Source organism: Miniopterus natalensis, chromosome 12 (assembly GCF_054644295.1).
Source record: "Miniopterus natalensis isolate mMinNat1 chromosome 12, mMinNat1.hap1, whole genome shotgun sequence".
Taxonomy (NCBI): Eukaryota; Metazoa; Chordata; class Mammalia; order Chiroptera; family Miniopteridae; genus Miniopterus; species Miniopterus natalensis.
The window spans coordinates 22,345,220-22,606,267 of record NC_142092.1 but is presented as its reverse complement, the minus strand read 5'-3'; the positions used below and the strand labels follow the sequence as shown (position 1 = coordinate 22,606,267).

Genomic DNA, 261,048 nt, shown 5'->3' with positions numbered 1-261,048 from the left:
TGATTTTGATATAATGTATACTAGCTACTATACATTGCTGAGCAAGAAAGGGTAAAGATGATTCTTTAAAAAGTGACTCTTGCTTGCTACAAAGTACATGACAGTAGAAAAAACCTGGAGGTTACTGTTGTGCACCCTAAGTGACCCATTTCTGGGTGAGACTGGTAACTATGAAAAAGGCAAGAAAGAGCACAGCTAAGTACACAAAGGAATAATTGTCAGGTGTTAGTCATAAGTCGTGCATGGGGAAAAAGTGAAGAAAGATGTATTGAAGAAAACTCTAAGACTGTGTAGGAGAGACGAAGGCATCATCCAGCAACCATTTCTTGTGCACCTCCTTTGTTCTAACCCCTATAAGGCTTAACTCCAAGCATGGTCTAGGGCCCAGCAGCATTGCTTCACCAGGGAGCTTGTTAGAAGAAACTCAGCCCCTCCCCAGACCTGCTCAATCAGAATCTGCATTTTAACAAGATCCCCAGGTGATTCCTACGCATATTCAATTTTGAGAAACAACCTACAGATATTGAGGATACTACAAAGTTGGGAAGACAGACATATTATATATAAATTATATTAAAAGATAACTGTTTATTACTGTTAAATGATAGTACAACAAGTAAAGAAAGAATGGTTACTGCAATGGGAGGTCCTCAGAAGAGAAATGAAAGGTAGAGGGAAAATGGAAAAGCATTGATGTTTTAGTGTTTGTGTTTAAAAAAAAGAAAAAGAAACTTAGCTCTTGCTTTCTTTAAGTTTTGGCAATTTCAATTTGATTGTCTGTACACTATGGTTGATACCCTTTAAACAATAAGTCAGGGAAAAACAGGTGGTGTTTTAAGCCTCCAGAGAACAAAAGCCCAGGATCCCCTCGAGCAGCAATTCCGAATGGAAGAAGGAGGGGGAGGAAAAGAGGAGGGAGGATTGGGCTCATCAGGGTCACTAGGAGAGCTTTTCTGAACTGAGAGCCAGTGCTCCACCCCTCTAGCTCTGTTTGATGCACCCCTCCCCCCATAGCAAGCCTTTTTAGGGGGGATCCCAGCAAAAGTATAGCAAGATAGAGATTAAAGGAGCAATGGATAAATTGTAAGGAGAAAGAATACAATTTCCAAAACTGAAACAAGAGGGAGGGAGAAAGGAGATCTAAATGAATTGAGGCAGGAGCTTGACTTACATTTTTTCACTTAATCCAGGTGCTACTATCCCCATTTTAAAGATGAGAAAACAGGCTTAAAGAAGTTTAGCAGCTTGCCCAGAATCACAGATCTAGTCAAGCGGCCAAGGCAACTTTCCAGCCTGTCTGCTCTCAGCCCCCGCCTTTGTGTGATCCCACACTACCTCTAGGTGGAGCAGGGAGCCAGCAGCTCTGCAAGCAGAAGAGCTTATAATGAGAAAAAGATGCTGGAAGTAAAAACAACCCAGCACTCTTCCACCTTCAGTCTTCGGACTTGAAAGTATTCCCAGCTTCAAATTTCTTAACAACCCCCCTCTACCGCACCCCATTCCCCAGCTTGTCCCCACCACCAACCCATTCTATTTAACTCCTTCTAGCCTTAAAGGACTCAACCCAAAAATTACCTCTGGAAAAATTTCTGTTCTCCTGTTACTGTAGCATAATTATTTACAATCTTTCCAACCAGTCTTTTAAACTACTTAGAAGTAGACTCTATTTTGTTTGTTTGTTTGGTTTGTGTGTGTTTTTTTAAACATATCTTTATTGATTTCAGAGAGAGGAAAGGAGGGGGGGGAGAGAGAGAGAGAGAGAGGGAGATAGAAACATCAATGATGAAAGAGTCATTGATCGGCTGCCTCACCCGCAACCCGGGCATGTGCCCTGACCTGAAATCGAACCCAGATCTCCTGGATCCTAGGTCGATGCTCAACCACTGAGCCACACCTGGCCAGGCGAGACTCTATTTTTGTGATCAGTGCCTGGCATTTAGCAGACACTTAATGAAATTTTTCTCGATAAATATTTGTTGAATGAATGAGAGGAAGGGGCAGATGAGAAACCCTGATAGGGACTAGATTTGAAGACACTTTGTTTTTGTTTTATTTTGTTTTATTTTTATTGATTTCAGAGAGAGGAAGAGAGAGGGTGAGAGAGAAACATCGATGAGAGAGTCATTGATCAGCTGCCTCCTGCACAGACCCCTACTAGGGTTTGAGCCCGAAACCCAGGCATGTGTCCTAAACCGAAATTGAACCGTGACCTCCTGGTTCATAGGTCAATGCTCAACCAGAGCTACTCCAGCCGGTTATATTTGTTTTGACTTCATGAATTGTTCATGTATTTACCCTTTAAAATCACTGACATTTTTCATTGACTACAAATACATTCATTGTAACCATTTAAATGGGAATCATTTTAAATGAAATTTAACATACCCCCAAACTTTAAGTGATAATCCCTTCCTCCACATCTTTTGCATATATGTCATTCCCCACCCTAATACACAGCATTAATAATACACCTTCAACTTATTGGTATGATCAGCAATTATTGAACTGTCATCTCATGTGTGATATTTTAAGCCTTGTGTGATGGGGAAGTTAGCAAAAATACAGGGAAGACAAAATGCATTAATCAAAGAGCTAGTTCAGTGAGAAACATTATAAATCTGGTCTAAGCCCAGCTTCTCCTGGAAACCAATAAGCATTTGGAACTTTGCCCCTTAGGAGGGAAAAAAATCAAGATGTACTAGTTTGTGAGGCAGTGATTAGATAGGCTGCTGAGATGATTTACCAATGAGGAGAGAAGCATTAATGAGGCTGGGTGGTCATCAGAACAGCTGGAAAGAAGTTAGGCCAGGTAGGGATTGCTACTGACTTGGGTGTGCCGTTGGTGCCTATTCTGAAGACTGCCTTGACTGTCTTGAGTGGAATTTGTTTACATCACTGCACAACCTCGCTGTAATGACTTCTCATCTCAGACACTTGCTCTGCTTCTTTCATATATCTCCATATCCAGTCTCAGTTAAAGCTTCTCTTATCCCACATGGTTGTGAACCACACTCCTCTTAATTCTTTTTATTTATTTATATATATATTTATTTATTTAAATTTATCTTTATTGTTGAAAGTATTACAGATACCCCTCCTTTATCCCCCCATTGATCCTCTCCACCCCCTATCCATGTCCCCCCCACACAGGCCTTCACCCCACTATTGTCTGTGTCCATGGGTTATGCATATAAGCATGTAAGTTCTTTGATTAGTCTCTCCCCACCCACTCCCCACCCCCACCTTCCCACTGAGATCCCTCAGTCTGTTCCATGCTTCTGTGTCTCTGTATCTATTTTGTTCATCAGCCTATTCTGTTTATTAGATTCCACATATGAGTAATATCATGGAAAACTGAATCAGGAGGAATCAGAAAACCTGAATAGGCCAATAACAGCTGATAAAATCGAAGTAGCAATAAAAAAAACTCCAAGCAAACAAGAGCCCTGGTCCAGACGGCTTCATAGGGGAGCTTTCTAATTCTTTAAGTTGTAGGGTTAGATAGTTTACTAAAAATGTGTCTTGCTTTTTGAGGTAGGTCTGTAGTGCTATGAACTTCCCTCTCAGGACTGCTTTTACTGTGTCTCATAGATTTTGGGTTGCTGTGTGTTCATTTTCATTTGTTTCCAGGAAGTTTTTGACTTCTTTCTTGATCTTATTGGTAACCCATTTATTGTTTAATAACATGCTATTTAGCCTCCATGTGTTTGAATGTTTTTGAGTGTTTTTACTGTAGGTGATTTCTAATTTCATGCCATTGTGATCTGAGATGCTTGATATGGTTTCAATCTTGAACTTGGAGAGAATGGTTTTGTGTCCTAATATGTAATATATCTTTGAGAATGACCCATGTGCTCTTGAGAGGAATGTATATTCTGCAGCTTTGGGGTGAAATACTTTGTAAACATGAATTAAATCCATCTGATCTAATGTGTCATTTAGGGTCACTGTTTCTGTGTTGACTTTTTGTCTGGAAGATCTGTCCAGTGAAGTCAGTGGGGTGTTAAAGTCCACAACTAAGACTGTATTGCTGTTGATATCTCACTTAAAGTCCTTAAGGTTATTATTGATAGGTGCTTATTTATTGCCATTTTAATTCTTTATGCTTATGTTCCTCTCTCTGTTTCTTCTTATTATTACAGCAGCCCCTTTAACACTTACTGCAATGCTGGTTTGGTGGTGATAAATTCCTCTAGCCTTTTTTTGTTGGGGAAGCTCTTTATTTCACCATCTATTTTTTAAAAATATATCTTTATTGATTTCAGAGAGAGGAAAGGAGAGGGAGAGGGAGAGATAGAAACATCAATGATGAGAGAGTCGTTGACCTGCTGCCTCCTGCACACCCGACTGGGGATCGAGCCCACAACACAGGCACATGCCCTGATTGGGAATCAAACCCTGGTCGCCTGAATCCTAGGACAACCGCTGACCCATGCCTGGTCAGACTCACCCATCTATTTTGAATGATAGCTTTGCTGGATAGAGTAGTCTTGGTTTCAGATCCTTGTTTTGCATAACATTGAATACTTCATGCCATTCCCCTCTGGCCTGTAGAGTTTCTGATGAGAAGTCAGCTGACAACCTTAGGGAAGCTCCTTTGTAGGTAACAGATTGCTTTTCTCTTGTTGCCTTTAAGATTCTTTCTTTGTCTTGAATTCTTGGCATTTTAATTATGATGTGTCCGGGTGTGGGCCTCTTTGGATTCTTTTTGCTTGGGACTCTTTGTGCCTCCTTGTTCTTTCATTTGGGGCTTGTTTTTTTGTCTCCCCATTTTGGCTGGCTATTTGAGTTTGTTTCTGTGTATTAGGTAGGCCTGCTAGGACTTTCAGTCTTTTTGGATGGTCTCTGGTGCAGACCAATGTCAGACACTGTTTGTGACTTGCCTAGAGTATCCTGTTTGGAGCTATCAACAATCCACAGCTTGAGGTCCCCTCTGTTGGGGTTGGGTGCATTTGGACAGGACCAAGATGCACACCAGAGTCTGCTTTTTCAAGGCCCGGGTCCAGAAACAGATCAGGCAAAGTCTCAAAGCACTCTGAAGTCTGCCTCTGCCTGCAGGCTGATTAATCTGATTCTCTTAATGAGCCTCAGGCTGTAGAAACTCCAATGGGGGAGGGGGGGTGGCTGATTGTTATCAGTCTTTTAGTGAGACTCAGGCTGTTGAAACTCCACAGGGTAGAGTGAGAGGTTTCCAGCAGGGTGGAGCAATTGCTTCTCCCTCAGGCAAAAGCTGATTGGAAGGTAAATGTCTGCCTCTGCAGTATGGGGAATGACTCGGCACCAGAATTCAGAGGGGTGCACTCTGAGTCCTATCTCCAGAGCCCACAACCCTAGATTCTCCTCACACTGCTCCAGTCCACTCTGCCCTCCCTCTGCTGGAGCCCAAGGTGAGTGGCTGCACAGGAAACTTTGTGTGTTGGCTCTTTAAGAGGGGCAGAAGCAGCCAGGAGTCATTTGGGGCCAGTTTCCCTGCCTGCACAGGTTTCTTCTCCCCACAGCTTGGTCCAAAGCCTGCTGGAAAGTTGCTACATGGATGTGCCCTGGCAGGGCCCCCCACCCTACATGCATCTGGATCTGGCCTTCACAGACTCTGTCTTTAATCTTTTGCATTTAAATTATGATGTGTCTTGGTGTGGGCCTCTTTGGGTTCATCTTGTTTGGGACTTTTTGTATTTCCTAGACCTGTATGTCTCTATCCTTCATCAGGTTAGGGAAATTTTCTGTCATTATTTTTACAACAAAGTTTTCAATTTCTTGCTCTCTCTTTTCTCCTGGAATCTACATGATGCGAATGTTGGTATGTTTGAAGTTGTCCCACAGGTTCCTTACACTATATATTTTTTTGTTATTCTAATTTCTTTTTATTGTTATGATTAGGTGTTTTTTGCCTCCTTATATCCAAATCACTGATTTGATTCTCAGCTTCATCTACTGTACTATTGATTCCCTGTAAATTATTCTTCATTTCAGTTAGTGTGTCCTTCATTACTGACAGGATCTTTATTATGGTTTCCATGTCCTTTTTTATGGTGGTGTTGAAGTTTTCTCTAAGTTCATATACTCTTCGCCTATTTTCATTGATCATCCTTATAATCAGTGTTTTGAACTCTGCATCTAGTAGATTGCTTGTGTTCATTTTGTTTAGTTGTCTTGTTCTGGTCTTTCATTTGGGACATGTTTCTTTATCTCCTCATTCTGGTAGCTTCCCTGTGTTTGTTTCTATGTGTTAGGTAGAGCTGCTATATCTCCCGGGCTTGGTAAAGTGGCCTAATGTAGTAGATGCCCTGTAGGGTCCAGTGGCACAGCCTTCCTGATCACCCAAGCTGGGCACTCCAGTTGTGCCCCCCCCCATGTAAGCTGTGTACACCCTCCTATTGTAGTTGAGCCTTGACTGCTGTTGACACGTCCATAGGAAGGATTTACCCCCAGGCTGATCCACTGCAAAGACTGGCTGTGACCACAAACAACTATGGAGCTCAGCTGTGCAGGAGCCCACCCCACAGAGCAGGATATACTTCAGTGGGTCTCTCATGCATGCTGAGTCGGCCCTCCGACTGGGTGGTGTTTTGATGTGGTCTGAAGCTGTCCACCAGGCATACTGGCTCTGGGGCCTCCCAGAAGGTGCAAGCCAAGGTCAGCTATGGCCTGTGTTCTGCTCAGGGCCACCTGGCTTGAGCTACAAAGTGATCTGCAGCTGCCTGCTACTTGTACTGGGCTTGGAGGTGCTCAGAAGAAACTAATCTGCAAAACACAGCTGGCTACTACTAGTGCTGGGCCTGGGGCTACTTAGTGAGAGTACTGAGCAGATGCTGCTTGTTTGAGAGGTTTTAGGAAAATCTGAAGTGTGAGTCAATACAGGCCATTCATATGGAAAAGTCACTGTAAACAGCTTGGGTAGGCCTGCAAGTTTAGTGGGGTGGGGTCTCAGGGAATCACCAGGGTGGGCAAACAGTGATAGCCACGTGGATGGAGACTCAGATATGGTGCCTGCTTGCTGTCTCTGTGGGTGAGGGCTCATCAAAGGACCAGTGGCCTCGCCCTGGCTAGTGTGGCTCAGTTGAGCATCTTTCTGTGTACTGAAAGGTCGCTGGTTTGAATCCTGGTCATGCCTAAGATGCAGGTTTGGTCCTCATTCAGGGTGTGTACCAGAGGCAGGCGATTGATGTTTCTCTCTCTCTCTCCCTCCCTCTTTCTCTCTCTCTAAAATCAATAAAATCATCTTAAAAATCAACAAAAATAATAACGTTTCCAGTCAGGGATGCAGAAACATGCAAGTTATGAGAGAAAAACTTTTTTTCCTCCTTTCTATTTCTCTTTTATAGGAAGCAGAACTTACACAATTGTAGTAGGAACTGTAGAATTAAGAGGTATATTGGAAACTTAGAGAGATAGTAACTAATGAGTTAATCTGAGAAACCAAGCATGTCCAGCTGCCGAAATAGGTCTGTATGGAGAAGGCTTATGGGAAGGTCTAGGGGAAATTGTGCTGGATCTGCTACCACCTCTGTGAGTCATCTGCCAAGCATCTGGTGTGGGGCCTGGGGCCACTGTTGGTCAACAGGGTTGGGAGGTGGGAAGATAAGACAGATGTTTATTGGAGGAAAATGAAGAAAAGTTGGACCCTTCTGATCCTCTACCTTTGACTCTTCCTGCGTCTAACCACAGTAATCTCCAGAGTAATGGCTGCTGCTTTTTTCCACCTTCCAAATCTGTCTCAAATTCTCTTTTGCCAACTCTAATTTGGAACCCTCTAGGGAATGGGATTTGGGGAAATATAATCCAGTTTAATAAAACTGACACAGAATAAACCACCACACTAAGTAAACAATACAAATAAAAGTTGAATCTCTAATTACTAGAGTATTAAAATGATTGTACTGCCTGGAGGGACTTTGCTTTATTCCAATTCTTCTGTCCCTTTTGTCCTAGCCAATAATTTGATTCTTAAGTCACAATGTCCTCATTGATCTCCCTGTGTAAACTAGTTTTCATCTGCCCTGATACCTATCTTCTAGAGGGAAAAAGGAATCCCTTCTTTGGATTTAGGCTATAACTCCCTGCCCAGGCAGTCTTGTCTTTTAACTTTTAATGGTTTGGGTTTTTTCCCCCTCTCTTGAGTCTTGTATTTCTGTTGGAATTCTTCTCCAGTTTCTCTATTCTGGGTATAGTTCTTGTACATTCTCTATATATCCAGCTTTTCTCTTGCCTAAGCATGTTTATGAACCATTACTTCTAGCTACTAATTTATCTTTGGGTGATGTAGTTCTCCCATTTTTGTTTTAAATAATCAATATATATTTAACTGCTGATATTTATCAAACATCCAAGATATCATCCTACCCTCCATAGGAGCTCAAGGTACAAAAACATTTATAAAACAAGAGAAGAAGTAGGCTCTGGCTGGGTAGCTCAGCTTGTTAGAGCATCATCCACATATGCCAATGTTGCTGGTTCAACCCCTGGACACATAACCAATGAATGCATAAATAAGTGGAAAAACAAATCAATGTCTCTTTGTCTCTGTCTCTCTCCCCCGCCCCTCTCTCTGCAAAATCAATTTAAAATTTTTTTTTAAAAAGAGAAGAAGTAAAAAACACACCAATATGGAGCAACAAATAAACAGCTCTCAAAAGTCAGAGAAGGGAATTGAATTCTGCCTCTTTATGGGAGCTTTATTTACCTTTTTAAGTCAAGGAACTTTCCAATCAAGATTTCCAATTACACATAATATTGCCCTAGTGTTTATGATAGAAGTTAGCTATGAAAAGTAAAATTAGTTGTTTTAGTACATAAGATTTAAGCAATATTAAATAAGCAGTATTGGAAAAAGCTATATGAATATATTTGTAAAGGACGATGTAATTAATAATTTTAAACAATTTAAAAATAGAAGAAACTCTTATTGTGAAAATGTAAATATGGAACTAAGAAAACCAGGCTATAATTTTATTTCCACTGATTATTCAGAATGTTCCTGAAACTGAAATAAAACCTTTTGGGCTAGAATGTGGACAGGGGTATGGGATGATGTTAGATGATGTTGAAAGACTCTAGATCATACAGTGTCTGTAGACCACAATAAAAGGTTTACACTTTACACTCTCTTTTTTATGTAGACCAATATATTAACTGTCTTTAGCTCTTGGTAGTGGTGTTACAATTGGTTTTTATCTTTTTCTTTTTTAACCTGTATTTCTAAAATTTCTAGAACAAACATATATCACTTATAAATAAAAACAAATATAAATATTTTTCTTCTAAAAATGAATGTGATATTATTATATGATCCCATTTATATAAAATGTCAATAAACGGCAAATCTACAGAAGATTATCAGGAGACAGAGTGACTACTCAGAAGCATTTAAGGTTCTGGAGTTTTACATTGAGCACTGCAACAAACAAATGCTAATCTAATTTGGGTAAAAGTGTCTAAATTAAACTAAGAGAATAGATTCCATTTCAATTGTGAAGATCCCACAGAACCAGGTATTTGGGTATTAGCCAAATTATTTAGTTTCATGATATCTTCATTTGTTGTCAAGCTCTTTTTAGCAATATGAAAGATCCCAGAGAAATCTGTGGAGATGTAAGTACAACATTATTTCCCGTAGACAGTACCTGGTCCCCTTCAGAAGCTAGTATTACATCTAATGACAATATTCTGAACCATCGTCTGTGCAATATCATGACATTCTTTGGTGAAGAATTCCATGGCCTTACACACAGTATCTAGTTTACTATTTTCTGAATCATAGCGTGCTCCTGGGAAACATAAAATGTAGTCTTGGGTACACAGGAAGGCAGTGCAAAAACTCCCATTCCATTTTTAAAGGTTTGAACTCAAATAAGAGCCCAATTTTCCTCCTTGTTGAATTAAATTATTTAAAAACTTTCTTTCTGGAAAGGGAAATTTGTGGGCTGCTATGAACCCTAGGTAATATCAGGGCCTATCTTGAAAGCAGACGTCAATGAAAGGATTACAGATCTCTGTCCAGTCTTTCCAATAGCAGTCAGTTTTTGTGCTACAGATTTAATACCAGTTGCAATGGCCGGCCAATGATATTTTTTTTGGTGATAATATCCCTATGGAGCTGTCAAATGGTATGGTGGCAATATTTTCCAACATTATATAAGTGTCATTGGTATCAAGCAATGATGTAATATTTGTAGTAAAGAAATTACTAAGTGGCTTTAAAGCAAAAGAGCTTGAGGTTAAGTCCACTAGTGTAGCTTTCTTGTACGACCTATAAAAGTGAAATATTCTGAATATAATCCATCTGTTTTAAAATATTTTCCAAGGTCTATTTCCATTGGTTGTGAAGGCTGGCTTCTACAAATTTCTTATAATGAGTTTGTCAAACTGAATTATTCTTAGAGCACAGTCCCCATAAGACTGCCCTCACTTCAGATACCATCACAAGTTTGGGGGGCTTTGAGGGTGACACTCATTTCTAATCAGTTGGCAACAAATTCAGGGGTTCCCATGATTACCCTCAGGTTTGATAATTTACTGAGTTCTGTAAGTCTTTTTAGAAAAAGTGCTATATGTATGATTATAATTTTATTATACTAAAAGGCTACAAATTTGAGCCAGCCAAAAGAAGAGATGCATGGGGTGAAGGCTGGTAGAGTTTTAAATGCAATGCTCCCATAATCCTCAGGGATGTGTTACCCTCCAAGTATAAAGATGTGAAAATACTCAGAGTACTACCAACCAGGGAAGCTCATCTGAGATTCAGTGTCTAGAGTTTTTATTGAAGTTTTATTACATGGACGTGATTGATTGAATTATTGCCCATGTGGTTGAACTCAATCTGAAGGCTCTTTTTCTTCCCTAGGGGTCAAGCTGATACCACATGGCTCAAAGCCCCAATCCTCTAATCACATGGTTGGTCTTTCTGGCAAGGCCAGCCCCCATCTGAGTCACTTCATTGGCATAAACTATCAGGTGTAGTCTGAGGGGTCCATCATGAATAACTAAGATGCTCTTATCACTCAGAAAATTATAAAGGTTTAGAGATTATCTCCTAGGAATTGGGAACAAAGGACAGCCAAATTATTGATTATACAGTCCCCAAATATTGTTTCTTTGGAAGGAAACATGTTAGGAGATTTCTGACTGTTGTTACTCTCAGAAAAGTCACTTAGTGGTTGAATCCAATTACCCAGGAAATCAAATGATTTCTTACAAGGAACTAATAGAAAAGGAAAATGAATGACACCCAAAGGAAATATAAACCCTAGGGCTGGTAACCAAGCACTGGACTTTTCAAGGAGTGACTAGGGATGCAAAAGCATTATTAAGAATAGGGACCTTATAGTATCATAGTAAGCAATCTAAAACCTTAAAGCAAAGAAGAAGAAAGAAAATAGCTTGAAAAAAAAGAACAAAAGCATGCTGATTAAAGCATGGCAGTCTGACCCAGCCATTTAGATCTTGTTTCATGAGCTTTGGATATAAGCTATCTACTTCCTGCAGTCACCTCCTTGATCTGAAAGTCTTAGGTGGATGCTACCTCCCCCTGATCTTGTAGTTCCTGGTCATTACAGTACAGTTTTCCAGTAATTTAAGGATGACATAAATCTTTTTCCTTGAGAGAAGTGGTTCTAAGGATAAACATAGTGTTTACTGTTTACAGTAACTGGTAAGGTCCTTTTCATCAAGATGCAAGGGCTATTTTTCACTGAGGTCCCTTTTTCAAAATAAAATCTCTTAGAACATTGTCAGAATAAAAGAGAGTAGAATGCTTTCTCGAGGAGTAACATAAAATTAATATATAAGGATGTAGTCAATGATCATCCTAGGAATAGAAACATATTATGAACAGGAAGGAGACTGCAAGTATTTTTTATTTGTACCACAAATTGTGTTATTATGGTCCCTGATTGACAAAGGTATTGGAACTTAATAGCCTGGAAATAAGATCTTTTTGGAGATAGTTATTGTCCCAGCCTTTGGACATGAACAAAAGTATATTTCTAAGATATGTCTGTCAGGAACAGAAACCACATCAGTTTTTTGCAAAGGGAAAATTTAATATAAAGAATGATTAACTAATAGGAAGTAAAGATAAAGAGAACTCTAAAGGATCCAGAACAGCAGGTGCAGAAAAGCAACTACTACCTCAAGGCCAAGGAGGAACAAGCAATAAAGCAACTAAGGACTAGGAGAGGAGACTTCTCTCACCTACCACTTCTCCAAGGCTGAGACTCAGATCTCTTCACAGTGGGCATGCCTACCACATACATAGGCACACTGGCTACCAGGGGTGACGAAACTTGCTAGAGGGGTCTTTGGAAGTGATCCTCTATTGCTGAAGGTTATGGGCAGGCTGGTAAAAGTGGCCAGCTATTGCCAGAGGATGTAGGTAAGCTGGTCTAAAGTAGCCTCAAGAAAGAGCATAGCCTAAGAGTACAGCTGGAGCCCTTCTGTTGGGTTCCTTGTTGAACAGTGAATAATAAAAGGCTAGGATCCAAAAGAAAAGTGTCTTCCTGTAGCTGTGGCTGTGCAGTGTCACTTCATTGCTTTCTGCCAAGCAACCATAATTTCTCATCTGCTGGCAAAGGAGAAATGATTATGGGGTCCAGCATTAGTATCGTGAATCATGGCAAAAACATGTAGGTTTGGAGTGGAGTGATAATATTAAATTGATAACCGGTACACAAGAAGTTCAGTCATTAAAAAATGTTGATAATTTTATTTTTATTCTAAAGCTCATAAAGAGTTCTCACAATAGTTTTAAGTAAAATTCGAAGAATGTCAAATAAGCCTGATAATTTCTATTATCTTTCTTTTATGAGTTGAGGTACCAAGTCTACGGCTGAACTGGTGGTTAGTCTAGTAAACTTGAAGAAAGTTTTGATTTATAAGAAGTCTGCCCTGGCTGGGTAGCTCAGTTGGTTAGAGCGTCGTTCCCATACACCAAGGTTTCTGGTTTGATTTCTGGTTGGGGCACATACAAGAGGCAACCAATGAATGCATAAATAAGTTGAACAACAAATAGATGTTTCTCTCTCTCTCTCTCCCCCCCCCCCTCCTCTATCTCTCTAAGAATCAATAAATAGCCTTGGCCTCAGTTGGTTGGGCATCATCCTGTGCACTGAAAGGCTGCCCGTTGGATTCCCAGTCAGGGCACATGCCTGGGTTGTGGGTCGGTCCCTCAGCTGGGGTGCGTGCAAGAGGCAGCCGATTGTCGTTTCTCCCTCACATCGATGTTTCTTTCTCTCCCTTCCTCTTTAAAAGCAATAAACATATCCTCAGGTGAAGATTAAAAAAATTACAAAATAAGAGACAAATTTGAGCGCTTATGTATTCTTTATTGTAAATTATAATATGGATGGAAAAACAAAAGGTAAAATAGGATCTGCATTTTCTTTCTGTAAAACAACCTTGTTATTTTAGGTTCCCCAAATATTCTGTTTACTCTCTAGACTTTTGGCATTCTTCTGAATCATTTTGACAAGAAGTTAAAAAAAACTTGTTTCTAATAAACATTATTACTTATTGGTGTGTGTTTTCTAGTTATTACTTTAGTTACTCCTTGCCTTTGAATAAAATCACGTGCGTGTCCCATCTATCAGCTCTTGATTTTATCTGTCTCACATTCTGGCCCCAAATTCAGAATAACTAGGTTGTTAAGCTTTCTTTCTTTTTTTAAATTTAATTTTGTTATTGATTTTTAAAAAAGATTTTAAAATTAATTTTTAGAGAGCAGAGTATTATAAGAATCCATGAGATTAAATCCTTTAAAAATATCCTTTAATGTAATTTCATTTAGATAAACACAATTTTATGCTTGTAATCTTAAACCACCTATGGAAATAATAACTTACAGTTGACATACAATATTACATTAGTTTCAGGTGTAAACTCCAGTGATTAGACATTATATAACTTACTAAGTGATCATCCCAGTAAATCTCCTATCCGACTCCATATATTGACTATATTCCCTATGCAGTACTTTATACCCCCGTGATTATTCTGTAATACCAATTTGTACTGCTTAATCTCTTCACCTTTTTCACCCATCCCCCCCAACTCTCCGCCCATCTGGCCACCGTCAAAATGTCCTCTGTATCTATGAGTCTGTTTTTATATCTAGGATGGGAAGGTAGGATTTGGGGGAGACTTTTGCTTTTCTACAGTTGCCCAATTTCTTAAGTGACCATATATTATTGGAGTAAATAATAAAGATATTTGCATTTTTGGAAAAAAAGAGAATGTGAAACTACTTATCATAGTGCTTGGCACATATATATTCAATAAATAATGTTATCTGGATTTAAATCTTTTATATGAACTTAGATACCTTAAAACTTTTAATATAAACCCATGCCTACCTCTTACTCCATTTAGTCCCATATGTTTTATGTTTTTCGTTCTAATGTGAATGAGAGGGGAGATTCATTATGAGAGTGAAGGAAAGGCTGGAAAGACAAGTAGGGACAAGACTAGGGGCCTTTAATTGATGAGGGAAAAGTTTGGGTTTTATCCAGTAAGGACTGAGGAGTCATTAAAAGAACTGATCAAGAGGGTAATATAAGTATACAGAACGGGGATTGAAGGAACAAAGGACCAGGGCTGCTGAGAGCAACAATTATAGTAAGGCCTTGCTGTTCTAAGAATTGATACCAAAACAGCTTAATTAGCAAGCACCTGGTGTTTGAACCTTCTGGGGGAGGTTACTGAAGGGTCAAAAGGACGAGGATCATCTGGTGCTTAAAACACCATAAGGTTCACATGCATACAATGAACAGAACACTCCCCTAGTGTCAGAAAGGTACACATATGCCCTTAGGCCTGCTTTTGATTTTTTTCTACTTTTTTTGTAGTCCCATTTGTTTGTATGTTTGTCTGTTTATTTGTTTGTTTCCCCTGCCCGAGGAGATATATCAGAAAAAACATTGTTATTAGAATTTCTACTTTTTGATCTTCTCCTCTCATATATGCTGGTTTAAAAATGCCATAGATTTTCGTTGTCAATTTGTAAAAATGTTGAGAATTTGCACAGAAGGGGCAGGTTGAGTGACCTGCATTAGACCACAGTGAAGGTCCTGATCACAAGTGTCTAGATCTAAAGTGATAAGGAAACAAATGAAGATGTTTAGGAGTAGGCACAGAAAGAAGGCAGGAGACTTAGAGAAAAAGTAGCGAGGACTTAATTGATTCTTAGATTTAGAAATTGAGGGCTTGAGAGAAGGTTTCTCTGAGTTGTTTTCTTTCAATTTGGATGTCTAACAGATTAGAAGTTTTATAAATAGGTAGAGGAGTAGTTTGGAGGGCTCCAGTGAGAAGTTGGAAAAGATAATTTTTAGATGTACCGAATTCAATATCGCCAGACATTAAAATGGCACTGTTCCAACTGGAGTTAAAAATTCAATACCGGAGCTCAGTTTATGATATTAGGATGTCAGGTAGACAAAAAGAATTGAAAATCGAAGACCTAGGGAATGGGTGACATCACTGAGGAGGAGGCTTGTATGAGAAAATTCGAAGGTTGAGGGCAGAAAGTCAGAAAATATCACTTTGAGGGGCAAGAAAGGGATAAAGGTTCCCTGAGCAGCAGCAAAAAGGTCAGAGTTGGAGAAACCAAGAGTCTCACCTATGCTGGAGAGAAATCCAAGGAGGATCGCTGTCAGTGATTTCAAGAGGCCTGGGATGGCAATGAGGTCACTATTGGCTTGGGAAGCTGTTTGGTGGAGTGCTAGTAAAGACAGATTAAATAATCTCTCAGAAGGATTGGCAGGAAAAGGAAGAATGAGGCCAGTATTGTAACTCTTGAGGCTAAGAAGGACATGGGTTAGAGAGCATCTTAACATGCAATGTTTCATTAGTAGCAGCATGTTAGGCAAATAAGAGATAACACAGAATTGACCTTGTAACTACTGAAAAACATGGGAAAGCTCCAAGTATTTTATTTTTTAATTGATTTATTTTTTTTGGGGGGGGGAGAGAGAAAGTGAGAGGGAGGGGGGAGGGGAAGAGAGAGAGAAACATCCATGCGAGAACTATCCATTGGCTGCCTCCTGCATGCCCCCTACTGGCGATCAAGCCTGAAATCACCGGCATGTGCCCTGATCTGGAATCAAATCAGCCACCTTTTGGTGCACCAGACCGCCCTCAACCAACTGAGCCATGCCGCAGGTCAGGGCACTCAGGTTTATCATGTAATGATTATAACTTTTCAGCTTAGTACCCTTCATTACCTTTGCTGTTGGATAAACTAAGCACGAAGTAGAAGGTCCTCTGTGATCTGGTTCTGCTTATTTCTCCAGCCTCATATCTTATTACCCACTCCACTCTACCGTTAAGACTGCAGGCAGAGCTTCTTCCAGTTTTCCAAATGCCTGATGCAATTTTCTGTGCTGGTGTTTGTAGCTTACACATCTTCCAATCTCTTCTCAGCTTGGTGAAGCTACTTTCCCAGACTAGGCTCAAAGTTCTGTATGTATATTATATATCCTGTATTCCTATTACCTAGCACCAGGCTGGGTAAATAGTTTGTATTCCATAAATGTTAAGTGAACAAGTAAGTGATGATCGCAAGTGTTCATGTTGCACCTATTTATTACTAAAAAAGTGTGCAGTATAGTATATTTGGCATTTATTCTTGCCACAAAATATTCAATTTTGTGATTTTTGTTTAAACATAAATAAGTCATGCCCCGGTGGCCCAGCTGGTTAGAGCGTCATCCCGATATGCCAAGGTCGTGGGGCACATACAAGAATCAACCAATGAATACATAAATAAGTGGAACAAGTCGATTTTTCTATCTCCCTTCCCCTCTCTCAAATCAATAAATCAATAAAAAACATAAACAAGAAATTTTATAAATATTATTTAAAACTTGTCAAGTAAAAAAAGTCTTAATCTCTAGTCTGTTGTAATCTTCCATTTCATTTCTGAATCTCAGAGTGGGCCATCTGGTCCTTTCCAGAAGCTCTTTCCTTTGAAGCAATTATCCTCTTTCTGGTAAAAATTATGAGGAAGTGGGATGGGTCTCCTTTTTAAATCTAAATGACTAAACTCAGACAAATTAAAGTTTCAGTAGGTCTACAGGAATCAGAGGTTTCTAATCCCAATTTATATTCTCACTGATGGCCGTTGGTTCTCCCCAGGGAGACGGGAAAGACGGTCCCCTACCTGGTTTCGGGCTGATCACAATCCACGGGGAAGGATTTTGGCATCAAGGGCTCATTTTGCATCGGACACCTGCCTGCGCAGAGGAGGCGACGGCGGCGAAGATGAAACGCTTCATCAAAATCCCGCCAGTTTGCAATGTTCTTTGGGGAATAGGGTTTCAAAAGCCAAGGAACAAAAGAGGATTCGGTTTTCCAGTCTCCCGGAGGCGGCAGCAGATTGTGAAACCGCTACCGGGAGCGACCGAAGTGTGAATGGTCAACAAGAGGCAGGCGTGCGCGGGGTGCGGGGGTGTGTGCGGGGGGTGTGCTTGGGGCTGGGGAGGAGGAAGGGGGTTAGGAGACTCGGAGCACACGCTAAGGCTCCAAGGACGTTTCTGCGAGGCACCTCGTTATGCAATATTTATAAGGAAAGGCGCTGCAACAGCATCAGCGCACCGACCCGCCTTTTTCTGGCTCAATTTATAACCACAATGGGGGTGGGAGGAAGGGGCAAGAAGCGCGGTGGCGGCAGAGAGCAGAATAAACTGCGGGAAACAAGCCGCTCGTGCAGAAGCCGAGCGGACCGCTCCCTGGCTCGGGAACCAGATCGCGGACCCCGCGGGGCTGCTTGGGCTCTAAGAATCTGCTTAGCAGGGACGCTCGTTTTAAAAGGCAGGGGCCGGACCCGATCTTCGAGGTGTACCAGGGGGCGGGGTACAGGGGCTCAGAAACCCGCATTTTTCAGTCGGCTCCCCGGGGGTTCAGGCCTGGGCTCCCCACGCCGGGAACCGCACCGCGGAGAGGGAACAGCAGCCCTCGCCCGCGGGGAGGAGGCGCGCCCGGCGCGAGGCGGCGCGCGGCCGCGAGCGCACCGTTCCCCGGCAACGGCGCATGCGCGGGCTCGCCGCCCAGCCTCGCGGGCCCGGCGCTTCCAATCGGAGCGCGGCGTTCTCCGAGCGCGTATCCGGCAGCTGGAGCGGCGGGAGGCGGGAGGCGGGAGGCGGCCGGGCGGGGCGGGGCCGGAGGCGGGCGAAAGTGTGCGGAGGTCTGCGAGGGAAGCCGAGGCTCCGGAAGTGGCCGTTGTAAACACTAGTCTCCTTGGGGTTTGTCCCGCGCCAGTCCCCTTTTGCTGTTTGCGCACCAGCCCCGGGTCCTAGAGTCCGTCCAGTTCAGTGTTTTGCTCCGACCCCCGCGATCAGCCTGGGCCTCTTTCTACCTTTCAGATTTGAAGCTGCCCCAGGGGTCTTGGGTGTGCGGTCTGGACCACCGGAGCCCCCAGAGGTAACCACGGGGCGGGGGTCTCCGAGGTGAACGACTTGGGCGGGGAGGTGTAGCGAGGAACAGGGGTGGGGGAGGCTTCAGTGAGTGTTACGGGCGACCCGAGTTAGTTTGGGACTGTTTTGGGGGTGTTCGTGTCGTCCGTGGGGGACACGCCCTCAGCTTCCTGGGCTGGGCTTCTCCGCCCTCCTGGAGGAAGTTCTCTCTGGAGCATCCTAACCCCGCGCCGGCCGCGCTGTACCCCGAAGACCCGGCAGGACCAGAGGGCAGGACCCGGGGGGCTGAACTTGGAGCTGCGGAGCCTGTAACCTCCTGAGAGTCAATAAAAGCCCTTCGAGGACAGGGACCACGTCTTATTCATTCTTTTAAAAAAATGCCAGCCACACACTAGACTCTATAAATGTTTGATAACTGAAAGAACGAGTTGTGCCAGGCTGCCTTCTGTAGCGTCTGCTGCTTACCCTCAAGGATTCTAAGAGACTTAGAAAAGTCCGCTGTGAATTTTAACGAGGTTGTAAATATTCTGCAGGAATCGAGACTCCTTTTTAATGTTCTTTATTCCATGATGAAAAGTTCCCTAGGAATTCATACTTATTCATTTTAAACGGATCTCAAACGATACTGCATAAGTTTACATGAGAAGCGATTTCAGTTGGTTTCCAATTCTTCTGAATACATTATATATCGATATTTTATAGTTTCATAATCTTGGATGAAAGAACCCACCATGAACTTACAAGAGTCCATTCCTTGTAAGTTCTAACCCTTTTACTTCTATTCTGAAGACAGTTTCTCTGGAGTGTGACCACTGGAGGCATGTGGTAAGCTAAAAAGATTTTGGGCCCTGCCAGTGTGGCTCAGTGGTTTGAGTGTCCACCCATGAGCCAGGAGGTCACTGTTGGATTTCCAGTCAGGGCACATGCTGGGGTTGTGGCTCCATCCCCAGTAGGGGGCGTGCAGGAGGCAGCCGATTAATGATGCTCTCTCATCACTGAAGTTTCTATCTCTCCCTTTCCTTTCCTCTCTCTGAAATCAATAAAAAAAAACACAACACATAGTAAAAAAAAAGATTTTGGGGCTCAGTATCAGAAGAGCTTGATTAAGACCTTAGTGTCCCCCACTTAGTAACTGACTGCCCTTAGGCAAGTCATTTGGTCTCTCTGGATTAAAAGAGTTTCCTTAGCTGAAGTAAGGATAATAAACCTTAGGTAAAATAACTTATGACTCAATTGTATATATCAACTGTGGCCCTGTACAGAAAGCTTGGGCTTTTGAGTTAGATAGTTATGAGTTGGAATCTTGGTCCTATAACTGTGTGACTTTTGGCAAGTTACTTCTAATCTCTGAGTCTTAGTTTTCTCTGTTGAAAAATGGGATAATCTTTACATTGCAATGTTGTAAGATCAGAATTCTGTATAAAAGTACCAAGTACAGCGCTCGGCACTGTTGTAGGTGCTCAGTAAATGAATGATGGGTATTTGCTTATCTGCCACTATTCCCCAACTTAGTCTTTTAGGGGCCCGGAGAAATGTGATCCCTCCCCATCCCCCCATCCCTGTCCCCCATCTTGGTAAAAATTATGTCCTCTTTGTCCTAGGTCAAACTAGTCTACTGTTAGTGACATGAACCACTTACTGTCTTAAAGATCCCTTGGTCCCTGTCTATAGGAGCCATTAGTCAGTTTTCAGGACCATGGTTGAATTTACATCCCAGTTGGCTTATGTGAGTTTCTCTTCCAGTGATATCTGAGGGTTGTGAGAGCAGGGACAGAACAATTTAGTCTTCTTTTTTTTTTTGGTCTAGATATCCCTATACACCCACAGTTTCACTAAACAATTCTTTATTTACATCTTTCAGCAGACTAACTCACTTCCTGTATCGCCTATACCCTTTCTTTGTCAGGGATCATTATATTTTCTTAGAGGGTTCTGTGTTCAGTAATAGACATTGATAGAGACTGAGTACTATATATGTGCTATATGTATTATTTAAATTTCAAATTTATGAGCGAGGTTGATATAGTTATCCGCTGCTTATGGTTGAGGAAACAGGCTCAGGGAGCTTAAGTGACTCGCCCACTGCCACATACTTGTAAGATACTTACTTCTGAGTCCGAAGTTCATTTCTATCTTAAGATATTGGACTTCTGCTGGGGAGACACTTGTGGGATCTTGATATTTGTGTCTATGTGGACTTAATTAATTATGGTTATCTCTCTGTTTAAAATGTTTACCCAGAGACTCCTTCATTTAAAGTAACTTACTTTAAATGGTTGACTCTGTGCAATTTGGAGTATATCCCATAGAAGAGGGTCCCAGTGAGAAAGCCAGTGTAAGTGACCGATGCTCTCCTCTCTTTCTTCCTCTTTGACTCTTAACAGAAGGCCTTTGAGAATTACCGTGAGATCTTTTATTTGGGAGTACTTCGGCCTTTGATTGTAACATTGCATTAAAAATATTTATTCAAAAGTCTTTAGGAACCCCAAAATGACCCTGGACTTCATTTTCTTTCAAACTGAGTTCTATGCCTTACAGATAAGCACTGCCTATTCCTTTTCCAGTTCAAGAAGATTCGTCACTATCTTTTTACAATAATTTTTTCTTTGTATTTGAAGATGAAAATAATCTAATAGCATTACCGTGCTCTTACAAGAAGAAACATCTTTCTAACATTTTGTCATTTTTGCTTCTAATCTTTTAAAAAGAAATAAAATACTATGGCTTCTAAAAATATAAGGATATGTTCACTAGACAATAATTTAAAAATATAAATAAGTCAAAGAACAAAAGAAAAACCTCCCATGGTCTCAGATTCACATATATAACCACTGTTGTATTGTTTACTATTTTAACAGACTTCAGTCCATCTAACCTGTAAATCACAGACACCTTGGATAATTTTAATCATCGATAACGAAGTATATGTTAAGAAACAGTGGGGTATTTGGCAAGAGTTGGAAGACTTATCATGAATTTAAACACTTCAAGTAATGTCACCAGTGATCCCCAAAGGTAAGCCTCTAGTCTTTTCCTTTAGTTGAGGATTGCTTTTGGTTGCAAGGAGCAGGGAGAAGTCAGTGGTTGGAGGGGCTGGCTGTAAGAATTCTCAGTCTGGTAAGGGAGGTGGGGATTTCATGGGACTGGGGGAGCAGGAATGATGCCTCTGGAGACTTTGTTTGCTCTTTGCACTTCTTTATTAATCGGCCCATGAAAGTCAAAGTGTCTGTACTTTCTTTTGTCCCTTATTCTTTTCTACTTTTCTAAATCGTTTCTTCTTATATTTCTGCTTCTTCACATTTCTGTGTGGTGATGCCTTTGGCCAGCTGTAATATCTGTGTCTCTAATTCTTTCTTCCTCATTGCTGCAACCCTAGTGCACGACTCTGTAACACCCTTTTAGTTTTAGCTCCAGCTGCTAACTGCTTCTTTACTTGGAGTTTACATTGCAAGAATTGCTACTGCTCATCTGTTTCGTGCCATTGATACCCGCTTTTGGGTGAGGCGCCTACCTTTGGTTTATTCTCCTCTGATATGAGTAGTGTAAAGACCCGAGTCTATAATATGACTGAGCCATCTCGCAGAGTGCAACCCAAAGCGTGGTTACAAAGAGCTAAGTGCAGAAATTGAAAGTAAGTGTTTAGAAACTTTTATAATCGTGTAACAGAGTCATTTTCTGTTTGTTGAATCTAATAAGACACTTGGGGTTATATTTTATGGTTTTAAAATTTCTTTTTTCGTTATCCATTTAAAATATATTTTACAAACTCATCATGGGATGGATGGTGGGAATAGTCCGAACAGTCGTTGCTCTTATTAGTTTGAGAAGAACTGATCTAGACCACTTTTCAGCAAGGATGTGTGGGTGGGGCAAGAACCATGACTAATATGTACTTCACCTATAAATAGGGTTTGCTACATAAACATTTTCTACCTATCTTTAGAAGATACCTTAAGTCCTTTCTGGAGCAGGGTGGGGAATAAATGAATAATATAAACTTTTTACTTTGGTAAAATTTCATCTCAAAGAGGACTTTTTCTTTTATCAAATGTGGCAAGGGTCAAGAGTGAGGTCTCAGCTTGTTCACCACCACGGGTGATAAATACTGTTCAAAAACTACTGAATAGAGGATCTTCAAGGTTCCTTCCTGCTCTGATATTTTATTTTATATATGTACATACATATATGTATATTTAAATGCAAGTAATACATGTATTTTTAGAAAAATTAAAAAATACAAATAAAACAGCAACAAAACTACTTATAATCCTATTACTTAGAGTTAACTACTACTATTTTTATATATACTTGTCCATACCTTTTTTTATGAACATATATATATATCTGTAAATATATGTCTTAAAAATTAGAGTAATGTTTCACATTATTTTAGTATTCTGCCTTTCAGTTTTGGGGGGAACATCTTACTATATCAATATATACATCTGCCACAATTTTTAAAACTATATCTGTTGATTTCAGAGAGAGGAAGGGGGAGAGAGAGAGATAGAAACATCAATGATGAAAGAGTCTTCATTGATCGGCTGCCTCCTGCATGCCCCTGACTGGGGATCAAGCCCACAATCTGGGCATGTGCCCTGATGGGGAATCGAACCAGTGACCTCTTGGTTTATGGGTTGACCCTCAACCACTGAGCCATACTGACTGGGCTGCCATAATTTTTTAATGGCTAAATTACTCTTCAGAATTCTAGAATAGAATAAATGTATTTAAACTCAGCTATTTACTACTGATCTACTTTCTATTTCTATAGATTTGCCTTTTATGAACAATTCACATAAATGGAATCATACAATATGAGGCCTTTTGTATCTATCTTCTTTTGCTAGGCATGTTTTTCAGGTTTATCATGTTGTAATAGTTATCAGTACATTTAATGCTGTTTCTGTTCAATGCTGAATAGCATTCCATTGAATGGATTAAGGATATACAGCGTTTTGGCTACCCATTTGCCAGTTGATAGACATTTGGGTTGTTTCCACTTTTTGGCTATTATGAATAATGCTGTTATGAACATTTGTGTCCAAGTCTTTGGGTGGATATTATGATTTCATTTCTCTTGAGTAAATTCTTAGGAATAGCATTACTTCATTGTATAATAAATTTATGTTAATTTTTTAAAGAAACTGCCAAATTATATTCTAAAGTGGCTGAGCCATTTTACATTTCCACCAGCAGTGTATGAAGGTTTTAGTTTATTCACATCCTTGCCAACACTTAAATTTTCTGAGTTTTTAATTCTATCCATTCTAGTGAGTGTGAAGTGATGTGTCATCATGATTTTAATTTGTATTTTCCTAATGAGTGATGTTGTTGACTATCTTTGCATGTGCTTTTATGGCCATTTGTATATCTTTATTGGTGAAAAGCCTGTTCAGGTCTTTTGCCCATTTTAAAATTGTTTTTTTTTTTTGTTACTGAGCTTTAAGAGTTCTTTATATATTCTGGATACAAGTCTTTTATTAGATATATAATTTACAAGTATTTTCTCCTATTCGCTTTTCTCCTTTTCTCCTTGGCTTTTCATTTTCTTAATATCTTTTGCAGTGCAAAAGTTTTTACTTTTTATGAAGTCCAAATGTTTTCCTTTATGGATTGTGCTTTTGGTTTCATATCTAAGAAATCTTTGCCTAATTTAAGGCCATGAAGATTTTTCTCCTGTTTGCTACTAGAGGTTTTACAATTTTATTTCTTACATTTAGATCCGTGCTTCATTGTAAGTTACTTTTAATGTATATTGTAAGGTAAGGGTTCATCTTTTTTTTATGTGATATCCAGTTGTTTCAGCATCATTTGTTGATAAGACTATCCTTTCTCCATCGAATTGCCTTGACACCTTTATATCGTGTGTCTGAGTTTATTTCTAGAGTCTTAATTCTGGTATGTGGTTCTGTCTGTCTATTTTTTTTTTTTAAATGTCTTTATTGATTTCAGAGAGAGGAAGGGAGAGGAAGAGAGAGAGAGAGAAACATCAATGATGAGAATCATTGGTTGGCTGCCTCCTGCACACCCCCTCTGGGGATAGAGCCTGCAACCGAGGCATGTGCGCTGACCAGGAGTCGAACTGATGAACCGAGATCTCCTGGATCATAGGTCGATGCTCAACCTCCGAGGCATACTAGCTGGGCTGTATATCTATTCTTAATTCAGTTTCACACAGTTTTGATTATTGTAGCTTTATAGTAAGTTTTGATAAAAATTAGAATACCAATTTCATTGAGACAAATCACTTTTTTGGTATCTAAGATAGTCATTTTCAGCTTCCTGAGATGATTTTTTAAAATGTTTTTACTGATTTCAGAGAGATGAAGGGAGAGGGAGAGAGAGAGAGAAACATCGGTGATGAGCGAGATTCATTGATTGGCTGCTTCCTGCACGCCCCCTACTGGGAATCAAGCCTGAAACCTGGCCATGTGCCCTGACGGGGAAGCAAACCATGACCTCCAGGCTCATGGGTTGATTCTCAACCACTGAGCCTCACTGGTTGGGTCCTGAGATGATTTTTTTAAGTCTATATGTCTTAAAATATTTTTATAATGCTATTTGAGTTTTCAGTTTTGCCCAATCTCTTCCCCACTTGCAGAATACTACAGATGATCATAATTTTTCTTTTTCATTTATGCTTGCCTCCCTTTTGTACCCTCTCTGTATATAGTGATATTATAATCTTGGTTAGATTAGTTATTCAGTGTATCTTCCCAGGAGAACCATGTAGTATTATTTAGTAGTATTTTTTCTGTTTTGTACACTTTGTTTTTCTTGGATTTAATAATTGTCTCATTTATTATTTAGTTTGCTTAATTTCTATAAATTTATCATAAATTGAACTTCATGCTCCAACCAAGGTGCATAAATCTCTCAATATGTTCAGATGGTTGAAGTATTCTGTTGTTTTCTGTTAAAGAAATCACTCCTGGAGGCTTTGGCCAGTACAGTTGGGACAGATTGCTCTTTAAGTGCTTTCTTCATTGCACAATTGTCATTTGGTGTTTCTTTTCCTGATTGTCCTGGAAATCCCTTTGCTGTTTTCTTGTTGTGAATACTCTACTTTTGGGTTTCCATGTCTTTCTCTTTCTAAGTTTAGGTCCTTATTTGGTGAATCAGATCTTCCATTAGCCTCTTGAAAAAGTTCACAAGACATAAATTTTTTAATACCTTGCATATCTGAAATAGTTGTTTTCTTTTTCTTTTTTTAAATATATCTTTATTGATTTCAGAGAGAGGAAGGGAGAGGGAGAGACAGAGATAGAAACATCAATGATGAGAGCGTCATTGATCGAGCCCACAACCCGGGCGTGTGCCCTGATCGGGAATCGAACCCCGATCGCCTGGATCCCAGGTCGATGCTCAACCACTGAGCTATGCCTGGCTGGGCTGAAATAGTTTTTTTTCATACCCTCGCCTTGAATTGTGTCTTTTTGGGCATAAAATTCTAAGTTGGAAATTATCTTCCCTTGGAATTGTTTCAGGCATCTGGGAGATTTTTTTACATTTATATATTTAGGGTTTTTTTTTTTTTTTTTTGTCTTAGTTTGTGCTTTTGATTTCCAAGAGCTCTTTTTTTAAATTCTCCAAATATTTATTTTTTAAAATCACATTCAGTTCTTATTTTATTGATGTTATTTTCTCTTCTATTTTTCTGAGGATATTAATGTTAGGTCTTCCTCATTCTCTCTCTTTTGTTTTTTAAAAATTATCTTTTCCCTGCATAATCTTTGAGGGCTTCCTCACGTCCTCCCCCACCTCCCATTGGTCTCTATCTTTCATATTAGGTGCTTCCTAACTTTTGGTGATCCTTGGCTGTCCATATTTAAAAGTAGCGCCTAAAAAGGTGATTGGAAGCTCACTGTGTGAGGCTTTGTGTTCTGGCATTCTATTTTGCTGGAAAACTACTAGCATCAGCATCTTTAAGTCTTTTTCACCATGCTGGTTAGATTCTCCAGAGAAGACCCCTCCAATTTCCTCTTGGCTGCCATTGTTCTGGCAGACAAGAAGTATTAGAAGACCAGGGCTCTCATTTATTAAATAAATTTTTACTTGAGTCTCTTGTTTTCAGTATGGATCCCTTACCCCATTTGTATCTGATGTCTTCAATCCAGAGACCTTCTGTTTTATCCTGTCCAGGGAGTAAACCCCTAGTATTCTGCTCGAGTGGGGAAGAGAGGTAGGCTTTCAACCAATTTTCCTGTTTTCTGCTCTACTTTTACCTCCATTTTCAAAGGTGTTGCCAATGAACTGACGTTGTTGGGACTCTGGTGTAAATCAGGTTGCTTTCCCCACTGTTGACTTTTAATTGAACATTCTGACATGAGTTGGTTACCACTTGTCTACCTGCTTTCCAGCTTCCAATATTTTGGCTCATCTTCTGTGCTCTTTTTTCTTATTTTAATTAAAATTTTAATTTTAATTTTGGGGAGAGAGTGCTTTACCATGCTGTTTTAAAGCAGGAATTTGTATTCTCCTGTTTATACTTTTCCTTTGTGTAATAATATATTACATTTGCAATAAGTAAAGTATTTTAAAAAGGTAAAAAGGAAAGAACTTAGTCCCTTGCAAAACTGCCCAGCTGTGATAGGATCAGATAACCTTTAAGTACCAATCTTGAACAATGTGGTGATTTCCCAAAGGACAGTAGTTTGTTTCTAGTCATATACTGTTTTGCATTTCTACCTAGCTTTTGTAATCAACATATTTTACTAGATTGTAAGTTTTTTGAAGGGCAAATACTATAACATGTTCTCTGTATTTTTTGAAAAATAAGTCATCAAAAATACCAGAAGTGCTGGAAATATACTTATGGAGAATTATATTTTATTATGATCTGATTTTATAGGTTGAAGAATGCCTCATCTGATGTAAAACAAATGCTTAAAAATGAAGCAGAATTGGATATTACTGCCGATCTCAGAAAGAAACTCCATCGGGCTAAGAAAGAAAATTTAGAAATAACAACTAAGCACAATGAAGAGGTAGAATTTATTTTCTTCTCCAAAAATATTAAAAGTAGAGTTTGATTAATTTAGATTCATTTTGGCCTGGCCCGGTGGCTCAGTTGGTTGGTGTGTCATCCGTTACACCAAAAAGGTTGCCGGTTTGATTGTCAGTCAGGGCACACATCTAGGTTGTGGGTTCCATCTTCCATTGGGATGTATATGGAAAGCAACTGATTGATGTTTCTCTCACATTGATGTTTCTCTCTCTTTCTCCCTTCCTCTCTCTAAAATCAGTCAATAAAAAAAATCCTCGAGTGAGGATTAAAAAAAATTATATTCATTTCGTATTACAAACTCCATGTTTGTTTTTCTTCCTCTTTTTTTTTTTTTTTAAATTTATCTTTATTGTTGAAAGTATTACAGGTGTCCCATTTCCCCCCCCATTGATCCCCTCTACCTTGCTCCCATGCACTCCCCGAGCCTTCACCCCATTATTGTCTGTGTCCATGGGTTATGCATATATGCATATAACTTCTTTGGTTAATCTCTTCTCATCCCCCACCCCTCTTCCCTCTTCCCTCAGATACACAGTCTGTTGCATGCTTCAATGTCTCTGGGTCTATTTTGTTTGTCAGTTTCTTTTGTTCATTAGCTTCTTCTTAAAGAAGACCCTTCAACATTTCATGTAGTACTGGTTGGGTGGTGATGAACTCCTTTAGCTTTTTCTTATTTGTGAAGCTCTTTTTTTTTTTTTAATGTGTCTTTATTGATTTCAGAGAGAGGAAGAGAGAGGGAGAGAGATAGAAACATCAATGATGAGAGTCATTGATTGGCTGCCTCCTGCACATCCCCCACCGTGGGGTCCAGCACGCAACTCGGGCATGTGCCCTGACTGGGAATCAAACTGCAGTCTCCTGGATCATAGGTCAATGCTTAACCACCGAGCGATGCTCGCCAGGCTGTGAAGCTCTTTATCTGACCTTCAATTCGAAATAATAGCTTTGCTGGGTAGAGTAATCTTTGTTTTAAGTTCTTGCTTTTCATCACTTTGAATATTTCTTGCCAATCCCTTCTGGCCTGCAAAGTTTCTGTTGAGAAATCAGCTGGTAGTTGTATGGGTGCGCCATTGTAGGTAGCTAACTGCTTTTCTCTTGTTGCTTTTAAGATCCTCTCTTTGTCTTTAACCTTTGGCATTTTAATTATGATGTGTCTTGGTGTGGGCGTTTTTAAGTTCCTCTTGTTTGGGACTCTCTGTGCTTCCTGGACTTGTAAGTCTGTTTCTTTCACCAGGTAGGGGAAGTTTTCTGTCATTATTTTTCCAAACAGGTTTTCAATTTCTTGCTGTCTTTCATCTCCTTCTGGTACGCCCATAATGCAAATGTTGGGCTGCTTGAAGTTATCCCAGAGACTTCTTACACTATTTTCATATTTCTAGATTCTTTTTTCTTTTTGCTCTTTTGATTGGGTGTTTTTTGCTTCCTGATATTCCAAATTGCTGATTTGATTCTCGGTGTGCTCTACTCTACTGTTGGTTCCCTGTAAGTTATTCTGCCTTTCAGTTAGTGTAGCCTTCATTTCGGACTGGTTCTTTATTATGTCATGGATGATCTCAGTAGTTTCCTTAATAGTCTTACTAAAATCCTTGAGCATCCTTATAACCATTGTTTTGAACTCTATATCTAGTAACTTGCTTGGCTCCATTTCATTTAGTTCTTTTTCTGGAGATTTCTTCTGTTCTTTCCTTTGTAACATGTTTCTTTGCCTCCACATTTTGGCTGCTTCCTGGAGTTTGTTTCTATGTATTAGGTAGAGCTGCTTTGTCTCCTGGGATTGGTAGAGTGGCTTTGTGTAGTGGGTGTCCTGAAGGGCCCAGTGGCTTAGTCTCCCCAGTCACCTGAGCTGGGCCTTCTAGGTGCTCCTGGGTATGTGTGCTTTGTGCACTGTCCTGTTATAGTTGAGCCTTGATTGCTATTGGTGTCACTGGGAGGAATTGACCCCCCAGGCCAATTGGCTGTGAGGACCAGCTGCAACTACAGCCAAAGAGTTGTTGTGCTGGAGACACCTCTATGGGGCAGGATTTACTTAAGTGGAGCTTTGATGTTCACCGAGTCCTCCCCTTGAGTGTGTTACTTTTGGATATGGTAGGGTTGTAATCCAGTGTGGTTGAAGCTGACCACTGCGTGCACTTTCTCTGGGGTCTCCCAGGAGGTGCAAAGTCAGCCTCTGCCTGTGCCCTGCCCAGGGCCACCCAGCATGAGCTACACAGCAACCCATAGATGGCTGCTACTTGTGCTGGGTTTGGAGGTGTCCAGGAGAGGCCAAGATATGAACCAATGCAGGCTGCCACTAGTGCCAGGCCTGGGGCACTTATGGAGAGGTATGGGGCATGCTGAGGCCAGCTGCTGCTTGTTTGAGAGATTTTAGGAAAGTCCTAAGCATAGGGCTGGAGAGGCCACTTGAATAGAGAAGCCACTGGAAATGGCTTGGATAAGCTTGCAAGTAGGAAGGGGCAGGGTCTCTGGGAATCACCAGGGCGGGGCCAAAGGTGTGAGTCAGGTTGATGGTGATTCAGAGAAGGCGTTTGCCTGCCTGCTGGCTCTGAGGGGAGGGCTCGTAAAGAAGCAATGGCCGCTACCAGCTCCTCTCTCTGGGAGAAAGCTGCCCCTCCAGTTCTCCCTCTGATTCTGGGCAAGTTAATTCCTCCCCGAATGTCCTGGGGTCCTTTCAAGCTGCTGCCCAGTGCTGGAGCTCAGAGGGAGCACATCTGAGTGAGTCTGTGTGCTGGCCCTTTAAGGGGAAAGCCTGGGACTCCCGCAGCCTCAATCCCTGCTGGTTTTTACAGCCCAGAGTTGTGGGGACTTCTCTTCCCAGCACTGGAACCCTGGGCTGGGGCCTGATGTGGGCTGGGACCCCTCACTCCTCTGGGAAACCCCCACTGCCAAGATATCCCTCCTGGTTTTAAACCGTGGCACCGGGTGTGGGACTGTGGCGGAGTGTCTGTGATTCAGCCCAGATTCTACCCGCGTCTCCGCCCCTCCTACTGATCTCGATGCTTTTTCAGTTCCTTGGTTGTAGGACTTCTGTTCAGCCAGATTTCAGGAGGTTCTGAGTGATGTTTATTCTGTATTTGAGTTGTAATTTTGATGTGGTTGCGGGAGGCGGCAAGTACCGCGGTTACCTATGCCGCCATCTTGCTGTCTCTTCTCACAAACTCCATGTTTAACATTTAGCACCGTAACATTCTTGTGCTTAAAAAGGGAATTATAAAGAAGACGGATGTTTTTAATATGGTGAAATTGCATAGGAGTGTTAAAGTAGAAATTTAATGAGTTATGTTTATTTGTATGTTGACTTAAATTTATTTTAATTAATAGTATACTTGATAAAAATATTGATAATGCATTTGGTCACTAAAAGATTTGTAAATTTGACATTTTTGAAATCTTAATGTAGGTTCCTTTTGGTCTCTCTTAAACAGGGAGATTTGAATATGAAATTTTAATATCTGTAATTCACAAATTATTTACTTTTTTGTATTGCTACATCTTTTATTTTATTAGTATGTATGTATATATGTGTTTTATATGTATATATTTCAAGGACAGTAGTTATCTTTTCCTGTAAGTTAAGTCGTGAATTATATGTTTATGTCTCTTCTGTTGTGTTTCTTCTGTTGTGTTTTTTTCTGTTTTTACTTTTTCTCATTTTAAATCTTACTCATTCTAAAAGCTCAGCTTAGGCAGCCTGGTGTAATGGAAAGAAAATTATTGCATTTCACAGATTTGGACTCATTCTTGGCCCTTCCATTGATAAGCTATGTGACCTTGGGCGAGTTATTTATCCTGTACATCATTGGTTTCTTATTGTGAAATGCTGGTCCCAAAAGGTTGTTATAATAATTAAGTGAATTTTATAAAGTCCCTGTGCATTGTAATAGTAGCTATAATTTATTGACACTTAAGTATAAACAGTGTGTTTTTCTTCCCTTTTTACTAAATTCTGATGCTATCCTGTCAGGTAACCTTTTAAAGCCTCCCTAGGTGGCACTGCTTACTTCTTTCTTTGCTCTTCCAGTGTTGTTGTTACAGATATTTTAGCGTTAAAACATTTATCTCATGCTTACCTGCTCTTCCTTATTCTGTAAGCTTCCTGAGAGCTGAGAGCAATAACCACGCTTTGTTTTAAAAAATAACTTTTTTTGGCATGTAAGGAACAGTGAGTGGTTTCTGATTAAAATAACAAGCAATGAATAAATGACTATTTTATTTGTATTTTTAGTGGCAAATGAGGTAAATTTAAAATGAGGTAATTGAAGTAATTCCTTTTATTTACTTATAATATTACATAGTGAATATAAAGTGGCATTTGTTAAATTTATGCTAATTGTTCATAATCTCCAAAACTTATTTTTTAAAACCAAATGCACTTTAGCATCATAATAATATATTATTTACATTAAATACATTCTTTCATGTATATTTGTAGTTGTCATCAGATTTCTCTTGGCAGAACACATTATTTATTGTCTTTATTTAATCAAAATGTTTTGAAGTATGTATTCACATTAAAGAGATGGGAAATTATTTCAGGGAAGAAAGAATTTTCTCAACATAGGCAATTAGAATTGGTTCAACTCCAGTTTCATATTACTATTTATTCTTATTGTTTCAATTATTTGTTTAGATGATTTTACTCATATTATGTAGCAGTGTTTTTAGCTGTATAATCTCTGAGTATGCCCTTTATAAAGCAAGGCAGAGATGAATACAACTATCTCACTGCCCAAAGTAAGGCCATGTTTACCTTGTCAGAGACTGCTAGTGCTAACACACATCGTGCTAGGTGAATGGCACAAAATATCTTTATTTTAACTTTTATTGAATTTATTGGGGTGACATTGGTTAATCAAACCATACAGGTTTCAAGTGTACAACTCAATAGCACATCATCTGTATACTGCATTGTACGCTCACCACCCAAAGTAAAGTATCTTTCCGTCCCCATTTATCCTTGCTTTGCCCTCTTCTACCTCCCCTATCCCCTTTTCCTCTGGCAGTCACCACACTGTTGTCTGTGTCTATGTGTTATTTATTTATTTGCTTAATCCCTTTACCTATTTAACCCAGCCCCCCAATGCTCCTCTCCTCTGACAGCTGTCAGTCGGATCTATGTAACTATGCTTCTGTTTCTATTATTTTGTTAGCACAAAATATCTTTAAAATCTAATTGTTCATTGGTGGATGTATGGATAAAGAAAAATATGGTATATAAATACAATGGAATATTATTCAGCCATTAAAAAAAGAATGAAATTTTGCCATTGCAAGAACATGGATGGACCTTGAGGGCATTATGCTAAGTGAAATATGTCAGACAGTGCTAGACAAATATCCTGTGATCTCACTAATGTGTGGAATCTAAAAGCAAACAAACCAAACAATCCAAGGTCAGAAATATAGAGGCGGGTGTGGAGCTTGGGTGAAATGGGTGAAGGGCGTCAAAAGATACAAACTTCTAGATATAAAATAAATATATCTAGATGCAATGTGCAGCATGGCGACCATAGGTAATAATACTACATTGCGTATTTGGAAGTTGTTAAGGGAGTAGATCTTAAAGTTCTTAACACAAACAAAAGCACAAGAAAAGCAGAGTCAGAGCTTCGTATTGTGGCAGATGGGAGAGGGTAAAGACAAGCAGTGTAACTCCTTAGTTGAAAGGTACCGCAAGCCCAAGACTGAGCAGTGGGATTTTTACGGCTCCAAGACCTGATGATACTGTTTGACTGACTCAGCCAGTCTTAAGAGCTGAGGTTCTTAAGCTAAGGCCCGTGGAAACAGAGAAATCAAGGGATCCATGTACTTGAATGGGAAAAAATTGCATTTTAATTTTTACTAACCTCTAACTCATATTGAGCACTTCGTTCAGTTCTGAAGGGTTTCTTGCAGCCAGTCCTCCTTTTAACAACAAGCCATAGTAGTAGTTTTGAATTTATCATCATTACAAATTATAGATACTACAATTCAGTTATTGCAAGTATTTTGAAATATTGTTTATACTTGTCAGTGCTTTGAAATTACAGTGGTTATTAGACCTAAGAGTAGAGTTGTTATTGAATGTTATTAAAGAAATACATAGATTACAGTATCACAAATTTGTTTTTATATTATATATTTATTCTTATACTTTCTTTTTGTTGCTCTCACATATTTTTTTCTGCATTTATATACTTATTCTGAGAAGGCTTTGCTAGATTGCCAGAAATGGTCATGGGACAAAAATGGTGAAAATCTTTCTTTTAGAGTTTGAGGCATACTATAGAAGGTATGAGGGAAGAAATGGAGGGTGCCAGAGAGAAGGTTCTAAGATAGTGGTTGAACATAAAGACTTAAAGGGATGCAAGGATGTATCTGATAAGGGGCTAATTTCCAAAGTGTACAAAGAACTCATACTACTCAGCAAGAGGAAGACAAACAACACAATTAAGAAATGGGCAAAGGACCTGAATAGACACTTCTCCAAAGAGGACATACAGATGGCCAAGAGACACATGAGAAAATGCTCAACGTCTCTAACCATTAGAGAGATGCAAATTAAACCCACAGTGAGGTATCACTTCACACTTGTAAGAATGGCTGCCGTCAACAAATGACTCGTGCTGGCGAGGGTGTAGAGAAAGGGGACCCTAGTGCACTGCTGGTGGGAATGCAGACTGGTGCAGCCACTATGGAAAACAGTATGGAGGTTCCTCAAAAAGTTAATAATGGAGCTGCCTTTTGACCCAGTGATTCCACTCTTAGGAATGTATCCTAAGAATCCTGAAACATGCATCAGAAAGAATATATGCACCCTGATGTTCATAGCAGCAGTTTACAATAGCTGAGATCTGGAAACAGCCCAAGTGCCCATCAGTAGATGAGTGGATAAAAAAGCTGTGGGACATTCACACCATGGAATACTACGCAACTGTAAAGAAGAAGAATCTCCTACCCTTTGGGACAGTATGGATGGACCTGGAGAATATTATGCTAAGTGAAATAAGCCAGGCAGAGAAAGACAAACATCACATGATCTCGCTTATACGTGGAATCTAAAGAACTTAATAAACTGATGAACAGAATAGATTCAATGACATGGAAGCATAGATGAGACTGATGAATGTCAGAGGGATGGAGGAGGGCGGGTGGGTGGAGGGGGAGAGAGTAACCAAAGAATTTATATGCATATATGCACAACCCAAGGACATGGACAATGGTGGGGGGAGGGACTGGGGAGAGGGATGGGACGGGGTGGAATGCGTTATTGGGGAGAAAAAGGGACATCTGTAATATTTTCAACAAAAATAAAATTAAAAAATTAAAAAAAAAGGAATGCAGATATACTTTTAAAAAGGAGGGAGGTATTATTTTGCTGCTGTTGTATGTTTTAGTGCATGTGTTGAACCTTAAGTGAGAAAACAACCCTAAGGACAAAGGATATATTTATCAGCTATGTGGATAGTTCTGGAAATCAAACAAGATCCAATCAGGCAAAAGAAGAGCATTAATAGAGGGAATTGGTTGTACTGGTGTTGGAAGACCTAGGAATCCAAACAGGGAATGAGGAGGCCATCCAGAGATTACTAACAGCAGGGAAGCTGCCACCATCTCTAGGGCATAGGGCCAGTGGGAGGAGATGATGTACCCGAGTCCAGAAGTTGGGCTGCCTTGTGGGAGGTAGAGCCATAGTAGGGACTGTTCAGCCAGTGTTGGAATGTTGGAGGGAAGGGAGTGGGGAGCTGGAACCTCAAAAGAGTTGCAGCTACTGACTGAGGCACTGCCAGAAATAGAGCCATTTGGCACAGGAGCATGGGAATTACAGTTCCTATGATAAAACAGAGTAGAGCAAAAGAAGGGGTTAGGTAATGGATCTGAGATCAAATGGGCAAATGATTGGCAATCTATGCCTTATGCTCTTCGGCATTCATTATCTAGTGGTTAATTGCTACGACTTGGCCTTTGCCACTCTGGAAGTCCATCATTCCGATTGAAATTGGGGTGTTCATCTCAATGATGGCATATCCCACATTATCTCCACCATCCATTATTATCTTTGGCACATAAAGGTTAGCCACCAGAGCTTTCTAAGGATGCTGTGCTGCTCACTCCAGTGTAGTTTATAGCGTTTTAATTAGGAAAAAAATGTCTTTGGGTCCTTCAGGAGGATGTAGTAGAGGAAATTTTGGTTTGTTCATAAAACTACTCCCATTTCCTTAAGTCTCCTTCTTATGTCAGGAAGGTACTGGCATTTTGACCTTATTAAATGATTGTAGGCTGTTGTTAAAAGCAATTTACAGTCATCCATCCAAGCAAACTGTTAGAGCTAGCTAGTTAAATCCAAATCAATCTTATATATGTTCTGCAGGTTCGTGCTAATACAAGATTAGCAAGATCTTGCAATTCTTTTGCTATATAAGCTCTTTTCTTCTGGACCTGACTTTGCATTTCTCCTCCTGTGGCAAAGTGAGTTCTTAGTCTGTCTATGGTAACAAAAAGTGGTGGAGGTGGGTCTTGCAAATCCTCTTGCAAGAGAGCTGCTTCAGGTGTGGCCATTGCTAAACCTTTAAGCAAGGGAAGACTAGTTACCTCAGGGAGGAGAGGCTGCTTTTGTTGGCAAGGGATGTTCAGGGGGGCATTTGGGAGTTCACAGTTTTCAGGTGTATCTAATTCCAAAAGCCCTCACCCATCTCCTTCCTTCTTACCTAATGCCCAATTGATGCCTTACCATCTTAATATTAGAAACTTGGTATATTGTAATTTTGCATTCCCCATGATTAGATGTTCTATGTAGTCCTTAGCCTTGTCTGCCCTGGGGCTATGAGAAGTAAGAGATTCTCTTAACGCTGACATAGAAACTCTGGTTTTCTGACCATTTTGAGCTGAGATCCTAAAACCTGAGATTATCATTGTGTTTTTATAAGTCCTCTAATATAGCCTTTCCACCCCACAGGTATTGTAGTAAATGGTACTGCCATAGTGGTCAAATGCAGTTGCTACTTCACTTCCCACAGGCTTGTCTTCACCTTTATTCTAAACAACTGTACATGATAATTTAAAAAATTGTGATCCCACTATATGTCATGGATCCCTAGAATCCCATTTGTAGGTAGAGCTCTTCATTGTATTTAGGCTCATACAGGTTCACTACTCAATATCAGAAACCCATTTTGAGACCATTTCTGATACCAAGAACAATATTATTTGGTGTTCAGTCAAGAAAATAGACATTACTTTAGGTCTTTCAATAAAAGGACATTAGTAGAGCCAGTTGATTACGCAGGTACTAGAAGAGCAGAAAGACAAATAGGGATATTATCAACTCAGAGGGTAGCAACATTGGGAAGCTTCTTCCATTCCCAAGAGTAATCTTGAATTTGTAATTAAGGATGTCCTGTCATTTTTTTCTTTATTAAAATATATTTATAAATTCTCATTTTGTAAGTACAGTGTTTTGAAGGCATTTGCTTTTCTAAAATTTAAATTGGAAATTATTTTATTCTTTATATGTGGAAAAGAGTTAACTGTTGCTACACTCTACGTTTTAATAGCTGCTTAGGTAATTTCTGAGGTTGTCCTGCAGAGATTCTTGTGTCTCTTATTTGATAGTAACTCAGTGCTTTCCTAAATGATACTTTCCTAGCATTCTGTCATCCACCATTTTTTTCTTTCCCATCAGCAGTAAATCATTTTGCTTTTCTTTGAACTATCGTCACATTTTTACCTCTTTTATAAAACTTGTACAATGTGCCTTTCTATAGCATTGAATTCCTTGAAATTAGGGGCTCAATAATATATATTTTAAAATATGTCTTTATTGATTTCAGAGAGTGAAAGGGAGAGGGAGAGAGAGATAGAAACATCAATGATGAGAGAGTCATTGATCAGCTGCCTCCTGCACACCCCCTACTGGGGATCGAGTCCATAAGCCGGGCATGTGCCCTGACTGGGAATTGAACTGATCTCCTGGATCCTAGGTTGATGCTCAACTGCTGTGCCATGCTGGCTGGACTAATATTTGCTTTTTAATCTTTCACTGTACTTAGCACAAAGCAAGTGTTTAATATTATTTAATGAATCATTGATTCGATCATAGAATGTTAAGAGTGGCAAAGGACTTTATAAATCATCTAGTTTTAATTTTCAGACCTATGTTCTATCACATTATTTCATGGAAGGATATCATAGTCATTAGATATCTAGTTATCTAGATATTAAATTGGATATTAGTTCATTAAAACCCCTGCAAAGATAGCATTTTTATTTATGCTCTATCAGTAAAGGCATAATCAAGAGAAATAATATAGACAGTATTTACCAAACTATATTTTGATGCAGTTTGCTCCTTCATTTTATTTAGGGAATAGGAGGAGAGAATAAATTTTTAATTCCTTATTAAGTGTCATGCATTTTTTCCATTTCATAGGTATGACTATTTTCTGACAAAAACTTGTGATTTTCCTTTATTTTTATAAGAAGTTCACATAAGATTTAAAAACATTTTTTCTCTCTGGTGGATTCTCTAAAATAAGAAAATTACTAGTGTCATTTGTTGAGAAAGGCTAATGCTTCGTTTCCAGTCTTTTAGAAAGTATATCAATGTATACATTCTTGTATAAATATTATCAAAACAGGTTTTCCTAAGAAATGTAAATGTTTGGGTTAATTATCTCATAATCTTGGAGACATATTTTAATATTGGTTCATGATATCAGAAATCTGTTTTTAGCTGGCAAGCTATGAGAGCCAGATTGCCAAACTACGCTCTGAGGTTGAAAAAGGAGAAGCATTGCGACAAAGTTTGGAATACGACCTGGCTGTTGCTAGAAAGGAAGCTGGTGTTGGAAGACGCGCTGCTGAAGAAAGGTTAGCCGAGGCACATAGGGTCCAAGAAAAGCTCTGTGGTAAGGCAGTTTCCTTTTTTCCCATGTTAAGAATTGTGACCTCATTGTATATCATTGCTCAGTGTTGTGTGTGCATTCTACATAGGGTCAGAGGTTAGGTTTTGATTCATTGACTGGTCTTTTATGGACAGAATATGCTGGGTGTGTATAAAGTTCTCAGGCAATTATGTGAACATTCATCAACTTTATATTAATTTTTTTATGTTGTGTATGTGTGGAAAAAGGGGTTTAAAATTTTGTTAATCACTTTTTAGAGCGCCTTTTCCATGAATAATCAGCGGAATCACACAGAGATTTTTATTTTTTAATCCTCACCCAAGGATATGTCCATTGATTTTTAGAGAGAGGAAGGGAGAGAGAGAGAAAGACACTGATGTCAGAGAGAAACATTAATTGGTTGCCTCCCATACACGCCCCGACTGGGGATCGAACCCACAACCTTTTCAGTGTTTGGGACAATGCTCCAACCAACTGGCCAGGGCCACATAGACATTAAAAAAAATGTATTGTAGTCTTCTATTACATATAGCCTGGAATCAGGATCTCTAGTTTGAGAGAATCTGTTTATGCAAGAAGCACTACAGGTGATTTTGTTGATTATTGAGGGTTAGGAACAACTGGGTTAAAGTGTGGAGCCTAGAAAGGAGAAAGGCAGTTGATTTAACTCTCAAAAGTTATCTATTAATATAGCATATGACCATCTTTAAAAATCTTTTTACTTAAGTATATATTAAAGAAATGTGCCTAGATAAGTGTAAAGTGATCACAAGAACCCAGATCATGGAATATAAAATTACCAGAAGTCCTTCCACATGGATAACTACTATCCTGATTTTTAAATATGTTTTTATTGATTTCAGAGAGAGGAAGGGAGAGGAAGAAAGAATAATCAATGATGAGAGAGTCATTGATCGGCTGCCTCCTGCAGGCCCCCTACTGGGGATCAAGCCACAGCCAGGCATGTGCCCTGACTGGGAGTTGAACCCCGATCTCCTGGTTCATGGGTCGATGCTCAACCACTAAGCACACCAGCCAGGCAATATCCTGATTTTTAATAGCAAGGGTGAATTTTGCCCTTTTTTTACTTTAGTATGTACTGTTGTATCTGGCTTCTTTCCTTCAACATTGTCAAGTTTGTAAGTTCACCCATACGTTTTATGAACTTCATATTGATGGTTAGTATTATATTGTGTGCATATGCCACAGTTATTATGCATTCACTATTTGGGTTGTGTCTGGGTTTTGGTTATGAAGAATAATGTTGCTTCCCTGGCTGGTGTTGTTTAGTGGTTAGAACATTGGCCCACACACCAAATGGTTGCAGGCTCGATGCCTGGCCTGTTCAGGGTGTGTGTGGGAGGCAACCAATTGCTGTGTCTCTCTCACAGTGATGTTTCTCTCTCCCCCCTTCCTTCTTCTCTCTCTAAAAATCAATAAAAGTATTTAAAAACAGAATGTTGCTATGAATAGTTTTGTATACAGCAGGTTTTAATTAAGAGAACACTGAACATGAATTCAGAAGATTTAGGTTTGAATCTGGTTCTACAACTTATTTACTGATATTTGAACCTAGGTTTTTTTGTGTTTTTTTTAATATGTTTTTATTGATTTCAGAGAGAGAAGATGGGAGAAGGAGAGAGATGGAAACATTAATGAGACAGAAACATCCATTACTTGGCTGCCTCCTGCATGCCCCCTACTGGGGATGGAGCCTGCAACCCAGGCATGTGCCCTGACCGAGAATTGAACCGGTGACCTCTTGGTGCATGGGTTGGCACTCAACCACTGAGCTTTATGGGCCAGGCTGAACCTAGGTTGTTTTAAGGATGAAATTAGAAAATGAAAGTGCTTTGTTAATTGCATAGAACTAAACAAATGTTAAGTTATAAATATTGCAAAGTTATGTACCCTAGTCTTGGCCAGCTGTTTTGGGTTATTGCCATTGGTCAGAAGTGTTTTTGATCACTTCTGGCATTTAATAACTATACTACTTAGGAATAAAAGGATTGCAAGGCACTAGATATACAAGTTAATGGATTTAATTTAATTATGAGGATATGGAAGTCCAGGGAAGACGGGAAGTTACTTGCCCAAAGTCAAATAATTTCAACAGACATGTTACAGAGGAAATGGAGGAAAGGCCATTAATCACATGAAAAATGCTTAACCTTACTTGTCATTAGGGAAATGCAAATTAAAAACCGCTGTGACGGTAACTGCATGCCCATCAATACTGAATGCTAGTGAGGATGTAGAACAACTGGAACTTTTATAGTTCGCGGGAGAGTAAAGTGGTATGACTACTTTGGACAAAACCCGGCAGTTTCTTTTAATATAATCATATCTTTATCCTGTGACCCAGTAGTTACACTCTTTGGTATTTCTCCCTGGGAAACATTTGACTTGTACACCAATGTTTATAGCAGCTCCTTTATGACAGCCAAAAATTGGAAAAAACAAACAAATTCTAAATGTCCATTGATAAGAGAATGAAGAAATAATTTGTGTTATATTCATACAATGAAGTACTACTAAGCAATAAAAATGAACCAACTACTGATATATGCAAGAACATGAGTGAATTTCAAAACTGTTATGCTGAGTGAAGTTTATACACAAGAGAACGTCCTATATGACTCCGTTTATATGAAGTTTTGGGACAGAGATAACTAATGGTTGGTGAAAAAGAAATCAGAACAGTCTTTGCCTCTGGGGTGGTTTCACAGTAGGGATTGACTGGGAAAAGGTATGAGGAAACTTTTTGAGTTAAAGAAAATGTTCTATATTTTTCTATATTTTGGTAGGGGTCTAGGTTCTAGGAGTGTAGGCATTTATCAAATCTCTTTGAATGGTATACTTCAGCGTTGTGCATTTCACTATATGTAAATTTTACCTTCAAAAGAGTGAAACTATATTGAATTCTAGTTAATGATGTGAATGCTGAATTATTTAGGAGTTAAATATGCTTATATATGCGACTTGCTTTGCAATGCATAAAAAAGTATTGTGGTCTGATGGATGGATAAACAAATGGATGCATAGATGAATGTGTGATAAAACAAATATAGCAAAATGTTAACAATCATGGAGTCTAGGCAGTTTTATGGGTATTTACTGTACAAGGAATGAAAAGAAAAGGAAAGAAAAATTGGCCACATACAGAGGGACAGAAATCAAAATGACCTCAAACGTCTTACCTGCAATGCAGGCTGCTAGACCATGGGATAATGTCTTGTAGTGAGAGGAACTACAAGGGACGGAGACTTTTTGTACCACTTACACCTTTGAATTTTGAACCTTTGGAATATATGATCCATTCAAAATACAAATAGAATTTAAAAACAATACTACTAACTGTGGTGCTATTTTTTGTTTTACAAGTGTGTTTTACATATTTCCTCGTTTGATCGTCACAAAATTTTAACTAGGAGGTATTTAATTCCGAGAGTCAAAGAGGTTTAATCAGGTGATAGGTGATGGAGCCAGACCTGGAAGCCTTTCATTATTTCTTTTCTACATGCTGAAACATAGCAGCAACCCTAGTGGAGAGATGTTGGCTATTGTCAATGTAATATAGGATGAGAGGGGATTGAGCCTAATTTTGGGAGAGTACGTACCATAGTTCTAAGGGTTGTAACAGTGGTTTCCAACTTCAATTTTGTGTAAGATGTGTTACAACTAATTAGTTGCCAATAATCAAGTGTCACAATTTGTAACTATAAAGTCTTTTAAAAAGAGTGGCCCTGTATATCACAGTCTTTTTTAAAAAAACATTTATTTTCTTGAATAGGAGAAAGAGTGACATTTGGTGCTAGAGGTGCACCTAAACATGGGCATGTCTCTGGGAATATGTCATATCATTTCATGGCAAAACCACCTTTATCTGGAGGGGAAAAGAGATAAAAATATGGTAGAATCCTGGTTCTGGGACAGTGAGCTTTTCAAGAGTTTACCGGTGTGAAATGGTTAACAGGTTTTGTCCTAAGATCATGCTGCGAATGAAATCAGCTCCAAGACCTAGGTTTTTGAACTCTAGGGATTTAATTTATGGTTGTAAATATACCTGTTATTCTCTTATATTTTTAATAGCTCAGAATATAGAACTTCAAGGAAGGACAAATGAGATTGAGAAAGCATTTCAGATTTCCCAGCAGAAGTGGAAAGAAGAATGCAGAAGATTTGAGTGTGATCTGGAGGAAAGAGACAATATAATTCAAAATTGCAATCAAGAATATGATTTACTTATGAAAGAAAAAAGCAAACTAGAGAAAACTCTACAGGTAAAATATTTTTGCAAAGAAATTTTGCTATCTATAATATTCATTAAGATGTGTTATACATTATTTGAAGTTGTCCTTGGAAAGAAAAAAACTACCAGAAAGCAAAAAAATCTGATTTCCTTCTGCCCTCCCTCCCTCCCTCCTTTCGTTGTTAGAGTAATTTTTGCAGGTCTCTCTTGTAATATGCTTTAGAATACATGAATATGTATTCTACATACTGTTTCTTTTGTGAAAAACAGTTTGAAATCTCTGATCAAAATTAAAAAAATAAACACATGGACATTTTGTAAGAATATAAGAACCTATAGCCCTTTTGGTTCTATAGCATGAAAATTTTGAAATTTAGAAATGTAGGCCCTAGATTTGGTCTGAATATACAATAAATATAGAAAAACCATTTATGTATCTGATATATGCTTATTATCTATATAGAGCTCATGCTATATAGATATGCTATTTAAACAATTTGATGACCTTTTACTAAAATTATTGTGAGTTATTTATTCTCCCTCCCCCCCAACTTTTTTTTCCTTTTTACTCTCTGAAGTAAAATTATGGTTTAAGGTTGAGATTGCCAGCCTCTTAGAAGATAGATTTTGAATTGTCTATACTGTATTTGTCATATTTTTGAAGTAGCAGTTTAAGTTAAAAAAAACAAACATTATAAAAATGCTTTACATTTACCACTGGTGTAAATGGCTTTTCTGGAAATAAATCTTCACTAAAATAATTTTACAAAAGCATTTACTAAATATAAAAGTTTCAACTCAAACATTCCCAGACATTGTCAGCAGATCTATTTTTGTTTTCTTTTACAGCAGCACTCATAATTTGTTTCCTGTTTATTACTAGAATGGTGCCTGGCTTCTATAAGGGCTCCATTCATATTTGTATAGGGGAAGTTTAGGTGTCGGCTAGAACCACAAGTCCCTGGGTGGCCCTAAAAAACCTGCTCCATGTAAAATGTCTTGGAGCTATGGGGAAAGAAGGGTAACGGTGGCAGCATTCCTTACAATCAGCCTGCACCTCAGGTTGCAAGATCTTGATGTGATCTTGATCAGCTGCTTGATAGGAGAACTCTGGTTTGATTTTACCTCATTGGCTTTGAACTGATCTTCACAGAGACCCTTGGGGAATTTGGGATTGAGTAGGAGTCACTGTTTAGCCCTGAGGGAAGAGGCCTCCAGACTCCTTTGATGGCTTTCTATTCGGGAAAGTTATAAGGGCAGTCTTTATTGTGCAGCTCCATTCTATTGTTAGATGGACACAGGAGGCTCTCCTCCTGTCTCATAAACCACAGAATCTTTCTCCTTGTGTTGATGGGGACTGAATTTTGAACCCTATAGGTGAAAAAAGTTTGGCTTCTCTAGAAACCTGCATTTTATATTTTTAAGTTTTTTGAACCATCTTAGATGTAGCAAATGTAGTACAACTATAGGAAAACCCAAAAAGAAAAGCCTCTTGCCAACATTGTTTATCTGTAGAACTAGAAATTAGTGACAGTCCAGACTTAAAACACACACACACACACACACACACACACACACACACACACACATATTTAAATATGTTTTTATTGATTTTACAGAGGGGAAGAGAGAGGGAGGGAGAGAGAAACATCAATGACTGCCTCTTGCATGCCTCCTACTGGGGATCAAGCCCACAACCTGGGCATGTGTCCTCACTGGGAATTGAACCAGTGACCTCTTGGTTTTTGGGACACTCAACCAACTGAGCCACATGGGCCAGGGCTAAAAACATATTTTTTGATTTTTAAAATTCTTGGTACTCTAGAATTTCCTTATCCTGGTTTGTTGCACAAAACTCCTTCCTTCTCCCCTTTTGGAAATACGATGTTTTCTGTTAGGTTTATATATACATTATTAGGTAATCCAAATAGTTTGTTCATAGGTAATTAGAGATTTTCATATTATCTACTTTACACATAGATTTACATATAAATTACATAAAATCTATATATTTTCTTTTTGTCTCTTTATCATAATGCATTTTGTTAAAACCTCTGAAGTTAAAATTTTTAGAAAAATTGGTTTAAGTATATATATACATATAAAATGTTGCTTAAATTAAATAGGTAAGCATAGCTTCTTATTCAGATCTATATTCTGATCAAAATATAATAGTTCTAGTAATGATATTAGCATAAATTATAATGAGTTTTAACAAGATAGGTAAGGAGAGTCCTTTGTATATTTAAATTAGGGATGAAGGAAGAAAGCTAACTTTTATTGATCTAATAGTAAAGCAAGATTTTATTCGTATAAAGGAAGCATTGGAGAAACATCAGCAGGAGAAGAATGAAATGGATTCTCAGATCAGGGAGACAGCATTGGAGGAGTTTAGATTACAAGCAGAACAATGGGAAGCAGAAAGAAGAGAGTTACAATTTATAGTACAGGTATTTAAAAAATAATAATACAGTTCCTTAAATATGTCTTGTTAATGCTTATGATATTGAATTTACATTAGTGCATTAATTGGCTTGCTCAAAGGGAAAATAATTCCTAGTCTTTGACCTCTGAAAGGTCATCTTTCATTTGTAGTTACATGACAATATATGCAGCTGTTACCAACAGATATCATTAGAGTTGGATGACTTCCATTGCATTATGTGATTTTGAGAGGGACATCTATATACATTTGTTTTTGTTTTGTTAATCTTCACCCAAGGCTATTTTTTCCATTGATTTTTAGAGAGAATGGAAAGGAGGGAGGGAGGAAAAGAGGGAGAGAGAGAGAAAAAAAAACACTGATGCAAGAGAGACACATTGATTGGTTGCCTCCCACATGTGCCCCTACTGTGGCCGGGGGTCAAACCTGCAACCTAGGTATGTGCCCTGACCAGGGTTTGAACCTGCAATGGGTGGCTCCAATGACTGAGCCACCCATCCAGGGTTACATTTGGCATTTTATTTTTCCAATTTAACATGTGAGACTGTTAGGAGTCTTTAATAGCATAAAGAGATAGAATGGTATCTAACCACTATGCAGTATATCTGAGACTAATACAAAATAATATTGACTGTAAACTGTAACTGAAAAATAAAATTAAAATGTTGCAGTTTTGGGGTAAAAAGAAATAGAATGGATTTTGGATATTAATGGATGTGTACAAATATTATAGTATTGTGGTTTTTGAACTATTTTAAGTAATGTAGTGCAGATTCTTAATCATCTTCTATTAACCTCTCCCCCTGCAACACACAGAATCCCCAAGGCTTCTTGTTTGAAAATCACTGATTACATCTAACCCCCTTTATAGATGAGCAGAAGGAGATTTATGACCGAGTGATTAATGTGAGATCACAAACTGAATGATTAATGTGAGAAAAGACTACAAGTCTCCAGATTCTCACTCCAGTGTACTTTGCATTTTTTCTGGAGATTATATGTAAGTTATTTTGAAGGAGAGATAGGACAAATTCAAACTGTGAATTCAATAACCAACTAACTTAAAATTTCAAATAAATTTCCATCATTCCTCTATTACATATTTTGTGATGACAAACACTTTTTCTACACAAAATGGCAAATTGAGTTAGTCTTTATATAGATGTCAGAGATATACATTCTTAAATTTTGGAGTAACTTTGTGTTTGAAACAACTTTTCAAGACAAAGGCAGCCAGAGAATAGGAGGCACCTTATTTCTTTAAGAGTGAAAGCTGGAAGTAAACAGTAGAAATACTCAATTTGTTGTATATATAAGTATTCAAAATACTAACAAAACCACACTTTTTCCAACCCTTTGGTCATTGGGCAATGCTTTTCTTCCCAGTCACATCTTCTGTAGAATATGGAAAAACATTGCAATTACTCTTTAGACCTCTTGGTTTTCTTAGCGTCTGTGTGGGTACTGAGGATATCAATTTGTTTATGATATGATATGATTATGATGTGATTTTATTTTTCAACATGGAGAGACATGTAAAGAGAGAAAATATATTGTAATATCATAAAATTTTGAATAAAATATTATGGGACCATAAAAGAAGAATTGATTAACTGCCTGGGAGATAGGGGAACTCATCACAGAGCCGAAGGCATTTGAGCTGCTGTTGATAATTATATTAAAGGCTACCTGGAACAAACAAGCAAACATAAGTAAATGAAAATAACCTCTTCATTTCTAAACACTCAGAAATCTTCAGTGCCACCAATCAGAAGCCTGAAACTTGTAAAATATGATTCAGAGAATTGTATTTAATTGTGTGGATGACGTCTGAAGCATGATCCAAAAGAGGCCATTTGTATGGAAAAGCCACTGAAAATGGCTTGGGTAGGCCTGAAAGTTGGCTAGGGCAGGGTCTCAGGGAATCATCAGGGCTGGATAAACAGTGTTAGCCAGATTGGTGGAGACTCAGATATGGTACAGCCATTCTACCTCTGGGGGAAGGGCTCAGCAAAGGAACAATAGCCTCAGCCAGCACTTCTGTTCAGCTAGATTTCAGGCGGTTCTGAATGATGGTGGTTCTATAATTTAGTTGTAATTTTTATGTGGTTGTGGGAGGTCTCCATCTGGATCATACAAGGGAGCTCCCATAAAACTCAGTTGAGAGGAGATCCAAGATGGCAGTGGATTGAGTGGAAGCTACACTGACACTCTCCCAGGATGAAACTGGAAGTACAACTAAAATGCAGAAAAACCACCCTGAATAATCAACTGCAACTGAAGACTAGCTGGGGGGCACCCTCATAACCAAGGACAAAAGTGGAGATCCTCATAGAGACTGGTAGGAAGTGCAGAGGTGAGAGGGCTGGCTGGGCTCCCACAGGCAGCAGCTGAAGGTCTGGAGTATATCAGCTGTTGGAAGTTCCCACTGAGAATTCTGGGGTCTCAACCCCAAGCTGGGCTCCCCAGCTCAGAACACCAGAACTGAGGAAGGTACCCACATAACATCTGGCTGTGAAAAGCAGTGGGGTTTCTGTCTGCCAGAGAGAGAGGGCTGGCACTGCAGGCACCCTCTTAAAGGGCCAATGCACAAAGTTCTGTGTGCAGCCACTCACCTTGGGCTCTGGCAGAAGCAGAGTGGACTCGAGCACAGTGAGGAGAATCCAGGGGGGCTGGCTGGGGGGATAGATCTTAGAGGGCACCCATCTGTACTCCGGTGCTGAGTCATTCCCCCATACGGCAGAAGACATCTTTCTCAGGCAGACATTTACCTTCCAACCAGCTTTTGCCTTTGGGGGAAGCAATTGGCCCACCCTGCTGGAAAACCTCTGACCCCACCCTGTGGAGTTTCTACAGCCTGAGAGGCTCCTTAAGAGACTGATAACAATCAGCTGCCCCACCCTGTGGAGTTTCTACAGCCTGAGGCTCATTAAGAGACTGGAGTCTTTGCCTGATTTCCTTCTGGACCCAGGGCTTGGAAAATCAGACCTTGGTCCACATCTTGGTCCTGTCCAAACACACTCAGACCCAGCAGAGGAAAACAGAAGCTGTGGAAAACTTAAACAGAGTACTCAAGGCCGGTCACAAACAGTGTCTGACTTTGGCCTGCACCAGAGGCCATCCAAAAAACTGGGAGTCTTAGCAGATCTACATAATACATAGAAACAAATCCAAACAGGCAGCTAGAATGGGGAGACAAAAAAACAAGCCCCAAATGAATGAACAAAAGAATTCTCCAGAAGAAGAGATAAATGAAAGGGAGGTAAGCAATCTATCAGATATAGAGTTCAGAATACTGATCATAAGAATGCCTAACAGCATGAGAAAAGAAATGGAAACTATGAAGGAAATTAAGAATGATATAGTAAAAATTAAACATTGGAAGGAATAAACAGCAGATTCGGGAAAGCTGAGGATCAGATCAGTGAATTAGAAGACAGGGTAGAAAAAAATCAATCAGAGATCCAAAAAGAAAAAACAAAAAACGAGGACAGTTGAAGGGAGCTGTGGGACAACATGAAATGTAACAATATTTGTATCATAGGAGTGTCAGAGGAGGTCAAAAGCAAGCAAGGGTTAGAGAACCTGTTTGAAGAAATAATGGCAGAAAACTTCCCTAACCTGGTGAAGGAAAAAGTCACACAAGTTCAGGAGGCACAGAGTGTCCCAAGCAAGAAGAACCCAAAGAGGCCCATGCCCAGACACATCATAATTGAAATGCCAAAAATTCAAAACAGAGAATCTTTTTTTTTTTTTTTTAATATATCTTCATTGATTTTAGAGAGAGGAAGGGAGAGGGAGAGACAGAGATAGAAACATCAATGATGAGAGAGTCGTTGATCGAGCCCGCAACCTGGGCATGTGCCCCGACCAGGAATCAAACCCTGATCGCCTGGACCCCAGGTTGATGCTCAACCGCTGAGCCACACCCGGCTGGGCCAAAGAGAGAATCTTAAAGGCAGCAAGAGAAAAGCAAGCTGTTACCTACAAAGGAGCTCCCAGAAGACTGTCAGTTGATTTTTCATCAGAAACTCTACAGGCCAGACAGGAATGGCATGAAGTAGTCAAGGTTATGCAAAACAAGGATATGAAACCAAGAGTACTCTATCCAGCAAAGCTATCATTCAAAATAGATGGTGGAATAAAGAGCTTTCTAGACAAAAAAAAAAGGCTAAAGTAATTTATGTTAAAGGGACTGCTGTAGTAAGAAGTTGAAATAGAGAGAATGAGAAATGTAGGCATAAAGAAATAAAATGTCAATAGATAAGTACCTATCACTAATAACCTTAAACATAAATGGATTAAATGTCTCAATTAAAAGACATAGGGTAGCTGAATGGATAATAAAAAAAGACCTAAATACATGCTGTCTACAAGAGACCCACCTCAGAACAAAAGACTCACAGGCTGGGGGAAAACAACAACAAAACAAACTTCTGGAGGACTTTACAGGAGATCAACAGCAATACAGTCATAGTAGGGGACTTTAACACCCCACTGACTTTACTGGATAGATCTTCCAGATAAAAAATCAACAAGGAAACAGTGACTCTAATTGACACACTAGATCAGATGGATTTAATTGACATATACAGAACATTTCACTCCAAAACTGCAGAATAGGCATTCTCAAGTGCACATAGGACATTCTCAAAGATAGACCACATGTTAGGACACAAAACAAGTCTCTACAAGTTCAAGAAGATTGAAATCATATCAAGCATCTTCTCGGACATCTACACCATGGAATACTATGCAGCTATAAAAACAAAGGCTCCCTTACCCTTTGAGACAGCGTGGTGGGACCTGGAGAGTATTATGCTAAGCGAAATGAGCCAGTTAGGGAAAGACAAGTGTCACATGATCTTACTCATATGTGGAATCTAATGAACAAAATAAAACAATAAACAAAATAGATCCACAGACATAGAAGCATGGAACAGACTGACAAATCTCAGAGGGAAGGTGGGGGTAGGTGGGGAGAGATTAACATAAGAATTTACATGCATATATGCATAACCTATGGACACAGACAATAGTCAGGTGAAGGCCTGTGGGGAGGGAATCAATGGGGGGAAAAAGGAGGATATTTGTAATACTTTCAACAATAAAAGTAAATTTTAAAAAAGGAAAAAGACTGTCAGCTGATTTCTCAACAGAAATTTTGCAGGCCAGAAGGGATTAGCATGAAATAGTCAGAGTAATGAAAAGAAAGGATCTACAACCAAGATTGCTCTACCCAGCAAAGCTATCATTTAGAGCCGAAGCACAGATAAAGAGCTTCCTGGACAAGAAGAAGCTAAAGGGAGTCATCACCACCAAACTAGTATTCTATGGAATGTTAATGGGTTTTCTTTAAGAAGAAGAGGGCCAACGCTCTAGCCACGGAGCTGCACCAGCCAAGGCTATGTCTTATCCTTTCTATAGTAACAAGAAAACTGCTTTCCTTTTATATGGCAAGTGTAAGAAACTATATATAAAAGTTTTGTTTTAAAAAAGGAAAAGATTGCACCAGGCGGGGCGTGGCTCAGCGGTTGAGCGTTGACCTAGGATCCAGGTGATCTGGATTCGATTCCTGGTCAGGGCACATGCCCGGTTTCGGGCTTGATCAATGACTCTCCTCATTGATGTTTCTCTCTCTCTCTCCCGCTCCTTTCCTCTTTCTGAAATCAATAAAGATATATTTAAAAAAAAAAAAGGAAAAGATTGAAATTCTCTTCTCTCTTGGTTGCTGCTGGGTAGAGGTCTCCATCTGTTAATTAGGTGTTAGCATTATATAGTGTTCTCTTTATGTAGCTCTCTAAGGGAATTCAGTTTTTAAAATAAGTTTTAAACAACCTTCTAATTGAAATCCCATCTTTAACAGGAAACTGGTGTAATATTTCTCTCATTTGAGCTTTATTATTTAGACCCACAAAGGAAAATCTTCATTTTATGCCATGTTCCCTTCTTTTCCAATATTGAAGCACTCAGTAGAGATGTACATCTCTGGAATATTAATGGGAGTTCTTAGTGGAGTTACCTCAAAACTTACCCCATTTAAGATAGTATTTCTCATTTGTTTAAACATATTACCTTTTTTGATAAACAAAAATTCCCTGTCTTTCTTTAAGCATTTCAAAAAAAATCAAAGCCGTGGTAATTTTAGAACAAAGTATTTATGTTGATCTTGAAAAAATATGTGTATATATTGTTTTTATTTTTCTCTATTTACATTTTTATTGAAAATGAACATTTGTTTTTTTAAATTTATTTTTGTTTCTGCAATAGCAATAGCAATGTGAACTTAAAAAAATTTAAAAAAAAAATTTAGATATAGTCAACATTACGTCATATTCATTTCAGGTGTACAGCATAGTGATTCAATAGTTGTATATATTGTGAAATTGTTACCACAATAAGTCTAGTTAACGCCTGTCACCATACATAATTACAGAATTTTTTCTTGTGATGAGAACTTAGAGTCTATTCTCTTAGCATCTTTCAAACATGTAGCACATTATTTTCAACTATAGTCGCCATGCTGTACCTTACGCCCTCATGACTTATTAAAAATTTTTTTAAACTTATGTTTCAGTCACAGTTTGCATTCAACACTATTCTGTGTTAGTTTCAGATGTGCAGTATAGTGGCCAATCGCAATGTGAACTTTGAGGATGCCTATTTGCCATGAACTTTACTATTGTAGACAGTGTGGGACATGCAGTGGTAAAACTTTGTTTTTAAACTACCATGGTCCCTCCTTTATCATTTTTTCCAGCTTATTTCAATGTATAATTGATCAGCAGGATTGCAAACATTTACAAGATTAATGTATACTGTTTTTTGTTATTTATTTCATTTCCAGAATTCTATAACTCAACCAGGGAATAAAATGATCCTTTCCGCACTCATTTGTTTATGTATCCAGTGATTAAGGAGTGGGAGAGTTTGCGATGGCAAACAGTGTGGGAGATGTAGATTGAAAATCATACCATAAACTAATGAAAGAGGAGGAAGAGTGGGAAGGCATCCGATCAGGCTGAGGCATCAGTAGGCTGTATGATAAGACAGCTTATTGGGGTGCAACATGTCAAAGATTGACCCGGTAAGCACAGTTGTGACCTAGGGATAGCTTGGAGGAAGTTAGATGAAAAGGAAATGTTTAAGGAGTTTACCTTAAATGCTCTAGGGCAACAAGGAATATTTCTTTGCAGTTTCCTGAGAAACTGCCCACTGGTGCCCTGTATAAGCAAATGGCATAGAAAAATGGCACCGGTATTGCCTTTTTCCAGACAGGAAATAGCTTAATATTCAGTTTATAAAGTTACTATATATTGTGCTCATGGTAAAAAATGCCACTAGTTTAGGGAAATTTAAAAGTAGAAAGTGAAGGTCTTGCTCCCTCCCCCTTTAATCCCACTCCTCATCTAAGGATATATAAACATATATTATTGTATTTACATAAATGAAATTACATGTTTCAATAATACTTGGTGTCCGTCTTTTGATGTTCTTACATTATTCTTGTGTTTGCATGATATTCTGTCATGTGGAATTTCCTAATATATTTAAGGAATTTCTTATTGATGGAATTTTATTTTCTTTCAAATTTTTTGCTCTAATTACAAATGATTCACTAATGTTCTTGTTTATATCTTTGAGCTGTAGTAGAAGTGGTTCAGCTGTGTTCATGCCTAGAAGTACTGCTGGGTCCGCAAGCTTATGGATTAATGATAGTGACAGGTACACAAAGTTAGTTCCAGTTTCTACTTTACAGCAGCAGACACTTTTTGATTGTAGAACTGCGCTGGCTGTGGGGATTGAGAGCAGAAGCTTGTTCCGGCTCTTTCAGGGGATAACCATGTGCTGGGTTATAACTAGGTGTGTTGATACATTTCATAAGCTAGGAAGAAGTACTTTTGCTCTGATACGTTTCTAACCCTGCTTCTGTAATTCTTCAGAGCTGAAACCATATTTTGGAGTCTGAGAGATGTTTATATGAGTACATATGAAGAATCATACTTTGGGGCTATGTTTCTGGAGGATGTGGAAAGAAAAATTTATTTTCCAGCAGCACAATGTGGTTTCCTGTAATGTTAAATGTCCGTTCAAACTCAAGCTTCATTTTAAAATATTTTAAGTTCAACACTTCCCTCTAGTGGAAAAAAGAAAAACTCCCTCAATTTCCAATGTCCTTAATATGATTTTGTTACACACACACACACACGCACGCACGCACACACGCACGCACACAGTTTTTCACTGTAAGGATCCAGGTAGCTTTTGTTTGGGTTAGATGATAAATTCTTTGACAAAATTGGAAAAATTTTCTTGGAAGGAGGCAAATTAATTTTGTAAAACTGCATGAGGTATTTTATGGTTCTATGATTCTTTTTGAATTTTCTTGTATGTTATAATGCACCCATTGTACTGGATTGTACTGATGAAAGCAGACACTTAAATACTTGAACATATAAAAAATTACAGGGATTAACGTAACCAATATCCAGTATGTCCAACTAATTCCATTAATATAGCCAATATGTACCGTCTAGATAATGTATTTGCCATATTTGCTTCAGAAATAAAAACAAACAGTGAAGTGTTAGATCACTGAAGACTGACGATTCTGTCACTTCACCCTCTCACCACCACCTCACCCCTAAAAGATGAGCATCATTTCGAAATTGGTGTTCAATTTTCTGTCTTTGTATATTGATAGTATATCATATTATTTTATCATTTCGTTTGTTTAAAAAATATACATAGAATATCATACAATATGCATTTTTGTCCAACTTGTTTTTTTTACTTGTTTTGTTGAGATTCATCCAAGTTAACAAAGTATCTCTGGTTCATTCAATTTCTGTATAGTATTTTATCCTATGCTTATATCATAATTAATTTATCCATTACTTGATTGATTGAGATTTAAGTTCTTTCCAAGTTTTAATTGTTACAAAATGTGCTTCTGTGAGCATCATATACTTTTATTCATGTGGGTATGTATTTAGTACATATGCAATTATTAGAAGGTAAAATATATGCCAAATTGTTCCCCCAAATGGTTGTACCAACATGAGAGAAGAGTTTATTTTCTCTCACAGTCTCTTGAACACTTGGTATTTTTCAGATTTAATTTTTTTGCAGTAGGATGTGTATGAAATGATATCTCATTCTTGTTTAAATTTCTATTTCCCTGACATTGAGCATGTTATGTTTATTGGCCTTTATGTTTCTTCTTTTGTGAACTGCCAGTTTATGTTTTTTCTTTTTTTCATTAATATAATTTATATATATATTTAATAATTTATAGGAGCTTTGTATACATTTGGTTACTAATCCTTAGTTATTAATATCCCTATCGCAAACATCTTCTTTCTCTTTGTGGAGACAATTTACATTGTGTTTGATGTACAATTTGAAATTTTTAATGTAGTTGAACTTATCAGTCTTCATTGATAGTGTTTTTTATGGTTTATGTAACCTAAAGTCATAAAGACAATATGTATTTTTTCAATATGTAGTATGAATTTTTTTTCCAAATGGATACCAAATGTTTCTGTACCAATCATTCAATTGTCTATTCTGTTAGTACTTAATGATTGATAATGTTGTCTGTTTCACATACCAATTTCCTTTATATCTAAGCCTTGGTTCCTGGGAGCTCTGTTCTGTTCCACTTATATATCTATTTATGAATCAATAATACATTTATTTATCATGGATTTACAGTAAGTCTTGATCTCTAGTAGGTCAAGTTCCCCTCTCCTTACTCTTAATATTTTTTGGGAGAAGGAGAGCTATTCTGAGCCTTTTTCTGTTTATGTGAGTTTGAGGATTGGCATCTTGTGTTCCACCAAAAAACCTTGTTGTAACTTTGGTTGGAAGTGGATTAGATTGATAGATCTTTTTGGCAAGGAGTTGATATTCTTGTAGTGCTTATTCTATTATTCCATTCTTTTATATTTTTGCTCTTATTTTCTGGAGGTATTTCCTCAATTTTATATTGTAATGTTTGTATTGAATTTTCATTTCTGCTTTTGGGTTTTTAAATTCCTAGAGTTCATTGTTTTTTGACTACTTTTTTATAGTAAACTCTTCTTGTCTCATGTTTGTCATACCTTATTTTAATTTTCTGTGGATGTAAGTCATACTTGTATTGAGGGTGTTTTCTTTCTTCCTCCCTTGATTGTCTTTATTTATTTTGGATCATAATTTTTATTTTTGGTGTTAAGAAGTTCAGGCATATAGTGAAGATAATTAAAACAACAGAAGTCGAAATTTCCCTGATAATGTAAATTTTATCTTCAGATGTATGTTTTTTACATAAAAAAAACTTGACAGGCTTGAGATCTTTAAGTAAAATAGAAAAATAACATCAAGTCACTTTTTTTGAAATTGCTTTTAGAAAACATTGCTTTGTTTTATTAATTTTTAAAAAAATATATCTTTATTCATTTCAGAGAGAGGAAAGGAGAAGGAGAGAGAGAGATAGAAACATCAATGATGAGAGAGTCATTGATTGAGCCCACAACCTGGGCATGTGCCCTGACCTGGAATCGAACCCTGATGGACTGGATCCTAGGTCTACGCTCAACCGCTGAGCCACGCCTGGCCGGGCTGTTTTATTAATTTAATTAACACAACAAATTAATTTAATTACTCATTAAATACCAAAGTTTTAGAAATATTACATTATCTAACATTCCAAAAAAAATGGTTTTTCTAATTTCATCCTTGTAAATTATGAGAGGTATCAAAATGGTATAATAATACTGGGAAACAGAAGAGATTAATTTTCACTTTTTTAAGGTAATTGATTCTTTAGACTCTCCTTATTAATCCTTTGCGATGCAGTTTAAATAATTCTACACTCAGACAATTGTCTTTGAAATTCTGATAACTTGAAATAAGTCATATCTAGCAAACTTTGTTTGTATGGCTTTGAAAATATATTTGATGTTTGATTAGATGTTTGTAAAGAATCAGATGTTCGATTATCTTTATTTTCTCTCAGTGTTTGGTTCCAGTGTTTGTAGTAGTCTTAGAGTTTCATATGAGACTCTTTCCTCAAGTGTCTGATGATCCTTGGCTGTGTACTCATTTTTAAGAATGAGGCACTAGCCTGGCTGGGCGTGGCTCAGCGGTTGAGTGTCTACCTGGGATCCAGGTGATCGGGGTTTGATTCCCGGTCAAGGCACATGCCCGGGTTGTGGGCTCGATCAATGACTCTCTCATCATTGATGTTTCGGTCTCTCTCCCTCCCTCTCCTCTCCTCTCCTCTCTCTGAAATCAATAAAGATATATTAAAACAAAAGAAAAAAAAGAATGAGGCACTAAAAAGCTGAGAGGAAGCTCTCTATATATGGAACACTTCCATTTAATTGGGGCATTTTAGATGATGGGTCATAGAATTGTACACCTGAAACCTATATAATTTTATTAACCAATCTCACTGCAATACATTCAATAAAAAAATCAATAAAAATATAATTGGGGAATTTAAAAAAATGCTAGTATTTATACCTCTTTTCTCTTGGACTGGTAGCTTCTCCACAAAGGAATATTCTAGTCATCTCCTTATGGTGTCTTAACTGTAGGAATCAATATTCTGGGAGCTGAAGAGAGAAAGGGAGCTGTAAGGTTTCACCACCCACTATGCAGATTCCACCTAATGTCTTTAATTTTTAATAAGGTGTCTCACCCTGACCCCCAGCTGTGTCTTATTTTCATGACCTCAGAACCTTTTTGGATCAACCTTTCTAATTAGTAAACTCTTTGTCTTTTTCCAGGAGGGAGGGACATTTGTTAGGGAGGGAGCTGGCAGAGGTGATCTGAGGATATAACTAACTGCTGCTTTTTGAGGTTTCCAACAGTGTTCATGTTCATTTCTACCCCATGGCTTAAGAAGAGGTAGAAAGTAGAAAACTTGATTCACTTATTGTCAAAATTCCAAGCCTTTATATTGCTTTACCGGTGAATAAAAAGAAACATTAAGGAGCAAATAATTTTAGTCTTACATAAAACTGCCATCAGAGAATGGAAAAATGTTGATAACATACTAAACCTACAAGTCTTGGTACTAAACTGACAAGGATATGAGAAAAGATAGTTACAACCAGTCTCACTCATGAATTTTGTATGGATACAAAAATATTACACAAAATATTAGCCAACTGAATGCAGCCAAAATGTAAAAAGATAAAATAGAAAAAGACTTTATATAATAAATGTCAAGTGTGTTTAATATTGGGGAATCAGTGTAATTTGACTTAATGTAATTAGTTAGCTTGATTGCTTAATATGTTTCTTGTATATAGGAGTAGAATTCCTAAAATCTCCACTATCCGAGCAAAATAGTTTTCTATAAAAACTCTGTACATGTGTGTATGCATTTGTAGCCATGTTCAAGAATATATAGTAGTCGCATAGTATTAATGACTGCTTGACTTCTGCATTGAAACTCATCACGACCGGCTGGGCGTGGTTCAGCGGTTGAGCATCGACCTAGGATCCAGGAGATCACCATTCGATTCCCGGTCAGGGCACAGGCCCGGGTTGCGGGCTCGATCCCTGTGAGGGGAGTGCAGGAGGCAGCCAATCAATGACTCTCTCATCACTGATGTTTCTCTCTCTCTCTCCCTCTCCTTCCTCTCTCTGAAGTCAATAAAGATATATATTTAAAAAAAAAAAAAGAAACTGACCATTAGGTCAGAATTTCATCTACATCTTGAAAGACCTTTGTTTAAAAGCTGTTAGTAAGTAGTATTTAATATAGGTCTTAAAGTGAAAACCTCACCAAAATAAGCCTAGTAAGTCATAACTGATCACCATTGATTTTTCAGTTGTTCTTTTTTATAGGATTAAACTCAGACGTGCAGGGAATGATGGGCATGCTCTTCATCTGGAATGATTGTTTGTCGTCTTCCCATACAATCAATAGAGTAGGAGGGAGCAAAGGGGGGGAAATGAGGGACATCTGTAATACTGTCAGCAGTAAAAACGAATAGGAATCACTGGCACGTTTTCTAATAAGTAGATCTCATGGTACTCCCTGAATACTTTAATTTCTTTTGTGTTGTTTAATAAATATTGTTTGAAATAAGTGCCATCACCCAGGATATAAAAGCATCTTTTGGATATAGACTTTATTTTGTTTTTATTTCAAATTGTTGGGTTTCCTTTATGATTGTGTAAATTGCTGTTTATTCATTTATAGTATACATAGTACTCTAAGTAGGTGATTAAAAGTTGGAGATTATGGCCCTGGCCAGTTTGCTCAGTGGTTAGAGCATCGGCCCACATACTGAAGGGGGTCCCAGGTTCTATTCCTGCCAAAGGCACGTACCTTGGTTGCAGACTTGATCCCCTGCCCCCATTGTGGTGTGTGTGGGAGGCAACCAATCAGTGTGTCTCTCTCACATCAATGTTTTTTTTTTCTCTCTCTCTCTGAAAAGCAATGGGAAAAAAAAGTTGAAGATTATGTATTTGTAAATCAAGAAGACATATGTGACTTTGAATTAATGCTTGTACTATTTACTGCTTGAAGGAGGGGATCTATCCTGTAGAATCACAATAGTATCTTATATTTTTGGTCTTAAAAGTGCTTTCATATGTGAAGGCACTCTTACGATGAAATTAGATTACATAAGGCTGATTACATTATCATCTGTCACTAAATCCAGAATGTCATTATAAAAACCGAGAGTGCTGTCTGCTGGTTGTAGGCAGTGTTGGCATACTTTTGCTCTGGTACCCAGCTTTCTTTCTATCTATTGTTTACAGATAGGAAATGTGCAAGTAAGTGAGCTTCTGTATTTTAAGTATTTTCTCTTTTAAAGATTTTTAATTGATTTTTAGAGAGAGAGGAGGGAGTGGGAGAGAGAGAAAAAAAAAATCAATGTGAGAGCAAGACATAGATTGGCTGCCTCCTGCATGCCCCTTACCGGGGATTGAGCCTGAAACCTGTGCATGTGCCCTGACCAGAATCGAACCAAATAACCGTATGATCTCACTAATACGTGCAATCTGCTGAACAAAACAAACTGCTGAGCAAAATGGAGCCGGAAGCAGGGACACATGGAACAGACTGGCTGGTGCCCGAGGGGAGGGGCCGGTGGTGACTGGATGAAGGAGGCGAAGAGATTAGCTAAAGAACATATTTGCACACCTATGGACACCCACAGTAGCTTGGTGAAGGTCAAGGGGGGGGGAGAGGGCAAAGGGGGAGGAGAAGGGGGCACCTGCCATAATGTCAACATTAAAAATTTTTAAATAAAAAAAAGTTTTCTACCTGAAGAAAGTAATTCTTACAAGTTCATGTGCTGTTTGCTATAGAATAGTAATGCTTTAAGTGAGAGGTGCGGGGAGAGAAGTTAAACTGTGTCCTTCATCCATTGACTGGCTCTTCTGCCGGGGCTTCCTAGACAAGATCTTCCAGAGAACTACATTTGCTGTTTGCAGTGTTCTCACTCAGATTGCAGTGGTACCTTTTCAGTGGCTAGGGATACTTGAGAGCACGCATAAATAGACATGTTTAAAAAATGCTAATGTCCCAGGATAACGTTATGCTGGTGAGAATGAAGAATCTAGATTAGTTACTGTGGAAAAGACCTTTGATGTGTGTGTTAACTTTATGTTTGAATTTCCATAAAATTCAGCTCTGATTTCTGAGTGTAGTCGGGAATTAGAGATTGAGAGATTTATGTAGAAGAGTGCCTGTTACTATTTTTCTTTCAGTTTTACAACAAAGATTTGAAAAGTTAAAAAACTGGAGAGAAATGAAACACAGCCATCTAGTGGATGCAGCTTTAAGAGCTATAAGCATAAAGTTCATGAGCTCATGTAAAATTCTCTCATGGGTCATTGTTAGGTATTCAGGCCAGTCATTCCTTACCACCCAAAGGAGCAATATCCACTTGTATTACTAAATACTTTAAAATTTTAACGAGATGGGAAAACTATATATGGCAGCTGAACTACAGCATTATGTAAATACCCTCAGAGGTCATTTGAACTAGCATAACATTTCAGTAAGCTATACACATTTCAGTTTTAGTATGTATTAATCAGATTTTTAACAATTGTAAACCTCCAGTAGCGCTTTTATAGTACATGTACATTCTGAAACATTGCTGGAAAATATCTCCTATGTAGATTAACCTATTCTGGTTGAAGCACAGATTTAGTTGCTCATTGTTTATCATAGGATACATTTAAGTCATTGTTGGCTTATGAATTCTGTTGATGCAAAAATGAATTATTTTCCAGGAGCAAGATAATGCTGTACAAAGTATGCACAGGAAAGTGGAAAAATTAGAAGCTGAACACATGGACTGCTCTGACCTTTTGCGGCGACAAACAAGTGAACTTGAACTTAGCACTCAGCGAGAGGAACGTCTTCGAAAAGAATTTGAGGTATATTTTCTCATTCTTTTGTAATGTACATACGTTATCCAGGCAGTGTTTTCAGGTCAGAGGAAGATTTACTGTGCAATAAAATAGGAAACTACTTTTTTTTTTTTTTTTTTTTAGCATTTATTTATATTGAGTATTTGGCTCTTTTGAAGACTTTTGTATCTGGGTAAATATTATATTTTGTCCCTAATTTTAAAAACCTGTCCATTTTTAACATTAATTCTTATGAAATATTGGAAAGTTTTAGGGTAATTGTTTACATTATAAGGTTAAGGAAGTGATACAGGGAAAGTTTTGTATACTTAATATTAAATTATACTTTTGTAGTTTGAATCATGAATACTAGCCGCATGATATTTTGGAATAGTTCTCAGGCAAGTCTAGATGATAAAGGAACATCAGTTTACAAATGAAAAATAAAAATATTTTTATGAGTGATTAATACTGATAACCATTTTAATTTTGAGAGAAATAGAATTTATTGTTAATTCTACTTTTTAAAATTACCTTTTGCTTTGTGGGAAATTAAATATTTTACTAGATATAGACGTTTTTCCTAAACATAATTTATAATTGTTATTAGGTAAATAAACCTTTATAGAGAGTATTTACTGATAAAATGCTAAGGTACTCTCCTTAAACTCACTGCTGTCATTTAACATTGTTTTGGGAATTGTAGCCAAAGAAATATATAAAGGCAAGAAGAGCAATAAGAATTATAATATTTGAAAAGGAGGAGATGTGATTCTTATTATTATAGATATATTTATAGCCCTGAATAGACAAGAAAATAAACTTTAAAATTATTAACACTAGTAAGAACATTCAGCTAGGAGGCCAGAAAGAAAATAATATATAACAATTATGTTTACACTCTTACATACTAGCAATAATCAGAGAATAAAATACTAAAAACATGTTTGTTTGCTTTTTTACCACAGTGACAAAAATAGGAATATAGTTAACAACAAATACATTAAAAATTATAAAATTTAACTCAGTGTATTAAAAAAGAAAATGGCAAGACATTTGTGAACATTTAACATTGTAAAGACAAGAATCCTCCCTGGGCTATATTATGAATTGAAGAAGTTCTAATGAAAACTTCAGTGGAATTATTTGGGGAAGACAGATTCTAAAATTCATGTGGAAGGCTAAAGAGCCAGATGAGAATATTAAAACATTTTGATGAAAGTTATTAGTGGGGACTTATATTACCATAAGTGAATACAGACTGTAAAGCTTCAGTAATGTATCAGTTGTTGTTTTGGGTTGTATGCAACAGAAACCAGCTTTGGTTAATTTAAAAGGTAATTCAGTGGAAGAATGTGGGAATCTTATTCACAGAATCAGAAGGGACGCTGAGGAATCAGGCTAAGAAAGCATATGAATCCCAGACCTTCTCTAGAGGTCTCTGGAGCAGAAATGGTGGAAGAAGTTGGAGTGAACTGGTATCAATAATTTTCACTTTTTGTAACTTTATTCAGGATTTAAACCCCAGGAAGAGAACATTTGATCAAAAGAAGCCATTTTCCCCAAATTAATCCCTCTCAATTCTACTAAAATTAAAGCCCAAATAAATTCTTGCATAGAAAATCAGGGTGCTGGTACCATGAAAAGGGGAAAAGGTTGTTTAGTGGCTAAAAAGTATAACTCTAAGACCAGACTTTCTTTTTTTTTTCATTACTACTTTAAAAAATTTTATTTTTCAATTACAGTTTACATTCAGACTTATTTTATATGAGTTTCAGGTGTACAGCATAGTGGTTAGACAATCATATGCTTTACCAAGTGATGCTCCCAGTATTGCAAGTCCCCATGTGGCACCATACATAGTTATTACAATATTACTGACTATATTCCCTCTGTTGTACTTTATATCCCTGTGACTATTTTGTAACTACCAATTTGTACTTCTAAATTCCTTCACCTTTTTTATGCATGTCCAGCCCCCCTCCCCTCTGGCAATCGTCAGTCTGTACTCTGTATCTATGAGTCTGTTTCAATTTTGTTTGTTCCTTTCCTTTAATTTGTTTTTCAGATGTTGAGTAGGCAGTTGAATGTGTGAGTATTGGTCTTAGGAAGTATTACTGTGGGGATGATAAGGAGATGTTTGCCAAATATTTCATTGGGAAATTTTGAAATGTTATAACTTATATAGGTCTTTTCTTTGTGTTTCTTTAGTGTCTGCAAAGGGTGATCTGCTAACTTCCTTTTTGATGGTTATAAAATGGAAGAAGGAAATAGAGGAAGAATCTGGGTATCATACTATTCAGTATGCAGACTTTGCTCTGGTTTCAGTCTTGTGTACCCCCTCCCTACCCTTCCCTGTGTATCCCTATATCCGCAGAGCCTCTGGTTCAGATTCACATTCTCCAGATCATAAACCTCCAGTTTGTGTAGTGGTTAGGGAGAGGTATTTTTTTGGCTATTTGGGTGCAGGTGGATGCCTAGTGGTTAAACTTGTCATATTGGTAATATTAAAACACACACACCAACTTAGAGTTATAATTTACATGCTACAAATTTACTTACCCATAGTGTACAATTCAGTGGTTTTTAGTATATTCACTGAATTGTGCAACCATCACTACAGTCAGTTTTAGAATGTTTCCGTCACCTGATAAGAAACCCCATACCCATTAGCCTTGACTCTTCTATTTGCCCATCTCTCTCAGCCCTAATCAACCATTAATCTACTTTCTTCCCTTATAGATCATTAATCTACTTTCTGCTTTTATAGATTTACCTATTCTGGATATTTTGTATTAATGAAATCATGCAATATGTGGCCATTTGTGATGGACATTTTTCACTTAGCGTGATGTTTTTGGGATTCATCCATGTTGTATCGTGTATTAGTACTTCATACCTTTGTATTCCTGAATGATATTCCATTGTATTGTAAATCACATTTGTTTGCCCATTCATCAGTTAATGTACATTTGTGATGTTTCTACCTTTTGGCTATTATGAATAATACTTCTATGAACATTTGTGTACAAGTTTTTGTGTGGACATGTTTTCAGTTCTCATGGGTATATACCTAGGAGTGGAATTACAGGGTCACATGGCAACTCTATACTTAACTTTTTGAGGAGCTGTCAGACTATTTTACACAGTTGTGGCACCATTTTACACTTCTACCAGCAGTGTATGAAGGTTCCAATTTCTCCAGATCCTCACCAGTAATTGTTATTATCAGTTTTATTTTATTTTATTATGGGCACTCTAGTGGGTATATAATGACATCTCATTGTGGTTTTGATTTGTATCTCTAATGACTAATGATGTTGAATATCATTTCATGTGCTTATTGGTCATTTGTATATTGTTGAAGAAATATCTCTTTAGATCCACTGTCCATTTTTTTAAAAATTCTTACCAGAGGATATTTTTTCCATTGCTTTTTCAGAGAGAGAGAGAGAGAGAGAGAGAAATATTGATATGAGAGAAACACACCAATTGGTTGCCTTCTGCATGTGGCCAGGGCCGGGGACTGAGTCTCCAACCAAGGTATGTGCCCTTGGCCGGAATTGAACCTGGGACCCTTCAATTTGAGGGCTGATGCTCTAACCACTGAGCAAAACTGGCCAGGGCCACTGTCCATTTTTTAATGGCTTATTTGTATCATATGACTGTAGGATGTCAAAAATAGAGCAAAGTGGGTGTGGGGTATATAGGAACTTTCAATAATAAAGCCAATTATGAGCTTTGCAAAGATAAAATTATTCACACTCTTAACACACATGGTCTAATTTTATGTAAGGTTAGAGAACCAATAAAAATGAGATTGTATTTTAAATAATATTTTTAGCTTATTTGTCCCTTGTGCTGAACATTTTTCAGGCCAATAAATTCAGTAATATATTATCATTTTTTACGTCATCATTTTAAATACATAGTTTGTGGGTGGCCTATTAAAAAACAAGGAATAGAGGAAGTCTCTGGCCTCAGTCTGGCGGAGTTGGACTGCGGCTACTTTATAGCAGGTTGGGGGTGAGAGCTGGTCCCAAACTGACCTTGGGCCTGGAGAATTTGTCTTCAACACCAGCAGGAGTGCAGGGGCCTGAGTTTTAAGCTCAGGTTGAAAACTATAGGTACAAGCCATTGAAGCTGGAATGCTGTGTTGCTGGTATTTTAACTGACTTAGATCACTCTACTATTAATAATACACAAGTGCCTCTGGAGAAGTCAAATATTCTTCTATAACTTGTAGAAACCAAGTGTCCGTGCACCGTCACAGAACTTAGAGCAGTAGCACAGTGTTGGTGGGGAAGGGGCAGTGTAGCAGTTGCTTTATTTTTATCTTTTAATTCTCACAACTATATAAAGTTGATACTATTTTCTAATTTTATAGGTAAAGCAACAGGTTAGGTAGTTACTCAAGATCCCATCACATATGTGCAGCCCTGAACAAGAAGCCTCATATGTAACTTTTTGGCTGTGTGACGTCTGGAAAGTCACTTACCTTTCTTGAGATTTAGTGTCCTGGTGTAACAGTAGAAATATTTAAACAGATTAAATATTTTTTCCATTTTTTGGGGAAAACACCACAGTAGAGCTCTTGAGACATAAGCTCCTCACAATGTTTAATTACATAGAACCTACAGACATTCTCCAAAATTTGGTACAAAGGGAGCATATGTCAGCATATTGGGTATTTTTTATGAATGTGGCATAATGAGCTATAGGAAGGGATATAAAGGACACGGTGGTGCTAGGTTATTAGAATAGAAAACATTGGAGGTGATGGGGAAAGTTTTCACGGGGGAAGAGCGACTGCAGCACAATGAACAGAGCCCAGTATGTGCTGCTGTTGCCCAGCTCAGTGTCTACAAATACATCATTTTCCAGAAGTTTTAAGTAAAGGTATTAAATGTTTTTTTAAAAAAAGGAGCAGAGTTATGTTTCGAATATACTTACCATTTAAGAAAATCATTTAGAAGTCACATTAGGATGCTAGAAAACCCTACGATCATAACTAAACACATTTTAATTGTCTTACAGATGTGAAAAAATACTAGGTAACAGTGACTTCTTTTTGTTGATAAAGTTTTTGGTCAGCTACTTTTGACTCAGCTGAGGAAATGTGTAATGCCTAAACTTAGGATTTGCTTTGGGTAGCTCAGTACTGATTTTTTTCCTTATAAAATATTTACTTGCCCCAATTAACTTTTTTATTGATTGATGTTGCAAATATAAAATTGTTTTAGAGTAGTTTTATTTTGTGGTTTTTCTTAGCTACTTTGTAAATACTTTTGCTAATACCAGGTCTCTGCTTTGGGAGAATTTGAAGCTTTGAGAGTAGTCCAGATAGTCTCTTTTTATTCATTTTATAAGAATTTCATAAGTGGAGAAGTATAGTCCTTTGACTTATCTATGAGTTTTCATTTTTAGACACCTTTAAAAGTTTTGCTTTACATTTTAGTAAATGTATTTTGTATTGGCCATTTGCCCAGATGATGACATATAACAGAGAAGGTAAATTTCTACAGAGCATTTTATGCTAGTTTTTACATTCAAGTGTGGAGACATTAACTACCAGTAATTCTAGGTACTTAAGTAATTGTCAGTGGTATTTTTGAAAAAGAATTAATATAACATGGCATAATAATAAAGAGGAAAATTGTTAAAATTTTAAATTACTAGAATACATTATTTAATGTTGGTCATATCAGACTAAAGCAATGAATATAGTAGACAGCCTAATAAATGTTTTAAACTTCAGTGAAGCTTTTAAATCATTGTATTTCATGAAAAAGTGATTTCTTTATGTGCCTGGGCCAAAGAAGTTTATATATATATTTTAAATCTGATAAGGTATATACCATGGTGTGGCTTAATCATCCTAACATGGATCAATGGTTTCTTAGATTAAAAAAGCAAACAGACTCCCAATCCAATTTTATAAATGTGGTGCTGGGTACCCAGAACCAAGGGAAAAGAGAACTGGAAAAAGAAATATCTATGGCTTTTATAAGCCTCCTTACAACTAGGGGAGGTCCCCCCCCCACTTTTATCATGGGAAATAAGCTTAACTCAATAAGAAAAGAGAAAAGAGAAGATGCAAACCTAATTCTGAGAGAACTGAAGAATCTTGTGGAGATTACAGCAGAGCGAGCGGTGTTTGCAAATAAATGCTGAATTGCTTCTGTCAGTCATATTTATATTGTGGTAACAGGAAGGGTAGGATGTAGCTCTTTTCTCTACATGTATATGACACTCAAGTGAAGAAGGAAAAGGAAAGTGAATCTTACTTTCCATATTGTCCATGAAGACACGACCTGATTCATCTTTTTAAAGCCATTGTGTGTTTGTAGGAATTATTTTTAAACACCTATTTGTGTTGATTACTAGCAATAAAGTAGGTAAATGATGAAATCACCTGGGTTACATAATTGTGCTTATCAGTATTAAACATTTTGTGTATTAATGTTTATAATGGGTTATCAGATTGTAAGTTCATTAAAAAATTTGTTAAATGCTTAAGTTTTTGTTGCCAGGAAGGTAAAGGTGATTTTTAAAGATGCCCAATTAATTTATTACCATCTAATCAGAATTCTGTTCCTGAAATTTCCTATTTTCATGATCTGTTTTTAAAAATCATACCTGAAATGAATAGAAACTTTTCCCCCCATTTTTACAATTTGAGGGGTATACTTTATTACTCATTTCTTATGAATAAAAAAATTGCTGTGTTCTCCTATTTATTGCTGTAGCCATCCTGCTGCCTGCATATGTCCATTCTGAAACTCTTAAGGCTCTGATTGTTGCCATCCTCAGTGACCAGCTGAGGTCTCTCCTCAAACTGCACCGTGAACCATGGTTAAGATAATGGGCGCATAGAGCTCTCACTATTTGTGCATTCAGCTGTTTCTCGAAACTTGTGAATTTCAGAGTGAGGTCTGCTTTAAGTGCTCCTGTTTATGAAAAATAACCTACAGGATTCTGGAAAACAAGTATGATTTGGCCGTTAATAAAACAATTACAATTAATTACAATTCATAGCAGAGAAGTAAAAGGAGTGTCCCTTAGAGGCAAATCAGTTTTCATCGGTGATACAGGCCTTTTTTTCTTATTTGTAATGGAAATGCGTATAGGTGTGTCAGTAATCCCTTTGACCTTATAATAAGGGCTGCGGACCTAGCATGGTATCTGGCATATTGTAGGTACTATTTAAATGTTCCATTTTCCTCTTTTGGTTGACCTATAGAGAAAATATCAATGAGATGATCATGAAAAGTTGCAAACCTGTTCTTTTTTTAAAAAAAAAATAATCTTGTAAACACCTTTATAAAGTAGCATTTGCTTAATGGGATTGAAAATAAGTATAAAATGTTTGTATTTCCCTGAGGGTACAATTCTTTGGATTGGATTTCCCTGGCCTGGAGGTCAGCTGTTCACTTTTACACAGCGGTTCCAAGTCACAAAAGAAGCATTTAATTTTGCTTCTGCCTGGAATTGTCTTTCTCATATAGTGTGCTGGCTACATGCAAAGTAAGAGAGCTACTTAAAAACCTTCATTATCTTCAAATAAGAGTACCTTATAAAGATTTAAAATATTATGTGCTATATTTTATTGACCTGCTTTGTAAAACAGAGCATACTGTCATGTCAGATGACAAAATACATATGACACTTCTTTGAAAACTGTGGAATGTTAATATTCAATTGTAGGATTGATATCATCAGTGACATTAATGTAAGTACCTTCTCTTGTGTACATGTGACAATTAGCAATGTAGGTCCATAATAAAGGTCAGACTAATTGAATAATAATATTTCTTTTCAAGTGCTTTGATTAAAACAAGAATGATTAATAGTAAAGGACTTGTAGGTTGTTCTTACTACGACCCCTCCCCCCCCGCACATGACCCAGGTAAATGGTGTGGTATTGTGGTGCTTCTGTTTTTCTAATACCTGTCAAATACTTAGAGACTTAGACCCTTAACATGTCTTTTTTGGTAATAATAATGCTTTGAAATCTTCAGTTTAAGGGCTCAAAGTACAGTAACTACTCTTTTTCCCATACACAGGTAGAGAATAAGTACTATAATTAATTGTTAATGCACATAAAATAAATTAGTTATCGTCACTAAAATATAACAAAATATACTTACCACTAAAGTAACCATTTTAGACTTAGTCTGTGATGACTCAGTCTTTTATATTCATTTTTTTGAATATGGATTATTACTATATTGGTTATTTGTATCCACTAATGGAAACATCAGGTGATAAAATTGGAAAAATAGTTAAATAAACAGCCACTTCTATTTAAGAGAGCTGTGGATATTCTGGGGTAAGCTTTGTGCAACTGTTTGTACTTGTCTGATATTTCCTCCCCTATTTTTCTTAATTTTTAAATGCATTTTTAATTGATCTAAACTACTCAGCAAGGTCAGTGACCATTGCAGCCCCTAATCTGTTAGAGCTGAATCCTGGACAGTGTTGAGAAAGAGGGTTAATTTCATTATTATACTTCATCCACCGTGTTAGAAAAGCAAGGCCTCGTACCAGTTTAGTTGAACTGTGTGGCTGGCAGCCAAATCCAGTCCCTATATTCTGTATTTTTACTTTAGGCCTTCTAGTCTGTTGATGTAAGCTTTCATGGCATCTTCCTTGGAAGTCCCTTTTAGCTCATTTCAAGCATCCCACTTGGCCTTGCCTTTGAGGTCCAGCATCCCAGGCCGTTTTGTCTTTCTGTCACCCTCAGTTGCTTGTTTGTAGTGGCTGTAGATGAACAAGCATCTTATTGTCTGCTGGCTTGGTCTTGAGGTGCTTTAACATCCTCAGCAGCTTTGTCTAACTCAGCCTGAGACATGCCGGTGGGGTCGGTTGCAAGGATTCTAGGGAGCTCACGGAGCTGGCGATGAGCAGGAAGCAGTGTCCCGTTTTTCTTGATGTTATTTTAGTGGCTAAAGTGTATATTGTTTGTGTATCAAAGTTTTACTGCTTGACTAATTCCTTTCAGTTCAGATATATCTTCTGAGCTGGGTATATTCTATTTGAGGAGAAAATAGTGTAGTGGAGCTTTCTTGGGTAGCTTTCACAAATGTATTGTGCACGTTTTCATAACTTTTGGAAACTTTTGGAACAGGCCCACAGAAGACGTGGGAGCAAATGTGGTGTGGAGAACAAATGCCTCAATATGTTTGGTCAGTTCTGCTGCCTAATTGGAGCCTGCAGCTCGTGCCCTGTGTATGATAAAACATGTATGGAAAGGTTGGACAGGAGACACCAATCTCTGCATTTCCTTCCCCAGATAATGAATATTCACCTTTCTTAAGTGGAGTTGATTATCTAGTTGGGCTTTTTGTGATTTAATGAGACATGTTTTAAAATTTAAAAAAGTTAGATATGATGAGCACTTAGTATTTATTGAAATAAAAATCTCTTGGCAGTATATTGCAGTAGGAAAGAATATGAGAACCAGCAAATAAAGGGTAAAATACATGACAGTCTCGTGTTACATAAAGAACTCTGCTGTGCATGCTGTTGGGGAACAGACGTGTATAGTGTAATACTTGTATTACAGGCAAACCTGTGTATAGTTAAATTGACTTGTATATATGAGTTTGTGTTGGATTTTGTACTTACTTCTGCCCGTCCTTTGTCGATTACTTTAGGATTGGCTACTAATGAGACAGTCTGTGATTGTTGTGCTAGTTACCTTAGGCAGTATTACTGGAAAAAATTTGTAGCACATTGATGTTCCTCTAGCACCCTCTGCTGGATATAATAAATAATTCACCAGACTAGAAGATTAAAAAATATATTTAATTAGCAGGGCTGCTTTAATTTAATAATATCTATCAACAGATCCCATTCTTGGAGTGGCTTTGTTTAAAGATTTGAAGATTTTTTTGCTTTCCTTACTGATGAATTGATGGTTTTACTACTAATAAACAATTTTTAAACTTGTTTTCTTCTGGTTATTTCATTCAGAGTAGGAAAGTATGAAAATAAAGATGTGATCTTTGATTTATTATTTCAACCCGTTTCATTTTGGTGTAGACAGGAAAAACAGCCTCTTCTTGACTTGGAGTGAAAATAAGGTAACTACTTAATTAATATGACATAACATATACATAAAGAATGAACAGAAGACTAATTGTTGATTCTTTTATCGTGGAATCACTGAATATTCCATATTTTAATAAAAAATAAGACTACTATTTTGATAGAGAAACTTATGCATATGCTTTTTGAAATCTAAGAAGTATATATATGCATTGTTAGACTGGTTTTTTCCCTCTGCCTTCCCTTTAATTATTAGTCTTTTCTTGTTCTCTTCCTTTATTCTCAACATCTATGGGCTGTTTTCTTGTGACTGGTTAGACTTCTTCTAACTTACAGAACCTAAAACGAGCATACTGAATAGTGAGAAAGTCAACTGTAATTCTTTAAGGACAAGAACTTTGTCTTGTGGTGGTTATGTATCTCTGTATATACTGGTATAAACCAGTACTCATTTCTTACTTAGTCACTGACTGCTTGCTAAGTTTGTGGATTACCCCATTTTTATTTATGCCCTTTCTTGTAATCCATCACCATCTCTGTAAACAAAAATAAATGGTGGGAGAAAAGCAAAAAAATCAGATTAATCAGGTTGAGCATTTAAAAAGAACTTCAGCCTAGGCTAAATAATAGAGTGTTTATAATGAATAGAACATTATTTCTTGCCCAAATTTTTTCTAGGAAAGGCAATCACATTAGTAATGCCTTTTCCATCACTATTGAACTATCTGTATTTGACAGGAGGTAGGACTGGCTTTTCTTTGCTACTGTCATCCGGAGACAGGTGCAGCTGGGCATTCCCATAGGCTGGCCCCTTACAGGCTTTTGGTCATGACCAGTTCCGTTTTTGGGACTAGGAATCCAGAGCTTCCTTCCCAGGGTTACATTTTCTCAACAGAATGCCAATAAAAAATAAAGCTCTTCACTTCTGCTTCTGGCTAGATGCTTGCTCATGCCTGAAAAATTGATGAATTAGACTTCATCGTAATGAAAACTTTTGCTTTGTGAAAGACAATGTTAAGACAACGTAAAGACAAGCTATAGACTGGGAGTAAATGTTTACAAATCATACATCCAATGAATGACTTGTCTCCGGATTAGAAAATGAACTCTCAAAACTCAATAATAAGAAATCAGATTACCCAATTAAAAGATGGGGAAGAGAGTTGAGCAGAGACTTTACCAAAGAAGATATACAGGTGGCAGATTCACACATAACACGCTCAATGTCATTAATCATTGGGAAATGCAAATTAAAATGAGATACCATTACATGCCTATTTGAATGTCTAACCCTGCCCCCCCCCAAACACACACACACACACACCCAAAAGACACAAAAAATGACCATGTCAATATTGGTGAGGATGTTTAAAATTGGAAACAATTTGAAAAACAGTTTGGCCATTTCTATGCAACCACATGGATGAATCTCAAAATAATTATGCTGGGAGAAGGAAGTGTAATAAAAAGTACACACTGTATGATTCAATTAATGTAAAATTCCAGAAAGTATAAACTGACCTATAGTGACAGAAAGGCGGATCAGCAGTTACTTCAGGATAGGAATGGGATGGTGAGGGCTGGATGAAGGAATTACTGAGGAGCACAAGTAATCTTCAAGGGGTAATGGAAATATCTCCTGTCTTGATTATGGCAATGATTTATACACTTTTAATGTGTAGTTTATTATATGTAAATTATACCTTAATAAAAAGGAAAAAAAAACAAAGCTTTGGAGCATTCTTCCTGAGCATGATTTTTACATGATTTTTTAACACGACTTCCACTCTCCTGCCAAGTAAAGAAAAGAGGCCATGGTAATCTAAAGTGTTAATTACAGTCTAGACTGTACTCATCCATATCCACTTTAAATACCGATGTTTATTTAAAACAAACTTTTAATTTGTTTCCAGGCGACTACTCTAAGAGTGAGGAAATTAGAAGAAAATATTGAAGCAGAAAGAGCAGCACATTTGGAATCAAAATTTAATTCTGAAATTATTCAGGTAAAATGTAAACAAATTTTTTGTATGGATTTCACTAAGCCGGGAAAAACAACATTATGTTCAGAGAACCAAGCTGTGTATTCAGAATGGGTAGCATATTGTTAAGATACTCATTATAGTTACTGTAAGGATATAGTTGAGGATAGTCTTGACTGCATTAGAGAAGGAGTTTGCACAGTTCACCCCACAGGCCAGATTTCACTGCCTGTTCTTGTGAATTTTTATCTTGTCCACTTTTATGCTCCAGTGGCAAAGTGGAGTAGTTGCAACAGACATGGCCTGCAAAATCCAAAATATTTATTATCTGACCCAGAAAGATTTGGTGATCAGAGTGTTCTTTTTATCAACAGCCATGGGATGAATTTATTTTTGAAAACATTAAGAAAATATGCACCTTTATTTTTTGAATGTATATCTGTGGAAATAGCCTATCAGTGTATTAAAAACTGAAGGCATAAAAAAGCAAAGGAGCTTCTTTTGGGAATTACATTCCATCACCAGAAATACTATGTAGATATAGATATATAGGTAGGTGAATAGATGGAAATATGAAATACTAAAATACTATGGGAACATAATAAAGAGAAGGTTAAACCTGAGAGGGGAATTAAATGAAGGCGTCCTAAGAAAGGTGCCCTTTTCCCTTTCTCAGAGAATGAGAAGGAATTTCTAAGTGAAGCAATGCATTTTAACTGGGCATTAGCAAATTGCTGCCCATGGGCCAAGTCTGACCCACAAATGCAGCTATGCTGTAAAGTTTTATGTAAAGTTCCACGAGTCTAAAGTTTCTTAATTTAATTTGGATTTTTTAAAGACTTAGACTTTTTCCCTACGTTAAATTTTTATTACTAGAATTTGTAGTTTCATCTTATTGTTTGAATACGTCTTCACATGAGATGCAACTAAATTTGTAAGAATTTTTTTAAACTTTTATCATTAATGAAATGACCCTTTAACCTGCAAAATTCAAAGATGCAAGTATTTGAGTGTGTCTGTATATTAAGCAAACTTGTGTAAGGTAAGCTTTTTCTTTTTTAAAAATTATTGGGTCACCCAGAATGCTAACAATAAACAATAAAGCTGAAACTTTAATTTCATGAAAGGAGTATAATACAAAATTAAATTTCTCATTTTATCTGAAATATAGCAGACTATATACTATGATCTGGACTTTGCTCTTTTCAGTATATATTAATACTACATAGAGAACTTCCTTTTTAGAAGTTGTTTTGCTCCCTTCTTACAGCTGCGTATTCTTTTATGGGAATGCACTTTATTCTATTGTTGGTGTAGATAGGGAATATAGTTTTTAAAATGTTATAATTATGTAAAATTTCAAGTATATGCAAAAAGAGAGAGTAGAGTGAGCAGAACCCCCCATGCACCCGTCACTTAGCTTTAGGATGTACCTTAGGCCAGTCGTGTTTTTACTCTCCCCACTCCTCCACCTTTAGATTATTTGAAGCAAGTCCCAGATACCATGTTACCATACCCATAAGCATTTCAGTCAAATAGTACTACTTGATAATAAAAATTTTACTTTCCACAGTAAGAAATCTCCAGGAATAAGATGTGTTAACTTCCCTAGGTTTACAAAGACGTAATGTTGTTTCTCACAAGAGGGGAAAAATACTTCCCTTTAGTTTTAAAAACCCAATAATTTATTATGTTTTATAAAAGAAGTGTCCAAATGAATTAGGAGCGCACAATTAGGCACTTGAGTGGGACAGGTTATATCCTTTCAGCCTGTCCTTTTCCTTGGCACAGTTAACATTCTTCCCCTCTTCCTTCCATTAAACATGTTGAGAAAGGGAATAAACTGTCTTGTTTATTTCCCTTTTTAAACCAAAGCAGAAAGAAAGAAGTGTTTGGATGAATGATAACCTGCTGTTGATAAAGTATTCCACTCAACTTGAGATTGATGCTACTAGCATTTCCTTGCTTGCTTTAATTACTTCTCTGTCACCTGGTAGTTGCGGATTCGAGACCTTGAAGGAGCTTTGCAGGTAGAAAAGGCCAGCCAGGCAGAAGCTGTTGCTGATTTGGAAATGATCAAGAATGAATTCAAAGAAGTTGAAAGTGCATATGAGCGAGAAAAGCATAATGCACAAGAGAGCTTTGCAAAACTGAGTTTGTAAGTGTCTTACTGTAAAATTCTCTAAATTAATATCAAGTTTTTGAAACCTATATAAGTGTGAATGTGTAGTATTTTAGGTATAGCTCCCATTAATATCAGTGGTAGACTGGGGATAAAGGACTTCATAAGCTATAACTATACTTCCCTGTACAGGTAAATATGGAAATGCTCTTTTGGATTTTTAAGTATCATGGCTGTTCCAAGTAGTCTCAGAAATGCGGTTCTTATGCTAGAAAGTAAGTGTATTAGTGTATTTTATATCATATCTGCTGATGTAATACAGGATCTTTAAAGACCTTGATTTCTAGGCCACCTAAATTGTTCTGTGGAGATGATAATGCTTGAGATCTTCTCAAACTGCAGAAATAATAGTAGGAGTAATACTGCTACTAGTGGCTAAAATGCGTGTGGCTCACTTCATGCCTAGCATTGCGTGGTTTCCTTTAATTTATATAACACCTTATGAGGTAGCTACTCTCTTTACCTCCATCTTACAGATGTGGAAATTGAGGCTTAATGAGCTAAGACACTAGTAAGTGGCCGACCATGACCTTTCTGACTCCTACTAATTTTAACGTTTTTCAATCCAAAAGCCTTTTATCTGGAATGTTCTGTGGGATACTTTAAGAAGTTTATAGTTTTAAATATGTTCCCCCCAAAAGTCAATAGTAAACATTTAAAATCATTTTTCTCTATTTCCGCACCATTGGTATGGGCATGATAATAGGTTGGCAAGTAGAGTTATGTATTTATTTTTAATGTTTGTTTCTATTTATGACAAATAGTTCATAGTTTTCCATTTACGGTAGTAATATAAAGATTGCTTTTATAATACTTTGTTTAACTTAAGTGAGTTAAAGAAAAGTATTATTTAAATAGTAATTGTTATGAGTGTGGCAAAAATCATAAAGATGGCACTTGAAAGACAGTTTGAAAAAATTTGAAACTCACTCGGCTGGCGTGGGTCAGAGGTTGAGCATCGACCTATGATCCGGGCAGTAGGGGTTCGATTCCCAGTCAGGGCACGTGCGGGGGTTGCGGGCTCGATCCCCAGCAGGGGGCGTGCAGGAGGCAGCCGATCAATGACTCTCATCATTGATGTTTCTCTCTCTCTCTCTTCCTTCCTCTCTCTGAAGGCAATAAAGACATATTTAAAAAAGGAAAAAGAACAAAAACATGTAAAACTCTTTCACTGTGATTACCTTTATTAATAATGCTTGTAATATTTTCAACCAGCAGTTCTTAATTGAATTGTTTTGCCTCCTCTAGGATGACTGAAGTGACTTTCTGTGACTGTTATTCTAAGGACTTCTCTTCCTTTATTTCCTTTGAACCATTGCTTGAATCTGCACATTTATATATGTGTGTGTTTGAAGGGTCTTTGTGCAGAATGTAGAGCAGGCTGCTTTACTGTTGCTTTGATTAGGACCTGCAAGTGAAACTGTTAGAAGTCAGGTTGGACTCCTCGCAATAAAAGCTTTCCAACAATGAAAGGCTTCTTTGGGGTACTAGTGAGCCTTGGAAAGTTCAGAACAGAGGGTGGATGATTCTCTGTGATGGATACTGAGGAAGAACCAAGTCCTGCAAAGGCTGGACTGGAGAAATTTTAAGATACCCACTAACAACCTAAGTACTTTTCTATTGAACCCCAAAGCAGTTTTTTTCCAAGGCAATTTTTTTCCTTAAGTTTGTTTTGCTATTATTTGTGTCTTGGTGCTTGAACAATTTTACTCAAATTATGTATTCTAATAAGCACCAACTAACAATTCTAAATATTAGTTACATGGTTTAACTAAGCACCAGCTAACAATCCTAAATGTTTCAACAAAATGTTCTTTGTTCTTCATCCACATAACTGCAATAGTAATAAAAGTTGATAATTATAAACAATAAAAATTAAATAATAATTAAACCCCACTGCTTATCAGTAGTGACTTCTCTTCCCCGACCCATCTTCCTTTTCCTTGTTTGAGATACGACAGCCGCTTCCATTCCAGTTATCTGTGGTATCAGAAAGAATGATATGACCTGAGAGACCATTGGACAAGTTATTTCACTTTCTAGTTGTACTTCTGACTCTTCTTTAGACAATTTTAAAAAAAATATTTGAAAACCTTTTAGAGACACAAATCCTCAAGTATTAAGTTTTCTAAGTAGTTGTAAGATTTGGATAATGTACTCCAAAAGAAGACTTGGTAGATTTTAGGTCTTTAGGGTAAGTCATACCTTTAAAATTTACAATTTTGAGAGTGGGAAGTTTTGGGATAGGACATTGTTTTACCTGGTTGATAGAACCGATTTAGCAGTTGAGGATGATGAGGCTATAGAGAAAATGTGGTTAAGATTCTTAAGCTTCTGTTTCCTTCCAGGTAGATCTAGGCAGAATCTCATTAAAAATCAGGAGAAAAGCCTGGCCAGCGTGGCTCAGTGGTCGAACGTTGACCTGTGAACCAGGAGGTCACAATTCAATTCCCGGTCAAGGCACATGCCCAGGTTGTGGGCTCAATCCCCAGTAGGGGGCGTGCAGGAGGCAGCTGATCAATGACTGTTATCATTGATGTTTCTGTTTCTCTCTCCCTCTCCCTTCTTCTCTTTGAAATCAATAAAATATTTTTAAAAAATCAGGAGAAAAAAGCAATTGTGTGTATTTTAGAGCTATAATTTTGGTCAACATTTTTGTAACAGTGAATATCCCTGCATGAAATTGTTTTAGATGGAATGTATACCTATATATTAGTTGGAATATATATATATTTAAAGAACTTAGCTAAGAAATTGATAATAGGCTGTTTTAACAATTACATATTATATACATGATTTTAGATAGAATATATATATTCTTTTAAAAATGTTTTTATTGATCTTAGAGAGAGGAATGGAGAGGGGGGAGAGAGAGAGAAACATCGATGTGAGAGAGAAACATTGATTGGTTGCCTCCCAAATGCATCCTGAACGGGATTACAACTGGCAACCTTTGGATGATGCTCAACCAACTGAGCCACACTAGCCAGGACTATATTCTATATTTCTGTAATAAAATTTTCTTATAATTTTTTCCATCTAGGACCCACAGTATGAAACTAAGCCTTTTCAAGAAGTTTATTTTAGAATTTTTAATATGTCAAATCTTTATTAACTGTGGTAACTTATTACTGGACAATGGTAAGAAGAAGATCATTGTAATCCTTAAATCTAGTTTAAATTTAAATTCAATTTAAAACAACACTAGTGAAAGATATGATACTGAGTGGACTAAATCTAAATTTGCTTATTTCATTACACTCAAGTTAGGAACTTTAAATTTTTTTCTAAATATATCACTCAAAAATATAAAAATAACAAAAGTATTATAATTCAGTAGCATTATTACCATTTACTTTCTTGGCAAAAGATAGCCCAAAGAGGGCTGTTTGCTAAAACTGGCTGTTACTGCTGTTACATTCTTAGCTGAGCTTTCTTAAAAAAAAAAAAAAAAAAAGAATGGGAATTCGGTAGGGAAGAAGGTATCTTTCCTACTTCCATCTTCTATTTTTCTGTCATTTCTTGCCTAAATTCTCCCTCTTTCAAGTCCTGACTCTTCTCTGCTGGAGTTCCAAGAGACAGCGCTCCCATTAGTCTTCATTACACTCCTGCCCTGCTCATTCCCCGTGGTGGGGCTGTTGGCAGAAGCATAGGAACCAACTTCTTTGGGTTGTGCATGAGATTTGTGAGAGCAAGTAGATGGTTCCCATTTCAGTGGACTTGGTTTGGATTTTATTTATAAAGTAGCACCAAATAACAGTTGCATTTAGTTTTATATTTGCTAACAATTTTTAATTAAAATTTTGATTTTTAACAAATTAACACTTGTACATAGTCTAAAAAGCAAAATAGTATAATACTATTAAGTTCACAAAAAATACCAGTTTTCGGCACATGGCTCTCTACTACCAGTTTCCACTTGCTTGAGGCAATCACTTTTTTTTAACTTTATTTTTATTGTTGACACTATTACCGATGTCCCTATCCCCCCAACCCTCTTGGCCCACCTCCACCCAGCCCTGCCCCCCCTTCCCTCAGGCCATCACCTCACTGTTGTCTCTGTCTATGGGTTATGCATATATATATATATATTCTTTGGCTAATCTCTTCTTTCATCTAACCTTCCCCACCCCCTCCCTTATGACAGCTGTCAATCTGTTCCATGTATCCATACCTCTGGTTCTATTTTATTTGTCAGTTTATTTTGTTCATTAGATTTCACATATAAGTGAAATCATGTGGTATTTGTTTTTCTCTGACTGGCTTATTTCATTTAGCATAATACTCTCCAAGTCCATCCATGCTGTCCCAAAAGGTAAGAGTTCCTTCTTTTTTATGACCATGTAGTATTCCATTGTGTAAATGTACCACAACTTTTTTATCTACTCATCTGCTGATGGGCACTTGGGTTATTTCCAGATCTTGGCTATTGTAAATAACGCTACAGTGAACATAGGGGTGCATATATTCTTTCTGATTAGTGTTTCAGGATTCTTAGGATATATTCCCAGAAGTGGAATTGCTGGGTCAAAAGGCAGTTCCATTTTTAAATTTTTGAGGAAGCTCCATACTGCTTTCTACAGTGGCTGCACCAGTCTGCATTCCCACCAATAATGCACTAGGGTTCCCCTTTTCTCCACATCCTTGCCAACACTGTTGGTTGTTAATTTTTTGATGGCAGCCGTTCTGGTAGGTGTGAGGTGATACTTCATTGTGGTTTTAACTTGCATCTCTTTGATGATTAGTGACATTGAACATCTTTTCATATGTCTATTGGTCATCTGTATGTCCTCTTTGGAGAAGTGTCTATTCAGGTCTTTTGCCCACTTCTTAATTGGAGTGTTTGTCTTCCTGGTGTTGAGTTGTATAAGTTCTTTTAATATTTTGGAAATTAACCCTTTATCATATGTGTCATTGTTAAACATGTTCTCCTATTCAGTGGGTTTTCTTTTCATTTTGTTGATAGTTTCTTTTGCTGTGCAGAAGCTTTTTAGTTTTATATAGTCTCATTTAAAAATTTTTTTCTTTGTTTCTTTTGCCCTAGGAGATATATTGGCAAAAAAACCAATCACTTTTAATTCTTATTGATGTTTCTTCTAATATTTAACTTTTTATTTCTAAATAACATTCATAGTCTGCCATTTTTCTATTTCCACCGTTAGATTTTATTTATGGGCTTTACTTATTTATCTCCATTGTACCCTTCTTCCACATAGCACACGCTTATTTATTCCCTCCTGCCATCCTTTAATATTATTATATTTTTTCTACACATTTTTTGGTAACTCATCTTTATTTTTAATTATTATTATAATAAAATATGTTTTTATTGATTTCAGAGAGAGGAGGGGAGAAGGAGAGAGTTAGAAACATCAATGATGGGAGAGTCGTCATTGATCTGCTGCCTCCTGCACACCCCCTGCTGGGGATCAAGCCCACAGCCCAGGCATATGTCCTGACTGGGTATCAAATCTCTATCTCCTGGATCATAGGTTGGTGCTCAACCACTGAACAACGCTGGCTGGGCATAATTACTATTATTTTTTAATCCTCACCCTAGGATATGTTTTTATTGATTTTAGAGAGGAAGGGAGAAGGAAAGAGAAAGAGAAACATCGATGTGAGAGAGGAACATCCATTAATTGCCTCCTGTGTGCTCCCCAGCTGGCGATTGAACCTGTAACCTGGGTGTGTGCCCTGACCAGTAATTGAATCTTCGACCCTTGGGTGCACAGGATGACATTCTCACCAACTTCGTCACACTGGCCAGGACATATTTATTTATTTATTTTAATCTTTATTGTTGAAAATATTACAGATATACCCCTTTTTACCCCCATTGACCCCCCTCCACCCCGTCAGGCCTTCACTGCACTATTGTCTGTGCCCATGGGTTATGCATATTTGCATATAAGTTAATCTTTATTTTTTTATAGCAGATTTTATTGTATTATATTTGGTATATTGTCTGTTTGTTTATGTTGAGGGCAACTTTGTTTTGTTCATTGCTGTCTCCCAATGCCTAGATTAGTGCCCGGCACATAATTGCTATTAAAGATTTGCTGAATCATGAAATGAATAAATAATTAATAATTGCCTACTTTTAAATTGGATTAGTTTATGTGTACCAATCACTAAGTTATTCTTAAACTCTCTAACAGAACTGAAAATCTCATTATGTTCCCACACCTCAGAAATTCTATCATATTTAAGTTTTCTCTAAGAGACATCCCTCCTGGATGAATTGCTTTTTGGCTCCCTTTTCATAGTCATCTTGTGACTTCCCTTCACCATCACCTTTGGGATTCCCTGTCCTTTTCTTCTATATTGGATCAATTGTTTGCTGATTTTATGCCTTCTTCCTTGTTTGATTTACTCCCTTGTAAAGTAGCTTCTTGAGAAATTACACATTAGAGGAAAAATTAAAAACTTACATTCTGAAAATATATTTTTTGATCTTTACCTTCTCTCATAGTCCAGATGACTGTTCATTCAGTTTTAGTGTCAAGAAGTCTGAGGTCATTTGGTAGATTACCTACAACAAATTTTAAACCAAAATAATTCGAACCTACTTTTTATCATATGTCCATACAAGGGTATAAATACAGTTTAATGTCAACCCAAGGAAAATTTCAATAAGAAGACAAGTCCTTCGGAAAGAAATTCATGTGTTCTCACAGAGAATATGAATGCTTTTTGATTATTCTGGCTTTGGATTTTCCATGCTGTCACACCAGTTCCACTTGCGTGGACACTCAGGAGTAAAGCATTGGCTCCATTTCTAATGTTATACTTTAGTTTGAACATTATTTGATAGGACTGTTGTGTCTTGAGGCAGTTTCTGAGCTAATTGAACTGTGGTGTGTGGGTTTTGTTCATCCTGGGGTGGGTGGGTGCAGGGTGGAGGGGGTCAATGGGGGACAAAAAGGAGGACCTCTGTAATACTTTCAACAATAAAAAAAATAAAATATAAATAACCATTGAAGGAATGAATAAAAAAATAGTAGTGAGATCAAATCAACACCAAACATGTCTTGCTTATAAAATTGGGCGTTGTACAAATATCTGCTAACAAAAGGGGGAAGGTATTATTCATTTAGAGTCTTTAATTTAAGAATGGGCAAGCCTTTTTATTTGAAAAAATGAGAGGTGACCTATTAAAGCCTTTTGTCTTGAAAACATGATATATATATAGTACATCTGCCACTTGTCTTAAAAGTGTATAATAGGACTTGATAAAAGCGTATTTGAAAAACTTACTCTGACACTTTAACTTTTCAGATTAGAAAGAGAGTATTTCTCCAAAAACAAGAAACTAAATGAAGAGATTGAGGAACAGAAGAGAGTAATTACAGACCTTTCAAAGAGACTCCAGTATAATGAAAAAAGTTGCAGTGAATTACAGGAAGAACTTGTAATGGTAAGGATAAAAAAACCCTATGGCAGTTATTTTATTGGGTCAATTTTGATGTTTAACAGGTTTTTTTCCCCACATGCCATGAGATAATAGTATGAAAATAATTTTAGTGACATTGATATAAAATTTCAAAATTAGAGATGCTGATGTATGTAACATGTACATAATAAAACCTCTCTTCTTTGGAATTGTTGGGTAAACTAATCGAATTTGTGAAAACACTGAATTATGGAATGCTTTAAAATTTATTCAGTGGTTTTTACTTATCTTTTCATGTATTTTTAGGTGTATAAAGTAATGTTACCTGGGTAGATGGGGGATGAGGGTTTACAATTAAGAGAATTAATGATTTAAAAGATTCCCTTTTGTAATAACTTTGTACCTGATCATTTTGTTTCCATTTCGCGATAAACTAGCTTTCACACCATCACCAAATTTATCTTTCTAAATTATTGATCTTTTCTTGTCACCCTTTATTCAGAACCCATCAATGCCTCCCTGTTGCTTCCAGAATAAAGTCCAGGTTTTTTAATAAGGCCCATTTCTTTGGGCTCTATGTTAACTTTTCCATCTTCTTTTGCCATTGCCTTACTTCAGCCACAGTAGAGTACTTTTGGCTTCCTAAGCACATTATTTATTATCATATCTTCTTGCTTTTGTTCAGGTTGTCTTTTTTTTTTGACCCACATTGACTAAAATGCTCCTTTTTTTTTTCTATTTACAATTCCTGTATAGCCTTTAACACCTCGCTCTGTCCACCTTGCAACCTGTGAAGCTTTCCATGATTCCCTCTTTCCCTACTTCATAATCCATCTAAAGTCAGAATTCTGCACCTTACCCACTTTTTTAAAAATTTTTCTATGAAGAGATATCTATCAAATTAAAAAGCTTAAACCATAGGAAATGGAGATTTTATACTTCTGCATCCTTAAAGTCTCGCTGTTATTTTTGCTTTGAATTCATAATTGTTTTTGACCAAAGAGAAAATCACTTAGGAAGCTTTACCTTTTGTTTTGGAAATGAAACTTTGTTTTAATGACATTTCATGGCCCTATGTACCCGTGTGCCTTTCCCACAGTTATATTTCTTTTGAACATAATAGTTTCAGTATTTTATTGAATATAGATGGGAAACAGCAATTACCCACAGGTAATTTTTCTCTCCCTTTGAGGTAACAGCTTGTTTTTTAGTTTAGGTCATGTTCATGGCCATTATTCAAGTCTTGGTTTTTACTTCCTCGGTTGCATTGCAAGAGAAAATTAAAGCCTCTGTTCTCTATAGGTTTACTAGTGAGATAGAGGTATTATTAATAATATGCAAAGACTTAAGGAAGTTTTGAGACTTAAAAATAACAATTGTATAATGTAGTACATTATAGCTTTTTAGAGCTGGAAGAGGCCTTAGAGATCATCTTGGTCAGGATATACAAGGTATTAATAAGCCAGTTGGAAGTGATAGCTCTCCTGTGTCACGAGATATACTACAAATATAGAACATAATTGTGGAAAAGCCCAAAATATAAACCCAACCGACTTTAATTGTGCTTTTATATTAATGAAATTAATAATTAAAGTTATGACTAGTAAATGAATAGTATATTATTATCTTTAATGTCACAGAATTAATAGAATTTCAACATTGGGCATCTAAGGATTTAACAAAATTAGTTTCATATTCTGTGTTATACAGTATTGAATTTGACTTTAAAAAGTTTTGATTAAAATTGAACTATTAATTTCAAAACCTGTGAATTTAATAATGATTTAATCAAGTACTAAATAAAACTGAATTTGTAGTTTAAGTTGCTCAGTGATCGTGCTTATTAGAGCTCAGAGGCTCAGCAGATCCAGCTGGGTCTTTTAGTCATTACTGTGAGTTTTTATATCTGCTCCTCTTGAAGCTGGGGAGCTATCATTTTCAAATTGGTATTATTAGAACTTGCTTTGTGCTTTCTACAATGAAATTTTTTTAAGTCCATCATTTCTTGAGATTTGTTTTTCTGCCACTCAGTAATATTTAGTTACAGCTCTAGGAGAGACCATATATTGGAAAGGGAATTCTAGTTCTCATGAGGTTTTGCTCAAAGAATATTTTATTCTCTAAAGAACTTGTGATTGAAAATGGTCAAGTATATATATTTTTCCTATACTTTGGGGGCTTGGCTGATTATATAATAATAATGATGGCTAGCATTAGATAGGATTTGGGAAAGTGCTTTGGTTACTATGCTTTGTGGTAAAGTTAATGTTTCTTGATAATATTTTGCTTCAAATAATCTATTAGGTTTGCTTTAGAAGGACATGTTTCAGATTTTACAGGAGGCATTTGAAACTATTGGGCTAAAAACATTCTATTCTGAATCTTACTAAAAAATTGTTGATTCCTTTTTTCACCCAGAATAGTGGTATTTATATATGAGCATTGTTTTTGATAATATAAACATCACTTTCTGTCTCTCCTAATGGTCCTTAAAAATTTAATATTATTAATATTCATAAAATGTGTGTTGTATGTTTGTATTTGTGCATTTAAATGTTTATTATATGGCTGGCTCTCGAAATTTATAATATGAGCATAAAGCTTTTTGAAATTTATTCTTAACATAAATTATTAAGTTTTAAAAATACAAATCTCATTTTTGACCTTTGAAAAAGTAAAATGCTATTGTGTGTGTTTGAGTATGAGAGAGAGAGAAGGGGGTATGTCAAGACCCCCATTCACATTGGAAGGTAGCATCTACTGGAAAACTAGTTGTAAAGCTTCATAAGGGAGGGTGACGTTTCATCATATGAGATATTAGCTATCATTAATATGATCAAGGAAAAACTGCAGGTGGTGATGATTATGAAAACTAACCAGATCAAATTCAGTTCAGCCCAGAAAGTGCTTCTTGCGTTCTTAAAAATGCGCTGGGTATGCAATGGTAGGTACTAAGTGGAAAGTGGGATTAGAAGGTAAGAGCTGTGGAGCAAATGTATGTGATGTTGATTACAGGTTCCAGTGCTGCCCTGTTTTCACTCAGAATTCCTTTGTAATGGCTTAAAATATATTCAAATTAAAAGTTCAAAACTGCCCGGTGGCGTGGCTCAGCGGTTGAGCATCAACCCATGAACCCGGGCACATGTCCAGGTTGCAGGCTTGATTCCCAGTAGGGGGCATGCAGGAGGCACCCGATCAGTGACTCTCTCATCATTGATGTTTCTGTCTCTCTCCTTTCCCTTCCTCTCTCTGAAATCAATAAAAACATTAAAAAAAAAAGTTCAAAAACTTACTAGTGTTAAAAAATGTCCAAAACTGTTTCGAAAGGTCAGCCTGTGTTTAAAATACTGATTTCAAACTGCACAATAAATTCTCACCTACTATTAGCAATTCAAAAAAAAAAATAATAAAATACTGATTTCATTAAAAAACCCCCCAACCCCTTAGTTACTTCTGTGGATGTATATATGGGATTTGTTGAATCAACAATTTAACATTTAACCTAAACGTATTCTTTTCTTAAAATCCTCACCCAAGGATATGTTTATTAATTGTAGACAGAGGAAGGGAGAGAGAGAGAGAAACATCTATGTGAGAAACGTTGATTAGCTGCCTCCGACATGTGCCCCAGCCAGGACGGAAACTGCAGGCTAGGTACGGGCCCTACCTGGGAATCAAAGGTATGCAGGATGATGTATACCTTTGGTGTACAGGACGATTATCCAGCCAATCAAGTCACCCAGCCAGGCACTAAACTTATTCTTTGTCACATGGTAAAACATGTTAATCAAATATTAGAAAGTTAGTATTTTATCTTTGCTTGGCAGTTTGTTTTTAACCCAAGGGTTTTATTTATTTAGGTGAGAGAGTCTGTTTTCATTCTAGAATTTCTTGCTCACCAAAAAGCTATTAAGAGCTTGGCCAGTGTAGCCCCGTGTGTGAGCATCGACCCATGCACCAGGAGGTCACTGGTTCTGTTCCCGGTCAGGGCACGTTCCTGGTGTTTTGGGCTCGATCCCCAACAGAGGGAGTGCAGGAGGCGGCAGATGGATGTTGATATTTTTCTCTAGTGGATGTTTCTATCTCTCACCTCCCTTTCTCTCTCTCAAAAAAAAATCAATAAAAACATATTTTTAAAAAAGCCATTAAGAGTCTAGCCGGGTGGCTCAGTTGGATGGAGTGTCATCCTGTACATCAAAAAGAAGGAAAAAAGAAAAGGTTGTGGTTTGACTATTGGTCAGGGCACACCTAGGTTGCAGGTTTGATCCCCGGTTGGGGCGCATACAGGAGGCAACCAATTGATGTTCTCTCTCTCTCAAATCAATAAACATCGTCAGATGAGGATTAAAAAATATTAAGGGAACTAACAGCTTTGGAACAAAATATAAGTACAATTCACATTAAAAAAACTTACATACTTTTTCTATATGAACGAAGAAAGGAAGTTCCCTTTATAAAACTAAAACAATTTATTAGGAAAAACATTTGTCAACTGTAAAACAACAGTTTTTCTGGTTACTAGTTGTTTCATAAACCTAACTATTAAATATAAGTAAAATTTCTGGTGCCTGTAAAACTCTTAGCCAGATATCTCTGTACAAAATTATAATACTGCTAATTGTAACAGCAGCTTTCAGACATAGTTCATTCTTCTTAGGCCTTGTCATTGATCAAAGTTCCTCTTCATTCTTTGAAAAATTTTACACTGGTCAGTGTTTCCTGGCTAATTTGACATTAAATTTTATTTTTATTTATTTATTTTACAGCACAAACACATTTACTTACTAACCAAAGGGTTGATCCTCATTAAACCAACGCTCAACTAGTTGCATGTCCAATGTTGGTGATAAAGATCACTAACACAGTAGTGGGGGAAAAAAAAAAAGCGTGGAGAGGTTTGCGCCTTGAGCTGAGCTCGTTTGTCCTGGCGGCTGATTCCCGGCCGCAGGATGGTGGCAGTTTTACGCCGCGCTCCACAGCCCCGACCGCAGCCGACGGGTCGCGGCGCACCCGCCGCCGGCTGCCCGCTCCCGTCTTCTGGTCGCGGTGCCGCCTCCCGGCCCGCGCCCGGTGCTCCGCTCGGGCGGCGTTTGCACAGCGGCAGACGGGCCGAGCTGTTCTGCCGTCGGCTGTGGCCTCTGCAAACTCCTCTCCCAGGCTGCATGAGAACCGTGTGGTCTTCAGCGTGCTTTGGGTTTTTGTGGCGAGGCTTTTGCCGTCAGAAGGGCTGACGGCCCGCGCTCCGCACAGCCGCCCCGCACGGCCCCCGCCTGGCCCGCGAAGCGCGTGCTCCCGCCCAGCCCCGTCTCCCGCCGCCCCTGGAGGAGGCCCGAGCCGCGGGGCGGGACCCGCGTTCCATTAGATTTTTAAAAACTGTAATTATGTTGAAGTTTTAGCTCATCTTTTAGGCAGGGGTGAGCCATGACCTTGAAAGTGAAGAATTATTGTTGAACTAGGAACTTATTTGAAACTTTATATTGAGCTGACTCCAAGTATGCAGTTTGTCTGGCCTTCTACATTATTTTCTGTAAATTTTTATCCCTTAATATTGATGAGGGTCTTAGCCTCAGTTGGCATGGCATAATAGGAAGTATATATATTTTGGAGACAAGTTGACCTGGGTTTTAATCCCAGTTCTATCATAATTGTTATGTGACCCCCTGGTGATATTATCCCTCCAAATCTGTTTACTCATTTGTAAATGGTGCTGATAATCTTTACTGTGCAATAATTTTGATGAGCATTAAAGATAAGATACAGTCTTACTGAAATTTAGATTTTCTACAATAGTTAGAGATAAAATTTACATACCATACAATTTAGCTATTTAAACTATACAGTTTAATGGTTTTTAATACATCCATAGAGTTGCACAGCCATCACCACAGTCAGTTTGAGAACACTTTCATGGCTCCTGAAAGAAACCCCCATATCTATTAATAGTCGCTTCTCATTTTCTCCTAACCGCTCCAGCCCTGGGCAACCCTAATCTACTTTCTATCTCTACAGATTTACCTATTCTGGACATGTCATATAAATGGAATCATACACTGTGTCGCCCTTTGTGTCTGGTTTCTTTCACTTAGTTTAATGTTTTTGAAATTCATCCATATTGTATCATTGATCAACACTTCATTTCTTTTATGCCTGAATAATATTCCATTGCATGGATATTCCAACTTTTATTCACCTATCAGTTGATAGACATTGGATTACTTCAACTTTTTTGCTTTTAAAAAATTTTAAATATATTTCTTTATTGATTTCAGAAGGGAAGGGAGAGGGAGAGAGAGATAGAAATATCATTGATGAGTTATTGATTGGCTGCCTCCTGCACGACCCCTACTGGGACTTGAACTACGATCTCCTGGATCATAGGTCAGTGCTCAACTGCTGAGCCACACCTGGCCAGGCAACATTTTTGTTTTTATGATCATTCATGTACAAGTTTTTGTGTGGATACATATTTTCATTTCTATTGGGTATATACCTAGGTGTACAATTGCTAGGTCATATAGTACCTCCAATTTTCATATTTTGAGGAACTTCCAAACTGTTTTCCAAAGTGGCATTTACATTTCCAACAGAATTATATGAGAATTCCAGTTTCTCCAGTTATCTCTGCTGACTATTGTCACCTGTTTTTATTTTTATTTTTATTGTATTCATCCCAGTGTGTGTGTGTCACACAATATGTCATTATGGTTTTGATTAGCATTTTCCTGATTACTAATGATATTGAGCATCTTTCAATGTGCTTACTGGTCATTTGTATGTTTTCTTTAGAGAAGTCTCTGTTCAGGTCTTTTGTCCAATTTTCAATTGGGGTTTTGTCTTTTTATTGTTGAATTATAAGAGTTCTTTATATATTCTAGACAAAAATCTTTTATTAGATATATGATGGGCAAAATTTTCTTACATTTTATGAGCTGTCTTTTTATTTTTCTGATGGTGTTGTTTGAAGTACTAAGATTTTTAATTTTGATGATTAGTAAATTTTCTTGAGTGAAAGTTTCTCCTTTACCTTTAGGACAATTTCCATAGCTTTACATGATTAAAATTTTTTTTTTCACCAGTTAAATTGTTGTTTTTCTAGGTAGAGGGTTCACCAAGCTCCTCACTCCATTATTCTGAAAGTTCTTTCCTACAAAATGTTTTAATATCCTAAGGGTTCAGTCTTTTCTAGGTCGTCTTATTCAGTATTTGCCTTGTATTATCATGTATCATATAATTATCTTTCCAGAGAAACTCTAGCATTATATTCACAAGTTACATGCACACACACACACACACAAAACACGCTTTCAGGGGTAGGGACCATCTGGCCAGCGGGCCGTGAAATCATTTGGTCTGGCCCTGTCAAGGCAACCTCAGGCAGGACTTGAAATTTAATAAAAATATGAGCTTTTTTCATAGCTAATTTTTAAGTTGATACTTTTGTATGGCCCATGAATAATGTTACAAATATCCAAATGGCCCTTGGCAGAAAAATGGTTCCCCACCCCTGCGTTACGTGAATGGTAGCATATTAAGCACACTCTTCTCCCTCTCTCTGTTCTCCCTCCTGATAATAACTTGTTTGACACTACAACTTTAAAAAGCAGGTTATTAGTGGTATACTAAAGCAGAAAACTTCAAGTCTGGTTTTGTTTTGTTTTTGCCTTTTCTTCCATTTTGCATCTCAACTCAAAAGGGCTTTCAGTTAGACCCTGGATCATTTATTTTATAGTAGAATGCACCTTTTCCAGCCCCTCTTTTGTTTTAACTCAACAATATTGCGTAGAGATCTTTCCACATTAGTACATGAAGAAAAGCTTCCTCCTCTTTTAAGTTAGTGTGGATGAATCCTAATTGATTTAACAGTCTTTTGTTGATAGTATTTACTATAGTTTGTTGACTATTTGACTCTTATTTTAGATGCTTGGTATTGTCTAAATGCTGGGGATACACTGGTGAGGACCAAAAAAAAAAGAGATTATATGTACTCCCCTCATGGAGCTTAAATTTTATGAGATAGACATTAATAAAAGACCAACTCAAGTAAATGCAGAATCACATTTGTGAGAAGTGCTAACAAGAATCTAATAAAGGAAATTGACATAGGGTGGCGAAGGAGAGCTTTTCTGAAGCGATAATTGAACTGACATCTATAGAAAGAATTATTAGTTTTACATATTTTAATGATGTAATTTTGTCTTGTAATATTTATTCTCCCGTTTCTTCTGTAGCTTTAAGCACTTTTTCACCAGTGCCTCTATTTCAGCTTTTAAACATGCTTAACTTTCTCATGTATTAAACACACACACACACCAGAAAACCTCTTCTCCAACCCGCTCTCCTTGCCAACTGTGACTGCCCTTTTTCTCTGCTTCCCTTCTTACCAAGAGAGTGTTGTCTAAACTTCCTATTTGCATTACTTATTTCTTACTCACTTGAGATAGAAGAACTTCAGTTTTACTCCCCTTCAGCCTGTCCCAGTCTGGTTGTAACAGATTCCTCAGTCACCCTTGACTTGCATGCACAGTGAACACTTTTTAGCATCCCTTTTGCTTGAATATTCTGTAGCATTGCATCTAATTGAAAAAAAATTTTCTTTTAAAAAATATATCTTTATTGATTTCAGGGAGAGGGCAGCAGAGGGAGAGATAGAAACACCAATGATGAGAGAGTCATTGGGGATCAAGCCCGCAACCCGGGCATGTGCCCTGACCGGGAATCAAACCTCGATCTCCTGGATCCTAGGTCAATGCTCAGCTGCTGAGCCACGCCCGGCCGGGCGCATTGCATCTAATTGAGAGCTCTGTCCTTGAACTGTTCTCTTAGCTTGGATTTCATGGCACTACGCTCTTTCCCTCCCCTTTTTAACAATCTTTGCTGGCTTTTTCTTTCCTAACTCTTCTGCTTCTTAAGGTTTTGTCTTAGGCTCTTTCCTCTTTCCATCAAGCACTCTCTAGGCAGTGTTCAGGCGGTGTGTGTAGGTGATTCCCAGACCTATACCTGATCTTTCTGCTGAGCTTTGCACCATTGTTCCCAGATGCCTCCCATATTTTCCTGCTTTATTTGTTCTTTGTTAGTTCAAAAATATTTATTTAGATCCATTTATTTAGGCATTGTGCTGGTGCTGGGAGTCTGTTAAAGGTACCTCCAATGTAATATGATCAAAACAGAATTCATGGCTTGTACTTCCTGCCCAAAAGAATAAGCAAGTAAATAAACAAAAACAGCCTAAATAGTCCCTGGCTGGTGTGGCTCAGTGGTTAGAGTATTAGCCTGCGCACTGAAGAGTCGGGGGCCCGATTCCTAGTCAAGGGCACATGCTGGAGTAGCAGGTTTGTCCCCAGCAAAGTTGGGGCAAATGCAGGAGGCAACCAATCGATGTGTGTCTCTCTCACATCAATGTTTCTCTCTCTCCCCTTCTCCTCTTTTCCCTCCCTTCCACTCTCTGAAAATCAATGGAAAAAATATCCTTGGATAAGAATGAAAACAAAACAAAACAAGCAAAACCAAAAAACAACAGCCAAATAAGACCTTTTCCACCTTCACTATTCTCACTCATCTACTGAAATTCGCCCAGTTCTCTTAGTCTAAATCCTTGGCATCAGCCTTGACTCCTCCTTTTCTCTGAGTACTTTTCCAGCCTTATCCAGCCTTATCTAGCCTTATCCAGTCCAATCCAGTCCAGTCCAGTCCAGTCCAGTCCAGTCCAGTCCAGTCCAGTCCAATCCAATCCAGTCGAGTCCAGTCGAGTCCAGTCCACAACATCTAACCCAATATAATGTTATCAAGGTCTGACCATACTTTCTAAGTATCTCTAGTGTATAAACCCCCTTTTCGCTGCTAAGATCCTAGCCTAAGCTACCATCACCTCTTAAGTAGACTGCTATAGTTCCTTCTAATTGGTCTTACTACATTTACTCTTGACCACCATCTGGCAATTTGCCACATGACTGCCAGCATGATCTTTTAAAGTGTTTAATTCCTCTGTGTCTCAATTTTCTTACCTGTAAAATTGGTATACTAATAGCCTTCCCTTCATAGGGTTGTTGTAAGAGTAAAAAGAATTACTGTGTCCCAGACACTAAGGCCTCAGTAAATTGTCGTTGCGATCTTATACAGTATTACATTAAGCCAAGTAAAAGGTACGATTAAGACAGAAAGAGGTTTATTAATAATATACTTGAATGGGGTAATTATTAGCTTGTTTATCCTTAATTATGCTATGTATGTTCACACAAAAAATCTGCAGCTCTTATGTGTGACCTTATTATGTGTAATTTTTTTCTTAATTAAAAGGCTAAGAAGCACCAGGCCTTTCTAGTAGAGACATGTGAAAATAACGTGAACGAATTGGAATCGATCTTGGACAGCTTTACTGTGTCGGGCCAGTGGACATCAGGTTAGTTGAAGGTATAAAATGACAGATGCATCTGTCAGTGTTCCAAAGTCACTACATTTTGGGAATTCTGCAGATGCCTCTTACAGTCCCTCATCTCAACATGTTTTGATTTGATGACATGATAAGAACAGTCCTCACAGCAGTCAGTTGGCCTAGCTGGCTGAGAAAGGGTGACGGAGTGTGGACCTGCTGTTGTCCTCCCAGAACTTGATTTACAAGTGTCGGGGTCTGTATGACTGGACAGACAAGGGCTCACTTGCTGTGTTCTGAATCCAACTGAGAGAAAAGTCCTTACAGTATACCTGCAAGGGAAGCAGATGTTTCCATCAAACTGAGCCAAATTCTGAGGCAACCTTCAGCAACTTAAAGGTCATGCATTCAAAAGGTTTTGTAGGACACAGGCTGTAACACAGTGCGTATCCTACACATTGCCTTCCAAGCTGGTTTTCTCTTTCCTTTTCTATTGCCATATATATTCTCTCCAGAAAAAAATGCTTAGGTAAAATGTTTTGGTTTTAGTATTAGCATACTTAATATGATAAAGAACTATAGAAATTGTATACTACATAGTTACATTTTGGGCACTAGCAAAAGCATCAGTCGGCTAATGAATGCTGTCCATGATTTCTGCTTCCTTAATTTTTGTGCTTATGCCATCATATGTGCTGTAATAGCTTTGACTTAAATACTTTTACTTTTCTACTTCAATTTTCTTTTGCCATACTGGCAGCTTTGAACTATTTAGTTGTTTTCTGGCTCAATTATATTCTTGAAACAGCACATACAATTAAATTCCTTACACTTTAAAATTGAGCTCCAGGACTCTGTTTATTTAAAGGAACCAAACATATTTGGCAAGTGAGTTCTTTAGGAAATTGTCAAGTTCAGTCAAGTTTGTTGTCCTAGAAAGAGCAGAAGGATATGATACAGGCTCATTTTTACCTGATGGGTTGCAGATTTCTCCTGGTGAGCTATTGGAAATGTAGTGTGCCTTGCTGTTACCTATTTTTGGGGTCTGCTTTTATCCTTCTTATATTTTAGGAATAATTTTACAACATTAATGTATAACTTTCTTTGTTTTTATTTAAACTTTTTCCAAAAAAGCATTAGTGTTTCATGGCTTATTACTGTGGAAAAAATCAAGGTATATAAAAGTGGCATAAAAATTAAGGATGCCCAGTTTTCAAAGATATTCAATAAAACTTTGCGGGGTACAATTTGTGTTTGCAGTGGCACTGTTTTATTATTGACATGTCTCACTGTTTATAATGGTGTTAGAGTCTTTAAAAACTTATTACATTATTATAGCATATCCTATGCCTCAACATTATTTTAACTATTTCTTCAGAGTTGAATTAGAAAAGCTAAGAAGAATGAAGTCATGTCTCCTTTGAGTTCTAAAATGAAATCATTGATAACAAAGTCTATAGAAAAAGAATTGTCTTCTAGTCAAGTTTTTCGTTTTATTCTTTTAGTGACCATCCCTTTTTAATTTCCTACTTTCCCATGTATGTCCATCTTCCTTAAATCTATGCTCAAATCTCACCGTCTCCAGAAAGCTTACTCACTACCCATTCCCATGCCACTTGCCTCACTACCTCTGTCCCTTTTCTGCTCTACTCCCCCCCTCCCCCCCAGCACTTACTGTGGTATAACATATTATTCGGTGCATTTATTATATCTGTATTGTCAGGGTTCTTCAGAGAAACAAACAAAATAGGATATATGTGTGTGTGTGTGTGTGTATCCATATCTTATATATCTTATATGTGTATATCTTATATAATATACATTACATCTATCTATCTATCTATCTATCTGTCTGTCTGTCTGTCTGTCTGTCTGTCTGTCTGTCTGTCTGTCTCTCTGTCTATCTGCCTATCTATCTATCTATCTATCTATCTATCTATCTATCTATCTATCTATCTATCTATCTATCTATCATCTATCTATGTACATATATAGGAAGACATTTATTATAGGAAGAGCTCAGTTATGGAGGCTCAGAAATCCCATGATCTGCCCTCTGCAAGCTGAAGAGCCAGGAAAGCTGGTTGTATAATTCAATCTGAGTCCAGAGGCCTGAATACCTGGGGCCGCTGGTATAAGTTCTGGAGTCCGAACGCCCAAGAACCTGGAGCTCTGATGTCTGAGGGTAGAAGAAGATGGAACTTCCACCTCAAGAAAGAGAATGTGCTCTTCTTCCATGTTTCTGTTCTGTTGGGGGGGGGGGTTGGGGAGCAATGGATAGATAACGCCCGCCCACATTGGTGAGGGCAGATCTTCTTTACTCAGGCTACTTATTCAAATGCTAACCTCTTCCAAAAATACCCTCACAGACAAACCTAGAAATAATGTTTTATCAGCCTTTATTGTACTCCTTAGCCCAGTGAAGTTGACATAAAAAATTAACCATCACAGGTTAATTTTTATAGATGAGGGCAAAGATCTCTGTCTCTTTTATTTACTTACGTATTTTAAGCAGCTAAAACAATGCTTGACACAAAGCAGGCACTCAATAAATACTTGTTTAATATGAATGAATAAAAGCATGAATGAATTAATATCAGGTTGAAGGTCTACATTACATTTGCATTTAAATTTTTGAGGTTATATGGTCATAGAATCTTTAAATTATAGCAGTTTTTTTGGTAGCAACCTACAAGGAGTCACCAGGAAGATTAACCTTCAGTGGAAAAGATGTGCAGTCTTACATGGGTCATAGAAATGCCACCTTGATTGCCTGCTTTCATTAGACAAGATAACCTCAATTTATTTGATCAGGGACATTTTTGCCTCGTTTCTACTTTCCACTGAAGTTGAAGTACTCTAGTTGCTCATACCTCATTTCTTTTCTGGTGGAAATTCTTATAGTGAATGTGTATGGGGAGAAATCTTTTCCCACTTTGAACCCATGCAGTTTTTCTGCCTCAAGTGTTTCTTCTAATACAGTTTCACCTCTGCCTGAGGATGCTAGCAAACATATAGAATGTGACTTTTTCTTCATTTGGTTCATACAAGAAAGTTTTTCTTATGTCTCAGTCTTGGATCCTCCTCAGGGTGGTTGACTTTTATGTTGACTGAGACAGAGCCCTCCAACCTGCTTCAACCTTTCTTTCCTTGCGGAAGTCATTTGTACTATTCCAGAGGTATTCTTTTTCTGTCTACTGGAGTGGGTGAAGGACCCTAGGAAATAATAGTAACTGTGTTTGATGCCTTAAGGCAAGTACATATCACCCAGAAATTGAGCAGTTTCAGGGACTGCTGGGAAAATGAGGACAAGAAATTGGACTGTTAGCTTCCTTCTCTCTTCCTTTAGTAAAGGATTATTCCCTAGAACTAGTGTTTTCTTGAGAATTTAAATTGTTTTAGTGAACCTCATGGCTGGTACATTTTAACCAGAGATTAAGGAGTTACTGAGAAGCTGAGAATGCCTGTAGGGGCAGCACACAGGGCTCTTCTGGTATCATTTGCTGACTTCTCTCTTACTTCCCTTCTCCCAGTTCACTGAGATTCACAAACCAAACTTGGCCTACTTCATCGTGGTCATAGATTCAGTTTGTGAAATTCAAGGAGTGATTTCACTAAGACTACTCAACATTATTTAATGGGATCATTAATTAATCACATGGTTATGGTGGCTGAGAAACCCAAGATCTGCATTTGCAAACTGGAGACCCAGGAGAGCTGATGGTATGGTCCCAGTCTGACTCTGAATTCCTAAGAACCAGATGAGCCGATGGTGTGAGTTCCAATTCGAGTCTGAGTCCAAAGGCAGGAGAAGTCTGATGCTCAGCTTAGCCTTTTATTTTATTCAGACCTACAAAGAATTGGATGAGGCCCCCCATGTTGGGGAGGGCATTCTGCTTTACCAAATCTACTGATTCAAATGTCAGTCTCATCCAGAAATATCCTTGTAGACACACCCAGAAATAATATTTAACTAAAAATCTAGATTCATGGCCCAAATTTACACACAAAATTAACCATCACATTTCCTTTTCTCTCTCCCTCAGCCCCCAATAACCACCATTATACTTTCTGTTTTTATGAATTTGACTACTTTGTCAAATTCAACTACCTCACGTAGTGGAATCATACAGTATTTGTGTTTTTGTGATTGGCTTGTTTCACTTAGCATAATGTCCTGAAGGTTCATCCATGTTACAACATGTGACAGGAGTTTCTTCTTTATTAAGTCTGAAAATATTCCATTGTATGTGTATTTATCACATTTTGTTTATCCATTCTTCCATTGATGGAACTTTGGGTGCTTCCATCTCTTGGCTATTATGAATAGCTCTGGTATGAACATGAATGTACAAATATCTTTTCAAGACCCTGCTTTCAGTTCTTTTAGATGTATACTCAGAAGTGGGATTGCTGGTCTTTTAACTTTTATCACAGAACATGAGTGTACTAATAGATGCCTTGTGGGATGTCTTGCATTCTAGACATACTCTTTCTTAGGCCCAATTTCCCCTTGGTAATCAAGACCAATTGTCCTGGTACAGAAGAACCTTCTTTGTTTTTTGGTTTCCTGGCATAAGGAGCCCAGAAATAACCAGGTGACATTCTCAGCTTCCATTTTAATGGAATCACTGCTGTGTCCCATGGTGAAAGCATTTCTCCCTTGGGAATTAAGATTTAGACCAATAGAGCCTATAGTTTCTGGGATGAAAAGCTGCCATCTCACTAGTGGACCATTAGGTGCGATAGAGAGATGAGCTATTCCCTTTTCCAACATTTGATTCCAGGATCTGTGAATCCTGGCTATGGGAGAAACACAGCATGTATGGATTGCTGACTTGGAGCACATACTCTATCCTGGAGGATATTATCCCTGTCCTACAGAGTGTTGCCATCATCCAGCACCATGAATCTTCAAGAGGCCATTCTGCTCTTCTGTATGCCAGCTCCTTCTGAGGGATGAGAAACACAGGAAACCATAGGAGTTCTATGAAAATTAGCCCATTTCCACACTTTATTTGCTATAAAATTAGTTCCCTGGTCAGAAGAAATGCTATTTGGAATATGTAATGGTGGACAAGGTATTTTATAAATTCATGGATGATGATTTCAGTAAAAATATGATCAGGGAAGGAAAATCTATATCCAGAGTAATATCTGACTTAGTAAGAGTAAAGCATTGCTTATTCCATGATGGAAGTGACATAGTATAATCTACTTGGCATTAAGTGGCTGGCTGGTCCACCTAGAGAATAGTGCCATACCATGGGTTTAGTGTTTGTCTTTGCTATTGATAGATTTGACATCCAGCAGGGGTTGTAATCCAGTCAGTCTTGGTGAATGGAAGTCCATGTTGCTAAGCTCATGTATTGTTCATCCGTGCTGCCGTGACTCCATTTTTATCCTTGGTTCTGCCATTACACTTGCTGTATGACGACAGTGGTTGGGAAAAGATGCTGGCTAACATCCACAGAATGCTTCATCTTGGTCTCCTAATTATTAAGATACTGAAGTTGATCTGGGCAAGTGACCATTCGAAGAGGTCTATCCACACACATACTCTTGCCCAAACCACCTTGTTACCAATTTTCCAATTGTGTTCTGAGTCCCTGACTATTCAGCCAAACTGTTAGCTACCACCTACAAATTGGTGTATATTTGTACTTTTGGTTATGTGTCGTTTCTGGAGAAATGACAGGTTCATTACTTGAAATTCTGCCTCCTGGGAAGATTTTACTTCACTGTCCTTCAGGGTCACCTTTGAGTGGGACTGTAGTGCTGCAACTGCCTACTTTCAAGTAGTGTCAGCATATCATACAGAACCATATTTTCCTCCATTAGCCAACTGGTCATAGAGAACTTTCCATGGGTCCAGGGTGTGGGTTAAGAGAGAGCAAGCAATTTAATAAGAATAGGGCCCATGAGAGCCTGGACTACTTGCTCCTGCAAATTATTTGTGCCTTCAGGACTTGCTTGAACCCAGTTTTGTATATACGCTTTCACTTGATGATAGAGTGCTATTGTGTATGTTCAAATTTATGGGTTGGTGGATCAGACAATAACCATTTTAGGATGGGCAACTCATGGTAAATTGGTGGCTATGCATGCAGTATCTTCTGAGGATTAGTAGCAAGTCAAGTCTAAAGATGATTTTCAAGAAAAGAGTTGTTTGTAGAGGATGGCCAAACTTGACTTGCTTGAATTGGAGCAGTCAGAATGGTATCTTGGTAGAGAACTAGGTGGAACATGTCACGTCATTTGGAATGGAGAGTTGATCAAGATTTCTACAGACTGGATTATGACAGAGAGCTAGAGTTGATACAGCTCTGAGGTAGGGCAGGGAAGGTACATTGCTGGCATTGCCAGTTGAAAGAAACTGTTTTGGTAGTTTTTACTAAAAGGATAAAAGAAATAGCTTCATTCTAGTTGCCAAGAAATATACTGATTTGCTCCAACAACGAAACTACATCTTTACCTGCAGTTAAACTGGAGTCACATGTGATTATGCTTGCAGTAATTTACTGTCATTCTCTAACATCCATCTGTATTCTGCACAAGCCAGATAGGTGAGTTGAATGCTGATGCGGTTGGAATAACCACCCCTTTACCTTGTCAGTCCTTAGCAGAGGCACTAATCTCTGCAGTCTCTCAAGAACTATGGCATTACTTTTGATTTACTGTTTCCCTAGGTAAGAGTTCTAGTGATTTCCACATACTTTTTATCCACTGTAAGTCCCTCTCTCATGGGTGAGGTAACCAATTTGGACGTTGTGCCAGATTCTGCATTTGTCTTTTCTAACTATGCGTTGCAAACTACGGAAATAACTATGAGGTGGGTTCAGGTATCTCCTAGGCCCACTGGAAGTAGATCTTAGCCACAACTCAGTTAATCACCTGACCTCTATAAACTCCTACCTAAACTGGTGAACCACAATAGTATTGTAGGTCTCCAGGGATAGAGTCCATGCAGATCCAGTGTCCAGTTACCCCAGATCAGTACGGTCAGTGTCCCTTCCCCAATGCATGAGTACTCTGGTAGTGAGTCCCATGTTTCTTTGAGGCCCCCTCCTCGTTACTCAAGGTTAGACAAAAGGACTTTCCCCCCTATTCTGAGGATGAACATGACTACTCATATTCTATAACATACCTTTTTTAAAAAAGCTCAGTCCTTTGTCTCATATTCTCTCCATTATTTCCTAGTAATTCTCCCCTTTGGAGGTCTTTCAGGAAACTGAAGTAGGTAAGACAGTGCTTGAGAAGGTGGGGGAGATAGAGTCACCTCATTCATTGCAACTTATTGTCTCTATAGTAGAACTGTAGGTTAGTGGTGTAATATAATAACAACAACTTGAAAAATAGTGGTTTATCTGAGTCATGTAAAAATACTTAGTTTTTGAGATTGTCTAAAGGGAAACATTTAAATAGAGGGCTTGGAATCTTTTCTTATACCCTGCTCCCTCCTGTGGACTAGATTTCCAGGGGGTACCCGGAGTTGAAATGTACTTAAAAGTGAGAGAGATTGAAACAGGCAAGATGATGCAGAATTACAGGCTGGTGTCCATGTCAGACACACACACATACAGGGAGAGGGACAAACTCAGAAGATTTTCTGGTGTTACTGAAATACTAAGTCTTCTGAAGCATTCTTTTGTTCATTTGGACTCTGACTTGAAAAGCCATTTATGACCACTATTCAAAATTTTTTTAGACTTTATTCTTATAGGGTAGCTTTAATAGTCTATTGTTTTTTGGGGCCATAGTGCAGTGATTAGAATGTTATTAGGTTAAATTAAATAAGTCGATAAGGTCCTGGGTCCTGAGTGACCCTTTCATTTATAAGCATTTTGTCATTTTAAGGGACCAGTAAGTATATCTTTTTATAATGGATCTAGGTGGGACATAAAACATACTTTGCATTTCAACTGAACTTTATTGTATAAACATTTTCAGACAGAGAAACGAAACTTTATTTTACGTAGACTGTAAGAATGTGTATGGGTCAGTAAGGAGAGGGCATTTTGTTCCTTACCCCTCAACACTCATGTTAAGATGATTTTATTCTTCTGAATTTCTCAGAGGAAATTTTCTTCCTTATTATAAAAGCTAGCAGATTTCCTTAGTGTCCTTGAATGATTTATTCATGGCCTACTTGTGTAGTAGCAAAAGAAAAGAATTATACATTACATTTTTTATCTTATGCAAGAGAGCAATTTTAAATATATATATTTGGTAAGACCTTTAATAAAATTTTTAATGAGTTGTCTTTCCAACTCATAGTCTTCTCCATTATTATGGCTTAGAGCAGTGCTTTTTTCCCCCCTTGCCTGGAATATGTGTTGTTCCCATATTACTTTTGTTTTTTAAGTTAAATATTCTTCTGTTCAGGAAAATCTGAGGTGTACCCATACTAAAGATAGTATTTAAATTATACTTTGATGAATATACTAAATTTATTGATACAATCTTGTCTAAGATTAAAACACTAAATATCAGTACTCTGAGATGAATAAAGCTGGTCTGTCATTAACCAAACATCCCCCTTTTTCTTTCTTTCCTTTATTATTGTCTTCTTCCCTATTCCCCCTAAGTTCTAGCAACTGAAAACTTGAAGGATGGATGAATGATTTTATATAATTACTCATTTACTCTCTCTCCGCCTCTTTTTAGACTGTAAACTCTGTGAGCACGGAGACTACACCAATCTTGTTCACTTCCATATACCTAGTTCCTAGGATTAGTATGTAGTAAGAGTTCAGTAAATTAATTGATTGAATGAATCAATGAACAATAAAACATATACTATGAATGGTTCTTTTAAAAATTTTCTTTGTTGAAAATGTGTTTACTGTCCATTGAAATAGTTAGATTGTAAATAATGGGGAGGAATTATAATAGGAGAAGAAAAATATTTTTAATAAGAGTGTTTTTAAATTTGCTACTTGTTTTTTAACAAAGAGTAGTCAATAAACAATCAATTTAAAGTGGCTTTTGAAACTAAACTATTGATTATTTTGGATTAATATTTTGAACTGCATTTTACCATGTGACCTTGATTAGCTCAACTAACTTACGGCCTAACAAAATTAAAATAGTTTGAGGGTATAATGCGGAAATACTCATATTTTTACAAGGAGTATCAGTTTTAAGGGTTTTAATTGAAACATGATGTGGGCCTATGTAGATAATAACATATTCATTATTTATTTCAAATTGTAACTTGAGAATTTTAAGGATTGAAGAATATTTCCAAGCATAACAGAAAATTATGTGCCCTTGGGTTCAGAAATTATTACTTAAGCAAAATAGGCCTCACTGATCAGAAACACAAGGACAAAGTAAGGATACATAACTCCCCCAGACAACGTTAGTATAGACTGTTCATTTAATTGTTGGATGACAGGTGTGTACAAACACTTCAGTTACTTAGGGTATAGGGAAAAAAAACAGTTCACTACTGACTACAATGTGCGCCTTGTAAGGTACAAAGTAGCCATAAATTAGAGCTTGACATATTATGAAACTTAATTTGACCACTTGTTTAGAAAGACTATTAATATTTGACTATACAGCAGTATGTTTTGGAGAATGATTCTATGCATGTTTCATAATGTCCTTTTGCTCTAATTGTAATATCTCTGTTACTGTTTGCTTAGCTTTTGCCTCCTTGTGACGTTAAGGGTATACTTTCATCCTGTATTTTTCTCTAGGCAGCCACAAGGACAAAGCTAAACCTCCCAGCTTCTCTGTTGTCCTTGAGAATTTGAGGCGTACCTTGACAGATTACCAGAACAAGCTGGAAGATGCATCTAATGAGGTAACACTTGCACTGTGTGGCTGCACACATATAGCCTTCGGCCTGCAGCAGTACGTATCCCTTGCTTGTTACAAAGGTCAAAGAAATTGGGAATATTGAGTTGGCAGCTTCACGGATACAAAAAATAATAAATTGTCTGTCATTGTTCTTTAAGTGTGGCCTAAAGTCGTGTCTCACTTATGTTTTTGTAACTTAGGCCACAAAATTATTTTCAAAGTTATAAAGACTCCCGTCACTCTTGTACTTCAAAATCCAGTTATTTTAATTTAATTCAAAAGCTATGCAAGTCATTTCAGTTAATGTGTTATATTTAAATTTTAATGTGTTTTTATGAAATTTGCAGTAGGTGGTGGAAATTTAGGTGTTGTCAGTATTTTAGGCTAAGATTTCTACAAATTGTGGAGTCTGAATAAAAAGAGGTAAGTTAGTTTTCATCCTTTGAAGTGAACAAAGTGTTGACAGAAGTTTTTAAAAACAATTGTCTGACATAGCCTGGAATTTTTAGTTTGCTGATTGAAAAAGTGCATGGTTCTATTTTTCATCTCATTTGTATTATTTAATGTATGGGTTGATAATTTTCTTGGGTATTAAAATATTTAATGAATTTGTGTTTTAAAAATTGAAGAGTTTGCTTAGTTACATTTTGTCAGATTAGAGAATATAATGTAATTATATTAAATACAGTTAGCTAGCAAAACAACAAACATTTTTCGAACCAAAAACAAACTACACAGCATGGAATTTAGTGTTTATCCTTCTGTTTATCTGGTTCATTCATGTAATACGAAAGCTATGAAACCATTACAGTTCCCATTTCAGAAGGGGCTTATTTTACTTTAGTTTAATAAGGTGAATAAAGAAGGAAAGTGAGCCTTCATAAAACTCTCCGTAATTGTTCAAAAGGCATCAAAGACAGTGACCATCGAAATAATTATTCTATAAAGAAAAAATATTGCTAAGTCTTTCCCAGTGAGACAAGACAACCTGTATCGTTAGTAGTTTATGAAACTCTTCTGAGGCCTCAGACTGGAAGCCGCAGGGTAACTCGGAACATGTTACCCACAGCGAATTGTTATTTGGGAGGATGGCTGTCACATGATCCTCAGCACAGTTGAAAAGTCGACTCAGCAGGCTTTGGCTTCGCAATGCTCTTTGTTGTGAACCAGTGCCAGAGACAGCAGTGGGGAGACCGAGGGGGTGGCTGCAAAGAAAGCAAAAAGAGCAGTCTGACAGAAAGAAGAATGAACTGTCAAAGAAAATAAATCACAAGCGGAGCAGGACCAACTGATGACCTGCCACAGCCTTCCCAGTAGGACTGCATGTGACCGACCCTGAAGTCGTCACACGGAGGGAGACCAGTGAACACTCGTGATGGATGGAAAGAAGCGTCTTCTACTCTGTCCTTTTTCTTTCCTTATAGATGCCACTGCTTCTGGCAGTTTGGTCCAGCAGGGTTTTAAGAATAAAGTTATATTTGTTTTAGTAAGAATGAAATCCTTTGTCCAGACAGCTAGTGAAAACACAGGAACATCACTGACATTTTAAGCTTGAACGCTTTCTTTTCGTTTTAGCCACGTGAGCTTGTGACAGAAATTACATAGTTAACCAAAAGAAATAATTTTTAAGGTTCTTAATTACTATTCAAAAATTTATATTAAGTGATTGCATGAAAACATTTAAAGATTAGCTTTTGAGTTACTCATCCTTGAAAAATATAAAAAAGTTACTTACATTTTCTTTTATCAGCTAAGCAGCATGAATAATGCTAAGGAAAAGGCATCTACTGAACTTGATTCTACCAAACAGAAGATAGAATCTCACACTAAAAATATAAAGGTATTATGATTTTAAATAACGTTTTCCTTTTGTATTAGAAACAAATATAATTATTTAGGGAACCTTTTAAAGTAGAGATATCTGAAAATATAGCTATCTATTTCTTATTAAGTACATTTGGATACAATTTTAATTTTTTATTTTTGATCAAAGTAACAGGAATGTTTTTTTCATTAAAAAAATAAAACTTGATTAGACATTGTTCTGGTTAATGGAAAAATTTATTTCCCAGACTTAATTATAATACCATAGATTAAAGAATTGATTTGAGATGTAATGTCTATCTTTAGATACATCGTAAACATTTTACATAAGCATATCGGTATTTGGAGTCAGTTTCCACCATTTTAGGGTGGAGCCATCGTTTTTAGTACTTCATGCCTAGTGGCTGAGACCACACCTGGCTCAGGTCTAGGACAAGTTAATTTTCTTTTCTATGCCGCTTTTATGTACTACATTTTTGCAAAACTATACCGAAGCAACTCTCAGAGTTGCTCAGTATTGTTGGATATCTTTGTGTTGGTTCATACTGCATTTGTCCTTGATGCACTTCATAGAATTTAAGGTTAAGGAATAAATAGTTCAGCAGAATTTTATGCCACATATTTTAGATTTGTATTAGTATTTGGAATTTCACAGAGAAGGAAATTTTCTTATATTAAATGTAAGAAATTTATTCTTAAAATGTTGTTTACATGTTATTTAAAATTTTTTTGAGTTACTAAGTTATTTTTTTATAATGGGTTGAAAGAAAAGAACTTTTTGGAATAAGCTGTCTCATTAGTACTTTATGTTTAAATGCTAAAACAAAAAACTTTCTAATTTTGCAGCTAAAATAATTGTATTTAGATAATACATTCAATAAATACCTTATTGTTCAGCATTATAATTAAATGCTTGCCTTTGTGATTGTTTTATGTTAAAGCTTTGGAAGCCTTCATTATGTATTTTATTTTTGTGTCCCCCACCCCTGGATTGGCCAGCCATCATACGACCTCTGTTTTTGGTGTCTCCTGTAGGACCTTCAGGATAAATTGGTTGATGCCAGTAAAGAATTAAGTCACTTACGCACCAAGTGTGCAGATAGAGAGGCTCTCATCGGCACTTTAAAAGTGGAACTGCAAAATGTGCTGCACTGTTGGGAGAAAGAAAAGGCACAAGGAGCCCAGTGCGAATGTGAGCTGCAGAAGCTTTCCCAGGCTTTCCACAAGGACACCGAGGTATTACCTGAGACCACATGACTTGGCAGGAAAGGCCTTTCACTAATCGCAGTTTTATAAATTTACTAACATCTGCTGGCTGTTTTTACTCTTATTTGGTTTAATTCAAAAAATTCTTCTGAGCCGACCGCTTTGGAATATGCCTGCCAGCTGCAAAACCAGTCACTCCATTACTCCTGTGTCATCTTGTTTTGCGGGAGAAGTAATACAGACTGTCTCTCACTGTACAGCTGATTTTCTCTATCCAGAACATCAGACCTCAAGCAGCTATTCTCCTAATAGCCTTGTTAGGTTGGCCTGATTGCTAATGACACAGTTATTATTATTTTTATTTCAGTAGTTCAGTAGCTAGGCATGGTGGAAAGAATATGTTTTTTTGTAGTCAGAAATACCTAGACTTGGGTCCTGGTACTTCTGTTTACAAACTGTGAATATGGACAAGTCACACAGTGTAGCCTCTCCACATCTGAGTTTCTTTATTTGCAAAGCAGGAATACTATTAGCTTTAATAGATAGTCTCCTTACCCTTTATATAAAAATTTAGAAAAATATAAATTCCCCAAAATTAAAACTTTTATTCGGGTGCCATAGAGAGTGGCCTATTTATTTTCATTTATTAATCACTTGAAGCGTGATGATAAAACTTTTATATTCCATATGAGCCGTGTGAATGGAATTATATTTTCTTTTACCCATGGGATGTAGAGCTAGTCTGGCTAGTGTGAAACCGGTTTATCTGAGTCGTCCTGCATATTGAGTTCATTACTCCAACAAATATGAACATGCATGCCAAGAGAGTAAAAAGGAAACATTCTTTCCCTCTTTTTGCAGTCTGGGATTTAAATTGTGTCCACATGAAGGGGCTGGAATTGTTCTACACATCAGATAATGATTAAAGTAAAGGAAACTAGAAGCCTGACTATATTGTAAAGTCAGCATGTCTACAACAATGCGGTTGGGTTCAACATGTGTGAATTGATTTTGGATCTTGAGAGTCTCTTTTCACGCCAAATGGGTGATTATCATGCGTGGTTTATCACAGCCCAAGCAAAAAGGACATAATGGCGACACAATGAATTATCCTCGAGGACGAACTCAATGGCAAAATGTGCGGGGGGGTGGAGTGTGGGGAGGGTCCAAGTGCCTGAATATTACAGTTGCTTAGTTATATTTAATAAGGTTTTTAAACATCTCAACCCAGTTGAAAATGCAAAAGACATCTTGAATTGCTTAAAAAAGAAAAAGGCATAGCATATTTATGAAGACTCTTCTGATATCCTAACTCAAGTTTATGATTCTGATTACATATTTAGATTTTTTGGTTTTTAAATTGTTATATTTGGAATAAAATAAGGTGGCATATAGGGAGAATTAAAATACACATTTTGATACATATAAAACTTTCCCCACAAATTCTAATTACAAACCTTTACATATGCTATATTCAGTTTTTCTTATCTAAAATTAGAATTTCTATTTTTCCCCCGTTAAAATCTCTCTTTTAAAAGTTTTTCTTTTTCTGCTAATATATTAAAAAATCTTGAGGGAGCTTATTTTATCTATACGAAATATTCATTTTGCAGCTTCACAGTTTCCTGGTCTTGAGGTCCATTCTTTGGGACTGTATAGATGGAAACCTTATAAAGACAGTATTTGGCATTTTAGTAAGTAAACTCTCCTTGTGTGCTCAAGATGGGATCAGCTTTTTATTGAGTTCTATAGCAGAGTATTTCTAAGTCATTAAACAATGGATAGTTTAGTTATTGCAATCACAATATAATTTCAAAGAACCTTTTTTTACATATTTTTAATTGGGTGGTTTTGAAAGTATGTCTTGGGCAGCTGTGCCCCACCCCCTTTTTTGACTGTTACTTTGTAATGTTTAAACACCTACAAATGCCCCTTGTGCCAAACACTATATGAACTTATAGTGGAGAAAACAAATGAGCCTGTCTTCCATATCTTTCATATCACTGTCTGCTTCGCCTAAGGGGCTTGGGATAGATTTCCTGTAAGTGGTAAGTTAACTGGAATCTCTGGAGGGTGAAAGCTGAGTAATTGTGTACCTGTAAAGTACAGATATTGGTGTAGCTTTTTCTTTCACAGAGTTGAGTAACATTCTTCTCTCTCTAATGGTGTTTTGACTTAAAATAACATGTTTTAGCAAATGTACATATGAAATTATAGAATTATCACACAGACTTTCAGTTAGAATTGCTTAGAAACAACTTGTTCAGATTCCTCATGTTACAGCTGAGGAAGCTGAGGCCGGAATATGTACTTTCTAAGAACACATCTCAGTAGTAGCCAGGCTGGGGTCAGATTTCAGATTTGGGCTTTGAATATTAAGTGTAAGCCATTCCCAGTTTCTATCTGATGCTTAGTTTTGAATGTAAAAGAAAAAGTCACCAAAGTGACAATATTCTGAGACTTGAGTATTTTAATTCCTCTCCAGGTTTTTGAAATAAATTCTTTACCATGTGTATTATGTGTTTTACTTCTTACAATGTTTACGTACTGGAATTAATTTCCTTTTTTTCCTCACAGGAGAAGCTAACCTTCCTTCATACCTTGTACCAGCACTTGATAGCAGGCTGTGTGCTCATAAAACAACCAGAAGGCATGCTGGATAAATTCTCTTGGTCTGAGCTTTGCGCAGTCTTGCAGGAGAATGTTGATGCCCTGATCGCAGACCTCAACAGGGCTAATGAGAAGGTAACTGTCCTCAGGCACCAGATACCTCTATTAAATTCAGTGACATTTGTCCACATCACAGTATCATTAAGAGGGGCTGACATTCATCTTATTTCAAAAAGAATTTGGATGTTAATAATTCAATACCATTAATTATGGCTTGTCTACAACTCAGTTTGATGCCATTGCTGTGGGCATGTAAATGTGACTGAAGTCTGTATGAAGTCTCTAAGCTCCACTTTCTGTGCAGGACATGCTAATACTACTAGCCAGTATTAGCCACAGGGACCTAATTAAAAGAAAATAAATTAATCTTACTGATGAAGCAATTCAAAGAACTTAGCCATTTACATTAATAAACCAACTCTTTATGTTAGCATAAAATAAAAACAAGATACAGTTATTCAAAAACATGATCTTAAAATTCTTTGCTTAGGAAATAATGAGGTGTTACTTTAAAAGCAGTTAAAAATTTTAAATTATGTTTATGACATTTCTTGAAATATAACAAACTGTGTATTACCAAACCCATTCAGTGCTTTCGCTTGTAAGAAATATATATTGTAGGAGAAAATGGTAGACTTTTATAGTCACTTTATCATGCACAAGCTTAGGAATTTGTCTTTCAAAAATAATTTAAAAACTTTCTTTTGGTTATAGAAAATCAAAATGGCTTAGCATACCGACATATGTCACCATTAAAGATAGTGATTCTTATCCTGGGTCTTCCGAACTGATCAGAACTATGATTATGTGGTCTAGTTCCCAGATCTTAGTTGCAATGACGTTTGCTCTTAAGAGACATGAAAAGAAAAACTGTTCCCCAAAGTTTAGTTTTAATCTTTAATTTTAGGGTGAGAGAGAGAATTTTGCCTTGGTCTGATTGTCAAACACTACCATTGGCGCTGAGAAGTGGGATTGAGGAAATGAGAGAATAAATTGTGAGGCACAGATGCTGTTCATGATTGTGAATGTGTTTATCATGGGTTTGAAAATTACTGATAATTAAAATGAGTTCATGTTTTAACCCTCTGAGATGGTGTTATATTCTAATAGATTTTCATAGTTTCAAAACATCATTAATTGTCATACATGTTAGATGATGAAGATTTTCTTTTCAATGTTTTGAATGTGAAATAACAAATGGTTGGAAAATTCTGCTTTATTGTATGTAAAATATTTATATTTTGGTAAATCTCATTTAAATACTTCCTTTCCCATTGAGATATCTGAATAGCCTGAGCTTTGGATCTAGAAGTAAGAATATTCTTCTTAATTTTTCTTTTTAGTAAAATGGGTCTCAGAATGAGTAACTTTCTTAGAAGAATAAAAGATTTGTCATCTAAGCATACAACTGACACCATTTTCTGCTAATATATGATAATTTTCCCTACTAATTCCCCGTTCATCATTTATTTTCATTTTAACTTAGAATGTTTATATGATATCAAGGAATAAAATATATTAGAAAATTTTGGATATTTTTTGGAGGAGATGATGCATGGAAATGGTTTGTCAGCATAGCTTATTCTCTGTTGCATTTCCCCATTTAGATAAGTCATCTAGAGTATATCTGTAAAAACAAATCTGACACGATGAGAGAGCTTCAGCAGACCCAGGAGGACACTTTCAACAAAGTGGCAGAGCAGATCAAAGCCCAGGAGAGCTGCTGGCAGAAACAGAAGAAGGAGCTGGAGCTGCAGTACTCGGAGCTCCTCCTGGAGGTGCAGAAGAGGGCCCAGGTACGCTGCGTCTACAAAGAGCTTTAACAATGGATGCTAATGTGTATTCCAAAGTGCCATTGTCAAGTCCGTTGAAACTTCTCGATTACCACATAGAACTTGTTAGGTACAGGTGATTCATATGATTACGTGCACGCACGCACACACATGTACACATAAATGGGTATGTGTTGTGTGTGCACGAGTATTAAGGATTGTCTTTCACTTAAGTTTGGAAGTAGATGGCTTTCTGGCTAAAATATCTCAGAATTCATTGATCAGTTGAATGCTAGATTTATATTTCCTTTTAAAGTAAAAGGTTAAGAGGTTTGGTAAAATATTGTCACTTTTAGTATAGGCATTTTTTATCCAGTTTACTCCCCTTATTAGGGTTCCTATGTGAACCATTGTTTTAATTCTTTTGGGGTTGAAATTTGTTATACCTCTTGACATTGTATAAGAATTAGAGTTATAGTTGTAGACCCTGTAGCAAAATAATTGACTGTGAGATGTATTATTTCTTCTATGTTGGATTCCATTGAGAACAAGAGTTATGGGTAGTTAACCTAACCATATTTTTTCCTGCACAAATTTTTGTCAACATAATTTATTATTGTTAATTGTCATTCCTGCCCAATCAGGAATAACATATTGTAGCGTATATGTTTTTTTCATGTTGAATTTAATAATAGGTCCCTTGTTTTTAAGATACGAGACTTAGGTTGTATATTCTTTCTATGCTTGATTCAGTATTTAACCTCTTATTTGGTCCACTCATATGTATATTGGCTAGTATAATTAGTTTGCCAGTAAACAGTTTTGGATTCCTTAAAATAAGACCATTCTGTTTTGCAAACCTAAGGGCCTTATGTGAACTTACGCCTTTTTCTATGAATTTAAATGAATTAATACACACTCTCTCTCTCTTTTTTTAAAAAGTATATCTTCATTGATTTCAGAGAGAGGAAGGGAGAGAAAGAGAGAGAAAATCAATTATGAGAGAGAGTCATTGAGCGGCTGCCTCCTGCACGCCCTCCACTGGGGATTGGGCCCACAACCCGGGCATGTGCCCTGACCTGGAATCGAACTGCCATCTGCCAGGTCCCAGGTTGATGCTCAACAGCTGAACCACACCCAACCGGGCAATACATTCTTTTAAAGTAGCCATTTGTTCACTGTATGAAGGGTGCCTTGTGATATGTCCTGCATTTTCTGCTACTGAAATAAAAGACCTCAACCATTAAATTTTTTAGAAGTAGCATTGACATACAGTGAACAAATTTTACATGTGCAATTGGATGTTTTGATCAATGCAAACACCCATGTAACCATCTCCCCACTAAAGACTGAAAACATTTTCATTACCCTAGAAAGTTTCATGCCCACTTCCACTCCCCACAGGCAACCATTGTTCTGATGGTTCATAGATTCATTGTTCATAGATTACTTTCACTTGTTCTTGAAGTTGCTCTCAAAGGAGTCATTCAGTAGATAGTCTTTGTTGGTTGGCTTATTTCACTCAACATAATGTTTTTGATATTCATTTATGTTGTTGGGTGTATCGGTAGTTCATTCTTTTTTATAGTCGAGTAGTACTCCATTTTATAATGAAACTACAATTTAAAAAAAAGATATATATATATTTTTAAATATATCTTTATTGATTTCAGAGAGAGGAAAGGAGATGGAGAGAGAGAGATGGAAACATCAATGATGAGAGTCATTGATTGGTTGCAGCCCACAACCTGGGCATGTGCCCTGACCAGGAGTTGAACCCCGGTCGCCTGGATCCTAGGTTGATGCTCAACCGATGAGCCACTCCCAGCCGGGCAATGACACTACAATTTGACAGATTGTGAGTTGATGGACATTTGGATTGTTTCCAGTTTTTGGCTATTGTAAATAAAATTGCTATAAACGTTATTGTACAAGTGTTTTGTTGACATATGTTCTGATTTCTCTTGGTTAAAAGTGTAATTTCTAGGTCATAAGAAAGGTATACATTTATAAAAATCCGTCAAAGTTTTTTCCATAATGATTGTATCATTTTATATTTCTACTACCAATAAATAAGAATTTCATTGTTTTACATCCTCTGCAACATTTGATATTGTCAGTCTTTTAAATTTTAGCCATTCTAGTTGTTTTAAAGTGGTATTTTGTTGTGGTTTTAATTCACATTTTCTTGGTAATTAATGATATTTTGAATTTTCATTCACTTAAATGGCCATGCATATATCTTACTTTATGAAATGTCTCTTCAAGTATCTGCCCATTTAAAAATGTGTGTTGTTTGTGTTTTATTATTGATTTGTAAGGGTTCTTTATATATTCTAGATACAAATCCTTTTTCATATGTATGTATCACAAATATTTTCTTTCAATTTCTTACTTTTCATTTTTTAATGATTCTTTAGATGATCATAAGTTTTACAATATTGATGAAGTCTAACTTATAAATCTTTTTCTCTTTTGGGTATTTATTTTTATGTACTGCATAATTTTTCTATATCCCAATGTTGTGAAGATAATGTATTGTTTCTTCCAGAGTTTTGTGGTTTTAGCCTTTGTGTTCAGGTCTCTGATCCATCTCAAATTAATTTTCATGTGTGATGTTAGGTAGAGGCCTAGGCTTCATTTCCCCCTGCATTTACTGTTCTCACACCATTTGTTCAAGATCTTACTTTCCTCATTGAATAGCCTCCTTCCGTTTGTGAAAAAGCAATTGACCGTATATGGGAACCATAGTTTGTTGTCTATTTCTACAGTTTTACCTTTTCCAGAATGTCATATAAATGGAATCATACAGCATATAGCCATTTGGGCCTGATTTTTTTCACTTATAAAAATATATTTGGGATCTATTAATGTTGCTGTGTTTACCAGTAGTTTTTTTTTTTTTTTTACTGCTGAGTGATATTCCATTGTGTGGATGTACCACTGTTTGTTTATCCAGATACTTGCTGATGGGCGTTTAGGTTGTTTTTATTTTTTGGCAATTATGATGTTTTAAACATTCAGGGATACATTTTTGTGTGATCATACATTTTCATTTCTCTTGGATAAACACTTGGGAGTCTGATTTCTGGGTTATATGGTAAGTGTCTACTTAACTTTATAAGAAAAAATTATTAAATTGTTTTCCAAAGTGGCTGTACCATTTTGCATTCTCAGAAACAATGTAAAAGAGTTCTAGCTCTCTGCATCTGTGCCAGCATGTGGTTTCATAATTTTTCTTTTTCTTTTTAGCCAAATAGGTGTGTAGTAGTATATCATTATGGTTTTAATTTACATTTTCACCAATCTATAATAATGTTGAACAGTTTTTCATGTGCTTACTTTCCATCTGTATATCTTCTTTGGTGAATTATCTATTCATATAGTTTGCTCAGTTTTAATTGGGTTGCTTGTTTCCTAATTGCTGTATTTTGAGAGTTGTTTATATATTCTCGATATAAGTCATTTGCCAGATATATGATCTGCAAATATTTTCTCACATTCTCTTAACAGTATGTTTGCACAGAAAATGTTTAAAATTTTTATAAAGTCCAATTTATCATTTTTTGTGTGGATGTGCCTTTGGTGTCATATCTAAGAATTCTGCTTAGTATACAGTCACTAGGATTTCCTCCTGTTTTTCCTTCTAGATGTTTTATAATTTTAGGTTTTACTTATTGGTCTATGATCTGTTTTGAGTTAATTTTTATAAAGGTGTGAGGTATGGGTTGATGTGCTTTTTTTTTTTTGCATATGGATGTCCAGTTATTCTAGTACTATTTGTTGAAAAGACTATTTTTCCCTATTTGCTCCTTTGCCAAAAATCAATTTACTGTATTTGTGTAAGTGTATTTCTGGACTTTCTCATCTCTTCCATTTATTTATTTGTCTATTCTTTTTTCGATACTATGCTGATTTGATAGCTTTTTAGTAAATCTTGAAATCAGGTCATGTGAGTCTTCCAACCTACTTCATTTTCTATCAGTGTTTTTAACTCACTTTTTTTTTTTGAATCTTTATTGTTGAAAGTATTACAGATGTCCTCTTTTTCCCCCTATTGATCCCCTCCACCCTGCATCCACACCATCCCCAGGCCTTCCCCATACCAATGTCTGTGTCCATAGGTTATGCATATAAGCATGTAAGTTCTTTGATTAATTTTGATTAATCTCTTGCCACCCACTCCCCCACCCCCACATTCCCTCTGAGATCCCTCAGTCTGTTCCTTGCTTCTGTGTCTCTGGATCTATTTTGTTCATCAGTTTATTTTGTTTATTAGATTCCCTTCATTCTAAATCTGCAGGAAGGCATAGGAACTCACTTTCTGAAGTAAGGGAGTCAGTCATCACAAATGCTAATGATTTAAAAGAAGCCCTCACTGAAGGCTTTTCTCTGAAGATGTGTAATATCGTAGGCTTTGATCTATGGGTATGCAAATTAAAAGTATCATTTTCATTATTCCTAAAAGTACATTAACATTATAAATTGGCATATAGCCTATATTATTTATGTATGTATTTGAATTTTCATAAGACATAATTGAATACACAACAGCAATTTAATTGAATTTTATATTTGGTAAACTGCTATTATAATATGTATTTTGGGACCTATAAATTTTATTTTAGTAAATTTTGTTATGATGAATTCTATATTTCTACTCCCCCCCCCAAAGCTATAATGCAAATAACAATATTTTAATTTTATTGTAGTTAATGCATTTTCAAAAATTATGTTGATAAAGTCATGAGGGGGGAAAATATCCACAGTTTTTGTGTAGGATTGTGGGATGTTCGGTGTCAGATGAACATAGCCATTAACGTAGACCATCTGCTGGAAAACAAATGACTTATCTACGGAGCCCTGTGCTTAATGTTTGGTGGTGTGAAGAAGTGGGTAGTAAAGGACAGGCTAGTTAAATATAAAACAGTTTTTGGATTTGAATTGCTTTTATCTGAAGAAATGTGATAGAGTTATTTGCAAGGTGTTTGAATGTGTAAGCTTTAAAGCAATTAATGGAAATGCTGTTAGATAAATGAAACTTGTAGGACAGGAAGTTTGGCTTTAGCATCACAGCATGTTTGCAGCATTAGGTAAAATGTGCTAGACACATGGTTGGGTAATTCTTGAGCTTAAATACTTTTGGAGCCATCATGTAAATATATCTGAAGCATCTAGGCCTGTGGAAGCACCTGGGCTCAGGGCCACATTACATCCCACGCACTGTTTGCTTTTGCAATCTTAGTGTATATGTTCTTATTTCTACCTGAAAAAGGTGAAGGTATGGGAACAAGAACTTCCTTTCTAGAAATAAAGATTTTTCACTATCAGTTAAGTATAATTAAGCCTTGATGTAATGTTTATTGTAAACATTTTAGCAAAATCAAGTGAGTTTAGAATAGAGAACAAAAATCAAAGAAGCTCAGATTTATTTTGCTGTATTGCATTTTATTCCTTTTATATCATGGCCCTAAGAATACTTTTGGCAAGAAGTCTGGGTTAGTCATAAAACTGTTATTAGCTAGTTGAAGTTTTTAATTGAATTCCAAAGCTATTTGGAGATAAACTGCAGCTTGTTTATGTTGCTGGAGGTGGTAGGTGTATGTGCCTGCCTGAAATCATTCACAGGACTTAGACACAATCCTGTGAGTCCATGTTTGGATGGACTGTGAGTTGGTGTCAGTGGGCACCTCTAATGAAATATTGGAAAGTTCTCTACTTTTCAAATAATTGCTTTAGAAATTGTGTGTTTTTTAAATAGTAATGTTATTTGTTCAAATGGCATAATGTTTGATAGATTTTTTCAATGCTTTTGCATACCTTGAATGCCTCATCTTAGTGGAGCCATGCAGCAACCATGTGAAATAGGCCATTTAAGCATCATTTCTATTTTACAAATGGGAAAGCTAAGGTTCAGAGAACTGATACCACTTACTTGAATAGTGAGGAAGTTCTAGGGACAGGATTAGAATGGAGACAGCAGGTGTGAACTGCTTAGCGCCTTGGTTGGCATTTAGAACTTGCAGAGTGAATGTAATGTGCTCCTTAATACTTTATCTTCATCCTTACCTTTCAGTCTCCTTTGCATTATATGACAACACTTTTTTAAAGAAATACTAATTTTCTGTATAAAGTAATATCTGAAAATAGGTCTAGTGACAACTCAGTTTCATATTTCTTGAACTTACATTTCTGAATGATTCTTGATTAATTAATAATTAAACGTGATAATGTATGAAAAAGCTAAACAGTGCCACATTGTCAGCCATTCATAAGTGGTAGTTCCTTTATCTCTTACTTCTCTCAGACTTCTTTTTTCTGATATTCTGAATTTTTAGTATACTCTGTTGCAAAATTACTACTATAGGTAAGAATATCAAAATGACTTTTACATAATATAGTTAATATTAATAAATACCTTACGTGTTATATACCAGATATATAGGACACTGTGTTTCATGCTGTGGCACTAAGAGGTATAATACTTAGTTTTTCCCTCAACAAGTGTCCAGTTTAGTTGGGGGAGGTATTAAATAAACATGAAACATTAAATAATGAAAGCTTTATCATAAGGCGGTATGTAGTTCATTGCTAAAAGAATGCTGTAAACTTAGAGCAGGACGTGGTTGAAGTCTGAAGGCTTCATAGAGGAGACTGGAACCCACCTGGGATCTGAACCAGAAGAAAGGGAGACCTGAGGACAGAGCAGAACTTAGAGGGCATGTGTACTTTCCAGCAGCCTGAGGTAGTATCTGTTAACAGTCAGCAAATCTAGCATCTTGCCTGTATTGACACACTTATTCCCAGTCTAATGATGAGGAGAACTTTGTTCTCCTGAGGGCTTGGCTTTACAAAGAGCATTTTATAATTTGTGGTGCCTTAGAAACAAAAGAGTAAACACAGGTACATAACATTTTGGGGCATATGTTATTTTTGACATGCTAAATTTAACAAATGAAGATAGTGTTTTTAAGTTAAGTAAATAATCATTATGGGGTTAAAGTATATCTATATATCTATATCTGTATCATTTATATATCTATACCTCTATACATGTCAGCTAATGGAATTGGTAGGCCCTATGGTAAGTCTATCATGAACTGTTGGAGGATCTGCCAAATTGTTTTCAAAAGCAGCTGACATCATTTTACATTCCCACCAGCAATGTATGAGGGTTCCAATTTCTCCACAAAATGCACTTTAACAGGAAAACATTTACATCATAGGAAAAGCAGAATTTATGTTTATTATATTTTAAAATATTACCATTGTATAAAAAGACAAGATATATAACTTATAAAAATAAGACATTTTAAATGAGATCCTTTCATGTCTATGTGCCATTGAATGACCAGTTTGCAATTTGTCTTTTTGCCAATATAAAGAATAAAAACTCAGCAAGCAGAAGTGATGAAAAAGAATTTTACTCCCTAGGGAAGTGTCTAATTTCTGGCTCAAAGTCTCAAAGTTCATGGAGTGCTGTAAGCCAAGAAGGCGTCCCTCAAAGCTCGTATATTGCAGGAAGTAAGCGTGTGATTCATTAGGGAAAGAAGCTGTCCTCTCCCCCCGTTTTGGGTGCACTTTGAATTTGTCAGAGAGTAAAGGAAATTGTAAAGTATTTTTGATATGACAAAGAAACCTGTGTAAAGGATATCCATCCTATATTTTGTTTTTAAACAAGATTTGCAAGATAAGACTGTTTTTTTTGGGGAATTTTGGAATATTATTTTTGAAAATAAACCCACTAAGGAGGATTTCAGTACTAGGAATGCTTTTGTCCTATTTGAAGGCGATGTTCCTTACATTTGTTTTAAAAATATTGGCCTTTAATCTCCTTGGGTAAAGAACTTAGGATTTTTTTAAAGGAGAATTTTCTCTTATAGCTGTTTCCAGCCTTACCATCAAACAAGCTTTGTTCTTAAAAATAATCCACAGTAAATAATGCAGTACCTCTGATGGTCCCTTTGGACTCTCAGAATTGATTTAAAACAGAATTCTGACATGCTGATAAGTTCCAAATTATATTCGGAAACTATATCTTTTTAAATTATATTTTTCTTTTTACATTCGTTTAGCTTTTCATTCATTGGGTATTCATTTAGTGACTTTTATGGGCAGAATACTGTGCTTAGCACCAAGGGAACATTTTATAAAGGATTATTTAATTTGTTCAATATTTATTAAGCGCCTATAGGGTATATATAAAGCCCTGCAGTAAATACTTCCTGGCCGCTAGGAACTAGCATTCTGTTGTGTCTGAGGGAGAGTGGATATACACACATGACAGAGGAAAGTAGCAGTGTAGGAATTAAATGCCTGAGTAGTTTAAGTTCAGAGATGGTCAAGGTCAGTGTGTGAGTGAGAATGATAGTAAAAGGTGTCAGGGAATAGGCAGACCCTGAAATGGGCTCTGAAGATTGTAGAATTTGAATAGCGTTAGGGGGGTGGAAAGGGAAAGGACCTGGGGGTGCTAGAGAATGTGGCTAAATTGTGAGAAGTGGTGGTGAGGTTCATGGCTGGAAAATCAAGGAGCAGCTGGTTCTCTCCTTTTTCAAGTTGAGGATGGTGGGAGGGGGTGATGCCTTTTACAGAAGGAAGGCGTGTGTGTGTGTGTGTGTGTGTGTGTGTGTGTGTGTGTGTGGTGAACTGAGTGAGAGCCTTGGTTCAGTAAAGACAAAGGGAGTAATCAATAGGATTGGATGGACAGGTTCTGAGAGCACCGAAATGGGCATGAGAGGCTGGTGGTGAAGACAGCTGGACCGAGGGTGGTAGCTGGGGAGGTGGGTCAGGGTGTGGGTGTGCGTGCTGATGGTCAGGGTGTGGGTGTGCGTGCTGATGGCCCTGAGGAGGAATGCAGAGCACAGGGTGAAAGGAGGAGGAACAGTCTTTGCCACAGTGGGCTTCCTGTCCTTCAACAATCCATTTGATTTTGACCAATCATATTGAGTGTTATTTTGAAATACTTAAGTTATTATGAGCAAATATATCTTTTCACTGTTTTTTTATTCAACAAAGTAATTTTTGTTGCAAAAACTCTTCTGCCTGAGACTTTGAGATCTGTGAATATGTAAATAGGCAGCCACCTGGAACCCGACAAAGTTCAGTTTTATTTTTACTCTGTAGCTATGTCTAGTGTGCCTCTTTTACCTTAGATTTTCTGTAATTTTCCTTTTTTTCATCTAATTGAACTGATGGAATTGATTTTTGGAGAGAATATGGCATTAACCTTTGTAATTTCCATTTGCTCCCCTCATTCCATCCCCACTCCCTGAAACTCTGGCAGTTACCCTTGGCAGTCTTTTTTCTTTTTTAATGTTTTTATTGATTTGAGAGAGAGAAGAAGGAAGAGGGGGAGGGGAAGAGAGAGAGAGAGAGAGAGAAACATCGATCAATTGCCTCCCAAATGTGCCTGACAGGGGATCGAACCCGTAACCTAGGTATGTGCCCTGACTGGGAATCGAAAGGTACTCGGCACGGTGCTCCCGCCAACCCTTGGCAGTCTTCATGTTTCTGATTTTCCTGTCCATTTACCAAAGCATAGAGTCTGTTCCAGGATTTTATAGCTTCTCATAGCTTTTCCGGTAAAGTTTAATTTCCTTAGCTTAATCATTTATTATCAACCTGCATCTTAAATTTTCACCCTTCTCTTTTCTTTATACGTGCTGAATTATTTGCACCTCCTTAGAACACATTACCCTGCTTTCTGGCTCTTACTTTTTTACATGTTAGTCTTCCTGCTTTCTCTAGTTAAAATTCAAGTGTTGGTCTTCCCTTTTCTTAAGAGTCACCTCTCTAAAAAGGGTTTCTCCCATCAGCTTCCAAGCAGTTCACCTGGCCAGTACTTCTCAGTTGCTTGCTTTTTTCAGCTGCTCCCTGTGGCACACCGCTTCCTTTACAAGTGTTTTTTAAAAAATTTTTATTAAAATTATTGGCGTGACACTGGTTAATATGATCATACAGGTTTCAGGTGTGGGTTTCTATATTACAAGATCTGTATGTTGCACTTGGTGCCCACCACCCAAAGTCGTGTGGAGCTCTGGGGCACAATCCCAATGACAGAACAGTGCTACCACAGCTTGGCTGTCAGAGAAGATGTGGATAGGGCAAGCCACAATTCCTGTCTTTCTTGCAGGTATGGCTGGATCACACTTTAGAGAAGAGTTAGAGTGAATCAAGGGAATTTAGTTTAGAAACATTTAAAACAATGTCTAAAATACCTTTTTTCCCCCTGCCCAAGAGAAAGAATCGAAGTTGTGTCCTTCAGAGAATGGCCTCTTGTGTGCTTCCTTCACTCCTTTGTACTCAGGACTGTCCCTCTGAGTGTCTTGCACTCACTGTACACCTTTTGGAACCTCTCCTGCAGCCTCAGGAGTTACTTCCTTAGCAGTATATTTCTACAAGTTTGAATTCTTTTTTCTACTGCCTATCAGCATTGTCCATGGTAGGCTTTGGCACCGTATCTTGCAGGGTAGTCAAGAGTTTGTATGATTTTCTCCAAGTCTTATCACTTTGAGGTCTTCCTGACAGTGTAATTTTAGAAATGCCTTTGATTCTTTTAGTTGTTCAAGGGTAACAATTGAATCAGACACTCTCTCTCTATAAGCCTCTCCCAAAGATCAACATTAAATTCTCGGCAGAGTGCAGTCTGAACCAATAATACGAAGAGAAATGTTTTCCTAATGCCCACCTGTAATGAAGATAGCATTGCACTTTACCATACATGCACAGGGCATGATTTTTCTCTGTCTCTGATTGACCCCCCCCATTCAAATTGAACCCCCTTGGCCTGCTTTTAAAAAGAGAGAGGTCCATGGCCAAGCCATGGCAGCTCACCTGGCTAAGTGAAGATCCAAATGGAATCATGGGCTGCCTCTGCCCTGGCCATTGATATGCAGGGAGAGAATCGCTGAAAGGCGGTTTCCCCATGTTTAAAGTGTCCAGCTGACCCTTCCAACCCTGGAGCATTCACACACTAGCAAAAAAGAAAAAAAAAAAAGAAAAATCCAAATGAAGCTATTAAAGCACCATTAATTATAAGGATTAAATTAAATTATTATAGGGTAGCTATGGCTGGCATCCTTATTGGTGGAGTAGGGTTTTTTGTTTTTAAAAAAACCTTCGTTCCTACTTGTCCTTGACCATAACCTTCCAAAAGCCTGTTAACATCATTTTGTGTAAACTGCCTTTTGTGTACCTCTGGCAGTCTGGCATAGCTCTATCATAGCATTATCCTGCAATAATTGATTTACTTGTCTGTTTTCCTAGCACATGGAATTTAGTGAGTAATCAATAAATGTTTATTGAATGATAAATGAATCTGTAAAGAAAATTGGGATCTGCTTTGTTCCAAAATTTATTCTATTTCAGCAATTCCTTAATGATTAGGTATAAGATTTCATAGAGAGCTAGTTTATTCTCTAGTGATTAAAATATGGTGTCTGCAGTTAAAATTTCTTTGTGTTTCAAATTAAGTTTTAGGATGTAAGTACCTTAATTAGGAAAAAAGAATGAGATTGCTGCTGAGGCCAGCTTACAACTAGTATTTCCTCCCACCACTGGAGCTGTACTTTGTATAGACTTCTGTCTTGGGAAGGTGAGGAAGAGAGTCAGTCCCTTCTCATCTAGTAAATGGCAGACAGTCAAGTGCTATTTGTTGTATCATTGATTTAACCCTTTGCTTATTTTGGCAAAAGCAAAGTCATCTTATATATAGGAAAGGCTCTATTGATGGTGTCATTTCTATTTAAAAGCAGGAAATAAAAGTTAGTGAGGAATGGAAGAGGGAAATTATGAGAAATGGGAGAGGAGAAGTTTTCTTTTTCTAAATATGTGTATATATTTATAAGTGTACAGGAAATTTATGAAGCACTTTTAAATTTATGTGTTCTATTTTATATAAAGCTTCTATGTAAGAGGATTTAAAAATCAATGTGCACATTCAGATGTAAGCTGTTTGGCCCACTGTTGCTCTATCATAATATGTATTTGTTGGATATTTTAGAACATGGATCTTCTGAAGAAGTAGCTGTCGGCAAAAGTTTTTCTTTCTATAAAGAGGAATTGATAAAACACCTGTTTGTTTCATGTTATGACTCTTCTTCTTATAGAAATAATAACATGTTTGTTTCATGTTATGACTTCTTCTTATAGAAATTTCAAGAAATTGCTGAAAAAAATACAGAAAAATTGAACCGTCTTGAGAAGTCACACGAGCAGCTGCTTCTTGAAAATTCACACATCAAAAATGTGTTATCGCAGACTCAGAAGGAACAAGCGTCCTTGCTGGCTGCCTGCGCCTTGCTGGCCGGCGCCTTGTATCCTCTCTACAGCCGGTCATGCGCCTTGTCTACTCAGAGGGATTTCCTCCAGGAGCAGGTCAGCACCTTTGAGCTGTTCAAGCTGGAGGTCAGAGCTCTAGCCCAGGCTTTGTCAACTGTAGAGGAAAAGAAACAAGAAGAAGCCAAGCTGAAGAAAAAAACATTCAGAGGACTGGTCCGTGTATTCCGGAAAGGCGTTATTGCGGTCTTGGCAGCGAACAGACTCAAGGTTTTGGGCCAGTCGTGTGCCTCTCTTTTCACCTGGATGGAAAGTTTCAGAGAAGGCGTAGGCATGCTGGTGTGCACAGGAGAGCCCAAAGACAGGCATAAATTTCCAAGTAAGGTCACTGGTGCTTTTTAAAATCTGAGTTGAATGTAAGTGACATACAATGTGAATGTTTTGCCATTAAGCAAAAACTGAAAGTCATTTAATATGTTGTCACACACCATAGTCCCATACGTGTGTAGAAATATGTATATTTATGTATAAACTAGGTTTTGATATTTTGTTATAAACATTAAATTATAAGGAAAGTAGCAAGTGTGCATAATTTCAACTTTGTCTGGTTTTATTAGATTTGAATGCTCTTTTCACAGTAAAGTGAAGAGTTTGTGCAGCGGTTTTTCAGTTAAGTCCAGTCAATCCAGAGACTCTGCCCTATTTAAAATTAATTAGCAGTATAATTTATTTTCACTTTCTATGAATCAGTATAAAATGATCAGAGTTAAAATCTCCTGAAGAACTCAGTGAAAATTATACAAATATAAATTTTCCAGCTAACATTTTTTGAATGTTTGACTATTCTGAGGAAACAGTGATTTCAGTTTTAACTTTTGAAAAGCAAGCTATTAAGTAATAGAAGTAGAATTAAAGAAAATTTCCTTCTCTTTTTTTTTTTTGATGTCAGTTAACAGTCATATATAAATAAAGTCAATCAAATCTAACATTTCTTGTAGACTTTTCTCCCCTAGGCAAAGTTCTGTCTACAAGTTTTGATCTATTTCTTAAATAGCTAAACATTGCTATGAATTTTTAACATGATTTAATAAATTTTTGTAGCATTGCATAATGGATTTTTTCTATTTTTGCAGAACATCAAAAGGAGCAGTTACGCTGTTTGCAGGCTCTCAGCTGGCTCACCAGTTCTGACCTTCTTGCTGCAATAATCGCTTCCATGGCTGAGTTACAGGAAGTCATTAGTAAAACAGGTATGATTCCCTCTTTTATGTCCTCTCAAAACACATTTAAAAGCATATGTCCAGAAATGCTTTATGGTACAAATTCTATTAAACAATCTAGGAAGAAAATATATTTGTTCTCATCTTTCTTTTACTCAGGTAAGGGAGATTGTTAAATCTATATTTAATGATATAGGAAATTAGTGTATATTTTGATGTTTTTTTTGGTCTTTATTTATGGGAAAATTAAATGACATTTCTTGGTGAATGTAGCCACTGTATTTTTCCCCCCTGTGTGATCTGATTTTCCTCTAGAAATCTCATCATTAGCTTTTTAAATTAAATAATGCTGGTAATGTTGTTACAAATGTTTTAGTCTTTGTTCATTTCTCTTTCTGGCTGTACATTTTAGAAGTTTGAGTAATAACTGAACCAGTAGAAAATGTTTCTCTCTCATTTGGTAATATGTTTTAATTTCTGCTAATTAATTTTAAATGGAGTTAATTTGAATAGTTTGTGTCCACCATGTATGGAACCACCTATAATCTGTAATTTCCAAAGGTCTAAAATTTAAATTCATTTTTTTATGACTAAGATTACATGATATTGTTTGTGTGAAAAGTTCAATGAAAACATTTCTCTGTGCTGGAAGAATCACATACAGTCACCTACTGGTTAAGCTATGTCATTGGACTAATTATCGTCACTTCAGACACGTTAATAGTGCAGATAGTATAATGAAGTTGTTAATACTTGTCTGCTTAATGAAATATTATAAGCATTAATGAAATAATAATTTGGGATGTAACTTAATTTTTTAGACAACTCTTTTATGTATGTATAGATCATTTATTGTGATTTAAAAGATCTAAACCTAGGCTTTTGTAGAAGGAAGCTTATGATTCAGAGACTGTTTTTAGATTGTGGTCATTGATGTTGGTAAGCAATATGCATATTTAATGTATTGGCAAAACCTCAACAAATTGGGTTTGGAGTCTTAAATAAAAGTCTAAGTAAATGTATTTTAAGAATGTTGGTATTATAACTTCAAAGCAAAACTGTACCATTCTTGAAATAACTTAATAAAAGTTTTTGGATTTATTTAATAAACAGATGACTTGTGTTAGTCATATTCTCTGTAGGTATGTGGAAACTTAAAAGCAGACTGTTTTTTAAGCTCTAATCTTGTTTTTATATTATTTTATATTATTACTTTAATGCATTTTTTCCTTATTACTTTGCTGTATATACTTTAGGAGATAAAAGAAAAATATGTGGCTTTATCTGGCCTTCTAGGAAATACGCATAGTGGTTACAGAACAAGAATGACAATTCAGGAACAGTGTTAGGCAAAATGTAATGCAGGATCGCATGGGGCAGTACAGGCTTAAACATAAAAATTCATAGAAAGTGCAGTGCAGTGTGAGCATGTGAGTATCGGCAAGGCTTCAGGGAGGAACTAGTAATTTAACTGAGCCTAAGATGATAGAAAGTTAGAGAGGAGAGATGGCCTTCAGAAGAAGGTCATAGCTCAAGCAGGGACACAGAAGTAGGAATACGCATAGAATGGGAAGAAGGGACATTAAAGAGATGAAATGGAAATCCATGGCTAGCAGACCTAGTTTATCAATGGTGGTTACTAAAGTGTATTTTCTAATAACCATCCTCGGGAATTGTGGGAGAAAAGTTGGATCATTGGCATGGGATCAGATTGTAGAGGTTTTATAAGAAGTAGGCAGTGATCCCCACCCTGAGCACATGTTCCAAAGTGTCCCCTTGCAGCATTTTTAAGTTAAAATATTGACATGATGGTTTTTGACACCCTGATAAAAATATGTGTAAGTAAGACCCATCCAACTGTAAGACAGACCAAGAGTGGTGTCTTTAAGTGCCTGCCGCTCTCCAGGAACCGAGCCGCTTTTGATGTTAGAACCTGGTTGTGCCTCTAATAGCTTGAGGAAATAGCAAGTTCAGGGAAACTTATTTTTTTAGGAAAGGCTTCAAATGTTGCTGGCTAATGAACACTATTTAGGGAAGAGAAAGTAATTGCTGCTTAGAAGGGGAGAATAATTGATGCATCAAAGCCCTGAAGAGTATTGGAAGAGGCATGGCTGGACAGGTAGCTGTTGGACTAGTATGAAATGACCAGTGTCGACCTTTGCAGAGATTAGTTAGCTAGCCGGGCTTATTCTTTCAGAGCATGAGGGGTTACTGTGTTATCTTTTCCAGGTGATGTTTTCATTTCTAAGTCAGATATTTTAGCAGAAAGGATGGGAAAATATTTTCCGACAGTTAAAGTATATGAGAGGTTATCAACAGATAAGAATGAGGGTAATAAAGGTAAAGCCATAACAGCGTATTTAGTCATGATGAGTTTATAATTTAGGCATATGAATATCCTAAATAGGTAAGCAATGTTGTATAGTAGAAAGAGCATTAGCTTTGAACAAGGCAGAAGTGATTTTATATCCCGCTGTGCTAGTTACCAGTGGTGTGAAATTGGGCAAGTTACTTAACTTTACTGGGCTTCACATTCTTTTCTTTTTTTTTTTTTTTTAAATATGTCTTTATTGATTTCAGAGAGAGGAAGGGAGAAGGAGAGGGAGAGGGAGAGGGAGAGGGAGATAGAAACATCAATGATGAGAGAGTCATTGATCGGCTGCCTCCTGCACGCCCCCGACTGGGGATGGAGCCCGCAACCCGGGCATGTGCCCCGACCGGGAATCGAACCCCGATCTCCTGGATCCTAGGTCGATGCTCAACCGCTGAGCCACGCGGCCAGGCTGGGCTTCACATTTTTTACCTATAAATGCAGATAGTATCATCTTCCTGGTTGTTACGAGGGTTTAATGAGGTAATACTTGTTAAAACTTTGTAGATAGAGTGGGTGCTAAAAAAATGGTTTCCTACCACCCACGTCACCATGAAGACGTGTGTGACATTAATGGTAGACTCACATCTATCTGTACACATTTTTAGACTACTGATTATTAATTTTCTATTCTGAAATTGCTAAAGTGCTCTGCAATGTAGGGTTAACAGGAATTCTGCCTGCTTTTGAATACTGGTTCTGACACTAGCTATGTGACATGGCAAGTTATTTAATTCTCTGTGCTTCAGCTTCTTTATTAAATGGGAGTAGTAATATTACGTATCTTATAGAGTTACTCAGAGAATTAAATTACTTAATTTGTAAAGTGCTTAAAGTAGTTTTTGTTTACTAGTTTGCTTACTTTTGTAGTTTAAATACTGATTATTATTAATATTTATTGCATTAACTGAATAATAAAGAGCATTCATAAAAATTTGGAGTAGATCAAATGAAAATACATTAGTTTATCTTAAAATTTCAAGACAATTTATGTATCTAACTTTTTAAAACCTGGTTTTATTATAAATTAGTACATAAAGATGGAGAAGTTCCTTGCTCTGAATATAGTGAAGTTGTTATGTTTGGGGGCATCACAGGTTTGCTTCCTTTGTAACTATTAGAAGACCCCACTTAAGCAGCGTAATCAAATAGAGTTTTTTCCTCCCAAGTAACAGAGTTTGGAGGTAGGTAGAAATCCAGACTGTCTCTCTGCTCTGCCATCCTTAGCATCTTTATGTTTATGCCTCCTAGTTTTAAGCTGGCTACTCAGCTTTCAGGCATCAGGGTTATGTTTTGGCAGGAAGGAAAAGGGAAGGACATAGTGTGAAGGCTTCATACATTGCTGGTGGCAATGAAAAATGATACAGCTGCTTTGCAAAAGAGTCTGGCAGTTCCTCAGAATGTTAAACAGAGTTATCATATGAGCCAGCAATTCTAGTCCTGGCTATATATATGCAAGAGAAATGGAAACATATATCCATACAAAAACTTGTGTGTGAAATGTTCATTGCAGCATTATGTATAGTAGCCAAAGAGTGGAAATAAACCCAAATGCCCATCAATTAATGAATGGATAAGTATCCAAATGATGAAATATGATGGGGCCATAAACAGGAATGAAGTTCTGATACATGCTACACATGGATGAACCTTGAAAACATTATGCTAAGTGAAAGACGCCAGTCCCAAAAGATCACATATTGTATGGTTCCACTTACAGGCATACCGCACTTTATTATGCTTCACTTTATTGTGCTTTGCATTTATTGCGTTTTTTACAAATTGGATGTTTGTGGCAACCCTGCATCGAGCAAGTCTCCTGGCACAGTTTCCAACAGCACTTGCTCACTTTGTGTCTTTGTGTCATATTTTGGCAATTCTTGCAATATTTCAAACATTTTCATTGTTATGTTTGTTACGGTGATTTGTGATTAGTGATTTTTGATGTTACCATTGTAATTGTTTTGAGCCTCCACAAGCTGCACCCATGTAAGATGGTGGACCTAATGGATAAATGTGTGAGTGTTCTGACTGCTCCTCTGACCAGCCGTTCCCCGCCTCTCTCCTTCTCAAGCCTCCTTTCTCCACAAGCCTCCCTGTTCCTTGAGACACAATAATATTGAAATTTGGCTGGCTAATAATGCTACAATAGCCTCTAAGTGTTCAAGTGAGAGGAAGAGTCACATATCTCTCACTTCAAATCAAAAGCTGGAAATGATTAAGCTTAGTGAGGAAGGCATGATAAAAGCCCAGAGAGGCTGAAAGCTAGGCCTCTTGCATCAAACAGCCAAGTTGTGAATGCAAAGGGAAAGCTCCTGAAGGAACTGAAAAGTGCTACTTCAGTGACCACATCAATGATAAAAAAGCAAAACCAGCCTTATTGAAGATACGGAGAAAGTTTTAGTAGTCTGGATAGAAGATCAAACTAACTGCAACTATCCCTTAAGCCAAAGCCTAATCCAGAGCAAGGCCCTAATTCTCTTCAATTCTCTGAAGGCTGAGAGAGGTGAGGAAGCTGCAGAAGAAAAGTTTGAAGCCAGCAGAGGTTGGTTCAAGAGGTATAAGGCAAGAAGATGTCTTCATGACATCAAAGTGCCGGTGAAGCAGCAGGTGCTGATGGAGAAGCTGCAGCAAGCTACCCCGAAGGTCCAGCTAAGATAACTAATGAAGGTGGCTGCACTCAACAACAGATTTTCAATGTGGACGAATCTGCCTTATATTGCAAGAAGATGCCATGTAGGACTCTCATAGCTAGAGAGGAGAAGTCAGTGCCTGTCTACAGCGCTTCAAAGGGCTGGCTGACTCTCTTGTTAGGGGCTGATGTAGCTGGTGACTTTAAGTTGAAGCAGTGCTCCTTGACCACCCGAAAATGCTAGGGCCCTTAAGAATTATGCTAAATCTACTCTGCCTGTGCTCTGTAAATGGAACAACAAAGCTTGGAGGGCAGCACATCTGTTTACAACATGGTTTATTGAATATTTTAAGTCCACTGTTGAGACTTACAGCTCAGAAAAAAAAGATTCCTTTCAAAATATTACTGCTCACTGACAATGCAGCTGGTCACCCAGGAGCTCTGATGGGGATGTACAATGAGATGAATGTTTTCACGCCTGCTGCAGTATCTATTCTGCAGCCCCTGGTTCAAGTAGTAATTTCAACTTTAAAATCTTATTATTCAAGAAATATATTTTGTAAGGCTATAGATGCCGTAGTTAGTGATTCCTCTGATGGGTCAGGGCAAAGTAAGTCGAAAACCTTCTGGAAAGGATTCGCCATTCTAGATGCCATTAAGAACACTTGTGATTCACGGGAAGAGGTCAAATATCAGCATCAACAAGAGTTTGGAAGAAGTTAATTCCAACCTTATGGATGACTTTGAGGGTTTCAAGATGTTAGTGGAGGAAGTGACTGTGGATGTGACAGAAACAGCAAGAGAAGTTGAATTAGAAGTGGAGCCTGACGATGTGACTGAATTGCTGCAGTGTCATGATCAAACTCACAGATGAGAGTTACTTCTCATGGAAGAGTAAAGAAAGTGGCTTTGTATGATGGAATCTAATCCTGATGAAGATGCCATGAAGACTGTTGCAATGACAACCAAGGACTTAGAATATTACATAAACTTAGCTGATAAAGCACAAGCAGGGTTTAAGAGGATTGACTCCAATTTTGAAAGGTCTACTGTGGGTAAAATGCTATCAAACAGCATCACATGCTACAGAGAAATTGTTCGTGAAAGGATGAGTCAGTCTATGTGGCCCACTTCATTGTTGTCGTTATTTTAAAAAATTGCCAGAGCTACCTGAACCTTCAGCAACCACCAATCTGATAAGTCAGCAGCCATGAACACTGAGGCAGGACCCTCCACCAACAAAAAGATTAGGACCCGCTGAAGGCTCAGAGGAAAGTTAGCATTTTTAGCAATAAGGTATTTTAAAACTAAAGTGTGTTAATTGTTTTTCAGGACGTAATTCTATATATAGCACACTTGATAGACTATAGTATAGTGTAAACATAACTTTTATATGCACTAGAATACCAAAAAATTTGTGTGACTCACTTTATTGTGCTTTTCATTTTATGGTGGTGGTCTGGAACCTAATCTACAATATCTCCAAGGTATACTGTATTTGAAATGCTCAGATTAGACAAACATAGAGACAGAAGTTAGATTAGTGGTTGCTTAAGGCTGGGAAGGTTGTTGGGGGTTATGAGAAATGACTGCTAATGGATATGGTGTTTCTTTTAGGGGTGACTAAAATGTTATAAAATTATTTGTGATGATGATTACACAATTCCGTGAATGTATTAAAAGCCATTCATTTGTACAATTTAAGTGGGTGAATTGTATTGTGTGTGAACTATATCTCAAGAAAGCTGTTAAGCCTTGGCCTGTGTGACTCAGTTGGTTAAGGGTCATCTGTGCACTGAAAGGTCACCATTTCGCTTCCCAGTTAGGACACAAGCCCAAGTTTCGTGTTTGATCCCTGGTGGGGGTGCAGGATGAGTGTGGGAGGCAACTGATTGATGTTTCTCTTTCACATCGCTGTTTCTCTCTCTCCCTCTCCCTTCCCCTCTCTTTAAAAAAAAAAAATCAATTAAAATATTTAAAAAAGAAAGCTGTTACAAATGTGAAATCATGGCTGCTGAATATATCGCTTTATATCAGGAAGGCAAAGGCTTTCCCAAAAGCTCCCCCTTACCCCCCAGCAGGTTTCTTCAGTTCTTTCACTGGCCTGAACTGGATCACATGGTTATTGCTAGAAGGAGGTGGCAAAAGAGCAGGGAAAGTCTGCAGATGGATTGGATCGGCTAGTCAACAATGTGCAATAGAGAGGATTCGCATTTTAAAAAAAAATTACCTCTACATCTACTGCCTCAGTTATAAAAGAAAACGGGTCAATTCAGAAAGCTTGAAAAAAATAAATCAAAGAATGACAATAATAAAAATAAATATAGTTTCCTGTCATATAGAAATAGTTACTGTTAACGTTTGTGTATGTTCTTCCAATCTATTTTTTAAAAAAATATATCTTTATTGATTTCAGAGAGAGGAAAGGAGAGGGAGAGACAGAGATAGAAACATCAATGATGAGAGAGTCATTGATCGAGCCCGCAAGCCGGGCATATGCCCTGACTGGGAATCGAACCCTGATCGTCTGGATCCCAGGTCGATGCTCAACCGCTGAGCCACGCCCGGCCGGGCCTTCCAATCTATTTTCTCTCTCCCCACCCTGTCTCCCTCTCTCCCGTCCATCCTGCCACCTACTCGTCCATCCACTAACAGAGCAGGGAATGTTATAAATGATACCATAGACTACATACTGCTTTATATTTTCATTCAAAAATTATTTTGAGAGAACCTTAAAGTTATAGAAAAGTTGCAAGTACACTGCAGAGAACTTTTTTTTTCCTGAATGATTTGAAAGCAAGTTGCTGACATGATGCCCCATTACTTCCTCATATTTTAGTGTGCATTTCACAGACATTCTTGACCATAACCAGAGTGCAGCGGTCAACACCAGGAAACCAACGCTGGTGCATCACTACCGTTCACACCCCATTCTGTTCTCCCTGCTTGTCCCAAGTGTGTCTTTGCAAAAGCATCTGGTTTAGAATTGTGTTGCATTTAGTCATGTTTCCTTAACCTTCCTCTGCATAGAAGAGTTCCTTGCTTTTTCCTTGACCATCAAGACCTTGAAGATTATAGGTAGAATTACTTGTAGAATATCCCTCAATTTTGATTTGTTTGATGTTTCCTCATTATGAGGTTCAGCTTATGCATTTTTTGCATAAATATCACAAAAATGATGCTATACTCTGCTTATGATATACTTATTTTAAAAAAGTCATATTTTTAGAGGATTTCCCCCCTGTCCATTTCTATTAATATTCTTCTAGAGAATGATTTTTTAATATCTGGGCAGTATTTATTAGTTGCTCATTCCATCATTTATTTGACCAGTTCACAATAGAGTGTTTTCATCATACAGCGGGTATCAGGAATATCAGTTCGGCTTGGATTTGTAATCGATTCATGTCTCTCGAATCATCTAATGCTATGAGCAGCATCTTAATTCTTTCAGAGAAGTGGGAAATTGAAATGGCAAAATCTTGGGAAAGTCTTTTTAGGAAATACTCTGAAAATTCTGAAATGAAAGGAGATATTTCTTAGAGCTGTTTTTTCTTTCTGTCTTTTTCTTTTTTGAAGGACTTGCTGGAAATTTAAACAATTTTACATGTCAAAACTACATATTGCTGGCATCGTTGGCACTTTTTTCTTTTTAGCCCCAGGAAAACTAGTACATGCATGCCAATACCAAGTAGTTGTTTTTAATATATTTAATAGCAACTGTATTGCTTCTTGTATTTTCTTTGTTCTAAGGTGAGAAAAGTCAGTAAATTCTTCTTTTAAAAAATTAGGTCTTTACATTTTTAGAGTTCTGAATTATACATATGCTATTAACTATATAGGAGGGAAATTTTAAAATTATCTAGCAGAGAAAATTAAACATGTTGGATATGAACTAGAGTGTGAATTAAGTATTTTGACCCTAGATTTGAATCTGGGTTACATTGCTTACTATGTGTGTGACGTTAGGAAAGTTGCTTAATCCCTTTCAGCTTCAATATCTCCATATATAAAAGTTGGCTAAGAGAAGTTCCCACCTCATAGGGTTATTAGGAGTAAATGTAACCTGCTTGGCCAAGTCTGTTTTATATGTAATTAATAACTGTTGTTTTATCTCTTTTTGTGTGTGTGTACTGATGTTTCACACTTTAAAGTAATACTAGTATATTACTTTAAATCTTTCCATGAAAGTAGAAGTTCAATATGGTAGCTAAGTTCACTGCTCAGAAAGTGCTAAAGGTGATTGCCCCTGCTACCTTCTTAAACTTCAGCGATGTATTTATAGACAGTGGGCAAAGACCCCAGTATCCACGTTGCCTCTGTAAATACTGGACAGGTGGCAACCTTCTTTGCTTTCATTAAAGTGTTTGCCCACTTGAGATAAATTACCTTTCCCAGGTATCCAAATGGTATGCCTGCAAGAGATCATTTACCTCAAACAGGGGAGAATGTTACTTCCACTGAAGGGCTAGGATATCAATCATCATGGGACTGGACCAAAGTACCCATTTGATATCTGAATATTTTCAAATGAGTGGTCCAGACTGAATTTCTCAGGATAGAAACAAACATGCCAATTTACTTTGAAACATCTCTGAACAAGTACAGAAGCATACAGATATGAGTAGAATGTTCATGCATTTTGTTACACATTTAAATTATAATAAGATCTTAATTATCTAGAAGATAGATGACCCAAATATACATACTCCTGCTATTACTACTCAGAACTTTGTATACTTTGAGCCAACTTTCTAGAGGTCGTAGCAACAATTTCAGACACAACTCAGAAATCTAGGTTGTATTCAGCATAACATTGAGGTTTCACACTTAGGAAGTTCAAAGTAGTAAGTAAAGATATTTGTATTCATAAGTAGTTATTGGTATACATTTATAAGCTTTAAGGTTTTATTGAATCCTAACAAATAATAAAAAGAGCTTTGCTATTCCAAATGTGGTCTGTGGAGCTGCAGCATCAGCATTAACTGAGAATGTGTCAGAAATGCATAATCTCAGACTCCATTCCAGAGCTAATTAATCAGCATCTGCATTTTAACAAGACCTTTAGATGATTTATATGCACAGTAAAGTTTGGGAAGTAACTTAGAGGATTTTGTTATTTACATAACTTCACTCGTAACTGAAATTGAAAGACTACACACTGACCATGTATCACTACTGGAACTTAAGGTACTAGTGTCTGTTTTGGGGAGCTACATTAATGTATTGAATTCTCTTTTATGATTTTCTTTTTATTATTACTTTTGCATTTTTTTCATATTTTTCACATATTTTATTATGAGAATTTCCAAGCATATAGAAAAGCTGAAAAAATTTTTACAGTGAACAGTATTTTGGTTTTTAAATTAAAATTATTTGTGTGTATCATAACTTTTAAGAATGATTTTTGAATGGAGAATTTATCCTTGAAAGTGTTCATGACTATGTAAAATTCTTGTGTCATAGCATAACTTCAAATTTGAACCACAGGTTCAAAATCCTTTTTCTTTCTGATATTAATTGTATTGCATATGTTGACCTAAGCCAAAGATGAACTCGCTGACTTACGACAAAAGACTTACCACAGTAGGCTTCAAAGTTAAAAGCCTTGGAGAGCTCTGGTATTTTAGAGAAGCCTAACTCTACCTTATAAAGTGAACCATAGAAGCTTTAATTACATTTGCAGCAGTATGTATTTGTGAATCAGGATTTTCATTGCTTTTGAACATAACAAAATAAAAAACAATTTGATGTCCAACATGACATATACGATGCCTTCTTGACGATCCCTTCATAGTTCAATGTTCTTTGTTTGGCTAAGCAACAACTTTCACTGGGCTATATCTTTTTTCTTTAACATATCTTTTTTGATTTCAGAGAGAGGAAGGGAGAGGGGAGAGAGAAAGAGAAACATCAACGATCAGAGAGTCATTGATCGGCTGCCTCCTGCCCGCCCCCAACTGGGATCGGGCCCGCAACCCAGGCATGTGCCCCGACCGGGAATCGAACCTCGATCTCCTGGATCCGAGGTCGATGCCCAGCCGCTGAGCCATGCCTGGCCGGGCTGTGCTATGTCTTTTAAAAAATTAAGTTTAATTAGCCTATACTGTAAATGTATTGTCTTACATTTACTACATTAATAAACTTAAAACGTTTGGGAACTGCATTTCAATTAAATTTGCTTCCTTTGTAATCCTGCATATTTTGATTTATGCATTTCAAAGTATTATTCTGAGAAGCGAATCCATAAGTTTTACCAGACTACCAAAGGAATCCACAGTACAAAAATGACCAAGAACCCCTGCTTTAGATAATCATTCCTCCAAATATCATTTATCTGAGTCAAAATATGTTTTTGGGTAAGTTCTATCATTGGGCATTTATATCTATAGTATTATTTATAAATAATACTGATAGGAACAAGAGCTATTGATTCTTTTTTAAAAAAAAATATATCCTTATTGATTTCAGCGAGAGGAAGGGAGAGGGGGAGAGAGTCATTGATCGGCTGCCTCCTGCACGCCCCGACTGGGGGTGGAGCCCGCAACCCAGGCATGTGCCCTGACCGGGAATCGAACCTCGATCTCCTGGATCCGAGGTCGATGATCAACTGCAGAACCACGCCCACCGGGCAAGAGCTATTGATTCTTAATCAGTATTTTAGGTCCCCTATCCCCATTGCCTAACACAATGCCTTTGTACAGATGAGATACTCTGTAGCATATATTATTCATGCTGTGTATATTTTTAGGGCTAAATAAAGATCAAGATGGCAATAGTTGCAGCAAATAAAAGTAGTGAAAATAACTTTTCAGCCTCCGTCTCTGCTACCCTGAGATCTGTAGCCCACAGGTTTAGATCTACTGGTTGAAACAATTCTTTATGAATTTGTTTTGAAGTTTTAAGCTTAGATGTATGGTATTGCCCCTTGTATTGGAAAAAGTAATGGCAGGACATAGGGTTCTTCTCTTTCTTGAAAGACACATGCTATTAAATAGGGGAAAGTGATTGAAAAATATATTTAACACTTAAACAAGACTATTTAAGTGTAACAAGTCCAATATTTAAATAGTCTAGATAAGTTTAGAAACGAAAAACTTTAGTGACTTTTTTCTCTTATTTCTGTATCATTATACAAATATTTCTATAACTTTGTCACTAGAGGATTTATTTATTTAATATTAAACTAATTGTACCGAATACTGTATAATGTGAAGTATATTGTGAAAACACTTGTTATTTGTCAAAGCATAAATTATTTAGCGCTCTTTCTGTAATTCATGGAGAGTCAGCCGTCAGGAACTTGGAGTAAATGCCTCTTTCCCACTTCTCCAAAATTCAGAGGAATACCTTATAGAACTATATTGTCGCAAAATTTCACTTTTCATAGTGGTTGGTGTCTATACAAACACATTTCTGTGATTGTAAAAAAGACCCCACACTATTCATTAAAATATAATTGTTAATTTTTGCATTTATGGGCTCTTTCTGAAAATTTAATTACTTTTATATTCCTGACAATTTCCTAAAACAATAAGCTTTTATCTTGTTTACTTAGGAAGAATAACTTTTGACACACCATAAAAAGTTAATATTAATTAATTAATTTCTCTTGGTATTATTGAATGGATTCTTGTATCCAGCATTGTAGCTGCTGTGGAAGTAAAAAAGAAATATAATTAATCCAACAAACATATAAAAACATGCTAGGGTGACACAGTAAAGATAAAAAGAGTTTACTAAGATGAAAAAAGACGCAGTTAAGGAGTTGCGAGCGAGCTGGAGAAACAAGAAATACATATTTAGGCATTGGAATGATGTGTCATGCTGAATGTTATAGGTAAAATAAATTTCACTGTTTGTTCACTTATTCAGCAGTGACCTATTAAATGTGTCCTGTAGTTTAGTAATTATTTTAGCTCAGTGTTCTGCATTATATGTTGGTTGGTATATAAAGCTACTAAACTCTTTTTTATTCATGATTTATTTAAGGAATCTGTTAACAAAGAAACTGTGTTTTAATTATACCTCATCTGTCTTCTGTCCGTGGGATTCTCAGAGAGTATGTTTATGAGAGCTATATAGAATTAAACATTTTACCCTATGTTCTTAGAAGTCAATGCATCAGTAATTGATAGAAATAAATTCTACATGGAAGATGTTATGCTTTTATCCAATTAATAATTTCTATTTTATGAATAACTTCTAAGCAGTATGGTTTTTCAATTCTGACTGCTGCATAAATTAAAATACTTTTCTTTTATACATCAAGGAATAAAAGAAATAAAACAAGGCTCAAAATTTTGAACATAGGGCTTCAGTGAAAGGTTGCTTATGATGGAAGATAACTGACTGATCATCTTCTCAGTATTGCACTTTAGTGATGAACATACATATTCTTAGAATTATAAAACATTTTTATTGGATAAAACAGGCCAAATATACTTTTTTGTGCTTTTGATGTAAACACAAGATTTCATTTAAGTGCAAAATCAGAAGCTCTTGAAATACAGAATGGGATGCTACTGAATTTTTAAATGATCTCTCTATGCTTGTCATTTCACACGTATCGTATCATAAGACAAGTAATGACAGATTAGGACCTGCCTAGCAGAGGGAAAACTAAATTACATGGCTTTTATTAAGGCATAAATAAACCTATTAAGCATTATCTGGAATACTAATTAGTAGAAAGAGCACTGACAATTTTATTTATCAACATTAAACACAATTATGAATCTCAGACCTGATGAATCTGGCGGTAAACAGGCCATGCTGGATGTGCCGGGACCTTAAGCCCATTATGTGAGAGGGATGATTACCGAAATCCTGCGGGGAAAGAAGTAATTGTAGTTGTAACATTTTAATTGCCTTTGAATAAGGCAAATTATATTTTCTTGTCTGAGAATATAAATAGTGTGACATTAAGGTAACAAGCTTCAGTAGCTGGAAATAGAAAATGGATTTATATAATATTTTAAAACAAAGAAAAGAGTAATGATAAATTTTTAGAATCGTAGTGGTCAGTGTGAATGACATACTGTAAATACATGCAGATTTTCTTTAGATGTCTTGTTTCATAGGCAAGCTATTTTCTGCATTTCTTTTTTAAAAGTGAAAATTAATGTGGGAGGGGACTTTCTGAATGAATCTCTACAGGTGAATGGAAATTACAAAATTGAGAAAATTGTGTTGTGATTGGAAACATTGTTAAATGAACAACAGACAACTTACGTTTTTCTGTCTTTTTTTTTTCCATTGAAGATCCAAATTCCAGAATTTGTGGACATTTACTTATAGGTGCAGCCAAGAGTTCTTTTGCAAAACTCATGGATAAAATTAGTCTGGCAATGGAGAGTTTACCTTTGCACAGTAGCAGCAGGAGTATTACATATGTAGAAAAAGACTCCCTGGTTCAGAGGTTGGCCCGTGGCCTTCATAAAGTAAACACACTGGCCTTGAAATACGGACTGCGGGGCCATGTGCCCATTTTGGTATGTATGAAATTTTATTAAATAGGGACTTTAGGATTTGTGAATTTAATTCTGAATCACACTTATTTGTAGTTTAGTTGTACACGAATGTATTTGGATTTCCTGTGATCTTTTAATACAATAAAGAAAAGCACCTCCAAATATCAAAATACAAAAGTTCTGGCATGAGTTCTGAACTGACTGTTCTCTGTAAGTGACCTGCAACAGAACTGTATGAGGCACAAATGACTGTCAATTCTATTTTCTAGCCATCTAGATTATTTCTTCAGTTGTTCATTTCATATAAGCCAAATTATTGCTCACATAAAAAATAAAGTTCTCAACTCGAAGTTTCAGTAATAGCTGGTACTGTTCTCTGTATAACCTAAGTTAACATTTAATTTGGTAAAATGGTATTGCTATTGATTTATTAGTAAATCTGTGGTTACTTCTTGTAAAACTGCTCTTAACAGAAAAGCACAGCATCGCTACAGAAGCAAATCATTGGATTTACTCAAAGGCTGCACGCAGCCGAAGTGGAGCGGCGCTCGCTGCGCTTGGAGGTCGCGGAATTCAAACGGAATGTGAACGAAATGAAAAAGGAGCTTGACAAAGCCCAGGGTCTCCAAATGCAAGTAAATGAATTTAAGCACTCTGTAAGTATATACGTTTTAAAGAACTATGGCTTTGGTGAACTCTTCTCTGATTACATATGTGTGTATATATATATATATATATATATATATATATATATATATATGTTTTACTGTTTTTGTTTTTTCAAATAATTTAAAGTGCCATTAAGACGATTTCTTTTTCTTCAAAACACTTTCTTTCTAAAATGCCCCAACATGTAGTTGGAAGGAGACTACATCTTAATGAACTTATATGCATATACGCGTAACCCATGGTCAGACAATAGTGTGGGGAAGGTTTGGGAGGGGGTGGGAGCAGGGTGGAGGGGGTCAATAGGAGGGTAAAAGGGGGACATCTGTAATACTTTCAACAATAAAGATAAATTTAAAAAATTCTCACCATAATAAAAACAATGGTAATTATGTGACATGATAGAGGTGTTAGCTAATGCTACAGTGGTAATCACATTGCAATACATAAATTTATCAAATTAACACATTGTACACCTTAAACTGCACAATGTTGTATGTCAGTTGTATCCTAATTTAAAAAAAGCATTGTACCAGATGCTTAAAAGAATACTGATTCTGAGCCAGCAGAACTCATAATCCTGTTAAAATTTATACTCTGATTGAAAGTATAGAAAAAGATTGTTAGGATAGCTTAACTGCTATAGCAAATAAGCCCCCAAATGTATAATAAATAAAATAAAGTGCCCCCAGTGGAGGAGCCTGATGTTTGGAGTTGGGGGTGGAATTTTTTCTCTTTTCATCTTGTATTGAATATTTTGAGTAAATTAGATTATTTAGTATGAAATCAAGTTGCTTTTCTAAGGAAATGTTCATTTTGTCTAACTTCTATTAAGGGTTTCTATGTATTATTTAAAAAAGCAGAAGATAGCTGAGAAAAGAAAGCTATGTGCCAAATAACATTAGATCAAGATTGAAATGGGTAAATATGTGACGCATAACAAAATGCAGATGTCTACATATTCTCTTTGCAGTTGGGTTACTCATTAACATTGATGTTCTCTATGTAACTCTGTAGGAATATAGAGTTAAAATATTACTCTGAAACTTTAAAACTGTATACAATTGATGATGGCTAATATAAATATGAATTAAAAATTTGTTTCATAAACCTAGCAACAAGCTACTTCGTGTACCCCCTTCTTTGGGAAACCTAAATTTTGCCAGTTTAACTTCAGTTTAAATATGGGGTTGACTGGATGAAGAAGGTGAAGGGATTAGCTAAAGAACATATATGCATACCCCATGGACATGGACAATAGTTTGGTGAAGGCCAAGGGAGGGGGAGAGAGGGAGGGTAAAGGTGGGCAAAGGGGGGGGGGGGAGGGGGAAACTTGCAATAACTTCAACATTAAAATTTTTTAATTAAAGAGTATCTTAAATGTATCTTTTAGTTAATGTGTAATTTGCAATTTTCACATTTGTAACAGAGAGAGCAGCAGATAGTAGTTCAGTTAATTCTATGACAATGTAAATTGCTAATGTTAAATATTATTTCAAATAGCTATACCTGAAAAGGGCGAAGAGGTCTTATAAATTTGTATAAATTCAGCACGTCAGGTAATCATGAATTACCCTTCTGATTTAGTTTTCTTTTTGACAAATATCTAAAGACAACACAGTTTCATCTCTCATTTTCTTACTTTTTTGCTCAGAGAAGGAAAATGTATGAGCTGCTTCATTTCTTTTCTGATTATAAAGGTAATACATAATAGTCATAAATAAAAATACAAAAAAGTGTAAAGAAGAAAGTTCAAATCTCTTGAATCTTACTACCCAGGATCAATCACTTTTGAAGTGTGGATATGCTTCATTCCCCACATTTTTCTCTGTGTATATGTATATGTACATATAGGAATACAGAGTTAGAAGATTACTTTTTTATATATTTTTTTAGCACTGTAAACATTTTTCTGTGTCACTTATTAATTTTATCTTAGATAGATTAATATTCTCTCATGGGTGTGTCAAAATTTCACTGCCCATTCATCTTTCACTGATTTTAGGCAAACTGTGTAGGAGGAAAATATAATAGCTTGTTTAGATTGGTCTAAAATTTCATCGTAAAAGGAAACATTCAGCCTGTGGGAAGCTATCCAGTGCTCTTACTGTTTTGGAATACCATGTTCATCTACTGACAGTTGTTCATCTTAGACAGCCAGCTGCCTGGGTCTTATCTTAGTTTATTAGCTCCTTAAAATTGCTTTCATACTCCCTCCTTTTCTTATTCCACATTGCTATCCTTGTTTGATGCTGTGTACTTGGAGAAGAGTGAATGGAATTGAGGCAGTCTCCGGGAGAGAGAGATAGACGAGAGAGACGCTAAAATTAGCTAAGTGTTTGGTAAAGGAGAAATTCTGAATGGGTGGGAAGAAGTCCTGCAAAATGGCAGGGATCTTGATTTATAGATGGCAAGTAGATTGCAAAGGACAGAATGGTCTTATGGCAAGGAACGACAGTTTGAAACAACATAACAAGTAAAAGGTAGACAAAGTACAAAAATATTTGTTCACAAATCCCAGAAGAGTGCTATGGTGTTAGGGAGTAAAGGGATAGTAAGAAGCTGAAATGAGTCTGGAGTGCAGAGAGGAAGTTTTCAAAGTTAACGGTTTATTTGTAATGGTACAATGTGGAGAGTGAGGCAGCTGTTAAGAGGGAGTATAAAAATGTGTTCCCTAAAATCTAAACACTGTATAAGTATCAGTAATGTATTAGATATACCTTGACTAGTTGACTTTTAGTAAATGAGGCATCTTTCCTATGTGCCTTTTGATCGGTCGCACTACTTTATATTAACTTAGTTTAGTAATTAGGAATCTGTTTTTATGCTATACTCTTGCCTTTTGAAACTTAGTATATGCACCTTTGAAAAGGCAAATAATAGTAAAAGACAGTTGCTTCTGGGAGGTAGCAGGCTGGGTACCTGGTGCCAAAGTAAAACTGAGCACTTATATATTATAATATAGAAAGACCCATGTAATAAAATTTATCCTCAAACTTAGTTCCAGCAAGTTTTTCTCTCTTCCTGAACCACATGCTTGCTATTGTTGGCCCAAGAGGAAACTATAACTAAGCACATTTCTATTTTAGTCTCATTTGTCAGAAAACTCAGAGGTAAAGTCCATATTCAACTGATAATTTACATATTTTGGATGCCTAGATCAATAGCATTCTTTTCCTGCTCCCTCCACTAGATTTTTAAAAAATCCTCACTCAAGGATATGTTTTTATTGATTTGAGAGAGAGAGAGAGAGAGAAACATCGATGTGAGAGATAAACATTGATAGGTTGCCTCCTGTGTGCTCCCCAACCGGAGATCAAACCTGCAGCCTCGGTATGTCCCGGACCTGGAACTGAACCTGCAACCTTTTGGTGCACAGGATGATGCTCCAACCAAGTGAGCCACCTGGCCGGCCCTCCCCACCCCCCACTAGATTTTTTAAAAATTCAAATCAATTTTCCTTTTGTTTGTGGCTAATTATATTAATCCACTTCAAATTCTTTTCAACAATGGGAAAGTTATCAATCATATATATATGATTAAGTGACCTTCATGGTTTCCTTTAGTCTTCCACATGTATTTCCCAGGTTACCTTTTGTGAAACCTTCCTGTTCCTTGTATTTCAGGATCAAGATGTCTGTTGTTTGTTGTAACTAATTTTCATTTATTGAAATGTTTTGAAGAAGAGAATACAAGTGGTTCTGCCCTGGGTTACACATCCCTGAAGGGAAGGCCCTAGTCTAGAACTGTCATTAGTTATTCCAGAGCAGAGTGCTCTGTTCTCCAAAGCAGCCATGATATTGTGTATTATGGTTCAGATGATGATATATGAATATTCTTTCATTCAGCAAATATCTATTGAGCACCTACTGAGTGCCAGGCACTCTTCTGTGTGTTGGGTGAGGAAGCTGAGTGAGACCCCTGCCCAGTGTGGTTGGTGGTAAGGTGTGGACAGGTGATAAAAAAGTGAACAAGTATATGAGAATAATTTCGATAATGATAGTGATTGTGAAGGAGACAGAAGATGGTATGACAGTGTGAGTTGTAGGGAGTCAAGAGGGGATATTTGACCAGGGAAACCTAGAGGGTAACATACTTTTAGGTAATCATTTGAAAGCATAGAAACTTGTTAAAGGCTTTAATTCCTACAATCATAATCTTTATAAAACATGCTCATGTATCAAGGTTTAAACTGAGCATTGTGCACTTACTTGAAATAAGTTTCCCAAGATTTTATTTAACTAATTAAATATGATAACTTTGGAAGTATGGCTGTTGTGCTTTAAAAACCAGAGTGATTTCTTTTGTTTTTTTTGTTTTTATCTAAACGTATGAAATTAATTGTGTTTTTGTCATGTATCAGACATTTACAAACATTTGTATTATACTCTTTATGTTAGCAAATACAGTTCTGAAGATGAAATGATACAAAATGCAGTTAGCTGATCATTGGGTTTCCCCCCCTTATTTCAGAAACTGATCACCCACGAGAAGTTTGAAAGTGCGTGTGAAGAACTGAATAGCGCATTACTTCGGGAACAGCAGGCGCAACTGCTGTTGAATGAACAGGCACAACAACTGCAGGAGCTGAACTACAGGCTTGAACTGCATTCCAGTGAGGAAGCTGACAAAAACCAAACTCTCGGAGAAGCTGTTAAGGTAGGAAAACATTCCTCGCATGGTTTGTTTCCTCTAGGTGTGGTCCTTGAGGGAGTCATGTCTGTCTCCTGAGTAGGGAACTGATCCCAAGATAGGAAAATTTTATTCTCTAAGAGCTTATAAAGGATGGAATGAAACATGGTTCTGGGACCTCAATTCCAAGTAGGGTTCACATGTATTGAAAATGTAAAATTAGGCTTTACTTGCTAGTTGAAAACATAGTGGGGATTTTTTCAGTAATAATGTTCTTTGTTTCATTTATCTTTCTTGCTCCTTCCTCTCTAGTTTTTTTTCGTTTTCTTGTTTTGTGCCCTCTGGACCTTGATACTCCGCATCATATCTGTTGGATTTTGGAAGGTTCTGGGTTTAGGTCTCTCTGATTCTTATATAAAAGCGTGTTTGGGAATGAAGGAGGTTTTCTTAGGAAGAGTTGCTCTCCCTGTCATCTATTTGTGGGACAGGTCTCTAGAAGGGAAAAGAGAAGTTTCAATAAAATAGTTAACATTTAGGAAATTTCATTAATGGATTTAGGACTATGGTGTCTTTTGGAAGTGTTGGCCATAAAGTATAATAGGATTCTAGTTTATGATTATAATACTTGTGGAGTTTTCACTACGGAGGTTATATACACTGGAATAGAATAATTAATTCCAGGGAAACCAAAATGATATAACATAGCCTCTATATTGGGTATCATATATAATACAGTCAGTGACTCGGAGTTAGTATATAATTTTATTATACAAATAATATATATTTATTCTAATAGCTAAATACTAGTACTACTAATAAAGTAGTCAGAATTTATTGAGAGCTTCCTGTTTGTCAGGAACTGTGCTAAGTATTTCATAAACAGTTATCTCATATAATCCTCACACAGACTCTCTGAGATTATTCTCATTTTGTAGATGAGAAAACTGAGATAAAAAGAGGTTGCATAACTTGCACAACCATTAGTGATAGACCGAGGGAGTCAGACTTGACGTCTGCTCCCTACCTACCACCTGTGTGTATTACTGATTGACAGCGTGCATGGGGCAGGCTCTGTGCTGCACTCTCTACGTGAATTATTTTATGTCTTTGTTGAATTACCCTGGGAAATAGGTACTATTATTATTCCCATTGTTTTTTGATAAATTGAGAGATCTCAGTGGAGTTGCTCAGGGTCTTAGTTTTTAGAAAAATTTATTTAAAATTATTAACCTGACTTTTAATTGTATATTTGGATTCATTGCAGTTTCTTTTTTCCCCTTGCTATTAGAAGTAATCCTAAGATGAGCAACCCTGTAGCTAAATCTTTATTTACGTATCTGTGATTATTTCCTCAGGATAATTTCCTAGATGAGAATTACTGAGTCAAAAGTCACATATGTTTTAATGTAAATATTATCAATTGGCCTACAGCAAATTTTTACCAGTTATATTCTCTCCTAAAATGTATGAGATTTCACTTGGCCATTATTATTTAAATTCCCCCCCCCCAATTTGATCAATATGTCATTGTTACTCTTTGTATTTCTTTGATTACTAGTCAAGTTGAACATTTTTACAAGTAAATTGGCCATTGAATAGCAGTTTTATGCTTCGTGTTCCATTAATAGATAATGTAATTAACCATGCTTTGAATAAGCATATAACTGTCGTACTGGAGTCTTTTCTCTTTGCAATAGCTTGTAGTTTGTATTTAGTTATAGTGTCCTCCAGCAGATAAAAAGCTGTTTGTATTAATTTCTTTAAAATGCCAGTAGCTTAAATATTGTTGTCAGGAGTGGAGAATTGTTTAATTACTATCTCTTAATTAGAACTAGCAGGTGGTAATGTGAAAATGCTCTCTTGTGGGAGGCAGTATGATTCAGTAGGAAAAGCACTGGCCTTGGAACGAGTATTTCTGAAATCAAATCCCAGTTCTGTCACTTGGGCAAATAATTTAACCTTTCTGAGCCTCAGTTTCCTCTTTGCAAAATTAGTGATAATGATGCTTACGTTACAGAATTTTTATGAGAATTAATTAAGTTACTGCTTGAAAAGCAAGTATATGCGTGATAAATTTTCTTTTGTTTTTCAATAATACTTGAACAGATAGTTTTTTAATGTGTCTTGTGCATAACTTCTTTTTTTTTTTTTTAAATATATCTTTATTTATTTCAGAGAGAGGAAAGGAGAGGGAGAGAGAGAGCTAGAAGCATCAATGACGAGAGAGTCATTGATCGGCTGCAGCCCGCAACCCGGGCATGTGCCCTGACCGGGAATCGAACCCTGATCGCCTGGATCCTAGGTCGACTCTTAACCGCTGAGCCACACCCGGCTGGGCGCATAACTTCTTTACAAAAAAACAAAACATATTACTTGTTCTTCTTTATAAAGACAAAAATAAGATCATGAATAGAAGATGTGGGAAACTACAGAAGGAAAAACAAGTTACTTATAACTTATCATTTGAAAACAACACTTAACATTTGGGGTATTGTTTTAATCATTTGTTCTATATGTAATAATTTTTATAAATCATACTTTGACTTGATGCTTAAAATGGCCTTTCTTTACGATACAGCTAGATTTTGGATAAGATTCTTCTTGTATTAAAAGTACAGGAAATCTCCAAGGATAAAATACAACAAACAACAACACCAACAAACCCCAGTGAGTGGATATCAAAGTTAGCACTGTGAACAGATGCTGGGTTTACACTGCCTGCAAATACCAAATCCAGTGCTGAAGCTGGAGACTAAGCTTTGGGCTCCACCAGCTGATGGGGCACTGAACCCGAGACTCCCATATTAAGGAATTGCCTAATAACCTGAATGGGATAATCTAGTGTCTAGACAGAAGCTAATGTAAAATTTTTTTCTGGGAGAAAGCTTGCCTAATTTACTTCCTTCAGGAGTCCCCACAGACTAAGATCAGCCAAGTAACTGGCACGTGAATAAACAGGTATATTAATCTTATATTCATCCATATTGCTAAACTCTCATATCAATTTGAACAATACTCTGTCTGTACTTTATAGGGTTTTCTAATGAGACCATAATATTATTTGTTCTATAGTGACAGTTTTGTTTCTTTTCAAACCTTAACCCTTTAATTTTTCCCCTTCCCTACGGAACTGGCTAGGATACAGCGTTGAGTGTAAGTGGGAACAGTAGGCATCCGTATCTTGTTCCTAGTCGTAAAGAAAATCTAACATTTCTCCATCAAAAAGGAAATTTGCTACAAGTTTTTAGTTGATATTAAGGGAGTTATCTTCTTATATTATGCATTATTTTAAAAAATCATGAAATCATGAATGAATGTTGGATGTTATCAAATACTTTTTATGCATCTATTGTGATAATTATATAATTTTTTTCTCTTATTATATTAGCATGTTGAATTATATCAGGGACTGACTGGCAGCTGTGTCCCACAGCCAGTATTTGTATGGATGGCCTGTGAGCTAAGAATGGTTTTTACATGTTTAAAGGGCCATAAAAAACAAACAAATAAACCAAAGAAGATGATGTGACAGAGACTGTATGTGGCATACAAAGTATTTCCTATCTAAAGTATGCTGACTCATGTAGTACATTATTTACTATTGTAATGTTAAGCCAGCCTTGCATTCCTGAAATAAACCCCTCTTAGTTGTGATGATTTTTAAAAATACATTGCTGCACTGAGTTTATTAATTTTTCACTTAAGATTTTAAAATCTATGTTCCTAGTCATGATTGTCTTGTAAGTTATCTCTCTCATACTGTCCTTGTCAGTTTTTGGTTATCAAAGTTTTGCCAATGTGGAATGACTTCCCTTCTCATGGCGAACACAGAGTGGAAACTAGACAAATGTAACAAAGGCATTGCGGGGTATTTAGCCCAGCTTAAAACAAAGTGAGAAAAATGCTCAGATACTAGCAATAAAGAGGATATTCAAAACCAAAGAATAGCTAACTGTGGTATACAGACCTAACTGGAGACCAGAGTTGACCATAATTAGGGAAATGTAGGCTCTTCCCCTCTTTTCTGTGGACTAGAAAAGAGCTACCTCTGTGAAGCTGGGAGTCAGGAAGGTCTGCCCTACTGTGAAATGGGCCTAGAACATCCTGCCTGCTAGCTACAGGGGAATTTGATGTCTATCTGGACATTGGATAGGAAAAAGTCACAAAGAATTTGGAACCCCAGGCCTGTGCCACACATGAAAGTAGTTCATGTTACTTATATGTTCAAGGACTGTTCAGCAGAGAATTATCTTCAAAATGGTCCAACCTTTGTAGAGCCAGTGTGACCTCGCAGAAGGAAATCTGGAAATATTCAGTAGGGATGCTTCATAGAACACACAGAAGACTTTAATGGAAAATTCAAAATTACAAAACATGTAAAGAAATGACTTGTACATCAAATGAGAAAATTTGTACCTCAGGTGGTAGGAATACTACTTAAAATGTTGAAAGGTAATTTAAAAGATACTTTAAAATAGTGTTTTTAAATGTTCTGAGAAATAAGGTATAAATAGAAATTATAAGACAAAAAATGAAAATATCATCATTGAAATGAAAAACTCAGTGAATGGTTTGAACATTGGGTAGATCTAGATGGAAAGACATTAGTGAACTGGAGGATAGCTGAGGAAATCACTCAGTGCTCTGGAGAGGGACCAAGTGATGGTAACAGGAAGTTAATCGAAAAGAAAAAGAGAATGAGATTTATTTAGTAAAAGAATGAAAGTAGAATAAAGTAGAATGGAAAATGTGTAATAAACTTTCAGAAACAGAATCAGAGCAAGGCAATATTTTGAGCAAGAATGACTAAAATTTTTATAGATTTAAGGAAAAAGTAACTTCTCAGATAAAAGGAACCCATTGTACTGTGAGTAGGGTAAATGAAAACATTGAAACACAGTAATGAGACTATAGCATGACAAAGACAAAGATAAAATCTTAAAGTCTATGGGTTTGGAAGATAAGGCCTTTCTATTGCTGGTCCTGAATTAATGGAGCTAGTTTAATAGTTGTAAAATTCCCTACGAACTCTAAGTCAGTGAAGGGAACATACTTTGAAGGCAGGAACTATAGTTAGATATAGGACACCTCTCTATTTTTGGTAGCTATAGACAAATGAATATGGAAAATGTGGTATGGATGAAAGTGGAACAAGCCAAAGATTTCTTTGTTTTTCTTTCCCCCTCCTACTCTACCTACTGTTCTTGAGATATTTTATATTATTCAGTCTATAACATCTTTAGTACTACTGGACCTCTGAGGCAATTTTGTTAGGCAACATTATTTTATATGGTGTATAGTTGTTCAGAAGAAAACAAAAGCTACATATTCAATGTATTTTTTTTCTTAATTTCAAGTAAGCTTGGACTTAAATTTAGTAACTAAAAAAACTAACCATTTTATCTTGGATCCTGCCTTATGTATTTTTATGCTTAATAAACCTCTGATTCTGTTTGATGGTAGATACTCCATGTCAATGAGGGAATCGACCTGTAGGTAAAATACTTGTAGGAGCTAATGTATAAATTTGTATCTCAAAATGGGTTGCTGCTATAACCAATACCTGAAGCAGTGGTTTAGATATCGGGCAGTTTGTGGTGAGGAAACATATCAAAGGTGGAAAGATGGAAATTCATGTTAAGCTGTTGCAAAATATTTGATAAAACTGTACTTGTGATAATTTAGGACTACTGATCCTGTAGGTCTAGGGGAAGTGGTTGGAAAGAATTGATTGTAATATCTGTTGGCTTTGACACTTTGCTTTGAACAAGGTATTACAAGAAAGATGAGCTCAGGAAAGAACTTGTTGGCTTGTGGACATAAATAAAAGGAAAGAGAGAGAGAATCTAGAAATCTGGGGCCAAAAGGAGCCCATTATGTCTCAGTACCGTAGCAAAGAATAAATTAGGGATATAGCTCTCTTATTCTAACCAGTTATCTTAGATGTCCTCAAGGTAGCCACCATGAGTATATGGAAACAGGGAAACCAGTATTGAGTATAATCTCCAAGAGAGAATCTTGGTATATTTATTGGCACACGGCACTGACTGGATGCAAACAGATTAAAGCCTACCAACTTTTTGAAACAGTTGTGCTGCCCAAGAAACCACAAGTCTGGAATCAAGTAGCCATATATTCTTTGAGCCTTAAACAATCCTTAAATGATCTATTTGTCATGTTAATTGATGCACAGGACTCCATACCATAAATGACATCATTTATTTAGTTGTCTGAATGACTTGTCTGAAATGATATTGCTTATATTAAAACAGATTTTTAAAAATTTTGTGCTCTCTCTAGTAAGTTTGACATTAAGAATGACAATCATTTAGGTTTAGAATAAAGCTATAGTTATAGTTGTTTTGTATTTTTCCTGAGAACAGTTAGGTACCTATTAAATTCTGACAATTTTCAGTCACACCTGTAACATACTTGGTATGTTGATTATAGAAAATTTTAAAATATTTTATATTTATAGGATCATTTGATACAGCAAATAATCTTTCTATAAAGTTAAAAAATCACCTACTGATTTATCTTTCTTAAAAAAGAAATTCTCCCCAGCTGGCATGGTGCAGTGGTTGAGCATGAGCCTATGAACCAGGAGGTCACGGTTCGATTCCCAGTCAGGGCACAGGCCCGGGTTGCGGGCTTGATCCCCAGTAGGGGGCGTGCAGGCGGCAGCCGATCAGTGACTCTCGCTCATCATTAATGGTTCTCTCTCTCTCCCTCTCCCTTCCTCTCTCTGAAATCAATTAAAAAATATTAAAAAAAATTCTGGTCTAATTAATACATATATTTTTGTTTTGTGGGAATATATTGAATTTGATTAAAAGGACTACCAGCATCTTAGTGGTTAGTGAGATTTTTGATATGATAAACGAGAAGAACTTCTGAAACTAGTACAACACCTTAAATTCTCCGAATTGTCATAATTTTCTAATTCTGTCCTTGAAAAATCCTAGACGTTAAACAAGAGAGAATAGCGTATGGAAAAAATAAAGGATTCATTCACAGGAAGTCTCCCAAATAGTTCTTTTGTCTAACTCTGATCCAGCTTTTATTCAGAGGCCCTTTTTCGTCATTTTCTGTCACCGTTTGCTCCTGTCCCATCAGGCACAGCAGCCTCAAAGGGTCTCAAAGTTGTACGCCTCCTCTTAGCACCCTGTCTCATTCCTCCCCTTTTGCAGCTGCTTTGGCTTTTGATTGCTTATGTGTCAGTTTTAATAGAAAAAGAACTCTGTGCTTTGTTTTTCACTCTCAAAACTTAATTACACGTAGACTATGAGTGGGAAAGGAGAGGCAAGAAGAAAAAGGAGTATGGCTTTCTAATTTCAAATGGGATGGCTTGCTAAGATTTCTTGGAGTCATAGGAATTGTGGCAAAGGGTCACATTTTATGAATATTTGCCTTCTTTTTATTTAAATATTATCCTAACCTTTATATTATTAAAATTATTTGCCATACTCTGAGGGTATAGAATGTGAATATGAATGTTGCAATGAAGTCATTTAATAATTTTGAATGTATAGCCATATTTTCTCTAGTAAACTTTGAAACAAGAGCCCCAAAATGCATTTACTTTAAAAAATTTAAACATTTTTTAGTTGATAAACCCTGATTATAATAATAATTAAAATCTATCACATAACCCGTTTTCATAAAGTAGGATTATTAACGTCATTACTTAATTTAAGTCTTATCATTTTTTACTTTAATCACATATATTTTTATCTTCCTAATGACTTATCCCACTGAGACCTTTGAAGTAGTCAATTAGATTTCAAGGTCAGAGAAAAAAGAAGAAAACAACAGCTCTCACACCATTTAAAAATAATAATAATTTAACAGAGACGATTCAAGCTAGAAGCTAAAGGACTCATAAAGTTATTTCGATTTTTGTTAGATTGAACAACATAAAAATACATAATAAAAAATACCTTTTCATTTTAAATTTATTATGACAGAATTTTCTTTTTTTTTGAAAGTGTGTGTTCTCATATGTAATTTTAAAATATATTTGTTTATGTTTAAATTTTTCCTCGGTAAGTAGTAATTTGAGATTAGAGTTATGTTTCTTAATTGAGTACTAGCTTTGAGTTAGATCTTATTTATTTATTTATAAATATGTTTTTATTGATGTTTTAGAGAGAGAGGAAGGGAAAGGGAGAGAGAGAAGCATCGATCGGCTGCCTCCTGCATGCAACCCGGGCCTGTGCCCTGACTGGGAATCGAATCAGTGACCTCTTGGTGCGTGAGATGATCTCAACCAACTGAGCCACACTGGCCAGGGCAGGTTAGATCATATTTTAAATACTGCTTAAAATATTTTGAGGCATACAGTTCAACTTTGCATAAATTTTTAAATAAACATTACTTTAAATTTTTAAAATTTAAACATGCTCACAATAAGGAAAACCAAAAACGTGGAAAAAAGCACACAGAATAAAACCAAAAAAGTGTGTGTAATCCCATTATCACCCATATATAAACATTATTAAGATTTTGGCAAATAAACCTGGAAGTATGCTATGTATAGCATACTGTTTTTTGTGTAGAGTGGCACTATTTACATTTATAACATTCTAGCATCTATTAGCATGTATACACAAGTTGAAGCAGAGAGACCTGTCAGGCTAACAGTATAATCTAGACCAGGGACGATGGTGGCTTAGTACAGGGCGGTAGGAGTAAAGAACGTTGGGATTCTGGATATATTTGCTTTGTGAAGGTAAAACAAGGACTTTCTAATGGATTAGATGTGAAGTGTGAAAGAGATGAATCAAGGATGATCCTCAGCAACTGGGAGAATGGGGTTGACATTTATTAAGAATATTTTAAAACCTTATCTTAATGAGCCATGCAATATTCCATCTTATGAATGTGCTGAAATATATTTAACTATTTTCCTGTTGTAGGGATTCAAATTGTGTTTTTATTTATTTTAATTTATCTTTATTGTTCAAAGTATTCCAGATGTTCCCCTTTCCCCCCCTTTTACTCCCCTGCACCCCACATCTGCCCCTGCCCCCTCCCAGGCCTTCCCCACACTATTGTCTGTGTCCATAGGTCGTGCATATATGCATATGAGATCTTTGATTTATTTTTTACTATTAAAATTAAAATTAAAATTAGGCATCTTTTTTTAATTCTGACTACATAGCTGCTTATATTCTCAGGGTAGAGCTCAAGAAACAGATTTATTGCTTCAAAAATATAGATTAAAGTGGTGTGTGTGTTTGTGTGTTTTAAGGCTGCAAATATTTAGGTTGGTGTTTACATCTGAAAGGGTATATAAGAGCACCTGCTTGGCCCCATTCTCATCAGCATTGGATATCATTAGGCATTATCATTAAGGTATCAATAACAGCAAATCAAAACCAAGAACGTTTGCCAGCGTGACAGATAAGGAAAGGTATGCTGTTTTGTTTTGCACTGAGCATGAAAAGGAACAAGGAAGTCCCCCCACACAGGTGTTTTTTATTCAAATAATTTTATGTAAAGTTAATGTGCTATTTGTAGTGTAGTTTTAGAAAGGAGGGAGAACTAACATTTCTGAGCATACCCTTTGGTTAGACCCATTATAAGGAATTTCATATTATTTTATTTAACAGTTTCAACATTTTAAGAAATAAGTATTATTGCTTACATAGTGTAGGTTAAAAAAAATAATTGCAGAGAACTTGACAATATACATGATTAAGTTGCCTTATATAAAAGCCAAACACATTCATTAATATCACTTAAAAAGCTTTTCTTTGGGTTCTTAATAGTTTTAAAGAGTGTTATTGTTGAAAATTGCAATATTAATAAAGGGTGTCCCCCCAAAATGTATTCACACTTTGAGTAATTATAAAGGCAGTGTTTGTATTTCTACTGCATTTTCAAACTTCCAGTAGCATTTTAGGGTGAATTTCCTTTGTTCAAAGCTTAGTCTGGCTGAAAAGAAAGAAACATCAAGTGAGCAATCAGCTGTTAAAGTGTGTATACATGTTTTTGGGACACCCTGTATATCACAGCAGGAAATTTTTATTTTATATTTAAAAATAAAATGCTTCACACCTATTTAAAGGGAAAGTTGATAAGTGCTATATGATTTCTTTGTGTATTATAACAATATTTTCATGACAGTAAAAAATTATTTGCCTTTTAACAAAATTATTCGTAGGTTTTAGAACAGATATTATTATTTCTAGACTTGAAAATATGCTTGTTCCTATTACCTGTCATATGTTGCCCACTTTAAGAAAACTCAATAACAAAGAATCTGAATTTCCCCTATCATATCACTTCTGAATTATTCAGGCTGCACAGTAGAGAAAATTATTTTCTCTACAGAAAGCTTTACAAAAAGAAAGTGTACAATTTATTATCAAAGTTTTCATTTTGTTATATAGAAAATCACATTGATTTTCCAGTTTTCAATCATATTCATATATATACAGCAGGTCCTCAAATAATACTATTTCATTCAACATTTCATTATAATGTTGATGAGGTGCCACAGGAATTTAACTCTTGTCTATATCAACTAGTCTTTGGTAAAATTTATTTTATTATATGTCCCTTAAAATTGCAGAATCTATGAATGACATTAAGTGAGGACTTACTGTATACACGGCTATACATACACGGACACACTCAGTTATATGTATACACACACACTACACAATTATATACTTTATATAAATAAATTACATATATATATTTAATCTTCACCTGAGGATATTTTTCCATTTTCTTTTTTTAATTTATCTTTATTGTTGAAAGAATTACAGATGTTCTCTTTTTTCCCCCATTGGCCATTGTTTTTTAAGAGAGAGTGGAGGGGGGAGAGAGAGAGAGAGAGAGACATCAATATGAGAGAGACACATTGGTTGGTTGCCTCCCTCACGAGCCCCAACCAGGGCCAGGGATTGAGCCTGCAACCAAGGCACGTGCCCTTGACCAGAATCGAACCCAGGACCCTTCAGTCTGTGGGCCAATGCTCTAACCAGTGAGCCAAACCAGCTAGGGCAATAAATTACATATATTTTATTTATATGTTTACATATAAATATAATATAATTTTACATATAATTAATTACATTTCTGCTTATATATATTAATTTTATAGGTAAATGTAGAAACTATACATGTATCTATATATCTTAACATATATATGCATGTTGTATGTATATTGTAATGAATACCTTTAGAAACCTTTTATGACTTGCTATGGGTGTGGTCTTTGTCATTTGCATGTTCAGCCTTCTGTGGGTGCTTTGCCCTTAGGTCACTTCCAGCAGTTAGTGGTATGCTGCCCCCAGGTGATGGCAGGTCCTTTGATTCACATAATCTTTTGGACTGAAATGGCAAAGCCTGTGTTTTAGTTAGGGAAGGTCTAGATTGGAATTGAGAAATTCACAGGATTTTCTTCTTTCTTTTTTGTAATTAATAAAAATCTTGTATTAAAATACCTGAGCCCTGGCTGGGTGGCTCAGTTTGTTGGAACACTGTCATGTACACCAAAAGGTTGTGGGTTCAATTCCTGGTGAGGGCACATACCTAGGTTTGCAGTTTGATCCCTCGTTGGGGCATGTACACAGGCAACCAATCGATGTTTCTTTCTCACATCAATGTTTCTCTCTCTCTCTCTCTTTCCCTTCCTCTCGATAAAATCAATAAAAAACTTATCCTCTGGTGAAGATTAAAAAAAAAGTTGAGTGATTCATTATATTATAAATTAGTTCCTTTCAGCCATTTAGCAATTTTGGCTCTTTCCCCATCTTTTCATTAGGCCATATCTTAATTTTTATGATCATAAAACTGCTCTGCAAGTACTTTTAAAAAATGTTTGTAACTTCAAACAAACAAAATAGAAACAGACTCATAGATACAGAGAACAGACTGATGGTTGCCAGAGGGGAGAGTGGTTGGGGGCAGGGTGAAAAAAATGAAGGGATTAATAAGTACTAATTGGTGGCTACAAAATAGTCATGGGAATATGAAGTACAGCATAAGGAATATAGTCAATCATATTGTGATAGCTCTGTATGGTGCCAGGTGGGTACTTGAAATATCAAGGGGAATCACTGTGTAAAGTATATGATTGTCTGACTAATATGCTGTACACCTGAAACTAATACAGTATAGTGTTGAATGTAAACTCTAGTTCAAAAATAAAATAAAAAATAAAAGAAAGCAATAAAAAATGTTAGTAACTTCAAAGATCAAATTAAAGTGAAACCAGAAGTTAGATCATGTAAAAGAAGAGAGCTACCCTAGGATTTTTTTTTTTTTTTTTAGTGCCTAAGAATTAAAACCATACTTGACACTTTCTTAATCTTCTATTTCTATTAATTTATGAAACCTGGAACTGGAGGCTTAATGGCATTATTTCCACATTGTAATTATACTAATAAACATCTTTGTCCATGACCTTGGAATTTATAGTGCAGCAGGAAAGATTTATTGACTTACGCTTTGGAAGAAAAATGGGATTATTGCATAAGTAGATTGTATGCTAAGCACATGTACTTGCATACTATTTATTTCAGTTAGTCTGAGCTGTAACTGGTTTTAGATTTTCTTTCAAAAATAGAGAGGGTTCTTGTTAGATCCAGATTCCTGCGAGATCTTTGTTATATTATTGAGTTCACTACAAAGTAACTACTTTACCTTGAAATGTGCAAAAGGAATCAATAGGCCTACAAAACTGCTTTTTAAAAAAATGTTTGAAATCATATTTTTCCTGGTAGCCTGAATATCAATGTATATGACTTTTCTGGGTTTCTTTCTTTCTTTGGTTTTGTTGCAATATTAAAGTCCCTTCTAGTGAGAGACTGTTTGGGTGTTTGGTTTTGATTTCTTTTTTGTCCCCTGCCCTGGCCTCCTATTTGTTTGTCTTGCTTTTTGTGAAGACATATTACTTACATGCAATTTTCTTTAGGCTGCCTTTACCTTTCATCTGCATCAACTTTCCCCACGATCTCCGTTTCCTTTTCACTAAAGTTTAAGTCTATACAGCTTTTTATTTTTTTGAACTTTTGGTTGTGAAACATCATAGGCCAAGTAAGTCTACAGTGGACTTCTCAGTGATATACAAGTCATACCTCTTTCTCTTCTAATTTAACCTCATTCAGCCATGGTTGGCATTTGATCTCTTGGTACTCCATCCTTAAACAAAACTCTGGTTTCAGTCTTAAAACCAGAGTTTTCAAGTATATGCAAACTATTTGGAATTTTGTAAATGATATACATTTATATTATGCCACATAAAATGTAGGATGATTGAAGTTGGTTTTTGCCATTGTTAAATGAGAATCTTGTTGCTGGGATTAGTTGAACTGATAATATACTAAAAATACTTTAATGTAAACATGCAATTTTAGAATCTTATGACTTGTATTTTACAGAAGAGGTTCTTTGAAATCTTGTAAACCTGCATTGTGGACTGTGGGTTCAGGGACTGTATAATTTTTGTTAGCATTTGTTCTTGTGTTAGATATATGCTCAGCACTCTGCTAAGTAATTTGCAGATAGTATCTCATCTAATCTTTAATTAAAAAAAAAAATCTTTATTGATTTCAGAGAAAGGAAAGGAGGGGGAGAGAGAGAGAGAGAAACATCAAAAGTCATTGATCAAGCCTGCAACCCAGGCATGTGCCCTGACTGGGAATCCAACCCCGATGGCCTGGATCCCAGGTTGACGCTCAACCGCTGAGCCATGCCTGGCCGGGCTAATCTTTAATTTTTGAGATAAATATTGTTACCCATAATTTGCAGATGAGGAAACAAAAGCATAGAGAATTTAACCTGCCCCAGCTCTCAGAGCTAGTAATTGGTGGAACAAGGAACTGAACCCAGAGATGTTTATAAATGATGATAATAGTAAAATTTTTCTGATTAGAAAAATCATTTTCCCCCCAGATATTTTCATTTGCTTATTGTTGTTTTTTAAAAAAATGTATCTTTATTGATTTCACAGAAAGGAAAGGAGAGGGAGAGAGAGAGATAGAAACATCAATGATGAGAGAGTCATTGATCGGCTGTAGACCGCAACCCAGGCGTGTGCCCCGACTGGGAACTGAAGCCCGATCGCCTGGATCCTAGGTTGATGCTCAACCGCTGAGCCACACCCAGCTGGGTGAAAAATCATTTCTTTTGAATGTACTATAAATATGACCCAAATTGTATACTTTAATTATAAGCACTCCATGGTTAATTCTGAGAATACTTATTCCTTGTTTCAATGGGCCCATTTTTAAATTAGTAAATAGTACATTATAACTTAAAAGGCTAATCAAAATTTATTTATTCTCTGAATGTGTTTGTTTTAGTTTTCATTAATCTGAGACTTGGTGGTGGTTTCATTTCATAAATATGTAATTTAACTGTGATCAATTATAGTAACCAATTTTAGAATATTACATTTGTAATGAAGTGAGCATAAATATAAATGTCTTAGACTTTGGAGGTAATTATCTAATTATATGCTTATATTTCTTACATGATTACATGGCAATGTTTAAATTGTTTTAAGGGTAACTTTACTCCTATGTGGGGCTATTTATTCTAAATCATTAAACCACTCTGCTCATATAACACATTTAATTAACATGCTCAAGTTTGATTTGGAAGATTAGTATAGTTCACTGTTCCATCACTAACTTAACATGCTATTTCAGAAAACACCAGTGTTTACTAATCTTGAAAAATTGCATTTTATTTTAGTATTTTCACAATTAAAAGGTACCTAATGAATGATTTTGTAGTGCTTTGATCTTATAGACTGCTGGCAAGTATTATTTACTATGTTTTAATCAAAACAATAAGGTAGTATTAACCTCTATAAAATTAGGATGCCTGGAACTGTAAAGGGTAAAACATATTTGCCTGTTTTGTCTTCTGATAGCAAAAACTGGCTAAATTCCAAAATGTAGTTAGGGAGGTATCTGTACTCTACAAGGATTATTGTTAAGAGTACCAACAAGAAAAATCACTATGATGGATGAAACAGGAAACACCTTTATAGTGCTTTTATCTTATTTCAGGAGTAAAGTCAGAGTATCAAAGCAGACCAAAATCATCAAGAGCGCATCTGTGATGGAAATAGAATTCATCTGTTTTTCTGATCTGAGTCCTGTGACACAGAACAGACATAGAGTCTTTGTGGAATTTAGAATCATTAATCTATAAAGAATGTGGATTTAGGGCTTCTATGCCATGTCATGGCTAAAAAGTCTTAAAAAGAGGCACCTTTAATTTTGGAGGGGGTTTGGCAAAATCCCCCGAGTCAGATGGATATGTATTTAGATGTAACTATTAGGGTAAGAAATACTAAGGCCCTTACTGCTTACTTTCTGGAAAGGAAACAAATAACTGAAACCTTCTTTCCCAAGGAGTTGGATAAATTATAGTGATTAAATGCATTATACACATGCACACATATATATATACACATATATATATTCACTGTTTGGTAAAACATTATATAACATTAATTTCTCACCCTTTTTAATAGAGCATATTCAACAAATCAATTTCAGTTAATCTAGTTATCATATCCTATATATAAATTTAAACGAAGATTTTGTGATGAAAATTGATCTTATGAAAATTGTATCAATGCATTTTTTGGCTACGTAAAATTTATACAAATTCAGTTGAAAATCATGGGAAATTATTAATAAGAAAAAAGTATTTCTGTTGCCATTTTGGTGTATACTTAAAAAAATTTTAAATGTATACATTTATATATTTACATGCATATTAGTAATGTATCAATCATATATATATTTAAAAATATGTTTTACAGGAGTGTTATAGTAGTCACTTTTATTTTTATTTTTTAAACATTTTAATTGAATTTATTGGGGTGACATTGATTAATAAAATTATATAGGTTTCAGGTGTACAGTTATATAATACACCATCTGTATATTGTATTGTGTGTTCACCACCCCAAGTCAAGGCTCCTTCCATCACCATTTATTCCCCCCTTACCCTTTTCTACCTCCCCCCACCCCCTTTCCTCTCGTAATCACCATACTGCTTGCTGTCTGTGTCTATAAGTTCTTTTTTGCTTAATCCCTTCAACTTTTTCACCCAGCCTTCCAAACCCCATCCCCTCTGATAGCTGTCAGTCTGTTCTCTGCCTCTATGAATCTGTTTCTATTTTGTTTGTTAGTTTATTTTGCTCATTAGATTCCACATATAAGTGAGATCATATGGTACTTGTCTGTCTCTGACTGGTTTATTTCACTTAGCATAATAATTTCCAGGTCTATCCATGCAGTCACAAAGGGTGAGATTTCCTTATTATTATTTTTTACAGCCCAGTAGTATTCCATGGTGTAAATGTCCCACAACTTTTTGATCCACTCATCTACTGATTGACACTTGAGCTGCTTCCAAATCTTGGCTATTTTAAGTAATGCTGCAGTGAACATAGGGGTGCATATATTCTTTTGAATCGTGTTTTAGGTTTCTTCAGATATCCACTTCTGGGATATGGATCTTATGCTAGATCATAAGGCAGTTCTGTTTTTAATTTTTTGTGGTAACTCCATACTGCTTTCCATAGTGGCTGCACCAATCTGCATTCCCACCAACAGTGCACTAGGGTTCCCTTTTCTCCACATCCTCACCAGCACTTGTTGTTTGTTGATTTATTGATGATAGCCTCTCTGATAGGTGTGAGGTGATATCTTACTGTGATTTTAATTTGCATTTCTCTGTCGATTAGTGATATTGAGCATCTTTTCATATTCTTTTGGTCATCTCTATGTCCTCTTTGGACAAGTGTCCAGGTCCTATGTCCATTTTTTAATTGGATTGTTTGTTTTTTTGGTGTTGAGTTGCATAAGTTCTTTATAAATTTTGGAAATTAACCCCTTATCAGATGTGTCATTGGTGAATATGTTTTCCAATTCAGTGGGTTACCTTTTCATTTTGTCGATGGTTTCCTTTGCTGTGCAAAAACTTTTTAGTTTAATGTAGTCTCATTTGTTTATTTTTTTCTTTGGTTTCCCTTACAGAAGATATAGGGTGGGGCAAAACTAAATTTACAATAGTGAGTATGCAAAACACAGGGTCTATTCTTGTATTGTTATTATTAACTATTGTATTATTTTTCCATATGAACAACTATAAACCTACTTTTGTCCCACCATGTATGTTTGAGACTCTCTGTGCTTCTTGGACTTGTGTGTCTTTATCCTTCACCAGGTTACGGAAGTTTTTAGTCATTATTTATTCAAATAGGTTCCTGATCCTTTGCTCTCACTATTTTCCTTCTGTTATCCCTATGATGAGGATGTTGTTATGCTTCATGTTGTCCAAAACATCCCTTAAACTATCTTCATTTTTCAAAATTTGATTTTCCTTTTGCTGCTCTGATTGTTTTTTTGTGTGCTACCTTGTCTTCCAAATCACTGAATTTATTTTCTGCTTTTTCTAACCTACTAGTTATTCCTTCTAGTGTATTCTTTATTTCAGATATTGTATTCTTTACCTCTTGACTGCTTTCTATGTCCTTTTTATAGTTTCTATGTTCTTTTCTCATGCTCTTGTTGTTCTCACTAAGTTTCTTGAGCATCCTTAGAACCATTTTTTTTAACTCTATATCTGATAAATTGCTGCCCTCCATTTCATTTAGCTCTTTTTCTGAAGATTTCTCCTGTTATTTCATTTGTAGCATATTTCTTTGTCTCCCTATTTTGGCTGCCTCTTTGTGTTTGTTTCTATATATTAGGAATATCTGCTATGACTCCCAGTCTTGGTATGGTGGTCTTATGTAGTAGATGTCCTTTGGGACCCAGTGGCACAGTCTCCTTGATCACCTGAGCTGCGTGCTCTAAAAATGTTCCTTGTGTGGGGTATGTGGGCCCTTACTCGTGTAATTGAGTCTTGGTTGCTATTGGCCCAATCGTGCATGGGGTCAACCATCAGGCTGGCTTACTGTGAGGATTAGTGCCAATCACAGTTGATGAGCTGCTGTTGAGGTGCTGACCACAGGAAGCAGAATTTGCCTCTGCAGGGTCTGGTGTCTGTTGAGATCTGCCTTTGGATATATGAAACTATTTGGATCCTGCTCTGATGTTGTCTGAAGCTGGCCACTGGGTGTGTTGGTTCTGGGGTCTCTTGAGAGAGACTCTGGTGCTGGCCAGTGTCAGATGCTGCCTTTGATGGCCCTGGGCTACCTGTTGGAGCTACAAAGTGGTCCACAGTTTGTAGCTCTGCTGGTTCTGGTTGTGCATGGGAAGGATGAAACTGTGCAACGAGGCTGGCTTTTACCAGAACTAGGCCCAGGGGCAGGTCAGCTAAAGTCCCAAGACACCCCAAGATCCGCCTCCACTTGTTTTCACCTGCTGGCTGCCTGTTAGGCTCATTCACTGAAAGAGCCTCTGGTGGTATCAAGTTGCATGATGTAGGTTCTCAGTGAGTCACCAGATAGGGGCAAATGGTGTCCACCAGATCATAACAGGTTCAAATTCAGTGCCAGTGCTGGGTTTGGGCCCACTCAGCAAATATCCCAAATGCCAAGTTTAGCTCCCACTTGCTGGGTGCTCGCACAACTTTGTGGTGGGGCGGGGTCTCAGGGAGTCATCAGGTTGAAGCCACCATAGTTTTTCAGGCCCAAACAAACCAAGGTTTGGCTGTTTGAAGGGGGGCCTCTGCACCATTCAGGCATGCAATGGAAAAATGCCCCCCCGTCGTAGAACCATAGAATTCAGTCTGTCTTTGATTCTGCCACAAGCCCAATCTCAGCAGGGCAGAACCTCTGGGAGTTGAGAGGATGGGACTAGTGGTTCTTCCATGAGGGAGAGCTGCTCAGGCTTGCAGGAGGTAGGGTGAATGCCCCTGCCTAAGAACCACACAACTTAGTCTGTCCTGGGTTTTGCCCAGACATTAGGAAGGTGGAGCCACCAGAGTTGAGATGGTGGGCTACGGGGAACCCAGAGAATGGGGCTAGTGGATCTCTTATGAGGGGGAGCACCAGTCAGGTTTTTGGAAGAGTGGGAGGAATGGGTCTGCCCCAAAGTCACACCACTCAGTGACTGATACCCTCTGAGTCTGCCCGGACCTCTGCACCCTGGCCCAGACAGCTGACTCCTTGGCAGGATGCAAGCTCTTGCAGGGTGGTGTGACAGGGAGTTCAGAAGGTAGGGCTATTACATTCTCCCAGTTTTATACTGTAAGGAGGGGAGTGCTCCACCCATGAAAGATGGTGTCTGTGGTGTGGGAGAGGGACTCAGCACAGGGCTCCTGGCAGCTGTCCCTTCAGCTTTCTCTCCAGAGCCACTAACGCCAGTCTCTCCTCACACAACTCTAGTGTGCTCTTCCCTCTCCCTGCTGGAGCTCAGGGTGAGTGGCTGCAAATGAAATTTTGTGTTTTGGCCCTTTAAGAGGGTGCCTGTGTATCCAGCTGACCTCCGTCTCTCTCTGGTGGACAGAATCCCCGCCAACTTTCACAGCCTGATGTTATGTGGGCACCTCTTCCCAGATCTGGTGCTCAGGGATGAAGAACCTGGCTTGGGGTTGAGATACCATGCTTCTCAGAGGGAACCCCAGCAACTGAGATATCCCTTTAGAATCTTAGCCGCTGCCCATGGGAGTGGGGCCAGCCCTTTTCACATCTATGCTCTTCCTACCAGTCTCGATGTAGCTTCTTCTGTAAATACTTGGTTATAAGACTTCTCTTCAGTTGGTTATTTAGGTTGATTGCTCTATATTTTAGTAGTAACTCCAGTTCGGTCCTAGGAGGAGGTGAGTGTAGCTTCTACTTGCTCTGCTTCCATCTTGGGTCCCAGACTATAACAGTCCTTTTTAAAATTTAGAAACATAGCATGTCTATTTTAAAATGTCAGTAAATATAATTTATTTTTAAGAAGGAATAAAGAACAAAGGATTGCTTAGACATATTTTTTTCCCTATTAGATCTTTTAAAGCAGAATATATTAAATTAAAATATGCATATACTAAATAAGAGTTAGGGGAGGTTTTGGAAGAAACTTTTTTATGAATTATAATTGTACAGATAAATTCATTTTAATTTATAGTGTTCAAATTCAAGATTTTTATGTAAGATAGTGATACACTTTTATCATATCTTTAAACTGACTAAAAACCAAATGACTTACTGTGGTTTTTAATATTTAATTAAAGTTCATTTTTTTACTGGTGATGCAATATTAAATCGGACTGATTTGCTAGTTTCCATTGGTGTTTTTATGGCAGTGTAAATTCTAGAGTATATTCTTAGATGTAGGATTAGGATTGTATTAGTCAGGATACCCTGTGTAATGTTGCAGTAAGAAATAACTCCAAAAATTTCAGTGGCCTTACAATTAGTGACTTCTCACACTTTATACATTTCCATCTGTTTTCTAGCCATATTGACTGTATTTGGTATAACTTTACATTTTAACATCTGTAGCTTTTATCCTGTTTGTTAGGAGGGTTGAAATCAGGGAGCCATATGTCTAGTTGGCACTTTTCTCTATTGCTCTAGAGTTCTTCTTACTATATAAAAAAAAAAGATTATTTAGTATGTTACACTGTTTTTCTTTAAATAAACTTGAATGTTGCCTGGCCGGTGTGGCTGAGTGTTGAGTGTCAACCCATGAACCAAGAGGTCACAGGTTCCATTCCTGGTCAGGGTACATGCCCAGGTTGCAGGCTTGATCCCCAATAGGGGGCGTGCAGGAGGTAGTTGATTTATGTTTCTCTCTCATCGATGTTTCTATCTCTGTATGCCTCTCCCCTCCTCTCTCTATAAGAATCAATAAAAACATAAAAAAATAAACTTGAATGTTCTAGAATATGTAGACCCTGTTAGCCACATTCCATAAAGCATTTTCTAGGCTCCAGAAGCCATATGCTTGACATTTCAAGGAGTCACCACTAGATGGTGATCTCGCTCATTTAGAAGGATAGAACAGCTGTGTGTTTTTCTTCAGGTGAATGGGTTGGTTACAGAGGTACTGGAAATGTAAATCACTAACTTTATGGGAAGCTTTTTATAATCAAAACGGTACTATTTATTGAGCATGTATATATACATGTGTACGCATGCACACACACACACACACACACACACTCACTTCCTTACACAGTAAAATTCCATTTGAAACAAAACTATAAAATAATGTGTTTTGCTATATTGTTACTTACCCAGAATTTACAGGGTGTCCCCAAAAATGTATACACAAAACAAATAAACAATGTCTGTAGATTTTATTACATTTTGAAAATGAAATGTATTTTAATAAACACTGCCTTTATAATTATTCAAAGTGTGTATACATTTTTTGGGGACACCCTTTGTATATATAGTGTGCATATATATATGTACACACACACACACACACACACACACGTATTACATACAATACACATATGTGTGTGCGTCTATCTATCTATCTATCATCTATCTATCTATCTATCTATCTATCTATCTATCTATCTATCTATCTATCTATCTATCTCTATTTTTTTCAACTGTTACTACCCAAACACATACAAAAGTTTTCTAAGCACATTTTCTCAAGAAATTACACTGAGGCCTGGGTTCATCTTTCTGCTCTTTTTAATACTTTGTTTGAATTTGCTAACTGCTGCTGAAACTGGTTTTTTAGATGTGAGCCTTCATCTTTATTTTGAAACCCTCTCTATTGCTCAGCTTCATTCTATTTTTATATAATTATTAGAAGTAGAGAGGGATGAAAAGCTATATATTTTACTCAGATATGTTAAAAAAATAACTTTCATGGTTCAGTTATCATGTAATGGAAAAGCTGATGCTAACCCTTCCGGTTATTTAGAAGCTTCACTTAATGGTTTCTGCTAGTGGTAACTTTTTTATCATCTTTTTTCCCCCCCAAAACAACCCAACCCAACAACCAATTTATTAATGGTAAAGTGTAAAAGAAAGTTTTTAAACTATAGACCAAACAATATAGTTCTTAGAAAACCATCGCTAACTTCAATTGTAACCAGCATTTTGGTGCTTCTAAAATATTCTTTTCATCATATATTTCTGCTGTGACTCAGACTTTATGGCTGTCATATGACTCAAATAACTTGTAGGACTTCAGCTGGTTATTAGTAGAAATAACTATAGGGCTGGGATGCTGTATTTATGTTAAGTAAATATTTAGTATATAATCTCTGAGCAATGTAGAAGCAAATTTGATTTAATACTTTTAACATACTAAGGAAACTATTTGTTACAAGCCAGTTCTTTTAAAAAATCCTTTTAATCTAGTATATCACTGAATCTTTATACTCAAAAGTGAGATGTTGTTAAACCTCCATTAAGAGTCCAACTGAAGATGTAAATGAGCTGTTGCAGCATGGCCAGAGTGATCTCTTGTATTTATTCTAATTTGGCAGCTATAGTTTGTATATATGATCCCGGAGACAGAGATCAGAAAATGCTGCTCTGTGGCTGGGAATCCTTTGGCAGCTTCCCATGGCTTTCTATGACAGTAGTTGACAAGTAGTTAGCCACACAGCCCTTCTCTGAACAAAATCTTATACAAAATCTCATAGAAAACATTAAAGAAGATTCTGGTTGTGAAAGAATGAAGGGGGTTGGGAGTCCACTAACTCAAGTGTTCTCCGCAAGATATCTTGATGGAGCTGTCTGTGGAGCTCTGTATAAACATCATTTACAAGATTAAAAGTCTAGTTTTCTCACCATATCTGGTCTATATTTACCTTTCTAGTGTTTTCTCCTGCCACTCTCAGTGGCTTCTGTCTTTCAGCCATACCCAACCTTTACTTCTCTGCACATGCCATTTTATTCTGAAAATGCCTTCACAGCACTGACCACGCAGCTTTAATATAAGCCACTTTTTAAACCTCTCCTCATCTTTCTAGATCGGAAGTCACTTCAGAGAGCAATATGTTCTTTGTATTTATTTATTTACATGTCAGATTGTCTGGTTTGAACTGGCTGTATGTAATCTTGGGCAAGTTGTCAGGACTCGGTGCCTCAGTTTCCTCATTTGTAAAATGGTAATAATGGTATTACCTACCTCATAGAGTTGTTATGAGGATTAATGTCTGACCTAAAACAAGTATTACGGAAGTTCTAGTGTTGTTATTATTATTTATGGCTTTGGCATGGATAGGCATACAGTAAATGTATGTTGAATGAACAAATACAGTAGAATCACATGCTATATTGAGGTTAGGTTTTAGGATCAGTGTATAAGGCCAAAATCTTGTATAGTCAAAAGTATCTTTAGGAGTCCCTTAGGAAATCTAACAAGGGATAGTTGAACTCATTAGTAGAAAACTGACTAAGCCATTGCATTTTCCTTTACCCCTTTCTGTCTACCCAATTCAATAAACTGTTTATATTTTTTAGTCCTTTAAAGAGTCCCTTGGGCTGGGCTGAATTAGAGGTGACATATTCTAAACAAATCCAAAACAGCCAGATGTTTTTCCATGTTGGAGTATATCTCCATTTGCTTGGTTGGGCACTGAGGAAGAGGTTGGTTTCTTTGAGGGGACAAGTTGAATGAAAATACATTTTTATACAGAGATTACTCTCACTTTTGCCCCCTTGTTAGAGGATTTGCAGTCTCAGAGACATGTGAGAAGCGAGGGCAACCAGGTGGAACGGCTGGCTTTGCTGTTGCTGTTTGCTTTGTTCCTGTCACCTAGTACAGGCTTGCTGCAGATGAATGTTTAGGACTTGGAGGGGCACCTGCATCTCTTCTCCCTTATCCCTTTCACAATAAGTATAATGGAATCCTTTTAGGTCAAATGAAACTCTACTTTCATATCTTTGATCAAAAAATGTTGGTACTAATTAATAACTCTGTTACTGTAACATTATAATATAGTCTGTATGGTGTCAGCTCTTTAGGGGTGGCATTTTGGATTAAATTAGGCACATCAATGGCTTTTTACATGGTAGCGAAGATATTCTTAACAGGCATTTAGCTACAAGTGCTGATATTATAGAACGTGATATACTATTATGATAGTGTGGAAGTCTTCTAATAAATATTTTAAAAGTTGAGGTTATAAGAAGCAGCTGAAATTCAGGATCTGCAGGGAAAGTTCAATGCTATTGTTGCTAACGTATAAAGAAACGAGACAGAGAACTCCATTGCTCTTTGAAAGGTTTTTGAAAAAAGCATCAGTACAATATGGTCTTGAATTACATAAAATTATGTACTGCAATGGCTTGCTATATAATTCATTCTTACTTTGCAAATATTTATTTTTTATTTCATTAGTACATGATGACAGTGATCCTGTGTTCACACAGGGAATCTTGAATTGTGCATGCTTTGATTTTTGATGTTGAAATGCCATTATTGTATTACAGTGAAGTCTTTATTGGAGTTTACGTCAATATAAGTAGGTAGAAAGCATGAAATACCTTACTGATTTTACTGAGAATTTGATAAATAGGTAAAATGTTGTTTTCACATTTCAATGAGGATTTCCCAGCTAGTGGATTTTATGGAAAATCTGGAGAGATGGTTACTAATATCACTGTGTGCAGGGTAAAGAGTAAGGGTTTAGATTTGGAAGACTTGGGTTCACATTTTGGCATAAACCCATTTAGTAGTTACTTTTCCTTGGAAACATTACTTCTTTGATTTTTAGTTTCCTTACAGGTAAAACAGGAATGAGAATGTGATTTACCTCACTGGACTATGAAGACCCAAATGAGTTAACATAAGTATAAAATGCTTGTATGATGACAATGATGTGGCTGAGTTGTCACTCAAGCTATTTTCCCCTAGGATTTGGGGGAAATAAGTTATACTAGCAGACATTTATCGAACACTTACAATATGGCAGACATTGTTCAAGAACAGGCCTGGTGCCTTCATATAAAGAAGGAATGCTCCAGATACTGGAAGTGAGTAAATGTTTGGTATTCAGATAGAAATCAGTGGTAAAATACTTCATACACAAAAATTCATCCAAGGAATAAACTTTTAAGAAAAAATTCAGCTCTGGCTGGTGTGGCTCAGTTGGTTGGAGTATCATCCTGTGCCCCGAAGGATCTCGGGTTGGATTTCTGGTCAGGGAACATACCAGGTTGTGGGTTTGATCCCCTGTCGGGGCACATGCGTGAGGCAGCCAATTGATGTTTCTCTCTCACATGGATGTTTCTTTCTCTTCCTCTCCCTTCCTCTCCCTGAAATCAATAGGAACATATCTTCGGGTGAGGATTTAAAAAAAGAAAAAGCTCAGATTTTGTTTTATTTACAGTTAAGCATTTAAGTCTAAAGGAACCTAAATTTTTCTAATTTAAATTTGACCTTCAGATTCTCTTTAGTAATTGTTTTTTCCAGCTGATGTTTGATTTCCTGTTAATATTATTTAATATATAGCATATTCAAGATAGTCATTTAAATTCTGTAGTATAATGTAATTATAAATATGCGAGTGTTTTAATTATTTTATAGGGTCACCTACTCTATTGTTCAGTTACATCATAAAAAGAATTCTTGAAATTGAAAAATTCTTCCAACAAGATTTTTTAAATTAAATATCAAGAACCCAGTTATATAGAGCCCTTCATAAATTATTCACATTTTTTCAAATTTTTCTTAGACAACTGTTCTAGGAAATTCTCAAATAATTTTAAAATAGCACTTAATTCTTAATCTATTTCAACAACCTAAATCATAGGTTGACTCATTTAAATCATTGCCAGGGAATTCAGCATCATGATGGTTGTCACCTGCAGCTAGTTTCTGTCTCAAAAAGTCTGTAGGACAGTCAGATACAGTTTTTTTAAAAAATAATCTGAGAACACATCACTGCCACATTGCCTGCCGCGCATCACAGTCAGTCTAGTTGCCACCTGTCTTTCTCTGCTTTCCGGGTATTTTCTAGCTGAGAGGACTCCTGTGATTCCCTTTGTTACCCTCCTTTTTCTGTCATTTAAAATGTGTTTTAACTATTTACCTCCCATTTACCTCACTATTATCTACCACTTAGTCTGCCAGAGTTTTGTAGTATATATGTGAGGCTTAGGAAGAATAGCATTCAGTATATTTTGAGCACTTTTATGAGTTTCCTTTTCTTTCCATTATATTTTACTGTCGATCACTTTCACTTATTTCCTGGGGAGGAGTAACACTTTCCATTTATATTGATGGAATTTAGGAGAACATTTTCAAAGGAGTTTATGAGGATATGATACCAACAATCATAAAGCATATACAACAGAATCTTACAGCACACTCTGAAATTTTAATGGTGAATTTTCATTACTCATTTGCTTCATTTTTTTTTGGATAATCACTTACCATAAGGCCTATGAATAGAAATAACTTATTTTACCCTTGTTTTTGTTAATTTCCTTTTACTTTTTTAAAGAGTGATAGAAATAGTTATGTTTTAAAAATTACGTGTTTCTATATGTACATGTATAAATGATGTTGTAGAAATAATACGGAAACATAAGTGGCCACATATTGGTGAGATTTAAAGGACACTATGCAGTGACACTATGAGGAAGTGTAAGTATTGAATTAATTATATACAGTAAATTTATTTAGCCTTTTATAGTTTATAGGACACTTCCACATCTGACCAGACATGTGAATTCTAACTAGGATTGTCACTCATTTATTCAACACCAAACGTGGATAACTTATTTAAAGATCTTCAGCTTCAGTTTGTAAATGCCACCTACCTTGTGCATAGGATTATTATTAGAAAATAATAAAAGACAGTGTTCTTAAGGAAAACAACTTAAAATTGCAGAACTTTTAATTCAAGTTATCCATATAAAATATAGACTACCAAGACTGAAATCTATGCCTATATTAATTTTAGTATCTTTACTATTGTGTATTTATTATAAATTCTCTAGTTGCTTATCTCACAAACTTTCAAGCTTTGTTGTAAACTATGTTATTCTTTAGTTTCACTCCTAACTTATGTACCCAATTATCATTTTAACTTTATACTTTCTGTAGTATAGTTTGATCTACCCAACAGCTACTCAGTTCTTGATTAGTATAACTTCTCATCACATTATAATAGTGGGGTTGAGGACAGTGTTATTTCCTTTTCCAACATTAGTTTTAGTGCTCTGAGATGTTTTACCCAATTTATCACAATCTAGGACTGTTAATTCAAAACTTATAGTCAGCAGTAAATTTAAAAAATATTATAGATGTGTGTCTCCCCCCTCCCCCCCCGGACCTAGGAAATGTGGCTTAGTTCTTTATAACATGTATATTGTCTTGCCTTTCATTTTGTATGACTAACTTTTATACTGAATTGAATAAGCCATTAGCTTTTAGTCTGTAGGAATGTAGATCCATATATATTTCCCATTAGACAAAAGAAGATCTATACAGGCGATATCCCCTGGGGCTTGGTCTTCGTAGCTGGCCTAATGGTCTAAAGCACTGCTCTACTGTACCCTTGTGAGAAAGAACTATGCTGGATGATTCCCTTAACATCCAGAAATATTAGTTGGAGAACTGTGCACAGTGTTCAGATAACTTTAACTTTTTTTCTCTATTACATGTATTAATCAAACATTCTGATTCAGGGAATTCATGTTATAAATTTTATATTTTTGAAACTATTGCAAAACCAAATTATTAACTTTGTGTATACTTATATATCTTGAGTAGTTTAAAATTAGAGTTTGCTGAAATGAGACATACTATATTTACTATGTTGTTTTGATAAATTTTGCGTCTTTTAAAAAAAGAACTATTTAAAAATGATCTCCACTGGTGAGGGTTGCACAGTTCTGTGAATATACTAAAACCCACTGAATTGTAGAGTTTAAATGGGTGAGTTATGTGGCATGTGAATTACATCTCAAAAAAGCTGTTATTTAAAAAAAAATTCCACTGCACAAAATGTTCTTATAGGTGCAACCTAATAGAATTTCAAGTTATAGTTAACATTTATTTAAAATTTTTTTAGCCTTAATAAACATTTAAAACTTTGGAATTTTAAATTATATTTGACTTAAAAGTAGTTTGTGTTTTTGTTCAATAGTAATACATGTTATTATAGATAGTTAAGAAACTATAGATAAGAGAAAAAGACACTTAAAAATGTCTGGGTCTTTTAAAAAACTTTTAATTTATTTATAGATTTTTAGAGAGAGAGGGAGAGAAGGAGAGAGAGAGAGAGAAACATCGATTTGTTGTTCCACTTATTTATGCAGTCATTGGTTGATTCTTGTATGTGCCCTGTTTGGCGATTGAACCTGCAACCTTGGAGTCTGAGGATGACACTCTAACCAACTGAGCTACCCAGTCAGGCAGTGAGTGGATCTGTAGACACTCACCTCTACTATGTATTGTCTCTAAGCTTTCCCTATACTCAACTACAGTCATGTGCCACATAGTGACATTTCAGTCCACAATGGACTGCATGTGCGACAGTGTTCCCATAAGATCATAACGGAGCTGAAAAATTTCTAGTGATGTAGCCATCATGATGTTGTAGGTCAACACATTACCCATGTGTTTGTGTTTGTGGTGATGCTGGTGTAAACAAACTTGCACTGCCAGTTGTATAAAAGTATAACATATACGGTTATACACAGTACATAATACTTGATGATAATAAATGACTGTTGCTGGTTTGTGTATTTACGATACATACTATACCGTACTTTTTATTGTTACTTTATTTTATTTTTTAAAAAAATATATCTTTATTGATTTCAGAGAGGAAAGGAGAGGGAGAGAGAGAGAAACATCAATGATGAGAGAGTCATTGATCGAGCCCGCAACCTGGGCATGTGCCCTGACCGGGAATTGAGCCCCGATCGCCTGGATCCCAGGTCGACGCTCAGCTGCTGAGCCACGCCCGGCCGGGCTTTATTGTTATTTTAGAGTATACTCTTTCTATTTATAAAAAAAGTTTGCTGTTAAACATTATGTCAAGCAGCCACACGTCTGGTGTTTACTGTGTCTCTTGATTGTGTTATTTTCTCTCGTGCTTGATTTAATCTCAGTGTTTTAGAAATTCAGTGTAGCCTAAGTGTCCAGCGTTTATAAGGTCCATAGTGGTGCACAATCATGTCCTGGGTGGTCACATTCACTCCCTACTCACTCGCCCATTGACCCAGAGCAGCTTCCTGTCCTGCAAGTTCCATTCATGTTAAGTGCCCTGTACAGGTGTACAGTTTTTTATTTTGACTGTACTTTCCCCATGTTCAGATGTGCTTAGATACACAGAAACTTACCGTAGTGTTACGTTGTAGTGGTACAGTAACATGCTGCCCGGGCTTGCAGCCTGGGGCAGTAGGCTCTGCGTGTTGCCTGCGTGTGTAGTGTGCTGTACCTAAGTTTGTCAGTGCACCCTAGGATGTTCACACAACAAGATCACCTAATACACATTTCTCAGAAGGCACCCCTGTCGTTAAGCAGCACATGACTGTACTCCCTTGGTATGTATACTTTTCCTGCCAGCTTTCATTTAGTAGTAATAGCTTTTCATGGCCACCTTAGGAAAACAACCAGATGTAAAAATATCTTCTTATAAGAAGAGTTTAGTGAGAGCTTTGGCTTTTTCTCCCTGGACTATGAGGGGTATACATGAAGGTGAGCAATAACATTATCCAAAAAGAAATACAATAAATATCTTGCAGAATAGTTTTTGAAATGCAGTCAGTTTGGGATTTTGTTGTAGAAATTTTGGACTTAAAGTGAAAACTCGGAAGCCTTTGATAAATAATATTGTGGCATTGGTTTTTGTGTAGCTGGACTGTTTCTGCCTTTTAAAAAAAACTCTTGTTATCATATTTCACATTAACTTTCTAACAGCTAAAATTGTTCACAACACAGTTTAAAGATAAATGCAGTATCAGGCTTTTAATTCTTTTTTTTTGGTAAATATTAAGACCCGAGTACAAAATGAGGGCTGTATTGTGGATTAAGTGAAATATCTCAAGGCTGTGCTGTTCTGATAACTGAACCTGAAGTGACCTTTCTCAGACACAATTACAGAGCTGTATGTTTTTCCTTTAATTTCATCAGGGGTTTAATTAGTATACAAATAAAACTTCCCTTATCTTCCTTCCTACCTAATTGGCTTGTCTTCGCTTATATATGAAGTATGTGAAAGTGGGCTGTAATTAGGGTGACCGTGTTAACCTTTTTTCCTCAAATGTACTGTTGCCCAAAGGCCTCAAGGCCTGAAAACAGTGCTTTGGATTATTGCTTTGCAATCACTATGGCTGTCCCATAGGTTTTCTCATGAGCAGAAGGGCTTTGGGTGCTGCAGGTTCCCACTGCTTAACAGGATCTTCATTCTTCTCCCACTAAATGTTTATTGATTATCTCGCTGTTCCAGGCTCAGCCTCCAACAACTTAATATCAGGTGACAGTCAGGAGAGTTCTCCGAGTAATTAGAGTTGAGCATTGGGGGAACAATTAGGGGCAGAGTTATTAAACTTGATTTATCCTATTCTCTCCTGAACAGCTTCTTGGATATCAGAACATCACACTTTCACAGTCTACCCTGGTTGAGAAATTAGTGGCTAACCTGCTGCTTATCATTGTTGCCTTGTTGCCCAGAGGCACACCCTCTTGGTTTCAGTCATTCAGCTGGAAATATTAGAGTCCATAAAGTTTATCATGGGTTTTAATTAGGTAAATCTGAACAGGAGGAAAGAAAAGCTGAATTAAAAATTGTGTGTGTATATATATACATATACATATATATATACAAAACATATATATGATATAGGCATATATGTGTGATACATATATACACACATATATGTAAATATACTTTTCTTTCTTGAATGCTCAGTGTTAGGATTTTAAAAGGTAACTACTTTATCATCAAAAACAAGAAAGGGGAGTATTAGAGAAAAGACATATTATTGAATCACGTTTTATGTCTTGGTGTTTTGCGTACATCTCCATGGACCCACTGATGTATATAGCTTCCATTGTGATGTCCCTCAGCTCTTTAAAATAAGATTTCTGTGTGTATAAGTTATAGAAATATAATGATTTTCTAAAAAAACTTTTATCTCTGTTTTCACTAAGGTAGCATGATCTGTATAACTTTTTGTTCATTTTCAGTCTTAGAACAGGCTCATCAGCTATAACTCTGAAATAGTACAGGCTTTAGGAGAGACGGTGGCTCCCTGCTATTGTCCCTGAAAGACAAAAATGAAAGAAGATTGGACATACAGTAGAAATGTTAATTTTATGAGTTGTATCTTCTTTGAAAGGGTATCATAGGACTGTTGAAAAGTCAGGTGTGATTTTATAATGATTCCAGAGTCATGGGTTCACTCAGGTTGGACCAGCGAGCTTCAGCCTGTACAATGCCAGAGACAATATCCTGAACACCCCTCACAAATATACACCTCTAGTCATAAGAGTTAGTGAGCAAGAGAATTTGAATGGGTTGGCACAAATCTATTATTTCTGTTGGAAAAAGAATTCAAGCTTTATGTGTAACTAACTGGTGGTGGATCATTAGTTTTATCTTCATACCTGAAAAATGGCATTTTTTTATTACCTGAAATATGTCAGAAATACTGGCTTTAAAAGGAATCAAATATGGGTTTTATTATTACTTTTTTAAATGAAGAAATCTCATGATGCTTCAATGCCTTTAAATATCTTAACATTGGCACAAAATAAGTAGGTTTACCATGGCTTTAAAATTCTGTTCCTTGTCTTTTTGAAGTTGGTTTGAATCTGACTATTTCTATGGTGAGATGTTCTTAAAGATCTGTTAATACCAAAGAGTTAAAGTAAAATATGATATCTAATAAGTAATCACAGTTTGCTTATTTTTAATTTTTTGACTTCTACTTGTCTGATGGTAGCTTGACTATTTGAAATGTGAAATACTGAATTTAAAAATTCAACATTTTAAAATACCTGATTTGAGTGATGATTGCTTTCATTCACTAACATTTAGAGCAAATTAATTGTATTAGCTGCATGCAGGCAGCTTGAGTTTTTATACTACCTATTGTGAATGCATTAAAAGAATACTATTAGAAGAGTTTGAAATATGAAATTATTGCATTTTGGATATTCTTTACTGGATATTTGAAGCATAGTTGTGAATGTTAATATGTGTGGCTAAACTGAGCAAGAAGAAAAAAATATTATATATATGCAGTCAGTCATTCAGCTCACTGTCGAACAGTTTTTAAATGAAAAACTGTTTGATAAGCTTATATTTTAGAAATTTCATAGGCAAAGGAGTGAGCAGATTTTTAGTGCTAAGAAATACTCTAATTCCTATACTGTTTTTCATCCTAGAATTTTAAATGAGGTCTAGAAAATTCTCTTAAATGTGAGAGTTTCTGATCCTAAAACTTTTAGCCCTAAAGTCAAGAAAAAGTTGTATAACCTTCATCTTGAAATTTTTATGCTAAGAGAATATTTCAGATTAAAGCAAATAGCAACTAACAATAAACAGATTTAATACTTCTGTGACTAGTAAAATACTTATGGAATATAGATAATTCCAGCTACAAGTATTATTTATACCTTTCTCTGTTGAAACATGTTGATCACATTGTGTTGCTATTCTGAACATGAGAGTTACTTATAGGAAGTAAGAGAATTTTATTTTGGAGTCCAGTTTGTCCACGGACATGTCTCTAGCAACGGTTGTAGATAGGTTTGTAAAGACAGTAGTGGTATTTTTAAATCTTGGGCTCCCTTTTCTCTTACAGGTATCATAATCCACCTTCCTCTCAGTCATATACATACTTTGGGCATATGATGGTTCTGGTTTTAAATAGACTCTATAAATTTGACGTGCTCCCCCTTCCCCAAAATCTTCATTTTTCATCATTAAAAGAAAATGCAATGGGGGTTTTTTATAAGTAGATATTTTTAGTAAGAATAAAATGGCCTTGCCTTGCAGTATTTAAAAAAATAAAACAGAGGTGTGTTTTGTAGCTAAACATTTTTCAAAATCTTATCGGTTCTATCATTTCTCATTAGTAAGTATGTAAAATTTTTGCAGAAAATTTGTTAAACCTTGATGTGTAATGACCCAAGTCTACTGCTCAGTCAGTCTGTATCCTTCTTTGTTTAATAGCCTATGGCATAAATTGAAGTTAATTATCAGGGCTGACAAGTAACTCTGTTTTCTGTCTGCTTGCAGAGTCTCTCCGAGGCAAAGATGGAGCTGAGAAGAAAAGATCAATCTCTGCGTCAGCTCAATAGACATCTTACCCAGCTGGAGCAGGACAAGCGTCGACTGGAGGAGAGCATCCACGATGCGGAGAGTGCCCTCCGCATGGCAGCCAAGTGAGCATTTGCACCTTGGGGAGATCACTTAAAATAGACAAAAGATCAATTCTTACTTTCATGCTCCGGGTTTTAGCCCTGGATAATACAGTGTTAGAAAACAAAAGTACAGCTGTCTCTCTTTGAAATTCTCTGATATATCCTCAGAAAAGAAAACTCTTAACTCAACATTCGAAATGTATATTTTATTGAGGAACTTCAGAAAAGTATAAGTGTCTATATAGTGTCTAATTAGGTGTGTTTGGGGCTCTGTTGTAGTATTACATGTTTGAAACCATATTTTCATTAATATGGAATGTAAGCCTCTTTATTTAAAAGTTTTGCATAGTTTCTCCTATCGTATATTTCTTATCCCCTTCTGCCCCACTTCTTCCAAATTTTTGCTCTGCATATATTATAATACACTAATATTGCAAGTAATATTTCTATAAAAACGTTAGTGTGCAATCAACATGTGTATCATAGCATATTTTTAAGTGCAATAAAAATATACTGATCATAGAAAAGTCATTTAATTTTATAGCTGTATATTCTAATATGTTAAATAGAAAAAATATACAGTTTTCAGAGTGAACAACTATGTAAATGTGATGAGAGTGTTTTCCTTTTACCAGGTAATCAAGTTGACATGTACTGTGAAGTTCCAATTGAACAGTTCTCTTGGGCATTTTTATTTGTTCCCCACATTAAATTACATGGAGTACTTTAAGACAGTCCTTTGTACAACAGCATGGCTTAAAGAAAATCTATTTATGGATTAAAAAAACATCTAAGTTTAATAAACTCACTGTTTTCTAAATTTGGAATTCTGGATTCCTGTACTCACAAAAAATATATATATTAATTTAAAAATTTTTGAGAAAAACTCTCTTGTTAGATGCTTATCATGAAATATGAATATAGTCTGTAAACTAAATCATAGGACGGGGAATCTGCAATCTCAGGATATCCTCAGCTTTGCCAGTGAGCTTGGGAACTTGCTCATACATAATGAAAAATCAGTTTACACAAGGCTAAAATATGGCATGTTTGAATACCCACCAATAGTTCTTTTGAAAATTGTAAAGCTGTATAACATTGCATCACCATGTTAGGTATATGTAATTGTCGTTTAAAAAAATAGAAATATGACTAAATCAGCTTTTTGTTTTCATTGTTCAGTTTTAAGTTTCCTCAGGTCAAATGAGTAGGTGATTACTAGTGTGTCTTATAGCTTTGAAAATTCTGAGATTAAGAAAAACAAGGTTATAAAACCTCCAGAATTCATATTGTATCAAAACATTGTTGCTAATTCAGGAATTTGGCTTGTCTGTGAAATTTTGGAGAGCTAATTCATTGCTTCCAGTTTTTAGTTTATAATTTAACATCAAATTTTTGTCCTTAGCAGTTTCATCCAAACTTTTTATTTAATTATTAAGGCCAAATTCAATATACAAAGCCAATGGTAGAAACGAGTAACTTTACCTAGTTCTAGTCTAGGTCATATACAATTTTTGTGCAGTTATTATAGCACAAAAGATTATACAGAAGGAAAATATTATTTTGCATAGTATGGCCATTTATAATATATCCTCACCACTAATATTTTAAAATGTTTTATTAGAAATCAAAAGAATGAAAGTTTAGCCTTTTCAACACTTTTTAAATCAATAATATAACCATGATTTTGTTTTTCTTTATTTTTTACTCTTTTAACTTTGAAGATATCCTTAAGATTTTCCCCCCTCTAATCTATGACAGGCAATATAACTGAAGATAAGAGTTAAATGTGGAGATATTCCAGTGAATATAGTTAGGTTTTACACTTTTAGAAGGAGTATGATAACTAACCATTATTTTTCAATAATAGCAACTTATACCAAAATGTTTAACAGTTGTAGTAAGGCTTGGGTTTTACTAATACCTAATCTTTATTTCTTTTTAGAGACAAAGAATGTGTTGCTAATCATATGAGAACAGTAGAAAATATGCTCCATAAGGTACTGTAATTTTTCTTAAATATTGTTCAACTTGTATTATGACACATTTCTCCCAGTCATTATTTTTAGTAAGTGCAAAGCACTTTAATTCATTTTTTACTCTCTTTAAAAATAAACGAACAAAAGGTCATTTCAAATGACTAAAATTTGTATTATATAGTGCTGTATTGCATAACTTTTCAGAATTCACTTTGTGTACATGATAAACCTATGAAAATAGTGGTTTCTCCAAACTAGTATAATTGCACTTGAATTATTTGTGGTCTTTGCTGAACGAACCAGAGGTCATTAAGATTCTTACATGTCTCATAATCATAAAATGTTTGACCACACTGTCTAACCTCTCACCACTCTTAAACCTACTATCCTATATATGTATATAAGGACAGAGACATAATGTATTGTATTTAGCAGTACTTGTATATCTTAACTAGGGAGTCATATTTTTCAGGTTGTAATTTATGTTCTTATAGGAATGTACTTTTAAAGTAGAAATTCAATGTCTTTAATACTCTATTCTTTTTATTATTTCTGTATGGTAAATTGGCTTTTCATTTGTAATGATGAGCAGCATGATAAAGATACTGTATTACCAAAAACTTAATATATTAATTGGCTGTATATTTTGTTAGCACTTCAGATTCAAAGATGTGTTCACTATTTCACTATTTAAAAATAGAGGAATTTATGAGTGTTTCTGTTATTGTCTAATTGACAATTTGTTGAAAACATAAATACCTAGTACTTTTAAGATATACATAGTTTATGAATGAATCATATTTAGAATAATTTTGTCAATCAAATTTATTACAGAGTATAGTTTAAGGAAACATTTAATAAACATTAGCAAACTAATATTTAATACATTTTAACATTTTGGAAACACTGGGCTTCCATATTCTTTTATATATTGAAAGTGACTAGCATTATTTCATATCACTAAAGCTTTGGGAAAAATATGTAATATTCTGAGAGCTATTTAAAAAAATAATGTTTGTGTAAAACTCATTTCTCTCTCTCTCTCATATCTCATTTGGAAAAGTTTACACAGTCAGTATAATTTAAATATAGTCACATCAAATCCATATATGCTAGAAATCTGAAATTTAGATTTGTAGGAAAAGAGACATTTTTGGTTAGATTTATTTCTGTGTACCTTGGATAGGAAACTCAGTGATGCCACATATATGCCATACCTTTTTATGCAGTTAATGTTGCTTTTGATATCCGATTGTTCTTCTTTCTAGCTGGAGGAAGCTGCATTAGATAGCAGCTGGCTTAGGCAGTGGATACTGACACCAGAGAAAAACTATCATCCATATAAAATATATGTTATCCTTTCCTTATGAGAATGGCAGAATATATATATTAAATATAATAAAGACTGACTGCACCAGGACAATTATAACCATACAGTTCTCCCATTACAGTTCATTTTTTGTTTTTTGTGTCATATGGAAAGAAAGAAAGATGTCTGCATACTTGGACTATAGCCACTGTAGATTTACTTTTGCTTTACGGCTTTTCCCCCTTAAAATTTAATAATTATTTTGATTTATGTCTTTGGAAATTTCTATTTATATAGCAGTTTTTAAATTATTAATTACTTTTAAAACTTCAGGTAAAAATTTAGGAAAAGCTAATTGATTACTGGGCTAATTCTGTTTTCTACAGTTTGGGTGAGAATGAATGGATTACAAAGAAGTGGTCCAGAGGGTTTCTCTGAAGATCTCGGGTTTCCCTGCAGAATGTTGCTATGTAGACATGCCAAAGTTCACAGTTTATTTTTCTGGCCATTTTGGACTGTCTAATAGTAGTATTTCACTGTCTTGGAGAAACTGAGAGTAGTACAGAAGGAGGAATGTCCAGGCTGTTTCATGGGCAGTGAAAATGGTTGTGGTTAGATCCAAACTCTTTAGCACAGTTGACCTATTTAAATTTTCTGTTTCTTTTTGAGTCAGTTTTGGTAGTTAGCATTTTTTCAGTAATATGTCTATTTCTAGGTGAGGTGAACATGCAGTTGTTCACTTTCTTAGAATTGTCTTTATTTCTGTAAGGTCAGTGGTATGTCACCACTTTTAGTCCTGATTTTAGTAATTTATTAATCTTTTTTTCTTGGTAAATCTAGTTGAGGCTTGTCAATTTTGTTGATCTTTTCAAGGAACCACATTTGGTTTTCTTGATTTGCTCTATTGGTTTTCATTTCTCTATTTCATTTGTCTCTGCTCCAATATTTTATGTCCTTTTTTGTTTGCTTTGGGTTTACTTTGTTTTCCTTTTTTTACTTTTCTAAGATGGATGGTTAGGTTATTGGTTTGGGAATCTCTCTTTTTTCTTTTCTTTTTCTTTTTTAACAGTGAACAATTTTTGTATTTAGAATTAGCCAGCTAGACTCAGTTTAGATGATCCCAGTTTTGTTGGCAACATTCAAAGCATCATAGTTGAACATATGCCTTCTCTCTGTCAGGCCTGATCAGGGTGTTGACCTTGGCCACATCAATGTCGTAGAGCTTCTTCACAGTGTGTTTGATCTGGTGCTTGTTGGCCTTAACATCCATAGTGAACACAAGTGTATTGTTGTTTTCTACCTTCTCCATGGTTGATTTGGTAGTCAGGGGGAACTTGATGATGGCATAGTGGTCAAACTTGTTTATTTTGTGGGTGCTCTTCCAAGGATATTGGGGCTGCCTTTGGAGCTGCATTGTCTTGGTCTGTTGGAAGGTGAGTGACATGTAGATCTTCTCTTTTAAATAAATTTAAATAAATTTGTTTAAATGGCTGTGGACTCCTAACAGCACTGCTTTCTTTGCCTTTGAAGCCTTTGCTTTGGCTTTGGCTTTGGCTTTGGGAGGGGCAGGGGGCTTCCTTCTTTGCTTTCTGCACCATCTTCATGAAAAGCTTCTTTTTTTTTTTAATATGTAGGCATTTATCACTATAAATTTACATATGAGCTCTATTTTCATTGTGTCCCATAAGTTTTGCTATGTTGTATTTTTGTTTTTCTCTATCTCAAAGTATTTTCTAACTTCCCTGTGATTTCTTCTTTGACTTATTCATTGTGTTGTTCCATTTCCAAAATATTTGGGCATTTTTTTACATATCTTTTTACTGTTCAGTTCTGATGTAATTCTGTATGGTTTGAATAGATAATTTTGTTTGATTTAAATTCTCTTAAATTTATTAAAGTTTGTCATATGGTCTGGGATATGGTCTGTATTGGTGAATGTTACGGAGCATTTAAAATGAGAATGTGTACTCTGCTTTTGCTGGGTAGAGTATTCTATATATGTCTGTTATGTCTGTTTGATTTACAGTATTGTTCAAGTCTGCAAGTTCCTTGGATATCTTTTGTGTAGTTATCCATTAATGAAGTGAGATTTTGAAGTCTTTGACTATTACTATTCAACTATTTCTCCCTTCAGTTTTGTCAGTTTTTGCTTCATGTATTTTGGGATTCTGTTGTTAGGTGCATGTATATCTAGAAATTGTTGTATCTTCTTGGTGGATTGACCCTTTTATAATTATATATCTTTCTTGGTCTTGTTAAAATTCTGTCTTAAAGTCTATTTTGTATGATACTAATATAGCCACTGCAGCTCCCTTTTGGTTATTATTTGCATGGAATATCTTTTTCTGTTCCCTTACTTTCAGCCTATCTGTGTCTAAGATAAGTCCCTTGTAGAGAGCATGTAGAGAGCATTTTAAATCCGTTCTGCCAATCTCCAACTTTTAATTGGAGAGTTTAATCAGTTTACATTTAATGAAATTAGTGGTAAGGAAGGACTTTTGCCCTTTTTTATATATGTATTTTATCTATATTGTTTCACAATTACTGCATTAGTCTCCTCCATTTTTTGTTGTTAGATAGTACTTTTCTAGTATAACATTTGATGTCCTCCTTTGTTTTACTATATATTTTGAGTTTTATTCTTAGTGGTTGCCTTGGGGAATACAATTAACATCTTAATTCACAACAATCTAGTTTGAATTAATACCAACTTAGTTTCAATAGTATACAAAACCTTTGCTCCTATATAGGTTTATCCCCCATTTATATTGTTGTTATCACAAATTACATCTTTATACATCGAGTGTCCATCAACATAATTTATAATTGTTTTATGTAATTTTCTTTTAAATCATATAGAGGAAAAAGAAGAGTTACACACTAAAAGTACATTAATACTGACTTTTATATTTACCTATGCAGTTACCTTTATTTCTTTATTTTACTGATCTTTGTTCATGTGGCTTTGAGTTACTGTGTAGTGTCCTTAATTTCAGGCTAAGGTTTTCCCTTTAGCATTTCTTCTAAGGCAGGTCTGGTAATAATGAGCACCCTCAGCTATTATTTATTTTTCTCCTTCATTTTTGAAGCATGTTTTTGTTGACTATAGAATTCCTGGGTGACAGGTTTTTTCTCCTCTTTTCCGCACTTGAATGTATCAACTCCAAAATTTCTGTTTGTTTCCTTTCTATACTTTATACTTCTTTACTTATATTTTCTTTTTTTGGAAAACATCATTCTCATGGTTTCCTTGGGTTCTTTGTACATGGTTTTCTTTAACTTTTTAAGAATATTTAAAATAATTAAAGTAATTCTGTGGTAAATCTCATGTCTAGACTTCCTCAGAGACAGTTCTTATTAATTTCCACTTTTCTTGTGTGTGGGCCTTACTTTATTTCTTAGCATACTTCATAAATTTTTGTTGAAAATGGATATTTCGAATGTTACAATGTGGTGACTCTGGAAATCAGATTCTTCACCATCTCCAGTGTTTGCTGTTGCTGCATACTTTAGTAATAGTTGTTTGTTTAGTGAATTTCCTGAAGTAATTTTGTAAAGTTTGTATTCTTCGTCATGTGTGGCCACTGAAATCTCTATTCTGTTAACTTATTTAGTGGTCAGCTAGTATTTTTTTTTTTTTTTTATAGAATATTTTTATTGATTTTTAGAGAGAGAGCAAAGGAGAGGAAGAGAGAGAAATACCGATATGAGAGCGAAACAGCAGTGGGCTGCCTCCTGCATGCCGCCTCCTAGGGATTGAGCCCGAAACCCGGGAACGTACCGTAACTGGGAATCGAACCGCCAGCCTTTTTGGTACATGGGACAACACCCAACCAACTGAGTCACACCCACCAGGGCAGGTCAGCTAGTGTTTTGACAGAGATTTCCTTAAATACCAAGATTCAGGTTTTTTTCTTGTTTAAGCTTTGGCTGCTTGCTGTAAAATTTTAGTTAGTTTCTAGAGTTCTGAAAAAGTTGATTTTAAATAGATATTGCCAGTTTATTTGCTGCTTTTGGAGTACTTTACTCCATATTGTTGTTAATATCACTCACTATTATTATATCCTTTTGTGTTCCTAATAACTTTACCAGTAGGCTTCTATATTATTGATAATGTAGACTTCTCAGGAATTGAAAATTTTTAAAATTAAGAGCTTCTTCAAACATGTCATAAGTGTTTTTATTGTGTGGAAATGAGTGAAAGTATAATCATTATATTGAAATAATTTTCAGGATAGGGTAAGTTAATGTTTGTTTTACTTAGGGTTAGGTATGAGAATATTACCTTAACTAAGTATTTATTGGGTACTAACCAAATTCTTAGCAGAGAGATATCTTTGTTTACTACATAGCTGGGGGTGAAAGTAAGTAGATTTGGTAAAATTTGAATGTAGAGAAGAATCTGAACATTTTTCATTGCAGTTTATTTCGTTATTGTTGAATTAACAGAATGACTGAAATCTTGAGGATTTTAGAGATTTCTTGTTCTACAAGTTTGGAGGAATTAATTAAAGTGTTTTCTATGTATGATCATAGTGTACTTTGTTACCACTGAACTTTTACTGAGAGCTGTTAAATACCTTTTCAGTCAAGTGTTTAAAAGATAAAACAGGAAGTCACAATTCAGAAACCTGAAAAGGCTATCTAGACCACCAAGTTTACCAGGCTGAAATGACCCTGGAACAATAACCAGGGAGTCACAGGAGTTTTTGCTGAAGCTGTTTTGGATTTTCTTCTACAGTAAAGCTACTTAAAACTTCTAATTTATAATAAAATACAATATTTATTATGAGTAGTTGAGCCCACAGATACCTTTTGAGTGTATATTATGTCCCAGGAACTGTGCCCTCCTCTGGGAAAAAAAAAATATGTATCTCCTAGTCCCTTTCCTCAAAGTGGAGACATAGATAATTCCAGTATAACACAGTGAATATGCACCCACAGATGCAGCTCTATATCTATTTAGATAGAGTTATTCATCTGGGAGGCATACTTAGAAAACCCAGGGGTGGGCTGTGGAGGTTTCTTAGGAGGCAGTTCGTGCCTGGCTGGGGGGAAATGCCTTGAGGTGTGAGGAAAGACGGGAAGGACATTCTAGCAGAGAGAGTAGCCTGTGCAAGTGTGTGGAAGCATGACAGCCAGACGTCCTTAACTCAGCGTTAAATGCAAGGAGAGTGCGAGAGATGAGGCTGAATGGGGCGGGTGGAAGCCAGGTCAGGGAAGAACTTTTTTTGCCCTTTGAAGAACCCTGGATCTGTACCATGGGGCAGGGAGGTCAACTAGAGGCTAAGCTGGGGAGTGGCGCGGCCGCATTTGCTCGCTGGCTTTGGGCTCAGAGCGGGTGCGCGGATGCCCTGAGTCATGAAGGGGACACCAGGGCCAGGAAGCTGTGGCTGCATGAGCTTTGAAGCAAGATCATGTGGTAGGGGGCTGAGGAGGGGACGTGAAACGTATTTAATAACATGGTATGTGGGCGAGAGGGCCGGGAGGGGTCCCAGGATGGCGGTGTGATGAGCCGATGCTAGGAGGACACGGAGGAGCGAGTTTGTTCGCTTTTCCAGGAGGGAGAAGGGAGACATGATGGGTTTGTTTCGGAACTACTGAGTTTAAGGGAATGTGGAGTGAACAGCAGGACATGTGAGTCTGGACCTCTGGGGGGAAAGTCAGGGCTAAAGATAAAGGTTTGAGATTGATTAACATAATACTTTCTGGCAAAGAAGGAGGCGATAACAATTGACAGGAGAAACAAGACATTATAGATAAATGGGAGGCCAGGCAATGCATTTTGAGAGATTAATTATGCCACTAGAGTTTGAAGTCCTTGAGGGATGGAATTCTGTCTCCTTAATTTTTATATCCTCAGCATCTATCACAGTGCCTGGGACCCAGTAGGCACTTAATTAATGAATGTTTGTCGAATGAGCCAAACTTTTACCATCACCCAGTCTCTAAACATTAACTAAAGCCATCTCTAGATTCCAGGGTAGGTCTTGCTGATATTATAACTTGATTTCTTTATTTGATTGCTAAAAATAGCATGTGTATGTACTTCGCCTAATTAAGAGCTAGAGGAGAAAGCCTAAATTTAATTTTAGGAATGTCTCTAGGAAAGCGAGGTATGCTAACAGTGAATTTACAGGTAATAGTTTGATGCCTATGAAAAATGTAAAGATGATCACTTCTGTTGTTCGAGTGGATTGTGGAGTAGAATGGAGTCAAACAGGATCTGACAGGTGAAGTCACTGCCTAGCCGGATCTTCAAATGTGATTTATAAACTTAAAAATGCTGTTAACCAGAATATTTGATAATACATAGTTATCTTTGATTTTTAGTTTTTCCTGCATTTAAAAGGAATACAAAGACTATAGAATAATTTTAATTTATGAAACTGACAGTGTTTTAAAAGCTGAAACATGATCTCCTGCCTCTAAAACCCAATTTTTAGTGACTCATTAACGACCCTCTAAATGTTACTGATGATCTTCAAACTCCTTTCCATTCTTAATTTCTGGGTCCTGGTTCTGAACATCAGCTGCGCAGGACATGCAGGTGTTAGCACAGCTGGCTTGCTGATGACAACTCTGTCCATATAGCTGTCTGGTGTGTCATCATTCATATTGTTCAGTGTCATTCTGACCTAGCCAAGCTAAAAATGGTACTCCAGCTCAAGAGGGATTTAAAAACCTTGACAAACTAAAGATAAGACACACAGAATGTCATGTACATGTGCTTAACAGTTTTTAGCTTAAACTCATCTAAATAACTAATTTCGGTGATCATCTGTCATTCTCCTTTGGAATAATTCACCCTAGAAAAGAAAATATCTCTGTGTGGAGGACTGTAACAATTCAATTCATAAATATATTCCTCCATTCTCAAGTGTGGGTTTTGTGTTTTTTAAATAGCTCAAGGTCACTGTAATCAGTTTGTGGGGGTACATTCTATGGTATAAAACTTGCGTTGCAGATTTATCATGCTGTCTAGTGCCCTTATAAGATGCCCGTGATTAAATCACCCTGTTTTCCAGCTTGCTAATTTGATTTGAGGGTTCAGTTTTTCAGATCCTAAATTGGGATGTAGCCAGCTTGATAATTTGATTCAAGAGATCAGTTTCTTAGATCCATAATTGGGATGTAACTATATGTGTGGGGTGGTTGTGGTGGGGGCTTTTGCCCTCTTTCCTGGTGACAGCAGCTGGCAGTCACTGGAGAGTTCTGGCTCCGGTCCAGAGTCATAGGTGAAGTTAAATAGGCTCCCAGTAAAAGCAGGCGACTTCCTCACTCCCTCCTGTTCGGCTCGCGTGTCTGCCTGCTGAGCACCAGTGGAGCGCCTGCTGCTGCTGACAGGGCGCCAAGGTGTGGCGCACAGCACGAACTGTTGTGTATATCTTGGGACATCATAGTTTGGGGACCTTCCATGTGAGATTGTGACCATTGTGTAAGGATGACTGCTGCACAGGTAACCTGTCTCAGTGTCATCACTGTGCGCGTGCGGGTGGGGATAACAGGGGGAGAGGAAACAGGAACGAGTGAGAATGCCCCAGGCCCAGTGAGACTGCTGAGGAAAGCAAGGGCGTCTAAAGACTAGTCCCTGTTGCTTGTCACAAAACTCCTCTTCTGAAATGTGCCCACTTTTGCTAAGACTGCCAGACAAGGGAAAAAGAAAAGGGGAAAAAGGTATTTTGTTTTCAGGCAGGGAAATGGAAGAAGTACCAAAATCGGAAACAATTTCCTCAACTCTTATAACTTCATTATAGAGATTAAGAGGCATTATTGTTTCATGTTAAGAGCCCTGGAGTCAGTATCCTTATTTTAGGGGTGGCAATAGCTGTGTCACAGGGTGGGTGGCAGAACCCACTGAGCTAGTATGAAGAGAACTTGGAAAAGTATGAAGAACTTTTGGAAGCACTAATGATAGTATTACGAATAGAAATAGTGCTGTACTCTGTCCATTTCATTACGTCAGTAGTCAAGGAAAAGGTAAAAGAAAGAGGAAGTATCCCTTTAGATATGACTATCCAATTTTAATGTCATTTCCATTGTCTCGACGTGCTTTAGCCCCTGCTCCTCTCACTAGGCACATACAGAGTCCGGGAACTATCTAAATATCTTTTTTGTTATTCTGTCTTTCTGCTGCCTTGTGGAATTTGTGAGTTTGGAATGACATGCTTATTTGATGACACGCTTACTTATGAGTGTCTGTGTGGGTAACATTTTTCTTGCTACTATTGTTATTACAGAGTATATGTAACTCTGGCTGATTCTCTTCTCTTTCTATTTACAAAAGGCTCTCCAATATGCCTGTTCTGTTTGGTTACTAAATTTTCTATTAATCGGATACTAGAATGGGTGATTGTAGTTGTGCCAGGAAAGTTGGACCCAGTTGAATTGTACACCAGGCTACTTAAACTTTAAAATACATCGGGAGATACTGCACTTATTTCATGGAACACTAGAAAAAAGGAGCCAGGAAGTGTCTGAGATGGCACTCTGTGTTAGTGGTATAAGGTTGGCTCACTAGAAATTGTTCATACATTCTCTGGGAAGATGTGGTAATTTTAAGGAACTTTACACATGTCTTTCCTTCCATACTTCTACGGCAGGGATGGCTAATATTTTCTTTAAAGGGCCAGACAGTAAATATTTTAGGCTTTGTGGACCATATGGTCTCTGCCTCAACTACCCTACTCTGTTGTAGCAGGAAAGCAGCCAGAGACAACACATAAACGAGTGGACATGGCTGTGTTCCAATAAAACTTTATTTACAATAACAGGTGGTGGGCTGGATGTAGCTCCCAGGCTGTAGTGTGTCAACTATACCTTCTCTAGCGCGTAGGTTGAACAATAGGTGTAGGCTGCACTAGTGGGTAGGATTAAAAATTAGAATAAAGAGGGGAGGCAAAGCAACAAGGTGTCCATGGGTGTGGAAGGAAGTACAGAGGCAGGATGGGAAGGAGGAAGATGGGATGTAAGCAAGGTAAAACCCGAACACAGGGCCGTAAGAATGGAGGCTGCAGGAAACATTGTGGGGTCTGTGTTTGATGGGAATACCTCTGATAAAAACGCTTGTCTTGAAGCATTCGTGGCAATAAGAGACTGGAGAAAATATAATTTTAGGCAGATTAAGAGTGTGATGTAAAGTCCTAATATCAGTTACTTTTCCCAGGAATTCAGGATTCAGGCATCATATACATTTTCTTACTCATGTTCTTAAGTGTATCTCAGCTTTGATATACTACAACTTACTACTTCTTCCTTGGTATCCTGTTGGTGAAAACAGAGCCAGCACTACATTTCATAAGTTGTTTTGTTTTTTTTAATTGGAACACTGGGTCCAGAGGGATTCATAGCTGTGCAGGATAAAAGCTGCAGCTTCACATTTTGAGAGTTGAGTAGCTTTTCTAAAAATGATTAATTTAATTTCGTAGTTGATGTATCTAACATAAACCGCTTTTTTGGTGTTATGGTTTGAATACAGATTGGTGTCTTGTGAGTAAAGGCTACTCAGAGGAATAGAAATAGTACTATTTGGAGCTTATGAATCACTTAATTCTGAAACTAGATTGTTATAATAAAATATATATTTCATATCAATTTTTGACTACTTAGAAAGTTTCATTTATTTTTCTCTGTTCATCTCTTAGAGCATATCTATTAGAAATATTTGCTTTCTGAAAGTATGTAATAAGAAAGGGGAAAAGTAAACTACTCTTTCTAAAAACCAAAATATTAGAATGGAGTAATGTAGGTTTTTCTTTATCCTTTGCCCAAATACGAAATTGTACAACCTTTATAGAATGTTAAAAATATATATACAATTTAACAATTGAGATTTATATTATGAAATACTGTGAAAGAAATAATTGTATGTTAAAATGAAGTTAGCCATTTTGAAATAAAAAACCATTGTGTATATATTTTTTATTGCTCACATCTATAAAATCATAGTGAAAAGGGTACAGAATCTTAATTATAGGATGAATAATGGTGTACTGCAGACAGAATCAACGACTGTCTTTTGAAATTATAATTTAAAATCAATTTGTTTGAAATTATAATGTAATTCGCGGACAGGCTACTGGTTGTTTTAATCCTAATTCACATTAAAATGTGTACTTTAAAAGGGAAACCTACTTTTCCTTTTAGGGAAAAATAATTTTTCTGTTCTAATATTGTTACTTCAGAACTTTTGACAGCAAAGGAACTTACTTTAGACTCTCATTTTTGAAAGGGATCATTTTGTATCCAGTGGTAATATTCCTAAAGAAATCCTACTTCTCTCTCTCTGATTGTAGGCACTGTGTTCTCAGCCTGCCTGTTCTGTTGTTTGCTTGCTTGCTTTGTTTTGTTTTGTTTTCCATGGACAAATTTAATGCATTTTTAAGGGGAGTTCTTTTTCTGAAGTTCTGTGTTGAATTTCTTCTGTTCATTCTTGTTCACACCCTGAAATTCAGATTCGCCTTCCGCGTACTTTCTGAACAGTCCCTCCTTTTCGCTCTTTATCTCTCCCTGTTTGTCACCTTTCCTTCTTGCTTCTTTGCTGCAGTTACATTTTTACTTGCCCTAGTGTCACTGTTTTGTATTCTTTCAACACGATGCTTTGACTTCCTTTACCCATTAAAAAATAAAGCAATTCCTAGCCAATCCTTTCTCAAGATTTGAAAAAACCTTTTTTTCTAGAAATATTTGGAGAACACTTTAGATGGCTGCTCTCAAAGTGTTGCTTTAATTTAAAAGTGGAAAAATTCTTAAATTTTAGTAGAAATATTTGTGATATTGCGTCTATTATATATCATGGGTCACTGCCTCTCGATGGCGCTGTCAAACATTCAACAGATAATTTATAATTCAATGAAAGTATTAACACATGCATATTATTCAAATAAAGTAATTACGATGCCCATCATTAGATTTAGCATAACAGCTGCATTTTGAGTTTTTTTCTAAAAAAAGAATTATGTAATTTGCCAAATTAAATAATGTTTAGTGAAAATGTTAATTCAACAATAAATCACAGTTTTAAATGCCAAATGCCCTAGCTTAATTTTGTTTAGAAAGTTTATTTAGAGAACAGAAAATGTGGCTATTGTTCCTCTATGTCTAGCTTCACAGATGAAGCGCGGTGCGTGACGTTCTCGGGGTTAAAGGACCCCCAGAGCTGGGACTGTGTTGTGGCTTATATCTACATTGCCCATAGTCCCCCACCCCCCTTTGCCCGCATTAGCAATCTGCTTTTGTACTTTGACACCCAGGATTTCCCTAGTGAATTTTGTCACAGAAAAAAGAGAATCATCAATATCGCAGTTAAACTTGACTTTCAAAGCTAATAGTATCTCATTTGGGGGCTCAAATTTAATAAATTTTCTTTGATTCTGCGTGAGTTTTTAAACATCAAACAATGAATTGGCCAGGGTGCAGTAAAATATTTAGATCTATTGACTATGTTTCAGAAGGGTAGAAGGCACAACACCAGTGGTTTGATGTTGATAAATTCTCAGTACCTTAATCCACATTAATGTTTTCTTTTATCTGAATGCACATTGGTGACAAAAAAAAAGCACAAGAAGGTATCCATACATATAAAATATAAAATTAAAGCAAACTTTTTTTGTAAAATATGATTTATTCTGTTATGTTCAGTACATTTAATATCCTTCTCATTCTGACTGTAGAGAATGTTACATTCTTCTAGGTAAAAATATAGGGTGTCCCCCAAAAATGTATACACACACTTTGAATGATTATAAAGGCAGTATTTATTTAAAAAATTTTATTTTCAAAATTGAACTATCAGCTGTTAAAGTGTGTATACATTTTTTGGGGACACCCTGTGTATTCTGAATTGGGACTCCAGTGTGCATGTAGCCCTCACACTGTTATTAAAATCGCATTACAGTGTATGGTTTACAGCGTACACTTTGACATTCACTTACTGACAGAATTTCTTCAGCTCAACATGGGAGTATAAGGATTTTTATACCCATAGATTAGCATGAACAATTAAAGATGTCATCATATGTTTGTGTGTATTTGCTGGTTTAAGGAAACTCTACATAGTATGAGAGTTGATTTATAAAATAAGTGATTCAGTTTTACAAATTGTCCACGTAGAATAGAAAAATGAAGGACAGGTTTTCTATCATATACAGGGTGGGGCAAAAGTAGGTTTACAGTTGTTCAGATGGAAAATAATACAATAATTAATAAACAATAATACGAGAATAAACTGTTTCATATGCTCACAACTGTTAACCTACTTTTGCCCCACCCTGTATTATTACCAACTTACATTTGAAGTTGCTCAGGTAAAAGTAGAGATTAAATACATTTATTTGAGCAATTAATGTTATTTTCATAGTTCTCCCCATTTTTACCTTTGCTAAAAAGGTCATAAGAACTCTTTATATCTTGTGACTCTAGCTAGTTGTGTAATATTTATCAAGTATATCGTAGCAAAGAGATAAAATTTTAAAACTAATTCAGGCATAAGGAAAGTTAGAAAATTTGCCTACATATGAAAACTTCTATCTCTAAATTATATGATTAAAAGTGAGAGCTTACTGATCTTAAAAGGAAACTAAACTGTGGAATTCTTAAGGCTTTTACTAAGTTTGGAATTTAAAAATGAAAATCTGTTTCTGGACACTTTCCTGTATCTAGTGTTTGCATTATATAGGGAGTATTTTCTCATTTGTCCAGAAGGTGGCAGTGCAATATCAACTGCGCATGATTCCAATACTGGCCAGAGAATTTGGTATTTCTCCTGTATCCGTGAAATGTTTGTATTGTTACCTTTCTGAACACTTAAAATACAGTACAAATTGTACTGATTCTATCCATTACCTTACTTAGAAGATGAATGACCAAGTTGGTTTATATGTATTTAATCGATAGGACTCAAGTTTAATGAGAGTAAAAAGGGCAAACAAACCTCTTACTGGTACATTTTTAAGTACCCTTGTTTGTTGAGTATATTTGTTTTTATTCCAAGGTACATATTATTGAAGTTTTTTTTCCTAAAGACTAGTACCTGATAATTATCTTGTCCAGTATATGTCAGTTAATACCAGTTAAATTAAACATGTTACTAAGAAAGTGATAATAATTAGGCGATCACTGTTTGTTTTTTATTTTGTGAATTTTTCTTCCCCTTCTTTCCCTTTTCTTTTCAGGGTGGAGCAGCGAAAAATAATTCAGCACCTCTTGATCAGAAGAGCTCCAGCGACTCTTCTTCCTCCCTCATTTCAAGCAGGAGGATGCTTTTTCTTCTTAACATTCTCCCCCAGCACTCTGAATTAGAGATTTATTTGCAACGAAAAATCAATTAGTCCTAAATTTATTCATGGATTTCAGGTCCAGCGATCAATGCAAGTCCACTCAGTGGGCTCAGGGGGACCCAGTTCATCCCAGTTAATGTGTCTGAAGGGGAATTACCATTGATGCTGTTTTTTTCCCTTTAGGTCAGAGATCAGATCTCGCTGTCACGGACTGCGGCAAGTAGGAATGACTTCACCCTGCAGCTACCCAAACTGCACCTGGAGACCTTTGCAGTGGAGGGGCTCAAGGGCGGGCCAGAGGTGGTGGCGTGCCAGGTTAGAGTCTAAATAACACTGTTTGTTACTGTTTGAGACATAGAGAAGAAGAAATTGTACTAACTGGAGAGAAGGAAGGCCTCAAAGTGTTGTGAATAACATAATGGAGATGCAAATAATTTTTCTTCTTTTATGTAACACTGTATTTCACATATAATTGTTTTTTGTTTTTTTTTCTTTAAAGCCTTGATCCAGCCTATTAAATAATCTCGAAAAGTATTTTTTTTTTTTACCAAGAAAATATATCTTTTATAGCTAAGTACAGTTTCAAAGAATACTTTTTAATCAGCAGAGGACAATAAGACACTAGGATGTTATCTTTTTAAGCTAGTCTCAGTTTGTAGCTCCTGCTGTTTTAAAATAAATCACCTTAGATAAAATTATCAGGAGAGATATTTGAAAATTTTCCATGTTAATTTCAAAGTCTATCCAACATTTCTTACATGGTGATTTATTTAATTTCAGCAAATCTAGAACTGTGCTCGACATTATAGAGTATTTTGCCCTTTAAGGTTTAGTTTTAATGAACATTGTAATATGTGCAAACTGGGTTATTTCATTTATGAAACTCAAAGCACCAAATCACAAAATCTCAAATAATTTTAAGAAAAAACTTAATAAAGAAAATCATTTTCAAAAACATAGTCATTTTCAGATGCTGCATGTATCTTTCTATTCTAGGTTACTATTGTGTGATTTTATTCCTTAGGGTTAAAAATTTTCTTAAATTAGACAAAACAAAATTCAATATTTGCTTTGTTCTCCTTAAAATATCCAGTGCCTTTACTAGGAGAATGTATGAACATGATCTAAACTGCAGGGGGCCTGACATTTCAGAAGAGTTTGTCCATGTTCACAGGCACTCTCGATTTTTATTGTATTTAAAAGACCAATATCTCTTAAAACAGTCTGTGTTTCACATTTTGAGGTTTGAAATAAACTTTTTCATTCTTCAGTTTATGCCCCTGTGAAATTCTAATTTTTTACAAAATTATTGTCAGTCTAGGTGGGGCTAATGTTAATTTTTCTACATGTTCCATAGCCTAATTTAATTTGTTGTTCATACTCAAATTAATGCTCTACAGAGAAAAAGTAAACACTAGTTGTTTCTTTCACTAGATTGTCCATTAATATTCTAAGATATATGTAATTGTAAAACTAAGCATAAAATATTTTTATTTCCAGTTATAGGCTACCATACTGTACCATTGTTTAGTACAAGATTAAGGTGTACATTTTAAATTTTATTATCATTATTTATGAATTCATTGTAGCCATTAGTACAGTATGATTTGAAACTTTTCTAGTGGTTGTAAAAGAATCCTTTACTTGATTCAGAAACTCAAAGGGCTTAATACTTTTCATAATTCACAAATAAAGACTTCCACCAAACTGTAGATTTGGGTGATTTGGAAAGAGACTGATTCCTTGGGATGCCATTTTTGGGGCAAACCATGAACTCTCTATGGTTTTGACATTTGTGAATAGCAAGAAGGAAATGTATAGACCTATGTTTTAAACTGCTTTTTTCTCCAAGTTCTAATAAAAATAGTTATGCACGTTACCGTATACCTAAACCCTTGCGTGAGTTTTGCATTGACATGCTGTAATATACATTGTAGTTTAGTAATAATATATTTTGGTTTAGTGTTCTATGCAGAGAAGAACACATGATATGGACCATAATAGAGTTTTACACATACACACAGACACCCACACCCACCCTCACACACACAGTTGGTGATATGCTTTGAGTACTTTGAGAAGAAAGGCACTGTATTAACTGACGGCCTTAATTATAATAATAGTATTTCAGTGAGCACTTACTATGCACCAGGTATCATGCTTAGCTCTTTAATACATGATTTCATTTAATTCTCACAATGAACCTGTCAAGTGGGTGGCATTATCTCCATTTTACAGTTTACTATAAGAGAGTTTAGGTAACTCACCTAAAATCAACACCAGGTAAACAGCAGGGCCCTGAGCCTGGATGTAAATTTAGGTGCGTTTGACTGCAAAGCTTTACTGATAAAATCTGACACTAAAAAATCCAGACACCTGTGTTAAATGATAAGCGTAAAATCTTTTAAATATATAGTGGAGTTTTTCTTACATTTACAAAAATGTTCACTCTGCATCTATGTATGATTTAGGTCATAGTTTATGCTGTACTGTAGACAGATTCACAGATAAAAGATTTTGTTTCCATTTGACAGGCTAATATGGAACTCTACTTTTTACCTTTTTACCGTATATAAATACATATATTGACACTAAGTGTGGCTGCACATTCGGGAGTTTCGTGTTTGTTTAGCTTTGTACTCAGTGCTGTGGAGTGAGGCATTCAGTGCGCACACGTCCTTTGGTTATGATGAGGAGAGGGTCACTATGCTGGTTGTGACGACCTGTGGACCCTTCGGCCAACCCACACAGGCATCATTAGAGCGGTGGTTGCTGAAGTTTTCCTAGACAGCCCTGCCTGTCTTTTCCAACAGGGCAAGCGTTATGATAGGAATGATTCTGTACGGAAGGAAGACCAGGGAGCACCAGTAAGAGGTGAAGACGGTGAGGGGATTGCCTTTTCCTCTCTGGGCCCAGAAGAGCACGTGATTGACGCCCTCCTACAGGAGAAAATTCCGTTTAGTAGTCTCTGAGATCTGCTCACTGTTAGCCTCCGTTTCTGTATCTGCAAAAAAGTGTTATCTACCCATTTCTCAGGCTTGTAGCAGGACTGAGTGAGGCCGCGCGGTGAGGTGCAGAGCCCGGGCCCAGCCCAGGGAGAGCAGGCAGTGGTCGTGGCCGCCCTTTTGCAGCCGCTGTGGGACCCCTGTAAAGAACAGCAAGCAACAGCAGCTTGTTCTCCTTACTTTTAAGGGTGTGTGGCGTGTGTTATTTTGAAAAATGCTTATTTAGGATCTTTTTCTCTATATCTTTCCATTTGGTTCCTACACTCTCCCTTGTTTCTTCAAAAGCTTGAAATAATTTTGGTCAAGATTAAGTGTTATTTCCCTGCTTCCTTTCCCACGTTACCTGATGTTGCAGTGAGGCCCTGTCGCCACTAAAGCGCCTTGTCTGAGCTCCTATGGCAAGTTTGGAGTTGTACCTGAGCTCTGCCTCCCGCGTGGTAGCCTATCGGTCCCCGCGAGCCCGGGAAGAACAAAACCGCCGCGACTGGCCCGGCTGGCGCTGGTGGCCGAGCGCAGAGGGCTGCGCGCAGAATAACCTGCGCTCATCACCTTAGTCTCTGAATTTTGTGTTTTTAATAATCATGTTATGCAGTGATTTAATATTTTGCAAATATTAGCAGGCATGTAATAAACGTTTGTGTCTCCGTCCCCCTCAGCTATTAGCCAAGAACGGCCCCAATAGCTCCCACTCGCTGGGCGCCTCGTGCCCCAGCTGCGGTGGGCGCCTCGGTACAGCCCACCTGGTCCCGCAGGTCCCGGGACGTCGCGGAGGACGCCGCGCGGGTCGTCCGGACGGAGTGGATCGCGAAGGCTGCGTATCCCGGGCGCGGGGCAACCGGCCCATTCGTGTTTTTGATCCTGCCTTTCTGCCTTTGCAAACCAGGGCTCACTGTTTTTTCTTAGCCGGGGGGGGGGGGGGGGGGACACGCCTGGAGAGAATGAAGGGAGGGCGTGGCGCAGGGCGCACTCCATCTGTGCAACTAGTGGGGGCAGGGGTCCCACAGAGGTCAGCTGGAAGGCTCCTTACACTGCGCGGGCTCTGCTGCAGCTGCAAGGTGAGAGAGTAAAGGTTCTCAGTTTTGGGGGGACAGTGTTAGGGACAGGCGAGGAGTGGGTAGTGCCTCTGCAGTGCTCAGAATGGTGAGGGCACGTTGTGAACACGCCGCTTGTTAGTTCGCCGGCCGCGAGCGTGCAGGCGCCGCGAGGCCGGGGCGAGCTGCCCCCCCCCCCCCCCAACCCGGGGCCGGCCTCGCACCCGGGCGGCGGGAGCAGGACTTGGATCGGACCCGGGGAGGCCGGGCGGCGGGAGCAGGACTTGGATCGGACCCGGGGAGGCCGGGCGGCGGGAGCAGGACTTGGATCGGACCCGGGGAGGCCGGGCGGCGGGAGCAGGACTTGGATCGGACCCCGGGAGGCCGGGCGGCGGGAGCAGGACTTGGATCGGACCCGGGGAGGCCGGGCGGCGGGAGCAGGACTTGGATCGGACCCCGGGAGGCCGGGCGGCGGGAGCAGGACTTGGATCGGACCCCGGGAGGCTGGGCGGCGGGAGCAGGACTTGGATCGGACCCCGGGAGGCTGGGCGGCGGGAGCAGGACTTGAATCCGACCCCGGGAGGCCGGGCGGCGGGAGCAGGACTTGGATCGGACCCCGGGAGGCCGGGCGGCGGGAGCAGGACTTGGATCGGACCCGGGGAGGCCGGGCGGCGGGAGCAGGACTTGGATCGGACCCCGAGAGGCCGGGCGGCGGGAGCAGGACTTGGATCGGACCCGGGAGGCAGGGCGGCGGGAGCAGGACTTGAATCCGACCCCGGGAGGCCGGGCGGCGGGAGCAGGACTTGGATCCGACCCCGGGAGGCCGGGCGGCGGGAGCAGGACTTGGATCGGACCCCGAGAGGCCGGGCGGCGGGAGCAGGACTTGGATCGGACCCGGGAGGCTGGGCGGCGGGAGCAGGACTTGGATCGGACCCGGGAGGCCGGGCGGCGGGAGCAGGACTTGGATCGGACCCGGGAGGCTGGGCGGCGGGAGCAGGACTTGGATCGGACCCGGGAGGCCGGGCGGCGGGAGCAGGACTTGGATCGGACCCCGGGAGGCCGGGCGGCGGGAGCAGGACTTGGATCGGACCCCGGGAGGCCGGGCGGCGGGAGCAGGACTTGGATCGGACCCCGGGAGGCCGGGCGGCGGGAGCAGGACTTGAATCCGACCCCGGGAGGCCGGGCGGCGGGAGCAGGACTTGGATCCGACCCCGGGAGGCCGGGCGGCGGGAGCAGGACTTGAATCCGACCCCGGGAGGCCGGGCGGCGGGAGCAGGACTTGAATCCGACCCCGGGAGGCCGGGCGGCGGGAGCAGGACTTGAATCCGACCCCGGGAGGCCGGGCGGCGGGAGCAGGACTTGAATCCGACCCCGGGAGGCCGGGCGGCGGGAGCAGGACTTGGATCCGACCCCGGGAGGCCGGGCGGCGGGAGCAGGACTTGAATCCGACCCCGGGAGGCCGGGCGGCGGGAGCAGGACTTGAATCCGACCCCGGGAGGCCGGGCGGCGGGAGCAGGACTTGAATCCGACCCCGGGAGGCCGGGCGGCGGGAGCAGGACTTGAATCCGACCCCGGGAGGCCGGCGCAGGAGGCCGCGCGCCTCAGCGGACGTGCCTTTGAGTGACTTGGGATCAATTTTTAACTTCTAGGCCCATTGCATTTAAAAGGAAAAAAGTCCCCCAAACCATCTCATAAAAGGTGTTAAAGGATTAGTGCGTAATAACTATACCTCTGGAAATAGTATATTTTACAAATACGTGTTTATAAACACTTCATTAGAAAGGCTTCATTGTGAAACCGCTTATTTATGAAGATTTTAAACAACAGAGTCTTCACCATAATAAATACAGTAATCCCTTAATCACCCCTGCCCGCCCTGTCATGACATCGTCCGTATTTGGTATGGTGTGTTTTTGTTAGTGTTATGCCCTCGACTTTTGGGATACCATAGTTTTTTTACATTCATGCTTATTTTCCAGGCATAGAAGTTATTTCCAGTCATGTTGTTGTATTTCTAAAGTTAAACCATAAAGAGCATCTTGAAGGGAATTTTGTTCTTATTTTTTCTGTTCCTAAACTGTGAGGGAACAAAAATACCAAGACGCACTCCTGGTGTGTTTTACATGGATCTCTGCTCTCGGTGCAGGAGCCTCCTAATCGCTGTACCAGAAGCTTCTCCTTCTGGCATAGTTAGACGTCGAAGAGATGCTGGGCAACTTTACTCGAGAGATTGCATCACTTAGATATTTTCTTCTTCATGATATCCCAGGCACATAAGTGAATTTTCAGACATCTGATTTTTTAAAACCTGAAAAGGAGCCATTTTGAATGGAAATCTTGCTAAATATGTCAAATGCTGTTTTTTAAAGAAAAAATATACTTAAAAATATAATATAATATACTTAAAAATTTTATGATGCTTGTTCACCATTATAGATATGAACTGTAATGTTATAACAACAATATAAAGTACTCGGGTGTATAATGGCATTTTGCCTTTAAACACTACAACTTCAGCCCCGGCTGGGTGGCTCAGCTGGCCGGAGCATTGTCCCATACACCAGAACGTTGTGGGTTCAATTCAATTCCCGGGCAGGGCACATGCCTAGGTTTTGGTTTCGATCCCCAGTTGGGGTGTGTACAGTGGGGGGGGGGGGGGGGCAACCAATTGATGTTTCTCACATCGATGTTTCTCTTTCTTTCTCTCTCTCTTCCCCCCTTTCCTCTCTAAACATATCCTCAGGTGAGAATTAAAAACAAACACTACAACTTCATAGAAATTTTGCTAATATTGAAAATTAGCTTTTAAAAAAGGTTGTACATGATTATGACAATAAGAAATCAGACTCTTAAAAGCATAGAAGAAAATTAAGATCATTTGAAACTCTGCCATTCAGAGATAACCAGTGTTAACATTTTGGTACATGTTCTTATACTCATTCTAGTTATTTTTTAGTCATAAATACAAACGCTCGTGCATCTCATTTGTATATAACATGTCTGTATATATTTAAACAATAATGAGGCCACACTGTTTTATAAACATTTTTAAAAAAATATATCTGTTGATTTCAGAGAGAGGAAAGGAGAGGGAGAGAGAGAGTTAGAAACATCAATGATGAGAGAGTCATGATCGGCTGCCTCCTGCACGCCCCTGACTTGGGATCGAGCCCGCAACCTGGACATGTGCCCTGACCGGGAATCGAACCCCGAGTGCCTGGATCCTAGGTTGACGCTCAACCACTGAGCCACACCCGGCCGGGCTATAAACATTTTTAAATGTAATAACATGTCACAGGTGTTCTTCTTGTCAGTCAATATAGATTTCCCTCATTATTGTTGAGGATTGAGTTATAGTCCACTCTATGCATCTAGGACAGTATGTTTAATCACTTTTCTATCGATGGATATTTGAGTTATTAATTTTTCTGGTTATTATGAGTAAAGTGGCAATGGATATCCTTTTATAAAAATTTTTGTACGATCTCTTATGTTTTTCATTAGAGTAAATTAGTGGATCTTCTGTGCTAAGAGTAAGTACATGCTAAGGTGTTTGATACATACTCCCTGGTTGCCCCTAAAAAAGCCTGTTCTAGTGTGCTCCTAAATGACTTTTATTCGTTCTTTAGTTTTCTATTAAAAGTGTGGTTCTTTATTTCTGATCCTAAAAGAAAGTTTTATCTTTCTTTTATAATTTAGGTCTTCCCTGATTTTCAGGTGTTCATTTTCATTGGGTCCTTAATTTACAGAGTTGACAGGTTTCAGTTTAAGAGTCTCCATGGTAAAGTAAAGAGAGTATATTTTGTGACAGCTGCTTGTCTCAAAATATATTCTTTTAAATTTACTTTTGGGCCCATGACTGTGCTTTGAATGTTTGAGATTATGGGATATCTGACCTTTTTGATGAGTGGGGTCGTTTTAGTTATAAGGTATTAAAAAGATTCTGGGGCTATCTATGGTTGTTATCTAGAAGAGTTTGTACACTTCTCTTTAAATTCTAAAATGAAAATATCTTTTAAAAGTAAAATGATTAGAATTGGGCTATAGAGTCAAACAGAATGTTGAAATGCTACCTTCTTCAAAGGTTGGAAAATACTTCCCAGAGAACAGCTGTTTGTTAGGGGAACACAATTAGCTGAAAAAGTCATCTGGGAATAAATGTATTTTGATGGGAAGGTACCATCCTCTGTCTCATCGAGCTGCTTGACAGCTGTAGTCTACAGTTCCACAAAATATAAATTGTACCAATGAGGAATCTAAATGTCCTAGGCTCGAGGTCTACCTTGAGGATGAATAAAAGAAATAGTGTTCTACCCTGGCTGGTGTTGCTCAGTGACTAGAGAGCATTGGCTCCAGAACCAAAGGGTTGGGGGTTCAATTCTTGGTCAAGGGCACATACCTGGGCTGCAGGTTCAATCCCTGGCCCCAGTTGGGGCATGTGTTGGAGTCAACCAATCGATGTGTCTCTCTCACATTGATGTTTCTCTCTCTCCCCCTCCCTCCCTCCCTTCCACACTCTCTAAAAAAAAAAGAAACAATGGAAAAAATATCCTTGTGTGAGAATTAACAAAATAATTAAAATAATTAGTGTGTTATTTTTTTTCTGTTGATACCAGGAATAGCAAATGACATCTTCTGATGTAATATTGTCAGAAAGACATTTTTATTTGCTAGTTAAAATTTTAGACTTCTTCTCTGAAGACTTGATAATGCACAAACATATATGATTTCGTCGAAATTTCTTGGCAACAGAACTGTAAACAAGGCTAAATGAAATGAAATAACGTGTGAGTTAGGTGTTAATGTGTACGGAAGGACTGGTTTTAAGGATGTGTTGCAAATTGGGATAATAATTACTAAATAAACAGTAGCATTTGAACATCGGTTATAGTCATTGCGAGTTATGCCTTGTTGTCCTTAATCTGTATCTCCTCCTGATGTTGTAGTTTTTGATGAACAGGAGGACTTTGCTGGGGACGTGGCCTAGCATGCCCCTCACTAGAGCAGTTTTGGTATCAACCCCGCCTTCCTCCCATCCGCCCGCCCCTCTTGCCTTCCTCTCCCTCTTTGATCTGCACTTCTTTTTGTGGTGGTGACGGTGGTGGGGGGTGGGGGAGGAGGGGGATGCATTGATCAGAATTTTAGGACAGACTCTTGAGACTCAAAATGTAAAATTATGGTGTGTGTTTTTGTTTCAGATATTTTACCAGGTGACATATGTTTCCAGTCCTCATATTTTATTTTAAAAGATATATTGTAAAAAGGGCATTTTTCTTCCCATCTGTTGTTAAAACATAATCTTGGGCACCTAACTGATAAGGAAGACTTCTAAGCAATATATGTTAAAGCGAGGAGTTCTAAAAAGTTTTGTGTTTTTTTAAAATATTTAGCAGATGAGACATTGTACATCATGCGTCATGGGTTTTATTTCAGAACAGTGGTAGTCTGAAACAACAGGTTTAAAAATTTTTTGTTGTTGAGGTGTAATCTCTTTTTGCCTCTGAAAACGACAGGCTGACATTTGTGGGCAGGGCAGGGCAGGGCAGGGCATCTGCGCACAGCTTCCCGCTGCCCAGGCCTCACACTGAGGAATCTCACGACTCCTTACTCCTTAGCTCAGCTGAAAATACTCCTGAGTTATTTCCCTGTGGAGCTGATCTGCTGTCGGTGACCTGAGCTGACACTAAGTAAAACCTGATAGGAATTCTTAAACAACTAGGCCTGAGTCATAAATTCTCCCCACCCTCCTCCTTTTATCATTTCTTCCTGTTCTTATTACAAGGAAGAATATTAGGAAGAAAATAAAACCATAGCAGAGTCAATGTCACCAGAGGTTGAGAGGTTATGCAACTTTCCTAGAAAGTGATAGGACTGGCCACGGAGCAGATGGGACCCTTCCCCGCACACAGATCACACAGGTGGCAGGAATTCTCCTCACTTTATCTAACTGCTGTCTTTCTCACGGAGCACAGCATTGTCTTTTCGTGTGAAGGCTGAATATGAGTCATCCTCAGCCACCCTTGTGGAGTTGCAAGTGCTCCTGGAGCACTATTTTCTGTGAGCTCTCAGCCCTCATTTCTCCTGCATCAGCTTCTCACCTGAGACATGGAGATGATGATACCTGCCCTGTTGCATCTTGGGGCAGTTGTGAAGATCACACGACATGCATGAAAGAGCTTTGAAAGTTAAACGGCACTACTAGATAGTTTTGGAATTGTTTTCCTTTAAATATTTGGCATATAAATTCTCCTTGGTCAGGTGTAAGCTTGCTTAGTTTTCAAGTTCAAGTTGAGATTTTTGCCCTTCTACAAGACAAGCAGGTAAGTCAGATCATAAGCAAGTTGGCAACCAAGAATCTGTGCAGTTTTCTGTCTGTCATTGGGTTTTGCTGGAAACGTCATGTTGATCAGAATGAGAATTCCTTTCTTGAGAACATAGTGCTTGGAAGCTATGAAATAATTCTGTTTGCTGGGGAAAGAGACAAGCAACGTAGTATTGGAGAAAGCCTAGTGCGAGTCAGAGTGGCTGGATTGAAGGCCTGGCAGGTCGCTCCAAGGCAGAGCCTCCACTTCCTCATCTCTAAATGGGGACGGTGAGGCCTGTCTTCCATTCTTTCCTTCGCAGGCTTGTGGGGAGAGCAGAGGAGATGGGCGTGCTTTTTGCGTTAGAAAGTGCTAGGTTAATGTAAGCTGTGTTAGACCGAACTGCAAGCAAGCCTGGGAACAGGGAAAGCGACCTAAGTATACTGGGAATATTCTAGTGTTTGGACTCTCAGAGGTTTTAGACTGCTAACCTGTTTGATACAAGTTTCACTTCAGTAGCAACATGCACAGTATAAAGAATGAAATGTTCCAGGACTTCAGTGCTTCCCTATAGGTCAGTATAAAACCATTGCAAACACCGAATGCCCACCCTGTGCTGCTATTGAATAATTATTATACAAAGAAATTGAAGCATTGCTACTCTTTTTATATTTTCTTTTTTGGACTTCAAATTCCAACTCTGAGATGGTGATATTTGCCTGTATGTGAAATGTTTGAGACACACTTAGTAAAAACCAAAAACAAAATCACGAAACATGAAAGTGCAGAGCTTTTTTGTTTTTGTTTTTGTTACAACTTTTAGTTCTAGTCAGCTTAAAGTAGATAAGCTGTTGACTGATAGGCACATAATTTCTTTGGCATTAAAGTTAAGAGGCAAAAACTAAATCCCAAATTTGACCCCTTTTCTATCTTTTTTTTTTCTTTTTTGAAGCCTATTTAAGTATAAGTGTAACCCTACTAGATAATACCTTTTAATGCTTATTATTGAGGGACTGAAGCCTGCGAGCACTTGAACTTTCAAGTGCTGCAGCAGAATTGCTATTCATTTTAGCTTCTTGGACAAAACACAGTGTTTGATGGACTGCCTAGGTGAAGACCTGGAAAAGGAAGGGTTATCTACAAATTGAGTGAGTTTATTATGGCTTAGTGATTTGCTGATTGATTTCATTTGCTGTCAGTTAAGGCTCTCTTAATGTCAGTTTTCTTTGCATAATGCCTTGAAATAAAGACTAATGAAGTTCTTCAGATTGATGCCGCTTATATAAACTGACCCTGATTTGCCCTATTCTGCATGACAATTTAAGTGACAGCAGTTAGAGGAAAATACAGCAGTGAATATGCAACTTAAGGATTAAGGGAGATGCAGTAAATCATTCAGTCTAAAACCAGGTACAAGAGCAATTTCTTGTAATTCCACAGATGCCTTAAATTTTAATAACCGGACTATTACTACTCTCATGTGTGTGTATGTATGGTGCCCCAAAAATGTATAAACACACTAAAAATACTTATAAAGGCAATGTTTATTAAAATACATTTTATTTTCAAAATTGAGCAATCAGCTGTTAAAGTGTCTATACATATATTTGGGACACCCTGTATATATACATATGTGTATGTGTATATACATATATATATACAGAGAGAGAGCGAGAGGGATTGAAAAAGAGAGCTAAAAGTGATCCTAAACCTTTTCAAATGATAGGAAATCTTCCTCTCCCCACTCATTTAAACTTGGAGTTACCAGAATTACATTTAAAAAAATATTTTATTTGAGGTTGGGTAAATGCTTCATGTGAAGTAACCAGTGCAATGTGGAGTAATTTTGAAGCTTTAAATGCGTTTCAGCTTCAGAGCCTATATTAACAGTAGTAGTAGCCCCCTACCCCCCCTTTTTTTCAGTGGCCAAAAGTCTCATAGTTCTGGCTAGAAAGAGGTATAACTTTGGGGGGAATACTAACTTAAGAAGCATCTCACTGAAGAAAACCTGAGATACTGATATTTTAACTTTTCTAAGTGAGGGCCATTTAACTCACATGGAGCAGATAGGTTTGCTTCAGCGTTGCAGGACAGCACTCTGCTGCGAGTCTGTTTTGTAATGCATATGAATCCAAAGGAGCCTGGCTTCGTAAAACTTCATCAGCTGAACAGAACAGAGAAAACAGCCCTAAAGTGAAGACAGCACCTGGGTCTGTTCATGTGTTTGGGGGTTTAGCAGGTTGACATTGAAGAAGGCTGAGTGATATCTATGACCTTCTGAAAAGCGGCACAATTTCTATATTTACAAATAAAGCTTAAAAAGTCCTCAGACCTTAGATCTACAGTTGAATGATTACCTGGTAGAAGGACTTTGCCACACAATTTAAAATCTAAAAGAAGAAACTCCATGTTCTAAAATCCAGGAGGAAATCATGATTAAGTTAAAACTTGCAGTTGAACCCTGTACATTTATTAAATTATGTCTTAGGACAAAATAGAAAGAAAAGTCTTTGGGGGACATTAGTGCAGGGCCTTTCACAAAACCCTCACCAGATAGCAGCTGTGATATTACCGAGAGAGTGTGTGTGAGTTGAGGAATGTTAGGGTTCTTCATCAAGTGAAAGTTTTTTAAATTAATTTTTATTTAATTTTATTTTTTTATTATTTGAAAGTTTTGGGTCTCTCATATTATCACCAAGTTTTTAATTAATGCAGATTAAGAGGTTAAATTTCTTGTTAGCATTGAGCGATAGGTAGGAACAAAATGTTCAGAAAACTGATGACTTGGTGGGAAAACCTGAGAAGAACCTACGTGAGGCTCTTCGTAGTCTCAGTTTAGCCCCCTTACTGCAATTATTTAATGTTTTGTGGTAGAACATATTTGGTTAGAACATGCTGCCCCAGACCCCAAGTGTTACTTATTTTATAGTATAAGCCCCTTATTCCCTAAATCCTAAAAGTCTTGAGCTCCAAAACTCATTTGGTTCCAAGGTTCAAATAAGGTTTTGTATCAGCTTTCTAAAACATTTCACACAAATAACATGTTATTGCTTTAGTGCGAGTCTTTGCTTTTCTTGTAGTGAGGCAATTTTAGCCTGTGGGATGCTGTTTTTGAGTGAAATTTAAATATAATATCTAGTATCTTTTGCTTTTTTTGTTTTGGGTCATGAGGGAATTGTGTAGCAGTTTTGTGCCGTCTGAAAACTCAGAGACTTCGTGTTATATGCGAATCATTTATGACTCTAATAGCTTTATTTTCCTCAAGTCTAATACCTGTTTGCAAACTCAAGGCACAATTTTGTTCTATGTGAGTAGAAATCCCCTGAGACATTGTTTTGGGGGGGTCCCCCCTACTTTATGTATTGAAAGCAGAATGGATGAAATTCTTTGTCATTTAACCTGCTAATCTTTTTTCACCTGTCTTTCTAATTTGTTCCCATTAGAGAAGGTAATGCAGACTCTCAAAGGCTCTGGAGAAGCCGGCTGTCCTGGTATCCAGACAGGTGACTGGGTTAGGAGAGCAAGCAACGGCCGGCTTGTTGAGATCCCTGACCCTTGGTGATCCATAGGAGGCCTAGGGACCACAGTGCCCTTTGTTTCAGTTTCCTACTCATTCTAGAGGGTGAATAAAAATGTCACGTGGGAGCATTAAAGACTAAATGTGAGCCAGGAAATTGTGTTTTTTAAAGTAATTAATTAAGTTCTTAGAGAGAGGAAGAGAGACATCAATGTGAGAGAGACACGTTGATCAGTTGCTTTCCGTATGTGCCCGGACTGGGGATCGAACCCACAACCCAGGAATTGAACCAACAACCTTTCTGTGCACCAACGACACTCCAACCAACTGAGCCACATGAACATTTCTATATATCAGTGCCAGATGTTATGATTTTGACATTTGGACAAAGCTAGATTGCCTGAATTCCAGCTCACACCATCACAATTGAATAAAAAAACTCAACTGTACCCTCATATCATATTAAATCTTATCTCTATGTCAGTAGAATCCAAAGCAGTCTAATAATTTCCATCATAAAATTGCCAGTCATGTCAAGACATAATAGGTGCTCAAGAAATGGTAACTATACTCATTAATCTCTTCCTTTATCAGGATATATTTTGGAACATATTAATAAATCCAGTGCCAGTTGTATAATTCACCATATGATGAACATTTTGTATATTGCTTAAACTTTCAATTTCCTAAAGCAAGGTAGTTTTACCTCCTCTCCCTTTTTCTCATTACTATTATTATTATTGATTTATTTTAAAAAATTAAAAAAAAAATCTTTATTGATTTCAGAGAGAGGAAAGGAGAAGGAGAGAGAGAGAGAGAAACATCAGTGATGAGAGAGTCATTGATCAGCTGCCTCCTGCACGCCCCCGACTGGGGATCGAGCCCGCAACCCGGGCATGTGCCCTGACCGGGAATCGAACCCCGATCGCCTGGATCCTAGGTCAACACTCAACCGCTGAGCCACGCCTGGCCGGGCTATTATTATTGATTTAATAGTATCTTCTGAAAAACTCATTCCTCTTAGAATTTTCTAAGATCACTGTTCCTTTATATGGCTTCATGTCCTTATGCAGTAGTTTCCAAGAGGAACTCTTTTTTTCAGTCTCTGTTTATTTTGATGATCCCTTTTTCATACTCTTGTAGGAAACCAACATGTCATTTTTTTATCCCTTTGGTCTTTCTTTATAGTAACTTTTGCATAATAAGAGCAGTAATCACCATCAATCTAGAAGCTGCATTTAGCCTCAGGATTGGCCTTGATTCAATTCTGATTGGAAATAACATATTAGAAAAAGAATTGGTCTTGTTTTTGGCACATTTAAGTTGTATATGCCATGGTTGAATGGAGGCCAGAAGAAAGTTTAGAGTCTAAACATGATATAAAGAAAACATCATTTTCAAAAACCTGCTGCAGAAGTATTCTGCAACTCTGCCGAGTATGGTTCCCCATGAGGTTCCTCATACCTGAGAAGCTACTATATTTACATCCTTCAAAGTGGTGCCAGTAAAAATTTTGAGTGATGGGATAAGTCAAGTCCAGGGCCATCTCAAATGGCAAAAAGCAAAAATGAACTTTGATTCTTGTTTTTCTTACATAAAATAACACCAACGAGAAACATACCTGAACTATGTACAACACTGCTTCTATTTTGTCTTCAGTTGTGCTTGACCAAGGAGGTTGTTCATTTGCAACTAAATTTTTTCTCCTAATAACCTGACAATTTACTATCCTTATCATTGTCACCATCAACACTATAAAGCAGTCCAGTATGTGTGTGCACATTGCGTTAAATATCTAGTTACACATGTTTTTAACCATGCCCTTTACCAAGTAAGTAGGAGTGCATAGTTTTAAGTGGACCGCAGTGGGCTGGGCCAGTCGCTAAAGAAAACAGCAACCCTGGTACTGCACACAAACCCTTAGGATACCCAGGGGCAAAAATGGGCTGTCTAGGAATGGGAAAACATCTCATGTGAGAGATGGTTCACCAAGATCTTGGTTTTTTCATAAAGGAAAGGTCATTTTTCTGCCAGAAAATTTTCCAGATGTGGCAAGAGAAAAGTCTTCCCCAATCTTAAAATGGAAATGAAATGTAACTTCTTAGAATCTCATTCCCTCTATAAATATATACAGTGTACACGGGCCTCATTCAGAATTTACGTGTCAGGTGAGCTAGGCCTGTGTGGCAGGATTTGGGATGCCGCTGTTGTGGTGCCTTGCTTCTTCAGCCTTCACTGATGATATCAGATCCTTAAGCCAGGCTGCTGGGAGATGCACAACACGTTGTCATTTCACAAGTATAAGTCAATTAAATACACTAGAAATTGTTTTCCAAGTTTTCTCCTTTTTCAAAATCTATTGCATGGATAGTAGATTTGCTGTAATTGTAAGCTTAATTTAATTTTTTCTCATTAAAATAATCTTACAGCCTTCTTTCAAATTACATTTTTCTAGAATCAAAATATATTTTGAGGTAAATATAGAAATACGTGACATATTTGGATAGAGTTTCATTAATTTGTTACAAATGTTTATTTAACCCATTCTACAGAATGAATGAAATCCCTAAGAAAATATGTGAAGTTCTTTTACTTGAAATAAATATTCATTTATATTACGTAAGTGAAAATTGGTAGCTCAGAGTCAGTGTTGTTTAATTGAGTTTGAGATCTTTGAAAACCTGATTTCACAACAAAACTACCTTTTTTAGTCAACAAAGGAGAGAGCATGGATGAAATGGACACAGATGAATATTGTGTTAGACTTGCTGTGCAATTTATGAAACTTGGGAAGTCTAGGTTAATTCTGTTTACTTCATTGAGAAACTTTGTATGAGAGCTAAAAACAAACAAACTTGCCATACATAGAATGAGAATGAGCTTTGGAACTGGACAGACATGGACTTGAATCCCAGTTCCATTCTTTATTAGCTCGGTGACCTTGGGTAGGTAAGGTACTTAGTAGCATCACTGAGCCTCAGTTTCGTGTTCTGTAAAGTAGAAATAATATGAGTCTTACAGGATTATTGCCAGAAGAATATGCAAAGCTCATAATGTGGTGTCTGGCACATAGTAACCGTTGTTAGACCTGGGGTCCAGGCAAGCCTCAGAGCATGGGAACTAGAGAGGAAGTGAGAAAACCTTTGGGCAAAGGTGATCAAGCCTAGGTTTTATTTACTCTCACACTTTCCAACTCATTTGATGATTCCTGGTCATAGAGTGTGGGGTTCACCTTCCTTTGTGTCCTTTCAGGCAGATGTGGGATTGACTTTGAGTGGAAAGCTGAGCAGAGTGCACATGCCCATCAGATTTCAGTGACTCCTTTGAGGCTCCAGGCTGTACTATAGCCCCAGATTACCCGGTGTTGCTGTGACAGTCAGTGAGCAAATATAGGCAGGCGTCTATATTGTAAATACTTTCCCCTGTCAGGTGTCTATATTGCAGATATTTCCCCCTCTCTGTAGCCTGTCTTTTAATCTTCGTAACAAGATGTTTTGTAGAGTAGAAGTTCTAAATTTTGATGAAGTTCTTTTAATTGTCTTTTCTTCTTTTATGGATTATGCTTTTGGTATCATGTCTTAGAACTCTTCATCAAGCCCTAGAGGTCAGAGATTTTCTCCACATTTTCTTCTAAAACTTTTCTGGTTTTATGTTTTACATTTAAATCTGTGGTCAATTTTGAGTTAATTTTTGTCAAGGCATGTGGTTTGGGTTGCGGTGATCAGAATTCTAACGTGGCCCACAAGACCCTTTCTCTGGTGTGCTGTGCAATTGCACTGTGCAATTAATTTCCTCCTCTTGAGGGTGGGCAAGACCAGTAAATATGAGATTATCCTGGATGGGCCTGACCTGCTCAGAGGAGCCTTTTAAAGGGCGGTGAAGTGTTGGTGAGATGCTCTTCTGCTGGCCTGAATAAAAGCAAGCAGCCGTGTTGAGAAGGGAGGGGTCCACTTGGCAAGGACCTGGGGGCAGGGCAGTCTTTAGGAGCCGAGAGTGACCCTGGCTCACAGCCATCAAGAAAATGGAGACCTTCCTTCTGGAACCTAAGGAACTAAATTCAGTCAACAACTTGGAAGATGACTCGGCGTCTCCGATGAGATCACAGCTCCGGTTGACACCTTGATTCCAGCCAGGTGAGACCCTGAGCCGAGGACCCAGCTGACCCATGCTAGACCCATAGAAACTATGAAATACTAAATTTGTGTTGTACCCTAGAGTTCGGCAGTGCTTCTGTGCTTATGTAGATGAGGTTTCTGATTATTGGGGTTTACATCTGGGTGTGAGGTAAAGTGGGACATACTCCTACCAGGTGTGGTGGGCTATAGATAGATTGTCTTCTGGATGCGGCTGCTCCTGAGGCCCTGCCCTGCTTTTCTGATCCTAGGTTCGTTCTTACTGTTTTTGTCTCTGGGGACAAGTCCAGCTGCGCCTTCCTTCCTCAGCACCAGTAGGAAAAGAGCCAGCCAGCTCCGTTGGACTCCTCCAGTTACTCACCAAGTGATACAGAGGAGTCCTCTCCAAACTTGCTGATTGGCCACTCTTATTTCTGGGCTAAATATATGTACATTTATTCCTTTAAAACATATACATGTGTTATTGTTCAACAAGCTCTGTAACATAAAACATAGAAAAAAAGAAAGTTTTAAAAGATTTTGGAGAGAAAGATTAGAAAGTTAATATAAAAACTATGGAGACAGTAATAAGATCAGTGATTGCAAGGGGTTGGTGGGGCGGAGGAGGGATGAATAGGAGGAGGGATGAATAGAGGATTTTTAGGGCAGTGAGACTATTCTGTGTGATACTGTAATGGTGAGTGCAAGTAATTATATATTTGTCAAAACCCATAGAATGTACAACACGAAGAGTCAACCCTAATCTGTGCGTTTTGGGTACTGTGTCGACACAGGTTCATCACTTGTAACAAATTGGTGCAGGATGTTGATAGTGGAAGAGACTTTGGGTGTTTAGGGGGCAAGGGATATGTGGAACTTTCTGCTCAATTTTTCTGTGTACCTAAAACTGCTCTAAAAGTAAAGACTTAAAAGAATGAAATATAATGTAAAATAAAGTCTATATGAAAATTCTCTGTTTTTCTCCATTTTTAACTCACTCTGGAGACTGAATATATCCCAGTGAGTATGCAAGACAATAAATGCTCCTTTTTTAAATAAGTAAGAAATAAAAGTTTTATTCTGTGGTATGGGTTGGCACTGGGTCTTCACCTGGTCCATTTTTTAGACATTAATGTTAGGTATGTTAAGGGAAAGGTGGACGGACTTCACGATGCAGAGGGACTGAGAGTGGCATCTTTACTCATTTATTTACTTCCTTTGTATTTCAGCATGAACTGTTATGTGTCGTGTATGATTAAATGAATTTATGGATTAAATTACTTTATATAGTGTAATCTTTACAGTTATTTACAATGAGGTAAGTAGTTTTTAAAATCCTCTATATAAGGTTGTCTGCTTTTCTTGTGGAAAAGTGCTGCAAAGCACTCTTGAACTTGAATGCCAACTCTGGGATTACCTTGAGCAAAAAGAGAAAGGTTCCGTATCTGTAGAACTTTTTTTGATGGCAAGTGGCTACCAAAAGCATTGGATCTAGAAAATATTTTAAAAACCCTCCCCAAGTAAAACACACTCTGCTACATCAAATAAAATGACATCTGTAGAAAAAAGCCTCATTGCTTTATTGAAGGAGTTTTATGGAGAAAGCATTATGAAAATAGTTGTTTGGAAATATTTCCAAAATTATAAACTTTTTTCTAAAAATGATCTATTGCTATAACAGTTTATATATGTACACACAGAAAGTTTAAAAGTAAATTTCCTAACCTAATAGTGTGCTTGAATCTTTGCTAAAAGTATAAAATATATGTAGTATAAAATGTATTTGTTAAAATATTTAAAAAACCCACAGCAAATACTAGTTTATTATTTTTTAATGTATTTTTTTAATCCTTACCTGAGGATATCTTTTCCATTGCTTTTTCAGAGAGAGTGGAAGGGAGAGAGCGAGAGAGAGAGAAAGAAACATAGATGTGAGAGAGACACATTGATTGGTTACCTCCCTCATGCACCCTGACCAGGGCCGGAGCCTGCAACCTAGGTACCTGCCCTTGGTTGGAATCGAACCCAGGACCCTTCAGTCCACTAGCCAACGCTCTAACCACTGAGCAAAACCGGCTAGGGCAGCAAATATTAGTTTCAAGAGAAATCGATTGATTAAATCAATTGGATATTTTGTAGCCAAAATTTCAATTAAAGTTTTTGTATAATTGATAGATAGGATTAAAACAGGAGTGTCATGATTTAATAAACATAGCCAGTGGTACACTTCTGCCATTTGTATCTTACATATTCAGCCATGTGTTGTGTGAGTGGTGAAGGTGGCTGTTCAGAATTAGATGTGCAAATTGCTACATCACAAATATCAAACAATAATAATACTCTACTCCAATGAAATTCAGTAGGTTCCATTTTTAGAGGGCTTTCTCATATTAGAGTTAAGAGAATGGCTTTGCATTTGATTTTTAATGATCTGAGCCTTACAATAGTTCTGGAAACAGGCAAGAAAATGACTCTTCTTCCCATTTCATGTAGGAAGGAGACGGAGGCTCAGAGAGATGGCGTTGGCATTGCCCAACAACATCACGCCGAGTAGGTGGCAGAGTGAGGGCAAAAAAATATAGGACTGCTGATTCCTGGTCCATTGTCTCAGTGGAGAAGATGAGTGAATTTGTAGAAAGGAGAGAGACTTGGCATAGGAAGAAACAGATGTGATTTTATATTTTCTGATTTTTACATACTTTGAAACCCTGGGAAATAGTTATATGTTAGTATTAGTTATAAGCTTACTTGAAATTACTCCAGGTAAGGTAGGTGAGGACATGCGAGATACCTCCAGACATGAGGTCATACATACCACGTTTAGCTCGTGTTGAGTGATGGAATTCACTTTTGTGTACTCTATCCTTTTATGCCTACAGCTACGCTTCTGTTTCTTTTTTTTTTCTTGAAAAAAGTATGATTAATACTTTATTCATTAGAGTCTTAAGATTATATTTTCCCAAATATCTTAATTTTTTCCTATCAGGTATTTTATGCCAACCTATGGCTTCAACTTGTGGTTTTACATCTTATTCATTCATTCATTCAAACAAGTGCTCACCATGGGCCACGGAGATGATTAAGCACAATATCTGGCTCCAGGAGCTTCTTAATCTAGTAAGATACACATGTAAACTAATACATTTCTGCTAAAGCAATACATGTACTAGTAGCCTCAGGCACAAAGGGCTCACAGAGAACCAGAGTAGAAGTTAATACCGCCTTTGGGTTCAGAAGAGGCTTCTTCAAAGAGGTGGTGTCTGAGCTGGATTTTTGAGGGGAAAATAGGAATTTATTTGGCAAAAAGATGTGAAGTTTTTTACTCTTACCTACAAATCCTAACCTACTTCTGTTTCTAGTCATTGTGTGTCTTGATACTTGCCTTGTTCACAAAATTATTTCTTCACATGCATTCAGAACTGCTCAAATATCTACTTTCTCAGTGCTCATGTGAATTAGACTCTTCAGATTAAATATAATTTGGAAATTCTCAGACTGTTTAACATTGTACTAAGTTGTGACTGTGGCTGGGACATTTGTTTCTTGTAAATAATATAACATTATATTTGAATGCATCAGAAATGTTTGATTTTATTTTGCTGTGTTTGAAGTATTTTGAAAGACTTTTTAAAAAGGTGTAATAGTATTCTTGGACTTAAAACTCACTACAGGTTACTTTAGAAGAAAAGGTCTATAAAATATGTTTAATCTGTGATACAGAGGTCCAACAATCCCCCAAATATTATACTATTTAGGGGAGAGAGAAAGTTACCAGCGCTTGCTTGTATTATTTATTTTTTATATATAGTATAATGCAAGGATACTTCTTTATTATATGAATGAATATAATTATGCTTTTCTTACAATATAGGAATGACATTATTTATTCTTAGGAAAAAATCACAGGATTATTTCAGTTCCTTGTGTTTAAAAACATTTGTTTTTAAGGTGGATTGAAAATTTTACTAATTCAGCTCATTTAGAAATATTTTGCTTATATATCCATCTGTTGTGTGCCTTAAGATTGAAATGTGGGTCAAATTATGACTTGAGTTTAGCTTTACAAAGAAAATAAGTGTGCCATCTTTAAAAGCTGCATTCTAAATTTTAAGCACAATAGATCAAAGTATATCTTATTAAATAAATAGTAGTCTCAATTATTTTCTTCCAAACTCTCTTAAAATAGTCACTGTTCTCAATATGAAATGTGGTTTAGCTTTATTATTTTAAAGAAAGATGAAAAGTAGTTTGTGTAAAAATTTTAATGATTTTTGCTTTCAAAATTACACTATTTTTATTTCTTTAGGCTATGATTAAAAGTTTCATAGATGTCTACCAGCTTGCGAGCACCAGAATTGCTACCTTAGAGAAGGAAATGACATCTCATCGAAGTCACATCGCAACCTTGAAATCAGAACTTCACACCGCTTGTTTACGTGAAAATGAAAGTTTACAATCGGTAAGTCCTACAAATTTTTTTTCTTCTTTGAATCTTGGGTCACATTTACATTCATGTACTTATTGCTCATAAGATAACTTGCCAATACATATAATTTAGGGTAGATGATCGATCAAGCAATATAAAATTATTAGTGTGGAGACAATTTTGAAGGAAGAAAAGCAATTAATTTTCCATTGTATCATGTGTAAAGATATGCGTATTGTTATCAATGCTAACACACTACATCAAGATTCCTTTGTGTTTGGCAGTGCAGCTGACAGTTGGATTTGGCAGTGTGCATAGTTAAAGCTTACAACTGTCTGAAGATTCAGTGTGTCCCATTAAGACAGAATATTATTAATTATGCGTATAACCAAAATGGTAATTAGAACATGTGATTATTCTCTGTAGAAAACTAGACTTATCCATAATACATGCCTAGCTAAAATTCATGTTGTGATTCATCTATATGATTAAAATTCAGTTTCAGCAGTCATTTTATGTCTTAAAATTTTAGCCCATGATGAAATTTGGGCTCATTTAAGACTAAACAAAATTTTCTACATTTAAATATTAAGATATGTGTTTGGGGAGTATAAAAAAAGTGAATGCATTTATGACGTAAGGGAATAAAATAAACATTAAATTTTTTTTTCTCAAAAGGCAGATATGTCAACAGTGATAGAGGGTTACCAATAACTGGAATGTCTTTTTGCCTTTTTTGGTTTGATTACAATAGACAAGGGTAACTTGTAAGTAAAAACAGTATCATTCTGCCAATCAGCTATTGACCCATTTCAAACGACATATTGGCAGAAAAAGAGCTGGCATTAAAACATATGGGTGCACAGCGATGCTTCGGTTCTTCAGCTCCTTGGGGGTCTTAGCTTAAGTGTCAGCATCCCAGTAAAGCCTTAAAGATCGTGGTATTTATAGTTGTAGCCCCAACCCTCCCTCCCCTGGCTCCCCCTCCCCCTTGCCCGAGCCAGCCTGTCTACCTCTCATCTTCCTCGACTTACATTTTGCTCTGTAGCACTTATTACCAGCTGACATGCAGTGTATTTTATTTATTTATTTATTTATTTATTTATTTATTTATTTATTTATTTATTTATTTATTTATTATCTGTCTTCTTCCTACCCTCGGTAGAACAAAAGTTCCATAAAGATAAGCAATTGGGGTGTTTTCCTCACTGCTGTGAAGGCACTCTAGTGCCAAGAACAGTCTGGCCCACAGTAGGTGATCAACAAATGTTTTTTTGAATGAAAAATACTGGTGATGTATTCAATAAATAAACAAATCTGCTCTTTAGGACCTGAGATATGAGTTCAGCTGAATTCAACTTTTAAAATGACTTCAGTAATTTCTTAATGAGACAGTAGTAAATTTGACACCCACTAAGATAAATTAAAATGAAGAGGAAACTTAAAAAATTTTTTTGAGTAAATAGTTGGAATTTATTCTAGCCTTTCTCTGAAACATACATTTTTTTTTTTCTTGCTAAGTCTCTGACCCCATTGGTTAATATTATATTATACTGTTAGGTTATGTCAGCTTTGTTGGTATCAGTAAAGCCTTTTCAAGGTCAGTGATGTTTGAGCTAATATTTGGAGACTGATAGGAGTTATCCCGAGGTGGAAGAGGTACTGTTCCAGATCAGGAGGAGGGGAGTGGGAGCATCTACAAGGACCCTGTGATGGGAAGAAGACACTGAGAAAGACCAGTGTGGCTGGAATACAGAGAACAAAGGCAAGAGTGTCTGAGACAAGGATGGTCTGGAGAACGGAAAGGTCAGACTTTGTTGTCTTTGTTTTCAGAGCAAGGGAAAAGTCATTGTAAAACTTTGAAGAAGGGGTGACATGCTCAGATTTGCTTTTTTAAAAAGATCACTTTGGCCGTGGCGTGAAGAAACAATTGGATGGGAAGAAGAAGGGCAGGGTGTGTGTCAGACAATTTTAGAATTTTTGCTTTTGGAAATAGATCAATGATCTCATTTACTAAGAGAAAAGCAATACAACAGGAGGGAATATTGTGAATTTAGTTTTGAGTATGTTGAGTTTGAGGAACTTTTGAGACATCAAACTGGAGATGTCAAGAAGGCTGCTTGATATGGAATTTAAGCAAGATGCCACATGGATGTGTAAATTTTAAGTCAGTATCATCTGTATGGATGGGACTTGCAGCTGTTAGCAAGAATGAGACTATAAAGGGATAGTTTATAAAGTAAGGGGAAAGGGCTTAGAAATGAAACTTGAAAAACATATAATGCTTGAGTAGAAGAGGTAAGGCTGCAAGGAGGCTGGGAAGGAACAGGCAAAGAGGTACGAGGAAAACCCAGAAAGTATGATGCCATGAGATTGGAGTATTTTAAGAAGAGTAAGTTGTCAATAGTATAATATGCTGCTGAAGATCAAGTGAAATGAGGATTGAAATGGCCTTTGAATTTAATACATGGAGGCCCTTAGTAACCTTAGCAAAGACTCTTTCAGTAAGAGGTGGATAAATAAGTAGAAGTTGACCAAAAAACCCCCACTCAATTTAATCAACTGTCTCAAGGATTTAGCTGTTAACTGTGAGGCATAGGAGTGGAGCGTTTGGAGGACTCAGGGAGCTCTGTTTGAAGATGGTAGTGACTTTACATGTTTCAGTGTCTTAAAATTAGGCCTCCAGAAATATGGTTTTGGCCCTCATCACCATATTGTCCATTTTAATAATTTTAGTTATTATCTTTTTACACTCCAGCGTTCTTTTCACTAGTGTTTGTATATTTTATCTTTTTCCATTATTTTCTTTAACCTATGTTTGATATTTACAGTGAATCTCTTATAGAAAGGTATAGTTTTGTTTTGTCTTATTTATCTATTTGACAGTCAATTTTAATTGGGTTATTAGACCATTTACACTTAATATAATTATTGACATTTTATAATTTTGTTTACATTTTACTTGTTCTATGGGTTTGAAGGTGTTAAGACAATCTCTGCCCTTATGGATTCCTCTTGTAGCAAGGGAAACAGTCACATAAGCAGTCATAAAAATAGGCATGCATGAAGCCTTTGGGAGCATAGATGAGGGAGGAGTTCATTCTGCGTAACACTGTCAGAAAAAAATACTGAGAATATGAAATGTTTGTGGGAGTTTTTGAAAAATGTATAGCAGTTTGGCATTTTTTTGAAGGGAGAAGAATAATCAAAACATGTTTTATTTTGAGAAATAAGCCTTATGAATAGTACATATGTTTAATTAATTAAATTATGTAATGAGTTTTTTGTATAGTAGAAAAACGTATTGCTACTTTAGTTCCATTCCCCCTCTCAGTTAAAGGCATCCAACCCACTGAAGCAGCCTGTACCCACTGGAGCCCCAGACCCTTCCCTGCGCGCTTTCGTGCTCTGTTCTCCCACCATCCAGTCCTGCTTCCTGCTCTACAGTCTGATTTGATTCTGCCTCTGGCCGTTTTGCTCTTGGTGTTTTTGTTTGGTCTCTCTAGTATTGTTATTTTTGGTCATTCTCAAACTCTTTTGCTGGGTCCTCAGATGAACCAGCTCCATCCAGTACCCACCGCACCGATCATTGCCATCTGCTCTCAGCAAGGCTTGGGACTCGGGCAGGCCTGGGTGTGCTTTCTGGCAGTTATTTATCATCCGTACAACACTCTAAGCATCAGTGTCTGTATTGGTAACACGTGGTTGAAGTTGCCTGCACTGTGGGTTGTTCTGAGGACTAAACAAAGACACAGTGTCTATATTAGTAGTAGGAGGAGCTCAATAAATATTTCTCTTCCCTACACATAAAAATTTTCTGATAGTTACATGTATTTACTACAGCTAATCTATAGTAAGAAATATATGTAACTATGAGGAAATCTTTTTATGAGTAGGCGAAAGCTAAAACAACCCTTAACTCAGTGCTTTTAGCACATACTAAATACAGCATTAATGTTATTTGTTGTTATCACTGATTTAACAAACTGAGAACAGTCAGTATATGCTCATTACTATCTTTTCCAGCCATTTCACTGGATAAAAATAAAAAATATTCGTTATTAATCAAAAACTTAATATATCATGGTGTTGCAATGAAAGAGAGATTGATAATATTGTAGACATAACTAGTCATCTTTAAAGACTGTATCCCTCTTTAGGTGACATTTTCACTTTTTTGTTCAACAACATATAATAATAATGCTGGAGTTCATCTAAGAGTTCCTGTCAGTTGTACACTTGCCAGTACTTTAACATTTTCAGTATGTTGGTCTTTGACCCATTAACTGAGGGCTGCTCTAGAGCTTTTATCTTGAGTAATAGTAACCAGAAAGGGCTTTTGAGTCCTCTACAGCCCAGTAGAGAACAGTACAGCAGTCAGAACCAATTACTTGTGGGTGTTTGGATGCTGGCAAACCCACAGCTGTGGAGAAACATATGATATTGCAATCTGTGAAACTCAGAATGCCAAACCCAAATGCTTTGCAGTGAGTTACGATGCTGCACGCTGCAGTATTGCTTTGCCTCATTACCGCTGTATGTTTAAGCAGTATGTTTTAAGTTCTATAGTACTTTATTTATGAGAAAGTAATAAATTACAAATCAGGGGAGCATTTTGGCTAGTATCTTGGCAAGGGAGATGTCTTTGTATCATTATGAAGGTTTGATAGTTGTCAGTGGTATTAGATTGTTAATTAAGGTGAAAAGGTTAGATATTTTGGTTCAATTTAGATAAAAACAAAAAAGTAAGATTCCCTGCCCTAGCCAGGTAGCTTAGTTGGTTAGAGCATTGCACCTCTACAGCAGGGTTGTGGGTTTGGTTTGATCCCCGGTAAGGGCACATATAAGAATCAACCAGGGTTGCGGGCTCAGTCCCCAGTAGGGGGTGTGCAGGAGGCAGCCAATCTTATCATTGATGTTCCTATCTCTGTCTCCCTCTCCTTTCCTCTCTCTGAAATCAATAAAGATATATTAAAAAAAATCAACTAATGAATGCATAAATAAGTGGAACAACAAATTGATGTCTCTCTCTCTTTACACAAATCAATAAATAAAAATGAAAGAAAAGTAAGGTTCCCCTTTCTCTTAAGTTCTCAAATAATATTTTATCATATTTATTTTTATTACATTTTCTCAAGAGAGGAAGGATTGTCTGTCAGTATTAGTTTTGTATGGATAAATACATTTATAGAATTTAAGGTAAATTGCTTTCATAAACTTCCAAATGCCGAGTCAACATGCACAGTTTTCCTTGATCCCCAACATACATATCCGAACTTTTAAAAGTTTCTCATTGTCCAGAAACTCAAGCTTTTTTGCATAATAAACAGAGGCTTGGAGATGATAATGTATATTCTATTGGCCTCACACCTCCCTTGTAGCCTTTTAATTTTTGTGTGATGCCATTTAAGAGGATGAATGAGTGATGTCTGGATAGTGACTATAGGGGCATGATATTATTAATTTTATATTTATAGAAATATAAATGTAATATAATTATATTATTTATATAATACATAAACATTTTATATTAGATATGTACATTTTAAATATAAATATAAATATAAATATAAATATAAATATAAATATAAATATAAATATAAATATAAATATAAATATAAATAATATAAATATAATATACAAGGGTAGGTTTACAGTTGTGAGTACATGAAACAGTTTATTCTTATATTCTTATTTATTAATTATTGTATTATTTTCCATATGAACAACTGGAAACCTACTTTTGCCTCACCCTGTATTTATATAATTCAATTCTTCAGTGATAAAATATTGCAAAGCAAGGAGAGGTAAGTATGAAAATTTCAAACTCTGATCATTGTAGTAAGTTATTAAGTTGTAGAAAATATAGATGGTAACTCAGCAGTCAAATGCTTTAATTATTTTTATCAGTTGTTCCAGGAGTGGCAGCAACTACTTATGCTTCTGAGTATCTCTCCTGTTGTTTTGAGTGCTTTAGTTGCCTGCTGGATTTTCAGAAGTCTCTACTTCAGTCTTTTACAGACACCTGAAACTCACCGAGGTCCCAGACTGAAATGTTATCCAATGTTGCCACTCCCCATTTTTCCAAATTCTCCTTTCTCTACATTCCCTCTCTCTGACATAACTATCCCTCTTGCAGCCCAGGAATACCCCTTAACATTTGTTCCACTTTCCCTCTACCATCAATATTTAATCAACTGCTAAATCTTATTGTTTCTACCACCACAGATCTCTCAGATTCATTCTCTCCTTTCTACCCTTGTGGTCACATTAAGCTTTCCTTGGGCTATAAGTGTTTCCTTGGTTTTTCAATGAGTTTCCCATACCTACATTGTCCCCTTTCACCCTGTTTGCCACTTTAACGCCAGAGTTATCTTTCCAACATACAGATATGGTCAGGCCACAGCTTGACTCAAAACATTTTGGCTCTACACTTTTTTCCTGGAAAAGCACAAATTCTCTATCATTGACACTCAGGCATGTCCTGGCTCCATCTGATTTTTTAAGTTCATCTCCCAGTTGCCAGAAGTAAGGGTTCCCTTTGTTATGTTCACTTATCACTGTACTTACCTGTCTAAGCACTATGTAGTAGACTGACTTATATAATCAATTAGTTGTGTATGTATTACCATGTTATGATTCATTAAAAAAATCCATTATAGTGATCTGACTTCAATAAATGCTGGTTGATTAGAATTAAAATTAATTGGAAGAACATTCCTTTAATAATATTTGTTCAAACATACTTATTATGGAACATATATGTTGCACAAATCATAGTTCCCCCCCCAACTTTTTCCCACACAGAATTTTCTTAAATTAATTCCAATCAAATGATATTTCATATATTTCTCTAGCAAACACTTAATGAGAATGAACATAATAACTTATATATTATTATACCAATATAAAATTTTAAGTAAAACTTTAAAATAATATAAATTAGTATTTTTCTTCACTACTCTTCCTAAAACAAAACAAAAACAAAAAACCCCAGATGAAAAATTATTTATGATAAGAACATTCTTTTCAGCATTCCATTTAAATAATTTTAAACTTTGTCAGATTTTTGGGGGCCCCTGCCTCTGTGTGTTTACTCACATAGACATAAAATGACCAGCGTAATAACTTTTACTCACATGGTGGGCACCTAGTAAATGCTTGTTGATAACAATGGTGTGTACCAAATTAAAATTAGCTATGCCTAGGCCTTGCAAAATATGAGTTATGTGAGGTTTATTTCAGAAATCGAATTCTAATTTATATAAATCAGTAGAAAGCTTATTTTCAAAAATGTTTTTCCTTGAACCCTAACCTCACACCATATACAAAAATTAACTCAAAATGGATCAAAGACCTAAAATTCTTAATAAAAAACTTAGAAATAAATCTTCATGAGTTTGGCTTTGGCAAAGTGGACTCTTAGACATGACACCAAAAGCACAAGTGACAAAAGGAAAAATAGATAGATTGGACTTTATCAAAATTAAAAACTTTTGTGCATTTAAAAACACCCTACAAAAAATGAGAGGAAATATTTATAATCATATATCTGACTAAGATCTAATATGTAAAAGACACATATCTCAACAACAAAAAGACAACCTAATTTTTAAAATGAGCAAAGAACTTGAATAGATACCTTTCAAAATAAGATATACAAATGACCTACAAACACATGCAAAGATGCTCAGCATCACTGGTCAGCATGGAAATGCAAGTCAAAACCCCAATAAGATATCACTTCACACCTACTAGGAATGCCATACAAAAAAGAGAGAGGAAATAGCGAATGCTTATAACGCCACTATTCACAACAGCCAAAAGAGCGAAACAACCCAAATGCCCGTCGGCTGGTGGGTAAACAAATGTGGTGTATCCAGAGGATGCAGTATTACTCAGCCACGGAAGGAAGGAGGCGCTGATACATGTTACCACATGGAGGTACTTGGAGAACATTATACTAAATGAAAGAAGCCAGACTCAAAAGGCCACATATTGCATGGTTCTATTTATGTGAAATATGCAGAATAGGCATATTCTTTCTCCATAGAGTCAGAAAGCAGATTTGTTATTGGTGGGGTGGGAGGGAGGAGGGAATGGAGAATGACTGTTTAATGGGTATGGGATTTCCTTTTGGGGTGGTGGAAAAGTTCTAGAGCTAAGATAGTTGTGATGGTTGCAGAACATCGTGAATATAGCTGATGCCACTGAATTGTACACTTTAAAGTTAAAATGGTAAATTTTATGTTGTGTGTTTTTCACCACCTTAAAAAAGCATCTCTTAGTTCTTGGGTGGTAGGGATTGGCAGCTATATTGTTGCTTACACAGAATGGCAGTATGTTATACTGGAAAGTAGCATGACAGAGAATCAGAGAAAACTTGGATTCTAGAGCAACCTTTGTTATCAACTCACCACAAAGCTTTAGGAAATAAATCACACAGTCTCCTTGGACTTGTTTTTTTCTGGCTGTAAAATGAAGGGTTTAAACTAGATGGAATCGAAATTCCCTCTCAGCTCTGAACTTCTTTGATTGAACTTACAAATACTGATACTGAATGCTTAATTTCTAACTGTGCTTTGTTTTGTTCTCGCTTCACTTTGCAACAATAAAATTGAGTATGTGTTTCTAAGTTTATAATAACATAATTATATTTTGAATTTGGTAATATTCAACACCAATAATCCATTTACAAATGTATAGAAGTTAAATAAATTTCACAATAACTTGTAACTAGTCAGTCAAAAGTCCCCAAAGTAATCTGAAAATGTATTAGCGTATTTGTAAGGAGTATTTCCTTTTTTATGCAAAGTTTTTTTGATATTTAATATGTTAGGAATGTGAACTTTTAACTCGTGAAACTATTGTAACATATTTGAAAATTATAGTAATTTGATTAAAATGCTGCCTATAAGGCAAAAGGTTTAGTTAATAGAATCCATATGTAATTAAAATGCAGAACTAAATGTAATCAGACTCCAGTGACTAGTGCCTTCATATTGATAGTTTTACAATGGCCTCTGGGGTTGAAAGTTTAAATGTTACAAAATGCAACAACACTGCAGAAAACAGCTTCACCTGGCAGTTTAGCTGTTTTCAAGACATCAACACAGTTGCTTGATAAAATGTGACTATCACAGCCTAGATTTTCATCATTTTAGGATGATCTCCTCTTGGCAGGTGGTTGAAGCACATGACTGGCGGGCTGGTGGAGAACCACAGTGTCCCGCAGTGTTACATAAACAACCAGAGATGAAGGTCCCTGCTAGCAGCCAAGCCGTGGCCTTCTTTTTTCCTTTTTTAATAACAGAGTTGCTTAATTTGGGTGAATTCATTTGAATCATATGAAAGTTATAGACACAACACTATGCACCAAGCCACAAAAAAAGTTAAAAAATTTTTTCCTGAACTTAAAAAAAATTATTTTCTCTGGACAGTTTTAAGAGTCGACATCCTGTGTTAGAGTTCTCTAATCATCACCAGCACAATTTACAATCAGAACACACAGAGAGCCAGTTTCGACCAGCTCATCTGTTGATCTTGGCAGAGACCCTTCATCTCACTGTGTGCAGCTGCCACTTGAGAGTTGGGGGACTCAGCAGAGAGCCAGAGGAGGGTGGGATGGAAGGCTGGTCAAGTCATGAACACATAGGCCTGCTTCATTTCAACAGTTGCATGTTGCTTAAAAAAGTCGTCTTTTTATTTTACTGGCCCCCCGCCCCCCCTTTTAACCTGAAATTAAACGAGGACCTCTCATGAGCCACTGCGCTCCAGGCATAAGGAATTGTAATGTCTGGCTTCCAGAAACTGTCCCGTCAAAATGTGCTTCTGATTAGGTGGCTTAATTACAGCTGTGAAAACAATGTTGATTTAGGCCTCAAGATTCCAGGGCATGTCAGCCGTTATTAGCTAACCTTGGACCGAATCCACCATTTTAAAACTCTGTACCACTAAAGTCACCCAGCTTGACAACTTTTTATATAGGCAGAAAATTTGCCAGAAGCAACACATTTTTATGCAAAATATTGTTCGATGCACAGTTTCAGCTACAGCAGCATTAATGGCCATTAAAGAGATAGTTAACTTTACACTTTATCAAGAACAAGGAAGTTCTGTTTGTAAAAATAGTAAGTTTTGAATAGTATTTTTAAAGAGTTGACTGACATACGAATTAATTTTAATTCCTTTAATTCAGTTTTATTTCAAGTCTAGCATGTTGGTTTAACCACCCAATTTTATTACACCTAAATTTTCCTGACAGTTTCATTTGCTGTTAGGAAATAAAATTGCAATTTTTTTTTCAACATGGGAAATAATGGCTAGTTTTAAAAACATTATGTTTGAAACTTCCCTTGCCTCAAGCTGGTTCAGACACAACCTCAGTTTACTTTTGGAAGGAAACGAACCTCATTAAATAGTTTGAAATATTTTAATATAATATAAGTGTGTTTTTTTCATAGTGAGAAAGTTTATTAGACTCATGTATTTATACCTGCAGGGGAAGTAAAAGTCTTAATAATTATATGGTTTCAATACTTTGGAATTTTCAATACAATTGTCACCGATATCATAAATATTATAATTACATATTTAAAGTAGTTCCAATTCTATTGTATTTTAGATGTCTGAAACTCCTCTTATATGCTGTGAATGGCTTTTTATTTGTCAATATTTTAAAAAGTGGATTTTAAATAGAAAGCAATACTGAAAGAGGTGGGCAGCTGAGCAATAAACATAGAGTCATAATTCTCATAATAATTTTGGAAGAAACTTTTGCTTGAAAATTCGTGATTTATGCCAAACCGAATACCCAAGAGAGAGCTAAATGATTTCTTTAAAATGAAATCTCCCACACCCAAGACATTAAATCCAACAAAGTGGGTGGTCACGGCACATCGTTTTCTACCAGTCAGACTCATTGAACAATTAACGGACTCAGTCCGAACCATGCGAGGACAAGGAGACTTTTGTTCCAGTTGAATTAAGAGTTAATGCATAGGTAATTAATGGTGAGCAAGGGATGTGTGAATAGTCATGCTGATGATATGGGATGTGTGTATTGAGGAGAAAGCTGGGCGACTGATTCAGCATAGTTTAAATTAGTAATCCCATAATCTAAATAATATCAGTAACAGCCACTGTAGAGACACATTACATCTGTATTTATTCCATCTGTTATTTAATTTAATCTACGTATCAAGACTGAGAGAAATACTATTTGCCCATATTGCACATGAGGTAACTCAGTCCCAAGGTCATGCTGTTTGGGAACTAGGTTGGAACCCTTGTCTGTGTGTCCAAAGCCCATGCTTTAAGGCAAAGGTGGCAATAGATACTTTTCTTGGGAAAACAGATTCCAGGTTATGAAATAGAAGGGAAACATTAGGAATGATAAAGTTTATGTTGACTTACCTTTAGGCTGTTAAGAGAAGAGAGCATTTAAACTTGAATAAAAGTTTTACAGTTTTCTGTGCAAAAAAAGCCCCCCCCCCTTTTTTTTTTTTCTTTCAGTAAAAAATGACTGTGTATGAAGACTGACAAATTCACTAGGTCTCTGGTTAAGGCCTTTTACCTAGAACAAAAGGACCTTCCTTTTTCCTTCTGAAGTTGCTTTATGCACAGAGAATTGAAAGTGTACATCCTTCCATGTTATACGGGTTTGAAGTCGAGGTATATTGCGTTTGTTCTTAAGATTCTATGTTAGCTTAGAATTGGGAAGAAATAGCTGTCTTGGCTCCCCAGAACTTTGGCTTAGGGCATACTTTGATAGCATCTGAATTCAGCTTATTCTTTTGGATATCCTTTTGTTCTCAATGTTTGCCTGACACCAATTGGAAAGATACCCTTCCAGAATGTGAGGGGTCAACTAAGGTTACAGCTTCATGTTTCTAGTCTCCTCCATCTTATTTCTGACGACTTCTAACTGAAAATATGCATTTTGTTGAAAAAATGTGCCATGTGGATTGTACACAGTGTAGATTATATCTGATTTTATCATGATAGAGCGATTGTTTTGATACATCATTTTCTTAATCCCTTCTGGTAGTTTATGACTTAATTAAAAATTTAAAAATTAAATAACATAGCGTATATTATAGATTCTTAGGGTTATAATTAACTATACCCTAACTGTTTTTCCCTTTTCTTGATAACATAACATTTTTTGGAGAGAAGAAAAGGTTTAGGAAGGAGTTATGAACTTAGATATATGTGTATATCTATATAGATCTCCTGTATCTCTCTTATCCTATATAGGTATAGGCATTCATTATTGTGGGGCATTACTATGTTTTGCCTATAGAGTAATATTTTTTAAATACCTTGTTTTATGTACTTATATTTCCTGATCCACATTTATTTGAATATGAATTTCTCCAATTCTTTAAAATGTGCTTAGCTTTTCCTAAAGCAGGTAAAAAATAGTAAGAAATGCTAAGTATGGTTATTAAAATAACTCAGCTTTTATAATCACATTATTCCTCCTTTTAATGGCACAGATAACAAAAGGCAATATTTAAGAGTTTAAATTGGTTACTATTTCAATTCTAAGCAAGCAGGAAAGTATGGGGGGGTTATCATTTACTAGAAACAGCTGTTTAGTAAATGTCATAGCCTTATTTATCCCTGTCTCTCATGAATACCTCACAGTGGGAGTGGGGGAAGCCTAAAGAACATCTTTTTTTTTACTCCTCTCCTTCACTCTAAGCAGGGTAACTTTACTTTTACCTTATGTAAAAATTAAATTTCTGAGTAAGATTTCATTTAATAAAAGAATTCTGGCGTTAAACAGTTCGAAAGTCCGTTATGTCAAGAAGACACCTGTTAGATAAGTAGTCATTTAACCTTGTACTCAAGGACAAACATAGAGTGAAGGAATGGACAGTGCCATGACAACTTCTGCACTTAGTAAATCAGTTTTATTTGCTTCATGGCTGCTTTAAAGCCTAAAACTAAAACTTGTTTTTGTGTTTTCCAAAAAATATTTTTGCTTTACTCTATGCATAAACTTTTTCCCACTGAAATATAACTGAAATACAACATTATATTAGTTTCAGATGTACAACATAGTGATTTGACATTTGTATACACTGCAAGGGGATCACCACAAGTCCAGCCACCATCTGGCACTATACAAATTTAGAAAAAGAGATGAGAACTTTTAAGACTTACTGTCTTAGCAACTTTCAAATTTACAACCTAGTATTATTAAATATAATCAGCATGCTGTACATTACATCCCCAAGAATTACTTACTTTATATCTGGAATTTTTTGCCTCTTGGTCCCCTTCACTCATTTGATGCATACCCCCAACACCCCTCCCCACTGGCAACCACCAATCTGTTCTCTGTATCTATAAGTTTTGTTTGTTTGTTCGTTTATTTATTTACTTAAATATTCCACATATAAGTGAAATCACACAGTATTTGTCTTTCCCTGACTTATTTCACCTACCGTAATACCTTCAAGGTCCAGCTGTGCTGTCGCATATGGCAAGATTTCGTTCCTCTTCATGGCTGAATAGTATTTCATTGTATACATATACCACATCTTTTTAATCTATTCATCCATTGATGGACATTTAGGTTGTTTTCACATCTTGGCTTTTGCAAACAATCCTATAATGAACAAAGGGTGCATAATGTAGTCTGCAATCAGGGAGAGCAATACCTCCAGCTTTGTTCAGCTCTCCCTTCGCAAAGGACATTCACAGAAATTCCTATCGACGGTACAGGGTAGGGCCCTTTGCATGAAGCCAAACTTTCAAACTGCATTTGGGAATCAACAAGGATATAAAAATGGACCAGTCCATTGAACATTCACTAATATTCCCTTTCTGTCTTCGTGATCCCAACTCACACGTACTCACTGCTACTATAGCTTTATCTCAGACATTTCTACCTATTACTTTTCAGGTACAGAGGAGTAGAGAGGATATTCCCCTAATTCAGTGTAAGAGAAAGCGAACTGGGCTGGGGAGCCCAGAGCTCAGCGCGCGTTCCTGGCCCTGCCGCTCCAGGGCATGCGGCCGGGTCACTGACCAACCTGGGAGTTTCCACAGCTTTGAAAGGAGGACATCGGACCAGATGATCTCCAGGGTGCCTTTTAGGGCTAAACGAAGGTCTTCTCTTCCACTTTTTTTCTGTCACAGTCTTCTCCTCAGCAACCTTTGGAAGTGTGTAGGTACAAATTAGAGGCTGTCCTCCCCAGGGTTTGTGTGGCTTCGGTGTTACCTCACCATCTGGCAGCTTGTTTCAGAGGAGTCAGGTCATTAATGATATTAATGGCATCTGTTTCAGTTTCTGTGTTCAGATTATTAGATAAAATGAGTATTTAAGTATTTGCACCTTTGATTTTGTGGTCCTCCAACGCGAGGAAGTTAGTACGTGGAGCTCGCAGGCAGTGCTCCTGATCCAGCGCTGGGCCCGTGCACTGTGACTGTCACAGCTCTCTCGGTTTACCTGCTTTTAGCCGTATCCATGCTGAGTCTGCACCCGCCGTGTCCTCGGACAGACAGGAAGCAATGTGAACACTGATGCTGAAATACTATGTCAGCGAAGGCCCCCCAGAAGAGAATAACTATGAAACTTTATTTTAGATGATCACCAGCAGATAAATTCCCTTCGTCTGATCAGAATCCTATACCAGCACTCTGACGGTATAAGAATGGACAGTGCCATGACAACTTCTGCACTTAGTAAGTCAGTTTTATTTGCTTCATGGCTGCTTTAAAGCCTAAAACTAAGACTTGTTTTTGTTTTCAACACTTTGATAGCTTTAGTGTTTCAAATCTAGTATTAAAAGATAAAATTGTAAAATTTTATTCAAAGTGACTGTTCATTTATTGAAAACAAGACCTACAACGTGTAGTTTGCAAGACGTCCTAGATAAGAAATAGCCTGAAACCCTCTCTTTTACTAGTTATTCAGAAAAAAAATACACAAATGTTATACAAAATAAGCCAACTGGTTTTTAAGCACAAAATGCAAAGACCTTATAAGGCTACCGGTTATAATATTTCTAAGGTTACCAATCTGTTAGTTTGATCATTTTTAAAAAATTTAAATTGGTAAAAATTAGCACCAGGCTCTTTCTCTGACGAGCCTTTATATATGCTGATTCCTTTGCTTGGAATACTGTTTTTACCCTTTGCATAATTGATTTTCCTTCCAAGTTTTAAATCCCAGATCTCTCTCAAACACCCTTATATATTATTATACACTTATTATACCTTATTGCACTTGATTGTTAATTGACTAGCCCTGTTAGAAGCGCCACGTGATAGGAGACCACTCTCCTCCTAGGTGTTAGTATGATACCTGAGACCTAAGGAATAGTTTGCTGAAAGTCCTACTCCAAATTCCAAATTATGTAGCCCAGCCTAAAGTTCATCAGCCTGTTTGGAAGTTCAGTTATCAGAAAGCCAAGCTTGTGGCTGTACTTGTTTCTCTGTCTCTCTGTGGGTTCAGAATTTCTTTATTATTAAGATCATCTGTTACATCAGATTATTATTGAAGACGTCCTTTCTATGGTCTCCCTCGTGGAAAGAAGGGGAGGGGAGGGGAGGGGAGGGGAGGGGAGGGGAGGGGAGGGGAGGGGAGGGGAGGGGAGGGGAGGGAAGGGAAGGGAAGGGAAGGGAAGGGAAGGGAAGGGAAGGGAAGGGAAGGGAAGGGCCTTCTGATGTGTGGTTGTGTTAGAATCGTTCACCTGAGGTCAGGGACTGTGTCCTTATTTACAGCTTATTCAGAACCTAGCATGCTCTCAGAGCACAACCAATAAGTAATAATGGTGATACTGAGGAACATACTGTTAGACCATCTGTAGTCTTTAAAAATAATACAAAAAATAAAAGCACTGTCCTTTCAAGTTCTAAGTTAAGAGAATGCTATAGGATACATTTTTGAGATTCATAGAAATCGTAATTTCTGCAACAAATAATCCTTACGTGTTGACATTTTGTATCCTTAAGAAAAAAATACTGATTTGTTTTTCTTTACCATAGGAAATATAAAGAAAGATATAGGGCATTGTATAAATTTTAAACTATGGTCAAGAGCTCGTACAACACTAATAGCAATGTACAACAGCAAATAATAGTAACAAAAAAGAAACAGAGCAATTTAGGAATCTGGTGGTAGGAATGTCAGCCCCCTGAGAATAGCCCCAACCCTGAACTTTAGCTGCTGAACCCAAACCAAACTGAGTAAGCAGACGGACCCCGAGTTAAACTGCAGGCTGTCTTGTCAGCTCTATTTGATGTTAGTTTTCCCTTTGAAGATTCCTGTTTCCTATCAAGTTCGTGGCAGCATAGTAATGATTCTATGCTACATGTGTGTTTCTCAGCATTGTTAACAGCTTTGTCACTATTGTCATTGATGCATTTAATTCAGTGACCCAAGAAGTGATTGGCATGATGGCAGTTTCATCAGTTTGAGGACAGACAAGAAGAGTAGAAATCTTTAAGAGGACTAAAAGACCTTTTTAGATCAGTGCCAGAAACAAACAATTATTTATGCATTCAGGATTTCTGAGATACATATGAAGTACATCACATAGAGCAGCGGTTTTCAACCAGTGTGCTGCAAGAATTTTTAAAACATGCAATACCTAACTAGTCAGGGACACTGACCTCTTTTCCCTTAGATTGTCAAATAAAAAAATGACAACAGCCAACACAACAATAGCTATTTGGTGTGAATGTCCTGTCTTGAACCGTAAATATAGAGGTCAGATAATAGAGTTGCATCTTATTGGTCATGTTGCATAGTAAGTTTGCCTCTGATGGGTTAATTCTTGGTACCAGAAATCCTCACATACAGATATAGGCACCTGATTATTTTAAAAGTCACTTAGGAGCAAAAAGGGTAGGTACTTATTATTATTGTGTGTGTTTTTAATAAATCAATCAAAATTATACATATTTTTTTTGTCAGATCTGCAAAAATTTCTTGGCGTGCCACAGAATTTTAGTAATTATTTTATGTGTTCCATGAGACAAACAAGTTTGAAAATCACTAGTATAGAGGCTGATAAGAAATTGTGCTTGTTTTTATTTCTGTAAATGCTGAGAGCACTATATATTTAAAAAAAACAGGCTCATTGATATGAAATGATACAATAATTTAAGCATGTGTTAACAAGGAGTTAATATTTAATAAATGAATAAAACCTAGCTTAAAAAGCCATATATTTATTTGGGGATCATACAGTAGAATTGAAATACATTCCCAAATTATTTATGATGGAATTTATTATGCATTTGAGGTTATAAATTTATTTTCGAGTTACCATACCATTCCATTCCCATTCTAACTCCTTCCAAGGTGCCAGTTTGGTCCAGGGATGTCCTTGGTTTTGTAGAGATCTTGGGAGCATTGGTAAACTCTGTCCCTTGTGATTGATTCTTAACAGTTTAGGAAAAGAGATAAAAAGGGTCAGGTCCCAAGAATCAACTAATATCTCAGGGAGTGTGCCAGATGGCTGCTCCTCATTCAAACCTGACCTGCATGTCTAGGACTAGATCAAGAAGAAGGCTGCTTCTGACTTTGCTCAGCTTGGGGTCTGGAAGTCAGGGATTGTGTTTACTCACCCTTATGGCCCTACTTCCCACATTATGCCCGATCCATTACTACGTGCCCAACAAAAGTTGGTTGAGTCAATGAATTTTGTTCCCTTTTCAAGAGTTTTAAAATCTTCTAGAGCTCTTTCACATCCCATATTTTGCGTGAGAAAGATAGTTGTATCTGCACATGGATTGAATACAAAAAAGCATGGAATTTATAATCTAGTTGGTGAATTAGGACAGACTCACATAAAGCGATAGGATGACAAGTGCTCACGGAGTTTGAAAAGATAGATTTGTTTGGACTTGGGGTGGTTGGGGAGTACTCTGAGGATTTGTATTTGAGCTTGATTTTGAAGGAATGATAGGATTTGAGTAAGCAATTCTGGACAGGGAGAACTATGAGAGAAAGTCAAGCTGGGAGCTTGTTTTTTCTTTAATGATAATTTTCTTTGTTAATGTAATTCTTTACAGTTTTTAAAATTCACCCATGTACATAACCTTATAACTTGTATGTGTGCAAAAGGTATTATTTATGAGATTCCTAAAGGCTGGGCCATTCGTGCAGCACCACCCAGCTAGTGACCCAAAGAGCTGAGACTGCTGCCGACTCTTCGTAAACCTCCGTGGCCACCACTTTCCTTTTTGGCCTAAGTCGTCTATATTTTCTTATTGAAGCCCCTTTGTGACCAAGTGAAAGTATCTTCCAGGTGGAGTCACAGTCTGTGAACATGAAACGGAACGGGGCTTATTTATACACCTGGTTTTTGAGCTGAGGGTCAGTACAGAGCAGGAAGGGCGGGGGGAGAGTAACCACCCCTTACCCAGCATTTAGCGTGTACAAGACGGCATGCTCAGAACCCAATATGTGCTAACTTATTTAATACTTACGGCACCCCTATGGGTATATGTTATTTTTTCACACTATTATTATATCTCCATATTGTGTGGCTTACTAGGGGCCGAAGCAGAGATTTGGACACAGGCAGTCCGACTCAAGAGCCCTTTACAGCGGCAGGTGGGTGGGCTCTGGAGTGGGATCATTCAAATCCTGGCCTCGCCTCCTGAGAACAGTGCGATCCGGGTTCAGTCGGCAGCCTCTTCAGGGACGCTCCAGCTTCCTCACGTGTGACCGTGAAGATAATAACAGCTCCTCTCTCTAGGCTTGTATGAAGATTAAAGCCAAGGATACCTGTAAAGTCCCTGTTCTTATGACTAATACCATTTCTATTATGTTCTAATCAGTTGAGCATAGATTATAATTTTTACTTGTTCTCAAAATAGGAAGGAACTACTAAGGCCTCATAATAACTCCCCTATCCTAGGGAGAGCGTCATGTTAGCCTTAGAATGCCTTCTGATTGGCATTTTGGTGTTTTTGCTGAAAAACATTATATTAGTTAGGTTTTGAGATTTGTTGTTAAATGCCTGGCTTATTGTGGCAGGGGAGATAGTACTTTTATAGTTTAATACTTTCCCCCTCTGAATACAGGGGTTTTATTTCTTAGGTTGTACAGTTAACATTTTAATCTGCCTAATTTCTACATAAGTAATATCCTATTATAATAAAATTATGTTGAATTAAAAAGTGAAAAACATGATACTAACAAATCAAGCTACTTTGGGATGTGGGAGAGACAACACATTGCTATAGCGTGAATTCGAATGATGGAACAACAAGTGATGTGTATCACCATTGTTACAACATTTCTGCATGCGTTTGTTAGAAAATTATAGTTGCACATATATTATAGAAATTCTGAGACCTTAACACAGACATCAAAATTTTTATCATAGGGTGTTTGTGAAATTTTTGGATAAAAGCTTATGCTTATCATGGCGTCATTTAATACACTTTAAAAACACCCTACTGCTTTCTGAACATACTTGGTTTATAATGAAAGTAAAATATTCAGCAATTAGAAATGAGAGAAGAAAGGTCAGTTCACTTTAAGATATAACCTGGCCTCATAAAATATGTGCTCCATTTGCTTAGTAACATTTGAAAACTAAACATATAGCTTCACCAGAAATCATGTTTGTGAACAATGATCTTTAAAAGTTGATTGGGCCTAGGAAGTCCAAAGGGTTTTGCTGAATTAATATTTAAGCCATTATTTAAAACAGTCGGAAGTAGAACTATGTAGGTGCCCTGAGCAAATTATGAGAATAATAACCCTAACTCATTTCTTTTTAAGTTGCTCATAGTTGCTGTAGTAGGTTGAATAGAATCCTTTGGAAAATTGATGTTTACCGAGAACCTCAGAATGTGACCTTATTTGGAAATAGTCTTTGGAGATATAATCAGTTAAGTTAAGATGATTTCATACTGGATTAGGGTGGGCGCTAAGTCCAGCGACCCATAGCCTTACTAGGAGAGAGACACACAGGTAGCCGAGCAGGAAGCGGCCGTGGGAAGACAGAGGTGGTGCGGCTGCAACCCGAGAAAGGCCTGCGGCCGCCAGGAGCTGGAAGAGGCAGGACGGGCTCTTCCCTAGCCTCTGGAGGACGCGTGCCCTGCTGACACCTTGATTTCAGACTTCTAACCGCTAGACCTGCTAGAAAGTAAACTGATTTCAGCCACCAGCCTGTGGTAGTTTGTTACAACAGCCCTAGGAAACTAACACAGTTGGTGAGTTTTATGTGGGGTTTAGTTTTACAAAAGGCATTATGCAGGGTAGCTATAAACTGAAATTAAATTTGAAAGTTTGTCAAATTTTTGTTTATATACCAAATACTAGTAATTATTTTTAATTGCAAAGAATAAATATTTTCGGATCTGTCTTTACTTAAAGGACATACAACATATTAACAAAACCTGGCCTGTCCTTTTGGGTGTATTTCAGCCCAAGAAGTGCTGTTTATCAATCCAAATTCCTAGTCTGGTGAAGATCTTCAGTTGCTTTGGGATAGAAAAGTGTAAAGATATTTTCAGAGGGAAAAAAAGGAATTAAAAACATTTAACAGTGGTATCCAAGTAGAACCTTCATTTCAAATAAAACACTTATTCACATTCCTTAAATATTCTGTAAATTCTTGCTCAAATTAGATTAAGCAAGCCATTGAATCCTTAAAATAGGAGGGTAAATAAAAAATATCTATGGAACAATAAAGACTTTTTTTTGTCTTTATGCTGGTTCATAAAGACAAATACATACCTAAGAAACTTCCCAAATTCTTACTGATTTTAAAAAATTTAGGTATTTTCAATTTTTATTTAGGCCTATAACAGTTATACCATCAGATCTCAAAGCTTTAAATCCACCACTGATACTATTCATGGACAATTCTTATTCTTTATATTATCTGAAATGAAGCAGTCATCAAAGGAGTACCTAATTATTCCTCTACTATGTGTTGTGTTCTTTACCAAGGACTAAGGATATGATAGTAAGAATAAAAACAGTAATCAATATTTATTGAGTGCTTACTATGTGCTCAGCCATACTGTGCTGAGCACTTTGTGTATATTAACTAATTTAATCCACATTATCCTACCCAAAGTAGATTATTATCTCCTTTCAGATGAAGACGCTGTCAAGTGGAGAGTCCAAGGTTTGAACCCAGGCAGTGTGAACCCGAAGTCCTCACTTAGGCATTACATTTTGTTACATCCTTAATAGGATCAAGCTAAGGGGCTTCTCCCAGGGAAGTGGCAGTTTTTATTGAGAGGACAAGCATATACGTAAATACTTGTAATGAACTGTGGTAAATCGTGTTAAAGAAGTCCAAATGCGAAGTGAGAATTGTCCGTGTGAGGGTCGTAAGAGTGGAGATGGAGAAGGGTTAGATTCTAGACAGATATAGATGGAAAAACTGGCAGGACTTAAAGATAATGGATGCAGGATGGTTTCCTAACTGCTTAGGAATTCAATCAAGATTTACCCCTGCGTTGAGTTTCTGGTAAGAAGTGAGTGGTGGTCAAAACAACAAAGTAGCTTTTTTTTAGAGAAAGATTTCCTTCAGTTTGAAGGCACGTTACAAAAGCACTGCTGCTTGAAGACCTGACTCCAGAGGCCTAGAGAGTGAGTCCTCTCAACCTCAGGCAGAATGGCAGGGTCCCTTGTCTGGTGGAAAGAGCGCTAAATCCCTGCTAGGATTTGTTCATGATGGCTGAGGCTAGAATGTCCCATTTCTGAGATTAGATTTTCAGCTTTGATTACTGATAGGATTCTTGAGGTTGAAATACCTCTGTCTTAACAGTAGCTATAAGGATCTGCAGTTAGATGCCAATAACAAAGAGTCCTGCATAAAGGAACATTTTTGGTGGCCTCTTTACAAATGCCGGTTTCCAAAGGTAGTGCAGATTATATTACTTTTTGTTTATGTAACGTGTATTTTTTTTCATGATTTTCAGAGTGTAAATCAATGAAAACTCATTATATGCTTAGGTTTGAACATAGTGAGAGATGAGAGAAAATGTGTAAATTACTCAGGTCATTTTCAAAGTAAGCATAAAAATTTTTATTTCTTAGCCACACATATTTTCAAGTACAGTGTATTTCATCTGAAAGCCGAGTAGCATGACAAAAATTTAAAGTAAAATTGTTGGCGAGTTTGTAAAAAAAAGTCCATTTTTATGAGCAAAGGCTGAGTTCCATAGTCTTGAATTGTGCCTAGACCTTTCTACCCTTATTGTCAAATGCTCTTTTTCTATACCCAGTCATCTTTATACAGTGCTGCTATGAAAGATATAGTGGAAGAGCTAACTGAATTGTTTGCTAGTTGGTATTAAATGTTGGTAGTCTAAAAATCAACTCTACCACTCAAAAGGGCTTAAAGATCTTACTTGAAAATTTAACTAGAGGTCTGTTTTCTGAGCAGCTTAATGCATCACTATATTTCCTAGAGTCCTGTCCAATTCTATATACGGAATGACTAAATTGTAGTAATACTAGCTGTGAGCACACAGGCAAGAAGAAAGTAGTTAAGCATCTTGCTGTGTGCGCGCAGTTCGAGGGCAGGCGGACACCGTGCACCTTGACCACCTATTATGAAGCTTTTTGCTGCCTTGTCAAGTGAAAGCGAGTTAATTGGGTGAAGCTGTGGAGCATGTTAGGGGCCTGGTAAAGGGTTGCTGTCTGACAGCCGAATGTCAGCAAAAGCCAGTCAAGTGTAGCTGAGAGACAGAGACCTGTCACAAAGTTCCCGCAGACCGGAGCACGGATAGGAAGCTGAAGTGTGGCTCCGTCTCACTTTCTCCCTCGTTGCATCCAAGCACCTTAAAAGATTTTACACTGGATGTGTCAACTCTTGTTCTCTAACCTGTTTCCCCCTAACTGTCCTGCATTCAAATGATTGAACAAAAGATGCTAATGTTGAGCAAAGTGAATGTAAATTCCCTCTTTCCCCCTTTTCTCCCCAAGCAGATAGACATTGAGCTCCGAGGCAACTTCGAAGGTTTACATCAAACAATTAGATCATCTCCAGATTTAGCTTATAACAGAATCTTTTTGTCAAGAGATTATAAAAATTGAAAACTAAAGTAGTAGAATAAGCAATGTATTTTCCTCTGATAAAGAAAACCCAGCTTAAGGGAGCTAGGATTCCTTGAGAAGGGACACTTGCCAAGATAACTTTCCTCCTCTTGTGTCACAGTTTCTTTCCTCCTTCAGAGTGGTCTAAGGTAAAATGCCATAATGCCACTCACTAGAGGTCAAGAAAGAGAAGCATAGAAAGGAACAGTGAGGTTCCTTCTGAAACTTGAGGCACTTTAGAAAGGAGGGATTGGAGAAAGTTAAAACAAAAGAAACTGAGAGCCAGCTCTGTCTAATAGAACTTGCTGTAGTGTTGCCAGTGTGGCTGGTGAGTGCTTGGAGTGTGGCTGGTGCAACCGAGGACCTGAATTTTAAGTTCCAATTCAATTTGACATTAGGTTAAATTTTAACTAATTTAAAATTAAATGATGACATGGGGCTGGTTGCTACCATAATGATCAGCACGGGTTTAAGCAAACAGCAGATTGTGATATTGTGCTATTATAAACATATGTGTGCGGTGTTACGATAACACAGAGAAGGGGCATGTAACCCAAAGGTGAGGTGACAGATGGCAGGGCAAGTTTGGGGAAAAGTTGATGCCTGAGGTGAGTCTTGAAAAACTAAAAACCTGACGAAGAAGCCTCCTTTTAAATAGAAAGAGCAGCATGAAAAAGAGACTCTGAGACAGGAGAAAGCGGGGTGGGCTTCAGGGTCAGCCTTTTCATTAGTACAGGGAGCAGAGGTGTTTAGGGGCAATGACCTTGATGCAATGGCAGCCTCCAGGTACACCATGAGGCAAGTTACCCCAGAGGCCTCACAGACCTAATTATATGGTTTATCAAATCTATTTAAACACACAGCAGGAAGCAGAGGGATGTGGTGGAGAGCCAGCAGGGGGGCCCACACTACAAGACTCCTTGTTATACAGCGTTCGTGTGGCCTGTCTGTTGGCTGCGTCAGCCTTCTACACTCTGTGACGTTCTGAGGACCAGGGTGGGGATCTGATAAAGAGGCTTGGGAGACAGAAGGTTCCTGGGGCCACTGACCCACATTTGCCTCCCAGGAGAGATGGACAAATAGTCATGGCCAATAGCTATAGCTCGCCACTTAGGCTGCTGAACAGCTTTGGGTTTTATCCACAGTTCTGCAGCCAATTTAAAGACGACATTAGCCTAGAGGAGGCTTTTCTCTATGTTATGATATGGTCTTTCTATCTCTATCTATAAGTAACCTGTCTCACAGGGCACGAATGTACTATCTATTCTTAACATGTGGATCCTGCCCATGCCTCGTAGACTACTGGTTCATTCATTTTCTATGTTTAGCACATATCGTGTGTTTCATCTGTTCTATGTTTTTTCTGTCTTATATTGCAAATTTGAACATTCTCAAATAATAAGCAAATACGCAATAAAGAAGAGATGGTGTAAGAAATAGAGATGTAAGTCTGAAGGGATGGTTGTTTACAAAGGTTAAAAGTGTGTTTAGGCCAGCACAGGTGAAGAGACACATAACTGATGAAAAACTAAGTAAAGAGCTTTACTTAGTCATGACCTGTGGATACCCTACCCCAAGTCTGAAACGCATTTTAAACAAGCCTAGGCCTTTTTGAAAAGCTGGTGTACAGCTTTTGAGTTAATTTGAATGAGGGTTTTGGCAATTGTTCAAGGATTGGTGGAGGTTTTGTGGGCAGGTGCCCAGTGGAGAGATGGGAAACAGAGAGAACGGCCTGGTGCTTGTCCTCCAAGCAGGCCTAGGGACTGGCACCTGGACTCTTAGAAAAGAGAAACCTACAGGTGTAAATGGAAAGAAACATTTTATTACAGACACCGTGAGACCCTGGGTTTCAGTCAGTTTTCAGGTGACGGGGAGGGAAGGGTGGGCGTATGACCAGTTCTGTGTAGAGCATTTTCTCCTATGGCACAGTGAGCCCTCTATTACACCAGAGGCCGGACCTGGTGGAGGGATCGCAGCCACCCGGCAGCTCTTGTCGGGGACTGTACAAGGGCATTTGAGGTCTTGTGTGCACAGGTCAGGGAAGGATCAGGGAAATGGGACTCATTACTGGGACCTTATCTGTACTCACAGAACAATGAAGGTGGCGAACTCAGTGCCATTGAGTTCAGCCCTGGGAAAACAGCCCTGTGAAAACAGCCCTTCTGTAGTTACATAATATTTCAGCAAATTATAGTTTAAGGAGAACTGACTCGGTGCAGATGGTTGAGGACAGTGTGAGCTCCCCAGGGGCAGAGGATTGTGTGTGTGCGATTCACTGCTGTAGCCCAGGAACAGTACCTGGCACATCATAGGCACTTGATAGATATCTATTGAAAGCATTAATGAATGGGGCTAATTTAGGATACTAATGGTGGATGTGGGTTTAGATATGCTTTATGCATATGCAACCGCAGGAAAAATCTATCATATGGAATTGATCATGTAAGGCGGTGATTTCCAACCCTTTTCATCTCATGGCACACATAAAGTAATGACTAAAATCCTGCGGCACACCAAAAATACATATTTTGCCGATCTAACAAAAAAATAGGTATAATTTTGATTGATGCACAAAAAGATAATAGCAGTTACCTTCCCTTTTTGCTCCAAAGTGGCAAAAGGATTTCTGGTACCAAGAATTAACCAATTAGCGGCAGCCTTATTATGCGATATGACCAATAAGAGGCAACTCTACTATATGACCTTTATATTTATGGTTCAGGACGGCATTCACACCGAATAGCTATTGTTGTGTTGGCTGTTGTCATTTTTTTATTTGACAATCTAAGGGAAAAGAGGTCAGTGCCCTGACTAAGTAGTCAGGTATTGCTTGTTTTAACAATTGTTGTGACACGCTGCTTGAAAATTGCTGATTTAAGGAATAGATCCCTGAAATGTAATCTGTGGGTGTATGTTATTTTGGAGTTTTGTGGTTGCTACGTTATCCTCACAGTTCTATAGGATGTTCTCCTTAGAGATGGGCTTGGTTTGAGACTGCTGGAAATGGCCCGGTTCTATCAGAAGTAGCATCCCTGTTGGGTAAAGGAAGTGTCATTGCCCGCTGAGCGATTTGTTTTGGAGCCTGCTCCCAAGGGCTGGCTGTGATTTGAAGGCATTCCACCGGTGTGAACCCCGATCATGTGAGCTGACTCGCACCTGAAGCGCCCCTCACTCACTAAGAGGTAGAGAGATCTCATTCTTTTAGCTGAAGACAACCCTTCCCTCCAGATAGGCCCAGCTGTGGCTGGTCAGGGGGTCAGCAGCCTGGGGCAATATGGGACTTTCGTCTTGGACCGTCAGTGGGGAATGGAGACTGTTGGCGGCACCTTCTGAAGAATGGCTAGAGATTCTCGGTGTTAGGCTGTGGAAAGGAAGGGCACGGAAACAACGGTTTCACATTTTAAGATGTGATTCTTTTTGTTGCTAATTTTGTTGAGATATGTGACTGACAGGTGCTTACAATGTTAGTAAGATTGAGGAAAGTGGTCTCTTTTAAATAACTTCAAATTTTAGATGGTTCTTTCCTCCTTCTGCTCTCTTCACCTGAGTGTAGGTCAGTTATTCCACTCAGGGAAAAACACAACTGCTTCAAGGTCTAAGTTTAGAGCCTCCAGATTATTCCTAAATTTTTGACATTGAATTAAAAAGTTTATAACTTTAAGAAGAAATTCTTCAGTAATGAAAAAGTGGTCAGAAAACTTTTACCTAATAGTTCCCAGAGAGAGTGTGGCATGTGTACGTCTTGACCACGGAAGCTGTAATTTGGCAGCTGGAAGTGCTATTTGGAGTGAATTGGAGGCGCGCACACTGCAAGCAGCCGCTCTGCGTACGGAGTTGCATCTGTGCAGAGCAGAGGTACGAGTCACTCCATACAATTACTTGTGTATGTGCTTACTTGCTGTCAGGTTGTAGATATGAGATGGATAACTGAAAACGTTGAAAAAGGAGCATGTTGTTAGCTAAATCAAAATATTTTCAAAACCTGAAAAACACTTGGTTAAAGACTACCCTCCAAAACCTTTAACAAGCCAATTACATTTTCATTTTGACCACACAGTTCAGTCATAACTACACTAAAATACAGGTTTCAGTATATATAAAATTAGGTTTTTTAATAAAGGGTTTTTAGTTTTAAAAGCAAGGCATGTTATTATAGATAATTGGAAAATAAAGAAGTTTAGGGGAAAAAACCACCAATTCCAATATCTCAAAGTGTCGTATGTAATTTTGCATATTGCCTTCTCACTCACACGGTCTGTCTAGCTCTGGGGTGGGCAAAGTACAGCGTGTGGGTCACATCTACTTGCCACCTGTTTGTGTATAGCCTGAGAGCTAAGCATGGTTTTTATATTTTTAAATGTTTGAAAAAAGAATATTTCATGATGTGACAACTATGTGAAATTAAAATTTCAGTGTTCATAAATACCGTTTTATTAGAACACGCCATCCTAATTCATTTACATATTGTCTGTGGCTGCTCGGGACTACAACAGCAGACTTTAATAGTTGCAACAGAGAGCGTATAGCCCTTAAAGCATAAAATATTCATTATCTGACCCTTTGCAGAAAAAGGTTGTTGATCCCTGGTCAAGCCTAAGCATTTGTCCATGTTATTCAAATGTTTATAATCATAAATTTTACAGCCACGTAATATTCCACCGAGTGGCTGTAGCTTACTTAACCATACTTCTATTGTTGAATATGGGATTATTTCCAATTTTTATCTGTTATTATTAATATAAGGAACCTAATCATAAATGTAATTGTTGGATCAGTGCTATTAACCATTTAAGACAACTGCCAAATTATAGACCAAGTGGTTCTATCAATTTGTGCAGTCACTAGCCATTTGTGAATGAATGTTTTAGAATGCCTTCAGTAACATTTATATCATAATTTTTTAAATTCAATTTTAATTGGCAATAAACACTTCATTTTACTTTCCATCTTTTGTTATTATTTGGGGCTATCATTTTTCCTATTTATTTAGATTTTTTATTTATTGATTTTTGAGAGCGAGAGAAAGGGAGCAAGAGAGAAACAGCAATCTGTTGACCCACTTATTTGTGCACTCATTGGGTGCTTCTTGTACGTGCCCTGACCGGGGATTGAACCCACAACCTTGGCATATTGTGATGATGCTCTAGCCAACTGAGCTAGCTGGCTAGGGCTCCATTTATTTTTTAATCAGCTATATTTTTAATTTTGTGAACTGCCCTTTCATAGCCTTTGTTATATTCAAATAGTTTTAAAGATAAAAAACCATGGGGAGAAAAATTTGAACTTTCAAGGCTTCTTCCTCCTAACCCTCACTTCAGTTTATTCCCTTTTCCTAAGGATAATGCAGTTTCTTGTGATTTCTTTTTCAGTAAGAAAAATGGGCATATGCATGAATGTATGTGTGTTTATGCTTATTTTTAAGTACAAATGAGTTTTCTCTCTTTATGTGCACTGTTTTCTCTTTAGATACCCTGTTTTTTTCACTTGGACATATTTCTGTACCAGTACGAACATACTTATCTCAATTTTAAGAATTTGTTGTATTTTGTGGTTGTGTCATACTTCACTTCAGTAGCCCTCTGTTGATGGACCCTTTAATTTCATTTAAAAAATACTTTCTATAAAATAATGCTTCAGTAAACACATCCGTATGATCATCTGGTGAACGTTTGTGAATTTAGCCATGGAAGAAATGCCTAGCAGTGGAACTGCTAGATCAAAGGGCAGGTCCAGTGTAAAGTCTGTCGCCCAGAAAGGTGGTGCCAGCTCACATCCCTGCCTGCATGGGCTGAGCTGGCCTGTTTCCCTGCCTTCTCAGCAATGGGTTTCATCAGACATCTAAGTTTTTGCCTGTCGTTTAGGTGAAAAGTACTCTTTCATGCTCATGTTTTGTGTTGCACTTCTTTAGGTCTGAATGAGGTTTATCACTTTTTCATGTATTTATTGGTTATTCTGTTACTCCCTCCCCTGCAAAACAGCCAATTTGTAGCTGAGGGAGAGGATGCCAGTGGTTTCCTGATGTCTGTTTTTTCTTTCTTAGTAATAGAAACTGAGTATTACCTGGGCCACTCAGAATAAATAAAATAAAATAATAAAATAAAATAAAATAATAAAATAATAAAATAAAATAAAATAGCTACATTTTTCAGACTCCTCTGAAGCTAAGTCAGCCATGTGAATAAGTTCTGGCCGGTGGGATGTAAGCACACACATTGCGATTGTAGGATGTGTCTTTAAGTGTAAGTGGTGCTTCCTCCTTTGCTCCATGAATGAGGCTCAGCACTTTTTCATGTGTTTATTGGTCATTATATTCTTCTGGTCAGAGTGCAGATGTAATGGAACTTGAGAAACCATTTTGGACCCTGAGATGGAAGCCACATACTTAGGCTGTGAAGCCCTAGATAGAAGCAGCCCAGATTCCTGATAGCTTCCTATGGCCATGTCAGGGAGGAATAAATATTTATTCCTGGCATTTTGAGTTTTCTGTTATAGCTGAACCCAGTCTAAGTAAACACACTATCCTTAGCCTGTTTTCTAATTAGGTTCTTCATTTTCTTGATTTGCCTGAGCCTTTTGTAAACTAAGAAAGTCATCCTATGGCTATCGTGTGTTGCACATGGTTTTTTGTTTTTTTGTCTCCAGTTTTTCAATGGCATTGTTACAGGGTGGGGCAGAAGTAGGTTTACGATTATGAGTATGCGGAGCACAGATTTATTCTTGTATTATTATTTATTAATTATTGTATTATTTTTCATAGGAACAACTGTAAACCTGCTTTTGCCCCAGCGTGTATATAAAGTATACATATACTAAAAATATAGTTTTTATTCAGTTTTTGTACCTTTTTGTATAGTTGAGTGTATGGATATATTTACATTTCAAATTCCCTGAGTTGTTTGGGAATAGATATTTCTAAGACAGGTGAAAAATGGCCTCCTTTGTGTTTTCTGGCATTCCTGGCGCTCTGTACCATTAAGTGCGTCAAAGTTGCCAAGACAGGAGCAGCTGGGAGCACAAACTTATGAGGGAAAGCAGGAAAAGAAAGAATAAAACCATCTGGGAAAAGTCTTTGACTCTTTTCCCAACCTCAGGCATGTCAGGAAATCTAAACATCCAAAAGAAGAAAATGGGAATTGTTATCTTGTCAGGCATGAGACATCTTTAAAAGTAATTTAAAATTAAAGTTTAAATGTTGTATTGTAATTTAAAACTTCAGTGCTGGATTTTACCTCTGACTATCACAACGTATAAGCTCCTTTGGTGAAAGGGCTAGAACTTGTATTTTATGTAAATGCTGTAAAAGCTATTTATTCCAGTACTATGGATATTCAGATGTTGGACAGCAGTAAAATATGTTATCGAAAATATGAATTGATTTTTAGCCTCTAGTCCACTATGCTTATACTTTTATTTTTCAGTTTCACAGACATTTGTTGAGCCCTAGCTGTGTTTATGGAACAGCTCTGGATGTAAAATAAGCTGAGGCTGTGTCTTCTCCGGGCACCATGATACAGTAGCGGTCCAGCATTTGGGGGGGAACATCAGAGGGCTCAAGACTCACATTCTTTTCTACCGTTTACCAAGCTGCGCAGAATGGAGCAGGTTATCCCCCCTTCTGAGTCCCAGTTTCTTCAACTGTAAAGTGAGGGCAGCAGGAGTATGTTCTCACCGGTTGTTAGAATTGAGATATTGCCTTATAAAGCTAAACCTAGCCCAGTGTCTGACATGTGCTCAATGCATGTTAGCTGTGATTATAAGTTTGGAATTTATTATCACTTGAGAAGAGTATAAAGAGAGGCTAAGAAGGGGAGCTGCTGCGTGCTATGCATTTTTTGTGTATCTAATTCCATTTAATCCTTTAACCACCCTGTGAGGGGTTAGTCTTCCTGCTTTACAGATAAGGGTGCAGGCTCATGCGGGTTAAGTAGCTTGTCAAAGATCACATACTTAATACTCAATTTTGGAACCCGAGGTCTCTTCAACTTCAAAGTCCATATTCTTTCCATTATACTGTGCTACTGTTAATTGAGACATAACTGTATATATGTAAAATAACCAAATAGTAATATAATATAAGACCAAAACCATGAAGTGGTAACGTGAGCGGTTTGTCATTCAGTCGTTCATCAGTTAGAATCTCATTCAGGCCCAGGTACTCTGATAAGTGCTAAGAACACGAAGTGAAGCGCCAACCATGCTAGGTGCTCGTGGTTTTATAGGGAAGGTGTAGGTGCACATGGATAAGTAAAAATAGTAAAGCAAATGCTCGTGAAGAAATACAAAAGTGTGTTTGGATGTTGCAGCTAATTGTAGTTGGGGAGTGATGGGGCAAAGATCAGGAAAGGCCTTACACAGGGTGCACCTTGAGCAGAGTGTGAAAGGTGGAAAAGACATTCACCCCCAAAAGGACAGAGAGTGTTTCAGACAGCGGACAGACAGGAGGCAGATGTGAACCATGGAACATCACATTTACGGACTCACAAGTTCCATGTACCTGGATTGCAGGGTGCGAGTGAGGAAATGGTAGATGAGGCTGGACCTGGAAGCAAAGAGCTTGTGAGCCAGGCTACAGAGGCTGGAACGTCGCATGGCAAAGGGCATGCCTGTCAGGAAGCATGAGGAATTGAGGCTGTAATCCAGTTAATCTGTCACGTTAACCACGTAGTCCAGGCTGAAGGTGAACCCGGTAGATTGGCTTTAGAACTCTGGCATTTATTTATTTATTTATTTATTTATTTATTTATTTATTTATTTATTTATAATATATCTTTATTGATTTTAGAGAGAGGAAAGGAAAGGGGGAGAGAGAGATAGAAACATCAGTGATGAGAGGGTCATTGATTGGCTGCCTCCTGCATGCCCCCTACTGGGGATCAAGGCCGTAACCCAGGCATGTGCCCTGACCGGGAATCGAACCCCGATAGCCTGGATCCTAGGTCACTCAACCGCTGAGCCACGTGCGGCCGGGCAGAACTCTGGCTTTTAAACCCATGCTGAATGTTGCCTTAAGACAAAACTATTGTGATGTGAATCAAGTTTGTTATTATCATCTTCTACCTCTCTTTTCCAATTTTCTTCTACCTTTATGATTGCCCTTCTTAATCTCTAGGTTACTTGTCCTCTTAGGTTGTTTTCTGTTTATCTAGAAACTCCTTTATAATGCTCCATTGGCTTGCATACCTTGATATCAGTGAGCTAAAGAGCCTAACTTGTCTGTAATGACCCCTGGGAAGAGGAATGCAGAAAATGTTCCTGTAGGTTTGGAATTGGTAACCAAAAGAAAGAACTGGTAACTACAAGGAGTATTTCATGATATTTGTGATAGCAAATGTATATATATATGAATATATATGTTTATATACACACATATATAATGTCTATATGTGAATGCGTGATAGCAAGTATGTGTGTGTGTGTGTGTGTGTGTGTGTGTGTGTGTGTATCAGGTACATGTATATATATATAGTATATAACTGAGCATTCCACAAGGGAAATCTATATATGTGACTATTGCCAACTCTGATTATTCGTGTTAACTGCAGTGTCCTATGATGCCAGCATGGCAGAACTAGAAAATAGGCAGCTATAATTTGGTTAACTAACTTGAAGTGTATGGATGGAAAGAAGAAAACTGTGATTCTGAGTACTGAGACAAGTGGCGAGAACACGTTAGGAGCTAGAGTAGAAATGGCGAGGGAGCCTCATTGTAAGGCCCTCTTGTGAGCACTTTGATTTCTTTATCAGTCTATGTGGAGCTGAGCACTCTACTTAAAACTAGTCAATAACTTACAAAGCTTAAAAACATCATCATGGAGGTGGAAGTAATAAAAAATGCACTACAGAACTCAATTGAATGAAGCCACATCATGTAAACTGTGGCTAATCTTATTTGGCTTTTTTTAGAACTCTGTGCAATATGTATCCCTTCCCTTTGAGAATGGCCTATCTATAGTGCATCAAAATCTTAAATATTATATTTGAGAAACTCTGACTTCTGAGTTAATGTCAGCCTCAAAAATTGGGTATTAACATTACATTATATGCCATCACATGGAATGGTGATGGACCTGTAGAACTTCAGAGTTGGAAATAGTCTAGCTCCTCTTTTTATAAGTAAGGGAAGCAAGACCTAGAAGGATTGATTGGCCTGCCCAAAATGACCGAGTTAGATTGTGCAAAATGGGGAGGGAAAACTCTGGTCTTCTGACCTCCAGTCTAGCACTCTGCACCACACTGTGTGCCTTGCGTAATCTCCACGCAATACTCTTCCATCTTACTAACTCGTATCGCCCTCACTTTTTATAATGCCAGATTCCAGAAGACTAAACTTGGTCATAAACTACGCAGGAGACAAATAGCTTGGTGTCATTGTTTCAGAGGCTTTGGTTTGCAAATTGCTTTGATTTATAGATAATTTATTGAGTGATTATCTTATTATTAGACTAATGCTTTATTTACTTTTTTATTGGGAAAACAGCCTTAGAAAACTAAGATATTAAAGCCCTAAAAAAAGGCTATGGGACATGTTTAATTACTATATTTCATAAAATTCTTAAAATGCAGAAATATAGTAGACACATTTTGTATTGTGAATATATATTTAGCTGATGGACTGTAACACTTCAAATAGAATCATTTACAGCTTATTGAGCAAATAAAAGCACTTCCATAAAGATTCACATGACACCCAGCTTTTTTTCAGGTAACTAATTTCTTTTTGAAAAATTGCTTAAATTTGGATTTACAGGAGAGACTACCAGAACACCTCAGCAGTTTAAAAAGTAGTTTAAACGACCATAGGCTTTACAGATTTAAAATATAAAATCAGGTGGTGAATATTAACTTTTAATGGTCTTTGATAAAAAGTTATTTAACTGTCTTTTATTCTCTGTGTTATATTAAACGTATTATGATGTATTTCTGGGTATTATTTGTAACAAGAAAAATAGCTCATATTTACTTGTTTTTTTAACATCTCATTTTGAAATGAAAATTTTGCCAGAATTTTTGCTGGCTTGATTTTAAGCTATCAAGGGACTTAAAATCAGACTGGAGTATAGCAAATGACCCTAGTAACAAAAAAATTGGTTTCATTTACACAAAAGTGAATCTGTTTACTTAGCGGAAGACATACTTTTGGGGGGTATATATCTTTAAGGAAGCCTCTTTTTTATTTTATTTTTTATGTTTAGGACATAGGCAGAAGATAATAAGCAAAAAGTGAGTCTCTGATTTGAAGGACTGGAGAAATACTCAACACCCCATTTCAAGGTTATTTAGTAAAAAAAATGTTACATTAGATGAAAAGATTTCAGATAACATAGTGGAAAATAGACATATTAAAAAGTAAGATGAAAAAAGACAAAAGAGGGACCCTTTGTAAAGTGCCAAGATCTGCAGAATATTAAGGAGAAAGGAGCAGCAAGAGACCTTCCCTGAAGAACCGCCTTCCTAATGTGTAATGTGTCAGGTTGATGGAGTCACGAGAACAAAAAAAGGAAGCTTCAAGCACAGAATATAGATTTGAGTAAATTTTATATACGTCACATGTCTTTAACATTGCAGAGCAGGAGCGATTGGTCAGTTTGGCACAGTTCTCGTTCTCGGGTGTGAGGCATCAAGAAAACACCCTCAGAGAATACCTGACCTTCCTTCATCCGATTCTCTCCTTTCATAGGTCGTTTTCTTAGACCCCTATTTGAAGTATAAAGATGTAACAACAAACTTTTGAAGCCTTGCCTGACAATATTCTTTCCTCGTAATAACGAGTGCTGCTGCTGTAGCTAAGCTGTATTAAGCGGGGAGCCGGGCCCGCCGGCTCCTCTCTGCCAGCAGCCCTCCCCCCAGGCCTGGCGGAATAAGCCAGTGAAGGGCCTTGTCGTCTGTGCAGCAGCGACATCCGGCAACAAGGCTGCGTATGCAGACGCACAGCTAAAAGAACCCCAGGGTCAGAAAAGGTGGTTCTTGTGGCAGCGTGGCAGCGAAGGTGCAAAAAAGGACCTCCAGCCTCCGGTGTGATGAGATGCCCGCTCCGGCCCAAGCTGCTGCGCTCAGCGCGGTATGGAGGCCGCCCCGGTGAAACCTCATGGGCGCTGCCCGGCAGGGCTGACACGATCCCGGGGGTTCTGTCCCTGCGTGGGGCACACGCTAACCCCTCTCCTTCATAAAGCCATCCAAGTGGCCATTTCAGCTGGTTTTTAACTTCAAGCATAAAGAGAGATGATCTCCGCCAGCTGTGGGCTTGCAGTGGAGCATCAAGAAATCAAAAGAACAGAGATCAAAGAAAATTGCTGAACTAGGTGTTAGATGCAGCCATTGATTTTTCTCCGGTTTAATTTTTAAAAAAATCCACAAAAACGGTAACACATACAACAGTTGAATTTCTAATCCTTTCCTAAGGCCAGCGATAGCTTCCTTCTTGTTTTCACATGTAGAAACGGTTCTGTATAACATCACAATAAAGCAGGTCCATAGAGTTCACACTATTTTGTTACCAGAACTGTAAGAGAATGTACCGAAAGAGATGTTTTTTATTTGAAAAGTTCCGCAGTGTAGAATGGGTTTGGAGGCTAGACTTACCGGGGCAACATTTATTTGCTGAGAATCTGGAGGATTCTGACATACAGTTGACCACGATTTTCCCGCTATCTGTAAGTGTTGTAAAACAGTACCTCTTCGTTTTACTGGTAAGACTTTGTTCAAGTTAAATATTAACTACTGAGTACTGATATTACTTAAGGCTTAAATGTATAGTTTCTCAAAATATTAATTCTGTTTTCAAGTACTTCACAAGCATGTGGATTTCCTAAGTTTGATTTCCAATAGTTTCTGGATACCAGTGATGTTTTAAAATCTGAGACAAATTGTTTTCATGTCGCAATCCCATATTTTGATACATGATTTCCAAATGCTTATAATAAAACAGTATTTATTAAAACAGGATGGTGGCATTATTATTAGTAAAGGTTAAAGGCAAAAAGTTTATCTCGCTAGCATTTTATGTCCTAGTGCACTATTTTTCAGAAGTCACCAGGATTGATGTTTTTTTCCTTTGTGCTCTGTTTGTCAGTTAAATAAGTGAGGCTGATGGACTGGAAAAAGGTAAATAGCCATGGTTCATTTTCTAAGCAGTGTAATCCTCCATGTTATAGAGCATGTATTACATGGCATAAGGAAATAAACACTATTAACAGTGTTTCTGTGCACTGCCTGCGCGTGGAAGCAGAGGTGAAAGGGCCTGATTGTGCTCATTCTTTGATCCAATAACTTTATAGATGTTTTGTACAAAGTTTTAGTGTTTATGACATAGAATGAATAAGAGATGCAATCACAGTTAGAAAATAATTTAATATATGTATATTATGTAGGTTATATCAGAGATCTTCAACCGGTGTACTGTGAGAATTTTTAAAACATGCAATACCTGACTATTTAGTCAGAGACAACAGACCTCTTTTCCCTTAGATTGTCAAATGAAACATGACAACAGCCAACACAACAATAGCTGTCTGGTGTGAATGAATCCAAGTCTCTCTCTCCCTCTCTCTCTCTCTCTCTCTCTCTCTCTCTCTCTCTCACACACACACACACACACACACACACACATGCACACACACACACACGTTATTTTTGTCAAATTGACAAAAAGTATAATAGATTTTTTGGTGTGTCACAGAATTTTGGTAATTAGTTTATGTGTGCCATGAGATGAAAAGCGTTGAAAATCACTGGATTATATAAATGGCATTTCATATTACAGTGATTATTAGTACACTTCGTTTATGGTTTTAGACTCTTAAGAGTTTTCAATTCTATGCTTATTGTTTTTTTCTTTTTTCATATCACAGACAGGATCACGAGACCATTCAAATCTCTCAATTCCTTCAAGAGCTGCTCTTCCCGCTGACACAATTGGTGTTGCAGAGTTTTTGCCATTGAAAGCTGAACTTGATACAACTTACACTTTCCTAAAGGAGACATTCATAAATTCTGCGCCCCTGACATCATCTCACTCCTCTCCAGTAACTATGTCTGCTAATGCCAAAAGACCAACTCAGATTGGATTATGACTTTATGAAATTAAAAAAAAATACAGGAAGAGTTAACAGTACAATTAAAATTGTTTTGGAGGGAGATTTTCTTATCAGTTGAATTTTGTTTCAACACAAGTGGCAGTGGGTTTTTAAAAATTGTGTCGTATCTCGATGTGTGCAGGTATCTATGTCTCCCTGAATAATGAAGTAACCAACTTTTTCTCCCCTCTAAGTTTTATTTATTATCACAGTTGCTCATTTTTATGTAACATATTTTTAAATGTTAAGGAATGACACATTTTGGGTAATTTCCTTCAGACTTAAAAAAATCAATAAGCCATTTTAGTCTCTATCTATCAAAGTTGTTTCATACTTGTCTGTTTTAAAGCAGGGCTGCAATACTTTAATAGGATTGAGAGAGCTATTTGAAATGTATGCCAATGATTCCTGTCATTTCATGGCAGCCCTGCCATGGTTCACTGAACCCCCTCTTCTCTCTTGTCAGCTCAACTGAAGACAAGCATTTAGTTGCAAACTTTAAGCAGGTTGTGCAAAACAGAAATGATGTGACTGCTTTTCCTCCTGCACAGTAATGTCACTCCTGGTCAATGTGAGAAGGTCAGGTTGCTCCTTGTAAAGCTACATGATACCAGTTGCCCATCTGAACGAGTTCAGTTAACTGCTGAATCTGGTCCCTGCAGGCAGTGAAAACTCACCCTTTTATCAGCTCTGCATTTGATAAGAAAGGGGAACAACTGTGCTGGAAGATTTCTGTGTATGTTTAGGCACTTTTTAAGGACAGTTCCCACACCAGTATAGCAGGTAATATATTTAGTATATGCGGAAAAACTTCAAGGTAATGGCTGTTTTGACCTTCACAATAGACTCCTTTTTTGTTTTTGTTGTTGGTAGGACCCAAGAGTGACGCCCATCTTGGATGCAGACAGAATTTAAAGCAAGGCCACTGCCCTGCATTTTCTGCCTTGTAGCACACAAAAGTAAAATTGTATGTCAGGCCGAGATGTCGGGGAGCTGACAAGATGCCCCAGTGACATTTCAGCTAGAAAGAGCAAGTGTCTTGCAACCAAGTGGTCAAATATCAAATAATAGGTCAAGCAGGAAGGAGCTGAGTTCTAACCACAAAGAGGTTTCTGGTAACTTACTTGACAAGCTTTTGGGCGCTTTGTGGCTTGACAAAGTGATGTTCTGTGGGGCATCACTAGACAGACTGTTCTTTATCGCCTTCAGAAGATCAGACATTGACATTGATTAAACTCTTTAACCCTTAAAGGTTAAATCCTAGCAGTTTGCATCATGGTAAGTGAAGAACAAAAGAATATTTGTAATATGTATTTGTTTTTGTATTAATCATTTAACTCCCAGGGATATTAACTTCTGACGTGAACTGTAGTTTTTGATGAAGAGTTTTGGTACAAAATCCATATTTTATATTATTTTTATTATGGAGTTTGTTATTACAGATACATTAGAAAATAACTATGTATTATGAAATCTATATTGTCTTGAGTTTACAGTGACATTTGATTCAATATACCCAACTTCTGAGAATTTAAAAAATTTGCCTTGGTAAATAAAATGTGTACACTTACCTTTTCTGTTGTCAGCCAGATTAGCCAAGTGATTTACGCCCTCTGAGGTAACACAGCACTATTGCTGTCACACTGTGGCACAGTACTGTTTCTTATAGTGCTGAGCCAGTATGATTAGTGTTATATAAATCCTTAGAAAGCTGTTTATGTGGAGTGAAATTACATCTTTTACCAAATTTCTCTGAATTCTTTCCTTGGAATTCTTTTTACTACTCATTCTGGATTTTGAGTATCACAGAATACGCCCTGTGTAATGTAACATGCATGAAATTCAACTTGCAAGTTTATTGTAACAGAAAATGCTGTTGATTGTTTTTATATAGATTATAGGATACTTTCTGCACATTTAAAGACACTTTTTTTTCCTGTCAGTTCATACAATGATTAAGATACTGTCTATATAGAAATTGATATGCAGCTTTTTAGTTCATGTAACATCATTTAGCTTTCAATTCTCACAGGATAAAGTGTTACCCCATATCACTTATATGTCTCTGTTTGTGTGTGCATATGTTTGTGTTGTATCTATTTCCAGATCCTACAAGTATAAGAGCAATGAGAACTTTTGTAAACTTGACCTTGGACAGACTTTGGTCTTCTTGCCTTAATTTTATAATCTGTTAATGGGATAACACCAAAAATAAATGTATATGTCTCTTCATATGTGTGAGTATCCGATTTTCCAGTTACATTTTATGCAGTAAATTCTGAACTGTAAATTCAAAAAGATTATTAAATCAAATCAAATCAAATCAAAGCCTGTCACATTTATAACCAACTACATGCTAAAGGCCATAGAGACAGAAGGATGAGCCTTCTGAGTGATCATTAGTATTCATTACCAAATATGTAATTTTTATACCATATGCTCCCCCCCAAGAAGTCAGACCCAGCAGGAGGAGAAGATTTAATAACATATCCTATGGAGATCTGAGAAACTCTAGACTGCTCCTGAGCACCTTAGTGACCCATTGCTGCATATTTGAGATGTGTTGCGTCAGCAAGGACAGTTGCTCTTTGAGCGTCTTTGCCTCCTTAAGAATGATGTAAAAACTAGACATTTCTCAGGAGAATGACTTCAAATACTTCTTTAGGGGGAGGGAAGCTTTACTTTACACTTTAGTATCTGGATTTTCCTACTAACATTCTGTGATCTAGAAAAATTCCTGCATCATCCATCACTGTCAGAGGGATTCTTTTTTTTTTTTAAATTTAAAAATTTTATTTTTGTTTAAAATATTACAGATGTCCCTTTTCCTCCCCAATGACCCATTCCACCCCATTCCATCCCCCTCCGCAGTCTGTCAGAGGGATTCTTAGAGTTTCTATTTTGATACCTAAGTCACACTTATTGATTGAGGTTTTGCCTGCATTTAAAAAAAAATATGTCTTTATTGATTTCAGAGAGAGGAAGGGAGAGGAAGAGAGAGAGAAACATCAATGATGAGTCATTGATCGGCTGCCTCCTGCACGCCCCCTGCTGGGGATCGAGCCCGAAACCTGGGCCTGTGCCTGGACCGGGAATGGAACGGCCCTCTCCTGGACCCTAGGTCAACGCTCAACCGCTGCGCCACGCCTGGCCGGGCTTGCCAGTATTTTTAATATAAACATTTTGCAGTGACATAATAAATACAAAGAGGTGTAGGAAATTGCAAGTATTGCCAATTCAGTAATTTAATGACACAAATAGCCCTTTAAATAGTGGGAGAATGAAACTTGAACTTGCCAGATGTCTGACTCTTACTATGCTTAGCAACTGTGTTTTTGACGTTTATAGTAAGTGCTGTTACTGAGTGCTTAAGGAGACCACTACTGTTTTCATGTTACTGTGTTTCCAGTTATACCTGAATTCATTCTATAGACCATACTCAACAATAATAGGTCAGCTCTATAGACCTATTTTACTTTGCACTTTTTTCTAGACAAGCTTTCTAATATAAAAGGTGGAAAGTAAGCCGTATTTATTGAGCATCTATTCTATGCCAGCCACTGTAACAAAACTCGAATATTCTCATAGTCCACCGCTGGAGTAGGATTTGCATCACCATTTTATAGATAAATAACTGAGCCCCTGAAATGTTAAGCACTTGGCTACCTAAGATCACACAGAACCTAGTAATAAGCAAGCCCAGAGCTTTAACTCCCAAGCCCACACACTTTCCACTTTGCCAGGCCCATTTTCCAGTAACAATTAGCACACATTAAAGAGGAGAAAAACCTTTAACATTGTCCTGACCGGTTAGCAGTTATTTTGAGAAGTATGTTTTGGTTTGAAATTTAGATCACTTATCCATTAATTAGACAAAATAAAACAAAACATTCATTCATCCGTATGGCTAGTAATGGGAAGGATAGTGAAGTATGTGCCTATCTCTCAAAGGGGCCAACACCCTTCATAGGTTGCCCGGGGTCTCGAGCGTGGGCTGCGGGACTGTGTATACTCTCAGACCCTCGGTTGAAAGATACTGATGGTAAGCCAGCCCGAACAAGCTATACCTTCCCGATAGAAAATAAGGGCATATGCTGAGTAGAGCCGATCAAGGAAGCATTAACTTGCATAACTCCTAGTGATACCATTGCAATGAACCCAGTTAGTAATTCCTTAAAAAGGCAAGGCCAGACAACAGAGGCATGCCGTTTGTACAGCTTTGCCAGAAGGTTGCAGCTTAACGCTCTCCTGATCCATTCCCCGCAGATCCTGGGGGAAGGGACTGGACAAAGAAAGAATAGACGCATTCCCAGGAAAGTCTAGGTGACAGAAGTGATTGCCTGTCAGTCACACCTGGGAGCAGGTCATTGGCCACTGCAAGGGTGCAAAGTCCTGAAAAATGGGAGTTTTCTCTCTGGGCCCTCTTGCCCCTCTCTCTTGCTGCTGGCCCCTGACTCCTGGCTTGCGGGGCTCTCACGCTCTGCACTCACCCACGTGTCCCCAGCCATGTGGACCCCACACAATGGACTGACAGACTGGACCTAGCCCGATGCTGTGCGGGATGCAACTCCGCCGTGGAATGGGAGCTCTGGACACTGGCCCTGCTTCCAGCTCTGCTGAAGCCCCAGCTGCCCCTCTTCCAGGACTGGTTTAAGGGAAATGGGAGTTTTAAAACTGAGGGATATAACTTCACACAGATAAAAATCATTCTCATCCTTCTGTGCAAGTCTTAGAAAATTCCTTTTCTCAAGATACCGTAAGAACCCCACTTCCACGAGCAATGGAGAAATTCTACCCGCGCAATTCTCCGATAACACTAGGTTGGAAAGGGGGATTTTAAAATAAAATATATTTTTTGGACTATGTGGTAGGCTGGAGTAATGACCCGAAAGACTTCCATGTCCTAATCCCTGGAACCTGTCAATGTTACCTTATATGGCAGGAGGGACATTACAGATGTGATTACGTTAAGGATCTTTAGATGGGGAACTTAATCATCTGAGTGGGCCCCAAATGCAACCGCAAGTGTCCTTACAAGAAGGAGGCAGAGGGTGATTTGACTACGGCGCAGAAAGCGATGTGATGATGGCAGCAGAGGTGGAGCCATGGCGCTGGGCGGCGAGCTGAGGAATGCAGGCGCTGCTGGAAGCCAAAGGCCAGGAGGCAGCCTCCCCTTGGAGGCCCCAGAACGGTAAGAGGATACATTTGTCTTCAGCCACAGGATTGCAGTAATTTGTTACAGCAGCCATAGGAAACTAATACAGCCAGTAAACCTTTAGTGGCGTTATTCTTTTTAAGATTAATACGTTCATCTTTCAATATTTTCAAATGGAATAATCATTCCTTCTTTTAAATTATCCTGATCAGTTGCCTTCATCACTTGAATTTCCAAACATTTTTTAGGTTTTCATTTTATATTCCTGGCTTCTGAATATAGGAAACAGTAGAATGGCTATATTGGGACATTTAGTCTCTCTCGCCATCATTTTTGATAATTTTAAAATTAACCTGTGATTTCAATATGTATTTTTATTTCTATCATTTTTCAAAAGGTATCATGCTTTAAATGTATTAAATTTATCTCTAAGGTCAACTTTAAAGGATTGTTTTCATTTGATTCCGCTTTTGTTGGCATAGTTTTACAGCTTTCTTTACAAAAGAAATTTAATCTGGAAAGAATTTATATTAATCATAGCTTAAAATAATGATTTGGGATTTATAAGTCTTATCTTAAATGTACCGAAGCATTTTCCTTAACTATTTGCCCATGAGTTCAACATATGTCTCTGGTCATTTATCCATGCCATTTATTACAATTGAAGTGAAAGAATTTTGATAATTTCTCAAACAATGAAATCTTTGAAAAATTTTATTGTATAATATTTGAATCTGTTTTATCTTTCCTTCAGCAAAAGCATATAGTTTTTTTTCCTAATGGCTTAGTTCAGTGAGAGCAATGTTAACTGAAATGATTGTGCTCAATACAATGAAACCTAAAATACTGAAGATTTAAACTTATAGTGTTAAATATTTCAAATACAGCAAAAACAAAACAAACAAAAGTCCCTGGTTCTGTAAGGAAAATATTCAGCCTTCTTGGTTAAGTGAATCATAAATGTGTACATTTTCGTATTGTTAGAGGAGCTCTGTCTTCTCTTTTGGACCTTGGCAATGAAGATTCTCCCCTGGCTGTCAGATGGGTCGATGGCATACCCAGATATCAGATGTCCTGGGAGTTCACACTGAGGGTGCTTACAAATTTTCCCTGAACCACTCCCTCCATAGTCTTTTCTTGTTTCTTAGCTCTCAACGGGTCTGACTCTAAAGGTCTCCCAAATTGTATTTTCTGTGCAAATTAAGTTTCCATTGATATCTCAGAGGGAAAGTTTGTTCTTAATCGTTGCAGTAGCGAGACCTAGGTGATGCTGTGTACTGGAAGCTGTGAAATATCTGGACACAGTATGAGAAGGAGAGAAATCGAAACTGAGTTTTGCTCTTTCCTCCAAATCTCATGGGGTGCGTGTGAGGTGCCTGGACGTGTGTTTTCAAAGCAGTGGCCTTAATGCTGGCCGTGCAGCAGAAGCCCCACACAGGTCTGGAAACCACTCGGTTGATGTTATCTGAAGACAGTTTTTGTGGTTTAATTGAGTCATGCTTCATTGTCTTTTATTGCATGTTAATGCCAGTGAGATGCTGATTGTTGACAGACTCCTCCCAGCGAAGCGGCTCCAGAAATGTTGTGCTGCTGGAGGAAACTACATAAAATAAAGTCCTACTTAGATCTGAAGAAGGTGCAGCTGACAGTTTAAGAGCCATCAGTTATTCATAAATATACACTGAGGACCAGAGTAAAAGGGGACTCACCTACACTCAATAGATCCCTTCTGTGTTGTAAGGGATCTGTGTAAGGGGAAGATCCTAAACACAGTCCGGATGAATGGAGTTGTATTGGATGCCTAGTAAAAAGCACCACACAAGCAATAAGCATAGGGTGTACAATAAGGCATCTAATGTTTGCCCTTTTTCTTCCAACAATAGCAAAATTTATTTCTCTATACTTTTTCTAAGCTCACTTCTGGTCTGAAAGCAAGAGGCTTCTGCAGTAAAACTGCATGGAAAACTCTGGAGCTTGGACACTCCCTGCAATTCATTTGAGGACCTGAGGTTTAAAGGCAACGGTTTATTTTAGTGACCTTGATGGATAACTGACTGTTGAACTCACTATAAGTGCTTTTATAGTTATACACTTAAGTTTTCCTCTGGGCTGCGGAAAAGTTTTCTAATCATGTGCTGTGAAGACTATAGAAAGATTCCTGTGAAGGGAGTTCACCTTCACAGTCACAATTAAAACTGTGCTTTCAGATAACAGTGGTGATACTGAAGTGTGCTGGGTCCAGGACTCCACGAAGGACGGGGCAGGGCTGCCAGCCACCCCAGCTTCAGAGGACACCATCTACTCCGCAGGCTGCCACTCTGCACAGCCTGCAGGGCTGCACAGAAATCCCGGCGCATGGACGCCATTGTCAGCTTCAGGGCCACTCAATCCGTAGGGCTTCTTAGTCTCTTTCATCTGTAGGGAGGCCGAATCCCTTTCTCCGTAAGAGAAACTCCTGAGGAAGCCCCACACGGGGTTCCCTGAATACCAAGTTAATCAGAGTAGAAACCCTGTGTCGCTTTATAGCTAAATAACTTTTACAGTTGACAGTTACTCATTGACTAGATTTATCTACTTTCTAACAATTCAAGTGTGTTCAAACAGATGGGAGCATGTGCATATCTTTTTTCTAAATTATGAATTTATTGAGATATAATTCACGTATCATCCAATTTCATTCATAGTTTTTAGTATATTCCAAGGGTGTGCAACCATCACCACTTTCTAAATCCAAAACATTTTCATTACTGCGTGGAAACTCCATTCCCACTGGCAGTCACTCTCCTTTCCCCAATCCCCCAGCCTGGCAACCAGAATCTACTTCCTGTCTCTATGGATTTACCTGTTCTGGATTATTTCATGCAAATAGGACCATGCATTTTTACTCTTTTTTTAAAACCTGACTTCTTTCATTTAGCGTGATCTTTTCAAGTTTTATTCACATTGTAGCATGTATCAGTCCTTTATTCCTTTATATCTGGAATGAGGTTCCATTGTATGAATATGTCACATTTTCCTCACCATTCATCAGCTGGCTGACATTTGGTTTGTTTCTACTTTGAGTTTATTATGAAGAATACTGCTGCGAACATTCTTCGTCAAGTTTTTGTGTGAGCATATTATGTTTTCATTTCTAGTGTAAATACCTAGAAGTGCAGTGGCTGCTTGGTCATATGGTAGCTCCAAGTTTAAGTTACTGAGGAATTTTCAAACTGTTTTCCAAAGTGGCTGTTCTATTCCATTTTACATTTCCACCAGCGATGCAGGAGCTTTCAATTTCTCCACCTCCTTGTTGGCACTTGTTGTTGCTCGTCTTTTTGATAATAGCCTTTCTAGCCAGTGTGAAGTGTTATCTCATTGTGGTTTCGATTTTCATTTTATTTATGACTAATGGTGTTGGGTATCTTTGCATATCTTTTTTTGAAATGTGTATATCTTTTTTGGAGAAATGTCTATTCAATTGCCTGTTTTTAAATTGGTCTATTTGTATTTTTATTCTTGAGTTTTGAGAGTTCTTTATATGTTCTGGATATAAGTCATGTGTATATATATGTGTTTCTCCCATTCTGTGAATTGTCTTTTCACTTATTTAATAGTGTCCTTTGAAGCACAAAAATCTATCATTTTGGTTAAGTCCAATTTATGTATTTTCTTCTTTTGTCACTTACACTTTTGGTGTTATATCTAAGAAACTTGC

At 37.2% G+C, this 261,048-nt stretch overlaps 1 protein-coding gene and 2 pseudogenes across 1 annotated transcript; 1 reads left to right on the top strand and 2 right to left on the bottom strand.

The window, feature by feature from the left end:
- Positions 1-18,219: 18,219 nt before the first annotated feature.
- Positions 18,220-254,428, top strand: CCDC171 (coiled-coil domain containing 171). Its single transcript, XM_016214453.2, has 26 exons — positions 18,220-18,408; positions 21,260-21,416; positions 27,256-27,391; positions 38,120-38,294; positions 42,384-42,574; positions 44,862-44,993; positions 60,242-60,388; positions 72,328-72,420; positions 74,394-74,554; positions 81,860-81,998; positions 92,268-92,370; positions 102,048-102,154; positions 103,901-103,990; positions 105,010-105,210; positions 107,758-107,925; positions 109,458-109,646; positions 121,773-122,277; positions 123,032-123,148; positions 137,386-137,615; positions 138,068-138,250; positions 142,734-142,919; positions 176,001-176,146; positions 178,071-178,125; positions 192,874-193,005; positions 214,964-215,116; positions 251,972-254,428. Exons 2-26 carry the CDS (start codon positions 21,373-21,375, stop codon positions 252,191-252,193), a joined length of 4,005 nt encoding a protein of 1,334 aa, XP_016069939.2. The 5' UTR covers positions 18,220-18,408; positions 21,260-21,372; the 3' UTR covers positions 252,194-254,428.
- On the bottom strand, positions 68,950-69,215 carry LOC107538314 (acyl-CoA-binding protein pseudogene; annotated as a pseudogene).
- Positions 180,524-181,017, bottom strand: LOC107538325 (large ribosomal subunit protein uL23 pseudogene; annotated as a pseudogene).
- Positions 254,429-261,048: the final 6,620 nt, after the last annotated feature.

Excerpts from the sequence above, each read along its gene's own strand:
- CCDC171 (XM_016214453.2), top strand. The coding sequence starts at position 21,373 with ATGAATTTAAACACTTCAAGTAATGTCACCAGTGATCCCCAAAG. Across the intron at positions 102,155-103,900 it reads TGGAAGATGCATCTAATGAG|CTAAGCAGCATGAATAATGC; the intron begins GTAACACTTGCA and ends TTCTTTTATCAG. Across the intron at positions 137,616-138,067 it reads GGGGCCATGTGCCCATTTTG|AAAAGCACAGCATCGCTACA; the intron begins GTATGTATGAAA and ends TGCTCTTAACAG.